The 257,135-nt window shown below is 45.3% G+C and overlaps 9 protein-coding genes and 1 pseudogene across 19 annotated transcripts; 4 read left to right on the forward strand and 6 right to left on the reverse strand.

The window, feature by feature from the left end:
- Nucleotides 1–14,296: 14,296 nt before the first annotated feature.
- Nucleotides 14,297–21,326, reverse strand: si:dkey-27i16.2 (regulator of cell cycle RGCC-like). The gene is made up of 5 exons (XM_046324070.1): nt 21,175–21,326; nt 20,712–20,897; nt 19,988–20,068; nt 17,025–17,087; nt 14,297–14,990 (listed from the first exon to the last, which is right to left on the reverse strand). Exons 1-5 carry the CDS (start codon nt 21,194–21,196, stop codon nt 14,983–14,985), a joined length of 360 nt encoding a protein of 119 aa, XP_046180026.1. The 5' UTR covers nt 21,197–21,326; the 3' UTR covers nt 14,297–14,982.
- Nucleotides 21,327–34,479: 13,153 nt separating this feature from the next.
- Nucleotides 34,480–38,616, forward strand: LOC124011607 (annotated as a pseudogene).
- A 33,800-nt stretch (nt 38,617–72,416) lies between these two features.
- On the forward strand, nt 72,417–85,925 carry plp1a (proteolipid protein 1a). 2 transcript variants are annotated; one of them, XM_046324432.1, is made up of 7 exons: nt 72,417–72,727; nt 75,606–75,792; nt 80,471–80,627; nt 81,947–82,115; nt 83,126–83,199; nt 83,342–83,407; nt 84,002–85,925. In XM_046324432.1, exons 1-7 carry the CDS (start codon nt 72,724–72,726, stop codon nt 84,080–84,082), a joined length of 738 nt encoding a protein of 245 aa, XP_046180388.1. In that variant the 5' UTR covers nt 72,417–72,723; the 3' UTR covers nt 84,083–85,925. The 2 variants fall into 2 exon arrangements, with proteins under 2 accessions (XP_046180388.1, XP_046180387.1); XM_046324431.1 differs by lacking the exon at nt 72,417–72,727 and having other exon boundaries at nt 75,590–75,792.
- Nucleotides 85,926–97,669: 11,744 nt separating this feature from the next.
- Nucleotides 97,670–107,596, reverse strand: LOC124011252 (ras-related protein Rab-9B-like). Of its 2 annotated transcripts, none has more exons than XM_046324436.1 (3): nt 107,363–107,596; nt 100,525–100,858; nt 97,670–98,603 (listed from the first exon to the last, which is right to left on the reverse strand). In XM_046324436.1, the coding sequence occupies exons 2-3, from the start codon at nt 100,672–100,674 to the stop codon at nt 98,145–98,147; spliced, it is 609 nt and encodes a 202-aa protein (XP_046180392.1). In that variant the 5' UTR covers nt 100,675–100,858; nt 107,363–107,596; the 3' UTR covers nt 97,670–98,144. The 2 variants fall into 2 exon arrangements, with proteins under 2 accessions (XP_046180392.1, XP_046180393.1); XM_046324437.1 differs by lacking the exon at nt 107,363–107,596 and adding an exon at nt 103,538–103,598.
- On the forward strand, nt 106,359–114,008 carry fut11 (fucosyltransferase 11 (alpha (1,3) fucosyltransferase)). Of its 2 annotated transcripts, XM_046324433.1 has the most exons (8): nt 106,359–106,379; nt 107,972–108,064; nt 108,611–108,979; nt 109,272–109,446; nt 110,141–110,346; nt 110,736–110,882; nt 112,697–113,172; nt 113,352–114,008. In XM_046324433.1, exons 1-8 carry the CDS (start codon nt 106,374–106,376, stop codon nt 113,500–113,502), a joined length of 1,623 nt encoding a protein of 540 aa, XP_046180389.1. In that variant the 5' UTR covers nt 106,359–106,373; the 3' UTR covers nt 113,503–114,008. The 2 variants fall into 2 exon arrangements, with proteins under 2 accessions (XP_046180389.1, XP_046180390.1); XM_046324434.1 differs by lacking the exons at nt 106,359–106,379; nt 107,972–108,064 and adding an exon at nt 108,124–108,297 and having other exon boundaries at nt 108,500–108,979.
- On the reverse strand, nt 113,931–137,656 carry LOC124011251 (LIM and calponin homology domains-containing protein 1-like). The gene is made up of 14 exons (XM_046324435.1): nt 137,117–137,656; nt 136,210–136,269; nt 135,950–136,027; nt 134,618–134,686; nt 131,959–131,994; nt 131,787–131,852; nt 131,282–131,335; nt 131,088–131,147; nt 128,054–128,116; nt 126,298–126,321; nt 122,025–122,099; nt 120,400–120,525; nt 115,266–115,371; nt 113,931–115,072 (listed from the first exon to the last, which is right to left on the reverse strand). Exons 1-14 carry the CDS (start codon nt 137,341–137,343, stop codon nt 114,974–114,976), a joined length of 1,143 nt encoding a protein of 380 aa, XP_046180391.1. The 5' UTR covers nt 137,344–137,656; the 3' UTR covers nt 113,931–114,973.
- Nucleotides 137,657–153,225: 15,569 nt separating this feature from the next.
- nsdhl (NAD(P) dependent steroid dehydrogenase-like) lies at nt 153,226–159,346 on the reverse strand. Its single transcript, XM_046324737.1, has 8 exons — nt 159,238–159,346; nt 159,020–159,078; nt 158,718–158,879; nt 157,940–158,086; nt 157,654–157,782; nt 157,059–157,201; nt 156,708–156,810; nt 153,226–154,261 (listed from the first exon to the last, which is right to left on the reverse strand). Exons 2-8 carry the CDS (start codon nt 159,059–159,061, stop codon nt 153,929–153,931), a joined length of 1,059 nt encoding a protein of 352 aa, XP_046180693.1. The 5' UTR covers nt 159,062–159,078; nt 159,238–159,346; the 3' UTR covers nt 153,226–153,928.
- A 228-nt stretch (nt 159,347–159,574) lies between these two features.
- Nucleotides 159,575–163,304, forward strand: LOC124011402 (caltractin-like). 2 transcript variants are annotated; one of them, XM_046324740.1, is made up of 6 exons: nt 159,575–159,593; nt 159,924–160,018; nt 160,558–160,719; nt 160,945–161,073; nt 162,337–162,474; nt 163,059–163,304. In XM_046324740.1, exons 2-6 carry the CDS (start codon nt 160,016–160,018, stop codon nt 163,146–163,148), a joined length of 522 nt encoding a protein of 173 aa, XP_046180696.1. In that variant the 5' UTR covers nt 159,575–159,593; nt 159,924–160,015; the 3' UTR covers nt 163,149–163,304. The 2 variants fall into 2 exon arrangements, with proteins under 2 accessions (XP_046180696.1, XP_046180695.1); XM_046324739.1 differs by lacking the exon at nt 159,575–159,593 and having other exon boundaries at nt 159,635–160,018.
- A 6,191-nt stretch (nt 163,305–169,495) lies between these two features.
- On the reverse strand, nt 169,496–186,846 carry LOC124011408. Of its 2 annotated transcripts, none has more exons than XM_046324747.1 (13): nt 186,707–186,846; nt 185,803–185,901; nt 185,402–185,611; nt 183,250–183,316; nt 182,285–182,334; nt 176,414–176,492; nt 176,251–176,330; nt 175,445–175,909; nt 173,338–173,515; nt 172,129–172,276; nt 171,270–171,405; nt 170,858–171,062; nt 169,496–170,436 (listed from the first exon to the last, which is right to left on the reverse strand). In XM_046324747.1, the coding sequence occupies exons 3-13, from the start codon at nt 185,430–185,432 to the stop codon at nt 170,205–170,207; spliced, it is 1,671 nt and encodes a 556-aa protein (XP_046180703.1). In that variant the 5' UTR covers nt 185,433–185,611; nt 185,803–185,901; nt 186,707–186,846; the 3' UTR covers nt 169,496–170,204. The 2 variants fall into 2 exon arrangements, with proteins under 2 accessions (XP_046180703.1, XP_046180704.1); XM_046324748.1 differs by lacking the exon at nt 186,707–186,846 and adding an exon at nt 186,430–186,583.
- A 2,430-nt stretch (nt 186,847–189,276) lies between these two features.
- On the reverse strand, nt 189,277–224,820 carry LOC124011274 (UDP-N-acetylglucosamine--peptide N-acetylglucosaminyltransferase 110 kDa subunit-like). 6 transcript variants are annotated; one of them, XM_046324480.1, is made up of 22 exons: nt 224,439–224,820; nt 222,271–222,421; nt 221,523–221,766; nt 221,208–221,276; nt 217,421–217,537; nt 216,612–216,691; nt 213,185–213,380; nt 211,522–211,662; nt 208,891–208,991; nt 208,589–208,742; nt 208,265–208,366; nt 207,853–208,032; nt 207,124–207,282; nt 206,604–206,693; nt 205,685–205,810; nt 201,989–202,159; nt 194,384–194,500; nt 193,129–193,299; nt 192,147–192,299; nt 191,422–191,674; nt 191,079–191,202; nt 189,277–190,730 (listed from the first exon to the last, which is right to left on the reverse strand). In XM_046324480.1, the coding sequence occupies exons 1-22, from the start codon at nt 224,473–224,475 to the stop codon at nt 190,550–190,552; spliced, it is 3,117 nt and encodes a 1,038-aa protein (XP_046180436.1). In that variant the 5' UTR covers nt 224,476–224,820; the 3' UTR covers nt 189,277–190,549. The 6 variants fall into 6 exon arrangements, with proteins under 6 accessions (XP_046180436.1, XP_046180435.1, XP_046180434.1 ...); XM_046324479.1 differs by having other exon boundaries at nt 207,835–208,032; nt 213,170–213,380; XM_046324478.1 differs by having other exon boundaries at nt 222,271–222,454.
- Between the last annotated feature and the right edge of the window lie 32,315 nt (nt 224,821–257,135).

A 257,135-nucleotide genomic window follows, 5' to 3' on the forward strand; every position in this document is an offset into this window, starting at 1 on the left:
AGTCCAGTCCAGTATAGTATTTTATATAATATTCCAGTCCAGTATATTATATTGTATTCCAGTCCAGTCCAGTATATTATATTTTATTCCAGTCCAGTCCAGTATATTATTTTGTATTCCAGTCCAGTCCAGTATATTATATTGTATTCCAGTCCAGTACAGTATATTATATTCCAGTCCAGTATATTATATTGTATTCCAGTCCAGTACAGTATATTATATTCCAGTCCAGTCCAGTAGTTATAGTATATTATATTCCAGTAGCAGCAGTATATTATATTCCAGTACAATGCAGTATATTATATTCCAGTAGCAGCAGTATATTATATTCCAGTCCAGTCCAGTAATTATAGTATATTATATTCCAGTAGCAGCAGTATATTATATTCCAGTACAATGCAGTATATTATATTCCAGTAGCAGCAGTATATTATATTCCAGTACAATGCAGTATATTATATTCCAGTAGCAGCAGTATATTATATTCCAGTACAGTGCAGTATATTATATTCCAGTAGCAGCAGTATATTATATTCCAGTACAGTGTGTTATTATTCTCCAGTAGCAGCAGTAGCTCTATGCCCCCAGCTGCAGCTCAGACTCTAGCAGCCTAGCTGTCTGCTCAGTAATGATATGGCCTCTGAGAGATAGATGGAGAAATCACTGGGGCCACAGAGATACTTCCAATCTTCATCCAAAATGGCACACTATTTGCTATATAGTGTGCTACTTTTGACCATGGCCCATAGGGTAGTGCACTATATAGGGAAGAGGGTGCCATTTGGGAAGCACACCAGGCTGCCTTTATGAGTACAGATACAGGGCTAACACCACACACTAGCTGTAGTGTAAATCTCTATGGAGTATCACTCAATCATGTAGCCACAAGTCTACCTTGCAACTGAACCAGCCAAGTACAGTACAGAGGCGTAGGCACAGGAAACCAGGCCCATCCATAGGAAGCCAGGCCCATCCACAGGAAGCCAGGCCCATCCACTGGGGAGCCAGGCCCATCCACAGGAAGCCAGGCCCATCCACAGGAAACCAGGCCCATCCACAGGAAGCCAGGCCCATCCACAGGAAACCAGGCCCATCCACAGGAAGCCAGGCCCATCCACAGGAAGCCAGGCCCATCCACAGGAAGCAAGGCCCATGCACAGGAAGCCAGGCCCATCCACAGGAAGCCAGGCCCATCCACTGGGGAGCCAGACCCATCCACTGGGGAGCCAGGCCCATCCACAGGAAGCCAGGCCCATCCACTGGGGAGCCAGGCCCACACAATCAGATTGAGCAAAATAGATGAATATACTGCATATATATTTGTTTTATGTTCTTTACTTGTCAGTGTTCCAATTATTACATTATTAGTATTTTTACCTAAACACAATCAAATAGAATTCATAGCAAACAGTTTAATTGGTTAGTCAGATGTTATGAAATACAACATAACAGATCAACTGGATTGACATTCACTCTCATAGGATGGGTTACCAAGAATAACTCAACTGAAAGCCACACCCCCAATAAGCCACGAATGGGACCACACTGAGGCATATGTCACTGTGGTTCTATGGCTATATGCAAAAATGCCACTGCTTATTTCATTGGTTCATTTAGCAAACAAGACAGCTCACAGTCAACATCCCTATATTTTAGCTTTAATTAGCTTTAGATATGCTACATTTAGTCTCAAACTTATGACAAATGCATAGAATAGCATATAGGATGTACATTTTCCTCTGCACCATGGCAAAATGTCTAGAATAGCATGAGATTAACTTTAAAACTGCACTTTAGTTTTAATAGGTAGCAGACCGCTTGGAAGTCATTTATTTCATGGGTGTGGAGGAGAAAGGTCAAAAGGTCCTTGTTCTGTAAATAACGCTGGCTAGTGGTAGAATGTCTGTACCCTGTCAAGACAAACCAGTTCTACAACTAATCCTTCCACTTTTACAACATTTCATTATCAAATTTTTCATTTTATAACTAATTAATTCAATTATAGTTCTAGAACTAATCAATTGAACTCCCCTTCGAGAATGTTCAATTCCAGAAGCATTTAAGTAGTGTTCAGAACATTGCGTTCTGTGAAGCTGTAGCCTGGTGGCGGCAGGTAGCCTGGTGGCGGCAGGTAGCCTGGTGGCGGCAGGTAGCCTGGTGGCGGCAGGTAGCCTGGTGGCGGCAGGTAGCCTGGTGGCGGCGGGTAGCCTGGTGGCGGCGGCGGGTAGCCTGGTGGCGGCGGCGGGTAGCCTGGTGGCGGCGGCGGGTAGCCTGTGGCGGCGGGTAGCCTGGTGGCGGCGGGTAGCCTGGTGGCGGCGGGTAGCCTGGTGGCGGCAGGTAGGCTGGTGGCGGCAGGTAGCCTGGTGGCGGCAGGTAGCCTAGTGGTGGCAGGTAGCCTGGCGGCGGCAGGTAGCCTGGTGGCGGCAGGTAGCCTAGTGGTTAGAGTGTTGGACTAGATTCCGTAAAGGTTGCAAGTTCCAATCCCCGAGCTGACAAGGTACAAATCTGTCGTTCTGCCCCTGAACAGGCAGTTAACCCACTGTTCCTAGACATCATTGAAAAGTAGAATTTGTTCTTAACTGTCTTGCCTAGTAAAATAAAAAAGAAACCAAAGCATGTTCATCTGTATATCTCAGGGCTGCATTGGCTGTGTTTGACCATCAGATGGCAGGAGTGATAGTTGACTCTGATTGTAGTTTTGTCAGTGGCCCAGTGGAGTTAAAAAACAGATTTTTTATTTACATTTCCACACTATGAGGTTGGAATAATACTGTGAAATTATAAATAATTATAAGGTCTTTTTTAGTGTAAGAGCTGTTTGTAAAGACCACCTGAAATGTCAGCTTGCTTTGGTGGGATGAAGTTTTGGGCTGCATGGTGACATCCCCAGGTGGTAAATGAGTTAATAGACCAATAAGAAGGAGAGTTCCAAACCTCTGGTGACATCCCCAGGTGGTAAATGAGTTAATAGACCAATAAGAAGGAGAGTTCCAAACCTCTGGTGACAGCCCCAGGTGGTAAATGAGTTAATAGACCAATAAGAGAGTTCCAAACCTCTGGTGACATCCCCAGGTGGTAAATGAGTTAATAGACCAATAAGAGAGTTCCAAACCTCTGGTGACATCCCCAGGTGGTAAATGAGTTCATAGACCAATAAGAGAGTTCCAAACCTCTGGTGACATCCCCAGGTGGTAAATGAGTTAATAGACCAATAAGAAGGAGAGTTCCAAACCTCTGGTGACATCCCCAGGTGGTAAATGAGTTAATAGACCAATAAGAAGGAGAGTTCCAAACCTCTGGTGACAGCCCCAGGTGGTAAATGAGTTAATAGACCAATAAGAGAGTTCCAAACCTCTGGTGACATCCCCAGGTGGTAAATGAGTTAATAGACCAATAAGAGAGTTCCAAACCTCTGGTGACATCCCCAGGTGGTAAATGAGTTCATAGACCAATAAGAGAGTTCCAAACCTCTGGTGACATCCCCAGGTGGTAAATGAGTTAATAGACCAATAAGAAAGAGAGTTCCAAACCTCTGGTGACATCCCCAGGTGGTAAATGAGTTAATAAACCAATAAGAGAGTTCCAAACCTCTGGTGACATCCCCAGGTGGTAAATGAGTTAATAGACCAATAAGAGAGTTCCAAACCTCTGGTGACATCCCCAGGTGGTAAATGAGTTAATAGACCAATAAGAGAGTTCCAAACCTCTGGTGACATCCCCAGGTGGTAAATGAGTTAATAGACCAATAAGAGAGTTCCAAACCTCTGGTGACATCCCCAGGTGGTAAATGAGTTAATAGACCAATAAGAGAGTTCCAAACCTCTGGTGACATCCCCAGGTGGTAAATGAGTTAATAGACCAATAAGAGAGTTCCAAACCTCTGGTGACATCCCCAGGTGGTAAATGAGTTAATAGACCAATAACAGAGTTCCAAATCTCTGGTGACATCCCCAGGTGGTAAATGAGTTAATAGACCAATAAGAGAGTTCCAAACCTCTGGTGACATCCCCAGGTGGTAAATGAGTTAATAGACCAATAAGAGAGTTCCAAACCTCTGGTGACATCCCCAGGTGGTAAATGAGTTAATAGACCAATAAGAGAGTTCCAAACCTCTGGTGACATCCCCAGGCGGTAAATGAGTTAATAGACCAATAAGAAAGAGAGTTCCAAACCTCTGGTGACATCCCCAGGTGGTAAATGAGTTAATAGACCAATAAGAAAGAGAGTTCCAAACCTCTGGTGACATCCCCAGGTGGTAAATGAGTTAATAGACCAATAAGAGAGTTCCAAACCTCTGGTGACATCCCCAGGTGGTAAATGAGTTAATAGACCAATAAGAAAGAGAGTTCCAAACCTCTGGTGACATCCCCAGGTGGTAAATGAGTTAATAGACCAATAAGAGAGTTCCAAACCTCTGGTGACATCCCCAGGCCGTAAATGAGTTAATAGACCAATACGAAAGAGAGTTCCAAACCTCTGGTGACATCCCCAGGTGGTAAATGAGTTAATAGACCAATAAGAAAGAGAGTTCCAAACCTCTGGTGACATCCCCAGGTGGTAAATGAGTTAATAGACCAAATAAGAAAGTTCCAAACCTCTGACCCCAGGTGGTAAATGAGTTAATAGACCAATAAGAAAGAGAGTTCCAAACCTCTGGTGACATCCCCAGGTGGTAAATGAGTTAATAGACCAATAAGAGAGTTCCAAACCTCTGGTGACATCCCCAGGTGGTAAATGAGTTAATAGACCAATAACAGAGTTCCAAACCTCTGGTGACATCCCCAGGTGGTAAATGAGTTAATAGACCAATAAGAGAGTTCCAAACCTCTGGTGACATCCCCAGAAATGAGTTAATAGACCAAAAGAAAGAGAGTTCCAAACCTCTGGTGACATCCCCAGGTGGTAAATGAGTTAATAGACCAATAAGAAAGAGAGTTCCAAACCTCTGGTGACATCCCCAGGTGGTAAATGAGTTAATAGACCAATAAGAGAGTTCCAAACCTCTGGTGACATCCCCAGGTGGTAAATGAGTTAATAGACCAATAAGAAAGTTCCAAACCTCTGGTGACATCCCCAGGTGGTAAATGAGTTAATAGACCAATAAGAGAGTTCCAAACCTCTGGTGACATCCCCAGGTGGTAAATGAGTTAATAGACCAATAAGAGAGTTCCAAACCTCTGGTGACATCCCCAGGTGGTAAATGAGTTAATAGACCAATAAGAGAGTTCCAAACCTCTGGTGACATCCCCAGGTGGTAAATGAGTTAATAGACCAATAAGAAAGAGAGTTCCAAACCTAATCCCCAGGTGGTAAATGAGTTAATAAACCAATAAGTTCCAAACCTCTGGTGACATCCCCAGGTGGTAAATGAGTTAATAGACCAATAAGAGAGTTCCAAACCTCTGGTGACATCCCCAGGTGGTAAATGAGTTAATAGACCAATAAGAAAGAGAGTTCCAAACCTCTATGCCAATAACAGCTAGTTTCAGACCAGTCCCAGACAGTCCATGAAGAAGCTATTTTTGTTTGTTTTTGACCGTTTTATTAGGTAGTTAATTGTAGTTAATTGTTACCCATAAATGAAATGATATTTAAATAAGAACGGCTGCAGTGGACCTTTCAATTGAAACGTATTCTCTATAACAGTGTGCACGCAGACGCGGACATATCAACAATGTCTGACATGTCCTGAGCCTGACAGAGTTAAACAAGCAAAACTTTAGTCAATCTACTCATCCAGACAGATGGATGAACCAACACATTTCCCTACTTCATCCATGGTTGATCTCTATGATTTTAACAAGCATGGGGCTCCTTGTCGGTTGTCACATTTTGAATCTGTCATAAGTCCTTCCTTGAACCTAATCCTTTTATTCCAATAATGATGTCCTAGAAATGCCCCTATAGAATTTGAGGGAAAGTAACGTAATGTAAGGTGCCAGAGAATTTCAGAGAACATTTTTTTGGAAAGGTAGAGTCTGGTGTCAACAAATTGAAAGTTGGTAGACGGCCAAGCAATTCACATTCCATTGAAATTCATATCTGGGCGAAGATTTCCAATGGTTTCCTGTCACACACAATCAGGTGTGGACTGAGACACAGAGCTCGGCAGGAAATAGCAAGACTAAATAATAGCAGGGCTACCTATGGAGTTTCAGTTGCTTTACATAGCATTTTATATAGAAATAGAAAGCCAATATACTTCCTGAATGCTCTGTGTGTGGTGTTGTGTTGATCATGGGGACTTTAAAGGGAATCTGTGTCTGTTTTTCTCTCAGAGGGGTGGATCACAGCTGCATTCTTTTAATTCCTCACTTTGGACAGGTATTTTGACATTTTAAAAGGGAATATGCAAGTTCTTCTAAAGTGAGTTGTGTCCCTAAACAATCAATCAAAAAAATGGTCAATGTCTGTATATATTGAAACAATATTATCAAAAATAAGGAAGTTGTAACCTTTCAAAGCTGTCAAACCTTCAAATCTAAACAATGCATATAAATAAAAGGAATGATATTAAGTGTCTTGATTATTAAGTTAATAAATCAAATATACACAATGGTTAATAAATTAAAAAAATGTAATGGTGTAAAAGGAACGGTTTTAACCTTGAATGTGACATTGAGTTTGTCACCTAATTAAAACAACAGAAACGACATGTGAGGTCATCATCACATGATACTATAAAAAGACTACCGATACTTCCCTATTCTTCTACACAAATACCATCTCACATTATGACATCCCACAAGTATTATATTACTGGGGTCAAGTTCTCCTCTATCAACTCTATGTGAACCTTCAGCCCTCACCTCTCCAGGTTCCGCCTCAGAACCTGGAACTCCGGAACGTTCTGGAACTCTGGAACTCACTCAGTCAGTTCAATGATGTAACTCTCTCCCAGGCAGGCCATGTGATTCCAACTGGGGGAAACAGTCTCTCAGCGTCCCAAATGGTACCCAGTTCCCTATGTAGTGCACTATTTGTAACCAGAGCCCTATGAAAAAGTGATGTACTATATAGGGAATAGGATGCCAGCGTCTGATCCCCTGTGAGAGCTTTGTTAGCTGAGACCATTATGGCAGATCTCAAGAGAACGCCACTGTTCATCTCTCTTTTTAACAGATGAGTCGTTTCATGTCATTTCGGCAATTCATGACACCATCATCTCAGATTGTTCTGAAATTGTTTCTGTAGTTAGAAAAAGGTTGCCATTCCTGAAGCATTGATTTGTTTATGTATCTTAGAGAAATTAAGCTGTTGATTGCACCCAAATTGGCCATTTTCATTTATAGGATTCATATAATATTGAATAAATATAGCAACTAACATCCGATTTGAGACAGACTTTTTCCTACCAATGAGTAAGACATGAGGAATCAACTTTTTTTGTCAAAAGCTTTCCACGTACCCCCACACCAATCACACCCCAACAACCAGTAAACAATATCAGTTATCTATGTTTGACAAGTAGTATGGGGCGGTGGCTTGGAGTATTGCTTCTCCATACTATGTAATGTATTCCCTGTGAATCTAGTGATGTTTGTTTCCCCCTGTTGAAAGAAATTAGTAATTGAAGTTGCTTGCATTATTTACCATAAAGTAGTGTGAAAGTACCAGGTTTTGACCACTAGATGCCGCTATATTTTCAGGGTAACTTCCCCAAAACTGAGTTTGACTCAAACATCAATTAAATTTAGTTCAACTGACTGTCTAATAGACTGACTCTAAACAATGTGAACCATATATAATAGGACCCTTGACTTTCACAAACAGCCAATTATCACCCACAAACAATACTAGGAGACCAATTAGCATTAGCACCAATTACTTGATGAATGTAATACATTACGTACACATCATATTGAAGGTAATTTGCTGGGAGTTGATAATGATAATGAAACTGCCGTCAGACAACAGAGTGATATCACTAATGCAACGATACTATAACACAGATCACTGCAGGTGACACAGATAGTGGTAGGGAGTGAAGATGTGATTGGGATAAAGTCATGTTGAGCTTGCACTCTCACATCCTCCCAAAACATAGCTACTTTTTACATAAAACCAATGACGGTATGTATTGTAGCCAGTGGCGATTTTAGTATGTAAATATTGGTCGGGCAAAAAGAAATAAAAGTGAAATGCATGCCAGCAAAGCCACTATACAACACAACACTAAACAATACATTAATTGCACTATAACGGTGACAAACGGTGCCCACAAACTGTTAGGGCCTACAGAAAGCTGTCCCAACAGCAGAGTCCCAACAGCAGAGTCCCAACACCTTACCACTGCTACACCTGGCTATCAGCAGAGTCCCAACACCTTACCACTGCTACACCTGGCTATCAGCAGAGTCCCAACACCTTACCACTGCTACACCTGGCTATCAGCAGAGTCCCAACACCTTACCACTGCTACACCTGGCTATCAGCAGAGTCCCAACACCTTATCACTGCTACACCTGTCTATCAGCAGAGTCCCAACACCTTACCACTGCTACACCTGGCTATCAGCAGAGTCCCAACACCTTACCACTGCTACACCTGGCTATCAGCAGAGTCCCAACACCTTATCACTGCTACACCTGTCTATCAGCAGAGTCCCAACACCTTACCACTGCTACACCTGGCTATCAGCAGAGTCCCAACACCTTACCACTGCTACACCTGGCTATCAGCAGAGTCCCAACACCTTACCACTGCTACACCTGGCTATCAGCAGAGTCCCAACACCTTACCACTGCTACACCTGGCTATCAGCAGAGTCCCAACACCTTACCACTGCTACACCTGGCTATCAGCAGAGTCCCAACACCTTACCACTGCTACACCTGGCTATCAGCAGAGTCCCAACACCTTACCACTGCTACACCTGGCTATCAGCAGAGTCCCAACACCTTACCACTGCTACACCTGGCTATCAGCAGAGTCCCAACACCTTACCACTGCTACACCTGGCTATCAGCAGAGTCCCAACACCTTACCACTGCTATACCTGGCTATCAGCAGAGTCCCAACACCTTACCACTGCTACACCTGGCTATCAGCAGAGTCTTGTCTGGCAGCAAAACAGTTCATTCAGCCTCATTTACTGCCTTTTCAAAAAACATAGCTGATTTGGCTGACTTGCTTAAACAAATATGGTTTCTACTGACAATTGAGATGTACAAACTATGGCGTAAGGGGACGACAAGCGGATAAGAGACAATCTGTATATTAAATTAAGACATTAATATGCGAGCGACGACAGATGTAGTCAATATAATTTTTTGTTCAGCACTTTTGAAATGTACAGCGACAGAATTCAGAACATGGGCCGTTCTTACAGTGTATTACTATCGGTAGCACTGTCAAAGCTATACAAAAAAAAGATTGAAAACAAGCACACACCGGCCACAAACGATGTGTTTACACTACTGTGTTGGTATGTATCAGTACTGTAGGCTCAGTCATGTGCCAAATGCTCAGTCAAAGAAATATGTTATTTTACAAAAATGTAATTCCACGTTTACTTTGTCTTCTTTGGCAACCGTGGTATAAGCGCAATAAACAGGTCCTCCTCACTCTGTACACTGTACAAATTATTAGGGTGAGGCACATGGGCTACTAACATCTTACTACACAACACTTAGTATTACTTTCTTAGCTACAGTATACACATCTCCCTGGCATCCTACATAATTTATTGCTTCTTTAATCAGAACAACAGTTTTCAGCTGTGCTAACATAATTGCAAAAGTGTTTTCTAATGATCCATTAGCCTTTTAAAATTATAAACTTGGATTAGCTAACACAACGTGCCATTGGAACACAGGAGTGATGGTTGCTTATAATGGGCCTCTGTACGCCTATGTAGATATTCCATTTTAAAAAATCAGCCGTTTCCAGCTACAATAGTCATTTACAACATTAACAATGTCTACACTGTATTTCTGACCAATTTGATGTTATTTTAATGAACAAAAAATGTGTTTTTCTTTCAAAAACCAGGAAATTCCTAAGTGACATCAAACTTTTGAATGGTAATGATCATGTTTTTTTTTATCTTTATTTAACCAGGCAAGTCAGTTAAAAACAAAATCTTATTTTCAATGAAGGCCTGGGAACAGTGGGTTAACTGCCTGTTCAGGGGCAGAACAACAGATTCTTACCTTGTCAGCTCGGAGGTTTGAACTTGCAACCTTCCGGTTACTAGTCCAACGCTCTAACCACTAGGCCACCATGCCGCCCCATATGTAGCATATGATTGTGCTGACCGTTTTAATAATCCTATTTTACTAGCCTGTTTGTTTTTTTGTTTTTATCTGGCCCAGCTCGCTAATGAAAAGCATTTCACCTCATATGCTTTTTGAGAAATATAATTGTCACTCAGAGGGGAATCCCTGTTGAAAATCACTAGTGATCATTTATTAGAATGCTGAAGTAATCCCTGACACAATTTTGGAATAGTGAAGTGAGAAGGGCCAAGCCACGGCCCTTTCGGTTTCAATCTGAACTTGACCACTGACTGGATTGTTTTCCTCATCATTGTGTCTCTTCCTTTTTGGACAGCTCTCACCCCCACACTACGCTGTACAGGAAACTGCCTCATTAGTCCTAAAACCCAAACTTCAATTGGAAGCTCCAGACATTCCACAATGTTGATGCCAGGCCAAAAATGGTGTTCTATTCTCTCTGTGACATGTCCTAAATGACACCCTATTCCCTACATAGTGCACTACTTTTGACCAGAGCCCTATGTAGCAGTGCACAATATTGAGAATATGGCGCCATTTTGGCAGCAAACCAGGTTTGTTCTTCCTGCACAGTTGTGGCCTCAATCAGTCAGCACATCTCTTTTATCTGGTTGGAGCAGACAGGCAGCTCAGGGACAGGGACACACTCCTCTATTGGTGACTATTGTTTAAGTGTTTCTCTCTCTATTTCTCTCTCGCCCCCCACTTTGCCTCACTCTGTACATTCAGTGGATCTAATGTATTCTAACATGCAGCTAATGTAGCCTACTACAGAGTCATACAGCTAATGTAGCCTACTACAGAGTCATACAGCTAATGTAGCCTACTACCGAGCTAATATAGCCTACTACCGAGTCATACAGCTAATGTAGCCTACTACCGAGCTAATATAGCCTACTACCGAGCTAATATAGCCTACTACCGAGCTAATATAGCCTACTACCGAGCTAATATAGCCTACTACCGAGCTAATATAGCCTACTACCAAGCTAATATAGCCTACTACCGAGCTAATATAGCCTACTACCAAGCTAATATAGCCTACTACCGAGCTAATATAGCCTACTACCGAGCTAATATAGCCTACTACCGAGCTAATATAGCCTACTACCGAGCTAATATAGCCTACTACCGAGTCATACAGCTAATGTAGCCTACTACCGAGTCATATATCTAATGTAGCCTACTACCGAGTCATATATCTAATCATATAGCTAATGCCTACTACCGAGTCATATAGCTAATGTAGCCTACTACCGAGTCATATATCTAATGTAGCCTATATATATAGCTAATGTAGCCTACTACCGAGTCATATATCTAATGTAGCCTACTACCGAGTCATATAGCTAATGTAGCCTACTACCGAGTCATATATCTAATGTAGCCTACTACCGAGTCATATATCTAATGTAGCCTACTACCGAGTCATATAGCTAATGTAGCCTACTACCGAGTCATATATCTAATGTAGCCTACTACCGACTCATATATCTAATGTAGCCTACTACCGAGTCATATAGCTAATGTAGCCTACTACCGAGTCATATAGCTAATGTAGCCTACTACCGAGTCATATATCTAATGTAGCCTACTACCAAGTCATATAGCTAATGTAGCCTACTACCGAGTCATATAGCTAATGTAGCCTACTACCGAGTCATATATCTAATGTAGCCTACTACCGAGTCATATAGCTAATGTAGCCTACTACCGAGTCATATAGCTAATGTAGCCTACTACCGAGCTAATGTAGCCTACTACCGAGTCATATATCTAATGTAGCCTACTACCGAGTCATATAGCTTATGTAGCCTACTACCGAGCTAATGTAGCCTACTACCGATTCATACAGCTAATATAGCCTACTACTGAGTCTAATAATAGCCTACTACTGAGTCATACAGCTAATGTAGACTACTACCAAGTCATACAGCTAATGTAGCCTACTACCAAGTCATATATCTAATGTAGCCTACTACCGAGTCATATATCTAATGTAGCCTACTACCAAGTCATATAGCTAATGTAGCCTACTACCGAGTCATATAGCTAATGTAGCCTACTACCGAGTCATATAGCTAATGTAGCCTACTACCGAGTCATATAGCTAATGTAGCCTACTACCAAGCTAATGTAGCCTACTACCGAGTCATATATCTAATGTAGCCTACTACCGAGTCATATAGCTTATGTAGCCTACTACCGAGCTAATGTAGCCTACTACCGATTCATACAGCTAATATAGCCTACTACTGAGTCATACAGCTAATGTAGACTACTACCAAGTCATACAGCTAATGTAGCCTACTACCAAGTCATATATCTAATGTAGCCTAATACCAAGTCATACAGCTAATGTAGCCTATTACCAAGTCATACATTATCTTCACAGAATGTACAGGGTTGTTTGTTAGTTAATTAAAAATAACTGATTCTGCCCACAGCTTTAGTGACAGTCACATGTTAGCGATAGCATGTTAGCGATAGCATGGTATGCTACGCATCACGTCTGTAACTACATCCACCAGTTAGCAAAGACCTAAGCACTAAAGCACATCTCCTTAGGGTCTGTGGATAGGTACACATCTCACTACATAAGGTAGAAACTCATTCAGGTGTCATTAGGGTGTCAATAGGGTGCCATTTGGGTGCCCTTAGGGTGTCAATTGAGATGCATATAATAGTGAACCATCTAGGAAATAGGGTGTCAGTAGAGACAAATAGAGTATAATTAAAGTCTTTAAATGACCAACTATTCAGCTTCTCAGCAGTCGCCTCTTAGAGAGAGCAGCAATAGTTATAGTCTCATCCCTGACCCTCTGATCCTCGGACAACAATGCTAAACATAGACTAAATCACTATTGTTATGCCATCACACTCAACTGACGCACTTCCCACCTTTAACTGTCTCCGAGCAGTGCCAGGGATAGATTTGTGTTTCCTGATTTTGTTTGGAGTTTCACTTCTGCCAACCAATCAGAGGAGTCATACAGGAAGTGGAGACAACAGGAAGTGAAGAAAGGCCCAGGCAGACAGGGTAAGGGGAACGGAGGGTACAGGCAGTTGTAGGTGTGATACTAGCAGTAAGACTAAAAGAGAAGTAGAAGCCTGCAGTCACGCGTATTCCTCTATTTTTGTATTTATTATTTGATCTATTCAACATATTCACTGATATCTCCTCTGTGACATAGCTGATGTTCAATTCACTGATATCTCCTCTGTGACATAGCTGATGTTCTATTCACTGATATCTCCTCTGTGACATAGCTGATGTTCTATTCACTCATATCTCCTCTGTGACATAGCTGATGCCCCCCCCCTTTGAGAAGTTGGAAAAGTGCTATATAAATCCAATAATGTCATTAACCTGCTGTTTTCGACACTCTCTACCGCACCTGCTGTCTCTAACTCTGAATGATCGGCTATGAAAAGCCAACTGACATTTACTCCTGAGGTGCTGTTTTCGACTCTCTCTACCGCACCTGCTGTCTCTAACTCTGAATGATCGGCTATGAAAAGCCAACTGACATTTCCTCCTGAGGTGCTGTTTTCGACTCTCTCTACCGCACCTGATGTCTCTAACTCTGAATGATCGGCTATGAAAAGCCAACTGACATTTACTCCTGAGGACCCTCTACAAACACTGTGATTATTATTTGACCATGCAGGTAATTTATGAACATTTGAACATCTTGGCCATGTTCTGTTATAATCTCCACCCGGCAAAGCCAGAAGAGGACTGGCCACCCCTCATAACCTGATTTCTTTCTAGGTTTCTTCCTATGTTTCTGCCTTTGTAGGGAGTTTTTCTTAGTCACTGTGCTTCTACATCTGCATTGCTTGCTGTTTGGGGATTTAGGCTGGGTTTCTGTATAGCACTTTGTGACATCTGCTGATATAAAATGGCCTTTATAAATACATTTGATTCCTTGATTGATTGATTAATGTATCATGTGAAATTACATTTGCTCACTTACTTTTCACTGTACATTTTACACCCACTTGTTTTTAGACTATTCAATTGCTTTTGAATAACTTAAAAATACAGCAAAAGTTTTTTTAACTATCTTTATTCATCTGCGCATTCATCTGTACAAAAATCATCATCATCATCACCATCATCATCATCATCATCAGGTTAGGCAGTGGTCTGTTTGTAGTATAGGCAATATAATACTGTATATCACTTCCGACTTTACAATATAAAAGTCATCATTTTGAAGAATAACTATACATGGGGGAGGTCTAACACATTGGGTTGTGATGAGGACAACGGATTTCACTATTATAAGGCCTTCCATCAGGAAACAGCAGGTTGGCATAGACCCTATGTTTCCCACTATAGATCTTGTGATTAGCAAGTGTTGTACTTGGATGCCATTTCACACACATCATGTTCTCCTATTGAAAAGACTCACGTTGACTATCCAACAGCTCTGTTTAGCTGTGAATACGGCACCATTCTGAGGGAAGGGATGTAGTCTACCACCTCAGGTCCAGTGGTGTTCTAAATGTTGGAACATGATGCCCTTTTAATTCCTCATGTTTATCCTTTTTCCCCCCAAAGGGGCCAAGAGAGAGCTGGCTTTCTCCGAACAGAACTGTTTTAGATCAGTGTGGTTGTGTGTTCAGAGGTAGCCAGCCGTGCAGCCTCTGGTCTGTTCTCTCTTCGCTCTCCCCGTGGTCTCTGCAGCTCTCTCTCTCAGTCTCCGTCTCTCCCCATCTCTCTCCGTCTCTCCGCTCACATCTCTGTCAGACAGACACAAACAAACACACAGTCATTAGCATGCAGCAGTCTGGTACAGATGCAGAGATCAGTTATGATTCATCGGGAACAGCACTTATCTGTGTCTGATAACACGGTGTGTGTGTGTGTGTGTGTGTGTGTGTGTGTGTGTGTGTGTGTGTGTGTGTGTGTGTGTGTGTGTGTGTGTGTGTGTGTGTGTGTGTGTGTGTGTGTGTGTGTGTGTGTGTGTGTGTGTGTGTGTGTGTGTGTGTGTGTGTGTGTGTGTGTGTGTGTGTGTGTGAGTCGGCGTGCATGTCTGTGTGTGTGTGAGGCGGCATGCATGTCTGTGTGTGTGTGTGTGAGGCGGCGTGTCATGTCTGTGTGTGTGTGTGTGAGGCGGCGTGCATGTCTGTGTGTGTGTGTGTGTGTGTGTGAGGCGGCGTGCATGTCTGTGTGTGTGTGTGTGTGTGTGTGTGTGTGTGTGTGTGTGTGTGTGTGTGTGTGTGTGTGTGTGTGTGTGTGTGTGTGTGTGTGTGTGTGTGTGTGTGTGTGTGTGTGTGTGTGTGTGTGTGTGTGTGTGTGTGTGTGTGTGTGTGTGTGTGTGTGTGTGTGTGTGTGTGTGTGTGAGTGTGTTCATGTCTGTGTGTGTGTGTGTGTGTGTGTGTGTGTGTGTGTGTGTGTGTGTGTGTGTGTGTGTGTGTGTGTGTGTGTGTGTGTGTGTGTGTGTGTGTGTGTGTGTGTGTGTGTGTGTGTGTGTGTGTGTGTGTGTGTGTGTGTGTGTGTGTGTGTGTATCTTCATCTCTGTGTGTTCTCAAACAGCACTGCCTCTCTGCTGATAGTGGTAAGATAGTCATGTACTATAGACTACTATCACTGGAGGGTGTGTAGATAGCCCACCTCAACCCTGCAGACATGGCATTTAGACACTAGAGGAGATCTGGGATTCAGCTGGATACTGCATTTAGACACTAGAGGAGATCTGGGATTCAGCTGGATACTGCATTTAGACACTAGAGGAGATCTGGGATTCAGCTGGATACTGCATTTAGACACTAGAGGAGCTGTGATTCAGCTGGATACTACAAGGATGAGACCCAGTTTGAGTTCCAAATAGCACCCTATTCCCTCATAGGGCTTTATTACCTCATAGGGCTCTGGTCAAAAGTAATGCACTATGCTGCTTGTAGGTTACTGGCTACTAGCTGGTCTACGTGTTAGCATCTCAATGGAAAAGGAAATCGATAACATTAAAGGCCTAACTAGCAGAAAATAAATGAATCATATTAAAGGCCTATAGAAAATAAACTGCATGATACACTGACCTCAGCTGTCATTGAAACACTAGACTAAAGAGATAGAAACACTAGACTAAAGAGATAGAAACACTAGACTAAAGAGATAGAAACACTAGACTAAAGAGATAGAAACACTAGACTAAAGAGATAGAAACACTAGACTAAAGAGATAGAAACACTAGACTAAAGAGATAGAAACACTAGCCTAAAGAGATAGAAACACTAGACTAAAGAGATAGAAACACTAGACTAAAGAGATAGAAACACTAGACTAAAGAGATAGAAACACTAGACTAAAGAGATAGAAACACTAGACTAAAGATATATAGAGAGATTGAAACACTAGGCTAAAGATATATAGAGAGATTGAAACACTAGACTAAAGATATATAAGGAGATTGAAACACTACACTAGAGATATATAAAGAGATTGAAACACTAGACTATATATATAGAGAGAGATTGAAACACTAGACTAAAGAGATATAAAGAGATTGAAACACTAGACTAAAGATATATAAAGAGATTGAAACACTAGACTAGAGATATATAAAGAGATTGAAACACAAGACTAAAGAGATATAAAGAGATTGAAACACTAGACTAAAGAGATATAAAGAGATTGAAACACTAGACTAAAGAGATATAAAGAGATTGAAACACTAGACTAAAGAGATATAAAGAGATTGAAACACTAGACTAAAGAGATATAAAGAGATTGTCCAGCTGTGGAGGATTTTTGTTTTGTTTTGAGATGCATACCAGCAAGTTCTCGGTCCAAACTGTCAATGAATCTCTGTAGGTCTCCTGTGTCTCCCATTCTGGCTGAAGAGAAAATGGAGAGCATGTGAGAATGGAGAAAAAGAGAGTGGTTGAATGGAACATTTCTGTGGAGAGATGCAGCAGTAGCAGCTCTATGTTCACTGGCATTTCCTCCTTTGGATCAGAGCAGGAAATGGGATCCAACTCCCAGAATTATATAAGAAGAACCTGCATCCCAAATGACACCCTATTCCCTAGAGCCCTTAGGGCCCTGGTTAATTGTAGTGGACTATATAGGAAATAGGGTACCATTTGGAACACAATGAAGGAGTCAGGACACAACCCCTGGTTTTACCAAGATGGAAAATAAGATTCACAGACTCGTATTCAGCTGTTTTTATTTTAAAAATCTCCTCTTAAACAGCCCATAATATAAAACTCCACTGAGCCAGTGAGGCGCCTGCAGCACACCTCAGACTGACTGACGTGGATATTATAGTGTTATGTATGGCTTATGTATGCTTTATGTATTGCTATGTATGTCTAATGCATCTCTTAAGTAATGCTATGTAAGTCAAATGTATGTCTTTAGTAGTGTTATCCATGTCAAATGTATGTCTTTAGTAGTGTTATGCATGTCTAAATGTATGTCTTTAGTAGTGTTATGTCTGTCAAATGTATGTCTTTAGTAGTGTTATGTCTGTCTAATGTATGTCTTTAGTAGTGTTATGCATGTCTAATGTATGTCTTTAGTAGTGTTATCCATGTCAAATGTATGTCTTTAGTAGTGTTATGTCTGTCTAATGTATGTCTTTAGTAGTGTTATCCATGTCAAATGTATGTCTTTAGTAGTGTTATGCATGTCTGTCTAATGTATGTCTTTAGTAGTGTTATGCATGTCAAATGTATGTCTTTAGTAGTGTTATGTTTGTCTGTCTAATGTATGTCTTTAGTAGTGTTATGCATGTCTGTCAAATGTATGTCTTTAGTAGTGTTATCCATGTCAAATGTATGTCTTTAGTAGTGTTATGCATGTCTAATGTATGTCTTTAGTAGTGTTATGCATGTCAAATGTATGTCTTTAGTAGTGTTATGTCTGTCTAATGTATGTCTTTAGTTGTGTTATGCATGTCTAATGTATGTCTTTAGTTGTGTTATGCATGTCTAATGTATGTCTTTAGTAGTGTTATGTCTGTCTAATGTATGTCTTTAGTTGTGTTATGCATGTCTAATGTATGTCTTTAGTAGTGTTATGTCTGTCTAATGTATGTCTTTAGTTGTGTTATGTCTGTCTAATGTATGTCTTTAGTAGTGTTATGTCTGTCTAATGTATGTCTTTAGTTGTGTTATGCATGTCTAATGTATGTCTTTAGTAGTGTTATGTCTGTCTAATGTATGTCTTTAGTTGTGTTATGTCTGTCTAATGTATGTCTTTAGTTGTGTTATGCATGTCTAATGTATGTCTTTAGTTGTGTTATGTCTGTCTAATGTATGTCTTTAGTAGTGTTATGTCTGTCTAATGTATGTCTTTAGTAGTGTTATGTCTGTCTAATGTATGTCTTTAGTAGTGTTATGTCTGTCTAATGTATGTCTTTAGTAGTGTTATGTCTGTCTAATGTATGTCTTTAGTAGTGTTATGTCTGTCTAATGTATGTCTTTAGTTGTGTTATGCATGTCTAATGTATGTCTTTAGTTGTGTTATGCATGTCTAATGTATGTCTTTAGTTGTGTTATGCATGTCTAATGTATGTCTTTAGTAGTGTTATGCATGTCAAATGTATGTCTTTAGTAGTGTTATGTCTGTCTAATGTATGTCTTTAGTAGTGTTATCCATGTCAAATGTATGTCTTTAGTAGTGTTATGCATGTCAAATGTATGTCTTTAGTAGTGTTATGCATGTCTGTCTAATCTATGTCTTTAGTAGTGTTATCCATGTCAAATGTATGTCTTTAGTAGTGTTATGCATGTCTGTCTAATGTATGTCTTTAGTAGTGTTATGCATGTCTGTCTAATGTATGTCTTTAGTAGTGTTATGCATGTCAAATGTATGTCTTTAGTAGTGTTATGTCTGTCTAATGTATGTCTTTAGTAGTGTTATCCATGTCAAATGTATGTCTTTAGTAGTGTTATCCATGTCAAATGTATGTCTTTAGTAGTGTTATGTCTGTCTAATGTATGTCTTTAGTAGTGTTATGCATGTCTGTCAAATGTATGTCTTTAGTAGTGTTATGCATGTCTAATGTATGTCTTTAGTAGTGTTATGCATATCTAATGTATGTCTTTAGTAGTGTTATGCATGTCTGTCTAATGTATGTCTTTAGTAGTGTTATGCATGTCTGTCTAATATATGTCTTTAGTTGTGTTATGCATGTCTGTCTAATGTATGTCTTTAGTAGTGTTATGCATGTCAAATGTATGTCTTTAGTAGTGTTATGTTTGTCTGTCTAATGTATGTCTTAAGTAGTGTTATGTATGTATAATGTATGTCTTAAGTAGTGTTATGTATGTATAATGTATGTCTTAAGTAGTGTTATGTATGTCTAATGTATGTCTTAAGTAGTGCCCCGTGTGCCAGTATAATGGAGACAGACAGACTGGTGCCCCCTCAACCAGCACTCTGTGGTCTTAACATTAACATTATTCCCTCATCTACATTAGACAATGTGGCACCCTTTCACCCAGACACACACAGCTGCTCCTACCCTAAACCCCCGCTCCACCACCCAATGATGAGGCTCAATAGCCCTGCAGCAGACAGGCTGTAGAAGCACAGCGGCTCAGCTTTGTTGTGTAAACTCAAATCAATAGTGATCTATTGTAAATGCTCTAATTATCTGTGTGAAAGTGGTAGTGATCTGTGTATGGACTGATAGTGATGTCCTACTACAACTCCATCTGGTTAGATAGCTCCGAGCTAGTTTACATGGTGATGGGTTGAGATGTAATGGTATTGGTCTCCCTACCTTTGGGCGTCACTGTTATGCCTGCAGTGTGGATCTCTTCTTCGCTGGCGTTCAAACCGTTACCCAGAAACGTCTCACTGCCTGGAGGGAGAGAGGGAGAGAGAGAGAGAGAGAGAGAGAGAGAGAGAGAGAGAGAGAGAGAGAGAGAGAGAGAGAGAGAGAGAGAGAGAGAGAGAGAGAGAGAGAGAGAGAGAGAGAGAGAGAGAGAGAGAGAGAGAGAGAGAGAGAGAGAGAGGTTAGACCACAAGAACACATCCACACGTGGCGGTTTGAGCCCTGAATGCTGATTGGCTGAAAGCTGTATAGGAATCAAACCAACAACCCTGGCATTTCAAACTCCAAGCTCTACCAACTGAGCTACAGCAGACCATTCTGGTAGCTAATGTTGAATATAACTTTCAGATTGAATGATGTGTTAAATAAGATAACGCAACCCTTCATCCACAGACAGTAATACAAATCCATTAGATGTCATGGAGAAAACGTGCATTAGTTGAAACAGTGTTATTTTGTGTGACTCTCTAATTTCATGTAAAGTTGATGCATGTTCGTGAACCGATGCTGTCGCCAGTAAAAATAAATGTAAGTGTGGGTTGATGAAAGGGGCTCAAACCGCGGCTACCCATAGGCGTATGTATTCTCCATCTGAGTCATCGTTTACGCACAAACCCCACGCATGTATGGGACACACGACCATAAAGGTGTAGACCTAAAGGCTACTCACTGCAGTCACTATTGTCCTCCACGCCGCTGTCGCTGACCACTGAGCCGTCGTCCCCTAGCCCGGTGCGTCGTTTGGCTTCAGACAAGAGCAGCTCGTATTCGTACGGAACGCTTTGGGAAGGCTCTCTCAACTCCTCAACCACGTCAGCGAACTCCTGGAGCAGATCAGTTAGCTCCAGCTCCAAGTCTGATAGGGGATTTAGAAAACGGTTTAAATTAGAGTGGGAATAATTCAATTCATGAATTATTTTTACACGTTTATTTTAATCAGCCTATTAATAATAGGACTAAAGAGATTCAAAGTTTTTTTTAAATTTGCCATTAAAAACTAAATAATGTATACCAAACTAAATCAATCCAGATTAAATCTACAACAGCAGGAATAAAATACAATAAAAAACGCTGCAATAATCAATAGCCTAATAATACAAATGTAAAAAATCAAGTCAACGCTCAAGACTCGCCTGAAAAGTTCTCTGTAGACATTCTGAAAAGCTGGAATTGTGCGTCTATGACTTATAGAAGACAGAAACTGTTCAAGAAGTGAAGTTTCACGTTGATAGGTGGGGTCTTCTGTTTATAAAGCCTCTATAGACTCTACTCACAACCGGAAAAGACGCTCTCTGCAGCACCCAATCAGGTCACTGCGCGCGGCTTCTGTGGTTACAGTAGTGAGTGGGCGTCTCGAAAGTAACAGTAAAGGGAGAGGAAACATTAATGAACGGAACCGTCTCAGAAACCCCAAGATAGATGCTTATGCAACTCCCTGAACGTCACCAGGACCTGGCTTTCGGGGCTTACACCACAAATATTTTTTTGCGCTGATGCTGCAATGGTGTAAAAATAAATTGTAGTCAACTGAATGCACCACTTAGGTAATGGAACTGTGGTTTTGTGAAACCCCCAAAGCCATCCAACCATTATAACCACTTCTCATAATGGTGCTGTATCTAGCAAGGTCACTTAATGATTCATTAGTATTCTACATAACAAACACAATAGCATGATAATGTCAGGCTACTCTTATACCAAAAACACCATGTCATTTCTTGTAACAATTTAGGATGATTGTGCTGAAATATATATAGTTTTTTGCTCTAAACATCTGATTCGTTAGGCCTGTTAGTCACCCTTACATCATTCAAGAAGATCAAAATGCCTATTCCCATGAAACTGACTGGGATCAAATGGTTGGCATGCATGCAGCACGGACGTTTCACATGTAAAACATGAAGAATTATCATTCACGATTGACAGTGATAGTGACCTCATTTATAATAAGGTAGGCCTCATTTGGTGTTTTAGGATTTTTAAAACACCAAATGTTTAGCCTCTTACAGTATGTGCAGACATAGACAATCATGCAATTTGGATGTTGTATTGTATGTATATTCTAAAAATATTTTATACAATAGGCGTCATGTCGGTACCAACTTTCATTCGGAAATTAACCTGAAACGAACAGAACTACACCACTGGTTATAAGAACTGTAAAGCAGTTGCCATGTGTGGCCAACTGGTAATTCCAGCACCGTTTTGATTGGGACTGCCTTGAGACAAGCATGGAAACTACGATTTTAGTTTTCACTGAATGTCCGTTTGGATATTTGGTTACAATTAGACTGGGAAATGTTAGCTAAATTGAGGTGAGTGTCCTGATCATTAGTCTCGCTATATAAAGCATGCAGCTCTTCTCTACACACGACTATAGTCTACTTTATGAGCTTCCCTGATCATTAGTCTCGCTATATAAAGCATGCAGCTCTTCTCTACACACGACTATAGTCTACTTTATGAGCTTCCCTGATCATTAGTCTCGCTATATAAAGCATGCAGCTCTTTTATGAGCTTCCCTGATCATTAGTCTCGCTACATGCACTATAGTCTACTTTATGAGCTTCCCTGATCATTAGTCTCGCTATATAAAGCATGCAGCTCTTCTCTACACCCGACTATAGTCTACTTTATGAGCTTCCCTGATCATTAGTCTCGCTATATAAAGCATGCAGCTCTTCTCTACACACGACTATAGTCTACTTTATGAGCTTCCCTGATCATTAGTCTCGCTATATAAAGCATGCAGCTCTTCTCTACACACGACTATAGTCTACTTTATGAGCTTCCCTGATCATTAGTCTCGCTATATAAAGCATGCAGCTCTTCTCTACACACGACTATAGTCTACTTTATGAGCTTCCCTGATCATTAGTCTCGCTATATAAAGCATGCAGCTCTTCTCTACACACGACTATAGTCTACTTTATGAGCTTCCCTGATCATTAGTCTCGCTATCATAAAGCATGCAGCTCTTCTCTACACACGACTATAGTCTACTTTATGAGCTTCCCTGATCATTAGTCTCGCTATATAAAGCATGCAGCTCTTCTCTACACACGACTATAGTCTACTTTATGAGCTTCCCTGATCATTAGTCTCGCTATATAAAGCATGCAGCTCTTCTCTACACACGACTATAGTCTACTTTATGAGCTTCCCTGATCATTAGTCTCGCTATATAAAGCATGCAGCTCTTCTCTACACACGACTATAGTCTACTTTATGAGCTTCCCTGATCATTAGTCTCGCTATATAAAGCATGCAGCTCTTCTCTACACACGACTATAGTCTACTTTATGAGCTTCCCTGATCATTAGTCTCGCTATATAAAGCATGCAGCTCTTCTCTACACACGACTATAGTCTACTTTATGAGCTTCCCTGATCATTAGTCTCGCTATATAAAGCATGCAGCTCTTCTCTACACACGACTATAGTCTACTTTATGAGCTTCCCTGATCATTAGTCTCGCTATATAAAGCATGCAGCTCTTCTCTACACAAGACTATAGTCTACTTTATGAGTCTACTTTATGAGCTTCCCTGATCATTAGTCTCATTAGTCTCGCTATATAAAGCATGCAGCTCTTCTCTACACACGACTATAGTCTACTTTATGAGCTTCCCTGATCATTAGTCTCGCTATATAAAGCATGCAGCTCTTCTCTACACACGACTATAGTCTACTTTATGAGCTTCCCTGATCATTAGTCTCGCTATATAAAGCATGCAGCTCTTCTCTACACACGACTATAGTCTACTTTATGAGCTTCCCTGATCATTAGTCTCGCTATATAAAGCATGCAGCTCTTCTCTACACACAAGACTATAGTCTACTTTATGAGCTTCCCTGATCATTAGTCTCGCTATATAAAGCATGACTATAGTCTACTTTATGAGCTTCCCTGATCATTAGTCTCGCTATATAAAGCATGCAGCTCTTCTCTACACACGACTATAGTCTACTTTATGAGCTTCCCTGATCATTAGTCTCGCTATATAAAGCATGCAGCTCTTCTCTACACACGACTATAGTCTACTTTATGAGCTTCCTGATCATTAGTCTCGCTATATAAAGCATGCAGCTCTTCTCTACACACGACTATAGTCTACTTTATGAGCTTCCCTGATCATTAGTCTCGCTATATAAAGCATGCAGCTCTTCTCTACACACGACTATAGTCTACTTTATGAGCTTCCCTGATCATTAGTCTCGCTATATAAAGCATGCAGCTCTTCACTACACACTATAGTCTACTTTATGAGCTTCCCTGATCATTAGTCTCGCTATATAAAGCATGCAGCTCTTCACTACTCGCTACACGACTATAGTCTACTTTATGAGCTTCCCTGATCATTAGTCTCGCTATATAAAGCATGCAGCTCTTCACTACACACGACTATAGTCTACTTTATGAGCTTCCCTGATCATTAGTCTCGCTATATAAAGCATGCAGCTCTTCTCTACACAAGACTATAGTCTACTTTATGAGCTTCCCTGATCATTAGTCTCGCTATATAAAGCATGCAGCTCTTCACTACACACGACTATAGTCTACTTTATGAGCTTCCCTGATCATTAGTCTCGCTATATAAAGCATGCAGCTCTTCACTACACACGACTATAGTCTACTTTATGAGCTTCCCTGATCATTAGTCTCGCTATATAAAGCATGCAGCTCTTCTCTACACACGACTATAGTCTACTTTATGAGCTTCCCTGATCATTAGTCTCGCTATATAAAGCATGCAGCTCTTCACTACACACGACTATAGTCTACTTTATGAGCTTCCCTGATCATTAGTCTCGCTATATAAAGCATGCAGCTCTTCACTACACACGACTATAGTCTACTTTATGAGCTTCCCTGATCATTAGTCTCGCTATATAAAGCATGCTATATAAAGCATGCAGCTCTTCACTACACACGACTATAGTCTACTTTATGAGCTTCCCTGATCATTAGTCTCGCTATATAAAGCATGCAGCTCTTCTCTACACACGACTATAGTCTACTTTATGAGCTTCCCTGATCATTAGTCTCGCTATATAAAGCATGCAGCTCTTCACTACACACGACTATAGTCTACTTTATGAGCTTCCCTGATCATTAGTCTCGCTATATAAAGCATGCAGCTCTTCACTACACACGACTATAGTCTACTTTATGAGCTTCCCTGATCATTAGTCTCGCTATATAAAGCATGCAGCTCTTCTCTACACACGACTATAGTCTACTTTATGAGCTTCCCTGATCATTAGTCTCGCTATATAAAGCATGCAGCTCTTCACTACACACGACTATAGTCTACTTTATGAGCTTCCCATGATCATTAGTCTCGCTATATAAAGCAGCTGCAGCTCTTCTCTACACACGACTATAGTCTACTTTATGAGCTTCCCTGATCATTAGTCTCGCTATATAAAGCATGCAGCTCTTCACTACACACGACTATAGTCTACTTTATGAGCTTCCCTGATCATTAGTCTCGCTATATAAAGCATGCAGCTCTTCACTACACACGACTATAGTCTACATTATGAGCTTCCCTGATCATTAGTCTCGCTATATAAAGCATGCAGCTCTTCACTACACACGACTATAGTCTACTTTATGAGCTTCCCTGATCATTAGTCTCGCTATATAAAGCATGCAGCTCTTCTCTACACACGACTATAGTCTACTTTATGAGCTTCCTGATCATTAGTCTCGCTATATAAAGCATGCAGCTCTTCACTACACACGACTATAGTCTACTTTATGAGCTTCCCTGATCATTAGTCTCGCTATATAAAGCATGCAGCTCTTCTCTACACACGACTATAGTCTACTTTATGAGCTTCCCTGATCATTAGTCTCGCTATATAAAGCATGCAGCTCTTCTCTACACACGACTATAGTCTACTTTATGAGCTTCCCTGATCATTAGTCTCGCTATATAAAGCATGCAGCTCTTCACTACACACGACTATAGTCTACTTTATGAGCTTCCCTGATCATTAGTCTCGCTATATAAAGCATGCAGCTCTTCACTACACACGACTATAGTCTACTTTATGAGCTTCCCTGATCATTAGTCTCGCTATATAAAGCATGCAGCTCTTCACTACACACGACTATAGTCTACTTTATGAGCTTCCCTGATCATTAGTCTCGCTATATAAAGCATGCAGCTCTTCACTACACACGACTATAGTCTACTTTATGAGCTTCCCTGATCATTAGTCTCGCTATATAAAGCATGCAGCTCTTCACTACACACTATAGTCTACTTTATGAGCTTCCCTGATCATTAGTCTCGCTATATAAAGCATGCAGCTCTTCACTACACACGACTATAGTCTACTTTATGAGCTTCCCTGATCATTAGTCTCGCTATATAAAGCATGCAGCTCTTCCCTACACACGACTACACACGACTATAGTCTACTTTATGAGCTTCCCTGATCATTAGTCTCGCTATATAAAGCATGCAGCTCTTCTCTACACACGACTATAGTCTACTTTATGAGCTTCCCATGATCATTAGTCTCTTCCCTGCTATATAAAGCATGCAGCTCTTCTCTACACACGACTATAGTCTACTTTATGAGCTTCCCTGATCATTAGTCTCGCTATATAAAGCATGCAGCTCTTCTCTACACACGTCTACTATAGTCTACTTTATGAGCTTCCCACGACTATAGATCATTTAGTCTCGCTATATAAAGCATGCAGCTCTTCTCTACACACGACTATAGTCTACTTTATGAGCTTCCCTGATCATTAGTCTCGCTATATAAAGCATGCAGCTCTTCTCTACACACGACTATAGTCTACTTTATGAGCTTCCCTGATCATTAGTCTCGCTATATAAAGCATGCAGCTCTTCACTACACACGACTATAGTCTACTTTATGAGCTTCCCTGATCATTAGTCTCGCTATATAAAGCATGCAGCTCTTCACTACACACGACTATAGTCTACTTTATGAGCTTCCCTGATCATTAGTCTCGCTATATAAAGCATGCAGCTCTTCTCTACACACGACTATAGTCTACTTTATGAGCTTCCCTGATCATTAGTCTCGCTATATAAAGCATGCAGCTCTTCACTACACACGACTATAGTCTACTTTATGAGCTTCCCTGATCATTAGTCTCGCTATATAAAGCATGCAGCTCTTCTCTACACACGACTATAGTCTACTTTATGAGCTTCCCTGATCATTAGTCTCGCTATATAAAGCATGCAGCTCTTCACTACACACTATAGTCTACTTTATGAGCTTCCCTGATCATTAGTCTCGCTATATAAAGCATGCAGCTCTTCACTACACACGACTATAGTCTACTTTATGAGCTTCCCTGATCATTAGTCTCGCTATATAAAGCATGCAGCTCTTCACTACACACGACTATAGTCTACTTTATGAGCTTCCCTGATCATTAGTCTCGCTATATAAAGCATGCAGCTCTTCTCTACACACGACTATAGTCTACTTTATGAGCTTCCCTGATCATTAGTCTCGCTATATAAAGCATGCAGCTCTTCACTACACACTATAGTCTACTATAGTCTACATTTATGAGCTTCCCTGATCATTAGTCTCCCTGATCATTAGCTATATAAAGCATGCAGCTCTTCTCTACACACGACTATAGTCTACTTTATGAGCTTCCCTGATCATTAGTCTCGCTATATAAAGCATGCAGCTCTTCTCTACACACGACTATAGTCTACTTTATGAGCTTCCCTGATCATTAGTCTCGCTATATAAAGCATGCAGCTCTTCACTACACACGACTATAGTCTACTTTATGAGCTTCCCTGATCATTAGTCTCGCTATATAAAGCATGCAGCTCTTCACTACACACGACTATAGTCTACTTTATGAGCTTCCCTGATCATTAGTCTCGCTATATAAAGCATGCAGCTCTTCACTACACACTTTATGAGCTTCCCTGATCATTAGTCTATAGTCTACTTTAATCATTAGTCTCGCTATATAAAGCATGAGCTTCCCTGATCATTAGTCTCGCTATATAAAGCATGCAGCTCTTCACTACACACGACTATAGTCTACTTTATGAGCTTCCTGATCATTAGTCTCATTAGCTATATAAAGCATGCAGCTCTTCACTACACACACGACTATAGTCTACTTTATGAGCTTCCCTGATCATTAGTCTCGCTATATAAAGCATGCAGCTCTTCACTACACACGACTATAGTCTACTTTATGAGCTTCCCTGATCATTAGTCTCGCTATATAAAGCATGCAGCTCTTCACTACACACGACTATAGTCTACTTTATGAGCTTCCCTGATCATTAGTCTCGCTATATAAAGCATGCAGCTCTTCTCTACACACGACTATAGTCTACTTTATGAGCTTCCCTGATCATTAGTCTCGCTATATAAAGCATGCAGCTCTTCTCTACACACGACTATAGTCTACTTTATGAGCTTCCCTGATCATTAGTCTCGCTATATAAAGCATGCAGCTCTTCTACACACGACTATAGTCACACGACTATAGTCTACTTTATGAGCTTCCCTGATCATTAGTCTCGCTATATAAAGCATGCAGCTCTTCACTACACACGACTATAGTCTACTTTATGAGCTTCCTGATCATTAGTCTCGCTATATAAAGCATGCAGCTCTTCACTACACACGACTATAGTCTACTTTATGAGCTTCCCTGATCATTAGTCTCGCTATATAAAGCATGCAGCTCTTCTCTACACACGACTATAGTCTACTTTATGAGCTTCCCTGATCATTAGTCTCGCTATATAAAGCATGCAGCTCTTCACTACACACGACTATAGTCTACTTTATGAGCTTCCCTGATCATTAGTCTCGCTATATAAAGCATGCAGCTCTTCTCTACACACGACTATAGTCTACTTTATGAGCTTCCCTGATCATTAGTCTCGCTATATAAAGCATGCAGCTCTTCTCTACACACGACTATAGTCTACTTTATGAGCTTCCTGATCATTAGTCTCGCTATATAAAGCATGCAGCTCTTCTCTACACACGACTATAGTCTACTTTATGAGCTTCCCTGATCATTAGTCTCGCTATATAAAGCATGCAGCTCTTCTCTACACACGACTATAGTCTACTTTATGAGCTTCCCTGATCATTAGTCTCGCTATATAAAGCATGCAGCTCTTCTCTACACACGACTATAGTCTACTTTATGAGCTTCCCTGATCATTAGTCTCGCTATATAAAGCATGCAGCTCTTCACTACACACGACTATAGTCTACTTTATGAGCTTCCCTGATCATTAGTCTCGCTATATAAAGCATGCAGCTCTTCACTACACACGACTATAGTCTACTTTATGAGCTTCCCTGATCATTAGTCTCGCTATATAAAGCATGCAGCTCTTCACTACACACGACTATAGTCTACTTTATGAGCTTCCCTGATCATTAGTCTCGCTATATAAAGCATGCAGCTCTTCACTACACACTATAGTCTACTATAGTCTACTTTATGAGCTTCCTACACACGACTGATCTTCCCTGATCATTAGTCTCGCTATATAAAGCATGCAGCTCTTCACTACACACGACTATAGTCTACTTTATGAGCTTCCCTGATCATTAGTCTCGCTATATAAAGCATGCAGCTCTTCACTACACACGACTATAGTCTACTTTATGAGCTTCCCTGATCATTAGTCTCGCTATATAAAGCATGCAGCTCTTCTCTACACACGACTATAGTCTACTTTATGAGCTTCCCTGATCATTAGTCTCGCTATATAAAGCATGCAGCTCTTCTCTACACACTATAGTCTACTTTATGAGCTTCCCTGATCATTAGTCTCGCTATATAAAGCATGCAGCTCTTCTCTACACACTATAGTCTACTTTATGAGCTTCCCTGATGTTTTCCTGAACCTTCCAATACTTTCCTGATGCATTTCAGTCACTTAGCCTACTGATGCGAATACACATTTGTACACATTTCCCATTGGCTATTCAAGTCATTTGACATGTGTTTTCATTGTTTAACAAGGCTACATGGTATACAACATTTCAATAACAATATAGCTGAAACCACTACTGCTTTCATTGACAGCCTACTGAATTTATTCTCGTAATTGTAGGCTAGGCTACTTGCTGATAGATTATTTGAAGTATTATAGTAACAGTAGGTCTACCTACACAATAACCTCATATGGGGTTACTGATCACAGTCGATTGAATGAACAAGAAGAAGTGTTGATTCATTTATTTGGAAAGAAAGAAAACATAGCCCTGCAGGAAGGGGTCCTGGAAGTGCTATAGATAAAATTAAATACGTTTGTCAAATGAAATAATTACTCCTGTCTCTAAATGAAATCATGTCAAATACTACACTAGTATAATTTAGCCTCAGAGGATCAATAGTGTATTTAAAATGTAAATTAAATGCTTTAGATTGTGTTTTGTCACATTATGAGCGCACAGGCCTCGTCTACAGTCTGGAATCCCGCAAATAGCCAGTACGTATGTTACCACGGTTACAGAGAAGAACCTTTTGTATGTCATATCTAACATCTCATATTCTGTTGTTCTGTTCACCAGAACCATTCAGATAATCATTTTACATTTACTTTCAATTAGTCAATTCCTCAAACCACTAAACCAGAGAAAAACGCTACAGGAAGAAGGAAAAGAATACTGAGTAACCAGTTGTTCTGATTGGCTGCTGCACACTGTTCAATCAGCTTATTAGGTTACCTGTAGTGGGAGGGGCACAAGGTGTGTGAGTGTTGGCACATCAGTTCCCAGGTAGGCTACAGGGATCCAGCCCCAGTCTTCCTCCCTACACTAGTCTGGCAGAGTGACAGGTGGGAGGGTAGGTGAGAAGGAGAGGGTGTTAACAGTACCCAGGTAGGCTACAGGTACAGCTACCTCCCAGTCTTCCTCCCTACACTAGTCTGGCAGAGTGACAGGTGGGAGGGTAGGTGAGAAGGAGAGGGTGTTAACAGTACCCAGGTAGGCTACAGGTACAGCTACCTCCCAGTCTTCCTCCCTACACTAGTCTGGCAGAGTGACAGGTGGGAGGGTAGGTGAGAAGGAGAGGGTGGCAGGTAGGCTACAGGTACAGCTACCTCCCAGTCTTCCTCCCTACACTAGTCTGGCAGAGTGACAGGTGGGAGGGTGGGAGAGAAGGAGAGGGTGTTAACTGTACCCAGGTAGGCTACAGGTACAGCTACCTCCCAGTCTTCCTCCCTACACTAGTCTGGCAGAGTGACAGGTGGGAGGGTAGGTGAGAAGGAGAGGGTGTTAACAGTACCCAGGTAGGCTACAGGTACAGCTACCTCCCAGTCTTCCTCCCTACACTAGTCTGGCAGAGTGACAGGTGGGAGGGTAGGTGAGAAGGAGAGGGTGTTAACAGTACCCAGGTAGGCTACAGGTACAGCTACCTCCCAGTCTTCCTCCCTACACTAGTCTGGCAGAGTGACAGGTGGGAGGGTAGGTGAGAAGGAGAGGGTGTTAACTGTACCCAGGTAGGCTACAGGTACAGCTACCTCCCAGTCTTCCTCCCTACACTAGTCTGGCAGAGTGACAGGTGGGAGGGTAGGTGAGAAGGAGAGGGTGTTAACTGTACCCAGGTAGGCTACAGGTACAGCTACCTCCCAGTCTTCCTCCCTACACTAGTCTGGCAGAGTGACAGGTGTCATGTGTGGAGGCTTCGGGCCATGTGACAGATGATACTATAACCTGGGCGGGACTCCTTCAGGTCAGTCAACCATTAGTCAGTCACTTTATCACTTAATAAACCATAGGGCAATTGATCTGTCATGTCATATCTTGTATCTATGTAATGGTCTATGCTAATTACTGTAAAAATCATTGGATGTTTTGAGAATAATGCTTGATGATAGCTATTATTCACTATTAACATGGAACATCATCATGTAAATATGTAAATTGTCATATAAATGATGTGTGTGTGTATGTTTTGTTAAATGCTTTTAAAATATATAATTCCACAAGCATGTTTTGTCATTAGTCATGGTGCAGTAGGTTTGAACAGTAAGGAAAAAGGGGGTGAGATGCCCCAGATTATATTACAGTCCCTTCGCGTTCCCAATGCCACCCTATTCCCTAAATAGTGCACCTTTTTACTCTTTGGCGCTGATCAAACGAAGTGCACTAATTAGGGAATAAAGTGCCATTTAGGACACGACACAGTCCCTTCTTTTACAGTAACCACTGAGCTAGTAATGCTACTGTTAATAATAGATCACAGAAGGAAGCTGTTTCCTTCATAGCCTTCCAAGGAGGATCATTTCCTCATATGAATGTTTTTCCAACCTCACAACAATGTTCTCCAGTGTTTTAGGTTCCCTATTCGGGTTCTCCTTTAGAACGTGATACATATCAGTGGTTTACTTCACACCGATGTCTTCTAGTGTTCCAAGTCACGTTTTCACTTCTATGTTCTCCTTTAGAACGTGTTTGTCATGGTCCATCACAGGCCCATCCTGTACTACGGTTCCGTTCAGTTCTCGGTTCCAGAGGAGCAGGAGGCTGGGGTCCTGGTCGGATCCATGGGGTCCACACCCCCCCCCCCTCCCACCAGCTCCTGACCCAGTTCTACCTCAGTGTGGACCAGGGGACAGAGGATGTCTACACTGCCGACCACAGTTGGTTATTTATTGAAACTCCTTCTAGATGATCTGGTGGCCTACAGGCCTTTGGACTATTTATTTACATGACTGGATGGATTGTTGCACTTTAATATTTATTGTTGCTGTGTGCTTGTAATGCATAGATGCTGCTGATAAAGAAACGATCTCTCTATCGCAGGATGGGCCGAGAGGCCCTGTGTCCTGACCAACCTCAGGCTGGGGAGTGTATCGTCACACACGATGCCATCGTGGGCCCTGTGTCCTGACCAACCTCAGGCTGGGGAGTGTATCGTCACACACGATGCCATCGTGGGCCCTGTGTCCTGACCAACCTCAGGCTGGGGAGTGTATCGTCACACACGATGCCATCGTGGGCCCTGTGTCCTGACCAACCTCAGGCTGGGGAGTGTATCGTCCCACACGATGCCATCGTGGGCCCTGTGTCCTGACCAACCTCAGGCTGGGGAGTGTATCGTCACACACGATGCCATCGTGGGCCCTGTGTCCTGACCAACCTCAGGCTGGGGAGTGTATCGTCACACACGATGCCATCGTGGGCCCTGTGTCCTGACCAACCTCAGGCTGGGGAGTGTGCCATCGTCCCTGTCACACCTCAGGCTGATGCCATCCATCGTGGGCCCTGTGTCCTGACCAACCTCAGGCTGGGGAGTGTATCCTGACCAACCTCAGGCTGGGGAGTGTATCACGATGCCATCGTGGGCCCTGTGTCCTGACCAACCTCAGGCTGGGGAGTGTATCGTCACACACGATGCCATCGTGGGCCCTGTGTCCTGACCAACCTCAGGCTGGGGAGTGTATCGTCACACACGATGCCATCGTGGGCCCTGTGTCCTGACCAACCTCAGGCTGGGGAGTGTATCGTCACACACGATGCCATCGTGGGCCCTGTGTCCTGACCAACCTCAGGCTGGGGAGTGTATCGTCACACACGATGCCATCGTGGGCCCTGTGTCCTGACCAACCTCAGGCTGGGGAGTGTATCGTCACACACGATGCCATCGTGGGCCCTGTGTCCTGACCAACCTCAGGCTGGGGAGTGTATCGTCACACACGATGCCATCGTGGGCCCTGTGTCCTGACCAACCTCAGGCTGGGGAGTGTATCGTCACACACGATGCCATCGTGGGCCCTGTGTCCTGACCAACCTCAGGCTGGGGAGTGTATGCCATCGTCACACACGATGCCATCGTGGGCCCTGTGTCCTGACCAACCTCAGGCTGGGGAGTGTATCGTCACACACGATGCCATCGTGGGCCCTGTGTCCTGACCAACCTCAGGCTGGGGAGTGTATCGTCACACACGATGCCATCGTGGGCCCTGTGTCCTGACCAACCTCAGGCTGGGGAGTGTATGCCATCGTCCCTGTGTCCTGACCACACGATGCCATCGATGCCATCGGCCCTGTGTCCTGACCAACCTCAGGCTGGGGAGTGTATCGTCACACACGATGCCATCGTGGGCCCTGTGTCCTGACCAACCTCAGGCTGGGGAGTGTATCGTCACACACGATGCCATCGTGGGCCCTGTGTCCTGACCAACCTCAGGCTGGGGAGTGTATCGTCACACACGGAGTGTGTGTCCTGACCAACCTCAGGCTGGGGAGTGTATCGTCACACACGATGCCATCGTGGGGCCCTGTGTCCTGACCACACACGATGCCATCGTGGGCCCTGTGTCCTGACCAACCTCAGGCTGGGGAGTGTATCGTCACACACGATGCCATCGTGGGCCCTGTGTCCTGACCAACCTCAGGCTGGGGAGTGTATCGTCACACACGATGCCATCGTGGGCCCTGTGTCCTGACCAACCTCAGGCTGGGGAGTGTATCGTCACACACGATGCCATCGTGGGCCCTGAGGCAGAGCTGGTGAAGGTCATGGTGGTCGTAGAGGACAGCTCTTCACTTTGACAACACTGAGATCCATCTGAGTGTCTCTGAGGATGCGGCTGTCCCCACCAGTTTCTTATTGGACGACCAAGCAGAAGACAGTGACATGGGACGTAACGGACAGCTGCAGTACCACCTAGAGGGAGACGGTGGGTTTTTCAGTGTGACAGTAGAAGAAGATGCAGCCATTTTGTTTTTGGTTGTACGACAAGGACTAGACCGCGAGAAGCAGCAGGATCTTCATGAGATGACTCTAGTGGTCACAGACTGTGGTTTACCCCACTAAGCTTCACAGCAACGTTATTCATAAAAGTGACTGACGTGAACAATAACTTCCCAGAGCCTGGACAGCACCCAGAAGGTGGTTATTATAGCGGACACACCCAGAGACACAGTAGTAATCATGGTCAGAGCCTGGACAGCACCCAGAAGGTGGTTATTACAGAGGACACACCCAGAGACACAGTAGTAATCATGGTCAGAGCCTGGACAGCACCCAGAAGGTGGTTATTATAGCGGAATCACCCAGAGACACAGCAGTAATCATGGTCAGAGCCTGGACAGCACCCAGAAGGTGGTTATTATAGCGGAATCACCCAGAGACACAGCAGTAATCATGGTCAGAGCCTGGACAGCACCCAGAAGGTGGTTATTATAGCGGAATCACCCAGAGACACAGCAGTAATCATGGTCAGAGCCTGGACAGCACCCAGAAGGTGGTTATTACAGAGGACACACCCAGAGACACAGTAGTAATCATGGTCAGAGCCTGGACAGCACCCAGAAGGTGGTTATTACAGAGGACACACCCAGAGACACAGTAGTAATCATGGTCAGAGCCTGGACAGCACCCAGAAGGTGGTTATTATAGCGGAATCACCCAGAGACACAGCAGTAATCATGGTCAGAGCCTGGACAGCACCCAGAAGGTGGTTATTATAGCGGAATCACCCAGAGACACAGCAGTAATCATGGTCAGAGCCTGGACAGCACCCAGAAGGTGGTTATTATAGCGGAATCACCCAGAGACACAGCAGTAATCATGGTCAGAGCCTGGACAGCACCCAGAAGGTGGTTATTACAGAGGACACACCCAGAGACACAGTAGTAATCATGGTCAGAGCCTGGACAGCACCCAGAAGGTGGTTATTACAGAGGACACACCCAGAGACACAGTAGTAATCATGGTCAGAGCCTGGACAGCACCCAGAAGGTGGTTATTACAGAGGACACACCCAGAGACACAGTAGTAATCATGGTCAGAGCCTGGACAGCACCCAGAAGGTGGTTATTACAGAGGACACACCCAGAGACACAGTAGTAATCATGGTCAGAGCCTGGACAGCACCCAGAAGGTGGTTATTACAGAGGACACACCCAGAGACACAACAGTAATCATGGTCAGAGCCTGGACAGCACCCAGAAGGTGGTTATTACAGAGGACACACCCAGAGACACAGTAGTAATCATGGTCAGAGCCTGGACAGCACCCAGAAGGTGGTTATTACAGAGGACACACCCAGAGACACAGTAGTAATCATGGTCAGAGCCTGGACAGCACCCAGAAGGTGGTTATTATAGCGGAATCACCCAGAGACACAGCAGTAATCATGGTCAGAGCCTGGACAGCACCCAGAAGGTGGTTATTATAGCGGAATCACCCAGAGACACAGCAGTAATCATGGTCAGAGCCTGGACAGCACCCAGAAGGTGGTTATTATAGCGGAATCACCCAGAGACACAGCAGTAATCATGGTCAGAGCCTGGACAGCACCCAGAAGGTGGTTATTACAGAGGACACACCCAGAGACACAGTAGTAATCATGGTCAGAGCCTGGACAGCACCCAGAAGGTGGTTATTATAGCGGAATCACCCAGAGACACAGCAGTAATCATGGTCAGAGCCTGGACAGCACCCAGAAGGTGGTTATTATAGCGGAATCACCCAGAGACACAGTAGTAATCATGGTCAGAGCCTGGACAGCACCCAGAAGGTGGTTATTATAGCGGAATCACCCAGAGACACAGTAGTAATCATGGTCAGAGCCTGGACAGCACCCAGAAGGTGGTTATTATAGCGGAATCACCCAGAGACACAGCAGTAATCATGGTCAGAGCCTGGACAGCACCCAGAAGGTGGTTATTATAGCGGAATCACCCAGAGACACAGACCTAGACCTGGGCCCCAACGTTGACATTACCTACTCCCTCAGCCCCAAGCTCTCAGAACGGGCCAGGGAACTCTTCAGTCTGGACAGTCACACTGGCCTGATCAGCCTGAGAGGAGACCTCAGAGACCGCCACAGTGACAGTGTTAGTGACAGGGGAGAGGAGGTGGTGTTGAAAGTGTTAGCCAGCGGCCCCCACTGCCCCCCTGCAGACACTCAGGTAACCGTATCCCTGCTCCCCGCGCCATACCAGGAGAATGGCATAAAGATCAGGTTCATAGCAGAGCATCAAAACCAGACGATAGTGTTGCAGGAAAACCAGCCCCCCACTGTCTTGGCTTTGCTAGAGCTACCGGGGGGATACTAGTAGTGTTAGAGGCTCATCGTATCTTTCCATTGAAGGAGAGGTGCCGTTCTCTTTGAGCCGGCAGAAGGGCAAAAATCTCCTGTCAACATCAAAGCCCTCAGACAATGAGATGAATAGTGAATATCATGTTTCTGTAGTGATGCTCGATGGTGTCGGGGAGCCTGCAGCTCAGGGCTTCCCCAGGAGAGAGATCCAGGTGAGGGTGGTGGATGTGAATGATAATGCTCCACAGTTTCTCCAGAGTCACTATCTGATAGACATAGAGGAGAATAACCCCCCTGGGGCGTCTCTGCTGAGAGTCTGCGCGCAGGACGCACACAGCAGTCTGAACGGGCAGGTCACCTACAAACTGGGCCAACTATCACACATGGCGGTGGCCATTTTTAGAATCGACCAGAACACAGGTCAGCTGACGGTTTCTGTACTCCTGGACAGAGAACAACAGGATGTTCACAGACTGACAGTTGTAGCCAGAGATAACGGCTCTCCTCCATTAGAGTCTTCCGTGATGGTGACAATCACCTTCCTGGACCAGAATGATAACGCTCCTGACTTCCTCACCCCTCACTTCATCTTCTTCCTCCCTGAGAATATACCTCCCCTGGCCCAGGTGGGGAAGTTGGGGGTGGCGGATGTGGACACAGGGCTTAACGGGGAGGTGGAGGTGAAGGTGGTGAACAGCAGTGTCAGCCCCTTCGTCATAGACAACGCCCAGGGGACGCTGCGCTGCATGGCCGATGTCGACCCCGAGAAACAGGACCGCTACGAGTTAGATCTGCTCGCCACCGACAACGGACGCCCGTCACCTCTGACCTCCGTCGCCAGGGTAACAGTGTTCATCGAGGATGTCAACGACTACCAGCCCCAGGTCATCCTTCCCAGCAGCAACCTGTCGTGTCTCACCACCATGGGCACCATGGTAACCAAGATCTACGCCATCGACGAGGACTCAGGGTTAAACTCGGAGATCAAATACACCATCGCAGCGCGGGAATCACCGGGCACCTCTCCATCATCCTATCACCATGGTGACAGCAGCAGCAGTCCCTTCCAGCTGGACGCTCGGTCCGGTAATGTGACCGTAGCCCAGAGGCTCATGGGTAAGGACCTGGGGATGCACCATCTGTTCATCGTGGTGACGGTGAGAAACCAACGCCCCTCCACACCACCGTCTGGGTCAATCTGCTGGTCAACGACACCTTGGAACCATGTCACCTGGAAACTCTACCCAGATCCCTGCCCTACAGACTGGCCCAGATGCCCTCTGAAAAGCCAGCTGAGACGCCCGCCTGCGACAGACATGCCCGGTTGATCCTGCTGGTAGGCCTGGGCATCATGGTGGCCTCGCTCTGTCTGTTTCTGGTGACCGTTGTTTTATACATGAAACAGAGGAAGAGATCTAGAGGGGAACGACCGCAGAGGAGGGGGGTAAATGAGAATCAGATTCCTCTACGCATTCAGGAGAGATATTCTTCAGGAGAAGCATTATAATGAGAGATGCTTGTTCTGACTGGACTCTAGATATTTTTTAGAAGTGTTATAATGAGAGAGATGCTTGTTCTGACTGGACTCTATACTATATGTAATTGATGTTTCTTGTATACCATGTAAAAAGTATGAAATCAATTCTACAATTAAATACATTTTCACTGTTTCACACAAAGGAGTCTCTATCTCTTTCAATATTCAATATTCTAAATTGAAACACTCTGGTTAAAGGTCTGATACAATCCAACATACATTTTATCAGTAGGGCTCTAATCCCTATTCACTACATAGTGGTCTACTTTGGTAGGGCTCTAATCCCTATTCACTACATAGTGGCCTACTTTGGTAGGGCTCTAATCCCTATTCACTACATAGTGGCCTACTTTGGTAGGGCTCTAATCCATATTCACTACATAGTGGCCTACTTTGATAGGGCTCTAATCCCTATTCACTACATAGTGGCCTACTTTGGTAGGGCTCTAATCCCTATTCACTACATAGTGGCCTACTTTGGTAGGGCTCTAATCCCTATTCACTACATAGTGGCCTACTTTGGTAGGGCTCTAATCCATATTCACTACATAGTGGCCTACTTTGATAGGGCTCTAATCCCTATTCACTACATAGTGGCCTACTTTGGTAGGGCTCTAATCCCTATTCACTACATAGTGGCCTACTTTGGTAGGGCTCTAATCCCTATTCACTACATAGTGGCATACTTTGGTAGGGCTCTAATCCCTATTCACTACATAGTGGCCTACTTTGGTAGGGCTCTAATCCCTATTCACTACATAGTGGCCTACTTTGATAGGGCTCTAATCCCTATTCACTATAGTGGCCTACACTCTAATCATTCAGTGGCCTACTTTGGTAGGGCTCTAATCCCTATTCACTACATAGTGGCCTACTTTGGTAGGGCTCTAATCCCTATTCACTACATAGTGGCCTACTTTGGTAGGGCTCTAATCCCTATTCACTACATAGTGGCCTACTTTGGTAGGGCTCTAATCCCTATTCACTACATAGTGGCCTACTTTGGTAGGGCTCTAATCCCTATTCACTACATAGTGGCCTACTTTGGTAGGGCTCTAATCCCTATTCACTACATAGTGGCCTACTTTGGTAGGGCTCTAATCCCTATTCACTACATAGTGGCCTACTTTGGTAGGGCTCTAATCCCTATTCACTACATAGTGGCCTACTTTGGTAGGGCTCTAATCCCTATTCACTACATAGTGGCCTACTTTGGTAGGGCTCGGGTTAAAAGTAGTATACTATATAGGGAATATGGTACCATTTGTGACAGCCTTTAAGTGAGAATGAAATCAGAGACATTCAAGGTAATTATTGACTGAGTCAGACATCAATGTTAAATAAGGGATACAAATTCAAAACTCGTCTTGTACTAAAGAGTGAAGAGAAGAAAACCAAGTGAAAGTGGTTTTAATCACAAGATCTTTATGTTCACTTTCCATTATTTTTAGCCTAATTTTTATTTAACTAGACAAGTCAGTTGAGAAGAAATTCTTATTTTCAATGACGGTCTAGGAACAGTGGGTTAACTGCCTGTTCAGGGGCAGAACGACAGATTTGTACCTTGTCAGTTCTGGGATTTGAACTTGCAACCTTTCGGTTACTAGTCCAACGCTCTAACCACTAGGCTACCCTGCCGCCTCTACACTCTAACCACTAGGCTACCCTGCCGCCTATACTGTCTAACCACTAGGCTACCCTGCCACCCTAATCCCTGGTCAGATCTTCATACTGTGAGCCAGTGTCAACCGAACGCAAAATGCCTAACAAGACCCAACATACTGTACTTCGATCCAGTATTTTCAAAGCTGGGAGACAGTTGCATGTCAAAATAGAAAACTAAAACCTCCATTTATGTTTGTGTTTGTACCAGCAGTTTATTTCTGTAAGAGATAAAATGACAAAAACAAACATGAAAATGACTTGTGTCCCTAAGTAGACAGTAGCTGAACTGAATAGTCACTCAATGTAAACCTAAAGTAGCTATAAAACCATGAACTGTTATGGTACACTAGTCCCTTAATGATGACAGTGAGGAGAGAAATACAGAGCAGCTCTAGTCCCTTAATGATGACAGTGAGGAGAGAAATACAGAGCAGCTCTAGTCCCTTAATGATGACAGTGAGGAGAGAAATACAGAGCAGCTCTAGTCCCTTAATGATGACAGTGAGGAGAGAAATACAGAGCAGCTCTAGTCCCTTAATGATGACAGTGAGGAAGAAATGAGCAGCTCTAGTCCCTTAATGATGACAGTGAGGAGAGAAATACAGAGCAGCTCTAGTCCCTTAATAATGACAGTGAGGAGAGAAATACAGAGCAGCTCTAGTCCCTTAATGATGACAGTGAGGAGAGAAATACAGAGCAGCTCTAGTCCCTTAATGATGACAGTGAGGAGAGAAATACAGAGCAGCTCTAGTCCCTTAATGATGACTGAGGGAGGAGAAACACAGAGCAGCTCTAGTCCCTTAATGATGACAGAGGGAGGAGAAACACAGAGCAGCTCTAGTCCCTTAATGATGACAGAGGGAGGAGAAACACAGAGCAGCTCTAGTCCCTTAATGATGACAGAGGGAGGAGAAACACAGAGCAGCTCTAGTCCCTTAATGATGACAGTGAGGAGAGAAAATTCAGAGCAGCTCTAGTCCAGAGGGAGGAGAAACACAGAGCAGCTCTAGTCCCTTAATGATGACAGTGAGGAGAGAAATACAGAGCAGCTCTAGTCCCTTAATGATGACAGTGAGGAGAGAAATACAGAGCAGCTCTAGTCCCTTAATGATGACAGTGAGGAGAGAAATACAGAGCAGCTCTAGTCCCTTAATGATGACAGTGAGGAGAGATACAGAGCAGCTCTAGTCCCTTAATGATGACAGTGAGGAGAGAAATACAGAGCAGCTCTAGTCCCTTAATGATGACTGAGGGAGGAGAAACACAGAGCAGCTCTAGTCCCTTAATGATGACAGAGGGAGGAGAAACACAGAGCAGCTCTAGTCCCTTAATGATGACAGAGGGAGGAGAAACACAGAGCAGCTCTAGTCCCTTAATGATGACAGAGGGAGGAGAAACACAGAGCAGCTCTAGTCCCTTAATGATGACAGTGAGGAGAGAAATACAGAGCAGCTCTAGTCCCTTAATGATGACAGTGAGGAGAGAAATACAGAGCAGCTCTAGTCCCTTAATGATGACAGTGAGGAGAGAAATACAGAGCAGCTCTAGTCCCTTAATGATGACAGTGAGGAGAGAAATACAGAGCAGCTCTAGTCCCTTAATGATGACAGTGAGGAGAGAAATACAGAGCAGCTCTAGTCCCTTAATGATGACAGTGAGGAGAGAAAATACAGAGCAGCTCTAGTCCCTTAATGATGACAGTGAGGAGAGAAATACAGAGCAGCTCTAGTCCCTTAATGATGACTGAGGGAGGAGAAACACAGAGCAGCTCTAGTCCCTTAATGATGACAGAGGGAGGAGAAACACAGAGCAGCTCTAGTCCCTTAATGATGACAGAGGGAGGAGAAACACAGAGCAGCTCTAGTCCCTTAATGATGACAGAGGGAGGAGAAACACAGAGCAGCTCTAGTCCCTTAATGATGACAGTGAGGAGAGAAATACAGAGCAGCTCTAGTCCCTTAATGATGACAGTGAGGAGAGAAATACAGAGCAGCTCTAGTCCCTTAATGATGACAGTGAGGAGAGAAATACAGAGCAGCTCTAGTCCCTTAATGATGACCCAGCTCTAGTCCCTTAATGATGACAGTGAGGAGAGAAATACAGAGCAGCTCTAGTCCCTTAATGATGACAGTGAGGAGAGAAATACAGAGCAGCTCTAGTCCCTTAATGATGACAGTGAGGAGAGAAATACAGAGCAGCTCTAGTCCCTTAATGATGACAGTGAGGAGAGAAATACAGAGCAGCTCTGGTCCCTTAATGATGACAGTGAGGAGAGAAATACAGAGTAGCTCTGGTCCCTTAATGATGACAGTGAGGAGAGAAACACAGAGCAGCTCTGGTCCCTTAATGATGACAGTGAGGAGAGAAATACAGAGTAGCTCTAGTCCCTTAATGATGACAGTGAGGAGAGAAACACAGAGCAGCACTAGTCCCTTAATGATGACAGTGAGAGAGAAATACAGAGCAGCTCTAGTCCCTTAATGATGACAGTGAGGAGAGAAATACAGAGCAGCTCTAGTCCCTTAATGATGACAGTGAGGAGAAATACAGAGCAGCTCTGGTCCCTTAATGATGACAGTGAGGAGAGAAGCACAGAGCAGCTCTGGTCCCTTAATGATGACAGTGAGGAGAGAAATACAGAGCAGCTCTAGTCCCTTAATGATGACAGAGGGAGGAGAAACACAGAGCAGCTCTAGTCCCTTAATGATGACAGTGAGGAGAGAAACACAGAGCAGCTCTAGTCCCTTAATGATGACAGTGAGGAGAGAAACACAGAGCAGCTCTGGTCCCTTAATGATGACAGTGAGGAGAGAAATACAGAGCAGCTCTAGTCCCTTAATGATGATAGTGAGGAGAGAAATACAGAGCAGCTCTAGTCCCTTAATGATGACAGTGAGGAGAGAAATACAGAGCAGCTCTGGTCCCTTAATGATGACAGTGAGGAGAGAAACACAGAGCAGCTCTGGTCCCTTAATGATGACAGTGAGGAGAGAAATACAGAGCAGCTCTGGTCCCTTAATGATGACAGTGAGGAGAGAAATACAGAGTAGCTCTAGTCCCTTAATGATGACAGTGAGGAGAGAAACACAGAGCAGCACTAGTCCCTTAATGATGACAGTGAGGAGAGAAATACAGAGCAGCTCTAGTCCCTTAATGATGACAGTGAGGAGAGAAATACAGAGCAGCTCTGGTCCCTTAATGATGACGGTGAGGAGAGAAACACAGAGCAGCTCTGGTCCCTTAATGATGACAGTGAGGAGAGAAATACAGAGCAGCTCTAGTCCCTTAATGATGACAGTGAGAGAGAAACACAGAGCAGCTCTAGTCCCTTAATGATGACAGAGGGAGGAGAAACACAGAGCAGCTCTAGTCCCTTAATGATGACAGTGAGGAGAGAAACACAGAGCAGCTCTAGTCCCTTAATGATGACAGTGAGGAGAGAAACACAGAGCAGCTCTGGTCCCTTAATGATGATAGTGAGGAGAGAAATACAGAGCAGCTCTAGTCCCTTAATGATGACAGTGAGGAGAGAAATACAGAGCAGCTCTGGTCCCTTAATGATGACAGTGAGGAGAGAAACACAGAGCAGCTCTGGTCCCTTAATGATGACAGTGAGGAGAGAAATACAGAGCAGCTCTGGTCCCTTAATGATGACAGTGAGGAGAGAAATACAGAGCAGCTCTAGTCCCTTAATGATGACAGTGAGGAGAGAAACACAGAGCAGCACTAGTCCCTTAATGATGACAGTGAGGAGAGAAATACAGAGCAGCTCTAGTCCCTTAATGATGACAGTGAGGAGAGAAATACAGAGCAGCTCTAGTCCCTTAATGATGACAGTGAGGAGAGAAATACAGAGCAGCTCTGGTCCCTTAATGATGACAGTGAGGAGAGAAACACAGAGTAGCTCTAGTCACTTAATGATGACAGTGAGGAGAGAAACACAGAGTAGCTCTAGTCCCTTAATGATGACAGTGAGGAGAGAAACACAGAGTAGCTCTAGTCCCTTAATGATGACAGAGGGAGGAGAAACACAGAGCAGCTCTAGTCCCTTAATGATGACAGTGAGGAGAGAAACACAGAGTAGCTCTAGTCCCTTAATGATGACAGTGAGGAGAGAAACACAGAGTAGCTCTAGTCCCTTAATGATGACATTGAGGAGAGAAACACAGAGCAGCTCTAGTCCCTTAATGATGACAGTGAGGAGAGAAACACAGAGCAGCTCTAGTCCCTTAATGATGACAGAGGGAGAAGAAACACAGAGCAGCTCTTGTCCCTTAATGATGACAGTGATGAGAGAAACACAGAGCAGCTCTAGTCCCTTAATGATGACATTGAGGAGAGAAACACAGAGCAGCTCTAGTCCCTTAATGATGACAGTGAGGAGAGAAACACAGAGCAGCTCTAGTCCCTTAATGATGACATTGAGGAGAGAAATACAGAGCAGCTCTAGTCCCTTAATGATGACAGTGAGGAGAGAAATACAGAGCAGCTCTGGTCCCTTAATGATGACAGTGAGGAGAGAAATACAGAGCAGCTCTAGTCCCTTAATGATGACAGTGAGGAGAGAAATACAGAGCAGCTCTAGTCCCTTAATGATGACAGTGAGGAGAGAAATACAGAGCAGCTCTAGTCCCTTAATGATGACAGTGAGGAGAGAAATACAGAGCAGCTCTAGTCCCTTAATAATGACAGTGAGGAGAGAAATACAGAGCAGCTCTAGTCCCTTAATGATGACAGTGAGGAGAGAAATACAGAGCAGCTCTAGTCCCTTAATGATGACAGTGAGGAGAGAAATACAGAGCAGCTCTAGTCCCTTAATGATGACTGAGGGAGGAGAAACACAGAGCAGCTCTAGTCCCTTAATGATGACAGAGGGAGGAGAAACACAGAGCAGCTCTAGTCCCTTAATGATGACAGAGGGAGGAGAAACACAGAGCAGCTCTAGTCCCTTAATGATGACAGAGGGAGGAGAAACACAGAGCAGCTCTAGTCCCTTAATGATGACAGTGAGGAGAGAAATACAGAGCAGCTCTAGTCCCTTAATGATGACAGTGAGGAGAGAAATACAGAGCAGCTCTAGTCCCTTAATGATGGCAGTGAGGAGAGAAATACAGAGCAGCTCTAGTCCCTTAATGATGACAGTGAGGAGAGAAATACAGAGCAGCTCTAGTCCCTTAATGATGACAGTGAGGCGAGAAATACAGAGCAGCTCTAGTCCCTTAATGATGACTGAGGGAGGAGAAACACAGAGCAGCTCTAGTCCCTAATGATGACAGAGGGAGGAGAAACACAGAGCAGCTCTAGTCCCTTAATGATGACAGAGGGAGGAGAAACACAGAGCAGCTCTAGTCCCTTAATGATGACAGAGGGAGGAGAAACACAGAGCAGCTCTAGTCCCTTAATGATGACAGTGAGGAGAGAAATACAGAGCAGCTCTAGTCCCTTAATGATGACAGTGAGGAGAGAAATACAGAGCAGCTCTAGTCCCTTAATGATGACAGTGAGGAGAGAAATACAGAGCAGCTCTAGTCCCTTAATGATGACAGTGAGGAGAGAAATACAGAGCAGCTCTAGTCCCTTAATGATGACAGTGAGGAGAGAAATACAGAGCAGCTCTAGTCCCTTAATGATGACAGTGAGGAGAGAAATACAGAGCAGCTCTAGTCCCTTAATGATGACAGTGAGGAGAGAAATACAGAGCAGCTCTAGTCCCTTAATGATGACTGAGGGAGGAGAAACACAGAGCAGCTCTAGTCCCTTAATGATGACAGAGGGAGGAGAAACACAGAGCAGCTCTAGTCCCTTAATGATGACAGAGGGAGGAGAAACACAGAGCAGCTCTAGTCCCTTAATGATGACAGAGGGAGGAGAAACACAGAGCAGCTCTAGTCCCTTAATGATGACAGTGAGGAGAGAAATACAGAGCAGCTCTAGTCCCTTAATGATGACAGAGGGAGGAGAAACACAGAGCAGCTCTAGTCCCTTAATGATGACAGTGAGGAGAGAAACACAGAGCAGCTCTAGTCCCTTAATGATGACAGTGAGGAGAGAAATACAGAGCAGCTCTGGTCCCTTAATGATGACAGTGAGGAGAGAAATACAGAGCAGCTCTAGTCCCTTAATGATGACAGTGAGGAGAGAAATACAGAGCAGCTCTAGTCCCTTAATGATGACAGTGAGGAGAGAAATACAGAGCAGCTCTAGTCCCTTAATGATGACAGTGAGGAGAGAAATACAGAGCAGCTCTAGTCCCTTAATAATGACAGTGAGGAGAGAAATACAGAGCAGCTCTAGTCCCTTAATGATGACAGTGAGGAGAGAAATACAGAGCAGCTCTAGTCCCTTAATGATGACAGTGAGGAGAGAAATACAGAGCAGCTCTAGTCCCTTAATGATGACTGAGGGAGGAGAAACACAGAGCAGCTCTAGTCCCTTAATGATGACAGAGGGAGGAGAAACACAGAGCAGCTCTAGTCCCTTAATGATGACAGAGGGAGGAGAAACACAGAGCAGCTCTAGTCCCTTAATGATGACAGAGGGAGGAGAAACACAGAGCAGCTCTAGTCCCTTAATGATGACAGTGAGGAGAGAAATACAGAGCAGCTCTAGTCCCTTAATGATGACAGTGAGGAGAGAAATACAGAGCAGCTCTAGTCCCTTAATGATGACAGTGAGGAGAGAAATACAGAGCAGCTCTAGTCCCTTAATGATGACAGTGAGGAGAGAAATACAGAGCAGCTCTAGTCCCTTAATGATGACAGTGAGGAGAGAAATACAGAGCAGCTCTAGTCCCTTAATGATGACTGAGGGAGGAGAAACACAGAGCAGCTCTAGTCCCTTAATGATGACAGAGGGAGGAGAAACACAGAGCAGCTCTAGTCCCTTAATGATGACAGAGGGAGGAGAAACACAGAGCAGCTCTAGTCCCTTAATGATGACAGAGGGAGGAGAAACACAGAGCAGCTCTAGTCCCTTAATGATGACAGTGAGGAGAGAAATACAGAGCAGCTCTAGTCCCTTAATGATGACAGTGAGGAGAGAAATACAGAGCAGCTCTAGTCCCTTAATGATGACAGTGAGGAGAGAAATACAGAGCAGCTCTAGTCCCTTAATGATGACAGTGAGGAGAGAAATACAGAGCAGCTCTAGTCCCTTAATGATGACAGTGAGGAGAGAAATACAGAGCAGCTCTAGTCCCTTAATGATGACAGTGAGGAGAGAAATACAGAGCAGCTCTAGTCCCTTAATGATGACAGTGAGGAGAGAAATACAGAGCAGCTCTAGTCCCTTAATGATGACTGAGGGAGGAGAAACACAGAGCAGCTCTAGTCCCTTAATGATGACAGAGGGAGGAGAAACACAGAGCAGCTCTAGTCCCTTAATGATGACAGAGGGAGGAGAAACACAGAGCAGCTCTAGTCCCTTAATGATGACAGAGGGAGGAGAAACACAGAGCAGCTCTAGTCCCTTAATGATGACAGTGAGGAGAGAAATACAGAGCAGCTCTAGTCCCTTAATGATGACAGTGAGGAGAGAAATACAGAGCAGCTCTAGTCCCTTAATGATGACAGTGAGGAGAGAAATACAGAGCAGCTCTAGTCCCTTAATGATGACAGTGAGGAGAGAAATACAGAGCAGCTCTAGTCCCTTAATGATGACAGTGAGGAGAGAAATACAGAGCAGCTCTAGTCCCTTAATGATGACAGTGAGGAGAGAAATACAGAGCAGCTCTAGTCCCTTAATGATGACAGTGAGGAGAGAAATACAGAGCAGCTCTGGTCCCTTAATGATGACAGTGAGGAGAGAAATACAGAGTAGCTCTGGTCCCTTAATGATGACAGTGAGGAGAGAAACACAGAGCAGCTCTGGTCCCTTAATGATGACAGTGAGGAGAGAAATACAGAGTAGCTCTAGTCCCTTAATGATGACAGTGAGGAGAGAAACACAGAGCAGCACTAGTCCCTTAATGATGACAGTGAGGAGAGAAATACAGAGCAGCTCTAGTCCCTTAATGATGACAGTGAGGAGAGAAATACAGAGCAGCTCTAGTCCCTTAATGATGACAGTGAGGAGAGAAATACAGAGCAGCTCTGGTCCCTTAATGATGACAGTGAGGAGAGAAACACAGAGCAGCTCTGGTCCCTTAATGATGACAGTGAGGAGAGAAATACAGAGCAGCTCTAGTCCCTTAATGATGACAGAGGGAGGAGAAACACAGAGCAGCTCTAGTCCCTTAATGATGACAGTGAGGAGAGAAACACAGAGCAGCTCTAGTCCCTTAATGATGACAGTGAGGAGAGAAACACAGAGCAGCTCTGGTCCCTTAATGATGACAGTGAGGAGAGAAATACAGAGCAGCTCTAGTCCCAATAATGATGATAGTGAGGAGAGAAATACAGAGCAGCTCTAGTCCCTTAATGATGACAGTGAGGAGAGAAATACAGAGCAGCTCTGGTCCCTTAATGATGACAGTGAGGAGAGAAACACAGAGCAGCTCTGGTCCCTTAATGATGACAGTGAGGAGAGAAATACAGAGCAGCTCTGGTCCCTTAATGATGACAGTGAGGAGAGAAATACAGAGTAGCTCTAGTCCCTTAATGATGACAGTGAGGAGAGAAACACAGAGCAGCACTAGTCCCTTAATGATGACAGTGAGGAGAGAAATACAGAGCAGCTCTAGTCCCTTAATGATGACAGTGAGGAGAGAAATACAGAGCAGCTCTGGTCCCTTAATGATGACGGTGAGGAGAGAAACACAGAGCAGCTCTGGTCCCTTAATGATGACAGTGAGGAGAGAAATACAGAGCAGCTCTAGTCCCTTAATGATGACAGTGAGGAGAGAAACACAGAGCAGCTCTAGTCCCTTAATGATGACAGAGGGAGGAGAAACACAGAGCAGCTCTAGTCCCTTAATGATGACAGTGAGGAGAGAAACACAGAGCAGCTCTAGTCCCTTAATGATGACAGTGAGGAGAGAAACACAGAGCAGCTCTGGTCCCTTAATGATGATAGTGAGGAGAGAAATACAGAGCAGCTCTAGTCCCTTAATGATGACAGTGAGGAGAGAAATACAGAGCAGCTCTGGTCCCTTAATGATGACAGTGAGGAGAGAAACACAGAGCAGCTCTGGTCCCTTAATGATGACAGTGAGGAGAGAAATACAGAGCAGCTCTGGTCCCTTAATGATGACAGTGAGGAGAGAAATACAGAGCAGCTCTAGTCCCTTAATGATGACAGTGAGGAGAGAAACACAGAGCAGCACTAGTCCCTTAATGATGACAGTGAGGAGAGAAATACAGAGCAGCTCTAGTCCCTTAATGATGACAGTGAGGAGAGAAATACAGAGCAGCTCTAGTCCCTTAATGATGACAGTGAGGAGAGAAATACAGAGTAGCTCTAGTCCCTTAATGATGACAGTGAGGAGAGAAACACAGAGTAGCTCTAGTCCCTTAATGATGACAGAGGGAGGAGAAACACAGAGCAGCTCTAGTCCCTTAATGATGACAGTGAGGAGAGAAACACAGAGTAGCTCTAGTCCCTTAATGATGACAGTGAGGAGAGAAACACAGAGTAGCTCTAGTCCCTTAATGATGACATTGAGGAGAGAAACACAGAGCAGCTCTAGTCCCTTAATGATGACAGTGAGGAGAGAAACACAGAGCAGCTCTAGTCCCTTAATGATGACAGAGGGAGAAGAAACACAGAGCAGCTCTTGTCCCTTAATGATGACAGTGATGAGAGAAACACAGAGCAGCTCTAGTCCCTTAATGATGACATTGAGGAGAGAAACACAGAGCAGCTCTAGTCCCTTAATGATGACAGTGAGGAGAGAAACACAGAGCAGCTCTAGTCCCTTAATGATGACATTGAGGAGAGAAACACAGAGCAGCTCTAGTCCCTTAATGATGACAGAGGAGAGAAATACAGAGTAGCTCTAGTCCCTTAATGATGACAGCAAGGAGAGAAACACAGAGCAGCTCTAGTCCCTTAATGATGACAGTGAGGAGAGAAACACAGAGCAGCTCTAGTCCCTTAATGATGACAATGAATAGAGAAACACAGAGCAGCTCTAGTCCCTTAATGATGACAGTGAGGAGAGAAACACAGAGTAGCTCTAGTCCCTTAATGATGACAGAGGGAGAAGAAACAGAGCAGCTCTAGTCCCTTAATGATGACAGTGAGGAGAGAAACACAGAGCAGCTCTAGTCCCTTAATGATGACAGAGGGAGAAGAAACACAGAGCAGCTCTAGTCCCTTAATGATGACAGTGAGGAGAGAAACACAGAGCAGCTCTAGTCCCTTAATGATGACAGTGAGGAGAGAAATACAGAGCAGCTCTAGTCCTGAAGACTGAGATCTGCTTCATACAGACCTGGGTTCAAACAGTATTTGAAATCATTCAAATATTTTATCTATGCTTGATAGAGCTTGCCTGCCTCGCAATAGAACCAATAGAATAGCCACTGAAATATGCAAACCCCGTCCATCTGGCAATCCAGGGAGCCTCAAGCAAACGCTCAAAGATTTTGAATGATTTTGAATACTATTTGAACCCAGGTCTGGTCTAAGCTGAGGTACTGACCCAGGTTAAGGTGATTGGAGCACTCTCCGGTTTCCTACTCTGGCTGATGGCTGCTCTCAGGTATTTAGACACACTAAAGGGATTAAATGTTCCTCGAGGGGAGGTGATGAAAGTTCCTCCAAGGAGCTGCTTAGCGGAGGGGCAGGAGGCCGAGGGGCATGTAGGGAGGGAGGGTAAGGAGGAGGGGGAAGGGGAAGGAAGGGGGGCAGGAGGCCGAGGGGCATGTAGGGAGGGAGGGTAAGGAGGAGGGGGAAGGGGAAGGAAGGGGGGCAGGAGGCCGAGGGGCATGTAGGGAGGGAGGGTAAGGAGGAGGGGGAAGGGGAAGGAAGGGGGGCAGGAGGCCGAGGGGCATGTAGGGAGGGAGGGTAAGGAGGAGGGGGAAGGGGAAGGAAGGGGGGCAGGAGGCCGAGGGGCATGTAGGGAGGGAGGGTAAGGAGGAGGGGGAAGGGGAAGGAAGGGGGGCAGGTGGAAGGTGGCGGGGGAGGGAGGGTGACGGTGGAAGAGGTTTTAATGGGGGAGACGCTGGGTCAAAGGAGGACAGAGGAGGTGGGGGTACAGAGTGAGGGGTTGTAAGGTACATATGGACAGACAGGTGAGAGGCTGGGACGGTGGACTGGGTGGGGGGCAGATGGGTGAGGGTGAGGGTTTGTATGGATCAACAGACAGGTGAGAGGCTGGGACGGTGGATCGGTGGGGGCAGATGGGTGAGGGTGAGGGTTTGTATGGATCAACAGACAGGTGAGAGGCTGGGACGGTGGACCGGGGGGGCAGATGGGGGAGAGTGAAGGTTTGTATCGATCAACAGACAGGTGAGAGGCTGGGACGGTGGACCAGGGGGGGGCAGATGGGGAGAGTGAAGGTTTGTATGGATCAACAGACAGGCGAGAGGCTGGGACGGTGGACCGGGGGGGGGCAGATGGGGGAGGGGGAGCGGTTTGTATGGGTCAACAGACAGGCGAGAGACAGCAGCGGCAAGAATTCCCACCATCTCAAGTCACAGAGCAAGTCCTCCCTCCATCACCTGATATTTGGCATTCTCACTCTAGTGTACTGCTAGATCACATTTCACTCAGTCAGGACAGAACACACGGTACTGTACTTGTAAAATGTACTGTACTTCTCCTGTTGTCAGGAGCCTTGATCAGAAGGGTGCAATGTTACAGAGCCCACTGTTAGAAGGGTAGTGTGTAGACCAGATGTGATGGTCTGTTATAGAATAGAGTCGTGTCAGCTCTCTTCCCTGTCAAAGGCCCTGTTGAGGACAACGTTACAGAAGAGACCCCTGACATGTTGACTGTTGTGTAGACAAGATGTGATTATAGAAGAGACCCCTGACATGTTGCCTGTTGTGTAGACAAGATGTGATTATAGAAGAGACCCCTGACATGTTGCCTGTTGTGTAGACCAGATGTGATTATAGAATAGAGAGTCGACATGTTGCCTGTTGTGTAGACCAGATGTGATTATAGAAGAGACCACTGACATGTTGCCTGTTGTGTAGACCAGATGTGATTATAGAATAGACACCTGACATGTTGCCTGTTGTGTAGACCAGATGTGATTATAGAATAGACACCTGACATGTTGCCTGTTGTGTAGACCAGATGTGATTATAGAATAGGGAGATGACATGTTGCCTGTTGTGTAGACCAGATGTGATTATAGAATAGCGAGTCGTGTTTCCTGTTGTGTAGACCAGATGTGATTATGGAATAGAGAGTTGTGTTGCCTGTTGTGTAGACCAGATGTGATTATAGAATAGGGAGTCGTGTTTCCTGTTGTGTAGACCAGATGTGATTATAGAAGAGGGAGTTGTGTTGCCTGTTGTGTAGACCAGATGTGATTATAGAATAGGGAGTTGTGTTGCCTGTTGTGTAGACCAGATGTGATTATAGAAGAGACCACTGACATGTTGCCTGTTGTGTAGACCAGATGTGATTATAGAATAGCGAGTCGTGTTTCCTGTTGTGTAGACCAGATGTGATTATGAATAGCGAGTTGTGTTGCCTGTTGTGTAGACCAGATGTGATTATAGAATAGGGAGTCGTGTTTCCTGTTGTGTAGACCAGATGTGATTATAGAAGAGGGAGTTGTGTTGCCTGTTGTGTAGACCAGATGTGATTATAGAATAGGGAGTTGTGTTGCCTGTTGTGTAGACCAGATGTGATTATAGAATAGACCCCTGACATGTTGCCTGTTGTGTAGACCAGATGTGATTATAGAATAGGGAGTTGTGTTGCCTGTTGTGTAGACCAGATGTGATTATAGAATAGCGAGTCGTGTTGCCTGTTGTGTAGACCAGATGTGATTATAGAATAGGAGTTGTGTTGCCTGTTGTGTAGACCAGATGTGATTATAGAATAGGGAGTCCCTGAGACCAGATGTGATTATAGCCTGTTGTGTAGACCAGATGTGATTATAGAATAGGGAGTTGTGTTGCCTGTTGTGTAGACCAGATGTGATTATAGAATAGACCCCTGACATGTTGCCTGTTGTGTAGACCAGATGTGATTATAGAATAGGGAGTTGTGTTGCCTGTTGTGTAGACCAGATGTGATTATAGAATAGGGAGTCGTGTTTCCTGTTGTGTAGACCAGATGTGATTATAGAATAGGGAGTTGTGTTGCCTGTTGTGTAGACCAGATGTGATTATAGAATAGACCCCTGTGTTGCCTGTTGTGTAGACCAGATGTGATTATAGAATAGAGTCATGTTGCCTGTTGTGTAGACCAGATGTGATTATAGAAGAGGGAGTTGTGTTGCCTGTTGTGTAGACCAGATGTGATTATAGAATAGACCCCTGACATGTTGCCTGTTGTGTAGACCAGATGTGATTATAGAAGAGGGAGTTGTGTTGCCTGTTGTGTAGACCAGATGTGATTATAGAATAGACCCCTGACATGTTGCCTGTTGTGTAGACCAGATGTGATTATTGAATAGGGTTTTGTGTTGCCTGTTGTGTAGACCAGATGTGATTATAGAATAGGAGTCCTGTTGTGTAGACCAGATGTGATTATAGAATAGGGAGTCCTGTTGTGTAGACCAGATGTGATTATAGAAGAGGGAGTTGTGTTGCCTGACAGATGTTTATAGAATAGGGAGTTGTGTTGCCTGTTGTGTAGACCAGATGTGATTATAGAATAGGGAGTTGTGTTGCCTGTTGTGTAGACCAGATGTGATTATAGAATAGACCCCTGACATGTTGCCTGTTGTGTAGACCAGATGTGATTATAGAATAGGGAGTTGTGTTGCCTGTTGTGTAGACCAGATGTGATTATAGAATAGGGAGTCGTGTTGCCTGTTGTGTAGACCAGATGTGATTATAGAATAGGGAGTTGTGTTGCCTGTTGTGTAGACCAGATGTGATTATAGAATAGACACCTGACATGTTGCCTGTTGTGTAGACCAGATGTGATTATAGAATAGACACCTGACATGTTGCCTGTTGTGTAGACCAGATGTGATTATAGAAGAGACCACTGACATGTTGCCTGTTGTGTAGACCAGATGTGATTATAGAATAGCGAGTCGTGTTTCCTGTTGTGTAGACCAGATGTGATTATGGAATAGAGAGTTGTGTTGCCTGTTGTGTAGACCAGATGTGATTATAGAATAGGGAGTCGTGTTTCCTGTTGTGTAGACCAGATGTGATTATAGAAGAGGGAGTTGTGTTGCCTGTTGTGTAGACCAGATGTGATTATAGAATAGGGAGTTGTGTTGCCTGTTGTGTAGACCAGATGTGATTATAGAATAGACCCCTGACATGTTGCCTGTTGTGTAGACCAGATGTGATTATAGAATAGGGAGTTGTGTTGCCTGTTGTGTAGACCAGATGTGATTATAGAATAGGGAGTCGTGTTGCCTGTTGTGTAGACCAGATGTGATTATAGAATAGAGGAGTTGTGTTGCCTGTTGTGTAGACCAGATGTGATTATAGAATAGGGAGTTGTGTTGCCTGTTGTGTAGACCAGATGTGATTATAGAATAGCGAGTCATGTTTCCTGTTGTGTAGACCAGATGTGATTATGGAATAGAGAGTTGTGTTGCCTGTTGTGTAGACCAGATGATTATAGAATTGCCTGTTGTGTAGACCAGATGTGATTATAGAAGAGACCACTGACATAGTTGCCTGTTGTGTAGACCAGATGTGATTATAGAATAGAGAGTCGTGTTTCCTGTTGTGTAGACCAGATGTGATTATGGAATTATAGAAGAGACCACTGACATGTTGCCTGTTGTGTAGACCAGATGTGATTATAGAATAGGGAGTCGTGTTTCCTGTTGTGTAGACCAGATGTGATTATGGAATAGACCCTGTTGTGTAGACATGTTTATAGAATAGGGAGTCCTGTTGTGTAGACCAGATGTGATTATAGAAGAGGGAGTTGTGTTGCCTGTTGTGTAGACCAGATGTGATTATAGAATAGGGAGTTGTGTTGCCTGTTGTGTAGACCAGATGTGATTATAGAATAGACCCCTGACATGTTGCCTGTTGTGTAGACCAGATGTGATTATAGAATAGGGAGTTGTGTTGCCTGTTGTGTAGACCAGATGTGATTATAGAATAGCGAGTCGTGTTTCCTGTTGTGTAGACCAGATGTGATTATGGAATAGAGAGTTGTGTTGCCTGTTGTGTAGACCAGATGTGATTATAGAATAGGGAGTCGTGTTTCCTGTTGTGTAGACCAGATGTGATTATAGAAGAGGGAGTTGTGTTGCCTGTTGTGTAGACCAGATGTGATTATAGAATAGGGAGTTGTGTTGCCTGTTGTGTAGACCAGATGTGATTATAGAATAGACCCCTGACATGTTGCCTGTTGTGTAGACCAGATGTGATTATAGAATAGGGAGTTGTGTTGCCTGTTGTGTAGACCAGATGTGATTATAGAATAGGGAGTCGTGTTGCCTGTTGTGTAGACCAGATGTGATTATAGAATAGGGAGTTGTGTTGCCTGTTGTGTAGACCAGATGTGATTATAGAATAGACCCCTGACATGTTGCCTGTTGTGTAGACCAGATGTGATTATAGAATAGGGAGTTGTGTTGCCTGTTGTGTAGACCAGATGTGATTATAGAATAGCGAGTCGTGTTTCCTGTTGTGTAGACCAGATGTGATTATGGAATAGAGAGTTGTGTTGCCTGTTGTGTAGACCAGATGTGATTATAGAATAGGGAGTCGTGTTTCCTGTTGTGTAGACCAGATGTGATTATAGAAGAGGGAGTTGTGTTGCCTGTTGTGTAGACCAGATGTGATTATAGAATAGACCCCTGACATGTTGCCTGTTGTGTAGACCAGATGTGATTATAGAATAGACCCCTGACATGTTGCCTGTTGTGTAGACCAGATGTGATTATAGAAGAGGGAGTTGTGTTGCCTGTTGTGTAGACCAGATGTGATTATAGAATAGACCCCTGACATGTTGCCTGTTGTGTAGACCAGATGTGATTATAGAATAGGGAGTTGTGTTGCCTGTTGTGTAGACCAGATGTGATTATGGAATAGACCCCTGACATGTTGCCTGTTGTGTAGACCAGATGTGATTATAGAATAGGGAGTTGTGTTGCCTGTTGTGTAGACCAGATGTGATTATAGAATAGGGAGTCGTGTTGCCTGTTGTGTAGACCAGATGTGATTATAGAAGAGACCCCTGACATGTTGCCTGTTGTGTAGACCAGATGTGATTATAGAATAAGGAGTTGTGTTGCCTGTTGTGTAGACCAGATGTGATTATAGAATAGACCCCTGACATGTTGCCTGTTGTGTAGACCAGATGTGATTATAGAATAGCGTGTCGTGTTTCCTGTTGTGTAGACCAGATGTGATTATGGAATAGAGAGTTGTGTTGCCTGTTGTGTAGACCAGATGTGATTATAGAATAGGGAGTCGTGTTTCCTGTTGTGTAGACCAGATGTGATTATAGAAGAGGGAGTTGTGTTGCCTGTTGTGTAGACCAGATGTGATTATAGAATAGGGAGTTGTGTTGCCTGTTGTGTAGACCAGATGTGATTATAGAATAGGGAGTTGTGTTGCCTGTTGTGTAGACCAGATGTGATTATAGAATAGACCCCTGACATGTTGCCTGTTGTGTAGACCAGATGTGATTATAGAATAGGGAGTTGTGTTGCCTGTTGTGTAGACCAGATGTGATTATAGAATAGACCCCTGACATGTTGCCTGTTGTGTAGACCAGATGTGATTATAGAATAGGGAGTTGTGTTGCCTGTTGTGTAGACCAGATGTGATTATAGAATAGACCCCTGACATGTTGCCTGTTGTGTAGACCAGATGTGATTATAGAATAGGGAGTTGTGTTGCCTGTTGTGTAGACCAGATGTGATTATAGAATAGGGAGTTGTGTTGCCTGTTGTGTAGACCAGATGTGATTATAGAAGAGACCCCTGACATGTTGCCTGTTGTGTAGACCAGATGTGATTATAGAATAGGGAGTTGTGTTGCCTGTTGTGTAGACCAGATGTGATTATAGAAGAGACCCCTGACATGTTGCCTGTTGTGTAGACCAGATGTGATTATAGAAGTGGGAGTCGTGTTTCCTGTTGTGTAGACCAGATGTGATTATAGAATAGACCCCTGACATGTTGCCTGTTGTGTAGACCAGATGTGATTATAGAATAGACCCCTGACATGTTGCCTGTTGTGTAGACCAGATGTGATTATAGAAGTGGGAGTTGTGTTGCCTGTTGTGTAGACCAGATGTGATTATAGAATAGACCCCTGACATGTTGCCTGTTGTGTAGACCAGATGTGATTATTGAATAGGGAGTTGTGTGGCCTGTTGTGTAGACCAGATGTGATTATAGAATAGGGAGTTGTGTTGCCTGTTGTGTAGACCAGATGTGATTATAGAATAGGGAGTTGTGTTGCCTGTTGTGTAGACCAGATGTGATTATAGAAGAGCTGCTCTCCTCGGTACGTCTTTGAGACGTTCTGACTGTTTCACCTCACTGAAGTGAAGATGATCCGGGGGAGAGGACTGATAACTGACACGGTTCTTATCTGCAGGTACTCCTGGCAGATCCTTATTCCTTAGTATCTGTTGACTGTTGTTTATAAGGAGGGAAAACATCAAACAAGACATATCCTGCGAGTCACAAAGTTAAGAAGAAACAACGTGAAAAAGACTTCATGCTGTAACATGTCCAATTAGCAACAACAAGATGAAATAGAACACAAATCAATGTTTACTTTACACCCAGCGTTGAAAACACAACAACAACTGTCAGCCGTCACCCCCTGTTCAGTCAGTTCTCTAAGCCTCTTCACAAGTTAAGACGGGTGACATAAAAGGAAATTCAAAAAAAAAAAAGATGTTTCCTTGAGAGAATTTCCTTATCACATAATCTTTCCAACGATGTTAAAATCTGACAACGTTGTTGTTGATACGTTGGAGTTTGGCACCTTGGGAAAATCCACCTGTATTCATGCTCAGTTTGAAGTGTGTGTGTGTGTGTGTGTGTGTGTGTGTGTGTGTGTGTGTGTGTGTGTGTGTGTGTGTGTGTGTGTGTGTGTGTGTGTGTGTGTGTGTGTGTGTGTGTGTGTGTGTGTGTGTGTGTGTGTGTGTGTGTGTGTGTGTGTGTGTGTGGTGAGCTTTGGGGACTTTGAGAATAGTTTAATGTACAGTAAGCAGAAGATATTTTCTGCAACATGCGTGTCCTGCTACTCTCTCTCCTGCATTCTACACCCCCAGTAAAATATCAGTCATTCTATCCAGCACTTCTTGGTCACTCAGTGCAACCTCAAAAGATAGACATCTAGGTAGAGTCACTATAAATCACCTACTAGTTTCCTCTATGTGTTTATATCCTCATTCCTCATTAGTGTGTGACTTAGTTTACACAGTGGTCAACTGGACGTTGAAAAAGCCTCACAGAAGTATCAGAGAGAATCCACAGTTCAATGGAATGTGAGTGAATTCTCAAAAGCACCAAAGAGGAGTGGTTATATTATTTTCTAGAACCCTGTGAGTCATCTTCGCGTATTCCATGGCGGAAGAGAATCTCTTCTATCTATATTCTACTGCAACGATTCTCAACTGGTGGTTCGGAGTGTCTGAGTAAGAAATGTAATAAATAAAATACTCCAGTCTGAATTTAAACAACTTAAACCAGGTAGGAAGTGGGTAGAAATTATAATGTATTTACATTTTTGTATTTTACATTTTGTATAATATTTTTTCAATATAGAGCTATTAGCACTGCTATTGTGGTTGATATTGTGGTCTCAAACCAGAGTTTATTAACATTGTTCATCAAGAATATAGGAAAAATGTAATTATTGACAATGAAAGAGGTGGGAATGTTGTTCTTTCCTTGTCATATAATTACTATATCTACTATCAATATAGCTTTAAAAATAGTTTTCCAGATTGTCTCTTGGTGATTATTTTTCTTGACCTGAATATTCAGTCGTGACTGAGACAATTTGGATCAATTTGGGTCCAGACTGAGACAACTTGGTTCAATTTGGGTCCCGAGGCAAAACCAGTTGAGGACCACTGGTCTACCGGAAGTCTATTCCTATTCACAGGAGGAGCTTTGGTCTGAGGATTTCTCAGGTAGTCACCAGCCATAGAAATGACCACAGACAAAGGGAATTTGATTTAGCAGATGAAGTTAGAATGGATCTAGTTTCATGCTTTCAATCCTTCCAAATCGTGTCTCGTTGACTCAAACCGTGACAATCCTGGGTTTCTGAGGCTAATACATTTAGCTGATTAGAGCCTATGTAGAGCAGTGTAACCTACTGCACATATGGAACAAGCTTATCATGTGTAATGCTGCCGCCTAGTGGCTACGATTTGTAAAGGAAACTGATGTACTGTTAATTCTGTCAAGTGGCCACAACCACAGGTGCAAGAAATAAAGTATACTGTCACTGCCTTGCAGTCCAAGAAAGAGACGTGAAAGGTGTTGCTCTACAACATCCGCAGAGTACGACCCTGCCTCACACAGGAAGCGGCGCAGGTCCTAATCCAGGCACTTGTCATCTCCCGTCTGGATTACTGCAACTCGCTGTTGGCTGGGCTCCCTGCCTGTGCCATTAAACCCCTACAACTCATCCAGAACGCCGCAGCCCGTCTAGTGTTCAACCTTCCCAAGTTCTCTCACGTCACCCCGCTCCTCCGCTCTCTCCACTGGCTTCCAGTTGAAGCTCGCATCCGCTACAAGACCATGGTGCTTGCCTACGGAGCTGTGAGGGGAACGGCACCTCAGTACCTCCAGGCTCTGATCAGGCCCTACACCCAAATAAGGGCACTGCGTTCATCCACCTCTGGCCTGCTCGTCTCCCTACCACTGAGGAAGTACAGTTCCCGCTCAGCCCAGTCAAAACTGTTCGCTGCTCTGGCTCCCCAATGGTGGAACAAACTCCCTCACGACGCCAGGACAGCGGAGTCAATCACCACCTTCCGGAGACACCTGAAACCCCACCTCTTTAAGGAATACTTAGGATAGGATAAAGTAATCCTTCTCACCCCCTCCCCCCTTAAAATATTTAGATGCACTATTGTAAAGTGGCTGTTCCACTGGATGTCATAAGGTGAATGCACCAATTTGTAAGTCGCTCTGGATAAGAGCGTCTGCTAAATGACTTAAATGTAAATGTAAATGTAAGAACACACTTGATCAACAACAGGCGTTTCATCAAATCAAATGTTATTTGTCACATGTGCCGAATACAACAGGTGTAGGTAGACCTTATAGTGAAATGCTGAATACAACAGGTGTAGGTAGACCTTATAGTGAAATGCTGAATACAACAGGTGTAGGTAGACCTTATAGTGAAATGCTGAATACAACAGGTGTAGGTAGACCTTATAGTGAAATGCTGAATACAACAGGTGTAGGTAGACCTTATAGTGAAATGCTGAATACAACAGGTGTAGGTAGACCTTATAGTGAAATGCTGAATACAACAGGTGTAGGTAGACCTTATAGTGAAATGCTGAATACAACAGGTGTAGGTAGACCTTATAGTGAAATGCTGAATACAACAGGTGTAGGTAGACCTTATAGTGAAATGCTGAATACAACAGGTGTAGGTAGACCTTATAGTGAAATGCTGAATACAACAGGTGTAGGTAGACCTTATAGTGAAATGCTGAATACAACAGGTGTAGGTAGACCTTATAGTGAAATGCTGAATACAACAGGTGTAGGTAGACCTTATAGTGAAATGCTGAATACAACAGGTGTAGGTAGACCTTATAGTGAAATGCTGAATACAACAGGTGTAGGTAGACCTTATAGTGAAATGCTGAATACAACAGGTGTAGGTAGACCTTATAGTGAAATGCTGAATACAACAGGTGTAGGTAGACCTTATAGTGAAATGCTGAATACAACAGGTGTAGGTAGACCTTATAGTGAAATGCTGAATACAACAGGTGTAGGTAGACCTTATAGTGAAATGCTGAATACAACAGGTGTAGGTAGACCTTATAGTGAAATGCTGAATACAACAGGTGTAGGTAGACCTTATAGTGAAATGCTGAATACAACAGGTGTAGGTAGACCTTATAGTGAAATGCTGAATACAACAGGTGTAGGTAGACCTTATAGTGAAATGCTGAATACAACAGGTGTAGGTAGACCTTATAGTGAAATGCTGAATACAACAGGTGTAGGTAGACCTTATAGTGAAATGCTGAATACAACAGGTGTAGGTAGACCTTATAGTGAAATGCTGAATACAACAGGTGTAGGTAGACCTTATAGTGAAATGCTGAATACAACAGGTGTAGGTAGACCTTATAGTGAAATGCTGAATACAACAGGTGTAGGTAGACCTTATAGTGAAATGCTGAATACAACAGGTGTAGGTAGACCTTATAGTGAAATGCTGAATACAACAGGTGTAGGTAGACCTTATAGTGAAATGCTGAATACAACAGGTGTAGGTAGACCTTATAGTGAAATGCTGAATACAACAGGTGTAGGTAGACCTTATAGTGAAATGCTGAATACAACAGGTGTAGGTAGACCTTATAGTGAAATGCTGAATACAACAGGTGTAGGTAGACCTTATAGTGAAATGCTGAATACAACAGGTGTAGGTAGACCTTATAGTGAAATGCTGAATACAACAGGTGTAGGTAGACCTTGAATAGTGAAATGCTGAATACAACAGGTGTAGGTAGACCTTATAGTGAAATGCTGAATACAACAGGTGTAGGTAGACCTTATAGTGAAATGCTGAATACAACAGGTGTAGGTAGACCTTATAGTGAAATGCTGAATACAACAGGTGTAGGTAGACCTTATAGTGAAATGCTGAATACAACAGGTGTAGGTAGACCTTATAGTGAAATGCTGAATACAACAGGTGTAGGTAGACCTTATAGTGAAATGCTGAATACAACAGGTGTAGGTAGACCTTATAGTGAAATGCTGAATACAACAGGTGTAGGTAGACCTTATAGTGAAATGCTGAATACAACAGGTGTAGGTAGACCTTATAGTGAAATGCTGAATACAACAGGTGTAGGTAGACCTTATAGTGAAATGCTGAATACAACAGGTGTAGGTAGACCTTATAGTGAAATGCTGAATACAACAGGTGTAGGTAGACCTTATAGTGAAATGCTGAATACAACAGGTGTAGGTAGACCTTATAGTGAAATGCTGAATACAACAGGTGTAGGTAGACCTTATAGTGAAATGCTGAATACAACAGGTGTAGGTAGACCTTATAGTGAAATGCTGAATACAACAGGTGTAGGTAGACCTTATAGTGAAATGCTGAATACAACAGGTGTAGGTAGACCTTATAGTGAAATGCTGAATACAACAGGTGTAGGTAGACCTTATAGTGAAATGCTGAATACAACAGGTGTAGGTAGACCTTATAGTGAAATGCTGAATACAACAGGTGTAGGTAGACCTTATAGTGAAATGCTGAATACAACAGGTGTAGGTAGACCTTATAGTGAAATGCTGAATACAACAGGTGTAGGTAGACCTTATAGTGAAATGCTGAATACAACAGGTGTAGGTAGACCTTATAGTGAAATGCTGAATACAACAGGTGTAGGTAGACCTTATAGTGAAATGCTGAATACAACAGGTGTAGGTAGACCTTATAGTGAAATGCTGAATACAACAGGTGTAGGTAGACCTTATAGTGAAATGCTGAATACAACAGGTGTAGGTAGACCTTATAGTGAAATGCTGAATACAACAGGTGTAGGTAGACCTTATAGTGAAATGCTGAATACAACAGGTGTAGGTAGACCTTATAGTGAAATGCTGAATACAACAGGTGTAGGTAGACCTTATAGTGAAATGCTGAATACAACAGGTGTAGGTAGACCTTATAGTGAAATGCTGAATACAACAGGTGTAGGTAGACCTTATAGTGAAATGCTGAATACAACAGGTGTAGGTAGACCTTATAGTGAAATGCTGAATACAACAGGTGTAGGTAGACCTTATAGTGAAATGCTGAATACAACAGGTGTAGGTAGACCTTATAGTGAAATGCTGAATACAACAGGTGTAGGTAGACCTTATAGTGAAATGCTGAATACAACAGGTGTAGGTAGACCTTATAGTGAAATGCTGAATACAACAGGTGTAGGTAGACCTTATAGTGAAATGCTGAATACAACAGGTGTAGGTAGACCTTATAGTGAAATGCTGAATACAACAGGTGTAGGTAGACCTTATAGTGAAATGCTGAATACAACAGGTGTAGGTAGACCTTATAGTGAAATGCTGAATACAACAGGTGTAGGTAGACCTTATAGTGAAATGCTGAATACAACAGGTGTAGGTAGACCTTATAGTGAAATGCTGAATACAACAGGTGTAGGTAGACCTTATAGTGAAATGCTGAATACAACAGGTGTAGGTAGACCTTATAGTGAAATGCTGAATACAACAGGTGTAGGTAGACCTTATAGTGAAATGCTGAATACAACAGGTGTAGGTAGACCTTATAGTGAAATGCTGAATACAACAGGTGTAGGTAGACCTTATAGTGAAATGCTGAATACAACAGGTGTAGGTAGACCTTATAGTGAAATGCTGAATACAACAGGTGTAGGTAGACCTTATAGTGAAATGCTGAATACAACAGGTGTAGGTAGACCTTATAGTGAAATGCTGAATACAACAGGTGTAGGTAGACCTTATAGTGAAATGCTGAATACAACAGGTGTAGGTAGACCTTATAGTGAAATGCTGAATACAACAGGTGTAGGTAGACCTTATAGTGAAATGCTGAATACAACAGGTGTAGGTAGACCTTATAGTGAAATGCTGAATACAACAGGTGTAGGTAGACCTTATAGTGAAATGCTGAATACAACAGGTGTAGGTAGACCTTATAGTGAAATGCTGAATACAACAGGTGTAGGTAGACCTTATAGTGAAATGCTGAATACAACAGGTGTAGGTAGACCTTATAGTGAAATGCTGAATACAACAGGTGTAGGTAGACCTTATAGTGAAATGCTGAATACAACAGGTGTAGGTAGACCTTATAGTGAAATGCTGAATACAACAGGTGTAGGTAGACCTTATAGTGAAATGCTGAATACAACAGGTGTAGGTAGACCTTATAGTGAAATGCTGAATACAACAGGTGTAGGTAGACCTTATAGTGAAATGCTGAATACAACAGGTGTAGGTAGACCTTATAGTGAAATGCTGAATACAACAGGTGTAGGTAGACCTTATAGTGAAATGCTGAATACAACAGGTGTAGGTAGACCTTATAGTGAAATGCTGAATACAACAGGTGTAGGTAGACCTTATAGTGAAATGCTGAATACAACAGGTGTAGGTAGACCTTATAGTGAAATGCTGAATACAACAGGTGTAGGTAGACCTTATAGTGAAATGCTGAATACAACAGGTGTAGGTAGACCTTATAGTGAAATGCTGAATACAACAGGTGTAGGTAGACCTTATAGTGAAATGCTGAATACAACAGGTGTAGGTAGACCTTATAGTGAAATGCTGAATACAACAGGTGTAGGTAGACCTTATAGTGAAATGCTGAATACAACAGGTGTAGGTAGACCTTATAGTGAAATGCTGAATACAACAGGTGTAGGTAGACCTTATAGTGAAATGCTGAATACAACAGGTGTAGGTAGACCTTATAGTGAAATGCTGAATACAACAGGTGTAGGTAGACCTTATAGTGAAATGCTGAATACAACAGGTGTAGGTAGACCTTATAGTGAAATGCTGAATACAACAGGTGTAGGTAGACCTTATAGTGAAATGCTGAATACAACAGGTGTAGGTAGACCTTATAGTGAAATGCTGAATACAACAGGTGTAGGTAGACCTTATAGTGAAATGCTGAATACAACAGGTGTAGGTAGACCTTATAGTGAAATGCTGAATACAACAGGTGTAGGTAGACCTTATAGTGAAATGCTGAATACAACAGGTGTAGGTAGACCTTATAGTGAAATGCTGAATACAACAGGTGTAGGTAGACCTTATAGTGAAATGCTGAATACAACAGGTGTAGGTAGACCTTATAGTGAAATGCTGAATACAACAGGTGTAGGTAGACCTTATAGTGAAATGCTGAATACAACAGGTGTAGGTAGACCTTATAGTGAAATGCTGAATACAACAGGTGTAGGTAGACCTTATAGTGAAATGCTGAATACAACAGGTGTAGGTAGACCTTATAGTGAAATGCTGAATACAACAGGTGTAGGTAGACCTTATAGTGAAATGCTGAATACAACAGGTGTAGGTAGACCTTATAGTGAAATGCTGAATACAACAGGTGTAGGTAGACCTTATAGTGAAATGCTGAATACAACAGGTGTAGGTAGACCTTATAGTGAAATGCTGAATACAACAGGTGTAGGTAGACCTTATAGTGAAATGCTGAATACAACAGGTGTAGGTAGACCTTATAGTGAAATGCTGAATACAACAGGTGTAGGTAGACCTTATAGTGAAATGCTGAATACAACAGGTGTAGGTAGACCTTATAGTGAAATGCTGAATGTACAAAATGCAGGTGTAGGTAGACCTTATAGTGAAATGCTGAATACAACAGGTGTAGGTAGACCTTATAGTGAAATGCTGAATACAACAGGTGTAGGTAGACCTTATAGTGAAATGCTGAATACAACAGGTGTAGGTAGACCTTATAGTGACCTTATACCTTACAAGCCCTTAATTAACCAACAATGGTACGGTACAGAGTCAATGTGGAGACTATATACAGGGTGTTACGGTACAGAGTCAATGTGGAGGCTATATACAGGGTGTTACGGTACAGAGTCAATGTGGAGGCTATATACAGGGTGTTACGGTACAGAGTCAATGTGGAGGCTATATACAGGGTGTTACGGTACAGAGTCAATGTGGAGGCTATATACAGGGTGTTACGGTACAGAGTCAATGTGGAGGCTATATACAGGGGGTACCGGTACAGAGTCAACGTGGAGGCTATATACAGGGTGTTACGGTACAGAGTCAATGTGGAGGCTATATACAGGGTGTTACGGTACAGAGTCAATGTGGAGGCTATATACAGGGTGTTACGGTACAGAGTCAATGTGGAGGCTATATACAGGGTGTTACGGTACAGAGTCAATGCGGAGGCTATATACATGGTGTTACGGTACAGAGTCAACGTGGAGGCTATATACAGGGTGTTACGGTACAGAGTCAATGTGGAGGCTATATACAGGGTGTTACGGTACAGAGTCAATGTGGAGGCTATATACAGGGTGTTACGGTACAGAGTCAATGTGGAGGCTATATACAGGGTGTTACGGTACAGAGTCAATGTGGAGGCTATATACAGGGTGTTACGGTACAGAGTCAATGTGGAGGCTATATACAGGGTGTTACGGTACAGAATCAATGTGGAGGCTATATACAGGGTGTTACGGTACAGAGTCAATGTGGAGGCTATATACAGGGTGTTACGGTACAGAGTCAATGTGGAGGCTATATACAGGGTGTTACGGTACAGAGTCAATGTGGAGGCTATATACAGGGTGTTACGGTACAGAGTCAATGTGGAGGCTATATACAGGGTGTTACGGTACAGAGTCAATGTGGAGGTTATATACAGGGTGTTACGGTACAGAGTCAATGTGGAGGCTATATACAGGGTGTTACGGTACAGAGTCAATGTGGAGGCTATATACAGGGTGTTACGGTACAGAGTCAATGTGGAGGCTATATACAGGGTGTTACGGTACAGAGTCAATGTGGAGGCTATATACAGGGTGTTACGGTACAGAGTCAATGAGGAGATTATATACAGGGTGTTACGGTACAGAGTCAATGTGGAGGCTATATACAGGGTGTTACGGTACAGAGTCAACGTGGAGGCTATATACAGGGTGTTACGGTACAGAGTCAATGTGGAGGCTATATACAGGGTGTTACGGTACAGAGTCAATGTGGAGGCTATATACAGGGTGTTACGGTACAGAGTCAATGTGGAGGCTATATACAGGGTCTTACGGTACAGAGTCAATGTGGAGGTTATATACAGGGTGTTACGGTACAGAGTCAATGTGGAGGCTATATACAGGGTGTTACGGTACAGAGTCAATGTGGAGGTTATATACAGGGTGTTACGGTACAGAGTCAATGTGGAGGCTATATACAGGGTGTTACGGTACAGAGTCAATGTGGAGGCTATATTTTATTTATTTATTTTTATTTCACCTTTATTTAACCAGGTAGGCTAGTTGAGAACAAGTTCTCATTTGCAACTGCGACCTGGCCAAGATAAAGCATAGCAGTGTGAACAGACAACACAGAGTTACACATGGAATAAACAATTAACAAGTCAATAACACAGTAGAAAAAAAAAAAGGAAAAAAAATGGGCAGTCTATATACAATGTGTGCAAAAGGCATGAGGAGGTAGGCGAATAATACAATTTTGCAGATTAACACTGGAGTGATAAGTGATCAGATGGTCATGTACAGGTAGAGATATTGGTGTGCAAAAGAGCAGAAAAATAAATAAATAAAAACAGTATAAAAACAGTATGGGAATGAGGTAGGTGAAAATGGGTGGGCTATTTTCCTATAGACTATGTACAGCTGCAGCGATCGGTTAGCTGCTCGGATAGCTGATGTTTGAAGTTGGTGAGGGAGATTAAAGTCTCCAACTTCAGCGATTTTTGCAATTCGTTCCAGTCACAGGCAGCAGAGTACTGGAACGAAAGGCGGCCAAATGATGTGTTGGCTTTAGGGATGATCAGTGAGATACACCTGCTGGAGCGCGTGCTACGGATGGGTGTTGCCATCTTGACCAGTGAACTGAGATAAGGCGGAGCTTTACCTAGCATGGACTTGTAGATGACCTGGAGCCAGTGGGTCTGGCGACGAATATGTAGTGAGGGCCAGCCGACTAGAGCATACAAGTCGCAGTGGTGGGTGGTATAAGGTGCTTTAGTGACAAAACGGATGGCACTGTGATAGACTGCATCCAGTTTGCTGAGTAGAGTGTTGGAAGCCATTTTGTAGATGACATCGCCGAAGTCGAGGATCGGTAGGATAGTCAGTTTTACTAGGGTAAGCTTGGCAGCGTGAGTGAAGGAGGCTTTGTTGCGGAATAGAAAGCCGACTCTTGATTTGATTTTCGATTGGAGATGTTTGATGTGGGTCTGGAAGGAGAGTTTGCAGTCTAGCCAGACACCTAGGTACTTATAGATGTCCACATATTCAAGGTCGGAACCATCCAGGGTGGTGATGCTAGTCGGGCATGCGGGTGCAGGCAGCGATCGGTTGAAAAGCATGCATTTGGTTTTACTCGCGTTTAAGAGCAGTTGGAGGCCACGGAAGGAGTGCTGTATGGCATTGAAGCTCGTTTGGAGGTTAGATAGCACAGTGTCCAATGACGGGCCGAAAGTATATAGAATGGTGTCATCTGCGTAGAGGTGGATCAGGGAATCGCCCGCAGCAAGAGCAACATCATTGATATATACAGAGAAAAGAGTCGGCCCGAGAATTGAACCCTGTGGCACCCCCATAGAGACTGCCAGAGGACCGGACAGCATGCCCTCCGATTTGACACACTGAACTCTGTCTGCAAAGTAATTGGTGAACCAGGCAAGGCAGTCATCCGAAAAACCGAGGCTGTTGAGTCTGCCGATAAGAATATGGTGATTGACAGAGTCGAAAGCCTTGGCGAGGTCGATGAAGACGGCTGCACAGTACTGTCTTTTATCGATGGCGGTTATGATATCGTTTAGTACCTATACAGGGTGTTACGGTACAGAGTCAATGTGGAGGCTATATACAGGGTGTTACGGTACAGAGTCAATGTGGAGGCTATATACAGGGTGTTACGGTACAGAGTCAATGTGGAGGCTATATACAGGGTGTTACGGTACAGAGTCAATGTGGAGGCTATATACAGGGTGTTACGGTACAGAGTCAATGTGGGGGCTATATACAGGGTGTTACGGTACAGAGTCAATGTGGAGGCTATATACAGGGTGTTACGGTACAGAGTCAATGTGGAGGTTATATACAGGGTATTACGGTACAGAGTCAATGTGGAGGCTATATACAGGGTGTTACGGTACAGAGTCAATGTGGAGGCTATATACAGGGTGTTACGGTACAGAGTCAATGTGGAGGTTATATACAGGGTATTACGGTACAGAGTCAACGTGGAGGCTTTATACAGGGTGTTACGGTACAGAGTCAATGTGGAGGTTATATACAGGGTATTACGGTACAGAGTCAACGTGGAGGCTATATACAAGGTGTTACGGTACAGAGTCAACGTGGAGGCTATATACAGGGTGTTACGGTACAGAGTCAACGTGGAGGCTATATACAGGGTGTTACGGTACAGAGTCAATGTGGAGGCTATATACAGGGTGTTACGGTACAGAGTCAATGTGGAGGCTATATACAGGGTGTTACGGTACAGAGTCAACGTGGAGGCTATATACAGGGTGTTACGGTACAGAGTCAACGTGGAGGCTATATACAGGGTGTTACGGTACAGAGTCAACGTGGAGGCTATATACAGGGTGTTACGGTACAGAGTCAACGTGGAGGCTATATACAGGGTGTTACGGTACAGAGTCAACGTGGAGGCTATATACAGGGTGTTACGGTACAGAGTCAATGTGGAGGCTATATACAGGGTGTTACGGTACAGAGTCAATGTGGAGGCTATATACAGGGTGTTACGGTACAGAGTCAACGTGGAGGCTATATACAGGGTGTTACGGTACAGAGTCAACGTGGAGGCTATATACAGGGTGTTACGGTACAGAGTCAACGTGGAGGCTATATACAGGGTGTTACGGTACAGAGTCAACGTGGAGGCTATATACAGGGTGTTACGGTACAGAGTCAATGTGGAGGCTATATACAGGGTGTTACAATACAGAGTCAATGTGGAGGCTATATACAGGATGTTCCGGTACAGAGTCAATGTGGAGGCTATATACAGGGTGTTACGGTACAGAGTCAATGTGGAGGCTATATACAGGGTGTTACGGTACAGAGTCAATGTGGAGGCTATATACAGGGTGTTAGTGGTTAGAGGCAGGTAGCCTACAGTGGTTCGAGGCAGGTAGCCTAGTGGTTAGAGGCAGGTAGCCTAGTGGTTAGAGGCAGGTAGCCTAGTGGTTAGAGGAAGGTAGCCTAGTGGTTAGAGGCAGGTAGCCTAGTGGTTAGAGGCAGGGAGCCTAGTGGTTAGAGGAAGGTAGCCTAGTGGTTAGAGGCAGGGTAGCCTAGTGGTTAGAGGAAGGTAGCCTAGTGGTTAGAGGCATGGTAGCCTAGTGGTTAGAGGCAGGTAGCCTTGTGGTTAGAGGCAGGTAGCCTAGTGGTTAGAGGCAGGGTAGCCTAGTGGTTAGAGGCAGGTAGCCTAGTGGTTAGAGGCAGGCAGCCTAGTGGTTAGAGGCAGGTGGCCTAGTGGTTAGAGGCAGGTGGCCTAGTGGTTAGAGCATTGGACTATTAACTGAAAGGTTGCAAGATTGAATCCCCGAGCTGACAAGGTAAAACTGTCATTCTACCCCTGAACAAGGCAGCTAACCCACTGTTCCTAGGCGGTCATTGAAAATAAGATTTTTTCTTAACTGACTTGCCTAGTTAAATAAAGGCAAAATAAAAAATGGTGGGGTTATGGTATGGGCTGGCATAAGCAATGAACACAATTAATTTTATCGATTGCAACTTGAATGCACAGAGATACCGTGACGAGATCCTGAGGCCCATAGCCGTGCCATTCATCTACCGCCATCACCTCATGTTTCAGCATGATAATATATGGCCCCCTTGTCGCAAGGATCTATACACAATTCCGGAAAGCTGAAAATGTCCCAGTTCTTCCATGGCCTGCATACTCTCCAGACATGTCAGCCATTGAGCATGTTTAGGATGCTCTGGATCGACGTGTATGACAGCGTGTTCCAGTTCCTGAAAATATCCAGCAACTTCACACAGCCATTAAAGATGAGTGGGACAACATTCCACAGGCCACAATCAACAGCCTGATCAACTCTATGTGAAAGAGATGACGCACTGCTTGTGGCAAATGGTCCCACCAGATACTGACTGGTTTAATGATCCACGCCCATACCTTTTAGGTATCTGTGACCAACAGATGCATATCTGTATTCCCAGTCTCATGTGAAATCCAGTTTGTGGTAGTATGTAGACAGCTACGAGAAATATAGGTAAATAGTGTGGTCTACAGCTTATCATGAGATACTCTACCTCAGGTGAGCAGCACCTCAAGACTTCCTTAATATTAGATTTCGTGCACCAGCTGTTATTTACAAATAGACACAGACCACCACCCCTTGTCTTACCGGAGGCAGCTGTTCTGTCTTGCCGATGAAACAAAAACACAGCCAGCTGTATGTTACCCATGTCGTCATTCAGCCACGACTCAGTGAAACATAAGATATCACAGTTTTTATTGTCCCGTTGGTAGGATAGTATTGATCACAGCTCATCCATTTAGTTATCCAATGATTGCACGTTGGCTAATAGGACTGATGGTAGAGGGGGATTACTCACTCGCCGTCGGATCCTTACAAGGCACGCCGACCTACGTCCCCGATATCTGTCTTTTCTTCCTGAGAATGACGGTGATTTGGGCCTTGTTGGGTGTCTGAAGTAAATCCTTTGCATCCACTCGTTAAAGAAAAAATATTTTTCCAGTATGAGGTGAGTCATCGCTGTCCTGATATCTAGAAGCTATTTTCAGTCATAAGAGATGGTGGCAGAAACATTATGTACAAAATAAGTTACAAATAACACAATAAACACACAATAGCACAATTGGTTAGGAGCCCGTAAACAAAATGTAAGCTAGCGAGATCAGGATGGTTCGTACAAGGCCAGTAGGTTGTTGTTTTATTTATTATCCCATGAAGCAGTAGTCCTACATCACTACTGCTAGGCCTATTAGACTAGGCTACACTTGAAAACAAAAGAAAGAAAGAAAAGAATGTGGAATATTTTCTGGGAAGACATCTTGGATATGCTACCACAACGATATGCAAATGCACGTGGTGCTGCTTACTAACAATGAACTGAAGTACATTTCTCCAAAGGCGAGAGAAGTTGACCTTCATTATCCTCAGTCTTGAATCCAGACAGTTCTAGTGCGGACCCCTAGTTCATTGAAAAGCGACATTGTTTCTTTAAGATTCGACTTTCAGCCATCAGCGGGTCTGTCTGTTCATTGTTGGAGAGAGAGAGAAAGAGACAGCGAGTTGAGATTGATATACGGGTGCTGAGGACAAGTCGTGCATAATATCATCGAGCAGCTGGGGTGGAAAGCAGCACAGAACCCCGGTATTGAGCACAAATCCTACCAGAGACAACATGGGTAAGTCGTCTACATTTGTTATGGTACCTCTAAATGGCTATTAATAGCCAACCAACCACAACCAAAGTGTACATTTTCGTTGGTATTCTTTGAATGACTTTGGAATGATATTATGGCTGGCATGAAAAGTGCTGATAAGTGATTTGTTTAATGCTTTCGAGAGGTACAAACTAGCCTACTTTTCAGAAGTGCATTGTCTTTCACTTACAATGTCTTCATTTTTCCCAACCCAACGTGTTCTAAGTGCTATTGGTTTTAGGAAAGTAGCAAGTGAATTAATTATAGGCCACTTTGCAACAATTTGAACACTAATGCGCTTCAGTTCCTGTTTCACTCGCTTCTCGGGCATAAAGGTCTGTGATGTCCATGATAAGTTGTGAGGTCCCTAATAGGTCCGTGTCTTTATTAGTATAGTTCCTCTCTGCAGTTCTCGAGAGGGGACTTTTTGAGGCTAGAATTGTGCAAATAGAGAAGTGGAATTGTTTTAAACTAGGTAGAAACCCCCTGCACCTGTTGCTGGGTGACTATGCTATTTTCCTTCCTATGTGATAGATAAGTCCTGCTATTTTGTCAAAATAACAAAATTGCTTGAACATAGGTGTTGAGACTTGAAAAGTAAAGTGCTGAATATCAAGTCATGTTACAGAAGAGGCTTTTCGGCAGTGTGTTTATAAAAGGCGCTTCATGGTCAATCTTACGTCTGCATTGGGTCGTGAAGCATTTCAAGTGATACGGCCTCTGCAGAAGGCAGGGCATTTATACTTCTTGCGCTTCGCGGAGCTGTTGTCAAGGAAGTGAGTTTGTGTTTATACAGGACATCTCGACATCACCCACCGCCAACTAATCATGTCAATGCGGAACTATATGGAGCCCTCCGCATTGTTACAACATTTGAGAGGAGCAAGGAGATGCGGTCCAAAGCTCAATTTGGCTTCTGCGTGCCTCTGTCTCCGTAATTGCAACACACCATCCATACGGAGTCTCCGACCACATTTTCCAATCAACCATAAATTGGCTCTTAGTCCGTGTTCTTTCATTGGCAAAATTTTTAATTGGTATAAAACTAATTTCCACACTGGAGTGATTATGCAACCTGGAAGACAGCCTGATCACACACACACACACACACACACACACACACACACACACACACACACACACACACACACACACACACACACACACACACACACACACACACACACACACACACACACACACACACAAAACCCTGGAGTCACGGAGTGCATGTGCATGGTGCCCCTTCCTGCCATCTGTGCCAACTGTAATAATGGTACCAGCTCCAGCCAGTGTTCTGAGGGAGAGCGTGATCTCCCCCTGCCTTTCCCCACTTCCACCACAGACTATTGGATATCCCTCTGGTTGTCACAAGCCTTCTGCTCCTATAAACCCCAGTGTGGGTGCTGGAGGTGGCTCTGGCTATTGGATATCCCTCTGGTTGTCACAAGCCTTCTGCTCCTATAAACCCCAGTGTGGCTCTGGCTATTGGATATCCCTCTGGTTGTCACAAGCCTTCTGCTCCTATAAACCCCAGTGTGGCTCTGGCTATTGGATATCCCTCTGGTTGTCACAAGCCTCCTTCTGCTCCTATAAACCCCAGTGTGGCTCTGGCTATTGGATATCCCTCTGGTTGTCACAAGCCTTCTGCTCCTATAAACCCCAGTGTGGCTCTGGCTATTGGATATCCCTCTGGTTGTCACAAGCCTCCTTCTGCTCCTATAAACCCCAGTGTGGCTCTGGCTGTTGGATATCCCTCTGGTTGTCACAAGCCTCCTTCTGCTCCTATAAACCCCAGTGTGGCTCTGGCTGTTGGATATCCCTCTGGTTGTCACAAGCCTTCTGCTCCTATAAACCCCAGTGTGGCTCTGGCTGTTGGATATCCCTGTGGTTGTCACAAGCCTCCTTCTGCTCCTATAAACCCCAGTGTGGCTCTGGCTATTGGATATCCCTCTGGTTGTCACAAGCCTTCTGCTCCTATAAACCCCAGTGTGGCTCTGGCTATTGGATATCCCTGTGGTTGTCACAAGCCTCCTTCTGCTCCTATAAACCCCAGTGTGGCTCTGGCTATTGGATATCCCTGTGGTTGTCACAAGCCTCCTTCTGCTCCTATAAACCCCAGTGTGGCTCAGACTATTGGATATCCCTCTGGTTGTCACAAGCCTTCTGCTCCTATAAACCCCAGTGTGGGTGCTGGAGGTGGCTCAGGCTATTGGATATCCCTGTGGTTGTCACAAGCCTTCTGCTCCTATAAACCCCAGTGTGGGTGCTGGAGGTGGCTCAGACTATTGGATATCCCTGTGGTTGTCACAAGCCTTCTGCTCCTATAAACCCCAGTGTGGGTGCTGGAGGTGGCTCAGGCTATTGTTTGCTTGACATTGGTGGCCCTTGTCTTCCCACACTGCACCGGGACAAAGAACATTGTCTCTGCAGTCACACAAGCAGCCTCTCTTTCTCTGTCCTCCCTCTTTTCTCCCACTCTCCATGGTGTGAGCGCTGATTGGAGCCAGGGTTCGTGCTGGGTTTGGGACAGACAGATCCTCACATCCTAAGGGCCCATTCACAGCACATGACTCTGGGGAAGAATGCCCGTAGCTAGCTGACCGACTGAATACTACTGTGCATAGGGAACAGAGCAGTCCAAAGCCACAAAGAGTAACCCAGGGATGAGAGATTTTACGACCACAGCTGGATAGTGTATTAACTGTAGCCAGATCCTTACAGTATACAGTTGTTTATCCATCCATTTAGTCACAGTGTGTTCATTACCACTCCCTGGGAGGATTACCCTATGCTTCTCTAGAGGTAACCCATATGTAACCCTACATTAACCCCTATGTCGTTATGTCCTGTCCTATAGGTTGTTATGACTGTTGTATGAAGTGCCTGGGAGGGGTACCATATTGCTCCCTGGTGGCCACTCTGCTGTGTTTCTCTGGGATCGCTCTGTTCTGTGGCTGTGGTCACCAGGCCCTCACTGAGACGGAGAGACTCATCGAGACATACTTCGCCCGTAACCTACAGGACTACATTACCCTGGCCTACCTGTGAGTGGCTCAAAGGCTATTGCTTTATCCCTAAACTACCCCCCTAGGAATACCTGCAACTGATTAGAATATGGGTGGCCAAGACCTAGGCTTTGTTATAGCTGGGCTGGAACAAAAACCTCAATAGTTTTGGCGATCCAGGACCTAAGTCTGCTGTATAAGTACATTGAACTAAACGGCAGACCTACTGTTAATGGTAGACCTCATGTTAATGGTAGACCTCATGTTAATGGTAGACCTACTGTTAATGGTAGACCTACTGTTAATGGTAGACCTCATGTTAATGGTAGACCTACTGTTAATGGTAGACCTACTGTTAATGGTAGACCTACTGTTAATGGTAGACCTCATGTTAACGGTAGACCTACTGTTAATGGTAGACCTACTGTTAATGGTAGACCTCATGTTAACGGTAGACCTCATGTTAATGGTAGACCTCATGTTAATGGTAGACCTCATGTTAATGGTAGACCTACTGTTAATGGTAGACCTACTGTTAATGGTAGACCTACTGTTAATGGTAGACCTCATGTTAATGGTAGACCTACTGTTAATGGTAGACCTACTGTTAATGGTAGACCTCATGTTAATGGTAGACCTCATGTTAATGGTAGACCGCATGTTAACGGTAGACCGCATGTTAACGGTAGACCGCATGTTAACGGTAGACCGCATGTTAACGGTAGACCTACTGTTAACGGTAGACCTACTGTTAATGGTAGACCTACTGTTAATGGTAGACCTACTGTTAATGGTAGACCTCATGTTAATGGTAGACCTACTGTTAATGGTAGACCTACTGTTAACGGTAGACCTACTGTTAATGGTAGACCTACTGTTAATGGTAGACCTCATGTTAATGGTAGACCTACTGTTAATGGTAGACCTCATGTTAATGGTAGACCTCATGTTAATGGTAGACCGCATGTTAATGGTAGACCGCATGTTAATGGTAGACCGCATGTTAATGGTAGACCGGATGTTAACGGTAGACCGCATGTTAACGGTAGACCGCATGTTAACGGTAGACCTACTGTTAACGGTAGACCTACTGTTAACGGTAGACCTACTGTTAATGGTAGACCTACTGTTAATGGTAGACCTCATGTTAATGGTAGACCTACTGTTAATGGTAGACCTACTGTTAACGGTAGACCTACTGTTAATGGTAGACCTCATGTTAATGGTAGACCTCATGTTAATGGTAGACCTCCTGTTAACGGTAGACCTCCTGTTAACGGTAGACCTACTGTTAACGGTAGACCTCATGTTAACGGTAGACCTACTGTTAATGGTAGACCTACTGTTAATGGTAGACCTACTGTTAATGGTAGACCTACTGTTAATGGTAGACCTAATGTTAATCATCATGTCTTACTGTAGTGATGTGTCCTAATACTTTTTTCCCTCCTTCTCTCCTGCCCCTCCTCTTCCTTCTCTCCTGCCCCTCCTCTTCCTTCTCTCCTGCCCCTCCTCTTCCTTCTCTCCTGCCCCTCCTCTTCCTTCTCTCCTGCCCCTCCTCTTCCTTCTCTCCTGGCCATCTTCCTTCTCTCCTGGCCCTCCTCTTCCTTCACCCTCCTGACCCTCCTCTTCCTTCCCTCCTGGCCCTCCTCTTCCTTCACCCTCCTGACCCTCCTCTTCCTTCCCTCCTGACCCTCCTCGTCCTTCACCCTCCTGACCCTCCCCTTCCTTCACCCTCCTGCCCCTCCTCTTCCTTCACCCTCCTCTTCCTTCTCTCCTGCCCCTCCTCTTCCTTCTCTCCTGGCCATCATCCTTCACCCTCCTGACCCTCCTCTTCCTTCCCCCTCCTGACCCTCCTCTTCCTTCCCTCCTGACCCTCCTCTTCCTTCCCTCCTGACCCTCCTCTTCCTTCCCTCCTGACCCTCCTCTTCCTTCCCTCCTGACCCTCCTCTTCCTTCACCCTCCTGCCCCTCCTCTTCCTTCACCCTCCTGCCCCTCCTCATCCTTCACCCTCCTGCCCCTCCTCATCCTTCACCCTCCTGCCCCTCCTCATCCTTCACCCTCCTGCCCCTCCTCTTCCTTCACCATCCTGCCCCTCCTCTTTCCTTCACCCTCCTGCCCCTCCTCTTCCTTCACCCTCCTGCCCCTCCTCTTCCTTCACCCTCCTGCCCCCTCTTCCTTCACCCTCCTGCCCCCTCTTCCTTCACCCTCCTGCCCCCTCTTCCTTCACCCTCCTCTTCCTTCACTCCCCTGCCCCCCTCTTCCTTCCCTCCTGACCCTCCTCTTCCTTTACCCTCCTGACCCTCCTCTTCCTTTACCCTCCTGACCCTCCTCTTCCTTTACCCTCCTGACCCTCCTCTTCCTTTACCCTCCTGACCCTCCTCTTCCTTTACCCTCCTGACCCTCCTCTTCCTTTACCATCCTGACCCTCCTCTTCCTTCACCCTCCTGACCCTCCTCTTCCTTCTCTCCTGCCCATCCTCTTCCTTCATCCTCCTGCCCATCCTCTTCCTTCACCCTCCTGCCCATCCTCTTCCTTCACCCTCCTGCCCATCCTCTTCCTTCACCCTCCTGCCCATCCTCTTCCTTCACCCTCCTGCCCATCCTCTTCCTTCACCCTCCTGCCCATCCTCTTCCTTCACCCTCCTGCCCATCCTCTTCCTTCACTCTCCTGCCCATCCTCTTCCTTCACTCTCCTGCCCATCCTCTTCCTTCACTCCCCTGCCCCTCCTCTTCCTTCTCTCCTGCCCCTCTTCCTTCTCTCCTGCCCATCATCCTTCACCCTCCTGACCCTCCTCGTCCTTCACCCTCCTGACCCTCCTCGTCCTTCACCCTCCTGACCCTCCTCGTCCTTCACCCTCCTGACCCTCCTCGTCCTTCACCCTCCTGACCCTCCTCGTCCTTCACCCTCCTTCCCCCCCTCGTCCTTCACCCTCCTGCCCCCTCTTCCTTCACCCTCCTGCCCCCCTCATCCTTCACCCTCCTGCCCCTCCTCTTCCTTCACCCTCCTGCCCCCTCTTCCTTCACCCTCCTGCCCCCTCTTCCTTCACCCTCCTGCCCCCTCTTCCTTCACCCTCCTGCCCCCTCTTCCTTCACCCTCCTGCCCCCTCTTCCTTCACCCTCCTGCCCCCTCTTCCTTCACCCTCCTGCCCCCTCTTCCTTCACTCTCCTGCCCCTCCTCCTCCTTCACCCTCCTCTTCCTTCACCCTCCTGACCCTCCTCTTCCTTCACCCTCCTGACCCTCCTCTTCCTTCACCCTCCTGACCCTCCTCTTCCTTCACCCTCCTGACCCTCCTCTTCCTTCTCTCCTGCTCCTCTTCCTTCACCCTCCTGCCCCGCCTCTTCCTTCACCCTCCTCTTCCTTCACCATCCTGCCCCTCATCTTTCCTTCTCTCCTGCCCCTCATCTTTCCTTCACCCTCCTGCCCCTCTTCCTTCACCCTCCTGCCCCTCTTCCTTCACCCTCCTGCCCCTCCTCCCTTCACCCCCTGCCCCTCCTTTCCTTCACCCCCTGCCCCTCCTCTTCCTTCACCCCCTGCCCCTCCTCTTCCTTCACCCCCTGCCCCTCCTCTTCCTTCACTCCCCTGCCCCTCCTCTTCCTTCACTCCCCTGCCCCTCCTCTTCCTTCACTCCCCTGCCCCTCCTCTTTCTTCACCATCCTCTTCCTTCACCCTCCTGCCCCTCCTCTTTCTTTCACCATCCTCTTCCTTGACCCTCCTGCCCATCCTCTTCCTTCACTCCCCTGCCCCTCCTCTTCCTTCACTCCCCTGCCCCTCCTCTTCCTTCACTCTCCTGCCCCTCCTCTTCCTTCACCCTCCTGCCCCCTCTTCCTTCACCCTCCTGCCCCTCCTCTTCCTTCACCCTCCTGCCCCCTCTTCCTTCACCCTCCTGCCCCCTCTTCCTTCACCCTCCTGCCCCCTCTTCCTTCACCCTCCTGCCCCTCCTCTTCCTTCACCCTCCTGCCCCCCTCTTCCTTCACTCCCCTGCCCCTCCTCTTCCTTCACCCTCCTGCCCCCTCTTCCTTCACCCTCCTGCCCCCTCTTCCTTCACCCTCCTGCCCCCTCTTCCTTCACCCTCCTGCCCCCTCTTCCTTCACCCTCCTGCCCCCTCTTCCTTCACCCTCCTGCCCCCTCTTCCTTCACCCTCCTGCCCCCTCTTCCTTCACCCTCCTGCCCCCTCTTCCTTCACTCTCCTGCCCCCTCTTCCTTCACCCCCTGCCCCCTCTTCCTTCACCCCCTGCCCCTCTTCCTTCACCCTCCTGCCCCTCTTCCTTATGCCCTGACACTCCTCTTCCTTATCCCCTGACACTCCTCTTCCTTCACCATCCTGCCCCTCTTCTTCCTTCACCATCCTGCCCCTCCTCTTTCTTCACCATCCTGCCCCTCCTCTTTCTTCACCATCCTGCCCCTCCTCTTTCTTCACCATCCTGCCCCTCCTCTTTCTTCACCATCCTGCCCCTCCTCTTCCTTCACCCTCCTCTTCCTTCACCCTCCTCTTCCTTCACCCCCTGCCCCTCCTCTTCCCTCACCATCCTGCCCCTCCTCTTCCCTCACCATCCTGCCCCTCCTTTCTTCACCATCCTGCCCCTCTTCCTTCACCATCCTGCCCCTCTTCCTTCACCATCCTGCCCCTCTTCCTTCACCCTCCTCTTCCTTCACCCTCCTCTTCCTTCACCCCCTGCCCCTCTTCCTTCACCCTCCTCTTCCTTCACCCTCCTAGTATCCAGTACTTCCAGTATGTTATCTATGGCTTGGCTTCATTCTTCTTCCTCTACTGCATCGTACTGCTGGCGGAGGGATTCTACACCACCAGCGCCGCGAAGCAGACCTTTGGAGAGTTCAGGAGCACCCTGTGTGGACGATGTCTTAGTAGCACGGTGAGAGAGTGGGGGAAATGGTGGAAGGGTGATGGTAACAGGCTGGGGTGGAGGTGTGATGGTAACAGGCTGGGGGAGGAGGTGTGATGGTAACAGGCTGGGGTGGAGGTGTGATGGTAACAGGCTGGGGTGGAGGTGTGATGGTAACAGGCTGGGGTGGAGGTGTGATGGTAACAGGCTGGGGTGGAGGGGTGATGGTAACAGGCTGGGGTGGAGGGGTGATGGTAACAGGCTGGGGTGGAGGGGTGATGGTAATAGGCTGGGGTGGAGGGGTGATGGTAACAGGCTGGGGTGGAGGTGTGATGGTAACAGGCTGGGGTGGAGGGGTGATGGTAACAGGCTGGGGTGGAGGGGTGATGGTAATAGGGTGGTGGGGTGATGGTAACAGGCTGCGGTGGAGGGGTGATGGTAATAGGGTGGTGGGGTGATGGTAACAGGCTGGGGTGGAGGGGTGATGGTAACAGGCTGGAGGGGTGATGGTAACAGGCTGGAGGGGTGATGGTAACAGGCTGGAGGGGTGATGGTAACAGGCTGTGGTGGAGGGGTGATGGTAACAGGCTGGAGGGGTGATGGTAACAGGCTGTGGTGGAGGGGTGATGGTAACAGGCTGTGGTGGAGGGGTGATGGTAACAGGCTGTGGTGGAGGGGTGATGGTAACAGGCTGTGGTGGAGGGGTGATGGTAACAGGCTGTGGTGGAGGGGTGATGGTAACAGGCTGGAGGGGTGATGGTAACAGGCTGTGGTGGAGGGGTGATGGTAACAGGCTGGGGTGGAGGGGTGATGGTAACAGGCTGGGGTGGAGGGGTGATGGTAACAGGCTGGGGTGATGGTAACAGGCTGGGGTGGAGGGGTGATGGTAACAGGGTGGAGGGGTGATGGTAACAGGGTGGAGGGGTGATGGTAACAGGCTGGGGTGATGGTAACAGGGTGGAGGGGTGATGGTAACAGGGTGGAGGGGTGATGGTAACAGGGTGGAGGGGTGATGTAACAGGCTGGGGTGGAGGGTGATGGTAACAGGCTGGGGTGGAGGTGTGATGGTAACAGGCTGGGGTGGAGGGGTGATGGTAACAGGGTGGAGGGGTGATGGTAACAGGGTGTGGATGGTGTGGAGGTAAGAAGATGAGGATGGAGGAAGGCTGGGTGAGGAGGTAGTTGAGAGGATGGTGTGAAGGTATAGTGGGGCTGAGTCTAGTGGGATAGAGGTAAGAGAGTGAGGGTGGAGATGAAAGCTCAAACCTGTGAAAGTTGCACTTCTCGATTCAATTTTGGCCTGTTAAAATTCATAATATCTCAACATGAATCTCTCTCTTCATTTGCAGTTTATATTGATAACGTACCTTCTGGCAGTGGTGTGGCTGTTGGTGTTTGCCTTCTCTGCCTTGCCTGTCTATTTCTTCTACAACATGGATGCTACCTGCCACACCATCACCGTCCTGACTGAGACCCCAGCTAGCATCAACCAGCTCTGTATTGACGCCAGGCAGTACGGTAAGGACAGAGAACATCACCTCACTATATCATCTGCTATGTTCATTCATATGGGGACATACAGTGCGTTCGGTATTCAGTCCCCTTTGACTAATTCCACATTTTGTTACCTTATTCTGAAATGGATTATATTTTTTGTAAATGTATAATAAAACATCACATTCACATAAGTATTCAGACCATCTGCTCTGAGGCTCCAAATTGAGCTCAGGTGCATCCTGTTTCCATTGATCATCTTTGAGCTGTTTCTACAACTTGATTGGAGTCCACCTGTGGTAAATTCAATTGGTTGAACATGATTTGGAAAGGTGTCTATATAAGGTCCTACAGTTGACAGGGAATGTCAGAGCAAAACACCAAGCCATGAGGTCGAAGGAATCGTCCGTAGAGGTCAGAGACAGATCTGGGGAAGGATACCAAAAAATGTCTGCAGCATTGAAGGTCCCCAAGAACACAGTGGCCTCCGTCATACTTAAATGGAAGAAGTTTGGATCCACCAAGACTCTTCCTAGAGCTGGCCGCCCGGACAAAATGAGCAATCAGGGGAGAAGGGCCTTGGTCAGGGAGGTGACCAAGAACCCGATGGTCACTCTGACAGAGCTCCAGAGTTCCTCTGGTGGAGTTGGGAGAACCTTCCAGAAGGACAACCATCTCTGCAGCGCTCCACCAATCAGACCGTACCTTACCAGACCATAATGTACCAGAACATACCAGACCCTACCGTACAAGACTTTACCTTACCAGACCGTAACAGACCATACCGTACCAGAACATACCTGTACCATACCGTATCAGAACGTTACTTACCATGCCAGACCGTTCCAGAACATACCGTACCAGACCGGACCGGACCGTACCAGACCGGACCGTACCAGACCATACCTTACCAGACCGTACCTTACCAGACCATACCAGACCGTACCTTACCAGACCCTGACATTACCAACTGTGAAAGCAGACATTTTAGAGCAGGGAATGGGATATGTGTATATATTTGTAATCTCTTTCAGGGCTCTTACCATGGAATGCGTTGCCAGGCAAAGCTTGTGGAATGACACTGTCCACTGTCTGCAAAACCAGAGAGGTCAGTCATACAGTCTCTCATGATAGAACTTGGCAGACGTGTTAAAAGCAATGCGTCTCTAGAGTCTAGAATTGTTAACGTCCCTGACATTATTTCCACAATGACACATGATAATCTCTGACTCTGATTTGTACTTTTACAGTTCCGTGTGACCTACGACCTGTACATCGCAGCGTTTGCCGGGGCTGGCATCACACTCTTGGCTCTGGTGAGTGACCCCGCCCTAATCTCTACACTGGGAGCAGATTGGTTACAGCTTTACAATAGAGTTGTGTCCCATGTGACATAGTCAGAGTAGGTGTTCAGGAATGACAGAATGTCAGGCCTCCATGACTGAGTCTCACTGTAGCTCTCTGTTCTTTTCACTTTGAGTTCTCAGCTGATTCTGATGATAGAAATACCCTAATAGCGTCATAACGGCTGGTACTTTTCCTGCTGGGAAGATCCCATAGTTACATTACCATGTCAGTACACTGTTAATGTAGCCTACTGTAGATCAGAATTATACTGAGATTGTCATGGACCTTGATGAACATAATAGGTGACCTTGGACCTTGATGATCATAATAGGTGACCTTGATGATCATAATAGGTGACCTTGATGAACATAATAGGTGACCTTGATGATCATAATAGGTGCATGAAATGGGACCTTGATGAACATAATAGGTGACCTTGATGATCATTCCTTGATCTTATCTGTCTCTTTGACCTTGATGAACATAATAGGTGACTTGATGAACTAATAGGTGCCCTCTTTCCCTCTCTCTCTGTCTCTCTCTCTCTCTCCATCTCTCTCTAGCTCACCTACATGGTGTCCACCACCTATAACTTTGCGGTGCTGCGGTACCTGGGGAGAAAGGGCATAGGCACACGGTGTTAAGACTCTCCACTTCCTGTCTCCCAATCCGACACAGAGACACCCAGAGGGGACAGTATGACTCCCTAACACCCCTCTGCCTATCCTCAACACCACCGGTGGAGTTGATTCTTTGAACTTGAGTGATTGATTCCTTGAACGATTCCTATTCCTTCCATTTTTCTCTTCACGGCCCACCAATTTTTCCATGTACTGTGTCTTGGTAGCACCATGGGTGGTTTGGTCGAAACCCAGACGTATACTACCTTAGTCTACTGCTTTGTCACACTGTTATTTTCCTGTTATATTTACTTTGCTCTGAAGCTGTCTTCTTCAAGTTAGAAGTTTTCTGTATTTTTGTTATTCTCCCATGTGTATTTTATCATGGGTTTGTAAAGTAATGTTCCTCACATACTGCAGTTAGTGTGCCTTCATGTTTTCTTCACTTTTTAAAACGTAAATCACATGTAAAAACCTACCTAGTAATATAACAAAGATCATTTTATTTGACAAAAGTATTCAGTTATAAATGTCCCACTGACTCTCTTGGTTAGGGACTACTTGGTTAGGGACTACTTGGTTAGGAACTACTTGGTTAGGGACTACTTGGTTAGGGACTACTTGGTTAGGGACTACTTGGTTAGGAACTACTTGGTTAGGGACTACTTGGTTAGGAACTACTTGGTTAGGGACTACTTGGTTAGGGACTACTTGGTTAGGAACTACTTGGTTAGGGACTACTTGGTTAGGAACTACTTGGTTAGGGACTACTTGGTTAGGGACTACTTGGTTAGGGACTACTTTGGGATTATAATCGGTTACCATGGGTACAGTCCCTCACATCTGGTTGCCATGGTGCCAGACGTGTGAGTTTGCAGTTCTTCTCTCTGACCTCAGGGCCTTTTCTCACGGGAGGCAGAAAGGCCTCAACAATGGAGGCCGCCCCCCTTAGGACTTCTTAGAAAACTAACCAATCAGAGGGGGTTCCTAGGGTCCACCTGCCCCGGCTGGGGGTGGAAGGGAGGTCTGTGTGACAAGGCCCCTTTGTTACTATAGGGGCCGTGGTCTATGGCAAGGGTCAGATTACATGTCATAGGGAGAGGGTCTCATGACAAAGACAGGAGAAAGGCTGAAGGCTTCCCTCAAAGGCCTGAATACAACCCTGCTGTGACGAACGCACTGCTGCACGACACCCCATCTGTTGGAGGTGATGGATCCTGTGAAGGGACTTGGAAAGAAAAGGGTTAACATTTTGTTTGAAAGAACGGGATATCTCTGAGAGAAAAGGGACAACATTTTTAGTGAGTTTGTGCCATAGATTTCTGGTTGGTACAGATCAATAGGAGAAGTCCTTAATATCTCTGTTTTTAATGTTGAGATAATAAAGTTGTTACAGGTGCTTCATTTTTTTTTAGCAACCTTCATGTTATTTAGAAGTTTATAACATCTCTGAAGATACTTAACTCTGTATGGCTCTGCATTGAGCTGATATTATCATTGCTCCCCCTTCTGGCAGTATACGTTCGCAAGGGATGAGGGTCTGTTATAGAGGCAAAACAATGCCGTTTTTATATAGTTTTGTCTCTGTAGCTGTCTAGAAAATATTAGTAGTTATTGTATAACACCCCTAGTACTTACTGTAGGTAAATGTACTAATCTTAATGACAATTCACACTTTGTTTAATCTCTTGCTAACAAAATATCTTGTAACATACTGTGAGTATAGGTTATCCAATTGGGTGGAAGCTTGATCCAACAGCTCAGGTTGGTTTTGTGAACTGACGGCTGGCTGGTTGTCTGTTTTTTATTTCTTTGTGTTTTATGATATGTTGGTTTGGCAATAAAATATGGTCTGTCCTTTTTTAAAGAAATTGTTCTCTGTTTTTTGTCACGACCGGATATTGAACCCATGATGTCCGTGCTACTCAAAGGTCTGGCTACTACTGTCAGAACCCAGAACCAAACCTTGTGTGCTCTGACCAGCTAGTCAAAGGTTTGGCTACTACTGTCAGAACCCAGAACCAAACCTTGTGTGCTCTGACCAGCTAGTCAAAGGTTTGCCTACTACTGTCAGAACCCAGAACCAAACCTTGTGTGCTCTGACCAGCTAGTCAAAGGTTTGGCTACTACTGTCAGAACCCAGAACCAAACCTTGTGTGCTCTGACCAGCTAGTCAAAGGTTTGGCTACTACTGTCAGAACCCAGAACCAAACCTTGTGTGCTCTGACCAGCTAGTCAAAGGTTTGGCTACTACTGTCAGAACCCAGAACCAAACCTTGTGTGCTCTGACCAGCTAGTCAAAGGTTTGGCTACTACTGTCAGAACCCAGAACCAAACCTTGTGTGCTCTGACCAGCTAGTCAAAGGTTTGGCTACTACTGTCAGAACCCAGAACCAAACCTTGTGTGCTCTGACCAGCTAGTCAAAGGTTTGGCTACTACTGTCAGAACCCAGAACCAAACCTTGTGTGCTCTGACCAGCTAGTCAAAGGTTTGGCTACTACTGTCAGAACCCAGAACCAAACCTTGTGTGCTCTGACCAGCTAGTCAAAGGTTTGGCTACTACTGTCAGAACCCAGAACCAAACCTTGTGTGCTCTGACCAGCTAGTCAAAGGTTTGGCTACTACTGTCAGAACCCAGAACCAAACCTTGTGTGCTCTGACCAGCTAGTCAAAGGTTTGGCTACTACTGTTTAGAACCCAGAACCAAACCTTGTGTGCTCTGACCAGCTAGTCAAGGTTTGGCTCACTGAATCAACTCAGAACCTCTCAGAACCAAACCTTGTGTGCTCTGACCAGCTAGTCAAATTGACTTGGCTTTTGGTGGTGTGTTCTGTTTCACATTTTCTCTATGAAACACTCAGCTCTGCCAGGGGAAACTAGGCTGCTCATCTCACAAGTATAGCTCACTGAATCAACTCGGTTACCTCTCAATATGAATGTTTTGTGTGAGAACCTATGCCATGCTGTTGTTGATTGACTTGGTGTTATAGGAATCCATGTGCTCCTGGGACTGGTGGTGTGTTCTGTTTCTCTCCTCTCTTCTCTATACAGAAACACTCAGCTCCCTCCACCTGGCAGTCAGACTACAGAAACACTCAGCTCCCTCCACCTGGCAGTCAGACTACAGAAACACTCAGCTCCCTCCACCTGGCAGTCAGACTACAGAAACACTCAGCTCCCTCCACCTGGCAGTCAGACTACAGAAACACTCAGCTCCCTCCACCTGGCAGTCGGACTACAGATACTCAGCTCCCTCTACCTGGCAGTCAGACTACAGAAACACTCAGCTCACTCTACCTGGCAGTCAGACTACAGATACTCAGCTCCCTCTACCTGGCAGTCAGACTACAGAAACACTCAGCCCCCTCTTCCTGGCAGTCAGACTACAGAAACACTCAGCTCCCTCTACCTGGCAGTCAGACTACAGATACTCAGCTCCCTCTACCTGGCAGTCAGACTATAGAAACACTCAGCTCCCTCTACCTGGCAGTCAGACTATAGAAACACTCAGCTCCCTCTACCTGGCAGTCAGATTAGACACTCAGCTCCCTCTACCTGGCAGTCAGACTACAGAAACACTCAGCTCCCTCTACCTGGCAGTCAGACTACAGAAACACTCAGCTCCCTCTTCCTGGCAGTCAGATTACAGACACTCAGCTCCCACCTGGCACTCAGATTACAGACACTCAGCTCCCTCCACCTGGCAGTCAGATTACAGAAACACTCAGCCCCCTCTTCCTGGCAGTCAGATTACAGACACTCAGCTCCCTCCGCCTGGCAGTCAGATTAGACACTCAGCTCCCTCCGCCTGGCAGTCAGATTAGACACTCAGCTCCCTCCGCCTGGCAGTCAGATTACAGACACTCAGCTCCCTCTGCCTGGCAGTCAGATTAGACACTCAGCTCCCTCTACCTGGCAGTCAGATTACAGACACTCAGCTCCCTCTACCTGGCAGTCAGATTAGACACTCAGCTCCCTCTACCTGGCAGTCAGATTACAGACACTCAGCTCCCTCTACCTGGCAGTCAGATTAGACACTCAGCTCCCTCTACCTGGCAGTCAGATTACAGACACTCAGCTCCCTCTACCTGGCAGTCAGATTAGACACTCAGCTCCCTCTACCTGGCAGTCAGATTACAGACACTCAGCTCCCTCTACCCGGCAGTCAGATTACAGACACTCAGCTCCCTCTACCCGGCAGTCAGATTAGACACTCAGCTCCCTCTACCCGACAGTCAGATTACAGACACTCAGCTCCCTCTACCTGGCAGTCAGACCGGTGGACGAGGAGGAATAAGGAGCGGAAGAGCTTCGAGCCAAACAGAAGATTCCAGGACAGTTGAGGGACAATGTGCTCCCTTTACGCACATCACATCATATCATATCTGATAGTCACATCCCCCTCATTCCTCCATCATATCATATCTGATAGAAGGATCAGTTGGAGTTGACCCCCTCATTCCTCCATGAACCCCTGGGATCCCCCTCATTCCTCCATGGTAACCCCTAAGAAGGATCAGTTGGAGCTGACCCCCTCATTCCTCCATGGTGACCCCTAAGAAGGATCAGTTGGAGCTGACCCCCTCATTCCTCCATGGTAACCCCTAAGAAGGATCAGTTGGAGCTGACCCCCTCATTCCTCCATGGTAACCCCTAAGAAGGATCAGTTGGAGCTGACCCCCTAAACGTGAAGTGCCAGTTTCCCAAACCCAGTTTAAGCCTAATCCTGGATTTAATAGCACTTTCAGTGGAGAATCTTCATTGCTCTTTGCTTTTTAATCCAGGACTAAACCTACTAATCTGGGTCCGGGAAACTGTCCCTCAAAAGATTTGTCCCTAAAATGTAAAAAAAAAATATTGTTGCTCTTTAAGCCCATACGCCTTATTGTGCCTTCTTAGTTTATCGTTTTAGCACAGTGGGTGGTTTAGTTTGTCTTCTTAGCCCAATAGGTGGGTTAGTTTGTCTTCTTAGCCCAATGGGTGGTTTAGTTTGTCTTCTTAGTCCAATGGGTGGGTTAGTTTGTCTTCTTAGCCAAGTGGGTGGTTTAGTTTGTCTTCTTAGTCCAATGGGTGGGTTAGTTTGTCTTCTTAGCCCAGTGGGTGGTTTAGTTTGGGAGCTGTTGTTGAAATTCCTGCAGAGTATACATCTACTTCCTCCTGCTTTGGATCTAGCTAGTCATTTTAGGACCAGGCCAGATTTATTGTCAGGATATCATTCCATGTTAAGATACAGACTCTTCGTATTTATTACAGATTTATCTGAATCAAGCTAAACATAGACTGTGAAGTATGTACGATGAAGTTGTTTCAAGTGTTGGAGCTATACATGGTCTCTGCAGTACGATGAAGTTGTTTCAAGTGTTGGAGCTATACATGGTCTCTGCAGTACGATGAAGTTCTTTCAAGTGTTGGAAGTTCTTTCTTTCAAGTGTTGGAGCTATACATGGTCTCTGCAGTACTATGAAGTTCTTTCAAGTGTTGGAGCTATACATGGTCTCTGCAGTACTATGAAGTTCTTTCAAGTGTTGGCCAGCTCTGCAGTACATGGTCTCTGCAGTACATGATGAAGTTCTTTCAAGTGTTGGAGCTATACATGGTCTCTGCAGTACGATGAAGTTCTTTCAAGTGTTGGAGCCATACATGGTCTCTGCAGTACGATGAAGTTCTTTCAAGTGTTGGAGCTATACATGGTCTCTGCACATGGTCTCTGCAGTACTAGAAGTTCTTTCAAGTGTACTATGAAGTTCTTTCAAGTGTTGGAGCTATACATGGTCTCTGCAGTACTATGAAGTTCTTTCAAGTGTTGGAGCTATACATGGTCTCTGCAGTACAATGAAGTTCTTTCAAGTGTTGGAGCTATACATGGTCTCTGCAGTACAATGAAGTTCTTTCAAGTGTTGGAGCTATACATGGTCTCTGCAGTACTATGAAGTTGTTTCAAGTGTTGGAGCTATACATGGTCTCTGCAGTACTATGAAGTTGTTTCAAGTGTTGGAGCTATACATGGTCTCTGCAGTACTATGAAGTTCTTTCAAGTGTTGGAGCTATACATGGTCTCTGCAGTACGATGAAGTTCTTTCAAGTGTTGGAGCTATACATGGTCTCTGCAGTACTATGAAGTTCTTTCAAGTGTTGGAGCTATACATGGTCTCTGCAGTACTATGAAGTTCTTTCAAGTGTTGGAGCTATACATGGTCTCTGCAGTACGATGAAGTTCTTTCAAGTGTTGGAGCTATACATGGTCTCTGCAGTACTATGAAGTTCTTTCAAGTGTTGGAGCCATACATGGTCTCTGCAGTACTATGAAGTTCTTTCAAGTGTTGGAGCCATACATGGTCTCTGCAGTACTATGAAGTTCTTTCAAGTGTTGGAGCCATACATGGTCTCTGCAGTACTATGACGTTGTTTCCTGTTAATGTATGTTTACATAACTTGCGTTCCAGCTTAAATGTAAATGACTTGTTCACGGTGGAGGCGTGTTGGTTAGGAGTTGGGCTTCTTCTAAAAGAAGAACCACATACAAGTCCGTTCCTGTATTTGGTATGTTTCATGTTTGGTTTTATTGTTGTACAGTATTCACACCTACATCATTCTGACTGCATCCCATATGGCAACCGATTCCCTATATAGTGCCATCATTTTGACCAGGGGCCATAGGGCCGATTCCCTATATAGTGCCATCATTTTGACCAGGGGCCATAGGGCCGATTCCCTGTATAGTGCCATCATTTTGACCAGGGGCCATAGGGCCGATTCCCTGTATAGTGCCATCATTTTGACCAGGGGCCATAGGGCCGATTCCCTGTATAGTGCCATCATTTTGACCAGGGGCCATAGGGCCGATTCCCTGTATAGTGCCATCATTTTGACCAGGGGCCATAGGGCCGATTCCCTGTATAGTGCCATCATTTTGACCAGGGGCCATAGGGCCGATTCCCTGTATAGTGCCATCATTTTGACCAGGGGCCATAGGGCCGATTCCCTATATAGTGCCATCATTTTGACCAGGGGCCATAGGGCCGATTCCCTGTATAGTGCCATCATTTTGACCAGGGGCCATAGGGCCGATTCCCTGTATAGTGCCATCATTTTGACCAGGGGCCATAGGGCCGATTCCCTGTATAGTGCCATCATTTTGACCAGGGGCCATAGGGCCGATTCCCTGTATAGTGCCATCATTTTGACCAGGGGCCATAGGGCCGATTCCCTGTATAGTGCCATCATTTTGACCAGGGGCCATAGGGCCGATTCCCTGTATAGTGCCATCATTTTGACCAGGGGCCATAGGGCCGATTCCCTGTATAGTGCCATCATTTTGACCAGGGGCCATAGGGCCGATTCCCTGTATAGTGCCATCATTTTGACCAGGGGCCATAGGGCCGATTCCCTGTATAGTGCCATCATTTTGACCAGGGGCCATAGGGCCGATTCCCTATATAGTGCCATCATTTTGACCAGGGGCCATAGGGCAGATTCCCTATATAGTGCCATCATTTTGACCAGGGGCCATAGGGCCGATTCCCTATATAGGGAAAGGGGGATACCTAGTCAGTTGTACAACAATGTATTCAACTGAAATGTGCCTTCCTGCATTTAACCCACCCCTCTGAATGAGAGATGCGGGGGGGCTGCCTTCAATCGACCTCCACGTCTTCGGCGCCTGATGGAACAGTGGGTTAACGTTCTTCCTCAGGGGCAGAACGACAGATTTTTATCTTGTCAGCTTGGGGATTCAGATCTAGAAACCTTCCAGTTACTGGCCCAATGCTCTAACCACTAGGCTACCTACTATATAGTGGGGCCATGGGACTCTGGTCAGAAGTAGTGCACTATATATTGTATTAAATCGGGGGCCATTTGGGAAGCAGCTGTGTAAAGGGACAGTCTTAAGCTCCACAGGGCAACGAGGGGAAGAGTGGTTTTAACATCCACCTCTGGCCTGCTCGCCTCCCTACCACTGAGGAAGTACAGCTCCCGCTCAGCCCAGTCAAAACTGTTCGCTGCTCTGGCCCCCCAATGGTGGAACAAACTCCCTCACGACGCCAGGACAGCGGAGTCAATCACCACCTTCCGGAGACACCTGAAACCCCACCCCTTTAAGGAATACCTAGGATAGGATAAGTATTCCCTCTCACCCCCCCCCCTTTAAGATTTAGATGCACTATTGTAAAGTGACTGTTCCACTGGATGTCATAAGGTGAATGCACCAATTTGTAAGTCGCTCTGGATAAGAGCGTCTGCTAAATGACTTAAATGTAATGTAAATGTAACTAAGTTTTGATATTTTGATATTGGATTTGCAACAAGCAATCAACAGATATATAGTTCTACATTACAACTGTATGATAGTTATACATCTCTTACTCAGCTCAAAGCAGACTAAACACTTGGGTGGAGTTTAAATGATTTCAGTCAGTTGGTACAGTATTTCAGAAATTAAAATGAACGCCATTTACAACATTAACCATGTCTTTGTGTACTCCAAAGGAAACGGAGTACACTGAAAAACAAAAACAGGGTCATCAGCATTGGTTAGTGGGGGTGAGACAAGACGGGTGAGGAGACGAGAACTGTCTGTTAAACAGAGTGTGAAAGATAACACATTCTCAGGGATATAGTTTAACTAGCAGTAAAATGTGATGTCTGACTTTAAGCACCTCTTTTTCCATTGGGTAAAAATACTTAACATGTATAGTTAACTGTTAAAACAAGACATTCGCGTGTCAGTTAATACGTCTCTTCTGTTACGTACCATGGCCTGGAACATAATAAATGGTTATTTTGTTTAAACTGTTTTTCCTAAATACCACGGGCTGAGTAAAAATCAACACCTTCGATAGATACAGATGTAACATGAGAACAGAGTCAACATAACCCAATGCTGAAGTTTCATTGAATGTCTGGCTCTTTCCCAGTGGACCCCTCTGCTGTACCAGACAGTCATGTCATTTGAATTGAGAGGCAGATTAATTATGTTTGTGTGTTTATAAAGTTCTGATTAGATTGGTAAAAGTGAAGACACAAAGAACAGGGCCCAGGCGGTAGACCGGCAAGACAGTAGGGCTGAGAAACAAACATCACTCTTCCTTAGTGGCACACCAACCCAAACACGTGTTACATGGTAGAAAACACACAGTAAATATCAGAACAAATGCACTTCTGAAAAGAGAAATGCATCTGCCATTTGCCAAACAAAAACTGGCTTCTCTACAGGGAATACGCTTTGACTAAGAACATTATATCCTTAACATTGAAGTGTCAAGAGAGACCGAAAAAATGAAAGGGATCTCACAAGAAATGGATGGGATCTCACAAGAAATGGATGGGATCTCACAAGAAATGGATGGGATCTCACAAGAAATGGATGGGATCTCACAAGAAATGGATGGGATCTCACAAGAAATGGATGGGATCTCACAAGAAATGGATGGGATCTCACAAGAAATGGATGGGATCTCAAGAAATGGATGGGATCTCACAAGAAATGGATGGGATCTCACAAGAAATGGATGGGATCTCACAAGAAATGGATGGGATCTCACAAGAAATGGATGGGATCTCACAAGAAATGGATGGGATCTCACAAGAAATGGATGGGATCTCACAAGAAATGGATGGGATCTCACAAGAAATGGACGGGATCTCACTAGAAATGGACGGGATCTCACAAGAAATGGACGGGATCTCACAAGAAATGGACGGGATCTCACAAGAAAGGGATGGGATCTCAAGAAAGGGACGGGATCTCACAAGAAAGGGACGGGATCTCCGAAGAAATGGATGGGATCTCACAAGAAATGGATGGGATCTCACAAGAAATGGATGGGATCTCATAAGAAATGGATGGGATCTCACAAGAAATGGATGGGATCTCATAAGAAAGGGATGTACCGTAGTAGGTAAGGGATGAAATTACAGCCAGTGTCTCCTACAACTCTCACACACAGGCTTTCTAGGAAGTGTTAGTCCTATAGGACATTTGGAGAGAATAGTGGATCATCTGGTATACAGTCGTGGACAATAGTTGAGAATGACACAAATATTAATATCCACAAAGTGTGCTGCTTCAGTGTCTTTATATATTATTGTAGATGTTACTATGGATACTGAAGAATAATTACAAGCATTTCATAGGCTTTTATTGACAATTACATGAAGTTGATGCAAAGAGTCAATATTTGCAGTGTTGACCCTTCTTTATCAAGACCTCTGCAATCCACCCCAGCATGCTGGCAATTAACTTCTGGGCCACATCCTGACTGATGGCAGCCCATTCTTGCATAATCAATGCTTGGAGTTTGTCAGAATTTGTGGATTTTTGTTTGTCCACCCAGCTCTTCAGGATTGACCACAAGTTCTGGGGAGTTTTCTGACCATGGACTCAAAATATCAATGTTTTGTTCCCCGAGCCACTTAGTTATCACTTTTGCCTTATGGCAAGGTGCTCCATCATGATGGAAAAGGCATTGTTCGTCACCAAACTGTTCCTGGATGGTTGGGAGAAGTTGCTCTCGGAGGATATGTTGATACCATTCTTTATTCATGGCTGTGTTCTTAGGCAGAATTGTGAGTGAGCCCACTCCCTTGGCAAGCAACCCCACACATGAATGGTCTCAGGATGCTTTACTGTTGGCATGACACAGGACTGATGGTAGCGCTCACCTTGTCTTCTCCGGACAAGCTTTTTTCCGGATGCCCCAAACAATCGGAAAGGTGATTCATCAGAGAAATTGACTTTACCCCAGTCCTCAGCAGTCCAATCCCTGTACCTTTTGCAGAATATGTCTGTCCCTGATGTTTTTCCTGGAGAGAAGTGGCTTCTTTGCTGCCCTTCTTGACACCAGGCCATCCTCCAAAAGTCTTTGCCTCTCTGTGCGTGCAGATGCACTCAAACCCGCCTACTGCCATTCCTGAGCAAGCTCTGTACTGGTGGTGCCCCAATCCCGCAGCTGAATCAACTTTAGGAGACGGTCCTGGCACTTGCTGGACTTTCTTGGGCGCCCTGAAGCCTTCTTCACAACAATTGAACCGCTCTCCTTTTAAGTTCTTGATTATCTGATAAATGGCTTATTTAGGTGCAATCTTACTGGCAGCAATATCCTTGCCTGTGAAGCCCTTTTTGTGCAAAGCAATGATGACGGCATGTATTTCCTTGCAGGTAACCATGGTTGACAGAGGAAGAACAATGATTCCAAGCATCACCCTCCTTTTGAAGCTTCCAATCTGTTATTCAAACTCAATCAGCATGACAGGGTGATCTCCAGCCTTGTCCTCGTCAACACTCACACCTGTGTTAACGAGAGAATCACTGACATGATGTCAGCTGGTCCTTTTGTGGCAGGGCTAAAATGCAGTGGAAATGTTTTTGGGGGATTCAGTTAATTTGCATGGCAAAGAAGGACTTTGCAATTAATTGCAATTCATCTGATCACTCTTCATAACATTCTGGAGTATATGCAAATTTCCATAATACAAACTGAGGCAGCAGACTTTGAAAATGAATATTTGTGTCATTCTCAAAACTTTTGGCCACGACCGTAGATACAAAGTACCTCATATGTACCCAGTGTTAACAGATACGACAGAACAGAAACATCTTTCCCTTTGGGAGAAAATCAAAGAAAATGTCATTCCTTTGTGCAGTAAACATTTTTCCTGGTACAGTAATGTGTGTAATCAATTTTGTCAATTCTTAAACTGAACTGGAAAAAATGTCCAGCTTCACTTGGAGGTCTATGTCATTATATTATACCAGTCAGTCAACAGACCAGGTCTATGTCATTATATTATATTCTATTACACCAGTCAGTCAACAGACCAGGTCTATGTCATTATATTATATTATACCAGTCAGTCAACAGACCAGGTCTATGTCATTATATTATATCAGTCAGTCAACAGACCAGGTCAACAGACCAGGTATGTCATTATATTATATTCTATCAGTCAGTCAACAGACCAGGTCTATGTCATTATATTATATTATACCAGTCAGTCAACAGACCAGGTCTATGTCATTATATTATATTATACCAGTCAGTCAACAGACCAGGTCTATGTCATTATATTATATTCTATCAGTCAGTCAACAGACCAGGTCTATGTCATTATATTATATTCTATCAGTCAGTCAACAGACCAGGTCTATGTCATTATATTATATTATATCAGTCAGTCAACAGACCAGGTCTATGTCATTATATTATATTATACCAGTCAGTCAACAGACCAGGTCTATGTCATTATATTATATTCTATCAGTCAGTCAACAGACCAGGTCTATGTCATTATATTACACCAGTCAGTCAACAGACCAGGTCTATGTCATTATATTATATTCTATCAGTCATTATATTATATTATACCAGTCAACAGACCAGGTCTATGTCATTATATTATATTCTATCAGTCAGTCAACAGACCAGGTCTATGTCATTATATTATATTCTATCAACAGACCAGGTCATGTCAAGTCAACAGACCAGGTCTATGTCATTATATTATATTCTATCAGTCAGTCAACAGACCAGGTCTATGTCATTATATTATATTATACCAGTCAGTCAACAGACCAGGTCTATGTCATTATATTATATTCTATCAGTCAGTCAACAGACCAGGTCTATGTCATTATATTATATTATACCAGTCAGTCAACAGACCAGGTCTATGTCATTATATTATATTCTATCAGTCAGTCAACAGACCAGGTCTATGTCATTATATTATATTATACCAGTCAGTCAACAGACCAGGTCTATGTCATTATATTATATTCTATCAGTCAGTCAACAGACCAGGTCTATGTCATTATATTATATTCTATCAGTCAGTCAACAGACCAGGTCTATGTCATTATATTATATTATACCAGTCAGTCAACAGACCAGGTCTATGTCATTATATTATATTCTATCAGTCAGTCAACAGACCAGGTCTATGTCATTATATTATATTATACCAGTCAGTCAACAGACCAGGTCTATGTCATTATATTATATTCTATCAGTCAGTCAACAGACCAGGTCTATGTCATTATATTATATTATACCAGTCAGTCAACAGACCAGGTCTATGTCATTATATTATATTCTATCAGTCAGTCAACAGTCACCAGACCAGGTCTATGTCATTATATTATATTCTATCAGTCAGTCAACAGACAACAGACCAGGTCTATGTCATTATATTATATTCTATCAGTCAGTCAACAGACCAGGTCTATGTCATTATATTATATTATACCAGTCAGTCAACAGACCAGGTCTATGTCATTATATTATATTCTATCAGTCAGTCAACAGACCAGGTCTATGTCATTATATTATATTATACCAGTCAGTCAACAGACCAGGTCTATGTCATTATATTATATTATACCAGTCAGTCAACAGACCAGGTCTATGTCATTATATTATATTCTATCAGTCAGTCAACAGACCAGGTCTATGTCATTATATTATATTATACCAGTCAGTCAACAGACCAGGTCTATGTCATTATATTATATTATACCAGTCAGTCAACAGACCAGGTCTATGTCATTATATTATATTCTATCAGTCAGTCAACAGACCAGGTCTATGTCATTATATTATACCAGTCAGTCAACAGACCAGGTCTATGTCATTATATTATATTATAGTCAGTCAACAGACCAGGTCTATGTCATTATATTATATTATATTATCTATGTCCGAGTCATGTTCTGGTCAGAGTATCTGTGAGATCTGACAGGGTGATGAAATGGTGAAAACACTTCACAGGGCAGGTACATGAAGCTGAAGCTGACTGGATGTAGACAGCAGTGTTGTGATATACTGCAGAACACAGACAGAGTTGAACAACACGGTGTACCTGTTACATTGTACCTCATTGATAACCTTTCAAAATCAGATGTGTTGATTATCCAATACTCTTCCAAATCAGTCTGTACCGACAACACAACACTATTTAAAATCAGCGGTGTTGATAATCAAGTTGTCTCAGTAGCTTGTACCTGCATCATCATCAGTGAAGAGCTCCCAGAGTGCTAGACAGAGAGAACTCAGGGAGGGGCTAGCTCCGACCAATCCTTTCAACCAATCAGCAGCAAGAAGAGCGCGGTACTTTACGGTTGCCGTGGAGATCGATAGTGCTACTCAACAATGTGTGGTCGATCTGATCCTCCGCCGCCAGAACCTCCAGTACCGCTGACTCAAACGCCACTCCCACGTTCGTATCGTCCTTTGCACTGGTCTCGAAGTAGGGACAACAGCCATTCTCCTCGCACCAGGCCTGAGCCTCGTCCTCCCCCACCTCCCTCCCCTCTTTGTCCACCTTGTTGCCCAGGACAACGAAGGGGAACCTCTCTGAGTCTCGTACGTCAGAGTAAAACATGAACTCTTTCTTCCAGCTGGCCAGGTTCTGGAAGCTGTGCAGGTCGTCTACAGCGAAGGTGAGGAGGCAGCAGTCGGCGCCACGGTAGAACGGCGTCCTCAGGGACTTGAAGCGCTCCTGACCAGCCGTGTCCCAGATCTGAAGGGTCACCAGGCGCCCGTCCACCTGGAGAGAGGAAGTGAATGAAAATGTTTATTGTACCAAAGAGAAACTTTATTGCTCCCAAAAAGGATTAGATCTGTACATAATATGCACAGCAATCATAAAGATAAAACATTAGACAGGGGAGGAGGAATGAATGACAGTAACACAGCATATAATACATTTAGAAAAACACATTCTGTGGGGTCTAGCCTATATAGAGAATAGGGTGCAAATGCTAAATGACTTAAATGTAATGTAAATGTACATCAATTGAACAAATAACTGCTCAACCCCCCCTCTCCACAAACTGAATTAGAAACTGTACCCACGTTGTCTGCTGTAGTTCTTGCTGATTAATGTTTGTACCTACAGTGCATTCAGAAAGTATTCAGACCCCTTGACTTTTTCCACATTTGGTTACGTTACAGCCTTATTCTAAAATAGATTACATTGTCCCCCCCACTCAATCTAGACACAATAATGACAAATCAAAAACAGGTTTAGACATTTTTGCAAAAATGTCTAAAAAACAAAAGGCTGAGTACTCAGTACTTTGTTGAAGCACATTAAGCAGTGATAACAGCCTCCAGTCTTCTTGGGTGTGACGCTACACACTTGGCACACCTGTATTTGGGGAGTTTCTCCCATTCTATGTTCAAGTCTGGGCCACTCAAGAACATTCAGAGACTTTTCCCCAAGCCACTTCTGTGTTGTCTTGGTTGTATACTTAGGGTCGTTATCCTGTTGGAAGGTGAGGTCCTGAGCGCTCTGGAGCAGGTTGTCATCAAGGATCTCTCTGTACTTTGCGCCATTCAATCTTTCCCTCGATGCTACCACCACCATGCTTCACCGTGGGGTTGGGGTTCACCGTAGGAATTGGTGCCATCCTCCAGATGTGACGCTTGGCATTCAGGCCAAAGAGTTCAATTTTGGTTTCAACAGACCAGAGAATCTTGTTTATCATGGTCTAAGAGTCGTTACGTGCCATTTGGCAAACTCCAAATGGGCTGTCATGTGCCTTTTACTGACAAGCGGCTTCCATCAGGCCACTCTACCATGAAGGCCTGATTGGTAGAGTGCTGCAGAGATGGTTGTACTTCTGGAAGGTTCTTCCATCTCCACAGAGGAACTCACCTCCCTGACCAAGGCCCTTCTCCCCCGATTGCTCAGTTTGGCCAGGCTGCCAGCTCTAGGAAGAGTATTGGTGGTTCCAATCTTCTGCCGCTGTGTTCTTGGGGATCTTCCATGCTACAGACATTTTTTGGCACCCTTCCCCAGATCTGTGCCTCGACACAGTCCTGTCTCTGCGCTCTACGGACAATTCCTTCGACCTCATGGCTTGGTTTTTGCTCTGACATGCACTGTCAACTGGGGGACCTTATATAGACAGGTGTGTGCATTTCCAAATCATGTGCATTCAATTGAATTAACCACAGGTGGACTCCAAGTTGTAGCAACATCAAGGATGATCAATGTAAACAGGATGCACCTGATCTCAATTTCGAGTCTCAAATCAAGGGGTCTGAATACTTATGTAAATAAGTTTATAAAACCTAAAAACCTGTGTTCTCATTATGGGGTATTGTGTGTAGATTGATGAGGACATGTTTGTTTAATCCATTTTAGAATAAGGCTGTAATGTAACAAAATGGTGGAAAGTCAAGTGGTCTGAATACTTTTTACTTTCTAGATGAACTGAAGGTATTTATGTGGTGACGCGGTGCTGTGGTTAGTTGAGATGCAATACATTTCCAGAAAGGGACACAATAATAATAATTATTATTCAATTTCAGACAGAGCTTGGCTCTATCTCCTCACCTCCTTCTCAATCTCATTGGAGAAGGTCCAAGGTCCCTCCCCTTATTTTGCAGTTTGAGAAGGTGGCAAGGAGATAATGTGAAGAATAAAAAAAAACTAATTCAGAAACTGCTCTAAATCTGACCTCCAGGTCTCTGTTGAGGAACTCGACCCCGATGGTGTGGAAGGACTGGGAGTCGAAGCGGTCCGTGACGTAGCGGTTCATTAAGGAAGACTTTCCCACGACGCCGTCCCCCAGCAGGATCACCTTTAACAGCAGGCTCTTCCCGCTCATCACAAACCTTCCTCTGCTGCTAGGCGGTGCAGCTCACCAGGCCATTCCAGGACCAGGCCCCCTCCCTCCGCTGGCAGGCTGGCTAGCCTGGAGTCGAGCCTCCTAGCCGGGTTACTGATCACTTTGACCCAGCCTCCACCTCGATGCTAGGCTACTGGGCTAGTACTAGCAGGGTCAATGCAACCTGAAGGATGAGCAGAGAGATTTTTTTTAAACTATCAAATGTTATTGGTATTTGTAAGATGTTACAGGTGTAGCGAAATGCTTATGCTCCAACAGCACATTAATGCCCAACAATACACACATCCCAGAAATGTAAAGGTAATTAAGAAATATTAGAATGAGCAACGTCAGAGTCCGGAAAATAAATATGTTTATGATGGTATGTATAGACAGTATAAGAATAGAAAAGGTGTGTACAGCAGTAGTTATAGTGGATGAGCCTTGACTAGAATACAGTATATACATATGAAGTGAGTAAAACAGTATATAAGCATTATTAAAGTGACCTGTGTTTAATGACTATGTACATAGTACAGCAGTCTTTAAAGTGCAGGGTTGAGTGCCGGGTGGTAACCGGCTAGTTACAGTGACTAAGTTCAGGGCAGGGTACTGGGCGGAGGTCAGCTAGTGGTGATTATTTAACAGTCTGATGGCCTGGTGATAGAAAATGGTTTTCCAGCTTTGATGCACCTGTACTGTTTCCGCCTTCTAGATGAAGGGATGAACAGGTCGTGACTCGGGAGGCTGAGGTCCTTGATGATCTTCTTGGCCTTCCTGTGACACCGGGTGCTGTAGATGTCCTGGAGGGCAGGCAGTGTGACCCTGGTGATGTTTGGGCTGAATGCACCACCCTCTGGAGAGCCCTGCAATTGCAGACGGTGCAAGTTGCCATTCCAGGTGGTGATACAGTCTGACAGGATGCTGTCAAAGGTGCATCTGTAGAGTCCAAGCCAAATTTCTTCAGCCTCCTAGACGTTGAAGAGGCGGTGTTACATTTACATTTAAGTCATTTAGCAGACGCTCTTATCCAGAGCGACTTCAAACTGTCTGTGTGGATTGACCATTTCAGGTGGTCAGTGATGTGCACCCCGAGGACCTTTAAGCTTTTCACCCTCTCCACTGTGGCTTGTCGATTTGGATGGGACATGCTCCTTCTGCTGTCTCCTGAAGTCCACCATCAACTCCTTCATTTTGTTGACGTTGAGGATAATTTCCTGGCACCAATCCACCAGGGCTCTCATCTCCTCCCTGTAGGCTGTCTCGTCATTGTTAGTAATTAGGTCTACTACTGTTGTGTCGTCTCCAACTCAATCAAGTTTGCAGACGTGTGGCCACGCAGTCATGGGTGAACAGAGAGTATAGGAGGGGGCTGAGCATGCAGCCTTGTGGAGCCCCTGTGTTGAGGATCAACGTAGCGGAGGTGTTGTTGCCTACCTTCACCATCTGGGGGCCCGTTAGGAAGTCCAGGACCCAGTTGAATAGGTCCAGACCCAGGGCCCCAAACATAGTGATGAGCTTGGAAGGCACTATGGTGTTGAAGATAATGCTTTTCATCGACTACTGCTCTCTTACATAGGTATTCCTCTTGTCAAGATGGGATAGGGTAGTGTGCAGTGCGATGGCGATTGTGTCATCCGTGGATCTGTTGGGGCAGTATGCAAATTGTAGTGGGTCACGTAAGGTGGAGGTGATATGATCCTTAAGTAGCTTCTCAGCACAGAAGTGAGTGCTACGGGGCGATAGCCATTTAGTTCAGTTACCTTCACTTTCTTGGGTACAGGAACAACATCTTGAAGCAAGTGCGGACAGCAAACTGGGATATGGAGAGATTTAATATGTCCGTAAACACTCCAGCCAGCTGGTCTAAACATGCTCTGAGGAAGCAGACAGGGATGCCGTCTGGGCCAGCAGCCTTGCGAGGGTTAACGTGCTTAAATGCCTTACTCACGTCGGCCACGCGGTGGAGGCCCTACGTTTTTCCCGTAGTGGGCAAAGGTGTTTAGCTTGTCCGAGAGCGTCGGTGTAGCAGGTTTCCACTTTATAATCTGTGATTGTCTAAGGTCCCTGCAACATACGTCTCATGTCTGAGCCGTTGAACTGCAACTCCACTGTCTCTGTACTGAAGATGTGTCTGTTAGCTGGACTGTTTTACTCAGCCATGTTCCCAGTCATCTTGCCGTGGTTAAATGCAGTGGTTCGTGCTTTCAAATTTGCGTGAATGCTGTCTTTTGGCTTGGATAAGTTCTACTCGTCACAGTGGGAACAACATCCTCTATGCACTTCCTGATCAATTCAGTAACTGAGTCAGCGTATATCAATGTTTTTTTTTTTGACAACCCGGAACATTTCCCAGTCCGCGTTATCAAAACAATCTTGAAGCATAGATTCCGATTGGTCAGACCAATGTTGAACAGTCCTTACCACGGGTATTTCCTGTATCATTTTTTGCCTATAGGAAGGGAGAAGCAGAATGTAGGTGTGATCTGATTTGCCGAAGGGAGAGCGGGGGAGGGCCTTGTAGCCTTCCTGGAAAGGGGAGTAGCAATGGTCAATAATTATTGATGTGTTTATAAAACTTTTCCTCAGATTTGCTTTATTAAAATCCCCAGCCCAAATAAATGTGGCCTCATTATATGCGGTTTCCAGTTTGTACAAAGTCCAGCGTAGTTCCTCGAGAGCAGTCATGTGTCGGCTTGAGGGGGAATATACACGGCCGTGACGATAGCCCAAGAAAATTTTCTTGGGGAGGGAATGCGGTCGGCATTTGATAGTGAGGTATTCCATATCGGGGAACAAAAGGACTTGAGTTCCTGTATGTTACCACAATCACATCATGAGTAGTTAATCATGAAAAACACACCTCCGCCTCTCTCTTTCCCGGACAGTTCTTTCTTCTTGTCCATGCGATGTACGGAGAACCTACAAGGTAGGAATAGGGAGACCAAGTCTGTATAAAATTGGCTTTGTGTTCATGAGAGGCCGAAGACCTAACAGCAACCTGAGAGATACATGCTGGAAGATACTGACAATGAACACAACAACTTAGGCCTAGACAAAACAACATCAAGTAGCTGTCTTTCACCAGGAGGAGAAGTGGAGAGAGAGACTAGCTAGAGACAGAACAAAAGAGAATGGTTACTAAAACTGACAAACTCAAATAGCAGCAGATTTTTTTTTATGTAACAAACATACTGATACAACAACAATCTTTCTTCCTAAACCCTTTGTATATGGAGCGCCATAAATCTGGAAACCTAGACTAACAACAGAACAACTATTTGGAAGTGATGTCCCTCCTGTCTGAAATGTATTGGTGAAGAGATATGTGTAAGGTCACCAGGGTGGTTGTCCTCTGGGACACCTGATAGGGGTGAATGACTCTAAGAAGAAACTCCCCCTCTCACAAACCCAGGGATTGGTCGAGCTGGAGATTGGCAAGTCGTAAAATGTACTACTGATGAGCTAAAGTTCCTCTGCTGTACATCACGATCCCCATGTTGTTGATAATGTAGAGACAGGAAGTAACCCTGAACCCCGTGTACAGTATGGTTGAAAATCACAGGGGAGAAATAAGTATTCATGCTGCAAGTGACATGGTTCTTGATTTACAATACAGCTTTAGTAAACTGCTTCTTATTATGCCACATGATAGATAGTTAGATAGTTCGCTAACTCACAACAACTCAGAAGGTGTCCTCCACTACCAGAGACTTTAATAACAACAAAGATGAGTCAGGAAGATGAGCACTCGACTGACTCAGGAACACATGACAACAACAACAACGATGAGCCAGGAAGATGAGCACTCAACTGACTCAGGAACACATGACAACAACAACAACGATGAGCCAGAAAGATGAGCACTCGACTGACTCAGGAACACATGACAACAACAACAAAAACGTTCCACCATAATTTGTCTAAGATTAGGATCTGTATTTATCTATTCCATAATTATTGTTATGTTTATTGATAAGATATTAAGCATTTTTTACCACCATTACCAATGCAAACATTCTCATTATCGCAATAGTTTTGGACGTCCAAAAAAGTCAAAGTCAATTTATAATATTTTTTTGTTTTTACATTCCTCACCTAATAAAAAGGCCTGAGTTAAAACATGACACTGAAATCAAATATTTAAAATTGTATAAACATTTATTTAGCAATTTCACTCATTACCACAACAATATTTTGTGACAAATTGTCACAATTACATGAATATATGTTATTTTTATGTACACAATTGGATAAACAAAAGACAAACTAAGATTAAGCCAAAATGGCAAAAGTATACATTTGATTTTTCCTAAAAATTGGTGCATTACGGTAATGATAAGCAGGTTTTGGAGATGAAAATGCATTTTTCGGTAATGAGTGTTGCATCGTTTGCCATTGAAAAACTGTACTGAGCTCTATCAGAGATTCAGTAACCCAGTACATCATCCAACTGTCATTTGTTAATCCCAAAACTAAAATCACAGATTTTAATGCAATTGACTAAAACACCCCTTATTAAAGCATAATGACAAAAAAAGTGACTTAAATGTCAGGATTTGGCCAGGGTTGTTCTGGTTTTTGGTCACTAGATGCCCCCATTGTGCCTTTTGACCTTTTGTTTTCCCTTGATCCCCATTATTATTTGCACCTGTGCCTCGTTTCCCCTGATTGTATTTAAACCCTTTGTTTTCCTCTGTTCTTTGCTCTGTGTTTGTATGTTAGCACCCAGCCCTAGTACTCTGAGAACTCTTGTTGATCCCGGTGGACTCTCTTGTGGAATTCTGTTTTTTATTCTTGTTTGTTTGTTTTTGAGTATCTTTTGAGGCTTTTTGTGCTTTACCTTCCACCTTGTGGATTTACCTTTTTTGTCTTGGAGGTTTACCTTTGTTCTTGTAGGATTCCTTTTGAGGTTGTGGAGTTACATGTTTTCCTGAAGAACTTCATTTTTTACTTCATTAAATACACCGTCTCAAGTACTGCTGTGTCTGCCTCATCTTCTGGGTTCTGCCGACTATTCGTGACTCAGTTGGTTAAGTGACTGTTTCTCACTCCGGAGACCCGGGTTCGTAACCGGGTCCTGACATTAAATAAACCAAAATGTCTTTATGGGTAATATTGGAATATTACATGACATGGATGTGTTTGGTTCCAAGGTATTTTAGATGCATTTCTAAATTTAATGGGATCCTGTGAGCAAATGGCATTACATGATATGCCTATATAATATCTAAACATGTGGGATATGGACAAGCAACTGTCTTGGAATAACTAACAACAGTATAGGTAAGCGCTTAAACAGGTACATGTCAAATTGGAGAATATCCTCCTTTAAGTGGTGGATGCTCTTTGCTGAAAAACAAACTCCAGATTGTGGCTTTAAGTAAATTAAAATGGGGTTTTTAAACCCAGATTTCTTGACTATCCCCTACTTAATCAACTTACTGTTTTACAAAAACAAATCTATACAATGTGTAAGCAGTGGTCCTAGTAAATAATTAACGTTACCAGCAAAACACACCCATTGACTATACGTTACAATTAGCTTATTATCATTACCAAAACTGACCCTAAAAATGGGGCAGGAATGAGAAGTGTATTTTGTAATGACAGGCCCTTAGCTCAATCTACCAGTGATAGGAGACAGCCATTATGACTCAAAACAATTGACCACATCAGTAAAGCCCATTCATGACTCCATGTTGGTAAGGTCTTTAAGTTTTTTTTTTGTCATTAGGGTAATGAGAAGGTTAAGTGTCCTAAAGACGGTGTTTGAGAATAAGATTCTGCTTCTGACGGCATATAAAAAGGTTACACGAGATGTTTTATTTAAAACATGTGAAGAAATGAATTTAACTTGCTCTCATCTAAGGACGGCTCCTTCTGACGCATCATGGGGACTTCACTTTAAAAAAAAGTTGACAGCGACTTGAAAAAGTGTTATTGTAATGAGAAACATGTGCGAAGACACTGCTTTTAAATCAACAAATATTAGATTCATGTAAACTTTATTAACGTACTGCATTTTATGGTTTATGGACAAACTACAACAAAATATGTTGTAATTTATTCATAAGTTAGCTAGGTTTTTCTAAAGTAAAGTTTTTTTTTTTTTTTAATGACCCGATAATTTTATCTGGAAGCATTTCGGTGCATACAATTCAGGCAAAAATGTCAAATGTATATAAACATAGACACTGTGCCATAAACTAGGCATCTTAATCTTTAGATTTCTATTTTATTATTGCAGACATAGCATGGTTTTCTAACTCAATTTGCTAGCGCCATGAATACAACTGGTTTCATGAGAATCAACCAATTAACGTAGTAGCTAACCTCAACTAACTGCTATAGTTGTTCTGATGCCAATTTAATGTAGAGAATCACATCTGCGTGTTCCCATTTCGTAAATGTATTATACGGGACATCTAGCTAGATATAGGGATGAATAGCTAGCAAATGAAATGGCGACTATATGATGATGATGATGATGGATAAAAAATAATTTAAAGCCACAGACTGTTACCGTTAGCAAGCTATGTTTAGTGGATGGGTTGTGATGATGACAATTGTTCTGAATTATTCAACTAAACTACGAATAAACAGACCGATTTGATCAAACGTGCAACATAATCAATATTACTGCATGTGACTGCATTAATTTAAGGAGTAAAATCGTTTTCGTTACCTCATTCTATACCAAGATATGAGTCGTGGCTTGCCCAGTTTTGCATCTGAAATTTGATGTGCTTTGAACCCGCTTGTTGGAGTTGCAGGGCGTCCCCAGTCTTTTACAGTGCAGGGTAATCGTCAGTCAAAACAGGTGCGTTTTGCAACGAAAACAATAGTTGCTATTGGACAAATGCAGGTTGTTCGGCCCCGTTTAATTCAGTTTGCTTCTGTTTTAAGAACCGTTTTGCAACAGAATATGCGTAATGAATACGCCCTAGAGTTCAGTCGCGACGCCTGGTCCTAAAGCCCGGCGCTGCATACCCATCCATGGTCGATTTATTTATTTTGCTGTCAAATTTGGTCCATCCTCTGTGAGTCTGGATACCTCAACATGTTCAAATGTCCCAGATTTGACTGTATATAGTCTCTATTTTATGTGTTCTTTAAATGTTTTATCGCTGAAGAAAATAACGTGAAAGTGCACAGTCAATGTGTGATTCCACTCCAGAACTGTAGATGGTAGTAATGCGTTAAAAGTTGATTTGGCGTGGAGACGCATACTAGAGGAAGATCCCAGATTATTTCCCTTTATTCGCTGCTTCCCCCTTTGTTTTCTCCACCCAAGTACACATTTCCAGAAGAAATTCCTGAGTTCAGAGAGAGAGAGGAAAAGAGAGAAGAACGCGTCTACACTCATGTGTTTATTGTAATGATAACGGTAAGAATACGTGCGGTTTATTATGACTCTTGTAATATGCCTGATTGTGTCCCACAAAGTGGTTGTTTCAGCCAGAGAGATGGCTTTGATCCGTACTTTGACGTAGCTGGCTGTCTAGCTACAGCAGATCAGTATATTTAGTGGCTGTATATAGTGAAATATCACTGTGTAGCTATCATGTAAGTGAACCCGGTATGGACAGACAAGAGCCATCTATTGCATGAAGCATATATTTACATTTACATTTAAGTCATTTAGCAGACGCTCTTATCCAGAGCGACTTACAAATTGGTGCATTCACCTTATGACATCCAGTGTAACAGTCACTTTACAATAGTGCATCTAAATCTTAAAGGGGGGGAGTGAGAGGGATACTTATCCTATCCTAGGTATTCCTTAAAGAGGTGGGGTTTCAGGTGTCTCCGGAAGGTGGTGATTGGCCAATAACATCCATAGACTATGGCTCTATACTTGACTGGTGTGCAGTGTACAAGCAGACAGAATCAAAATCAAAACAGGATGTGAGATCTATATAATGGTTCTCAGATGTCTGTGGAGGGGAGGCTGGGTGCCCGGCTGGTGCCCTGCTGTGTGTGGCTGTGTCTGGGGCTGCTGTGTCTCCTGTCCACCCTGCCCTGTTCCTGGTCCCAGGACCCCCTTAACGTTGGGGGCCCCGTGGATTTTGGAGACTCCGTGGATACAGATCAGGGTGCCTTCCAACCGCAGAGTGCACTGTCTGACATGGAGTTCTCTTCCATTGCCTCCTACCGCGGCCCCGGCAACAATGACTCACGTCGCAACAAGGACCTGCCCATCCTGTTGTGGTGGAGTGCAGGACTCTTCCCTCATTTCCCCGGAGACACAGAACGTATCGACTGTCACACCTCCTCCTGTCTGGTCACACGCAATAGGAAGGTCTGTGGTTCTAGTATTATAGCTAGGTCTTCCAATGGTTTATACTGTTGTGCGTTGTCCTAGCCTGTTCCTAGATCTGTTTGTGCTGTTTTGCCAATTCCTATGGCTATGGCCATTGTCACACCAAACAGATCTGGGACCAGGCTAGTGTTTTCTTTGTGATCTGTTAATACATGTCATTTATAATATGTTATTAATAATAGCCCAGTGTCTTTTTCATGACCATGGATTTCAGTTTGTATTGACTACAATGTGGATATGTATAAACTAGCACCATCCTAAATCTCTATAGGTTCAACTGTACAGACGTACCTCCTCCATCATCTTCTATGGGACAGACTTCAGGGCCTACGAGGCTCCTCTTCCCAGACCCTCTCACCAGACCTGGGCCTTATTCCACGAGGAGTCCCCCATGAACAACTACATCCTGTCCCACAGCCCAGGCATCAGGCTGTTTAACTACACAGGTACAGGATGACAGTATGTCAACTCTTATCTACATCCTGTCCCACAGCCCAGGTATCAGGCTGTTTAACTGCACAGGTACAGGACCACATTATGTCAACTCTTATCTACATCCTCGTGGTCCTTCTGTAGCTCACTTGGTAGAGCATGGCGCTTGTAACGCCAGGGTAGTGGGTTCATCAGGAATGTATGCACACATTTACATTACATTTAAGTCATTTAGCAGACGCTCTTATCACACATGACTGTAAGTCGCTTTGGATAAAAGCGTCTGCTAAATGGCATATATTATTATTATTATTATTATTATTATTATTATTATTATTATTATTATATTACATCCTGTCCCACAGCCCAGGCATCAGGCTGTTTAACTACACAGGTACAGGACGACAGCGTGTCAACTCTTATCTTGTGTAAATAAAGGGTACTTGGAGCCAACAGTCGCTCACATAAAAAAATGAAGTCTGCGTCCCAAGTAGCACCCGGGTGCCTATATAGTGCACTACTTTTGTCCAGGGCCCATAGGGCTCTATATAGGGAATAGCGTGTTATTTGGGATGCCGTCTCAAAGGACAGCACTCACTTGAATGAATATCATTTGCAATCAAACCTTTGTTTTGAATTGTTTTTTTCTCAAAGCAACGTGTTAATAAACCATTTCCCTTCGTTCCTTCTGGATGTTCAACTCCACAGCCACGTTCAGGAGAGGCTCAGACTACCCTCTGACCCTGCAGTGGCTGCCCTCCCTGGGATACCTGCTCCAGCCTGTAGCCGTGTCTCTGGAGCAGAAGAACCACTGGAGGAGAGAGGGTCTGGCCCCCATCATGTACATGCAGTCACACTGTGACGTCCCCTCTGACAGGGACAGATACGTGCAGAAACTCATGAAGTACATGGAGGTACAGTGATATGGAATGTGTTCCCCCTAAACTAGATGTTTTGATATGAAGGAATGTTGTCTGGTTTTTATTATCTAATGATTTGGCAGACTGGCAACCATTTGTATGAATTGAGCCCTTTAGTCTTGCTCTCGATATTTATTTCTATCTCTTTCACTCTCTCGATATTTATTTCTATCTCTTTCACTCTCTCGATATTTATTTCTATCTCTTTCACTCTCTCGATATTTATTTCTCTCTCTTTCACTCTCTCGATATTTATTTCTATCTCTTTCACTCTCTCGATATTTATTTCTCTCTCTTTCACTCTCTTGATATTTATTTCTCTCTCACTCTCTTGATATTTATTTCTCTCTTTCACTCTCTCTCTCTTGCCCCCCTCCTTCCAGGTGGACTCGTATGGGAAATGTCTGAACAGTAAGCCCCTCCCTCAGTACCTGGAGGACACAAGCACGGCCACAGGGGAGGACGCCGGCTTCATGAGCTTCACGGCACGCTACAAGTTCCACCTGGCCCTGGAGAATGGCCTGTGTCAGGTAAGAGAGAGAGAGAGAGGGAGTGGCCCTGGAGAATGGCCTGTGTCAGGTAAGAGAGAGAGGAGGGAGTGGCCCTGGAGAATGGCCTGTGTCAGGTAAGAGAGAGAGGAGGGAGTGGCCCTGGAGAATGGCCTGTGTCAGGTAAGAGAGAGAGAGGAGGGAGTGGCCCTGGAGAATGGCCTGTGTCAGGTAAGAGAGAGAGAGGAGGGAGTGGCCCTGGAGAATGGCCTGTGTCAGGTAAGAGAGAGAGAGGAGGGAGTGGCCCTGGAGAATGGCCTGTGTCAGGTAAGAGAGAGAGAGGAGGGAGTGAGATTGGGAGAGAGAGAGAGAGAGAGAGAGAGAGAATGAGCAATGGAGTGATAGAGACAATTTAGGTTTTTAGGCATTTTGAAACTTGCTTTTTTAGCTTGTCCTTCAATTTATGATTTTATTGTTTTAGACATCCTTTTGTGATTTAATTGTTTTAATTAATCTCTCTTATACAATATATGAACTGATTGGCGAATAATGTATTGTGTCATTTTGAAGATGTTTCCGAACACTTCTACGTGAATGTGGATACTACTATAATTATGGATAGTCATGAATTAATCGTAAAAAAGTTTGAGGAAGAAAAATAAAATGCTACCCTCCCGTATTATTGATAAAGGTGAGAGGTTAGCCTTTTTTTGGGAGGGGGGGTGATCTTTGTTCCTCTGTAACTTTCTCCCCCTCATCGTTATGCCAAAAGGTGACATTCAGTAAAGTCGCCTCATATTAAAAACTAATTGAAAATGTGAACAAAAATATAAACTCACCATGTAAATGTTGTAAACTCACCATGTCCCATGTTTCGTTAGCTGAAATAAAATATCCCAGATATGCTTCATAAGCACAAAAAGTTTGAGTGTTTCTCTCAAATTGTGTGCAGAAATGTGTTTTTACATCCCTGTTAGGGAGCATTTCTCTTTTGCCAAGATCTACCTGACAGATGTGGCATATCAAGAAGCTGATTAAACAGCATGATCATTAAACAGGTGCACCTTGTAAAATGTGCAGCTTTGTCACACAACACAATGCCACAGATGGATGTCTCAAGTTTTGAGGGAGCGCACAATTGGCATGCTGACTGGCGGAATGTCCACCAGAGCGGGTGCCAGAGAATTGAATGTTCATTTCTCTACCATGAGCCGCCTCCAACGTCGCTTTAGAGAATTTGGCAGTATGTCCAACAGGCCTCACAATCGCAGACCACATGAAACCACAACAGCCCAGGACCTCCACATCCGGCTTCTTCACCTGCGGGATCATCAGGGGGGGGAGCTGAGGAGTATTTCTGTCTGTAATAAGGCACTTTTGTGGGTAAAAACGTATTCTGATTGGCTTGGCCTGGCTCCCCAGTGGGTGGGCAGCCCTCCTAGGCTGCGCGCCCCTGCCCAGTCATGTGAAATCCATAGATTAGGGCCTCATTTATTTATTTCAATTAACTGATTTCCTTATATGAACTGTAATAATGTACATTTTGAAATTATTGTTTTTGTTCAGGATATACAAAAATATTTGTTTGTGGATGGATTTACTTCTACTGCATGAAAGACTATCCCACTACAATTATGCCCATTGAAGATCCCACTACAATTTTGCCCATTGAAGATCCATGAATTATTTTATTCTTTACGTTCAAACTAAAAGGCGTAGTCACTTCCTGGTTACTTTCAGAGCGTATTGCCTTTTTATCTATATTTGTCTCTGTCATTTCATTGTTTTAACTGTAAAGCATGTTGTGATTTCAAATGCACTTTAAATAAAGTTTAATTTAATTAGATTTTCTCCAGGACTACATGACAGAGAAGCTATGGCGCCCTCTCCACCAGGGCTGTGTACCAGTCTACCGCGGCTCCTCATCAGTAGCTGACTGGATGCCCAACAACCTCTCTGTCATCCTTATTGATGACTTCCCATCACCTCAGGACCTAGCCAAGTTCCTCAAGGCGTTGGATGAGAACGATGAAGAGTACGCTAAGTATTTACAGTTTAAGAACCCGAGCCATGTTACCAACGTTGGCCTGATGGAGGCTCTGGAGAGCAGGGAGTGGGGCGTGAACGACATGAGCAAACCCAATTACCTCAACGGCTTTGAGTGCTATGTCTGTGACCAGGAGAATACCAGACTGGCAGCTGAACGGGCCTATAGGAAAGCCCCAGAGAAGAGCCCGCCCCCCCAGCCTAAGATGGCCAATAATTCTCATATGGGATGTCCTCTACCCAGCCCGGGGTTCGGAGACCGTCAGGATCTACACATCAATGACAGGTAGACACCACCAGTCTCAGAAATAAAGGTTTTAACCTTATAGTACATTATGATTATTACTTATTATTCTCATTATGTACTGTTTACATTGAGAGATATTCCTCCATGTCTTAAAATCCACACTTCAAATAAACTGCTGTGCTTATTAGCCTTATTTATTTGTGTGTGTGTTTCTTCAGCTGGGTCCAGATGTGGCCGCAGGACTACTGGCAGAGCTTAGATCAGGCTGAAGGATTGGAGTCTCTCATCAGACATAACGAGTCAGACCCTGCACTGCTCTGGCATCACATCCAGGAGTTGGCTATGACGAGGGCCAGAGGACCGGCATAACTAGTCGAACCCTACACTGCTGAGGAACCACATACAGTAGGAGTGCCAGAGGTAACTGAGAAAAGTTCCTTATTGCCAGTGGTTTTTTGGACAGAAAGAGGACAAGGAAAGAAAGCCATCTATTTGTCTAGAGACTTGCACCCCTTAACCAGTGGGGTGTGGCCAAAGTGGACCAGCGATAAGAACCAATGAACTGCTACTGAACTATCGGTAGTGTAGACTGTAAAGGATAGAGAAGATGTACAAAAATATATATATACAGTACTGCTTTTTAATGTTGTCCACTTGAGGTGCCTGGTAGCCTCATCTGTGGCACAAAAGGGCCTAATGTGTGTCCAAGTTACAGTAGTGTTTTGTTATCTCAAACCTGTTGCCAAAACTTGTCTTTTCAACACTCAATAATGTACAACATTTTTTTATACTCTATATTTATCATGTTTATATAAATCAATTTTATTGTTTTTCTGAGTCAAAAACAATTTAAAAAATAAAAATTTGATCAAAAATCTGTAGTTATTTTCTTTGCATAGTCAAGACTGAAAGTAGAAAATTGTACCCAACTGCCAATCTACATATCCAGTTCCCAGTTAAATCTTGTCATTACGTTATAATATTTAGAGACTTTTACATACAGTATCTTCATATTTCACAATACATTCACCAAGTTACAACATTAAAGGCACAATGCAGCCCTTTTTATCTCAATATCAAACCATTTCTGGGTAACAATTTAAGTATCTTACTGTGATTGATTTCAATTTAAGATGGTCTAAAATAAAAATTGCTTCTTAGCAAAGAGCCATTTCTCAAGCAAGAATTTAGCTCGGACTGTCTGGGACTGGTCTGAGTCCTAACTGGACGAGCCTAATGGGAGGGATATCTCACATGAAAACTAGCTGTTATTCGCAAAGAGGTTTGAAACTCTATTTGTTATTGGTCCATTAACGTATACAGCCTGTTGATGTCACCAGACAGTCCTAAACCCCATCCCACCAGAACAGGTCTTTTCAAACAGCTCTTACACTAAAAGGGAATTATCATAATTTTCACAATTTCACGGTATTTTTCCAACCTCATAGTGTGGAAATATAAAACACAGGAAATCATGTTTTTGACTGCACTGGGCCTTTAAGGAGAAAAAGGCAACAAACAAAAAAGTGGACATTGAAACGGACGGAAGATTAAACTATATCAGTAATATGATCATATTATTATCTTTACCAACCCTAAACCATAGAATAACTCCCATAGTATTTCATTGTTAACCTCATTCAATTCAGTAGGACCCAAACAAAGGTCTGAAAACAAAATGAGACACACAGAAATTCCTGTCAAATGAAAGGTGCAGTGTTCCCTGTCTGTTAGCAGACGACAGGTCTTGATAGGAGAGAGCAGTTATATCAGCCATCCAGTCTTGTCACCTCTGTGGCCATGAAGGAAAAGAGACGAGGAGACGAGGGGAAGAAGCAATCTACAAGACGTTGGAGTAGCAGCTCTCACAGTGGACTGTCCCTTTGTGCAGGAACATGTTGTACAGAAAGTCTCCCATTGGCTTACTGCATACACCACACTGCAACGACAACATAGCATATTGTTCATGTAGCACAGCCAAGACTATATTCTAGTCTGCGATGATGCTACCTGCTAGCAACACAGCTGCTAATACCACTGAAACAACACTTTTTACAACTACCGCAACCTTTACAGCTGATACAGGGTCAACGTGTATAACCTATAACATGTTTATAACCAGGTGTCGTTACCTTGAAGCAGGCTGGGTGGCAGGAGATGTTGAGGTGCTCGATGGTGATCTTGGCATCGTTGCCCACCTGCTCTCCACAGTACGTACAGGCAGACGTCGTGGTAGTCCTTGTAGAGGGGGAGAGACGTGTTCAGCATGGGACACGATCAAAGCCTTTACATACAGGTTTCCAGCCAAGGAAAGACAAACTGGTATGTGTATCCATCAAGGTTATTATGGTTTTGTTATTTAATATTAGTTATTATGTCTTCCTTTTTAGAGTTTTATTTGAAGTTTAGTTTCAGTTAGTATTTATTTAGTTTCAGTTTTAAAAAAAAACATTTATATTTTGTTTGTAAACTTAGTTTCAGTTTTATAAAGTAGCCAATGGGTGGGAGGCTAAGAGCCATTTATATGTTGAAGGTCTATAGTTTTTTATGGGGGGCAGTAATACATAAGGTGATGGACCAGGACCATAGACAGACATAACATCTGTGTCATGATGGTGATGATAAGGGGATGAACCAGGACCATAGACAGACATAACATCTGTGTCATGATGGTGATGATAAGGGGATGAACCAGGACCATAGACAGACATAACATCTGTGTCATGATGGTGATGATAAGGGGATGAACCAGGACCATAGACAGACATAACATCTGTGTCATGATGGTGATGATAAGGGGATGAACCAGGACCATAGACAGACATAACATCTGTGTCATGATGGTGATGATAAGGGGATGAACCAGGACCATAGACAGACATAACATCTGTGTCATGATGGTGATGATAAGGGGATGAACCAGGACCATAGACAGACAAAACATCTGTGTCATGATGGTGATGATAAGGGGATGAACCAGGACCATAGACAGACATAACATCTGTGTCATGATGGTGATGATAAGGGGATGAACCAGGACCATAGACAGACAAAACATCTGTGTCATGATGGTGATGATAAGGGGATGAACCAGGACCATAGACAGACATAACATCTGTGTCATGATGGTGATGATAAGGGGATGAACCAGGACCATAGACAGACAAAACATCTGTGTCATGATGGTGTCTGAGGGGGCATCTCCATCTTGAAATAATCCATGTTCTTCTACACCAGGAACCGGGTCATCAGGTCATGCCAACCGGGTTATCAGGTCATACCAACTGGGTTATCAGGTCATGCCAACCGGGTTATCAGGTCATCAGGTCATGCCAACCGGGTTATCAGGTCATCAGGTCATGCCAGGAGAGATCAGTCAAATAAATTGGAAGTCCCGCTCAGTTGACTAAATCAAAATGGTGAAAGTTCTCAATGGTGCTGCCCATGTTAATACAGGCTTTTGGCCACTAGATTACATGCAAGTCCATAGCCTGGACATAGGTTTGGTTAGATTTAAATTATAAATCAATCCTAAAGGGTAAGTGGCAAGAAATATGGTGGAAAGAAACTGTCTTGCCCATGTTTACACCAATCCAAAGCTTTTTAACTTTAGTAGCAGATGGAGGAAGAATCATGTACCTTCACCTTTATCTGACAGGAGAGGAATAAACAACTAATATTACATAACTTCATTAAACAGACAGACAGACAGACAGACAGACAGACAGACAGACAGACAGACAGACAGACAGACAGACAGACAGACAGACAGGTAGGCAGACAGGCAGGCAGACAGACAGACAGACAGACAGACAGACAGGCAGGCAGACAGGCAGACAGACAGGCAGGCAGGCAGACAGACACGCAGACAAACAGGCAGGCAGACAGACAGACAGGCAGGCAGGCTGGTGCCATGACTTCATCACTGACTAATCCATTCAAAAGGTTTTAATAGAAACAGCTGAAACAATAGCACCAAAAACATTCTTCATAAATCTATAAGTTCGCAGTCTGTTTTTCTCTTCAAACAAACAAGATTTTGTGGTTAATACATCTTGGGATACAGGGGCAGAAACCAGATCCAGTGTTGGATAAACATGCTGCCTTTACCTGTCAGTACTGGGAGGTGACTCTGTAAACATGCTGCCTTTACCTGTCAGTACTGGGAGGTGACTCTGTAAACATGCTGCCTTTACCTGTCAGTACTGAGGAGGTGACTCTGTAAACATGCTGCCTTTACCTGTCAGTACTGGGGAGGTGACTCTGTAAACATGCTGCCTTTACCTGTCAGTACTGGGAGGTGACTCTGTAAACATGCTGCCTTTACCTGTCAGTACTGGGAGGTGACTCTGTAAACATGCTGCCTTTACCTGTCAGTACTGGGAGGTGACTCTGTAAACATGCTGCCTTTACCTGTCAGTACTGGGGAGGTGACTCTGTAAACATGCTGCCTTTACCTGTCAGTACTGGGAGGTGACTCTGTAAACATGCTGCCTTTACCTGTCAGTACTGGGGAGGTGACTCTGTAAACATGCTGCCTTTACCTGTCAGTACTGGGAGATGACTCTGTAAACATGCTGCCTTTACCTGTCAGTACTGGGGAGGTGACTCTGTAAACATGCTGCCTTTACCTGTCAGTACTGGGGAGGTGACTCTGTAAACATGCTGCCTTTACCTGTCAGTACTGGGAGGTGACTCTGTAAACATGCTGCCTTTACCTGTCAGTACTGGGGAGGTGACTCTGTAAACATGCTGCCTTTACCTGTCAGTACTGGGGAGGTGACTCTGTAAACATGCTGCCTTTACCTGTCAGTACTGGGGAGGTGACTCTGTAAACATGCTGCCTTTACCTGTCAGTACTGGGAGGTGACTCTGTAAACATGCTGCCTTTACCTGTCAGTACTGGGAGGTGACTCTGTAAACATGCTGCCTTTACCTGTCAGTACTGGGAGGTGACTCTGTAAACATGCTGCCTTTACCTGTCAGTACTGGGAGGTGACTCTGTAAACATGCTGCCTTTACCTGTCAGTACTGGGAGGTGACTCTGTAAACATGCTGCCTTTACCTGTCAGTACTGGGGAGGTGACTCTGTAAACATGCTGCCTTTACCTGTCAGTACTGGGAGGTGACTCTGTAAACATGCTGCCTTTACCTGTCAGTACTGGGAGGTGACTCTGTAAACATGCTGCCTTTACCTGTCAGTACTGGGGAGGTGACTCTGTAAACATGCTGCCTTTACCTGTCAGTACTGGGGAGGTGACTCTGTAAACATGCTGCCTTTACCTGTCAGTACTGGGGAGGTGACTCTGTAAACATGCTGCCTTTACCTGTCAGTACTGGGAGGTGACTCTGTAAACATGCTGCCTTTACCTGTCAGTACTGGGGAGGTGACTCTGTAAACATGCTGCCTTTACCTGTCAGTACTGGGAGGTGACTCTGTAAACATGCTGCCTTTACCTGTCAGTACTGGGGAGGTGACTCTGTAAACATGCTGCCTTTACCTGTCAGTACTGGGGAGGTGACTCTGTAAACATGCTGCCATGCTGCCTTTACCTGTCAGTACTGGGGAGGTGACTCTGTAAACATGCTGCCTTTACCTGTCAGTACTGGGGAGGTGACTCTGTAAACATGCTGCCTTTACCTGTCAGTACTGGGAGGTGACTCTGTAAACATGCTGCCTTTACCTGTCAGTACTGGGAGGTGACTCTGTAAACATGCTGCCTTTACCTGTCAGTACTGGGGAGGTGACTCTGTAAACATGCTGCCTTTACCTGTCAGTACTGGGAGGTGACTCTGTAAACATGCTGCCTTTACCTGTCAGTACTGGGAGGTGACTCTGTAAACATGCTGCCTTTACCTGTCAGTACTGGGAGGTGACTCTGTAAACATGCTGCCTTTACCTGTCAGTACTGGGGAGGTGACTCTGTAAACATGCTGCCTTTACCTGTCAGTACTGGGAGGTGACTCTGTAAACATGCTGCCTTTACCTGTCAGTACTGGGAGGTGACTCTGTAAACATGCTGCCTTTACCTGTCAGTACTGGGAGGTGACTCTGTAAACATGCTGCCTTTACCTGTCAGTACTGGGGAGGTGACTCTGTAAACATGCTGCCTTTACCAGGTACTTAATACACTGCCAGGTTGACCCTCCGGCTGGACAGGGGTTCAGTATGCATGCAAAGCGCTCCCGCAGTGACTTCGAGAGGACCTGTGCCAACTGCCTTGCAACAGTAGTGACTGCAGGTGTGCCTCAAAGTTGAGACGGCACGGCACCACATCAGACACATCAGGCTGCCACTTTGAAGTTGGTCGTGTGTGGATTGAGAACGGTTCCAGCAACTTCACAAGCTGTTGTAGCTTGGCCCAGTTGCGCTCCGTGTTCGCCCTCGGCTCCAGCAACTTCACAAGCTGTTGTAGCTTGGCCCAGTTGCGCTCCGTGTTCGCCCTCGGCTCCAGCAACTTCACAAGCTGTTGTTGCTTGGCCCAGTTGCGCTCCGTGTTCGCCCTCGGCTCCAGCAACTTCACAAGCTGTTGTAGCTTGGCCCAGTTACGCTCCGTGTTCGCCCTCGGCTCCAGCAACTTCACAAGCTGTTGTTGCTTGGCCCAGTTGCGCTCCGTGTTCGCCCTCGGCTCCAGCAACTTCACAAGCTGTTGTAGCTTGGCCCAGTTACGCTCCGTGTTCGCCCTCGGATTTCTTCCCTGTTAGCTAGTGATCACCAATGACAGGGATGCACAAGATAGGCCTATTCGAAACATCGGCATTTACTGGCAGCATTTACCTGCCAGATTCAGAAGCTTAAACCACATCAGGAAAAAAGCTTGAAAGCCCCGTTTTATATTTTTGGCTCAAATTTAGATGGAAAAAACTTAAACTGACTTTAATTTATGATGTTTTTTATTGAATTGTTTTGCAGTCAAAGATAATAGTTTCAGTTTTTCAAATGTTGCGTTTTTATTTTTATTTTAGTTTACTAAATCGTTTTTTCCAATTTTTGTTTTATTTTAGTTTCAGTTTTGATTTACTATAATGGGTTAGGGTTAGGGTTAGATAACCTTGGTGTCCGTACCACTTATTTGCCAATCTGAAGGAACTGGATAGGTGTAAGCAATAACGTTTGATTTGAATATGGTGATGACTCCACTCCACCCATCTCGTCTTGTAGCTTCCTTCTGTCGTGTTGATTACACTTATCTGTGTTCCTTCAGATTTGAACAACAAGGACCAAGGAGTTATTTTCAAAGTGTGGCGTGGTCAAAGTAGTGTTACCTGGTGTAAGAGGGGCTGCTGTAGGAATGGCTGGTAGAACTAGACGTTACATAGTCAGGAACGTCTCTGGCGTTGTGCTTGGTTAGGTCTGTAGCGTTGACGTACTCCTTCAGGTACACAAAACCCCTGAGGGAGGAGAGAGAAGGGGGAGGAGAGAGAAGGGGGAGGGGAGAGACGGGGGGAGGGGAGAGACGGAGGGAGGAGAGAGAAGGGGGGGGGAGAGAAGGGGGAGGGGAGAGGAGGGAGGGAGGAGAGAGAGGGGGGAGAAGGGGGAGGAGAGAGAGAGAAGGGGGAGGAGAGAGACGGAGGGAGGAGAGAGGATGGAGGAGAGAGAAGGGGGAGGAGAGAGACGGACGGAGGAGAGAGGATGGAGGAGAGAGAAGGGGGGAGGAGAGAGACGGAGGGAGGAGAGAGGATGGAGGAGAGAGAGGGAGGGAGGAGAGAGAAGGGGGGAGGAGAGGGAGGGAGGAGAGAGAAGGGGGGAGGAGAGAGACGGAGGGAGGAGAGAGATACTTATTGTAACCATCACATAGTAACCATCACGTTGATAGTAACCATCACATAGTAACCATCACGTTGATAGTAACCATCACATAGTAACCATCACGTTGATAGTAACCATCACATTGATAATAACCATCACATAGTAACCATCACGTTGATAGTAACCATCACATTGATAGTAACCATCACATTGATAATAACTATCACATAGTAACCATCACATTGATAGTAACCATCACGTTGATAGTAACCATCACATTGATAATAACCATCACATAATAACCATCACGTTGATAGTAACCATCACATTGATAATATCCATCACATAGTAACCATCACGTTGATAGTAACCATCACATTGATAATAACCATCACATAGTAACCATCACGTTGATAATAACCATCACATAGTAACCATCACGTTGATAGTAATCATCACATTGATAATAACCATCACATAGTAACCATCACGTTGATAGTAACCATCACATTGATAATAACCATCACATAGTAACCATCACGTTGATAATAACCATCACATAGTAACCATCACATTGATAGTAACCATCACATAGTAACCATCACATTGATAGTAACCATCACATAGTAACCATCACGTTGATAATAACCATCACATAGTAACCATCACGTTGATAGTAACCATCACATAGTAACCATCACATAGTAACCATCACATAGTAACCATCACGTTGATAATAACCATCACATAGTAACCATCACGTTGATAGTAACCATCACGTTGATAGTAACCATCACATTGATAGTAACCATCACATAGTAACCATCTCATTGATAGTAACCATCACATAGTAACCATCACGTTGATAGTAACCATCACATTGATAGTAACCATCACATAGTAACCATCACGTTGATAGTAACCATCACATAGTAACCATCACATAGTAACCATCACATTGATAATAACCATCACATAGTAACCATCACATTGATAATAACCATCACATTGATAGTAACCATCACATAGTAACCATCACGTTGATAATAACCATCACATAGTAACCATCATTACTAGAGTAACTGGTATAACCCACTGTACTTCTAAAGTTCCACCCCCATCCTTCTCATGATTCACTCACTTCTTGGACTCGGTGTCTGGTGACGTGGGTCTCTGGTTGGCAGAACTGTCCAAGGTCCTGGAGTAGGAGCTAGAACTAGAGGAAATAATACTGTATATCAGACAGTGTGTCATTATGGGTCAAATAGAACATAGCAGAGAAACAGAATGGGACAGGAAAACACAGGACAAACGATACTGGTATGGACAGACTATACTGGTGTGGGCAGACTATACTGGTATGTCTATGGGTAGTACGAGAGAGGCTTGATACAGAGGACAGACCATACTGGTATGGACAGACTATACTGGTATGTCTATGGGTAGTACGAGAGAGGCTTGATACAGAGGACAGACCATACTGGTATGGACAGACTATACTGGTATGTCTATGGGTAGTACGAGAGAGGCTTGATACAGAGGACAGACTATACTGGTATGGACAGACTATACTGGTATGTACCAGAGAGGCTTGATACAGAGGACAGACTATACTGGTATGAACAGACTATACTGGTATGTACCAGAGAGGCTTGATACAGAGGACAGACTATACTGGTATGTACCAGAGAGGCTTGATACAGAGCTCAACAACAGTCAGGGAGGAAACCTTAGATCCAATACAGATGTATAACACAGCTGCTTTGGCATAAATCTCCTACTGGGTCTCCCTCTTACCACCACTACTATATTATACATTCCCAGGTACTGAAAATGTACGACTAGTGGATAACCAGTATGTGCTATGACCCTCACAGTGTCTCCTGGATAACCAGTATGTGCTATGACCTTCAGTGTCTCCTGGATAACCAGTATGTGCTATGACCTTCACAGTGTCTCCTGGATAACCAGTATGTGCTATGACCTTCAGTGTCTCCTGGATAACCAGTATGTGCTATGACCTTCACAGTGTCTCCTGGATAACCAGTATGTGCTATGACCTTCAGTGTCTCCTGGATAACCTATATGTGCTATGACCTTCAGTGTCTCCTGGATAACCAGTATGTGCTATGACCCTCACAGTGTCTCCTGGATAACCTATATGTGCTATGACCTTCAGTGTCTCCTGGATAACCTATATGTGCTATGGCCTTCAGTGTCTCCTGGATAACCTATATGTGCTATGGCCTTCAGTGTCTCCTGGATAACCAGTATGTGCTATGGCCTTCACAGTGTCTCCTGGATAACCTATATGTGCTATGACCTTCACAGTGTCTCCTGGATAACCAGTATGTGCTATGGCCTTCACAGTGTCTCCTGGATAACCAGTATGTGCTATGACCTTCACAGTGTCTCCTGGATAACCAGTATGTGCTATGGCCTTCAGTGTCTCCTGGATAACCTATATGTGCTATGGCCTTCAGTGTCTCCTGGATAACCTATATGTGCTATGACCTTCACAGTGTCTCCTGGATAACCAGTATGTGCTATGACCTTCAGTGTCTCCTGGATAACCAGTATGTGCTATGACCTTCACAGTGTCTCCTGGATAACCAGTATGTGCTATGACCTTCAGTGTCTCCTGGATAACCTATATGTGCTATGGCCTTCACAGTGTCTCCTGGATAACCTATATGTGCTATGACCTTCAGTGTCTCCTGGATAACCTATATGTGCTATGGCCTTCACAGTGTCTCCTGGATAACCTATATGTGCTATGACCTTCACAGTGTCTCCTGGATAACCAGTATGTGCTATGACCTTCAGTGTCTCCTGGATAACCTATATGTGCTATGGCCTTCACAGTGTCTCCTGGATAACCTATATGTGCTATGACCTTCACAGTGTCTCCTGGATAACCAGTATGTGCTATGACCTTCAGTGTCTCCTGGATAACCTATATGTGCTATGGCCTTCACAGTGTCTCCTGGATAACCTATATGTGCTATGACCTTCACAGTGTCTCCTGGATAACCAGTATGTGCTATGACCTTCACAGTGTCTCCTGGATAACCAGTATGTGCTATGGCCTTCAGTGTCTCCTGGATAACCTATATGTGCTATGACCTTCAGTGTCTCCTGGATAACCAGTATGTGCTATGACCTTCAGTGTCTCCTGGATAACCTATATGTGCTATGGCCTTCAGTGTCTCCTGGATAACCTATATGTGCTATGACCTTCAGTGTCTCCTGGATAACCTATATGTGCTATGACCTTCACAGTTTCTCCTCGATAACCTATGTGCTATGACCTTCAGTGTCTCCTGGATAACCTATATGTGCTATGACCTTCAGTGTCTCCTGGATAACCTATATGTGCTATGACCTTCACAGTTTCTCCTGGATAACCTATATGTGCTATGGCCTTCTAACCTATATGTGCTATGACCTTCACAGTTTCTCCTGGATAACCTATATGTGCTATGACCCTCACAGTGTCTCCTGGATAACCTATATGTGCTATGGCCCTCACAGTGTCTCCTACACATATCTTTAGTGTCCCAAAATATCACATGTATTTGGTTTCCTATCTTACTACCAATAGATTCTTTACTATCATAGAAGCCCTAGTTTACAGTGCCTTGCGAAAGTATTCGACCTTCTTGAACTTTGCCACATTTCAGGCTTCAAACATAAAGATATAAAACTGTATTTTTTTGTGAAGAATTAACAACAAGTGGGACACAATCATGAAGTGGAACGACATTTATTGGATATTTCAAACTTTTCTAACAAATCAAAAACTGAAAAATTGGGCGTGCAAAATTATTCAGCCCCCTTAAGTTAATACTTTGTAGCGCCACCTTTTGCTGCGATTACAGCTGTAAGTCGCTTAGGGTATGTCTCTAACATTTTTTCCCATTCCTCCTTGCAAAACAGCTTGAGCTCAGTGAGGTTGGATGGAGAGCATTTGTGAACAGCAGTTTTCAGTTCTTTCCACAGATTCTCGATTGGATTCAGGTCTGGACTTTGACTTGGCCATTCTAACACCTGGATATGTTTATTTTTGAACCATTCCATTGTAGATGTTGCTTTATATCATTGTCTTGTTGGAAGACAAATCTCCGTCCCAGTCTCAGGTCTTTTGCAGACTCCATCAGGTTTTCTTCCAGAATGGTCCTGTATTTGGCTCCATCCATCTTCCCATCAATTTTAACCATCTTCCCTGTCCCTGCTGAAGAAAAGCAGGCCCAAACCATGATGCTGCCACCACCATGTTTGACAGTGGGGATGTCTTGTTCAGGGTGATGAGCTGTGTTGCTTTTACGCCAAACATAACGTTTTGCATTGTTGCCAAAAAGTTCAATTTTGGTTTCATCTGACCAGAGCACCTACTTCCACATGTTTGGTGTGTCTCCCAGGTGGCTTGTGGCAAACTTTAAACTACACTTTTTATGGATATCTTTAAGAAATGGCTTTCTTCTTGCCACTCTTCCATAAAGGCCAGATTTGTGCAATATACGACTGATTGTTGTCCTATGGACAGAGTCTCCCACCTCAGCTGTAGATCTCTGCAGTTCATCCAGAGTGATCATGGGCCTCTTGGCTGCATCTCTGATCAGTCTTCTCCTTGTATGAGCTGAAAGTTTAGAGGGACGGCCAGGTCTTGGTAGATTTGCAGTGGTCTGATACTCCTTCCATTTCAATATTATCGCTTGCACAGTGCTCCTTGGGATGTTTAAAGCTTGGGAAATCTTTTTGTATCCAAATCCGGCTTTAAACTTCTTCACAACAGTATCTCGGACCTGCCTGGTGTGTTCCTTGTTCTTCATGATGCTCTCTGCGCTTTTAACGGACCTCTGAGACTATCACAGTGCAGGTGCATTTATACGGAGACTTGATTACACACAGGTGGATTGTATTTATCATCATTAGTCATTTAGGTCAACATTGGATCATTCAGAGATCCTCACTGAACTTCTGGAGAGAGTTTGCTGCACTGAAAGTAAAGGGGCTGAATAATTTTGCACGCCCAATTTGATTGCACGCCCAGTTTTTGATTTGTTAAAAAAGTTAGAAATTTTCAATAAATGTCGTTCCACCTCATGATTGTGTCCCACTTGTTGTTGATTCTTCACAAAAAAATACAGTTTTATATCTTTATGTTTGAAGCCTGAAATGTGGAAAAGGTCGCAAAGTTCAAGGGGGCCGAATACTTTCGCAAGGCACTGTAGGTATCTCCAACTATAACATTCATTAGGTTCCCGTTCCACGTGTCCCTTCCTTAAGCACAGCAACAAAGAGCGTGTTGTGAAGCTTTGAGATTACAGCAGACAATGGAAAGGAATGCTACGACAGACATGAGGAAACATGAAGAGATATTAACATGCTGCTGTGTAAGACGTGACACTCACCGGTCCATTGAAGGCTCTGGGTCTCTGTGATGAAGAAGAGACAGTAATATCGTCAGAACACCCACTTCTAGAGAATGAATGGCTTCCAATAGCCACACTGGGCACAGCCGTCAATTCAACGTCTATTCCACGTTGGTTCAATGTAATTTCATTGAAATGACGTGGAAACAATGTTGCTTCAACCAGTGTGAGTCCAGTGGGTTCCAAGTCTCTAACTTGTTCCTCCTCAACTCTGATGTTAGGCTGTATGTTTCCCTGTGAAGATTGTGTCTCCGTCTACCAACAGTCAACCAGCTAACCTTTCAGATTTCTAAGAAACACACTCTGCGTTCTCCTCCAAGTCTATTTAACATTACTTTAGTCACTTCTCATCTGTAGTAAGCTATGTGTGTCTCCTTCTGCCAGGCGTTCCCCCTACCAGAGGATAGGTAGAGGAATGGCAGGGATTATGTTTCTCTGGTTGCTTTACTGGCTAAGACAGGTGTGGTCTGACACTTCTGTAGTGTTACCTTACCGACCTCTCCTCCCCTTCTCATCAAATTGCAGTTAACCATTACCTCTCTCTCTCTCTCTATTTCTCCCTCTCTTTCTTTCTATTTTTCTTTCGCTCTTTCTTTGGTCTCGCTCTCATTCTTTCTCTCTCTGGTATTTTCTCCCTGTCTCTCCTTCCTCTCTCTCTCTGGTATTTTCTCCCTCTCTATCCTTCCTCTCTCTCTCTCTGGTATTTTCTCCCTCTCTCTCTCTCTCTGGTATTTTCTCCCTCTCTCTCCGTCCTCTCTCTCTGGTATTTTCTCCCTCTCTCTCCGTCCTCTCTCTCTGGTATTTTCTCCCTCTCTCTCCGTCCTCTCTCTCTGGTATTTTCTCCCTCTCTCTCTGTCCTCTCTCTCTGGTATTTTCTCCCTCTCTCCTTCCTCTCTCTCTCTCTGGTATTTTCTCCCTCTCTCTCCTTCCTCTCTCTCTGGTATTTTCTCCCTCACTCTCCTTCCTCTCTCTCTCTCTGGTATTTTCTCCCTCACTCTCCTTCCTCTCTCTCTCTCTGGTATTTTCTCCCTCTCTCTCCTTCCTCTCTCTCTCTCTCTGGTATTTTCTCCCTCTCTCTCCTTCCTCTCTCTCTGGTATTTTCTCCCTCACTCTCCTTCCTCTCTCTCTCTCTGGTATTTTCTCCCTCACTCTCCTTCCTCTCTCTCTCTCTGGTATTTTCTCCCTCACTCTCCTTCCTCTCTCTCTCTCTGGTATTTTCTCCCTCTCTCTCCTTCCTCTCTCTCTCTCTCTGGTATTTTCTCCCTGTCTCTCCTTCCTCTCTCTCTGGTATTTTCTCCCTCTCTCTCCTTCCTCTCTCTCTGGTATTTTCTCCCTCTCTCCTTCCTCTCTCTCTCTCTGGTATTTTCTCCCTCACTCTCCTTCCTCTCTCTCTCTCTGGTATTTTCTCCCTCTCTCTCCTTCCTCTCTCTCTCTCTCTGGTATTTTCTCCCTCACTCTCCTTCCTCTCTCTCTCTCTGGTATTTTCTCCCTCTCTCTCCTTCCTCTCTCTCTCTCTCTGGTATTTTCTCCCTGTCTCTCCTTCCTCTCTCTCTCACTGGTATTTTCTCCCTGTCTCTCCTTCCTCTCTCTCTCTCTCTCTCTCTCTGGTATTATCTCCCTGTCTCTCCTTCCTCTCTCTAACATGCTTCTAGCATTATGCTGATAATGTTAGTCAATGATTAAAGGCATTGTGTTGTAAAATAAAGGCTAATACGTCCTATAGCGGTGGTCATACCTCTTCTCTTTACAGACAGTTGGTGCACTCCATCTATCCCATGGTGATTCACTGTCAGATGACCTACAACACAAACACCATGAAGACATCATACATACCGCTCCCATAGGAAGACAAGGTAACGTCATGTACATCATGATGGGTGTAAAGAGATCAGTTTACTAGAGATGTTAGGGAAAGCGCAAACGGGTATGTATCTGACCTATATACAGCAGCACCAATTCAGTGTTCTGGTTCACTGGGCTGAGGGTGTTACCTGGAGGTTATAAACAGAGGCTCAGGGTGTTACCTGGAGGTTATAAACAGGGGCTGAGGGTGTTACCTGGAGGTTATAAACAGGGGCTGAGGGTGTTACCTGGAGGTTATAAACAGAGGCTGAGGGTGTTACCTGGAGGTTATAAACAGAGGCTGAGGGTGTTACCTGGAGGTTATAAACAGGGGCTGAGGGTGTTACCTGGAGGTTATAAACAGAGGCTGAGGGTGTTACCTGGAGGTTATAAACAGAGGCTGAGGGTGTTACCTGGAGGTTATAAACAGAGGCTGAGGGTGTTACCTGGAGGTTAAACAGGGGCTGAGGGTGTTACTAATGGAGGTTATAAACAGAGGCTGAGGGTGTTACTAATGGAGGTTATAAACAGAGGCTGGGGGTGTTACTAATGGAGGTTATAAACAGAGTCTGGGGGTGTTACTACTAGAGGTTATAAACAGAGGCTGAGGGTGTTACTACTAGAGGTTATAAACAGAGGCTGAGGGTGTTACTACTAGAGGACATAAACAGAGGCTGAGGGTGTTACCTGGAGGTTATAAACAGAGGCTGAGGGTGTTACTACTATAGGTTATAAACAGAGGCTGAGGGTGTTACTACTAGAGGTTATAATCAGAGGCTGGGGGTGTTACTAATGGAGGTTATAAACAGAGGCTGAGGGTGTTACTACTAGAGGTTATAAACAGAGTCTGGGGGTGTTTCTACTAGAGGACATAAACAGAGGCTGAGGGTGTTACCTAGAGGTTATAAACAGAGGCTGAGGGTGTTACTACTAGAGGACATAAACAGAGGCTGAGGGTGTTACTACTAGAGGACATAAACAGAGGCTGGGGGTGTTACTACTAGAGGTTATAAACAGAGGCTGAGGGTGTTACTACTAGAGGTTATAAACAGAGTCTGAGGGTGTTACTACTAGAGGTTATAAACAGAGGCTGAGGGTGTATCTACTAGAGGTTATAAACAGAGGATGAGGGTGTTACTAGTGGAGGTTATAAACAGAGGCTGCGGGTGTTACCTGGAGGTTATAAACAGAGGCTGAGGGTGTTACTATTGATGTTATAAACAGAGGCTGAGGGTGTTACCTGGAGGTTATAAACAGAGGCTGGGGGTGTTACTAATGGAGGTTATAAACATAGGCTGAGGGTGTTACTACTAGAGGTTATAAACAGAGGCTGAGGGTGTTACTACTAGAGGTTATAAACAGAGGCTGAGGGTGTTACTACTAGAGGTTATAAACAGAGGCTGAGGGTGTTACTAATAGAAGACATAAACAGAGGCTGAGGATGTTACTAATGGAGGTTATAAACAGGGGCTGAGGGTGTTACTAATGGAGGTTATAAACAGAGGCTGAGGGTGTTACTACTAGAGGTTATAAACAGGCTGAGGGTGTTACTACTAGAGGTTATAAACAGAGATTGAGGGTGTTACTATTAGAGGTTATAAACAGAGGCTGAGGGTGTTACCTGGAGGTTATAAACAGAGGCTGAGGGTGTTACTACTAGAGGTTATAAACAGAGGCTGGGGGTGTTACTACTAGAGGTTATAAACAGAGGCTGAGGGTGTTACTAATGGAGGTTATAAACAGAGGCTGAGGGTGTTACTACTAGAGGTTATAAACAGAGGCTGAGGGTGTTACTACTAGAGGACATAAACAGAGGCTGAGGGTGTTACCTGGAGGTTATAAACAGAGGCTGAGGGTGTTACCTGGAGGTTATAAACAGAGGCTGGGGGTGTTACTACTAGAGGTTATAAACAGAGGCTGAGGGTGTTACTACTAGAGGTTATAAACAGAGTCTGGGGGTGTTTCTACTAGAGGACATAAACAGAGGCTGAGGGTGTTACCTGGAGGTTATAAACAGAGGCTGAGGGTGTTACTACTAGAGGACATAAACAGAGGCTGAGGGTGTTACTACTAGAGGACATAAACAGAGGCTGGGGGTGTTACTACTAGAGGTTATAAACAGAGTCTGAGGGTGTATCTACTAGAGGTTATAAACAGAGGATGAGGGTGTTACTAGTGGAGGTTTATAAACAGAGGCTGCGGGTGTTACCTGGAGGTTATAAACAGAGGCTGAGGGTGTTACTATTGATGTTATAAACAGAGGCTGAGGGTGTTACCTGGAGGTTATAAACAGAGGCTGGGGGTGTTACTAATGGAGGTTATAAACAGAGGCTGAGGGTGTTACTAATAGAGGACATAAACAGAGGCTGAGGATGTTACTAATGGAGGTTATAAACAGAGGCTGAGGGTGTTACTACTAGAGGTTATAAACAGAGGCTGAGGGTGTTACTACTAGATGTTATAAACAGAGGCTGAGGGTGTTACTAATGGAGGTTATAAACAGAGGATAATGGTGTTACTAATGGAGGTTATAAACAGAGGCTGAGGGTGTTACTACTAGAGGTTATAAACAGAGGCTGGGGGTGTTACTACTAGAGGTTATAAACAGAGGCTGGTGGTGTTACTAATGGAGGTTATAAACAGAGGCTGAGGGTGTTACCTAGAGGTTATAAACAGAGTCTGAGGGTGTTACTACTAGAGGTTATAAACAGAGGCTGAGGGTGTTACCTGGAGGTTATAAACAGAGGCTGAGGGTGTTACTACTAGAGGACAGAAAGAGGCTGAGGGTGTTACCTGGAGGTTATAAACAGAGGCTGAGGGTGTTACTACTAGAGGACAGAAAGAGGCTGAGGGTATGTGTGTGACAAGTGACTCAGTGCAGTGTTGTGTGTGAAAGGGGTGAGCTGTGTGTGTGGGGGGGGGCTTACTGTTTCTGAACCGTAACCAGGGACACCTGTGGATCCTGCTCCTCAGGCTCCTCCTCCTCACTGAGATGAGAGAACATAACAGACTTTTAGTACTGGATGGTTGGGTGGTTTGACTTGTGCTTTGTTAGGAGCTTGGGGGGGGGGGGGGCACTGTGGATGTGTATAAGTGATGATCTGTGAGGAGGTTCATTCACCTCTTGTCTGTGGTAGTGATAGGGTTGACGTCCCAGGACCTCTTCCACGTATGTCTGAAGAGAGGGGGGGGACACCACAGTTAGTCTGGAGACTGAGCTCAATTCAACATTGGAAGAGGTATGGGGTTTGCCAACAGACACTAGTATAAGAAGCACACAGTGGAAGTAGACACTAGTATAGGAAGCACACAGTGGAAGTAGACACTAGTATAGGAAGCACACAGTGGAAGTAGACACTAGTATAGGAAGCACACAGTGGAAGTAGACACTAGTATAGGAAGCACACAGTGGAAGTAGACACTAGTATAGGAAGCACACAGTGGAAGTAGACACTAGTATAGGAAGCACACAGTGGAAGTAGACACTAGTATAGGAAGCACACAGTGGAAGTAGACACTAGTATAGGAAGCACACAGTGGAAGTAGACACTAGTATAAGAAGCACACAGTGGAAGTAGACACTAGTATAGGAAGCACACAGCGAAAACAGACTAACTTTCGAATACCTTGTTGTGTTCGTGTTGATGGGGATAAAGTCGTCTTCAAGGTCCTCCAACACATTTTCATTTACACTGTAAAACAGAAAACAGATTAAAACAGATCATTTAAAGCTCTGACTCGTCATGAGCTGTGTGGATCCAAGCATAAAAACTAGTAGACAGGTACAGTATATCTCACCTGGAGTCAGTACTAGGGGTCGGACTGTCAATATCTCTGTTGAAATAATATCATTATATGGTACTGTTAGAATGAAGCACATTGAAGTACAATAGTAATACATTTAGTAGTGGCAGGTCGTAGTAGTAGTAGATTTAGTTGTGGTAGGTAGTAGTAGTAGTAGATTTAGTTGTGGTAGGTAGTAGTAGATGTAGTTGTGGTAGGTAGTAGTAGCAGTAGTAGATTTAGTTGTGGTAGGTAGTAGTAGTAGTAGTAGATTTAGTTGTGGTAGGTAGTAGTAGTAGTAGATTTAGTTGTGGTAGGTAGTAGTAGTAGTAGATTTAGTTGTGGTAGGTAGTAGTAGTAATACATTTAGTAGTGGCAGGTTGTAGTAGTAGTAGATTTAGTTGTGGTAGGTAGTAGTAGTAGTAGATTTAGTTGTGGTAGGTAGTAGTAGTAGTAGATTTAGTTGTGGTAGGTAGTAGTAGTAGTAGATTTAGTTGTGGTATGTAGTAGTAGATTTACTAGTGGTAGGTAGTAGTAGATTTACTAGTGGTAGGTAGTAATAGATTTACTAGTGGTAGGTAGTAGTAGTAGTAGATTTAGTTGTGGTAGGTAGTAGTAGTAGTAGATTTAGTTGTGGTAGGTAGTAGTAGTAGTAGATTTAGTTGTGGTAGGTAGTAGTAGCAGTAGATTTAGTTGTGGTAGTTAGTAGTAGTAGTAGATTTAGTTGTGGTATGTAGTAGTAGATTTACTAGTGGTAGGTAGTAGTAGATTTAGTTGTGGTATGTAGTAGTAGATTTACTAGTGGTAGGTAGTAGTAGATTTACTAGTGGTAGGTAGTAATAGATTTACTAGTGGTAGGTAGTAGTAGTAGTAGATTTAGTTGTGGTAGGTAGTAGTAGTAGATTTAGTTGTGGTAGGTAGTAGTAGTAGTAGATTTAGTTGTGGTAGGTAGTAGTAGTAGTAGATTTAGTTGTGTTAGGTAGTAGTAGTAGTAGATTTAGTTGTGGTATGTAGTAGTAGATTTACTAGTGGTAGGTAGTAGTAGATTTACTAGTGGTAGGTAGTAGTAGATTTACTAGTGGTAGGTAGTAGTAGATTTACTAGTGGTAGGTAGTAATAGATTTGGTAGTGGTAGGTAGTAGTAGATTTACTAGTGGTAGGTAGTAGTAGATTTAGTAGTAGTAGATGAAGTAGTGGCAGGTAGTTGATTTAGTAGTAGTAGATTTAGTAGTAGTAGTAGATTTACTAGTGGTAGGTAGTAGTAGATTTAGTAGTAGTAGTAGATTTACTAGTGGTAGGTAGTAGTAGATTTAGTAGTAGTAGTAGATTTACTAGTGGTAGGTAGTAGTAGATTTAGTAGTAGTAGTAGATTTAGTAGTGGTGGGTAGTAGATTTAGTAGTAGTAGATTTAGTAGTGGTAGGTAGACGTACATTTAGTAGTACTAGTAGATTTAGTAGTGGCAGGTAATAGTAGTACTAGTAGATTTAGTAGTACTAGTAGATTTAGTAGTGGCAGGTAATAGTAGTACTAGTAGATTTAGTAGTGGTCTGACAGGTTATAGTAGATTTAGTAGTAATAGACTTAGTAGTGACAGGTAGTAGATTTAGTAGTGACAGGTAGTAGGAGATTTAGTAGTGACAGGTAGTTGTAGATTTACTAGTGACAGGTAGTAGTAGATTTAGTAGTGGCAGGTCGTAGTAGTAGTAGATTTAGTAGTGGCAGGTCGTAGTAGTAGTAGATTTAGTAGTGACAGGTCGTAGTAGTAGTAGATTTAGTAGTGGCAGGTCGTAGTAGTAGTAGATTTAGTATTTGTAGTAGTAGACTTGAAAAACATTAGGCATTAGGAAAGGCAACTGTGTGTGTGTGTGTGTGTGTGTGTGTGTGTGTGTGTGTGTGTGTGTGTGTGTGTGTGTGTGTGTGTGTGTGTGTGTGTGTGTGTGTGTGTGTGTGTGTGTGTGTGTGTGTGTGTGTGTGTGTGTGTGTGTGTGTGTTACTACATATCCTAGAAGTGAAAGATCAAGGGAGAGGAGGAGAGGGAGAGGATAGGGGGAGAGGGGAGAGGATAGGGGGAGAGGGGAGAGGGTAGGGGGAGAGGGAGGGGGAGAGGATAGGAGGGGGGAGAGGGGAAAGGGTAGAGGGGAGAGGGAGGAGGAGAGGGGAGAGGATAGGGTGAGAGGGAGGGGGAGAGGGGAGAGGATAGGAGGGGGGAGAGGGGAAAGGGTAGAGGATAGAGGGAGAGGGGAGAGGAGGAGAGTGGAGAGGGTAAAGGATATGGGGAGAGGGGAGTGGGAGGGGAGAGGATTGGAGGGGGGAGAGGGAAAGGGTAGAGGATAGAGGGAGAGGGTAGGGGGAGATGATAGGGGAAAGGTTAGAGGATAGGGGGAGAGGTTATAAGGGGAGAGGTTAGAGCGTAGAGGGAGAGGTTTGAGGGGAGTTGTTAGAGGGTAGAGAGATAGGGGGAGGTTAGAGGGAGAGGGAAGAGGTTAGAGGGTTGAGATGATAGGAGGGAGAGGGTAGAGATAGGGGAGAGGATAGAAGGGGAGAGGCTAGAGGTTAAAAATTAGGTGATATGGGGAGAGGTTAGAGGCTAGGGAGAGAGGCTAGGGACTTAGGGGCTAGGGACTAAGGGTCTAGGGACTAAGGAGCTAGGGACTAGGTCAATGGGGGACGTACCTGTGTGTGTCCTCTGGCTTTTCGTCTCTCGGCTCCTCCTCTTCCTCCCCGGACTCGGCATAACTGAGCCTGAGGAAGAGACAACCAGAGACACAGTTGGTGAGTAAAATGCCCCCTATTTATTTATTTATTTTATGTTTTATTTCACCAGGTAGGCCAGTTGAGAACAAGTTTTAATTTACAACTGCGACCTGGCCAAGATGAAGCGAGGTAGTGCGACAAAAAACAACAACACAGAGTTACACATGGGATAAACAAAAGTACTGTCAATAACACAATGCTGGTCCATCAGACCCTAACTGACATCAGACCCAGAACCACAGACACAGCTGGTCAGTTAATTACTCCCTAACCACTGGTCCATCAGAACCACAGACACAGCATTACACATGAAACAGGGTTTGTGAGAGAGAGAGAGAGAGAGAGAGAGAGAGAGAGAGAGAGAGAGAGAGAGAGAGAGAGAGAGAGAGAGAGAGAGAGAGAGAGAGACCAGAGAGAGAGACCAGAGAGAGAGAGAGAGAGAGAGAGAGAGAGAGAGAGAGAGAGAGAGAGAGAGAGAGAGAGAGAGAGAGAGAGCACTGTGACTGACCCAAACTTAAGGAAAGCTTTGACTATGTACAGACTCAGTGAGCATAGCCTTGCTATTGACAAGGGCCCCCGTAGGCAGACCTGGCTCTCAAGAGAAGACAGGCCTGGCTCTCAAGAGAAGACAGACCTGGCTCTCAAGAGAAGACAGGCCTGGCTCTCAAGAGAAGAGAGACCTGGCTCTCAAGAGAAGACAGGCTATTTGCACACTGCCCACAAAATGAGGTGGAAACTGAGCTGCACTTCCTAAACTCCTGCCAAATGTATGACCATGTTAGAGACACATATTTCCCCCAGATTACACAGACCCACAAAGAATTTGAAAACAAACCCAATTTTGATCAACTCCCATATCTACTGGGTGAAATACCACAGTGTGCCATCACTGCAGCAAGATTTGTGACCTGTTTTCACCAGAAAAGGGCAACCGGTGAAGAACAAACATCGTTATGTTTATTTATTTTCCCATTTTTAATTGAACTATTTACACATAATATGACATTTGAAATGTCTTTATACTTTTGGAACTTTTGTGAGTGTAATGTTTACTGTAATTATTTTGTGTTGTTTATTTCACTTTTGTTTATCTATTTCACTTGCCTTGGCAATGTTGACATGTTTCCCATGCCAATAAAGCCCCATGAATTGAAATTGAGAGAGAGAAAGAGAGAGACACACACACACGTGCACTGTGGTGTATGGAGGAAAGAATGAGTGTCTGATATAAGGGGTCTCCTCTCTAACTACCTGTCTGATCCATAGAGAAGCTCCTGACTCCAAGATCCTGGGATGGGAGGGATGGGCTTTACCAACTCCTGTTTTAGACTACACAGAGGAGGAGAGGAGAAGAGGGGAGCAAAGACAGGAGAGGAGGACAGGACAGGACAAGAGGAGAGAGGAGGTGAGAAAATAGCTTTAAAATGCTTTTAGTACCACCATGTGGCTGTGTGGATACATTGTATTAAATAACTTAATTTCAAAAGTAATAAAAACTATTTTGAACGAACCCATTAGTGAGAGAGAGGAGATCATCAGTCATGTGCTGAGGGATCGGCTCACCGTGCACTCTGTAGACAAGACAGGGAGGACTTGAATTGAAGAACACTAAAGTTTACATCTAGCAAACTATTATAGCATCAACTGGTCTCTCTCTCTCTTCTCTCACCTCTCTCTCTCTCTTTTCTCTCTCTCTTAAGACCTGTGTAAGATCACATTTCATCCTGTGTGAAAGTTGGCTGATCACTTCCTCTATTGGCTCTAGTGTAGGTACATCCCCAGCAGGATGGAGTTTACCAAACATTAACAACACCTGCTTTTTAATTGAGACATGGAATGTGTGTGTGCCATTCAGAGGGTGAATGGACAAGACAAAAGATTTAAGTGCCTTTGAACGGGGTATAGTAGTAGGTGCCAGGCGCACCGGTTTGTGTCAAGAACTGCAACGCAGTTGGGTTTTCTGTTTCCTGTGTATATCAAGAATGTTCCACTCTACCCAAAATTACAACCAAATAATTGCAGCATTACTGCAAAAATGGAAGAGGCAAGTGGAAGGGGGAAAAAGTAAGGGACTCGTCACATAGTTCAAGTAAACAGGGAGGGACTAACCTAATTGTGTCCAATTAAAAAACACTAATTTTCATTGAAAAACATTTTCAATTGAAAAACATTTTGTCACAGTTTGGTACCGGTTTTATATCACCCACGGATGACGTGAATGAGGAAGTCTCTCTCTGTGATGTTTCCTACCTGTCCTCTGGCTCTGCAGACTGTGGGCCTACTCTCACCCAGAGCCGTGTATAGCCTACCCATAATGTAAATACATGGCTCTGGTCTCAACACTACACACACTGTGGTGCAACATATCTGATCATTGTAATTCAAATGAATAGATACATTAATGAATCAATACTGTACCTGGATGAACCTGTGTCGAAGGAGATGAGTGTGTCAGACAGGGCTGTCAGTGTGTCCACTGTGGCAGGATTCTTCTTCACTGGGTTATATGGGACAGGGGACACTAATACAGAGGGGACTGGGGGGACGTCTTTCAACGGGACACCACTGTCTGGGGACAGTTTTTTCATCACCTCAACTTTCAACTCAGGAAGTGGAGTAGCCGTTTTGGTACACCCTGGCTTCATGCCCTCATAAGGGCCAATCACTGTTGGGGTGTCAACTATGACGGGGGCTGGAAGGAGGACGTCTTTCACAGAGACAGGAGAGACAGCTTTCACAGAGACAGGAGAGACAGTTTTCACAGAGACAGGAGAGATGTCTTTCACAGAAACAGGAGAGACAGCTTTCACAGAGGCAGGAGAAACGTCTTTCACAGAGACAGGAGAGACATCTTTCACAGAGACAGGAGAGACAGCTTTCACAGAGACAGGAGAGACGTCTTTCACAGAGACAGGAGAGACAGCTTTCACAGGGACAGGAGAGACAGCTTTCACAGGGACAGGAGAGACAGCTTTCACAGGGACAGGAGAGACAGCTTTCACAGGGACAGGAGAGACAGCTTTCACAGGGACAGGAGAGACAGCTTTCACAGGGACAGGAGAGACAGCTTTCACAGGGACAGGAGAGACAGCTTTCACAGGGACAGGAGAGACATCTTTCAAAGAGACGGGAGAGACATCTTTCAAAGGGACAGGAGAGACATCTTTCACAGGGACAGGAGAGACAGCTTTCACAGGGTCAGGAGAGACAGCTTTCACAGAGACAGGAGAGACGTATTTCACAGAGACAGGAGAAACAGCTTTTACAGAGACAGAAGAGACATCTTTCACAGATACAGGAGAGACGTCTTTCACAGAGACAGGAGAGACGTCTTTCAGAGAAACAGGAGAGCCGTCTTTCAGAGAGACAGGAGAGACAGTTTTCAGAGAGACAGGAGAGACATCTTTCACAGAGACAGGAGAGACAGCATTCACACATACAGGAGAGACGTCTTTCACAGATGGAGCAGCTGGTTCTTTGGGGACAGAGGGAGTCTCAGTGAAGACAGAGTCGTCATTGTCTGTGATCACCACCCTTTAGACACACAAGAAACAACAAGACAGAAAAACTAAATATCTCCAGGCAAGCCTTTCATTTCAGACGTCATTATCATTTTCCATGAGGAACAAAACAGGACAGTCCATTGAGAAGCATCAGTTACCTTTTAGCCACAAAAGATGAAACATCTGGGGTCAGGGAGGTTTCTAGTGGTTTCTCTGTAGAACTGTCAGGAGAACAGGAGATAAGATACAAACAGGGGAATAGAGAGATGGAGACAGATAACGAGATAAAAAGATAGAGACAGAAATAGAGGAGAGAGAGAGAGGGAGGGGGAGATGGAGAGAGACAGATAACGAGAGAAAAGGATAGAGACAGAAATAGAGGAGAGAGAGAGAGGGAGGGGGAGATGGAGAGAGACAGATAACGAGAGAAAAGGATAGAGAGAAATAGAGGAGAGAGAGAGAGGGAGGGGGAGATGGAGAGAGACAGATAACGAGAGAAAAAGATAGAGACAGAAATAGAGGAGGGAGAGAGAGGGAGGGGGAGATGGAGAGACAGATAACGAGAGAAAAAGATAGAGACAGAAATAGAGGAGAGAGAGAGAGGGAGGGGGAGATGGAGAGACAGATAACGAGAGAAAAAGATAGAGACAGAAATAGAGGAGAGAGAGAGAGGGAGGGGGAGATGGAGAGACAGATAACGAGAGAAAAATATAGAGACATCCATGGGAGAGAGAGAGAGGGAGGGGAGATGGAGAGACACATAACGAGAGAAAAAGATAGAGACAGAAATAGAGAGAGAGAGAGAGAGAGGGAGGGGAGATGGAGAGAGACAGATAACGAGAGAAAAGATAGAGAGAAATAGAGGAGAGAGAGAGAGGGAGGGGAGATGGAGAGACAGATAACGAGAGAAAAGATAGAGACAGAAATAGAGGAGAGGGGAAAGAAGATGGAGAGAGACTTGTTTTCCTCAAGAAAATTTTAGAGACAGAAATAGAGGAGAAAGAGAGAGGGAGGGGAGATGGAGCAGATAACTGAAAAAAGATAGAGACAGAAATAGAGGAAAACAGTACAGGGCCCTGGAGAAGAGGATATAGCCAATCACATACTCATATTTCTTGGCAGCTGAGAGGACGTAGGAGCGTTGTCGGGCTGAAGAAGTCCTGAGCACATCCATGGCTGCTTCCTCTCTGATGGACAGATGGATAGACACAGAGAGAACTGGGAGGTTTGAGGTGGGACGACTGTGAGAGGAGAGAGAGAGAGAGAGAGAGAGAGAGAGAGAGAGAGAGAGAGAGAGACAGGAAGTAAAGAGAGAGGGGTAAAGAAAGAGATGAGACTTGTTTTCCTCAACATCTATTTTCTGAGGTAAAAAAAGAGTTTTGTAGCATCTGAAATGGCACTCTGTTCCCTATATAGGGCCCAAAACAGTACAGGGCCCTGGTCAAAAGGAGATCTCTATAAAGAGAACAGGGTACCATTTGGGATGCATTGTGTGTGTCTTACCGTTTCTCCTTCTCCTCTGGGGAAAGCTGGTCCTCAGTTTGAACTGGGAGGTTTGAGATGGGACGCACTGTGTGAGGAGCTCTGGAGGGAAGAACACATACACACAAACACTTATCAAACACTTCCCCTTAAGTCACAACAGTTATCTCTGTTAATCCTTTACCACACACAGCGTCACACACTCAAGCACGTTCACTGAGTTTACTCATAAGAATTGCATAAGGTTTACTCACATTCTCTTGTAGCTCTCTGAAGGCCTCTTGGTGAAGCTGGATGTTGACACACTGCAAATAGAGGGACACCATGTAATCAAGCCATCTAACAGGGCATTGGTTGTCTGAACAATAGACTGATTACACTGCTGCCAGTAGACTCTGACATCACTGCTGCCAGTAGACTCTGACATTACTGCTGCCAGTAGCCTCTGACATCACTGCTGCCAGTAGAGCTCTGACATCACTGCTGCCAGCAGACTCTGACATCACTGCTGCCAGTAGACTCTGACATCACTGCTGCCAGTAGACTCTGACATCACTGCTGCCAGTAGACTCTGACATTACTGCTGCCAGTAGACTCTGACATTACTGCTACCAGTAGAGCTCTGACATTACTGCTGCCAGTAGACTCTGACATCACTGCTGCCAGTAGACTCTGACATTACTGCTGCCAGTAGACTCTGACATTACTGCTGCCAGTAGACTCTGACATTACTGCTGCCAGTAGACTCTGACATTACTGCTGCCAGTAGACTCTGACATTACTGCTGCCAGTAGACTCTGACATTACTGCTGCCAGTAGACTCTGACATTACTGCTGCCAGTAGACTCTGACATCACTGCTGCCAGTAGACTCTGACATTACTGCTGCCAGTAGACTCTGACATTACTGCTGCCAGTAGACTCTGACATTACTGCTGCCAGTAGACTCTGACATTACTGCTGCCAGTAGACTCTGACATTACTGCTGCCAGTAGACTCTGACATCACTGCTGCCAGTAGGCTCTGACATCACTGCTGCCAGTAGACTCTGACATGACTTTTATTTACCTCAAGCTATTGAATGTAGATGAGGTGGCAGCAGGCTTGGTGTCTGTCTTGGTGAAAATCCCTCTGAAAAAATGGATAAGATTATTCATTCACCTTTTATATTATTCACAGTGAATGAATTTAATCCATTGTATATGCTTTTGATCAAGTAATGGTGGAAGTCTGTTATACCTGATAAGGTATCCTGGAGACGGTGTTCTATATTTAGGGAGAGAACCAAAGGTCAGTTTATAATAAAGAGTTTTGTTGTTTGTTTTGAGGTGGGTGCCAGTGTATGGAGTTGAGGTGGGTGCCAGTGTATGGAGTTGAGGTGGATGTCAGTGTGTAGTGTTGAGGTGGGTGTCAGTGTGTAGTGTTGAGGTGGGTGTCAGTGTGTAGTGTTGAGGTGGGTGTCAGTGTGTAGTGTTGAGGTGGGTGTCAGTGTATGGAGTTGAGGTGGGTGCCAGTGTATGGAGTTGAGGTGGATGTCAGTGTGTAGTGTTGAGGTGGGTGTCAGTGTATGGAGTTGAGGTGGGTGCCAGTGTATGGAGTTGAGGTGGGTGCCAGTGTATGGAGTTGAGGTGGATGTCAGTGTGTAGTGTTGAGGTGGGTGTCAGTGTATGGAGTTGAGGTGGGTGCCAGTGTATGGAGTTGAGGTGGATGTCAGTGTGTAGTGTTGAGGTGGGTGTCAGTGGGTAGTGTTGAGGTGGGTGTCAGTGGGTAGTGTTGAGGTGGGTGTCAGTGGGTAGTGTTGAGGTGGGTGTCAGTGGGTAGTGTTGAGGTGGGTGTCAGTGTATGGAGTTGAGGTGGGTGCCAGTGTATGGAGTTGAGGTGGGTGTCAGTGTGTAGTGTTGAGGTGGGTGTCAGTGTATGGAGTTGAGGTGGGGGGTGTCAGTGTGTAGTGTTGAGGTGGGTGTCAGTGTATGGAGTTGAGGTGGGTGTCAGTGTGTAGTGTTGAGGTGGGTGTCAGTGTATGGAGTTGAGGTGGGTGTCAGTGTATGGAGTTGAGGTGAGTACCAGTGTGTAGTGTTGAGGTGGGTGCCAGTGTATAGAGTTGAGGTGGGTGTCAGTGTATGGAGTTGAGGTGGGTGCCAGTGTGTAGTGTTGAGGTGGGTGTCAGTGTATGGAGTTGAGGTGGGTGCCAGTGTATGGAGTTGAGGTGGGTGCCAGTGTATGGAGTTGAGGTGGGTGCCAGTGTATGGAGTTGAGGTGGATGTCAGTGTGTAGTGTTGAGGTGGGTGTCAGTGTATGGAGTTGAGGTGGGTGCCAGTGTATGGAGTTGAGGTGGATGTCAGTGTGTAGTGTTGAGGTGGGTGTCAGTGGGTAGTGTTGAGGTGGGTGTCAGTGGGTAGTGTTGAGGTGGGTGTCAGTGGGTAGTGTTGAGGTGGGTGTCAGTGGGTAGTGTTGAGGTGGGTGTCAGTGTATGGAGTTGAGGTGGGTGCCAGTGTATGGAGTTGAGGTGGGTGTCAGTGTGTAGTGTTGAGGTGGGTGTCAGTGTATGGAGTTGAGGTGGGGGGTGTCAGTGTGTAGTGTTGAGGTGGGTGTCAGTGTATGGAGTTGAGGTGGGTGTCAGTGTGTAGTGTTGAGGTGGGTGTCAGTGTATGGAGTTGATTATTATAGGTGGGTGTCAGTGTATGGAGTTGAGGTGAGTACCAGTGTGTAGTGTTGAGGTGGGTGCCAGTGTATAGAGTTGAGGTGGGTGTCAGTGTGTAGTGTTGAGGTGGGTGTCAGTGTATGGAGTTGAGGTGGGTGCCAGTGTATGGAGTTGAGGTGGGTGTCAGTGTATGGAGTTGAGGTGGGTGCCAGTGTATGGAGTTGAGGTGGGTGTCAGTGTGTAGTGTTGAGTTGGGTGTCAGTGTGTAGTGTTGAGTTGGGTGTCAGTGTGTAGTGTTGAGGTGGGTGCCAGTGTGTAGTGTTGAGTTGGGTGTGTAGTGTTGAGGTGGGTGTCAGTTTATGGAGTTGAGGTGGGTGCCAGTGTGTAGTGTTGAGGTGGGTGCCAGTGTATAGAGTTGAGGTGGGTACCAGTATGTAGTGTTGAGGTGGGTGTCAGTGTATGGAGTTGAGGTGGGTGTCAGTGTGTAGTGTTGAGTTGGGTGTCAGTGTGTAGTGCTGAGGTGGGTGCCAGTGTGTAGTGTTGAGTTGGGTGTGTAGTGTTGAGGTGGGTGTCAGTGTGTAGTGTTGAGGTGGGTGCCAGTGTGTAGTGTTGAGTTGGGTGTGTAGTGTTGAGGTGGGTGCCAGTGTGTAGTGTTGAGTTGGGTGTCAGTGTGTAGTGTTGATGTGGGTGCCAGTGTGTAGTGTTGAGTTGGGTGTGTAGTGTTGAGGTGGGTGTCAGTTTATGGAGTTGAGGTGGGTGCCAGTGTGTAGTGTTGAGTTGGCTGTCAGTGTGTAGTGTTGATGTGAGTGCCAGTGTGTAGTGTTGAGGTGGGTACCAGTGTGTAGTGTTGAGGTGGGTGCCAGTGTGAAGTGTTGAGGTGGGTGTCAGTGTGTAGTGTTGAGGTGGGTGCCAGTGTGTAATGTTGAGGTGGGTACCAGTGTGTAGTGTTGAGGTGGGTGTGTAGTGTTGAGGTGGGTGTCAGTGTGTAGTATTGGGGTGGGTGCCAGTGTGTAGTGTTGAGGTGGGTGTCATTGTGTAGTATTGAGGTGGGTGTGTAGTGTTGAGGTGGGTACCAGTGTGTAGTGTTGAGGTGGGTGCCAGTGTGTAGTGTTGAGGTGGGTGCCAGTGTGTAGTGTTGAGGTGGGTGTCATTGTGTAGTATTGAGCTGGGTGTGTAGTGTTGAGGTGGGTGTGTAGTGTTGAGGTGGGTGTCATTGTGTAGTATTGAGCTGGGTGTGTAGTGTTGAGGTGGGTGTGTAGTGTTGAGGTGGGTGTCATTGTGTAGTATTGAGGTGGGTGTGTAGTGTTGAGGTGGGTACCAGTGTGTAGTGTTGAGGTGGGTGTCATTGTGTAGTATTGAGGTGGGTGTGTAGTGTTGAGGTGGGTGTGTAGTGTTGAGGTGGGTTTCAGTGTGTAGTATTGAGGTGGGTGTGTAGTGTTGAGGTGGGTGTGTAGTGTTGAGGTGGGTGTGTAGTGTTGAGGTGGGTGTCATTGTGTAGTATTTAGGTGGGTGTGTAGTGTTGAGGTGGGTGTGTAGTGTTGAGGTGGGTACCAGTGTGTAGTGCTGAGGTGGGTACCAGTGTGTAGTGTTGAGGTGGGTACCAGTGTGTAGTGTTGAGGTGGGTGCCAGTGTGTAGTGTTGAGGTGGGTGCCAGTGTGTAGTGTTGAGGTGGGTGTCATTGTGTAGTGTTGAGGTGGGTGTTAGTGTGTCGTGTTGAGGTGGGTGTCAGGGTTTACCCGTCTTCTGCAGGTCTGGGGGAGGGAGGGGTCTTGGAGATGGGAGAGGCCACTGGGCTGGTGTCTATAGGGGCTCCATTCAGTCGATTCACTCTGACTTCTGCTATCCTGCTCAGAGAGGGATGGGGAGAGGGGATATAGAGAGAGAGAGAGAGAGAGAGAGAGAGAGAGAGAGAGGGAGAGAGAGAGAGAGAGAGAGAGAGAGAGAGAGAGAGAGAGAGAGAGAGAGAGAGAGAGAGAGAGAGAGAGAGAGACGGGGAGAGAGACGGGATATATATATATATATAGAGAGAGAGAGAGAGAGAGAGAGAGAGAGGAGAGAGAGAGAGAGAGAGAGAGAGAGAGAGAGAGAGAGAGAGAGAGAGAGAGAGAGAGAGAGAGAGAGAGAGAGAGAGAGAGAGAGAGAGAGAGAGAGAGAGAGAGAGAGAGAGAGAGAGAGAGACGGGGATATATATATATATATAGAGAGAGAGAGAGAGAGAGAGAGAGGGAGAGAGGGGAGATATATATATATATATATATAGAGAGAGAAGTTGAACACGGTCCATACTAGTCTAACCTCATCCCCACGTTAATTGCTACCACACAGAGAGAGATCTGGCAGCAAACCACAATAATATGACTAACTAATGACTTAGTTTCTCTGTCTGTCTCCTCCTGTCTTTCTGTCTCACCATGGTTCTGTCTGTCTGTCTGTCTCCTCCTGAATGTCTGTCTGTCTCCTCCTGTCTGTCTGTCTCACCATGGTTCTGTCTGTCTGTCTGTCTGTCTGTCTGTCTGTCTGTCTGTCTGTCTGTCTGTCTGTCTGTCTGTCTGTCTGTCTGTCTGTCTGTCTGTCTGTCTGTCTGTCTGTCTGTCTGTCTGTCTGTCTGTCTGTCTGTCTGTCTGTCTGTCTGTCTGTCTGTCTGTCTGTCTGTCTGTCTGTCTGTCTGTCTGTCTGTCTGTCTGTCTGTCTGTGTTACCATGGTTTCTCCTCCTCTGTTTCAGACTGGGGTTCACCGAGTCTCTGCATCCAGCTGCCATCTCCTTTCAGCTTGGTCCGAACCTTAGTGGTCTTCAACACTGATGCTCTTTCCCCCTCTGAAAAACACACACACACACACACACACACACACACACACACACACACACACACACACACACACACACACACACACACACACACACACACACACACACACACACACACACACACACACACACACACACACACACACACACACACACACACGTTAGACATAAACACACACGTTAGACATAAACACACATCTGAATAAGATAATACAACGTCTGATACATTCTTCATCACACAGGATGAATAGATGAAACATTGTTATAATAAACATGGTATCTGTCACTTCATCCCCTTTTTATGGAGTTGATCTACTACCACATTTGACAATTGTAGGAAATAACACTATCACACACACATCATATTGAAATCAGCTCAGACAGTAAGCCGGTCAACTCACCTTTTGACATAGTAGGTGGTTGTAATCTGGTTCCTGTGATTCCTCCACTGGCCCCCAATCGGGTTCCTGTGATTCTTCTAACTGGCTCCCAATCTGGTTCCTGTGATTCCTCCACTGGCTCCCAATCTGGTTCCTGTGATTCCTCTAACTGGCTCCCAATCTGGTTCCTGTGATTCCTCTAACTGGCTCCCAAACTGGTTCCTGTGATTCCTATAACTGGCTCCCAATCTGCTTCCTGTGATTCCTCCACTGGCTCCCAGTCTGGGTCCTGTGATTCCTCTAACTGGCTCCCAGTCTGGTTCCTGTGATTCCTCTAAGTGGCTCCCAGTCTGGTTCCTGTGATTCCTCTAACTGGATCCCAGTCTGGTTCCTGTGATTCCTCTAACTGGCTCCCAGTCTGGTTCCTGTGATTCCTAGCTCCCTGAGTACCACAGATAGCAGCACAGACACAGGTTAGTAAGAGAGGTCCGGTCCAGAAACAAGCCTTAGTCTCTGTCCCACTTGGTCCTTGTGTATATCTGATAAGATTGGGCCTCTTGGTCTACAGTAATTGTGTAGATGCTGGACTGAAACACTCAGGGTTGTAGGTTAGAGGATCACAGATTTGAGGCCCATTGGGGTTACCCTTCTAGTTTGTCCTAGAACTGTTTGGTCTCTGTCAAAAGGAGGAGCGCAGTATTTCTCCCCTCCCTTAAGGAACGGGAACATGCAACAGGCATTCCAACCATGCAGATGAGCCTGTCCAACTACTTTCTACCAAACAGGCCCTCTGTCAGCCAAAGATAGATGGGCACAGGCACGCACAGGCACACAAATTGGAGCAAACATAATTTCTCAACATAGGGTCATAGAAGCAGGATTCAAGATGTTTTTGAACACCTGGTCTGCTTGATCTTTCCCCCACATATTCTATTTAAATATTTGTTGAAGTGGCTAGATAGAATTTCTCTCATCTCTAATCAAACACAAATGGCTCATTCACATTTCTCCTCAGGGAACTGAAAGCCAGTGGGAATTCTAATAAAACATTGTTAAGATTTTTCCTTATTAAATGACTGGCAAAGTTAACCTTATGCAAATGGAAATAGAGTGCTGCCAAATTCACCATGCAAATGACCTCCCAGTGGTTAAATATATATATATATCCTGATGCGGTAAAATGTCTCTTTCCGAATATCTGGGGCGGCAGGGTGGCCTAGTGGTTAGAGCTTTGGACTAGTAACCTGAAGGTTGCAAGTTCAAACCCCCGAGCTGACAAGGTACAAATCTGTTGTTCTGCCCCTGAACAAGGCAGTTAACCCACTTTTCCCAGGCCGTCATTGAAAATAAGAATTTGTTCTTAACTGACTTGCCTAGTTAAATAAAGGTCAAATAAAAAGTGAGGTCCACCCATAAATGGTTTGAGATTGGTGTGGAAGAACTTGACTAGCCACCACAGAGCCCTGACCTCAACACCAGTCTACGCACATGACACATTTTTACATGAAATACACCGCCAGCACAGAGCGACAAGTTAAATGATAAGGTGCAGTAAAGGGAGCGGAATGGGACGGAAAGGCAGCTCTTCTGACAGACAGGTGATCCTGGTGAGCAGAGAGAATAATGGTTCTGAGAGGACAAACAGACTGTCCGACATCCATCCCTGGTGTCTTTCAGGGTCTGAGGAGTTAGCATGGCATAAACAGCTGGCAAAAGATAGATTATTATTCATGATCTACGCTGATTTAAAACGAGAGGGTCAAGAAGAGAGAATCCACATTCTACACCCGGACAAACGTGGTACCTCGATGGAAATCAGAGTAAAAACGTACCTACTTTCACTGGGTACTGTATCCACAGACGGTCTCCCAAACGATAGAGAATCCCACACAGGTAGAGTGAGAGCAGCTGAGAGTATAGGTAAAGACAGACAGGTGTGTAGACTGACGGGTGTGTGTGTGTGAACTGAGCGAGGGAAAGTGTTTTCTCTGTGACAAGCTAACAGGTGTTTGAACAGGTACGGGCGTGGACACGGACTAGCTTAGCCAGTCAGAGAGGCTACGCCATCTCCCAGGGTGGGGTGTGGGGGGTATCTCTAACAGAGACAACAGATCTGAGAACAGTGATTGTAGCTATTCTCTAACAGAGACAACAGATCTGAGAACAGTGATTGTAGCTATTCTCTAACAGAGACAACAGATCTGAGAACAGTGATTGTAACTATTCTCTAACAGAGGCAACACATCTGAGAACAGTGATTGTAGCTATTCTCTAACAGAGACAACAGATCTGAGAACAGTGATTGTAGCTATTCTCTAACAGAGACAACATCTGAGAACAGTGATTGTAGCTATTCTCTAAGAGTTGGGTCCACACTTTCAAGTCTACTGTACTTCAAAGTGTTTCATAATCCCAAAGAAAACAGTAGGACTGTTATTTGCATTGTAATGTTATGAGTTCAATAGGCCTCTCTATTTCTCCTTCAAAACTTACAGGCAATTATGTTGTAGCCCCATTAAAACATACCTCATCTTGATAGAGTCTGTTTAAGTTAATAACAGTCTATTGAAAGACAGACCTGGGTAATGGGTAAACTATGGGACCATGAGGTGAAGGAGTAGGCAGAGCAGGGTGTTGGCTCCCAGACGAGAGCCGCCCGTGTGTGTGATGACACACACTTTCTCAGAACGCCTGCTTCCAACATCTACGATCTACTCCAAAGCAGTTGTCAATAGCAACATAATAGATTAGCCCTTACAATGAGTGTCCACACCAGCTAGTGTTCTGAGTTTACAGTACATAACCCCACCCCTGCCTCTGAACAAGGAAGTTAACCCACTGCGCCTAGGCCGTCATTGACTGACTTGCCTAGTTCTATAAAGGTTCAATGGAATAAAATAACAAATAAAATAGCTCCAGAACCAATCACACACATACCATGCATACATTCACCCAGCCTTTTCAAAGGGAATAAGGTGGGGTATTGGGAGGAATGTCGCATTGCAACTCTCAGGGACTATCATTTACACATAAATGTCTCTTTACTCAGTCATACAGGTTCACTTTAGTGGAAGTATGAGGAAACTGAGTGGGTTTTAGTGGCAAAGTTTCCCTTCAGCTGATAGTCAGTGTAGACTGTGAAGTCTATTGTACTGCCATGCTTTTCTCAAATCCCCCTCATCTCATCTCATCCCATTCTCTCTCTCTCTCTCTCTCTCTCTCTCTCTCTCTCTCTCTCTCTCTCTCTCTCTCTCTCTCTCTCTCTCTCTCTCTCTCTCTCTCTCTCTCTCTCTCTCTCTCTCTCTCTCTCTCTCTCTCTCTCTCTCTCTCTCTCTCTCTCTCTCAGGGGTAAACAGGTTGAACAGCTCAGCCGTGACATCAGTGACAGTCTCACCATGGCTCATTATACTGGAAGCAATGTCAGGCATTTCAACCCAACCACCGCCCTCCATCCCTCTGTCTCTCTCTTTCTCCCTCCTTCACCACACCAACAGGATAATGTCTGGTATCTGAACCCCCCCCCTCTCTTTCTCCCTCCTTCACCACACCAACTGGATAATGTCTGGTATCTGAACCCCCCTCTCTTTCTCCCTTCACCACATCAACAGCATAATGTCTGGTATCTGAACCCCCCTCTCTTTCTCCCTCCTTCACCACACCAACAGGATGTCTGGTATCTGAACCCCCCCCCTCTCTTTCTCCCTCCTTCACCACACCAACTGGATAATGTCTGGTATCTGAACCCCCCTCTCTTTCTCCCTCCTTCACCACACCAACTGGATAATGTCTGGTATCTGAACCCCCCTCTCTTTCTCCCTCCTTCACCACACCAACAGGATGTCTGGTATCTGAACCCCCCCCCCCTCTCTTTCTCCCTCCTTCACCACACCAACTGGATAATGTCTGGTATCTGAACCCCCCCCTCTCTTTCTCCCTCCTTCACCACACCAACTGGATAATGTCTGGTATCTGAACCCCCCCCTCTCTTTCTCCCTCCTTCACCACACCAACAGGATGTCTGGTATCTGAACCCCCCCTCTCTTTCTCCCTCCTTCACCACACCAACTGGATAATGTCTGGTATCTGAACCCCCCCCCCCCCCTCTCTTTCTCCCTCCTTCACCACACCAACTGGATAATGTCTGGTATCTGAACCCCCCTCTCTTTCTCCCTCCTTCACCACACCAACAGGATGTCTGGTATCTGAACCCCCCCTCTCTTTCTCCCTCCTTCACCACACCAACAGGATGTCTGGTATCTGAACCCCCCTCTCTTTCTCCCTCCTTCACCACACCAACAGGATGTCTGGTATCTGAACCCCCCCCTCTCTTTCTCCCTCCTTCACCACACCAACAGGATGTCTGGTATCTGAACCCCCCCTCTCTTTCTCCCTCCTTCACCACACCAACAGGATGTCTGGTATCTGAACCCCCCTCTTTTCTCCCTCCTTCACCACACCAACAGGATGTCTGGTATCTGAACCCCCCCCTCTCTTTCTCCCTCCTTCACCACACCAACAGGATGTCTGGTATCTGAACCCCCCTCTCTTTCTCCCTCCTTCACCACACCAACAGGATGTCTGGTATCTGAACCCCCCCTCTCTTTCTCCCTCCTTCACCACACCAACAGGATGTCTGGTATCTGAACCCCCCTCTCTTTCTCCCTCCTTCACCACACCAACTGGATAATGTCTGGTATCTGAACCCCCCTCTCTTTCTCCCTCCTTCACCACACCAACAGGATGTCTGGTATCTGAACCCCCCTCTTTCTCCCTCCTTCACCACACCAACAGGATGTCTGGTATCTGAACCCCCCCTCTCTTTCTCCCTCCTTCACCACACCAACTGGATAATGTCTGGTATCTGAACCCCCCCTCTCTTTCTCCCTCCTTCACCACACCAACAGGATGTCTGGTATCTGAACCCCCCTCTCTTTCTCCCTCCTTCACCACACCAACAGGATGTCTGGTATCTGAACCCCCCTCTCTTTCTCCCTCCTTCACCACACCAACAGGATGTCTGGTATCTGAACCCCCCTCTCTTTCTCCCTCCTTCACCACACCAACAGGATGTCTGGTATCTGAACCCCCCCCTCTCTTTCTCCCTCCTTCACCACACCAACAGGATGTCTGGTATCTGAACCACCCCTCTCTTTCTCCCTCCTTCACCACACCAACTGGATAATGTCTGGTATCTGAACCCCCCTCTTTCTCCCTCCACCACACCAACAGGATAATGTCTGGTGTCACATCTGAACCCCCACCCTCCTGCTCTCTCTTCCTCTCAGCTTCATTAAGTATTACCCGGGAAAACACCAGTCTCAACGTCAACAGTGAAGAGGCGACTCTGGGATGCTGGCTTTCTAGGCAGAGTTGCAAAGAAAAAGCAATATCTCAGACTGGCCAATAAAAATAAAAGATTAAGATGGGCAAAATAACACAAACACTGGACAGAGGAACTCTGCCTAGAAGGCCAGCTTCCCGGACTGGCATCTTCTCTGTTGACATTGAGACTGGTGCTTTGTGGGTACTATTTCATGAAGCTGCCAGTTGAGGACTTGTGAGGCGTCCGTTTCTCAAATTAGACACTCTAATGTACTTGTCCTCTTGCTCAGTTGTGCACTGGGGCCTCCCACTCCCCTTTCTATTCTAGTTAGAGCCAGTTTGCACTGTTCTGTGAAGGTAGTAGTACACAGCGTTGTACGAGATCTTCAGTTTCTTGGCAATTTCTCACATGGAATAGCCTTCATTTCTCAGAACAAGAATAGATTGATGAGTTTCAGAAGAAAGTTATTTGTTTCTGGCCATTTTGAGCCTGTAATCAAACCCAAATGCTGATGCTCCAGATACTCAACTCGTCTAAAGAAGGCCAATTTTGTTACTTCTTTAATCAGAACAACAGTTTTCAGCTGTGCTAACATAATTGCAAAAAGGTTTTCTAATGATCAATTAGCCTTTTTAAACGATAAACTTGGATTAGCTAACACAACATGCCATTGGAACATAATGAGCCTCTGTGCACCTATGTAGATGTTGCATTAAAAATCTGTCATTTAAAACATGAACAATGTCTACACTGTATTTATGATCAATTTGATGATTTTTAAAAGACAAAACAAATGTGCCTTTCTTTCAAAAACCAGAACATTTCTACGTGACCCCAAACTTGTGAACGGTAGTGTATGTACACTCTAGCTAAGTGTATGTTGTGTAGTAAGCTGTTAGTAGCCCATGTGCATCACCCTAATAATTGTCTATTTGCCCCTCTTAATTTCACCTACTGTCCTGACTTGGTAGTAAACATGTAGCCTTTAGCCTGTTTTAGAGAAATGTAATCATCAAATATTGTAAGAGCTTTCATTATCTGTTTATATAACCTTTTATTTATCCTATGGTTCTGACTTGGTGTACAGGGAGAATACTGTAAGTTGTTGTTCTGAATTCTGTCTCTGTACATTTCAAAGGTGCTGAACAAATAGTGATGACTACGTCCGACCAGCAGAGGGAAACGAATCACAGGGACAAGACAAGATAATAAATGACAAAACATGACAGTACTCATTAATGTCTTAATAGAAAATACAGATGGCCTCTTATCCGCTTGTCGTCCCCTTATGCCATAGTTTGTACATCTTAATTGTCAGTAGAAACCACATTAGTTTAAGCAAGTCAGCCATATCAGCCATGTTTTGTTTCAAAGGCAGTAAATGAGGCTGAATGAACCGTTTCGCTGCCAGACAAGGCTCTACTGATAGCCAGGTATAGCAGTGGTAAGGTGTTGGGACAGTTATGTAGGCCATCTGTGGGAAGTTTGTCACCGTTATAGTGCAATTAATGTATTGTTTAGTGTTGTGGGCTTTGCTGGCATGCATCCCACTTTTATTTATTTTTTTGCCCCAAGATTTGCATGCTAAAATCACTGCTCACCACACCAACAGCTGGAATGCCAAACATGCACCAAAGTCACTGTGACAGACCTATGTGATGCGTTGAAGCTCATGCACCACTGTGATCCACTGTAATAAGTGTTACAGGGGAAGATGTTTATGAGAGGAAACCATGTCACGGTGACAGTAAGACAGCTGGAATGTGGAAAAGGGAGGCTGACGGAGAGAGAATAGTGGCCCATCCCTTTCTGTGTACTACTGTTCTATGACATACATTGTAATACAGTTCGTCTTAAATACACGGCACGCTAACATTAATCCTGTGATATCGACTTTGGTAAATATAAGGGCGGGGCTTGTCTGAGTAATGTTGGATTATAGGGTTCAAAACATGCAAACATTTGATGACTCCTTGCTGTCCCCGGTCCACCTGACTGTGCTGCTGCTCCAGTTTCAACTGTTCTGCCTTATTATTCGACCATGCTGGTCATTTATGAACATTTGAACATCTTGGCCATGTTCTGTTATAATCTCCAGAAGAGGACTGGCCACCCCACATAGCCTGTTTCCTCTCTAGGTTTCTTCCTGGGTTTTGGCCTTTCTAGGGAGTTTTTCCTAGCCACCGTGCTTCTACACCTGCATTGCTTGCCGTTTGGGGTTTTAGGCTGGGTTTCTGTACAGCACTTTGAGATATCAGCTGCTGTAAGAAGGGCTATATAAATAAATTTGATTTGATTTGTAACTCTATTGTCTAATGAGGGTAAACAAACATGTTGACAATGTTGGTTCATATACAAACACATTCTTAGTGTTTTAATAAACAATGCAATGTTAAGATAATGGATTTTTATTTGAAATGAACAAACTGCATGATTCCTTGTGATTTGTATAAGAGAATAGAAATAAGATATAGCTGTAGAGGGAAACCAGTCACACTAACAGTATCACTCGTACATCAAAATGGGTGCTCATGAATAATGGCAAGAGCAAGTGTTGGAAACATCTCCATGTTAGGTTGTGTATCCACATCCCACAGAGAAGAAATGTGTGCTGCTGTCTATTGGTGACGAGAGGTACTGAAACCAGACACTAAATGGAAGAGTGACTGTTGTAGGAAAGATGAGTTCACAGATCCTCATACAGGTCTACAGACATGACCGAAAACAACGGCTCATACCTTCAGTTAGTATTATGGGACAAAGAAATATGTGAGTTTTGAAAATGATACCTTTTCTTTTTTTAACCTCACGATCAGGACTTAAAGACACTGGTGAGAGTATGAAACCGTCCTCAAGGTTGAATCTTAACTTCAGGAACTGTACACACAACTCCTAGCTTAATGTTTTCCTCCCATCGACATCAGTGCATGATTTTACTAAAATGACTTAAGTTGTGTGCATAGATCTCAAGTTAGGACTCAGCCGTGAGGATCCATACCACTAGCCTGGAATCCAAACTGATACGATCCATTTCACCATTGTTTCACAGAGCATATCAGTTTGGTTTCCAGGCTACCGTGCTGCAGGTACAGTCATCAGGCTCCATGTCGTAGATGAGGATAGCTCTCCACCGTACGTCTGATTCCATCCTTTAGACCGACCACAGGCTTGTACCCCATGTCCTGCTTGGCTCTGGAGCAGCTGTAGAAGTGATGTGTACCCGCCAGGGCCACCCTCATGGGGGTGAAGGTGGGCTTGAAGGACACTAGGGGGCGTAGTAACAGAGACAGCAGCCACAGCAGCAGAGCCAGCCCGTAGACGAGTGTGTAGGGAAGGTGGTAGCGCGGAGCAGCGTAGCCCAGACCTACTAGAATATCTGACATGAAGTCCCAGAACCGGACAGGCTCGTCATTAGTGATGTGGTACGCCTGAAGGGGGACAGATGAGAAAGACCGGAGTCAGGTTCAGACATTTCTGTTCGTTCTCTGTAGCCACACATTGTTTAGAACCTGGTCTCATCCACCTGCCGTCTTTCTTTATGGAACCGCCTGGTTTCACAGAGCCTATGGCAGGAGCGGGAAAACCTGCTGTTGGATTTTCATTGGCTGATCTCTCAGTCCATCACCATCTAGTACAGGGATGGGCAACTTTGAAGAAGGCGGGGCCACAACAAATCAGAACTCATGAGCGGCTACACGTTTTCTCCCCAATTTCATGGTATCCAAATGTTAGTAACAGTCTTGTCTCATCGCTGCAGCTCCCGTACTCCTGCACTCAGGAGAGGCAGAGGTCGAGAGCAGCGGGTCCTCAAAAACACAACCCAACCAACCACACTGACTCTAGACACAATACCCACCTGGACACCAGCCACACTGACTCTAGACACAATGCCCATCTGGACACCAGCCACACTGCTTCTTGACACAATGCCTACCTGAACACCAGCCACACTGCCTCTAGACACAATGCCCACCTGAACACCAGCCACACTGCCTCTAGACACAATGCCCACCTGGACACCAGCCACACTGCCTCTAGACACAATGCCCACCTGGACACCAGCCACACTGCCTCTAGACACAATGCCCACCTGAACACCAGCCACACTGCCTCTAGACACAATGCCCACCTGAACACCAGCCACACTGCCTCTAGACACAATGCCCACCTGGACACCAGCCACACTGCCTCTAAACACAATGCCCACCTGAACACCAGCCACACTGCCCACCTGCCACACTGCCTCTTGACACAATGCCCACCTGGACACCAACCACACTGCCTCTAGACACAATGCCCACCTGAACACCAGCCACACTGCATCTAGACACAATGCCCATCTGAACACCAGCCACACTGCCTCTAGACACAATGCCCACCTGAACACCAGCCACACTGCCTCTAGACACAATGCCCACCTGGACACCAGCCACACTGCCCACCTGCCACACTGCCTCTTGACACAATGCCCACCTGGAGACCAGCCACACCAAAGTGTCGGGGGATACACCGTACACCTGGCAACCGCCACAGAAGTCACTAGTGCGTGATGGGACAAGGACATCCCTGCTGGCCAAACCCTCTCCTATCCCAGACAACGCTGGACCAATTGTGCACCGCCTCATGGGTCTCCCGGTCACGGCCGGCTGCGACAGAGCCTGGACTTGAACCCAGGATCTCTAGTGGTATAGCTAGCACTGCGATGCAGGGCCTTAGATCTCTGCACCACTCAGGTGGCCCTTGTTGTCTCTTTTGTCCTATATTTAATTTATTTTTTGAGGTCTTTTGATAGGCCGTCATTGTAAATAAGATTTTGTTCTTAACTGACTTGCCTAGTTAAATAAAGGCCAAATGAAAAAAACGAGGGGCCGCAGGTCTGCGTACTAAATCATATCTGAGTCAGACGGATTGATTTTGTTAATGGGGGCCCCACCGTCCAGAAAAAAAGTTCAGATAGCTGGCCGCTAAAACAACAACAAAGATTTGCTGACATGGGCTAATTGACTGACAAGAGAAACACTGCTGAATCACAAACACATTTCCAGATTGCACTTTGGGTATCCCACTATCTAACTCTCAACAGTAAATTAAAGACTGAGTTCCTAAAAAAAGATGTTGACCATCCCGGATCTAGCATGGCCCTCAGAACCTCCAGTCTACATTATGGAACTCAAAGTGCAAGCAGAGCAAGTGATTTAGGCTAAACAAGGAAGTGAGTTAAGGAAAAATCAGAAAGTATGAATTTTGGACTAGTTTTCACATTTAAACTTTATAATGCCCAAACTCAGAATCAATTGTACTTCCCAAAAATAACCCTAACCCCAAAATAATAAGGTCACTGTCATTGAACATTTATTTTCAGAATCCCATCTCATATAGAAGTGCAGTCTCTCTCCCACTTCGATTTTAGCCCCTTTCAAGTCCCACTTTGGTAGACAGTATTTCCAGGCTCTGTATTGAGAGCTTGGGACTTAAACGTTGCATCTACATTTTTGTCCAAATTGAGTTACTGACATAGCCTTGTTCTGTTCAATGTTCTCTACCTACAGTACATAGTACTCTAAATACTCCCAACTCCTGCTGGTCAAAAGAATACAAAATCTCATTTTCTGACACCATTTAACAACCAATCAGGGTGAGTCTTTAAAGCCGATTACCTCAGAATCATATTTCTGCCGATAGAACCTTAAAAGTGCCCATGCTCTCTATATGCACTAGCAATTGAGGTTAGTCTGAACCCAACAAATATTGTGTAAGTGCGAAAGGCATCTCTTTCTTCAAACACAGAACAGTTGACCCCATTGATCATCATCATCCAGTCGTACAGTGCAGGCAAGTCTAGCGTATGAGTGAGGCCATATAGAGGGTTCCTACCTTGCCACAGATAGGAGACTCTGGCCTTAGACTCTCAGCTGCCAGGATGTGTCCATGAACCACATTGTCCACAAAAGTGAAATCCACCAGGTTAGAACCATCACTACAGAGACAGAGCGAGGGAGGCAACAGAGCGAGGGAGGCAACAGAGCGAGGGAGGCAACAGAGCGAGGGAGGCAACAGAGCGAGGGAGGCAACAGAGCGAGGGAGGCAACAGAGCGAGGGAGGCAAAGAAAGAGAGAGAGGCAGAGAAACTACATCAACAGAATCAACATAAAACATTAACTTTGGTCGATCCCACTATGTCTAGGGAAGAGTCCATGTTCCATTCCAGTCCTGTGTATGACTGACCCGATGATGAACTTCATCTTGCCCCTACGTGCCGTGTCGACCAGGATGGGCACCAGCTGGGGGTCCCGGGGGCCAAAGATACCGTGAGGTCGGATGGCAACTGTCAGGAGACCCTTCTCCTTGTCACAGGCCTTCAGAACCAGCTGAGACAGCACAGCGACCAGATGGATAGAGGAGAACATGACTTATTTAATGTGGAGCTGATGTGGAGTATGTAGAGTATGTAACATGTATGTTTATGGATGGTCCAGCATCGATGTCTTCATGTGTAGGCAGGTTCTCCCCCCAGCAATGCTCTGGTAACATTAATAGAACTATGATCAAACTATTCTACAAATAAGCCTCTTCCACAAAATAAACAAGCATCCTCTCCTCCTGTTCTATCTTGGTCTCTGTGTGTAGTAGTGTCCTCACCTTCTCCTGTTCTATCTTGGTCTCTGTGTAGTAGTAGTGTCCTCACCTTCTCCTGTTCTATCTTGGTCTCTGTGTAGTAGTAGTGTCCTCACCTTCTCCTGTTCTATCTTGGTCTCTGTGTAGTAGTAGTGTCCTCACCTTCTCCTGTTCTATCTTGGTCTCTGTGTAGTAGTGTCCTCACCTTCTCCTGTTCTATCTTGGTCTCTGTGTAGTAGTCGATGGGCTTCTTGGCGTAGGGAAGGTCTTCTCTCCCATCCTTGATGTCTGTTCCTTCAAACACCACACTGGCACTGCTGGTCAGTACCACTTTCTGTAGTAGACAGACAGAACTGACTAGCTGATCAGTCATTTCAGAAAGTCCTAGTATTTTAACAGAGCATTTATTTTATTGAATTTAGTCTGTCTTTATTGTAATATCTTGTATGACACTCCTCTCTGTCCAACAATAACTCTATACTGCCCCCTACCTGTACTCCAGCCTCAGTGCAGGCCTGTAGGACTGTCTGTGTCCCCTGGATGTTGACTCTCTGGAACAGAGCCTTGTCATCACTGGCTGGGGCTGGAGAGGCACAGTGGAACACCAGGGAGACACCTTCGAGGGCTGTTAGGAGAGCCTGGGCCACACACACACACACAATGATGTTCAGATGCAGACGCACATAGAACCCACAGACAAGCAAAAGACACACACTGACCTCATGTGTACACACAGGCCACAGTTCACAGTTTTCTACTGTGTTATTGATTTGTTAATTGTTTACTCCATGTGTAACTCTGTGTTGTCTGTTCACACTGCTATGCTTTATCTTGGCCAGGTCGCAGTTGCAAATGAGAACTTGTTCTCAACTAGCCTACCTGGTTAAATAAAGGTTAAATAATCATTAAAAAAATTTAAAATGTCCATAGACCATAACAAGGTCATATAACATGGCCCAAACAGCTCAGTACGTAGGTAGGTAGGTAGGTAGGTAGGTAGGTAGGTAGGTAGGTAGGTAGGTAGGTAGGTAGGTAGGTAGGTACAGACAGACAGACAGACAGACAGACAGACAGACAGACAGACAGACAGACAGACAGACAGACAGACAGACAGACAGACAGACAGACAGACAGACAGACAGACAGACAGACAGACAGACAGACAGACAGACAGACAGACAGACAGACAGACAGACAGACAGACACAGACAGACAGACAGACAGACAGACAGACACAGACAGACAGACAGACAGACAGACCAGACTCACCTGTTTGTCACAGAGGTCTCCCTGGTGGAAGGTGACACCAGGTAGTTCGTAGCTCTGTCTGATGTCAAACACCGACACAGTATAGCCCTTACCCAACAGCTTCTCTACCAGGTGTCTACCCAGGAACCCAGAGCCTCCTATCACTGCACACCGCTTACTGCTCTGTACCGGGAGAGAGGGACAACATTCAGTAAAGACAGAAAGAGAGACACAAATAAACATATGACACAAACAAATACATAGCTGAGCATGTGGCATACAGCTCAGAATGTGATATTTAGTACAAACTGCTGTGTACTCACAGGTCGTATGCGTGTGGCCATGATAAACTGCAGGTGAGACATCGGTGTTGGGAGACAAACTGGGAGAGAAAAGACCGAAAACAGTTCGACAAGATCATGTCACATGGACAATGGAAGCAGGATGAAGACTACAATCAAACATCTTTAGGCTATTTCAAGTTTTCAAATAAAATAGACACTAAAATGCTATCAAATAAGTGAAAAACGTATCATTTTACCAGTTCAATCTGTTTTGCAGCAGTATGAAACGTCGCGCGAACAAATAATAAACCCTGTATCCGCTGAGCGCGAGAGGCCCTCTCATTGGGTGGACGGGAGTTCGGCTGTGAAGGTGGCATGCTCGAACAGCCAATGAAGTGGAGCCTACGTCAAAGAACGCCACTGCTCTGACCAACCGGGACTTAATCACAGTGAGACCACACCCACAGTGAGTAGAGTGTAAAAGCCCCTAAACCGTTTTTATATTTCAAGCACCTCGGTATCAGATGAGTTGGCGCACGGAAAACAGATTCTGGATCAGAGCTTCAACGATCAATCCAGTATAGCGTTTTATACCACATGTCGTCAACAACCAGTAATATTCTCGCCCAATTAGATGCCCTTGATTTAGCTTCGTAGTACGAATTGTTTCCATTCTGAATATTTCATTTTGCACACCCGGCGTGCAGAATAAGCTAAATCGAGTGCACAGTCACAGACTAATCCAAATGATCATAGCACTGACTGAATACTGCGCTCATTGACTGGAAATCTTAATTTTCTTTAATTTATTACTCAAACATTATATTAACCCTATTATAACATTGTACTATGCTTGTTAATAACGGCATATCTGTTACTGCTCTCGTGTAATAAACGGTCCGTTTTTCTGTCTATGATCTCATCTCTGTCTGGATGATATTAGGGGAGAGAGGAGCGACATCAATAGATTACACAAAACCCCGGTTAGTAATTTGACGGTTCTCTTGTTGCTGCCTTCGCGAGTGATCATCTGAAATGGTGAGTATATCCATGGTGTAGCGGTTCTGTTTTGATGCTCCTTGTGCTTATACTACAAATTACAAAAGGCCTCGCTACACAGGCTACCACAACCTGTATTACCCCTAACTGGCTGTCCGACAGGAATAATAGGTTTGCTTATTACTCGGTCAATGGAAGAACGTGTATATTATCTGATAGGGCTAGTAATGGGATGTGAATAATCAGAATTAAAAAATCAGTGATGCATATTTTCCTGAAAGCTTTCATTCTGTTGCCAGCTATCTGTAAATAATCAGCATTCGGGCTGGGCATGCTTTTTTAAATGACATACATTGTCTCCCTATTTATGGCATGTTTCCCCCAGACGATCTGACTTTACATTGAAATGGCCCTATGTAGATACAAGACGACAACTGAAAATACACTGTTCTAAGACTGTCCCTGTCTCTATCTCCCGGCTGCATATCAATAGTCTAGCATAGATTAGACAAGGAATCCCCTTAAAACCACTGAGATGCCCATCAACCCTTAATGTGCTTCCTTGATGTCATCGCTAGGCAACCAGCGTAAAGAGGCCGTCCCTAGGTCCGGTCCCTCCCCCCAGGAAGAAGTCCGGCCCCAAGTCAGAGCTCACTGAGGAGCTGAAACAGGAGATCAGAGAGGCCTTTGAACTGTTCGACACCGACGCCTCCGGACACATTGACGTCAAGGAGCTAAAGGTCAGGGGTCAGAGGTTCAGGGTTAGGGTTATGCACAGGGACAATGTTTGCTCAACATAATGTATTACAGTACCCATAATGCTTAGTAATACAGTGTTGGTCAACAAATATCTTCCTGGGGAGCTAAGGTGTGCTTTTGTTCCATCTCAACACTAACACACCTGGTTTTAACCAACTCATCTGTTTTTATCTATCTATTATTATTATCAATCTGTCTTTCTCTAGGTTGCTATGAGGGCGCTGGGGTTTGAGCCGAAGAAAGAGGAGATTAAGAGGACGATAACGGAGGCGGATAAGGACGGAACAGGAAGGATTTCCTTCTCTGATTTTCTCACTGTCATGACTCAGAAGATGGTAAGAAAAACAACATAGTGAATAAATGTCTGTTCTTGTAATAAAACATGTAATGTCAAGAGACAACACTGTCAGTGCTTGTAACATAACATTACAATTTAGCAACTAAAACAATTGATAGGAGCACTGGTGTAAAGTACTGAAGTAAAAATACTTTGAAGTACTACTTAAGTAGTTTTTTGGGGTACTTTACTATTAACTGTACTTTACTATTAACATTTTTGACAACTTTTACTTTTATTTCCCTACATTCCTAAAGAAAATAATGTACTTTTTACTCCATGCATTTTCCCTGACACACAAAAGTGTCGTGGCGGCAGGTAGCCTAGTGGTTACAGTGTTGGGCCACTAACCGAAAGGTTTCTAGATCGAATCCCCGAGCTGATAAATTCAAATCTGTCGTTCTGCCCCTGAACAAGGCAGTTAACCCACTGTTCCTAGGCCGTCATTGTAAATAAGAACTTGTTCTTAACTGACTAGCGAGTTAACATTTTAAAAAGTACTCATTACATTTTGACAGGAAAATTGTCCAATTCACACACTTACCAAGAAAACATCCCTAGTCATCCCTACTGCGGACTCACTCAACACAAATGCTTTGTTTGTAAATGAATGTTGGTGTTGGAGCATGCCACTGGCTATCCATACATTACAAATAAATACAACAAATTGTGCCACCTGGTTTGCATAATATAAGGCATTTGAAATCATTTATACTTTTGATATCTAAGTATATTTGAGAAAATCTGTTTAATTTTGATACTTAAATATATTTAAAATGAAATACTTTTAGACTTTTACTCAAGTAGTATTTAACTGGGTGACTTTCACTTCAATCATTTTTTATTAAGGTATCTTTACTTTTACTCAAGTATAACAATTTAGTACTTTTTCCACCACTGGATAAGAGTTGTACATTTTACTTCACAACTATACAGAGTATTGTGTTGTATTACGGTGTATTTTAGTGATATTGTCTCACCATGCTGTATTGTGTTGTATTACGGGGTATTTTAGTGATATTGTCTCACCATGCTGTATTGTGTTGTATTACGGGGTATTTTAGTGATATTGTCTCACCATGCTGTATTGTGTTGTATTACGGGGTATTTTAGTGATATTGTCTCACCATGCTGTATTGTGTTGTATTACGGGGTATTTTTATGATATTGTCTCACCATGCTGTATTGTGTTGTATTACGGGGTATTTTTGTGATATTGTCTCACCATGCTGTATTGTGTTGTAACTGCCTACCAACCCAGGCTGAGAAGGATTCTAAGGAGGAGATCCTGAAAGCATTCCGTCTGTTTGATGATGATGAGACGGGGAAGATCTCCTTCAGGAACCTGAAGAGGGTCGCCAAGGAACTAGGAGAGAACCTGACTGACGAGGAACTGCAGGTGAGACATACATCTGGACAGCACTGTACACACACACACACACACACACACACACACACACACACACACACACACACACACACACACACACACACACACACACACACACACACACACACACACACACACACACACACCCGATGATATGGGATAGGTTACAAGATATTTATTTTGACAAATTAAAACTATACTGGTCCACTGCTCTCCTCATCTCTCTCCCTCTCCTTCCCCTGCTTCCTCTCCCCCTTCCCATCCCACTCCCTCCCTGTCTTTCCTCTCTCCCCCCATTCCCATCCCACTCCCTCTCCTTCCTCTCTCCCCCTTCCCATCTCTCTCCCTCTCCTTCCTCTCTCCCCCTTCCCATCTTTCTCCCTCTCCTTCCTCTCTCCCCCTTCCCATCCAACTCCCTCTCCTTCCTCTCTCCCTCTCTCCCCCTTCCCATCCCACTCCCTCTCCTTCCTCTCTCCCCCTTCCCATCTCTCTCCCTCTCCTTCCTCTCTCCCCCCTCCCATCCCTCCCCTCCTTCCTCTCTCTTCCCTTCCTTCCTCTCTCTTCCCTTCCCACCCCTCTCCTCCTTCCTCCAGGAGATGATCGAGGAGGCAGACAGGGATGGAGACGGAGAGGTGAACCAGGGAGAGTTCCTCCGCATCATGAAGAAGACCAGCCTGTACTGAGACTAGACTAGGGTGTTGTGCGGTTATAAGACCCTAGTCACCTCCTCCTCCCCTAGTCACCTCCTCCTCCCCTAGTCACCTCCTCCTCCCCTAGTCACCTCCTCCTCCCCTAGTCACCTCCTCCTCCCCTAGTCACCTCCTCCTCCCCTAGTCACCTCCTCCACCCCTAGTCACCTCCTCCTCCCCTAGTCACCTCCTCTACCCCTAGTCACCTCCTCCTCCCCTAGTCACCTCCTCCACCCCTAGTCACCTCCTCCTCCCCTAGTCACCTCCTCCTCCTCTAGCCACCTCCTCCACCCCTAGTCACCTCCTCCACCCCTAGTCACCTCCTCTACCCCTAGTCACCTCCTCCCCTACATCTATTTGAACTGTAACATAAGGTGAACGTTGTGACTGTATTTTTCTTATTCGTATTGTTGTATTTTTGTCTCTTTGAATTATCTACAGTAAGATCTCCTGTATTGAATGTTTTGTACATATAAACTGCATGTGCAGAGATATATATATATAGAAGATATTAATTAATGAAATACCTTTAAGCAGTTTTTCCCAGTGTCAGTGTATTCATAAGACAAGATTATGGTACTGTACATGAGAGATCTGTACCATGTTCTGACCATAGCGATCAGTACCATGTTCTGACCATAGTGATCAGTACCATGTTCTGACCATAGTGATCAGTACCATGTTCTGACCATAGTGATCTGTACCATGTTCTGACCATAGTGATCAGTACCATGTTCTGACCATAGCGATCAGTACCATGTTCTGACCATAGCGATCAGTACCATGTTCTGACCATAGCGATCTGTACCATGTTCTGACCATAGCGATCAGTACCATGTTCTGACCATAGCGATCTATCTACTGTGTCACCATGTTGGAGGAGTCTCTAGAAAGATCTGTACCATGTTCTGACCATAGTGATTCTGTGTTACCATGTTCTGACCTAGTGATCTTAGTACCATGTTCTGACCATTCTAGTGATCTGTACCATGTTCTGACCAAAGTGATCTGATCAGACCATGTTCTGACCATAATCTTATTCATGTTCTGGGACAACTGATTCTAGATCAGATCTGTCCATGTTCTGACCATAGTGATCTGTAAATGTTTCTGTTTTGACCATGTGATCTGTACCATGTTCTGACCATAGCGATCAGTACCATGTTCTGACTAGTTTTGGTCCATAGTGATCAGTACCATGTTCTGACCATAATGCGATCAGAGTTACCATGTTCTATCTTCATAGCAGATCTGTGACACATGTTCTGACCAGCATCTGTACCATGTTCTTACCAGTGGTAGTTGATCTGTACCATGTTCTGACCATAGCGATCTATCTACTGTGTCACCATGTTGGAGGAGTCCCTAGAAAGAAAGATTCCCCTGACCAAGATGGCTGTCCTACAGCCATGTTGCCAGGATGCCAGTGTCCATTCTAGTGTTACAGATGTCCACGTTTAATCTCTAGTCTAATGTTAGTACATTATTGCTAAGAGTGGACTCATTCTAAGATGCATTCAGAGCCCGTATTCACAAAGCATTTCATCCCAAAATGCTGGTCTAAGATCAGACCCTCACTGACCGTATAATCTTATTCATTATATTCTAAAAGGGACAACTGATTCTAGATCAGCACTCGTTGTCTGACATGCTTTTATTAACAGAGGCGCTGTGGGTAATAGATGCTGTAAATGTTTCTAGATTTTCCAAAGCCAGTCCTTAATGTGGTATCGGGCAAATATTGACAGCCAGGTTAAGTCCAAAATGGCACCCTATTCCCTACATAGTGCACTAGTTTTGGTCAGAGCACTATAGCCCTGGTCCAAAGTAGTGGACTGTATAGGGAATAGGGTGCCATTTGTGACGCTGACCCAGAATGCACTCCTGCAGAGTTACATCACTATACAATATCTTCCTCTACAACAGAGCTGTGAATAGGCACATGTAATATTTGATCGCAGCAACAAACTATTGGCTCAGTGGTAGTTGTGATGTGCTTTAGGGACAGGGGACTGCAGTGAGTGTTCACATGGAAAAAGAGAGAGACAGCTGAAGGTGAGCGAGAGAGAGGTAAAAGAGTGAGACAGTAAAAGAGTGAGACAGCTGAGGTGAAACTGTGAGAGCTGAGAGACCACAGTGAGACAGCTGAGGTGAGAGACTGTGAGACAGCTGAAGGTGGGTGAGACAGCTGGGAGAGAAGGTAAACTGAGAGAGAGACAGCTGAAGGTGGGAGGGAGAGAGACAGCTGAAGGTGACCACTGAGAGAGCTGAGGTGAGGGAGAACAGTGAGACAGCTGAAGGTGAGGAGGGAGAAAGAGAGAGAGAGAGGAGGTGAGAATAATAAATAATAATAATAATAAATAATAAATGCCATTTAGACAGCTGACGCTTTTGATCAGCTGAAAGCAACTTGACAGTCATGTGTGCATACATTCTACCACTGTGAGACAGCTGAAGGTGGTCCCGGAGACAGCTGAACCCACTACCCAGTGGACAGCTGAAGGTGAGCGCCATGCTCTACCAACTGAGACTAGCAGAAGGACCAGAGAGAGGGAGGTGAGGGAGGGACAGAGAGTAAAAGACAGCTGAAGGTGAGAGAGAGAGTGAACAGCTGAAGGGGACAGTGAGACAGCTGAAGGTAAAAGACAGCTGAGGGAGAGAGAGGAAGGAAGGTGAGAGAGACAGCTGAAGGTGAGAGTGAGAGCTGAGGGAGAGAGAGACAGCTGAGGGAGAGAGACAGCTGAGGTGAGAGAGAGTAGGGAAGGGAGAGGAGAGGAGGGAGGGGGAGGGAGAAAGTGAGAGGCTGAGGTGAGAGAGACAGCTGAAGGTAAAAGAGAGGGCTGAAGAGGGGATGAGAAGATCAGGAAGTGAGCGACCACAGCTGAGACAGCTGAGGTACAATAAGACTCCAGAGGTTACTCCATTACACTGAGGTGGTGAGTGCTGAGAGGTTATGGGTTGGTTGCTCCCACCATGTTGAGATGTTCTCTCACTGGAAACATAGGAACATGAGTTCCTTGGGAGGATTGTAGAATTGGCACGTACAGTTGAAGTCGGAAGTTTACATACATTTAGGTTGGAGTCATTAAAACTCGTTTTTCAACCACTCCACAAATTTCTTGTTAACCAAACTATAGTTTTGGCAAGTCGGTTAGGACATCTACTTTGTGCATGACACAAGTCATTTTTCCAACAATTGTTTACAGACAAATTTTTAAACTTATAATTCAATGTATCACAATTACAGTGGGTCAGAGGTTTACATACACTAAGTTGACTGTGCCTTTAAACAGCTTGGAAAATTCCAGAAAATTATGGCTTTAGAAGCTTCTGATAGGTTAATTGACATCATTTTAGCCAATTGAAGGTGTACCTATGGATGTATTTCATGGCCTACCTTCAAACTCACTGCCTCTTTGCTTGACATCATGGGAAAATCAAAAGAAATCAGCCAAGACCTCAGAAAATAAATTGTAGACCTCCACAAGTCTGGTTTATCCTTGGGAGCAATTTCCAAATGCCTGAAGGTACCACATTCATCTGTACAAACAATAGTACTCAAGTATCAACACCATGGGACCACGCAGCTGTCATACTGCTCAGGAAGGAGACACGTTCCGTGAAAAGTGCAAATCAATCCCTGAACAACAGCAAAGGACCATGTGAAGATGCTGGTGGAAACAGGTACAAAAGTATCTATATCCACAGTAGGGTAGCCTAGTGGTTAGAGCGTAGAGGCGGCAGGTAGCCTAGTGGTTAGAGTGTAGAGGCGGCAGGGTAGCCTAGTGGTTAGTGTTGGACTAGTAATCGGAAGGTTGCAAGTTCAAACCCCCGAGCTGACAAGGTACAAATCTGTCGTTCTGCCCCTGAACAGGCAGTTAACCCACTGTTCCTAGGCCGTCATTGAAAATAAGAATTTGTTCTTAACTGACTTGCCTGGTTAAATAAAGGTTAAAAAAAAATATCGACATAACCTGAAAGGCTGCTCAGCAAGGAAGAAGCCACTGCTCCAAAACCGTAAAAAAAACTCAGACTACGGTTTGTAACTGCACATGGGGACAAAAATCAAGGTGAGCGACCACATTGAGACAGCTGAAGGTGAGTGACCACAGTGAGACAGCTGAAGGTGAGCGACCACATGTGAGACAGCTGAAGGTGAGCGACCACTGTGAGACAGCTGAAGGTGAGCGACCACATTGAGACAGCTGAAGGTGAGCGACCACTGTGAGACAGCTGAAGGTGAGCGACCACTGTGAGACAGCTGAAGGTGAGCGACCACAGTGAGACAGCTGAAGGTGAGCGACCACTGTGAGACAGCTGAAGGTGAGCGACCACTGTGAGACAGCTGAAGGTGAGCGACCACTGTGAGACAGCTGAAGGTGAGCGACCACTGTGAGACAGCTGAAGGTGAGCGACCACTGTGAGACAGCTGAAGGTGAGCGACCACTGTGAGACAGCTGAAGGTGAGCGACCACAGTGAGACAGCTGAAGGTGAGTGTTTGTCAGCCAGACCTGGGTTCAAATACTACTTAGGGTATTTCAATTACTTTCAAAGACATTTGGAAAGTTTAAAAAAAAAAAAAAAAATACTAGAATACACCGACTCAAATACCCTTCAAGTATTTGAAAATACTTTAAAATTGTAGGCTATTTAAAGGGAATTGTGCACATTTCCTTTCACCTACTCTGTGTCTTTGTTACATGCAGAGTAGGTGAACGGATGATCTCCGCATGTGTAGTTCCTTCAAGACTGTTGGAAAAGTATTCCAGGTGAAGCTGGTTGAGAGAATGCCAAGTGTGTTTAAAGCTGTCATCAAGGCAAAGGGTGGCTACTTTGAAGAATCTAAAATACATTTTGCTGTGTAACACTTTTTTGGTTACTACATGATTCCATGTTATTTCATAGTTTTGAAGTCTTCACTATTATTCTACAATGTAGAAAATGTAAAAATAAAAACCCTTGAATGAGTAGGTGCATCCGAACTTGACTGGTATTGTACGTCTGTACAGTATTGTATATGTCTGTGTGTAAGTATTGTGTTGACACAAAATACCCTTCTCTAGTTTATTGACTCAATAGGTAGTGACCTATTGAGCTGCCCAACATTCATGAAAGCAATATTTAACCTGTTACTTCTCTTCTTCCTCCCACCTCCTCCTATGGAGGTTAACATCTCTCTCCCCTGTTGCAGAGCTCTCATCCTGGCTCCCTGTCTGTCTGAGCCTCTTCACAGTGGCGTGGTTCTCCCTGCCTGCTACCTCACGACACTGGCCTGTTTCCTGCTGGTGTGCTGGGACACCAGGGGTAGAGGTGGGCTCCTCTGCACCAGGCAGACAGCAGTTACCCTGGCCCTCCAGACACTGGTCTGCTCCCCTGCTGGGTCCACTGTGACAGGTTGGATATAGCCACCACCATCACCACCTATAACCTGGGGATATCGCTGCTCCTACTGGTGTATGGTTACTGGTCCAGGGAGCTGCAGAGGCTGCTACCGGCCAAACCAACCAAGTTATGGTCAGCTCCATCAGCCAATGACAAGAGAGAATTTAGGCAGCTCCAGCCAATGACTGGGGGTTATAAGATTAGTGGAAACGGCAGGCAGTGTGGGTACAGACCAATCCTAAATCCTCAACCAAGGGGAAATAGCTAATGGGCCAGAAAGAAGGAAGCTATAGGGCCAGTGTCCATCTTTCTCTTAACCATACAATGCTCTTGTTTGACATTGCAGGAGACTGCCAATTTGTAAGTCGCTCTGGATAAGAGCGTCTGCTAAATGACTTAAATGTAAATGTAAAGTGACAGAACTACAAATCACCTTGCTTAAACAAGTAGTATTCAATATTATTTGTAGATCAGTCAGTCACAATTTTACCCATACTGCACCCCCGCTGTTAGAACAGCCTCAATTCGTCAGGGCACAGACTAAGGTGACTCCAAAGCTTCCCACAGATTGTGTCCAGTTGGCTGGATGTCATTTTTAGTGGTGGACCACACTCGAGACACACGAGAATCTGTTGAGCTTGAAAAACCCAGCAGCGTTGTAGTTCTTGACACAAGCCGGTGCACCTGGCACCATTCCCTGTTCAAAGGCATTTTGTGCCTTTCCCATTTGCCCTCTGAATGAAGGGTGCATGAACCAAAACAAACAGAATGGCTGTTATGAACAGGAGAAGAATAACGTTCCTCACATCACTAATGTTCACACTGGTAAACTAACATCTCTAATGTTCACACTGGTAAACTAACATCTCTAATGTTCACACTGGTAAACTAATATCACTAATGTTCACACTGGTAAACTAACATCTCTAATGTTCACACTGTACAGTTGACACCGACATGTAAAACATGAAATCTTTATTCAAAAACAAAACATGAAAAAAACAAACAAAACAAGACAAAATGTAACAAATTGTACGTGAAGTTGCCAGATCGGCCTTCTATGAAACTTCATGGAACCATTTCCTGATTCATATTTCAAGTAATTCAAAGCAGTTGGTCACAAAATGATATTTGAAGGGTATGAATCCATGTCACAGGCTCAACAATGTGACTGATTCACGATGCCTTTAAATCACTGTCCAGTGTGTCTCTTGGCTCATTTCACTGTACCGGTGAGACGCCAGCTACAGAGGAATGACAGACTCACCATAGCTGCCTCTGAAAACCTGATACATACACAGAGGTATTTAAGACAGACCTATCAACTTGAAGATCCCACTAATCTACGACATTAGGATGGATGAAAGAGAAGGATCCCACTAATCTACGACATTAGGATGGATGAAAGAGAAGGATCCCACTAATCTACGACATTAGGATGGATGAAAGAGAAGGATTCCACCATTGCTTCAGAGCAGTGGAAATCTTCAAGGAATGAAGATGTTCAGACAGGGTTTTACAGATACTACTGAACAAGAGTGCTTTATCAAGAGTGCTTTATCAAGAGTGCTTTAGAGTCCAGGAGACGAGAGTAATGTAGGTCTAATCCAGGTTAGAATGATTCCACCTCATCTCTTTCACACACTCTCTCTCTCTCTCTCTCCTTCTCAGTTCTGGCTGAGTTTAGTCTTGGAGGCGAAGTCAACACTGAGTTTCCTCATTACCTCACCGTGGCTCTGACCCACCAGGTTTTGGCGAACACTGCCATAGTTCTCCTTGACAAAGTTGGCAAAGGGTGTGGGCGCCCGGGGCTTGGCGGGGGTGAGCAGGACCAGCTGACCCGTACAGAGGGCACACACAAACCTCTGGGTGTCCAGAGACTTAGAGTGACGACCGAGTCTACAGAGGGGAGGAAGAGAACAGTTTAGCCATCAACTGGTTTTAGAGTTTAGCCATCAATTGATGGGAATCCATGGTAGATTGAGGGCTTCAACTACCTAGTCTGACAGTATAACTATAAACTGTGACAATACATACGGTAGTTTAGTCTCAGGCAACTAATAGAGAAATAATATAATGCAATTTAGTGGACACTTATCCGCAGTGATTAACACAGTGAGGATATATCGTTGGTGTATGTGACCCCTGCTGACCCCTGCTGAGCCACACAGGACATTACTTCATTTGACGGAATGACTCCGTTTCCTTGGATTAAATAAATCAATTTTAATATCCCCAAACTCCATTTCATTTGCAGCACTAAAACGAGCATTGGTGTAAGTGTAAGCCGGGGACAGACAGGACGTTAGTGTGGACCTACGTGTTTTTGCAGCGGCTGCACTGGTACTGGTACTTGTAGTTAATGTCGTAGCTGTGGCAGCGGGTGACCACAGGCAGCTCGGGGTGTGCCAGCGTGGCCTTGCGGGCGTACAGCTTCCAGAAGGGGCCGTGTCCATCCCTCACACCGTTGATCAACCAGGTGGCAGCGTGGCACATCTCATGGACTAACGTGTCACGCAGACGGTCTGGGAGGAGAGAAGGGAGAGGATGGGGATTGGATGATAGAGGAGAGGAAGGAGAGAGGGAAGGTGGGAGATAAGAGATATTTGAAATCATACAGACACAGGCTATTCACATTAAAATTGAATTTTAAATGACTTACATTAGAACCTAATTTAAAATGTTACAACACACATTTAATGTCATTAGTTCTTCAACCAGTGAAGCCCTACCTGCAGAGTCACAGACTTTCTCCGAGAGTTGGATACGTGCGTATCGGTTCCCTCCTCCTCTCTCCTGCCCTGTGACGCAGTAGCCAGCAGTCTTTCTCATCTTGTTATTCCAGCTCACTGACATGTTACTGGGCAGCTGGGGAACAAAGACGTTACAAAGGAAAGAAGAGGTAAAACATGCAAGATAATCCCAGGTCACATGATGGTAAGATGCAAGTCAACACAAAACAATTTGTAAGATTCCATCTTTATCTCCAAGTGATCTAGCAGTATATGTATGCTTATAACCTGTGTGTTTAACACTGTATATATAGCCTGTTGATGGGTTGACTTCTAAACGTGAACATATGAAACATCCTTATTCATGTCACTGAGGGAGAGAGGGGAATGTAGAACATTCTACATGTCACTGAGGGAGAGAGGGGAATGTAGAACATTTACATGTCACTGAGGGAGAGAGGGGAATGTAGAACATTTACATGTATATATATATATAATGTATATGGTAGAGACGATGAAGCTGGGAATGGTACTGAGTAAAGGGAAAGGCAATCGAACGGGTGGAGAGCTGTGGATTAGTGAGGAATGAGAGGTCAGGTCACATTAAGGCAGAAGGAACAGTTTACTGCCCACATCACTTAACTTCCTGCCTAGCAACAAAGATGTGATGTTTAGAGGGAAGGAGGAGTTGACCTAAATCAGAGTATCTATACTGGTGCTGGTGGGAACATGTCTTTGTCTGTTCACCTGTCTGACCCACTGGATAAATAAACTTGGTTTGAGCATTTCATAGTTGTCCGTCAGTTCTGACCCTGTTATTAAGAACCTAACACTATGTATAGTTAAAGTGTGTGTTTACCTTGCTGTCGAACACGCTGGTGTTGTACAGGCGATACAGTTTGCTGGTGAGCTCCTCCTTGGTCTGTTTGAAGTTGCGGCTGTAGCTGGAGCCTGGTCCAGACAGAGACTGGAGGAAACACCCAGGAGTCATACACCCTGCTGATCCACTGAGGAGAGAAACACCCAGGAGTCATACACCCTGCTGATACACTGAGGAGAGAAACACCCAGGAGTCATACACCCTGCTGATACACTGAGGAGAGAAACACCCAGGAGTCATACACCCTGCTAATACACTGAGGAGAGAAACACAGCCAGATTTAGACTCACACAAACACTTCACTGAACCTATGTATTTAGATCAGTGTAGAACAGGTGAAGGAGAGGACACAGTATTGAGCTACACCCTGCCCTAGGCCCTGGTCAGTAGAGTATTGAGCTACACCCTGCCCTAGGCCCTGGTCAGCAGAGTATTGAGCTACACCCTGCCCTAGGCCCTGGTCAGTAGAGTATTGAGCTACACCCTGCCCTAGGCCCTGGTCAGCAGAGTATTGAGCTACACCCTGACCTAGGCCCTGGTCAGCAGAGTATTGAGCTACACCCTGACCTAGGCCCTGGTCAGCAGAGTATTGAGCTACACCCTGACCTAGGCCCTAGTCAGCAGAGTATTGAGCTACACTCCCAGGCCCTGGTTAGTAGAGTATTGAGCTACACCCTGACCTAGGCCCTGGTCAGCAGAGTATTGAGCTACACCCTGCCCTAGGCCCTGGTCAGTAGAGTATTGAACTACACCCTGCCCTAGGCCCTGGTCAGCAGAGTATTGAGCTACACCCTGCCCTAGGCCCTGGTCAGCAGAGTATTGAGCTACACCCTGACCTAGGCCCTGGTCAGTAGAGTATTGAGCTACACTCCTAGGCCCTGGTTAGTAGAGTATTGAGCTACACCCTGACCTAGGCCCTGGTCAGTAGAGTATTGAGCTACACTCCTAGGCCCTGGTTAGTAGAGTATTGAGCTACACCCTGACCTAGGCCCTGGTCAGTAGAGTATTGAGCTACACTCCCAGGCCCTGGTTAGTAGAGTATTGAGCTACACCCTGCCCTAGGCCCTGGTCAGTAGAGTATTGAGCTACACTCCTAGGCCCTGGTCAGTAGTGTATTGAGCTACACCCTGACCTAGGCCCTGGTCAGCAGAGTATTGAGCTACACTACCAGGCCCTGGTCAGTATTACCTGGAGGAAGAAAGGCCACTGGTCTTGAGTCTGGATTCCGGCTGGGACACAGCGGGTTTAGAGACGAGCGGCCGCACTGGGGTCTTCAGATCCAAGGGCGTTCTCACCAACGGCCGAGGGCACACCTCTTTCGAGGCTTTTTGCCGTGGAGTTGACAGGGGGGGCTTCTGATTGGCCCCTGGATTGACACACACCAGGAAGCAGCCAATGAGATGACACGATATAGAAACGAAAAAGGAAATGTACCAATTAAAGACCACAGCTGGCAGAAGCCTTGTTAGTGGACACGGTCTGAACAGAAATATACAAGTTATATTTAAACATGTTGGGAGCAGTATACCAGCGTGCAGATTTCCTCTGTTACGTTACCCTCTCTGATCTAACACCTTTTTAGGTACGTGCCTCCCCATTTTACTGAAAGATCCCCCTGTATTACACTCATTATGGCAACTGCTCAACCTCCGACCGCAAGGCACTACAGAGGGTAGTGCGTACGGCCCAGTACATCACTGGGACAAAGCTTCCTGCCATCCAGGACCTCTATACCAGACGGTGTCAGAGGAAGGCCCCCCAAAAAATTGCCAAAGTCTCAATCCACCTTAGTCATAGACTGTTCTCTCTCTGCGATCGCACGGCAAGCGGTACTGGAGTGTCAAGTCTAGGTCCACATTGACTCTGTACCGTAACACCCTGTATATAGCCTCCACATTGACTCTGTACCGTAACACCCTGTATATAGCCTCCACATTGACTCTGTACCGGTATCCCCTGTATATAGCCTCCACATTGACTCTGTACCGGTACCCCCTGTATATAGCCTCCACATTGACTCTGTACCGATACCCCCTGTATATAGCCTCCACATTGACTCTGTACCGTAACACCCTGTATATAGCCTCCACATTGACTCTGTACCGGTACCCCCTGTATGAAGCCCCCACATTGACTCTGTACCGGTACCCCCTGTATATAGCCTCCACATTGACTCTGTACCGTAACACCCTGTATATAGCCTCCACATTGACTCTGTACCGTAACACCCTGTATATAGCCTCCACATTGACTCTGTACCGTAACACCCTGTATATAGCCTCCACATTGACTCTGTACCGTAACACCCTGTATATAGCCTCCACATTGACTCTGTACCGTAACACCCTGTATATAGCCTCCACATTGACTCTGTACCGGTACCCCCTGTATGAAGCCCCCACATTGACTCTGTACCGGTACCCCCTGTATATAGCCTCCACATTGACTCTGTACCGTAACACCCTGTATATAGCCTCCACATTGACTCTGTACCGTAACACCCTGTATATAGCCTCCACATTGACTCTGACTCGGCGTTACCCGTGTTGGGGAGTTACCCGTGTTGGGGAGTTGGGGCGTTACCCGTGTTGGGGAGTTGGGGCGATACCCGTGTTGGGGAGTTGGGGCGTTACCCGTGTTGGGGAGTTACCCGTGTTGGGGAGTTACCCGTGTTGGGGAGTTACCCGTGTTGGGGAGTTACCCGTGTTGGGGAGTTACCCGTGTTGGGGAGTTACCCGTGTTGGGGCGTTACCCGTGTTGGGGCGTTACCCGTGTTGGGGCGTTACCCGTGTTGGGGCGTTACCCGTGTTGGGGCGTTACCCGTGTTGGGGAGTTACCCGTGTTGGGGAGTTGGGGCGTTACCCGAGGTGGGGCGTTACCCGTGTTGGGGAGTTGGGGCGTTACCCGTGTTGGGGAGTTGGGGCGTTACCCGTGTTGGGGAGTTGGGGCGTTACCCGTGTTGGGGAGTTGGGGCGTTACCTGTGTTGGGGAGTTGGGGCGTTACCCGTGTTGGGGAGTTGGGGCGTTACCCGTGTTGGGGAGTTGGGGCGTTACCCGTGTTGGGGAGTTGGGGCGTTACCTGTGTTGGGAGTTGGGGTGTTACCCGTGTTGGGGAGTTACCCGTGTTGGGGAGTTGGGGCGTTACCCGTGTTGGGGAGTTGGGGCATTACCCGTGTTGGGGAGTTGGGGCATTACCTGTGTTGGGGAGTTGGGGCATTACCCGTGTTGGGGAGTTGGGGCATTACCTGTGTTGGGGAGTTGGGGCATTACCCGTGTTGGGGAGTTGGGGCATTACCTGTGTTGGGTTTAGGTGTTGGGGTGTTGCCGGTCTTGTGGTTCTTCTTAATTCTGTCCAGTAAGCTGAGGAACTCTTCCTCTGAGCTGGCTGAGTCCTCCAGCTTCGACAGGGCTGAGTGGGTCCGCTGTGGAAGGGGGGTCAGGGAGGGGGTGAAGGAGGAGCGGAGAGGAGGAGGGGAAGGAGAGAGGGAAGGCAGAGGAGGAGGGGAGGGAGAGAGGGAAGGCAGAGGAGGAGGGCAGGGAGAGGGAAAGAAGATGTTGCCCTTCTGGTTACTTTGTAGGACGTTGACTTTGTGCGTCTGTGGCGGCGGCTGGTGCACAGGGTGGCATGTCCTCCACTTGCTCTTCATCACAATACCATCATCTTCTTCACTGTCGCTGAGGAAAACTGGAGTGTTACACTGGGACAAGGGTCTTCTGACCGGGGTCTGGAAGGATGACGGCTTTGGGGTCTTAAAGGCACCTGTAGAAGACAGGATGAGTCTCCATGTAACGCTGTAGGCCGAACAACTCCCCCTAGCCATGACAATATATCATTAACCAAGGCGTCCTGGGTATTACTTCAAGTCTGGCTATGCAAATAGAAGTAATCACAGTGCTGAACTGAAATCAAGCAGAAATAACTTATTAGAAACAGATTTCAGATTATTACAAGCAAGTATGAGGACAGTCAACGACAGCGTGTCAAAAGGCAACCTATACCCTAAATAGTCCTCCAGTTTTGAATAGAGCCCTATTGGCCCTGGTCAAAAGTAGTGCACTACATAGGGAATAGATTGCCACTAGGGAAGCAGTCGATGTTACCTTTAGAGGTAGGTTTTTTCTTCCTCTCAACGACAAAGTCATCATCGGAGGAAAAGCTGTCGACAATGAAGTTTCTGAGGCTGAGGAAAAAATAGGAGATAAACCTGAGTATTTAACACAGGATAGGGACCATATTCACGGTAAGAGGTTGGGACCACTGTACCTGTCTCCACTGTACTGGTCTCCACTGCCACGCTCTGCTTCCTTGGGCTTCGGCTTGGGAGTTTTCACACGGCTCAGGACTTCAGGGGCACCAGACGAGACAAGGGAACAATAAACATGTCATCCCCCATAATGCATCAGCGCCAGGTCTTTACTGTAGGTAGGCTATTGATAATATAGGCCTATACTGTAGGCAGGCTATTTATAATATATACTGTAGGTAGGCTATTTATAATATAGGCCTATAATATATACTGTAGGTAGGCTATTTATAATATAGGTCTATACTGTAGGTAGGCTATTTATAATATATAGGCCTATAATCTATAATGTAGGTAGGCTATTTATAATATATAGGTCTATAATGTAGGTAGGCTATTTATAATATATAGGCCTATAATCTATACTGTAGGTAGGCCATTTATAATATATACTGTAGGTAGGCTATTTATAATATATAGGCCTATACTGTAGGTAGGCTATTTATAATATAGGCCTATAATATATACTGTAGGTAGGCTATTTATAAAACATACCGTAGTTAGGCTATTTATAATATATAGGCCTATAGTCTATAATCTTTGGAAGGCGCTGAAAGTCCGTATTGCCCAGCGACAGCCCTGAAACCTGAAGGATCTGGAGAGGGTCTGTATGGAGGAGTGGGCCAAAATCCCTGCTGCAGTGTGTGCAAACCTGGTCAAGAACTACAGGAAACGTATGATCTCTGTAATTGCAAACAAAGGTTCCTGTACCAAATATTAAGTTCTGTTTTTCTGATGTATCAAATACTTAGTCGTATGAAAACTTTGGACACCCCTCTTGAGGCTGCATAATAATTTACTCTGTCGTCACAGAAAATTATCACAGTGGCATGCCATTAATTTTCTTATAAGAGCTGAGTACTTGGGTATTGTCCAGACAAAGATTTTTAGTGTAGCAATATTAAGTTGTAGGAAATTAAATCAGATGTGAAAAATATGCAAAAATGTGGGCACCCTTGTCATTCTGTTGATTTGAATACCTGTAACTACTTAGCACTGATTCATTGGAACACACAATTGGTTTGGTGAGCTCATTAAGCCTTGAACTTCATAGACAAGTGCATCCAATCTGTCGTGGCAGAATCAGAATTCTTTACGTAACATTTATAAATAAGATCTATTATTTATTTTCATAAGCATGCTTATGTGGGATAAGTTACTTGGGCCCAGAGAGGGGAGAGGTCGGGTTAGTCTTATCTGTGAATGTGTCTAACTGTGAATCTGTGAATGTGTCTAACTATTCTAACTATTCCTAAACCATGTGAAGGGATGGGGTGATTAATGGGGAACCAGTTAGGTTGGCTCCATAATGTCTGTGTGCCAGTCACGTCTCTCTGTAAGCTTGTCCAGGAGGGGGTGTATTTGATATATGCCATTTACTAGATGCTGTTCTTCCACTAACCTCATTGCAACTCCCCTCCAAGTCTCCGACCACTGCCTTGTATCCTTTTCCCTCTCGCTCTCATCCAACACCTCCCACACTGCCCCTACTCGGATGGTATCGCGCCGTCCCAACCTTCGCTCTCTCTCCCCCGCTACTCTCTCCTCTTCCATCCTATCATCTCTTCCCTCCGCTCAAACCTTCTCCCACCTATCTCCTGATTCTGCCTCCTCAACCCTCCTCTCCTCCCTCTCTGCATCCCTTGACTCTCTATGTCCCCTATCCTCCAGGCCGGCTCGGTCCTCCCCTCCCGCTCCGTGGCTCGATGACTCATTGCGAGCTCACAGAACAGGGCTCCGGGCAGCCGAGCGGAAATGGAGGAAAACTCGCCTCCCTGCGGACCTGGCATCCTTTCACTCCCTCCTCTCTACATTTTCCTCCTCCGTCTCTGCTGCTAAAGCCACTTTCTACCACGCTAAATTCCAAGCATCTGCCTCTAACCCTAGGAAGCTCTTTGCCACCTTCTCCTCCCTCCTGAATCCTCCGCCCCCCCCCCTCCTCCCTCTCTGCAGATGACTTCGTCAACCATTTTGAAAAGAAGGTCGACGACATCCGATCCTCGTTTGCTAAGTCAAACGACACCGCTGGTTCTGCTCACACTGCCCTACCCTGTGCTCTGACCTCTTTCTCCCCTCTCTCTCCAGATGAAATCTCGCGTCTTGTGACGGCCGGCCGCCCAACAACCTGCCCGCTTGACCCTATCCCCTCCTCCCTTCTCCAGACCATTTCCGGAGACCTTCTCCCTTACCTCACCTCGCTCATCAACTCATCCCTGACCGCTGGCTACGTCCCTTCCGTCTTCAAGAGAGCGAGAGTTGCACCCCTTCTGAAAAAACCTACACTCGATCCCTCCGATGTCAACAATTACAGACCAGTATCCCTTCTTTCTTTTCTCTCCAAAACTCTTGAACGTGCCGTCCTTGGCCAGCTCTCCCGCTATCTCTCTCTGAATGACCTTCTTGATCCAAATCAGTCAGGTTTCAAGACTAGTCATTCAACTGAGACTGCTCTCCTCTGTATCACGGAGGCACTCCGCACTGCTAAAGCTAACTCTCTCTCCTCTGCTCTCATCCTTCTAGATCTATCGGCTGCCTTCGATACTGTGAACCATCAGATCCTCCTCTCCACCCTCTCCGAGTTGGGCATCTCCCGGCGCGGCCCACGCTTGGATTGCGTCCTACCTGACAGGTCGCTCCTACCAGGTGGCGTGGCGAGAATCTGTCTCCTCACCACGCGCTCTCACCACTGGTGTCCCCCAGGGCTCTGTTCTTGGCCCTCTCCTATTCTCGCTATACACCAAGTCACTTGGCTCTGTCATAACCTCACATGGTCTCTCTTATCATTGCTATGCAGACGACACACAATTAATCTTCTCCTTTCCCCTTCTGATGACCAGGTGGCGAATCGCATCTCTGCATGTCTGGCAGACATATCAGTGTGGATGACGGATCACCACCTCAAGCTGAACCTCGGCAAGACGGAGCTGCTCTTCCTCCCGGGGAAGGACTGCCCGTTCCATGATCTCGCCATCACGGTTGACAACTCCATTGTGTCCTCCTCCCAGAGCGCCAAGAACCTTGGCGTGATCCTGGACAACACCCTGTCGTTCTCAACCAACATCAAGGCGGTGGCCCGTTCCTGTAGGTTCATGCTCTACAACATCCGCAGAGTACGACCCTGCCTCACACAGGAAGCGGCGCAGGTCCTAATCCAGGCACTTGTCATCTCCCGTCTGGATTACTGCAACTCGCTGTTGGCTGGGCTCCCTGCCTGTGCCATTAAACCCCTTCAACTCATCCAGAACGCCGCAGCCCGTCTGGTGTTCAACCTTCCCAAGTTCTCTCACGTCACCCCGCTCCTCCGTTCTCTCCACTGGCTTCCAGTTGAAGCTCGCATCCGCTACAAGACCATGGTGCTTGCCTACGGAGCTGTGAGGGGAACGGCACCTCAGTACCTCCAGGCTCTGATCAGGCCCTACACCCAAACAAGGGCACTGCGTTCATCCACCTCTGGCCTGCTCGCCTCCCTACCACTGAGGAAGTACAGCTCCCGCTCAGCCCAGTCAAAACTGTTCGCTGCCCTGGCCCCCCAATGGTGGAACAAACTCCCTCACGACGCCAGGACAGCGGAGTCAATCACCACCTTCCGGAGACACCTGAAACCCCACCTCTTTAAGGAATACCTAGGATAGGATAAGTAATCCCTCTCACCCCACCCCCCCTAAGTTTTAGATGCACTATTGTTAAGTGACTGTCCCACTGGATGTCATAAGGTGAATGCACCAATTTGTAAGTCGCTCTGGATAAGAGCGTCTGCTAAATGACTTAAATGTAAATGTAAATGTAATGGATGAGGTAATGTTTTGGGTCCTAAGTGGTACCAAGAACGAGATAGGAGCTTCGGTTTAGGAGACCAAACTGAACGATAATTTATAGCCAATGCTGTCTGTTGCCGGTCTCAGTAGCCATTATGTAAGCACTCTCAGAGAATTCCTTTATGACACTGAATTGATCTGAGAGTCACAGGGCTATGGTGAAGCTCATATAATTAAAATGGCCTTTATGATAACTCCGACTTGTGTTTGGTTTGCTCTCTCATGATTTGGTAATACAGGATATTTATGTGACCAATCATGAGAAAAGGTATTTAAGGCCAATTGCAAGTTGTTGTTTGACTCTGACTCACATCTGAAGAGTGGCAACATGGGGGCCTCAAAACAAAGATTGTTCAACATTATGGTTTAGAGGAAGGCTACAAAAAGCTATCGCTGAGATTTAAGCTGTCAGTGTCCACCGTGAGGAACATAGTGAGGAAATGGAAGACCACAGGCACAGTTCTTGTTAAGGCCAGAAGTGGCAGGCCAAGTAAAATATCAGAGGCAAAGGCGAAGGATGGTGAGAACGGTCAAAAACAGCCCACAGACCACCTCCAAAGACCTACAACATCATATTGCTGCAGATGGTGTCACTGTGCCTCGTTCAACAATTCAGCGCACTTTGCACAAGGAGAAGATGTATGGGAGAGGGATGCGGAAGGAGCCTTTTCTGCACACAGGCCACAAACAGAGTCGCTTGAGGAATGCAAACACACATTTGGACAAGTCAGCTTCATTTTGGAATAAGTTGCTGTGGACTGATGAACCAAAGAGTGAGTTATTTGGTCATAATAAGGGACGTTATGCATGGCAGCAAAAGAACACAGCGTTCCAAGAAAAACACTTGCTACCCACAGTCAAATATGGTGGGGGTTCCATCATGCTGTGTGGCTGTGTGGCCAGTGTTGGTACTGGGAATCTTGTTAAAGTTGAGGGTCGCATGGATTCCACTCAATATCAGCAGATTCTTGGGAATAATATTGAAGAATCAGTCACAAAGTTGAAGTTACGCCGGGGCTGGATATTTCAACAAGACAACGACCCAAAACACTGCTCAAAATCTACCCAGGCATTTATGCAGAGGAACAAGTACAATGTTCTGGAATGGCCATCCCAGTCCCCAGACCTGAATATCATTGAGAATCTGTGGGATGATTTGAAGCGGGCTGTCCATGCTCGGCAACCATCAAACCTAATGAACTGGAGATGTTTGGTAAGGAGGAATGGTCCAAAATACTTTCATCCAGAATCCAGACACCCATTAGAGGCTATCATCTCGCTGTTATTTTAGCAAAAGGAGGCTCTACTAAACATTGATGTGCCCAAATTTATGCACCGTCTAATTTTGTTTTGATGCATATTGCACATTTTCTGTTAATCCCATAAACCTCATTTCACTACTGAAATATTACTGGGTCCATCAGTTATTTGATAGATCAAAATGAAATTTCTGATCCAAACACCCAATTATTTATAAATGGAAATCATGGAAATTGTCAGGGGTGCCCAAACTTTTCATACGACTGTTGGTCATGCAATAAAATGCAAACTTAAAAAATCATACAATGTGATTTTCTAGATTTTGGTTTTAGATTCCGTCTCTCACAGTTGAAGTGTACCTATGATAAAAAATGACAGACCTCTACATGCTTTGTAAGTAGGAAAACCTGCTAAATCGGCAGTGTATCAAATACTTGATCTCCCCACTGCAAGTGTTTTCAAGTACAACTTTGGTAAGGACTGTTTTGGGAAGGTGTGAGATTTAATGATGCTCCTACGAAGGTTCTAACAATGAATTTAAATGCATTTAGGAAACTGGGCCCCGGACAGTCAGAAAGACTTCTGTTCTTTGACTTAGAAATGACATACACCAAATTCGACATGGCAAAGACCCATTTACATACAACATTGTTTCAATGAAGAATTCTGAAGCCTCATTGGGTTTCAAAATATGATGACAATGATCAAAACATGACTTCCCCAATACTTATGTCAAGGCACCAGTATGATACTTACAGTTTTCAAAGTGGTCATCACTGTCTGAGCTTAATACAAGGACTGGTTCACTAGAGGGGAGAGAATCAGGGAAGAAACAATAACACATTTAGTCCAATTGAATGACTAGATAGAGAAAAGGGGATTAAGGGCACTATTCAATCCGTATCGTGGAAGTTCAGTGTTACAGCGTGATTGAAATTTCAAGGCAATGTTACCAGGTTAGCGGAGACCGCATTCACTGTAAAATATGTCGGCACAATCGGACATTGATTGAATAGAGCCATAAGACGACAAGGCTTTTAAGGCTGGAAGTAGGACTGTGACAGTTATGGAATTGTGAATGACAGCAATTGGCCAGCCACATGAGAGCTGTCACTAATAAATGAAAAGAAATTAATAAAATAAACAACAATTATAATATTCTATTCTCCTCTGTATGTGCTGCCATAGAGATAGAATGAATCGAACGGGTGTCCCCATTCAGGTCAATTATGGCATAATGGGTGGACTGGCGGCCATTGTGAGTGTACCCATATGAACAAAGCAGGAAGTAAAATGTGCTGCGATTTGTTGATTGAACTCAACTGACATTAAAAAAAATACATTCCGTTGCATGAGCCACATGACTTGAATGAACATTCTACATTTCCATGGAAATGATTGCAACACAATACCAGGCAGGAAACAAGACACCCCACTCCCTCATTTTTTCTGGTTACGTTACAATCAGCTGCTATTGTATTGGTGTCTATTGGAGAATCACCCCATTAAGCAGACCAGAACTGACCACTTTTTTAACGGTAAAGTGAATGATCTTAATTTATCCACCATGTTTGAAACGGACTCAACAGGGCACTAATGCTGTCCCATCTTTTTGGTTTTTTACAGGTATTTTATTTTCATGAAGGACTTCATACATAACTGTCAGTTACACAATTATACGGTAATTGTGCCGACCGTAGCTGGACAAATAACTACTTTACCTGACTTTCTTAGCAGAACTGCAATGTTTCCGAGAAGCAGTTTTGGGTGTAGCCTGCTCCACAAGAACTACAGACAAGAAGAACATGGAGATTAATTCATTCAACTACAGTATTTCAATGGATAGCTGTCATAGGCATACATGGTTGTCACCATGAGAACCATAATCAGGAGTTGGCCAATGCTCATACAGCTCTGGACCAGGTGTAAAGGAATCTTCCAGGTGAACAAAAAGACAGCAGTCGTAGGTAAAGTCAAGCAAAAACCAATTCAGGTTTAATATAACAACTCGCAACAAGGTGACACCCTTCAGCACAGAAGCAGAGAACATGTTTAACAGCCCTCTTGGAAACAGCCCTTTATATCCTAATAGTCTAGTAACCCTGCTGTTCCCACATGCTTCAAGAGGGCCACCATTGTTCCTGTTCCCAAGAAAGCTAAGGTAACTGAGCTAAACGACTACCGCCCCGTAGCACTCACTTCCGTCATCATGAAGTGCTTTGAGAGACTAGTCAAGGACCATATCACCTCCACCCTACCTGACACCCTAGACCCACTCCAATTTGCTTACCGCCCAAATAGGTCCACAGACGATGCAATCTCAACCACACTGCACACTGCCCTAACCCATCTGGACAAGAGGAATACCTATGTGAGAATGCTGTTCATCGACTACAGCTCGGCATTCAACACCATAGTACCCTCCAAGCTCGTCATCAAACTCGAGACCCTGGGTCTCGACCCCGCCCTGTGCAACTGGGTACTGGACTTCCTGACGGGCCGCCCCCAGGTGGTGAGGGTAGGCAACAACATCTCCTCCCCGCTGATCCTCAACACGGGGGCCCCACAAGGGTGCGTTCTGAGCCCTCTCCTGTACTCCCTGTTCACCCACGACTGCGTGGCCACGCACGCCTCCTCCAACTCAATCATCAAGTTTGCGGACGACACAACAGTGGTAGGCTTGATTACCAACAACGACGAGACGGCCTACAGGGAGGAGGTGAGGGCCCTTGGAGTGTGGTGTCAGGAAAATAACCTCACACTCAACGTCAACAAAACTAAGGAGATGATTGTAGACTTCAGGAAACAGCAGAGGGAACACCCCCCTATCCACATCGATGGAACAGTAGTGGAGAGGGTAGCAAGTTAAGTTCCTCGGCATACACATCACAGACAAACTGAATTGGTCCACTCACACCGACAGCGTCGTGAAGAAGGCGCAGCAGCGCCTATTCAACCTCAGGAGGCTGAAGAAATTCGGCTTGTCACCAAAAGCACTCACAAACTTCTACAGATGCACAATCGAGAGCATCCTGGCGGGCTGTATCACCGCCTGGTACGGCAACTGCTCCGCCCTCAACCGTAAGGCTCTCCAGAGGGTAGTGAGGTCTGCACAACACATCACCGGGGGCAAACTACCTGCCCTCCAGGACACCTACACCACCCGATGTTACAGGAAGGCCATAAAGATCATCAAGGACATCAACCACCCGAACCACTGCCTGTTCACCCCGCTATCATCCAGAAGGCGAGGTCAGTACAGGTGCATCAAAGCTGGGACCGAGAGACTGAAAAACAGCTTCTATCTCAAGGCCATCAGACTGTTAAACAGCCACCACTAACATTGAGTGGCTGCTGCCAACACACTGTCATTGACACTGACCCAACTCCAGCCACTTTAATAATGGGAATTGATGGGAAATGATGTAAATATATCACTAGCCACTTTAAACAATGCTACCTTATATAATGTTACTTACCCTACATTATTCATCTCATATGCATATGTATATACTGTACTCTACATCATCGACTGCATCCTTATGTAATACATGTATCACTAGCCACTTTAACTATGCCACTTTGTTTACTTTGTCTACATACTCATCTCATATGTATATACTGTACTCGATACCATCTACTGTATGCTGCTCTGTACCATCACTCATTCATATATCCTTATGTACATGTTCCTTATCCCCTTACACTGTGTATAAGACAGTAGTTTTGGAATTGTTAGTTAGATTACTTGTTGGTTATCACTGCATTGTCGGAACTAGAAGCACAAGCATTTCGCTACACTCGCATTAACATCTGCTATGTGACAAATACAATTTGATTTGATTTGAACCCAACCCACCGACTCTCACTTACACTGGTCAAAATCATCGTCACTGGACTCCATTAAGACCTTGGTCCTGTAACCGTTGCCCTTGGAGACCTGGTTCTCTTTCCTGGGCCTCCGTCATCCTCTTCCTCAGTGTCAGGCAGATGTATCTGGACTGGGGGAGGAAGGTTTTGAGCACCCCTGGAGCCATGATAGCCTGTGGCCAGACGCCGAGTCTTACCGACGCTCTTAATCAGCTGCAGAGAAGACACAGGATGTGTTTGAAATAGCACCCTATTCCATATAGTGCACTACTTTTGACCGGGGACAATAGGACTCTGGTAAAAACAAATAGTATTTTTGACCTGGTCATAGGAAATCGTGTGGAATTGATTAAGGTAATCACTGGAGGTTGTAATTCATGTGCCTTAGTAAAACCACAACATACCTGTTGTTCTGCTGTTTCCAATCCTCCCTTCTCTGACCAGCCCAGTTTCTCTGCAACTCTTTGAAATAATCTGTGATTATCATCATCCATGGTCTCTCTCTGTAAGGGCGACAATATGACGATTATCTGGAGACAACACGGTAACAACATGTCCGGGCTGCGAACCCACGGATAGTTAGCAATGCCCTGGCCAGCCCTCTTTGGGCAATGAAAACAAACAAGACACATTTTGATGATGCGGTATCTTGATTAGCTAACAATAGCTAGTAGCAAGACACATTCTTGTAGCAGGCAAATGTATTTTAGCTTGGTATTTGATTATGCACGGGGTGTAAGTAGTAGCCTAGCAAGCTAATGGTGTGTGCTATCCGATATATCATTGGGACGTCCCTAACCTAAACCCCAACTAACCTAAACCCCAACTAACCTAAACCCCAACTAACCTAAACCCCAACTAACCTAAACCCCGACTAACCTAAACCCTAACTAACCTAAACCCCGACTAACCTAAACCCTAACTAACCTAAACCCCAACTAACCTAAACCCTAACTAACCTAAACCCTAACTAACCTAAACCCTAACTAACCTAAACCCTAACTAACCTAAACCCTACCCATAACTCTTACCTAGCATCGTCGAGATCCAGGCTTCCATAGACGTGATTTGAGGTATTGCAACGTTAGACTAACTCTTACCAAACCATTTTAAATGTAGACTTCAATGAGGGGATATGACGACCCAATGATACCGGATTGGACGCTAGCTAATGCCTGCCACTAAAACCCTTATAACCACGACTGTAAATAAATGTTAAACGTTATACCGTTTCTCAAGTTTAACTCAATATGCATTACTATTTGTTTATTCAATATCAGATGTTCGCGAATCGGGACATAACGTTACCTTTGAAGATTATGGTCAATACATTTGCTTTGGGCCCAAGTCTCGGATAGCAACCGAAAGACACCAAACGAAGATTCAAAACGGTGCACCGGAAGTTCTCACAGGCCGAGCGGAAAACTAGTGGTAATGACGTAGATAAGGTTACGCAGAACAGGTTTGAATTGACGACATGCAATTGTATTAACATAAATCATTCATGTGGCATCTCGGCAAGATAGAAGAAGCCAAAAGTACACGATTGTAAATATACAAGTAGAAAGGCAACGCTGCAATTGTAATGTTGAATCCCATAGCAGTATTCTCTTTGTACTAAAACCCAAAGTATTCTCTTTGTACTAAATCCCAAAGTATTCTCTTTGTACTAAATCCCAAAGTATTCTCTTTGTACTAAAACCCAAAGTATTCTCTTTGTACTAAAACCCAAAGTATTCTCTTTGTACTAAAACCCAAAGTATTCTCTTTGTACTAAATCCCAAAGTATCCTCTGTACTAAATCCCAAAGTATTCTTTGTACTAAAACCCAAAGTATTCTTTGTACTAAATCCCAAAGTATTCTCTTTGTACTAAATCCCAAAGTATTCTTTTGTACTAAAACCCAAAGTATTCTTTGTACTAAAACCCAAAGTATTCTCTTTGTACTAAATAATTATTTTTGTACTTAAACCAATAAACTAGTTAGCGTTTTCAAATTTTGTAATTGCATGTTTTAGACAGGACCTAGAGAAGAACACTTTGGGATTTAGTTTTAAACCAAATATTTATTGAATTATCATAGACTTTATCAGATCCCCAAAAGCTCACTCTCCCCATATCTGAAGAGGTTCCTCCTGAGCAGCAGTCCCGAGGAGCGGAGCCCCAGTTTGAGGCAGGATGACAGAGCTCACACACATTAAAATGAACATGAGGAAGAGGAACTCAGGACCAGTCTGGAGGAAGAGCAGCTTCAAGGACTGGGGGAGGCTAATATCATAGATTTCTAATTCTCTCCTGCATGTGTGGAAAATGACTGATCAGGAGAACCCACCTCAGCCCTCACATCTTCACCAAACCATGGAGGACGGAGAGAGGGACTCTCTAACCCACCAACATAACTGAAGAAAACAGACTCTGATGGAGAGGATTACAGAATATCAGAACCAACCAGTGACTCTCAACCCCTCTGCAGTAAATCCAGACTGTTCTGCAGCTCAGAGTGAAAACAGGGTAAGTGATGAAGTGGAGAGTGGAGGATGACTGTCAGGGTCTAAGATACTCAAATCAAAGAGGAAATGGACAATGAAAGAAAGCTGTGCTGGGGGCAGGATGTCCACAAAAAAATAGCTCACCTGCAAATTCACAGTAAAGAAACATTTTATTCTCATACTTCTGTCCAATTATTCTCTAAAAATATGAGTCCCACAGGGGGAAAAAAATCATAGATGCCAAAAATGTGGCAAAAAATTGACTCAAAGACGAACCCTTATTTAGTGGACTACTTAAAAAACTCAAATATAAAATAAATATGTATATGCAAATATACTCAGTGTATTTATGCAAATGCTGCACATACAGTTGAAGTCAGAAAATTACATGCACTAAGGTTGGAGTCATTAAAACTCGTTTTTCAACCACTCCACAAAAGTCTTGTTAACAAACTATAGTTTTGGCAAGTCAGTTAGGACATCTACTTTGGGCATGACACAAGAAATGTTTCTAACAATTGTTTACAGATTTTTTTCCATTTATAATTCACTGTATCACAATTGCAGTGGGTCAGAAATTCACATGCCCTAAGGTGACCATCTTTAAACAGCTTGGAAAATTCCAGAAAATTGTGTCATGGCTTTTGATAACTGGATTTTGTTCATCATGATACAAGTTACTGCACAGAAAATGACAGAATGTTTTATTAATTTTGCAGTTTGTTGAACTTTCTATTTATTATAGAACTACTACTTATGGCTAACAAGTTATTACATTTATAACATCTATTTACAGCCACAGTGGCTAACAGTTGTGTAGTTATTACATTTATAACATCTATTTACAGCCAGTTGTGTACAGTTCTGTTTACAGCAACAGTTGTGTACTGAACATTTACATTTACAGCAACAGTTGTGTACACCGTTCTGAATATTTACATTTACAGCAACAGTTGTGTACACCGTTCTGAACATTTACAGCAACAGTTGTGTACACCGTTCTGAATATTTACAGCAACAGTTGTGTACACCGTTCTGAATATTTACAGCAACAGTTGTGTACACCGTTCTGAATATTTACAGCAACAGTTGTGTACACCGTTCTGAACATTTACAGCAACAGTTGTGTACACCGTTCTGAATATTTACAGCAACAGTTGTGTACACCGTTCTGAATATTTACAGCAACAGTTGTGTACACCGTTCTGAATATTTACAGCAACAGTTCTGTGTACACCGTTCTGAACATTTACACATTTTGAAAATCGACATGGTTTAAACATTTTTTTTTATACCAAATTGAGAAAAACATCTAAGGTGGAAGCAGTATTGGGGGAACGTGCCCATACACTACCCTGCTTAAAGCAGCAAAACTACCACACATTCCAAGAGGTTTACCAGATTTTTCTTTATTTCAACAGAAATGGAGTCCGAGCCTTGCAGCATACCAGACAAAGCTTCAATAAAACAGTTCACAGAAAGACGAGTACAAAACTAAAACTGCTTAGAAAATACTTACTCAGGCCATTCCTGGTTCGAGTGATAAAATCATTATGTAGGGAGAGGTGGGCATAACTAAGGGTGAAAGAAATGCAGGGCCTTTCAAATGGGTCGTACTGACAAGAACCTCCTGTCTGTCCAGTTTATCCATACGGTTTGGTCTTCACCAACATAGTGAGTGACATCCAACAGGAGGACAAAGCAATTGAGTATTTTTTTTTGTTTTCTTACATTGAAACATGGAAGGGAGTGGTTATGATCTTTCTCTCTGTAATGTGATAATAAACACCGACATCTACTCTCATCCTGAATAACCAATAGCCTTAGGAGAAAAACCAAGAGCAGCCGCAAGACTAAAAACAAAATGTTGAAACATGTTTAAGCGGATTCACCGTTTTTAGACCAGACTTACTAGATGTTCAGACTGCGGTGCAACAGTCCCTTTATACTCTCTTACTCCAGATTCAATTATTATATTGACATGGAAAAACATTGCTGCAGACCTGTGTAACAAGTCCCATATACACACAGAGAGAAGAAGAGAAAAGGCCACGGGAGCCTCTTCCAGGCGCTGGATGGAGGGCGGGATGGAGGGGGGGGGGGGGGGGGTTCCTCCTCCTTGTCCTCTCGTACCCTGTATGGAAGATGTGGTTTGGGGAAGAGTCTCAGGTGAAGAGCAAAGTGCTTCAGGCTCAGTCTGGCTCAGGGAAACAGACATGGATGGGTGGATGGGATATGACTAGAGTGGAGGAGGGAGAAGGTGGGATGAGGTGATGACACGGTGGACACACCTGCAGGCTCTACAACAGAGAAGAGTCCAAGTCACAGGGGAGGGGAAGCAGGGTTGAAAGGGGCTAAAGAGCAGATAGGCGCAAAGCTTTGGGCAGGAGGGGTAGAGTGAAGGGCAAGTGGGGGTCAGAGTTCCAGCCCAGACTCTTCCACTGCTCTGGAGGGGCTGGAGTTGGACAGGGTCAGGTGGGGAGGTTAGAGGTCAGGGTGGAGGGCGGCGTGCATCGATCGATGGGACATCTGGTCGGGGGCTGCATCCCATATAGCACCCTGTTCCTTTTTTGTAGTGCACTACCTTTGTCCAAGTCCTCTTTAGGTCCTGGTCATAAGCAGTGTACTGAATAGGGTGCCATTTGGGACACACCCTGGGACTTCAGGCGCTCTCGCTGCTCTCGACGGGCTGCAGTTTGACCAGGTGGTCTGGCTTGCCGCCACTGGCGTGACGCTCCCACATCTGCAGGTAGAGCTTCTCCAGATCCATCGTGTACTGCTTGGTGTTGAACAGAGGGCTGCAGATACGCTGCTTCCACACGCGGGACCGGATCATCTTCAGACTGGGGGGGAGGAGAACCGGGTCAGTTACAGCAATGGTGAGAACCGGGTCAGTTACAGCAATGGTGAGAACCGGGTCAGTTACAGCAATGGTGAGAACCGGGTCAGTTACAGCAATGGTGAGAACCGGGTCAGTTACAGCAATGGTAAGAAGAGGGAGAGATGCTCAACCACAGAAGAGATGGAGAGACAGATGGCGTGTGAGAAGAGGGGGAGATTTAGAGAGAGCTAGCTGGAGTGTGTGTGTGTGTGTGTGTGTGTGTGTGTGTGTGTGTGTGTGTGTGTGTGTGTGTGTGTGTGTGTGTGTGTGTGTGTGTGTGTGTGTGTGTGTGTGTGTGTCAGAGACTTACTATTCCATGTCACAGCCCAGTTTGACAGCCACGTCCTCATATTCCTGTCTGGTGTGGGCGATGAGCTCGGGACAGCCCAGACACTGTAGCTGAGAGGCTGCCACACGCGACGCCAGGGTCTCACCTGTACGGGCACACGGCACATTTAAACACCAACTTGTCGTTCACACACGGAACCGTGCATCCCAATTATCTCTCCTTTCTCCGTAGTTCCCTTCATGCATTAGAACTGGAAATGACTGGGACATAGAAACCCCCTCTAACCGAAATCAACACTTTCTAATTTATGGAGAGTAGTGAACACTTCAGGAGGAAACGTCTCTGCGATCATACGCCGTCTCACCTGGCATGGTAACCATGGGTGTCCCGGCCCAGAGGACGTCCATGCCGGTGGTGTGTCCGTTACAGAGGGGCGTGTCCAGACACACGTCGGCCAGCTGGCCCCGTCTCACGTGCTCCTCCTTGGGCGCCACGGGAGAGAAGATGATGCGGGAGCCGGGCAGGCCGAAGTTCTGGGCGTACTGCTGGATGTTGGGCTCGCCCACCGCAGGGAAACGCAGCAACCACAGAACACTGTTGGGAACACGCTTCAGGATCTACAGGAGAGACCAGAGACGAGGTCAGTAAGAGGTGCTGTGTGTTTGAAACGGAATTTAAAATGGCACTACTGTTGACCAGGGCCCCAATATAGCGCACTACTGTTGACCAGAGCCCCTATATAGTACACTACTGTTGACCAGAGCCCCTATATAGTACACTACTGTTGACCAGGGCCCCTATATAGTACACTATTGATGACCAGAGCCCCTATATAGTACACTACTGTTGACCAGAGCCCCTATATAGTACACTACTGTTGACCAGGGCCCCTATATAGTACACTATTGATGACCAGAGTCCCTATATAGTACACTACTGTTGACCAGGGTCAAAGCTAGTGCCCCTGTCACATAGGAACCAGGGTGCCATTTCAGACACCCTGAGTCAGGAAACGGGGTATTCCTGAAGAGACATGAACATCTCAGACAACAGGATCATGGAGAAAGGGGTTCCTAGCATGATGCTTACATTGGCCCACATCTGCAGGGTGGGAGGGTCGATCTTGTAGAGCTGGTTGAAGTTGCAGTAGACGATGGAGTCTTCAGGCAGGCCGTACTGGGAGCGGGTTGTCACCACGATGGTACGAGGAACCTCCTCTCCTGTAGCCGCCTTGTTGTTGAGCTGAGATGGAGGAAGTTATGATGGAGAGATTTACAATGAGCAGAGATAGACTGGGGCAGAGGAGAGGCCAGTGCATAGTGACCGTGTTAACCTTACACCCCTGTTCTGACCCCTGTTCACTACAGTACTGGAACCGCTTTCCTAGGGGTCAAATCACCAAAAGACCCAAAAGTAGACATGCAAGTGACCCAATGTCTTTATCCAGTACTAGTCTTAGTGCCATACCTGGAGGGATACAGACCCTGATACTACAACTACAACCTCCTTTCAGAAGTATCTGAAAATACACAGTATACATGAGATGTAACACTACAGACCCTCGTCATGTCACATGGCTGGGATCAAAGGTCAACCACACAGGTAACTCACTGCTTCACGACAACCAGCAAAATAACAGCCTGGTACTCATTCTTATCCATTTCCTGTGTGTGTGTGGTGGCCAGTCCCCCCTCCCTCCAGTACCTGTGTGGTGGCCAGTCCCCCCTCCCTCCAGTACCTGTGTGGTGGCCAGTCCCCCCTCCCTCCAGTACCTGTGTGGTGGCCAGTCCCCCTCCCTCCAGTACCTGTGTGGTGGCCAGTCCCCCTCCCTCCAGTACCTGTGTGGTGGCCAGTCCCCCTCCCTCCAGCCCCCTCCCTCCAGTCCCCCCCTCCCTCCAGTACCTGTGTGGTGGCCAGTCCCCCTCCCTCCAGTACCTGTGTGGTGGTACCAGTCCCCCTCCCTCCAGTACCTGTGTGGTGGCCAGTCCCCCTCCCTCCAGTACCTGTGTGGTGGCCAGTCCCCCCTCCCTCCAGTACCTGTGTGGTGGCCAGTCCCCCCTCCCTCCAGTACCTGTGTGGTGGCCAGTCCGTTGCTGACGGTGAATCCGTTGATGGTGACCTGTATCTGTCCCTGGTTGATCATGTTGATGATGGCCTCAGCTGCTGTGTTCATGGGGATGACTGGCATGGACAGAGCTCCGTTGGTTTCTGCGGCGCCACTCTCCTCAATGGAACACTTCATCTGGACAGGAAGGAAGGAGTCAGTGATCTACAAAGTGATCTACGTTTTCATCATACTTTCTGGGGGATAAGGGCAGGTCTTCACTGTTCACATTTAAAGGACACAACAAGGAACAGACAATGACTATGAATGACATTGGACTATGAACTACCTTCCCAATAGTTCATAGTCCAATGGAAATATGTTCACAGAACATTCCCTATGTCACCTTGACGTCAGACAGGCCTGTTCAGGAAGGGTTAGGGCTATTCACTATGTCACCGTCTCACCTTGCCGTCAGACAGGCCTGTTCAGGAAGGGTTAGGGCTATTCACTATGTCACCGTCTCACCTTGCCGTCAGACAGGCTTGTTCGGGAAGGGTTAGGGCTATTCACTATGTCACCTTGACGCCAGACAGGCCTGTTCAGGAAGGGTTAGGGCTATTCACTATGTCACCTTGACGCCAGACAGGCTTGTTCAGGAAGGGTTAGGGCTATTCACTGTCTCACCTTGACGTTAGAGGCTTGTCCAGGAAGGGTTAGGGCTATTCACCATGTCACTGTCTCACCTTGACCACCTTGACGTCAGACAGGCTTGTCCAGGAAGGGTTAGGGCTATTCACGATGTCACTGTCTCACCTTGACGTCAGGCAGGCTGTCCAGGAAGGGTTAGGGCTATTCACCATGGCACCGTCTCACCTTGACCACCTTGACGTCAGGCAGGCTGTCCAGGAAGGGTTAGGGCTATTCACTATGTCACTGTCTCACCTTGACCACCTTGACGTCAGACAGGCTTGTCCAGGAAGGGTTAGGGCTATTCACCATGTCACCGTCTCACCTTGACGTCAGGCAGGCTGTCCAGGAAGGGTTAGGGCTATTCACCATGTCACCGTCTCACCTTGACCACCTTGACGTCAGGCAGGCTGTCCAGGAAGGGTTAGGGCTATTCACTATGTCACTGTCTCACCTTGACCACCTTGACGTCAGGCAGGCTGTTCAGGAAGGGTTAGGGCTATTCACCATGTCACTGTCTCACCTTGACCACCTTGACGTCAGGCAGGCTGTTCAGGAAGGGTTAGGGCTATTCACTATGTCACCGTCTCACCTTGACCACCTTGACGTCAGGCAGGCTGTCCAGGAAGGCCTTGAGGTCGATACCATTCAGAACGATGCGGTTGTCAAAGATGTGGCCGTTAGACTTGAAGTCAATCACCGCCTTTTTCTGTCGAAGAAAATAAAAATAATACTGGAGGTGAAGAGGTGAACTGCATGTGAAGTCAGGGTTGAAGACCTAAAAGCATTATTTTTCATTCATCAAAACACCTTTTTCCTTTCAGATGACAGTTTATTTTAATGTAAGCTTTATGTGAGCTTTCCATAAGTAGGGGAAAGCCACTGAGACCAGGGTCTCATTTTCAAGGGTGCCCTGGGAATAATAATTACCGCCATAGCACACAAGAGAGCATTGACAACGCAAGAAAAGCCCATTGAGCCTCCATCACCGGAATGCTAACAAAATTAGCACAAACTAATAGCGAAGTCACATAGCCATTGTTAGCTGAACGAAAACAAACTTTTTGCACAGGCAAATCCAGTTCAAAGTTACACAAGCATAGCTAGTAGCTACCGAAAGCCATTGTCATTGAGTGTGGACATTTACACGCTTAAGTGAATGAGAGAAATTGTGCAAAATGAACAGAGTTGTGATACATGCTTTTTTCCAGAAGGAAGAGCAGCATGTTCACCTGAAGCAGAGGGGAGAAGAAAACACTATTAGGAAGCACAAGGGGAGGGAAAAATGGCAGCTGTACAGATAACCCATCCAGAGCTCACTAGACGTCTGGCTGAAAGCCAGAAGATATCTGATGTCAAACATTTAGTAGTAAAATCTCATTTTATTGGTCACATATTTAGCAGATGTCATTGCAGGTGTAGCGAAATGCTTGTGTTCCAAGCTCCAACAGTGCAGTAGTATCTAACAGTGCAGTAGTATCTAATTCACTCATATCTAAAAGTACAATAATGGAATTAAGAAATGTATAAATATTAGATTGAGCAATGTCGGAGTGGCATTGACTAAAATACAATACAGTATATTTTTTAAGCGACCAGTGATTCCATGTATATGGGGCAGCAGCCTCAGATGTGCAGGGTTGCAAAAACCAGGTAGAAGCTGGCTAGTGATGGCTGTTTAACAGTCCGATTGCCTTGAGAGTGAAAAACAGCTTCTGTCTCACGATCCCAGCTTTGATGCACCTGTACCGACCACGCCTTCTGGATGATAGTGGGGTGAACAGGCTGTGGCTCAGGTGGTTGATGTCCTCGGTGATCTATAAGGCCTTTCTATGGCATCGGGTGCTGTAGGTGTCCAGGAGGGCGGAAACTTGCATTTTTTGGGCGGTACAGTTGCCATACCAGGCAGTGATACAGTCCGACAGGATGCTCTCAATTGTGCATCTATAAATGTTTCTGAGGGTTTTAGGTGACAAGCCAAATTTCTTCAGCCTCCTGAGCATTCAGATCGTCAGCGAGGAACGTGAAGCTTTTCACCCGCTCCACTGCGGCCCCATTAATGTGGATAGGGGCGTGCTCCCTCTGCTGTTTCCTGAAGTCCACAATCATCTCCTTTGTTTTGTTGACGTTGAGTGAGGTTATTTTCCTGGCACCACTCTGCCCGGGCCCTCGTCTCCTCCCGGGTAGACTGTCTCGTCATTGTTGGTAATTAGGCTTACTACTGTTATGTCGTCTGCAAACTGCATAATTGAGTTGGAGGCGTGCATGGTCACGCAGTCATGGATGTCCAGGAGGGGGCTGAGCACACACCCTTGTGGGCCCCTGTGTTGAAGATCAATTAAGATGTTGTTTCCTACCTTCACCACCTGGGGCAGCCCATCAGGAAGTCCAGAGTGGGGTTCAGACCCAGGGCCCCAAGCTTAATGATGAGAATGGAGGGTACTATTGTGCCAAATGCTGAGCTATAGTCAATAAACAGCATTCTTACATAGCATTCTTGTCCAGATGTGATAGGGCAGTGTGCTGGCAATTGCATCTTCTGTGGATCTATTGGGGTGCTAAGCAAATTTAAGTGGGTCTAGGATGTCAGGTAAGGTAGAGGTGATATGATCCTTAACTAACCTCTCAAAGCACTTCATGATGACAGAAGTGAGTGCAACGGGGCGGTAGTCATTTAGTTCAGTTACCTTTGCTTTCTTGGGTACAGGAACAATGGTGGACATTTTGAAGCAAGTTGGGACATCAGACTGGGATAGGGCGAGATTGATTAAATCCTTAAACACTCAAACCAGCTGGTATACGCATATTCTGAGGACGCGGCTAGGGATGCCGTCTGGGCCAGCAGACTTGAGGGTTAACACGTTAAAATGTCTTACTCACGTTGGACACGGAGAAGGAGAGTCCACAGTCCTTGGTAACGGGACGCATCGGAGGCACTGTGTTATCCTCAAAGCAGGTGAAGGTGTTTAGTTTGTCTGGAAGCAAGACTGTGTCCGCGACATGGCTGGTTTTCCCTTTGTAGTCCGTGATTGTCTGTAGACCCTGCCACATACGTCTCATGTCTGAGCCTCGTGTCGGACTCCACTGTCTCTGTACTGATGTTTTGCCTGTTTGATTTGATATTTGATATGGAGGGAATAACTACAGGTTGTATTCAGCCATATTCCCAGTCTGGGAACCACCTTGCCATGGTTAAATGCAGAGGTTCACACTTTCAGTTTTGCACAAATGCTGCCATCTATCCACGGTTTCTGGTTTGAGTAGGTTTTAATTGTCACAGCGGGTACAACATCTCCTATACACTTCCTGATTAACCCAGACACCGTATCTGTGCATTTGTCAATGTTATTCTCAGAGGCTACCCATATCAAATCAGTCCGCATGGGCAAAACCATCTTAGAGCATGGCTTCCGATTGGTCAGGCCAGGGTTGAATAGACCTTAGAGTTTCTGCCTATAGGAAGGGTGGAGCAAAACAGAGTTGTGATCAGGTAGAATTTCAGAAGCGTTTCCCTCAAATTTGCTTTGTTAAAAACCCCAGCTACAATAAATGCAGCCTCAGGATATGTGGTTTCCAGTTTGCATAAAGTCTAGTGTGATTCCTTAAGGACCGTCGAGGTATCGGCTTTAGGGGGATGATACAAGAAATTTCCATTGGGAAGGAATACAGTTGGCATTTGATTGTGAGGTATTTTCGGTCGGGTTAACAAAAGGACTTGAGTTTCTGTACGTTGTCACAATCACACCATGAGTAGTTAATCATGAAACATACACCACCATCTTTCTTCTTCCCGGAGAGTTCTTTATTCCTGTCTGCGTGATGTACTGAGAACACAGATGGCTGTATGGATTGGGACAGTATATCCCGAGAGGGCCATGTTTCTGTGAAACAGAGTAAATCCCTGATGTCTCTCTGGAAGGAGATCCTCGCGCTGAGCTCAATACTGCAGAACTCTTAAAGAGATGGGTATGATAGATATCTGGAGAGAGACTAATAGCTAATCCATGGACTATACATACTACTTCAATGTCCATAACACCTACTCTCGTATAGATTACATGTTTATCCCAAAGTCTTCCATAAAGTCTGCCACTTCTACAAAATCGACACACAGCACTTTCAGATCATTGTCCGCCTCGACCTCTAAAAACATCCTGAGGTCAAAGAGCTGGAAATTCAACAGCTCCATGTTATCAAACGAAGCATTCCATACATCGGTTACTACATGGATAGACAACAACAGTCTCTCCCATTTCTCCGGCCAATGTGGGTATGCTGCCAAAGCCACACTTAAGAGGTCATCTAATTGCATATGCTTCCTCTAAGAACAAGGCAATGGAAGCACACATTAGATCTTCAGGGAGTTGGAACACAGCGAAAAAGTACATAAATAATCCCCAGGCAGCACCTCCTGGAGTCAACTTAAAGTAGCCAAAGCTAAACTTGGACTATACTCAGGAGATGTACTAAAACAGAAAAACCATGAGTATAGCAATAGGCCTAGCAGACTGCTTGCCAATTTAAAAAGAGCAGTCAGAGCGTACAATCATCGCCATCTGAACAGCAGATGACGAGTTCACATACGATCCAAATGAAATGCATTTAACTTTCCATGATTTGTACTGCAAATGATATACTTCTGAAAGAACACATACAGATGCAGAATTCCATTTCTTCCTAGAGGGATACTTGCGACCAAAACTATCAGAGACCCACCAAGAGCTCAACAACCCTTTCACTCCTGAGATCCTCGAAGCAATCATCTCCATGCCACCTAACAAGTCCCCAGGCCCAGATGGATTTCCCCAGAGAGTTCTACAAAGCTTTTTGGGCCCAGCTTAGCCCTATTTTCATGCAGGATTATTAGTTTTTTGCTGCAAAAACACAGCCCGCATTACAGTGTTGTTAAAAATGGGAGCTCTCCCAGACTATTGGTGTTGTTAAAAATGGGAGCTCTCCCAGACTATTGGTGTTGTTAAAAATGGGAGCTCTCCCAGACTATTGGTGTTGTTAAAAATGGGAGCTCTCCCAGACTATTGGTGTTGTTAAAAATGGGAGCTCTCCCAGACTATTGGTGTTGTTAAAAATGGGAGCTCTCCCAGACTATTGGTGTTGTTAAAAATGGGAGCTCTCCCAGACTATTGGGGTTGTTAAAAATGGGAGCTCTCCCAGACTATTGGTGTTGTTAAAAATGGGAGCTCTCCCAGACTATTGGTGTTGTTAAAAATGGGAGCTCTCCCAGACTATTGGTGTTGTTAAAAATGGGAGCTCTCCCAGACTATTGGTGTTGTTAAAAATGGGAGCTCTCCCAGACTATTGGTGTTGTTAAAAATGGGAGCTCTCCCAGACTATTGGTGTTGTTAAAAATGGGAGCTCTCCCAGACTATTGGTGTTGTTAAAAATGGGAGCTCTCCCAGACTATGTTCACAGCCCTCATTACAGCGTTGCTATAAAAGACAAGGACCCTCTATCCTGCACGTCCTTCCGGCCCATTCTGACTATAAAATAACTACCAAATTGCTCGGCAAAAGACAAAAACACTTCCTCCCAAAGTAATAAAAGTGGATCAAACTATATTTATTAGAGACTCTTCATTCACCATCTTTTTTTAGATTATAGATAAAGTAAAACGCACAGAAGAACCACTGTCCAGCTGTCGCCACTGGATGTTGAGAAGGTGTTTGACAGGACGGAGTGGAACTGTTCCCAGTCTTAGAAAAGTACAATATACACCCAAACTTTATTAAATGGATTAAGTCCTTATATTCTCATCCAAATGCCATGGTGACTACTAACGGTCTGAATTCTGATAGATTCCCTTTGGGACGTGGCACAAGGCAAGGATGCTCACTGTCGCTCCTGCTCTATTTGTTGGGGGCAGAGTTGATAAGGTGCAATCCAAGTATTATGGGTGTTTCTGCAGGCGGCCTTCAGCACAAGATTTCGCTCTACGCGGATGATGTCTTGCTCTACATACCCAACCCTGAGAAATCCCTCCCATCTTAGACAAATGCATAGTACGGCAAGTTCACAGGATATAAGATGCATTTGAACAAATCCATTGTTTCCCCTCTCAATCTTACCCTCACCAGCTCCATGGAGACACTGTCTGTTCCAATTGGAGACCGGGGTTTCAATGCCTTGGGATCTTTCTAACACCAGATCTGAATTGCCTTTTCAATAAACTCCCCCCACCCACTCCACTCCTGATGGAATCAAGAAAGATCTCTGAACCTGGATCTCTTTCCCAATTAGTCAGAAGAATCAATGTTATCATATGAACATCCTCCCGAGATTGAACTATTTATTTCAGATGCGCCCATACTATCTCCCAGTTTCCTTTTTCAAAACAACCAACCAAAGCATTAAACGTATCTGGGGCAATAAAAACCTAGGCTCAAGAGCTTCACTATCGAAAACCTGAATCTAAGGGTGGTCTTGCCCTGCCTTCAAATTTTACTACTGGTCTGCACAAATCCGCAACATGCTAACATGGATCACAAACAGACAGGACTCAATGTGGATTCAGATAGAGGCCCAATCCTGTGGTTCATTGCACCTAAGCTCAATTATATTCATTTATAACTTTAGTGAAGTGGGCAACATAGCCAAAAACCTTAGAGATTTACAGCACCCGACAAGCATGGAAGGTCTGTAGGAAATACTTTCTGCCATTTCCTCAGATATGCTCTCATTCGCCAATAGCAAGCAACCCAGACTTGCCAAAAGCCCTGAGTGATGCCAACTTGCCACATTTTATAACAGTTCAGTGAGACTCCATCGTAATGAAAACAGACATTTCTCCTGATTGTAAAATATGTACCCGTTCTTAGTTAAGTCTTTTCTAAACGCACATTGAAAAACCTGAGGGAGTTCAAGGTGCAGATACACAGATCTTCAGGGTCAATTCTACGAGACTTGGAGAAAAACAAACTTGGTTTCATCACCATTTAGCACTAATTTAAGATCGGTGAGCAATTTTTAATTTGAGTCAAAGCCAAGCTGGTCTTTAACCAGTTAACTGTCATCGAAAATGTAATCTACATAATGCCCCAAAGTAATTAATTATCATAAGGCCATAAACAATTAATGCTGCATACTTTCTGATAAAAATAATTATAAATTGCTGAGGAGTATTCACTTGAAGACAAGCACACAGTTACAAATATGAAACATTTTATGATGCATTTCCTATTCAACAATAATGTATGAATAAGGTTTGAAATGACATGCTTTCTAAATAAAAACGACTAATTACACAATTTTGCCTTCCTTATAACTGTAAAGTACATATTTGTATGTTTAGTGTTAGAGAGAATAGAAAATATGCACAAAGGTCTCTCTTGATCAAAACGTCTGGCCCCATCATTGGGAACGCTTCAGGGCTCTAGCTTGGCTTCCTGAACTCGCCATTAATCTCATATTCATCTTGTCCGTCTATGATAAATAGAAAGTGTTTTGTTCTATTCATTCATTTTACATGAATGCGCTACGATGTAACGATTGCAGGAATGTGCTTTGTCAGTGGCCTTGATGCTGAAACTTGACCTTTGACTCAGAACATACAGGAGAAAAAAAAAAAAAAAAAAAAAAAAAAAAACTGTATATTCATATTATTTTATTGCTCCAGGGAAGTAATTTACTATGCATAGACCCCCCCCTCCCCACTCTATGCGATGTGTAATGCATAGGACACAAGAAGAAGAATTGTAATTATCATAGTGAATTATTGTAATGTTTGTGCGACAACTTAACCCATAAGGGATGTGTTGCCAACTGGCGATTTGACACAAAAATAAAATTCATTCACTTACAGGAAACATGGCAACAGGACAAAACAGTCCCTCCGGGATTCCCTGATTGCAACAGGACAAAACAGTCCCTCCGGGATTCCCTGATTGCAACAGGACAAAACAGTCCCTCCGGGATTCCCTGATTGCAACAGGACAAAACAGTCCCTCCGGGATTCCCTGATTGCAACAGGACAAAACAGTCCCTCCGGGATTCCCTGATTGCAACAGGACAAAACAGTCCCTCCGGGATTCCCTGATTGCAATTTGTTTGGCAAAATCAACAATTCCCTATATATTATGTGAGGGCTTGCAAATTTGACCGCTCACTGCACATTAGCAACATAATAACATTCAAATCAAGCCACTCAAGAAACTTTTATTTACTTGATAAACAGGAATCTCACCTTGAGGTGGGGGAACATGTTAGCGTGGTCTCCGATGAAGAAGGTGTGTGGCATGTAGGCTAGTTTCTCAGAGTACTGCTCTGCCACCTCGAAGGGGGACGTCTCCTTGTCTGACACAATGTAGTCCATGAAAGGAGCTCCGCTGGTCCCCGGGTAGCCCAGCCACATACACTGAGAAGGAGAGAACAGTTGGCACAGTCAACTTTATTTGGACATTATATCCCAGCTGTCGTGTAGTGACTTTTTTTGATGAGGGAGCGCACTTAAATAAAAAAATAATTCAAAGTTTAATGACAGATGTAGCCTACTGGATATCATTGTATTACAGGCCTACCCCCAAATATGTTGTCTCAAGAAAACATGACCTTTTTAATACCCTCAAAACACCAAGTATGGCTTAACTAATTTCCAAGTAGGCCATCACTGTCAATCGTAAATGATAATTCTTCGTGTGTTAACGATGAAATGTCCAAACGGAATGCCTGCCAATCATTTGATCTCAATCAGTTTCATGGAAATATGCAGTTCAATCTTCTTGAACTACTTTGTGAGCAAAAAATAAGATCGTGTTAAAATATTAGCCTTTCTTCTAGGCCTCTTGTTTCAGTTAAAGCATAGTGTACAAAACATTAGGAACAGCTGCTCTTTCCATGACAGACTGACCAGGTGAACACTACGATCCCTTAATGATGATGTCACCTGTTCAATACACTTCAGTGTAGATGAAGGGGAGGAGACAGGTTACAGAATGATTTGAAAGCCTCGAGACACAGACTGTATGTGTGTGCCATTCAGAGGGTGAATGGGAAAGACAAAAGATTAAAGTGCCTTTGAACAGGGTATGGCAGGCGCACCGGTTTGAGAATGTCAAGAACTGCAACGCTGCAGGGGTTTTCCCACACTCAGTTTCCTGTGTGCGTCAAGCATGTGCTATCGCCCCAAGTACGTCTAGCCAACGTGACAACTGTGGGGAAACATTGGAGTCAACATGGTCCAGAACCCCTGTGGAATTTATTTGACATCTTGTAGAGTTCATGCCCTGACGAATTAAAGGTTCTGAAAAAGGGGGTGCAAATCAAAAATATGGACACCCCTTCAAATGAAGGGCTATTTCAGCCACACCTATTGATGGCAGGTGTATAAATACAGTTGTTGAAGTCATAAGTTTACATACACTTAGGTTGGAGACATTAAAACTCGCTTTTCAACCACTCCACAAATTTCTTGTTAACAAACTATAGTTTTGGCAAGTCGGTTAGGACATCTACTTTGTGCATGACACAAGTAATTTTTCCAACAATTGTTTTACAGACAAATTATTTCACTTATAATTCACTGTATCACAATTCCAGTGGGTCAGAAGTTTACATACACTATGTTGACTGTGCCTTAAAACAACTTGGAAAATTCCAGAAAATGATGTCATGGCTTTAGAAGCTTCTGATAATTTATGTCAATTAGCCTGAGTCAATTGGAGGTGTACCTGTGGATGTACTTCAAGGCCTACCTTCAAACTCAGTGCCTCTTTGCTTGACATCATGGGAAAATCAAAAGAAAATCAGCCAAGACCAATTTCCAAACACCAATGGGAGCAATTTCCAAACGCCTGAAGGTACCACGTTCATCTGTACAAATAGTACGCAAGTATAAACACAATGGGACCACGCAGCCGCCATACCGCTCAGGAAGGAGACGCAGTCGGTCTCCTAGAGATGAATGTACTTTGGTGCGAAAAGTGCAAATCAATCCCAGAACAACAGCAAAGGACCTTGTGAAGATGCTGGAGGAAACAAGTACAACTTGAAAGGCCACTCAGCAAGGAAGAAGCCACTGCTCCAAAACCTACATTAAAAAGCCAGACCACGGTTTGCAACTGCCCATTCGAGCAAAGATAGTACTTTTTGGAGAAATGTCCTCTGGTCTGATGAAACAAAAATAAAACTGTTTGGCCATAATGACCATCGTTATGTTTGGAGGACGAAGGGGGAGGCTTGTAAGCCGAGGAGCACCATCCTAACTGTGAAGCACGGGGGTGGCAGCATCATGTTGCGGGGGTGGCAGCATCAGGTTGCGGGGGTGGCAGCATCAGGTTGCGGGGGTGGCAGCATCAGGTTGCGGGGGTGGCAGCATCAGGTTGTGGGGGTGGCAGCATCAGGTTGTGGGGGTGGCAGCATCAGGTTGTGGGGGTGGCAGCATCATGTTGTGGGGGTGCTTTGGTGCACTTCACAAAATAGACGGCATCATGAAGATGGAAAATTATGTGGATATATTGAAGCAACATCCCAAGACATCAGTCAGGAAGTTAAAGCTTGGTCGCAAATGACTCTTCCAAATGGACAATGACCCCAAGCATACTTCCACATTTGTGGCAGGACAACAAAGCCCTGACCTCAATCCTATAGGAAATGTATGGGCAGAACTGAAAAAGCGTGTGCGAGCAAGGAGGCCTACAAAGCTGACTCAGTTACACCAGCTCTGTCAGGAGGAATGGGCCAACATTCACCCAACTTATTGTGGGAAGCTTGTGGAAGGCTACCCAAAACATTTGACCCAAGTTAAACAATTTAAAGGCAATGCTACCAAATACTAATTGAGTGTGTGTAAACTTCTGACCCACTGGGAATGTGATGAAATAAATAAATCATTCTCGACTATTAATCTGACATTTCACATTCCTAAAATAAAGTGGTGATCCTAACTGACCTAAAACAGAGAATTGTTACTGGGATTAAATGACAGGAATTGTAAAACTGAGCTTAAATATATGTAAACTTCCAACTTCAACTGTATGTGTGTTTTATATATTATTATTATTTTTTAAAACTTTTTTTTATTTTTAAATCAAGCACACAGCCATGCAATCTCTATAGAGAAACATTGGCAGTAGAATGGCCTTACTTAAGAACTCAGTGACTTTCAACGTGGCACAGTTATAGGATGCCACCTTTCCAACATGTCAGTCACATTTCTGCCCTGGTCAACTGTAAGTGCTGTTATTGTGAAGTGGAAAAGTCTAGGTGCAACTATGGCTCAGCAGCGAAGCGGTAGGCCACACAAGCTCACAGAACGGGACCACTGAAGCCCGTAGCGCGTAAATATTGTCTGTCCTCGGTTGCAACACTCACTACCAAGTTCCAAACGGCCTCTGGAAGCAACATTAGAACAGGAACTGTTCATTGAGAGCTTCATGAAATTGGTTTCCATGGCATAAGATCACCATGCGCAATGCCAAGCGTCGGCTGGAGTGATGTAAAGCTCGCGGCAATTGGACTCAGGAGCAGCGTAAACGCTGTCTGTAGAGTGATGAATCACACTTCACCATCTGGCAGTCTGACGAACCAACCTGGGGTTGGCGGATGCCAAGAGTTCGCTACCTGCTCCAACTAAAGTTGGAATAATGGTCTGGGGCTGTTTGCACTAGGCCCCTTAGTTACATTGAAGGGAATCTTAACGCCAAAGCATACAATTCATTCTGTTATTCAATGCGTTTGCATGGTCAAATAGCAGTAAGGCCGATTACAATTGGTTTTATACTTCAAGGAGTATTACAATTCTAAATCAAATAGCAAAAGGATCGTTGGTATGACCTTAAAACAATGAAATACAGCTAATGAAACATGGCACAAACACTTCACATGATGTGTTTCTATTGTTGTATAGAAATGAACACGGCTAAATAACGGCTGATTATCTCACCTGGATGGGAGCGGGGCGCAGGGCAAACAGCTCGTTGCGGGCTCCTTTGGTATAGCCGTTCATATTGACCAGGATGTGGAGTCCATCCTGATGGATCCTGTCTGCTGCCTTGCCGTTACACGGGAGCTGACAGAGGGAAGGGAGGGAAGGGGGAGAGACAGGAGGAGAGGGAAGGGAGAGAGACAGGAGGAGAGGGAAGGGAGAGAGACAGGAGGAGAGGGAAGGGAGAGAGACAGGAGGAGAGGGAAGGGAGAGAGACAGGAGGAGAGGGGAGGGAGAGAGACAGGAGGAGAGGGGAGGGAGAGAGACAGGAGGAGAGGGGAGGGAGAGAGACAGGAGGAGAGGGAAGGGAGAGAGGGAAGGAGGAGAGGGAAGGGAAGGGAGAGAGGGAAGGAGGAGAGGGAAGGGAGAGACAGACAGGAGGAGATGGAAGGGAGAGACAGACAGGAGGAGATGGAAGGGAGAGACAGACAGGAGGAGAGGGAAGGGAGAGACAGACAGGAGGAGAGGGAGGGAGAGACAGACAGGAGGAGAGGGAAGGGAGAGACAGACAGGAGGAGAGGGAAGGGAGAGACAGACAGGAGGAGAGGGAAGGGAGAGACAGACAGGAGGAGAGGGAAGGGAGAGACAGACAGGAGGAGAGGGAAGGGAGGGAGAGACAGGAGGAGAGGGAGAGACAGGAGGAGAGGGAGGGAGAGACAGGAGGAGAGGGAGGGAGAGACAGGAGGAGAGGGAAGGGAGAGACAGGAGGAGAGGGAAGGGAGAGACAGGAGGAGATGGAGGGAGAGACAGACAGGAGGAGTGGAAAGGGAGAGGATTTAAATCTTTACTCTGAAGTGTTGGATGTGACCGAGTGGACAGAGAAAAGGAAGCTACTTCTGAAGTACTTAGATTCAGTTCTCAATCTGAGTTCACTCACCTGTGACAGGTCAGTGAAGTGATGGGCCTCGGCCACCACTTTAACCCTAAAGTTGGTGTTGTCATCTGGGCTCAGGGCATAGCAGAACACCTGGGGAGAGAATGTTATAACCATGTTACGACCAACTGTTAGAACCCCTCCAAACATGTTATAACCATGTTACGACCAACTGTTAGAACCCCCTCCAAACATGTTATAACCATGTTACGACCAACTGTTAGAACCCCCTCCAAACATGTTATAACCATGTTACGACCCCCTCCAAACATGTTATAACCATGTTACGACCAACCGTTAGAACCCCCTCCAAACATGTTACGACCAACCGTTAGAACCCCCTCCAAACATGTTATAACCATGTTATGACCAACAAATTTCAAGTAATGTTTGGTCACGATTACATTTTTTTTTAAATGGTTTAAATGACAATCGAATACAAGTAAACAAACATCAGTTGATTTTAAATCATTGGTTGTTGCCAGTCTAGTGGTAATGTCACACAACAGTTAGAAACCCTCACCTCAAACTTCTCAGAGTTGTGCATGCCGGGGATGGACTGCATGAGGTGGGAGGTGGGGTGGTTCCCGAAGTCAGAGCTGACATATCCCACCCTCAGACGCCCTGCGCTGGCCTTCAGGTCCTTGGGGTACTCAAAGGCCGGTTTGTGGAGCGCATTGATCTGTGGAGGGACAGGGTGCGTTAGACTAACCAGGATACATCCCAAAACGGCCTCCTATTCCCTGTATAGTGAACTAGTTAACCAAAAATACTGCTCTACGTAATGAAAAGGGTGCCATTTGAAACCTAGTCCAAGGCTCTATTCTAGCATACTACATAGAATGATTGCTAGTATGGACACTGGAACATCATAGCCTGTCAGACAATGACCATAAACCCTAGCTCCTTTCACGTGGTCCAACTAGACAAGGCAGATTGAAACCCCTCGTCCATTACGCAGTTAGAACTAGCCTGAACCTGACCTTAACATCCAACCATAACCAATCTATGACCGGACCAAGCTCTTCCCCCTGCAAGCAACCCAACCACCTTCTGCCATCTATGGCTGCTTTTAATGTACATGTTCAACTAAATAAAAGACTTACGGGCTTAAGTTTCCTTAAAATGCACCAGGCGGGTAACTTCCAAGCCATCCCACCTTACCGTTTACCCTTCACCATGCAAGCATCCCAGCCCAACTTTCACCTGAATAGAAGGTCAATGCTGTACTTGCTTTGATGAGGGCCTGTACCTTGTCCAGACAGAGGTTGCCGTGCCTCTCAGCGATGGCCTTGCGGAAGCCGTGAGAGAGGGGGTACAGCATGCTGTGGTGGGGGTGCACCGAAGGCAGACGGTTCTTATCCAGCTGGTCAGCCACGATGCTCACCAGCTTCTTCATACGATCGTCATAGTCTGTCCAGTCACACACAATCTGGGGAGAGGAGAGGACTGCTGTCTAAGTGGTGAGGTGTGTGTTGGTGTGAGACGTTTTGTGAGGCAGTCTGTAGTGGAACACCTGGGAAATGTAAATCAAAGAGCAGTAACTTGAGCCTCACTTGGTTTAACTTTCATCGATAGATGAGGATTTGGACTCGAGCGTATCTGCAGTAACTTGACATAGGAGACTAGTGTGTGAGTGTGAAAGTGTGAGTGTGTGTGTGTACCTGCAAACAGTGTGCTAGGTTGCAGTAGGCATCAGGGAAGTCAGGCTTCAGTTTCAGGGCTGTACGGTATGAAGCAATGGCTTCTGGGATGTTTCCAGAGTCCTGAGGGGGGAGGGGACAATAACTGAATCATAACACAACTTCCTTTATAAATAAAAATGAATTTTAATATTTCCATTCATTAAAAAACTAATTGCAGACCCAATTTTGTTCTGCGGAATATCAGTGACAGAAGAAATGTGAAGTCGACTTCACTGCCTTTTGTAGGTCTGATAGGAGTTGATTTCGAATTGGGGTTGAGAACAGAGATGGCAGATGATTCACCTTGTGTATGGAGGCCAGGTTAGAGTGGGCGTCAGCGAAGGCAGGGTTGATCTGGATGGCTCTGGTGTAACACTGTAGAGCTCCCTGGATATCCTGCATCTCCTTCAGAGTGTTGCCCATGTTGGAGTAGGCATCAGCAAACGTAGGGCTGATTCTACAGACACACAAACAATAAAGTAGGACACCAATCAACTCGATCCAGAACCTTGAAACAGCATCCCTATAAGTTGCTTCTGTCGATTGTCAAACCACAACCGATTGAGATGAGAGGGCGAGACGGGGGGAGGCGTCTGTCTACGGACCTGATGGCCTCCTTGTAGTGCATGAGGGCCTCCTGGAGTTTCCCCTGTTGTTGCAGAACGCTGGCCAGGTTAGAGTGGGCCGCAGCAAACTCTGGAAACACCTGAAGACAACAACCACACGTTAAAATACATTTTACAACAGAACACTGGCCAGGTTAGAGTGGGCCGCAGTAAAATACATTTTACAACAGAACACTGGCCAGGTTAGAGTGGGCCGCGTTAAAATACATTTTACAACAGAACACTGGCCAGGTTAGAGTGGGCCGCAGCCAACAACCACACAGGTTATATGGTGTCCAATCAAAAAGTGCATAATTAGACCACTAGAGGATTATCTAAGATATTAACATATTCAAATCCTTGTTCCAAACATCAAGTCTCTACCATGATCCATTCAAAAGTTATTGGAGTGTTGACAACTTGTAGGATGGCCAGAATCAGTGTTGACAACTTGTAGGATGGCCAGAATCAGTGTTGACCCTTGTAGGATGGCCAGAATCAGGACGACTAAATCAGGCCAGAAAAAAAAGTAGTAATAAAATTAAAGTGTGGAAAGTTGCATCGCGTCAGATAGGTAGCCTTAACCTGTCTAGGGCAACAACTAGTGAAAGTGCAGGGCGCCAAATTCAAAACAACAAAAATCTCATAATTAAAATTCCTCAAGCATACAAGTATTTTACACCATGTTAAAGATAAAATTCTCGTTAATCCAGCCAGTGTCTGATTTCAAAAAGGATTTACAGCGAAAGCACCACAAGCGATTATGTTTGGTCACCACCAGGCCACTGAAAAACACTGCCATTTTTTCCAGCCAAAGAGAGGAGTCACAAAAAGCAGAGAGATTAAATTAATCCCTAACCTTTGATGATCTTCAGCAGATGACACTCATAGGACTTCATGTATGTTTTGTTTGAGAAAGTTCATATTTATATAAAAAAAATCTGAGTTTACATTGGCGCGTTACGTTCATATTACCGGATATATTACGTTATGAAATCCAACACTTTTACATATAATGTTAATGGTATGTTAGATAAAGACCACCACTGAATGTTAATGGTATGTTAGATAAAGACCACCACTGAATGTTAATGGTATGTTAGATAAAGACCACCACTGAATGTTAATGGTATGTTAGATAAAGACCACCACTGAATGTTAATGGTATGTTAGATAAAGACCACCACTGAATGTTAATGGTATGTTAGATAAAGACCACCACTGAATGTTAATGGTATGTTAGATAAAGACCACCACTGAATGTTAATGGTATGTTAGATAAAAAGACCACCACTGAATGTTAATGGTATGTTAGATAAAGACCACCACTGAATGTTAATGGTATGTTAGATAAAGACCACCACTGAATGTTAATGGTATGTTAGATAAAGACCACCACTGAATGTTAATGGTATGTTAGATAAAGACCACCACTGAATGTTAATGGTATGTTAGATAAAGACCACCACTGAATGTTAATGGTATGTTAGATAATGTTAATGGTATGTTAGATAAAGACCACCACTGAATGTTAATGGTATGTTAGATAAAGACCACCACTGAATGTTAATGGTATGTTAGATAAAGACCACCACTGAATGTTAATGGTATGTTAGATAAAGACCACCACTGAATGTTAATGGTATGTTAGATAAAGACCACCACTGAATGTTAATGGTATGTTAGATAAAGACCACCACTGAATGTTAATGGTATGTTAGATAAAGACCACCACTGAATGTTAATGGTATGTTAGATAAAGACCACCACTGAATGTTAATGGTATGTTAGATAAAGACCACCACTGAATGTTAATGGTATGTTAGATAAAGACCACCACTGAATGTTAATGGTATGTTAGATAAAGACCACCACTGAATGTTAATGGTATGTTAGATAAAGACCACCACTGAATGTTAATGGTATGTTAGATAAAGACCACCACTGAATGTTAATGGTATGTTAGATAAAGACCACCACTGAATGTTAATGGTATGTTAGATAAAGACCACCACTGAATGTTAATGGTATGTTAGATAAAGACCACCACTGAAAGTTAATGGTATGTTAGATAAAGACCACCACTGAATGTTAATGGTATGTTAGATAAAGACCACCACTGAATGTTAATGGTATGTTAGATAAAGACCACCACTGAACTATTCGGAACATGAATAAATTATATTTGTCTTGATAAAATGTATGTTATAACACAAGGAGGCGAAATGATCGCCAAAGCACGTGTTCACCCACTCTGGGCAGAGTAAGACACCTATAGGTTAAAATACATACTACAACAGGACACTAGCCAGGTTAGAGTGGGCCTGCAGTTTCAGTCACCACCAGATTCATGAAATGACACTTCCTTAAAAAGAGAACACTGAGCTGACGAGCTTGCGAGAAAAAAAAACCCAAGGGCTTATAAACAGCCTTCCTTTAACCTATCAGGTAAAATACTTTTCAATGCTACCGTCAATGCTTTCTATGAGCATTCTGCTATATAGTTAACTGTTAATGGTATGTTAGATAAAGACCACCACTGAACGTTAATGGTATGTTAGATAAAGACTGTTAATGGTATGTTAGATAAAGACCACCACTGAATGTTAATGGTATGTTAGATAAAGACACCTCCAGGGCTTTCCTGTAGAGCTGGACGGCGTCCTCGATGTTGCCCTGCTCCCTCTTGATGTTGGCCAGGTTGTTGAGAGAGTCTGCGTGGGTGGGACACAGACGCAGGGCCGTGTTGTAACACTCCTCAGCTTCGGACACCTGGGAGAGACGGGGTTCAAACCACACATGGTTAAACCAGAGACACACACAAACACTCACATTCACAGACACCCACACACAGCCAGTCACATTCACATTCACAGACACCCCACACACAAACACTCACATTCACAGACACCCCACACACAGCCAGTCACATTCACAGACACCCCACACACAAACACTCACATTCACAGACACCCCACACACAGCCAGACACATTCACAGACACCCCACACACAAACACTCACATTCACACACAAACACTCACATTCACAGACAAACACTCACATTCACAGACAAACACTCACATTCACAGACACCCCACACACAAACACTCACATTCACAGACACCCCACACACAAACACTCACATTCACAGACACCCCACACACAAACACTCACATTCACAGACACCCCACACACAAACACTCACATTCACAGACACCCCACACACAAACACTCACATTCACAGACACCCCACACACAAACACTCACATTCACAGACACCCCACACACAAACACTCACATTCACAGACACCCCACACACAGCCAGTCACATTCACAGACACCCCACACACAGCCAGTCACATTCACAGACACCCCACAAAAAAAAAACACTCACATTCACAGACATCCCACACACAGCCAGACACATTCACAGACACCCCACACACAGCCAGACACATTCACAGACACCCCACACACTAACACTCACATTCACAGACACCCCACACACAAACACTCACATTCACAGACATCCCACACACAGCCAGACACATTCACAGACACCCCACACACTAACACTCACATTCACAGACACCCCACACACAGCTAGTCACATTCACAGACACCCCACACACAGCCAGTCACATTCACAGACACCCCACACACAAACACTCACATTCACAGACACCCCACACACAAACACTCACATTCACAGACACCCCACACACAAACACTCACATTCACAGACAGAGGCAGAACAGAGAGGCAGAACAGAGAGGCAGAACAGAGAGGCAGAACAGAGAGGCAGAACAGAGAGGCAGAACAGAGAGGCAGAACAGAGAGGCAGAACAGAGAGGCAGAACAGAGAGGCAGAACAGAGAGGCAGAACAGAGAGGCAGAACAGAGAGGCAGAACAGAGAGGCAGAACAGAGAGGCAGAACAGAGAGGGCTAACGGAAAGCTGGAACCCATATCAATCTCTATTTGCAGCTGAACAGAAGACATCTAAGCATCCCAAAACAATCTTTGTCTAGAGTAGTGGTGAAAGGGATAGCCGCAACAATCGCGAAGAACAGTGTGTCATGCATATCCATCTAACCACACCCCAGTCTGATCTCTGACCCCCGTCATCACCTAAACTGGGTCAAGGAGGACATGGCATGCACAGGGCACAGTGAACTGCTGCGGCCTGCTGGGACAGCCGTGCCTCTCACACTGGGAGTAGGGATGCAGAATAACGGAGCAGTCTCTCACTGCGTGGACACACACACACACACACACCGTGTTCTTCCTTACATTGCCCTTCTCCTTGAGGGCGTTGGCCAGGTTACAGTAGGCGTCAGGGAAGTGGGGCTGCAGCTCGATGGCGCGGCGGTACGTGTCGATGGCCAGATCGATAAGACCCTGCTCGTAGTAGACGCATGCCAGGTTGCCGTGGACGACTGCGTGGTTGGGGCTCAGGCTGAGGGCCCGCAGGTAGCCAGCCACCGCTCTGAATGGTTGGAAGAAGAGAGAAGGGTGGGTAAACTACTGGTAACAATTAAGGCAAATACTACTAAAGGCTGAACACTCAGAGGTAGCCCACCACCGCTCTGCAGAGCAGAGAGGCACTAGTGCTACTGAGCTGTAGTAAAATGAGTCTTTGTGAAGATACTGTACTGGAAGGCCTCCGTTTTGCCAACTTTGAGATTATTTGGTACTTTATTTTCTCTAAATGTATTCGCTATCATTCTTACTAACGGACAACTTTTGAACATCAGATCGTCAGTTACTGCTTTCCGGCTTCAACTTATCTGCCCTGGACTCTTCATGTTCTTCCGACCAAATTCAGGCTACCCATGAGGTAACACCAACATTAGAGGTAAGGGGGGGTCATGGAGAGATTAAGGTGAAGGGAGAACTTGCCATCTCTTCTCTCCATTCTACTAGTCACTTGATAGAAAGAACCTCTGATCAAAGATTTGCTACCAACGGGACTCCCAAAGCTGAAATGGTCTCTGCTTTTCTGAAACATGACTCTTGGGCAAGATGCCCCCTCATGGCTATTCAACTCGATTTGGGCTGTCACACCCCCCCCCCCCCCCAAAAAAATTGTAAAAAGTATTTTTCACAATAAAGACACAACCTGCGTTTTAATAATATCAACAATATGTAGGCTACTGAGCTCATCTGATGAAAAAAAAAATAGTATCTCAATGTAGCTTATTTGAAAAATCTTTACAGCTCTCTTTCAATAAAGACGCATCATTAAAAAAAAAAGAAAGTAGTAATGCTCTGATCCTATAGAAACGTCGTAAAACAGGCCTACCGGTTTACTTTTTTATCCCTTGCACCGATAGTGGTAAGTAGTTCCAGACATGTCTGGACATGAATATTTTATACAATTAGCAAGTTTGCTATCGTGAACTTCAGGCCGGACCCAAGTTAATAGTCGATACAACGTTCCAAGTTCCTTGCAGACAGGCCATGCTAGCCAATGTGATTTATACAGCCTGTCAACCAGACAAATCGACCCATCGACTAAATGGGGTCAGCCCTAAACTCAATGGAGTTGGTGGAGGTGTCGACTCATTGTTCACCACCCTTTTCCTTCCAGAGGCTGCTTTTCGGGTTGCCAGATATTTTTATTCTGCATCATTAAGACACTTGATGCCCAACTTCCATCAACAAGCTCTGACCTCAACCCCATCTTACACCTTTGAGATGAATTGGAAATGAATTGGGCTAAGAGCTAGGCCTAATCGGCCAAAAATCAGTGCCCGTCCTCACTAATGCTCGAGACTGAATGGAAGCAAGTCCCCGCAGCAATGTTCCAACAGCTAGTGTTTAGTGAAGAGCACTTTTTGCCAGTCCTGTCTGGTCCAGCGATGGTGGGACTGTGCCCATATGCAACGTTGTTGCCGGTGATGTCTGGTGAGGACCTGCCTTACAACAGGCCTACAAACCCTCAGTCCAGCCTCTCTCAGCCTATTGCGGGCAGTCTGAGCACTGATGGAGAGATTGTGCGTTCCTGGTGTAATTTGGGCAGTTGTTGCCGCCATTCTGTACCGGTCCCGCAGGTGTGATGTTCGGATGTACCGATCCTGTGCAGGTGTTGTTACACGTGGTCTGCCTCTGCGAGGACGATCAGCTGTCCGTACTGTCTCCATGTAGCGCTGTCTTAGGCGTCTCACAATACAGACATTGCAATTTATTGCCCTGGCCACATCTGCAGTCCTCATGTCTCCTTGCAGCATGCCTAAGGCATGTTCATGCAGATGAGCAGGGACCCTGGGCATCTTTCTTTTGGTGTTTTTCAGAGTCAGTAGAAAGGCCTCTTTAGTGTCCTAAGTTTACATAATTGTGACCTTAATTCCCTACTGTCTGTACAGGTGCATGTTCATGCATGGGAAACAGTATGGGAAACGGTGTTTAAACCCTTTACAATGAAGATCTGTGAAGTTATTTGGATTTTATTTTCCATAACCAAAAATATTGCATTTTCAGCTAGTGGACAAAACCGAAAGTACGAGAAGAATAGAAATAGGGCACATAGAACAGTTCTACATCTTGGATTTTCTTTCAATGAGAAAGACATATCTATAACTCACATTTCTACGTGAATATGGTTGGGTCGCCAAAAAGTTATATATTCCAGCTTTAAATAAAAGGTTAAAAGAAAGTCAGATTTTGTACAATTTATACAATATAAAACATACTTGCCCACAAGATACTATACTACCCTTACAAACCAGAACCAAGGCTCGACAAAAGCTCTACTTGCGGCAGAAACATTGGGTTTGTGCGCTGCTGCTATTACCTCCCACCAAATCTACAGCTACTACCCACCTCCCACCAAATCTACAGCTACTACCCACCTCCCACCAAATCTACAGCTACTACCCACCTCCCACCAAATCTACAGCTACTACCCACCTCCCACCAAATCTACAGCTACTACCCACCTCCCACCAAATCTACAGCTACTACCCACCTCCCACCAAATCTACAGCTACTACCCACCTCCCACCAAATCTACTACTACTACCCACCTCCCACCAAATCTACTACTACCCACCTACCAAATCTACTACTACCTCCCACCAAATCTACTACTACTACCCACCTCCCACCAAATCTACTACTACTACCCACCTCCCACCAAATCTACTACTACTACCCACCTCCCACCAAATCTACTACTACTACCCACCTCCCACCAAATCTACAGCTACTACCCACCTCCCACCAAATCTACAGCTACTACCCACCTCCCACCAAATCTACAGCTACTACCCACCTCCCACCAAATCTACAGCTACTACCCACCTCCCACCAAATCTACAGCTACTACCCACCTCCCACCAAATCTACTACCCACCTCCCACCAAATCTACTACTACCTACCACTACTACATCTGCCTACCAGCACAAGAGCTACTACCACCATGCATATGGTTCTGTGTGTGTTTGACTTTCTTCAAAATGTAATTACAAGGTGTCAGAGCGTCATACCTAGGTATGCGTCCCAAAATGGCACCCTATGCCCTATACAGTACACAATTCTGACTGGAGCCCTACGGGACCTGGTCAAAAGTAGTGCACTACACAGGGAATAGGGTGTCATTTTGAACACATTCCCTATTATTAGCCTAAGACTCACTAGGTAAATTGAGGATAATTAGGACTGAACGAGGGAGTGTCTTCAGGTGTAACTGGTTATGCCACGGGAAAAGTCTCTGACCTGTCAAAGATGCGAGCCTCTTTCAGGACGTTGCCCAAGTTGATGTAGGCATCCAGGAAGTTGGGATCCAGAGTCACAGCCTGACAAACACCCATAAATACATCAAAACAGACAGGACATACTGTATTAGAAGGGTGTTAAACATTTCCTCCCAACACCAGTTGTATTGTGGAAATATTTCAGATTAATAAAGTTCCTTTTAAATTTAAAGTAATTAACACAATGCTTACCATATTTATATACGTTTTCCCGTGTTATCCACACCATTTAGTGTAATTAACACAATGCTTAGCATATTTATATATGTTTTCCCATGTTATCCACACCATTTAGAGTGTTCTATTTGTGACACAGGTTGTAATGCTGGATGTTACTCATAGCTGTTGAAAAGGGACTGACGCTAGACTGCAGTTTCAAGGAGACTGATTGTTGTTGTATTCTGTGGATAGCAGCCGACAAGGTCTTGGCTTTCTGGTGCTGTATAATTACGATAAGGACCTTCTCTGCGAAGGCCAAGCTAAACATTCTCTCTGCTCCTGTTGCAACTTGAATTAAACAAAATAGATTTTCTGATTGACTATATCCACCACTGCACTCGCTTTTGTTCACCTAAAAAAAAATCCCCTTTAGACCAGGGAACAGGGACAGAATATTCCACAGTACTCTACTTAAAATGTTCTCAGACATAAATAGTATTGTGTGTGAATTACCAAATGTTTCAGCCCAGACATGTGTCATTAGTCAGTGACACTCGACTATCCTGGTCTTTCCTTTGTTTTTACATCATCGGCTGGGTAGAAAAGTCTCACCTTCTCAAAGTGGTGTATGGCCAACCATATCTCTCCCTGGGCGTTGAACACACAGCCCAGGTTGCTCCACGCCACCGCAAAATTGGGCTGAGTCTCAATAGCCTTCAGGTAACACGCCTTCAATGGGTTAACAATCAAAACCAGAGGAGAGGAAGAGTAGTGGTAGGAGGAGAGGAAGAGTAGTGGTAGGAGGAGAGGAAGAGTAGTGGTAGGAGGAGAGGAAGAGTAGTGGTAGGAGGAGAGGAAGAGTAGTGGTAGTAAAAATCAAATAAAAATTGGAAAAAAAAATCAAATAAAAAAGGGCAGAGGAAACAGAATTAGTGACCGTTCTCAACTAAAGCAAAAAGTGAGTGTGCAGCATGGGCTCGCCTGCGCTGAAATCTGCGGCGCTAAGCTGCCTTGCTTATTCCTACGCTGCGCAGATCCAACCAGCACCCACACGCAGACCGACATTCTGCAGTTCTCATCATGGCCTCTTTCACAACACGAGGAACCGAAACGACTAGACACTACTAGACTTTTCTTCTGTTTTGTTATGAAAATGTACAGCCCTTAAGCTGCTGATATGAGTGAAGGAAAATACCTAAATGATATTTAAATGTCTAAAACAACCAGTAAGTTTGTTAGTTGCAGTCTATTTGATAGCTGTATCTCTCACAACCTTGAATGGCGGGTGCTACGTGCAGGTGGAGGTCCCTGTAATGCGTGCGCACAAAAATCTACGTGGGCCGGGCGTGTCCTAGGTGTGTGTCTGACTACAACCAAAGTCACCCCGCACGCCACCGACCCTGTTGCTGCTTAGCAACACACGGTCGTTGTTCGCCGCAGCTGCGCTCGCTGACCCCGGCCGCCTTGCGGACCGGCTGCAGACCCAGAGTCCCGGGAGACGCCCTGCTTACCCAGACTGTCACACTCTGTACCCACAATGCCTTTCAGAACCAACATGCGGCAGGGGAGAGGGTTGCGGTTAGAGGTCATTGAGACCGCAGCCAAGCGGCTAATTAGATAGAGGGGGAATACAGAGAGGGGGGAGTTTGAAATTTAGGGGCATCAAGACCGCCAAGTGTCTGACACCCTAAGAGGACAGGAGAGCTGACCTACCACCAGAGCCCAGGGACTGCTCTGCAGGGCAATGCGGAAATAGAGGAGTTGTTTTAGAGAGACAAATTGTGTCCTGTTGGGAGTTTGGGGGTACGCTGGGTGCCAGGCTGACAGAGGGCGTCAGGGGGAGGGTCTGTACCCAGCAGGCCGGGGGGGAGTGGGGGGGGAGGGAGCGTCGCTTGAGCCTGAGGCCTTTTTGGCCTTGGAAGGTTTGTTCGCTGCGCAGCCCCTGCGTTACTGCACACTCACAGCGCAGTCTGCACCATCGGCAGAACGCTGCAGCTCCAAAACCAAGAAGGAAATCAAATCAACAGGAAAAAAAACGCAACCAACAAGTCAGAGTTAGATGGTTCTTTTTCTTTAAATTCATATTTTCCCGCTAATTGCTTCCATGTTTGGTATATTTTTGGAATGTATCGATATGTTTTGGCCGTTGTTGTCATGGTAATTTAAGGTATTTAAAGGAATGCTTACTGTACTTCTCTTTTTGTTTTTGTTTGTTTTACTGTTCTTTTCTTGTTTTGTTTCTCTGCTCTTCAGAGGAAGCCACAAGACAGAGGCATGACGTAGTAGTAGTAGTAGTAGTAGTTCGTGGGGTTTTCTTTTGCTGGCAGTTTACAAACCCGTTACCACATTGTTTGGACTTTGTCAGAGGGGAGGGCGGCAGCCTCAGCAGCTGGTGGTTGAGGACTGATGCTGCCCTAGTGATCCGTGTTTCAGCCAGGGCACCTAGGGTACGGTAGCAGGAGTAATGTCGTCACCCACCTGAAACAACCTTCTAAATAACATCATCAGTTGTGGGAAAAAAAACCCAAGAGACAAAATAAAACAAGAGCGTTAGTAAAAGTTGGCAAACAATACATTTTTTTTCCTTCCTCTCATATGGAAATTAAATAAAACATCCCAAGAAATCAACAGCACTAAAAATAAGACAACCCGCTCTGCTAACATTTATGTTTATTTTCCAAGGGGGAAAAAAAGTTGTGTTTCGGGGGGTGTGGGGGTCGGCACGAGGGGAAGAAAGGCTTCGATAAAATGTGTTATCAACCACTAATATTAATAGTTTGGCCAAGCTAGGAGAAAGGAGGGAGGATAACTAGCTTGATCTTCATCAAATGAACTGATGACATTTCTTTGGGAATAATAGGTCATAGCATACGCTCTCCATCAACATCTTTTTTTAAATTATGCTTGGTCTTTTCTTTGTCCTGTTGTGCTTGAATCCTGGCCAATGGGGAGTGAGAAGAAAAGCCTTGGCTGTGTAATGTTTGGACATCTAGAAGCCTCCATAGGTAGCTCTGAAATAAAGAGGGTTTCTCTCTAACCCAGCCAACTGAACGCGGGCGGCGGAGTGCAGATTGTGAGCTGTCTGCCTGACGCAGCATCAGACTGTACTACGGGCTCTTGTAAGGAGGGGTGTGTGTGAGAGATAGGGTATGAAAACATGGTACATTCCTGACTATTCTATTAACCCACTCTTACAGCAGGGACGTTCAGATAAGATAACCAGTAGGGGGGGTGGGAGTGGAGCCTCTGATTGGGGTGTAGCTGGGGTGTCAGGAAGGCAGCTCTTAGCGCCACACTCCACCGGACCTAGCGAGCGCGCGGGGGGGAGGAGCAACAGCGCAGGGATGGCTGGCCTGGCAGCTCCCTGGAGCTCCTCCCCCTTCTGGCACCAAATAAGATGGCATGGCACCAAGTCACCTAGCAAGATGTCAACTCCACAGCTCCAGCTTTCACCCAACCCAGGGAAGGTATAGATATCGTATCAGGGAGATGAATAGAGATATCACAAAAAAAACACAAAAAAAGAGCCAACGTATGCATGGCTTAGAGGTAAATAAAGATGGAATAACAGGGTCAAAGGGCACTCAATAAAATACAAGACTAGCAAATCTGCATGGGTACGGAGTAGTGGGAAAACTGGACTGATTGGCGGAGCTGTCGATTTGTTGTTAAATAACTGGAGTAATGTGGTTTGGTTAGAGGCCATCTTATCTGTTGCATTGCAGAGATGAACTATCTTCATCAGTTCATTTATCCTTCCAAGACCGAGCCAGCATTATCCCTCCAAAACCACCTTCGTTTTTTATCATTTCAGGAGTTAAAAAAGAAAAGAAAATCCATATCAGAACCCTCATTATTGCTAGCAATTTGAAAAGCCCAGCCTTTCTTCCTGTGAGGGGAGGGGAAATGACCTGAGGTTGAGAGGTCAGAGCATTGTGAGAGGAAGCAGGGGAATTGTGTGGGGGTGTTGGAAGTGGAGCTCAACAGGAACAAAGTATAAAGCAGTCTGAAAAGTCACTTACAGGGAGAGAAAAAAAAGAAGGGTTTAATGGGTTGGGGGTCTAGAGACCCCTCCCCCTGAAAAAAAGGCCTCATAAGAGGGATGGGGGATCTGCCCAGAGCCAGGGTGTACTGGGGTGGGGCCTACAAAGGCCCAGGGCGATAGGGCCTGCCCAAGGCGTAGTTGGGGGGGGAGGGTGGGGCCTGAGATTGGCATCAGGGACAGAAAAATCACACTCAAGTGAATGAGTAGAGTGTGTGGGGGGCACTGTCTCAAGGGGGGGGGGGGGGGGGTGGAATAGAACTGACAAACAAAATATCAACAAAGAAATCAAAGTACAAAGTAAAGTTTAAAATAAAAGATAGATAAGCAAAAAGCTGTCAAGCCCCTGGAACATACCTTAGCCTCTTCCAAACGCCCCAGCGCTTTCAGCAAGTTCCCCAGGTCGCTGCGGACACAGTACAGATCCTGAGGGACAGGAAACAAATTAGAAACGCACTACCAGACTGACTAACACATGTCATTTCAGACCTACACCCGCATTGACATCTGCTAAATACGTGTATGTGACCAATAACATTTGATGTCAGATTGGGGTAGCTTGCGGGCGCAAGACATGTTCAGAGTCAAGGTCTGGCAGAACACCAAAACATTGGGTTTTGTGCTGGGCTGCTACCTTATGAGGTACACGAACTGGGTCCAAGGTCTACTCACAGGGTTGTACTGTAGGGCTGAGACGTAGGCCTGGACGGCTCCCTCCATGTCCCCCGCTGCCACCAGGGCTGCTGCCAGGTTGATGTACCCGTCGATGAAGTCTGGTTTCAGCCGCAGGGCGTGGCGGTAGTGCTCTATAGCCTCCTGCAACTGGCCGCGCTCCTTGTACACGTTGCCCAGGTTGGAGTAGGCCTCAGCCAGCATAGGATTCTGCTTGATGGCCAAGGTGCTGAAGTGGGCAGATCTGGAAGGACGGAGGTGGTGGTCACGAGGCAAGTAGGCTGGAGAGATGTGGTGGTGTGTGGTCCAGTACTGGTACTTTGGTCAATGGGAGATCTCATTTAGTAACACGCTAGCTGGTGTGTTGTGAGATAGTGGGACGACTAAATGATTGTGTCTGGGGGGGGGTAAAATGTATGTTTCATTCAAATCACTTCCTTGTGCTTATAGTACATAGTAAGAGCAACAAAACACCAGAGAAAAACAGAGAAATCCAAGCCAACAGCTGGATCACCTGTGAGAAGAGAAAACAGCCACCAACTCCTGTAAGAGTCATTATAGAGAAGCATGAAGATTACTGACAGACCAGCTGCACAGCCAGCCATTCCTTACTCCCCAACACCACAGGTGTAGTAGTAACATGCACTGTAGCAATCAGAGCGCTGCAGCTCCAGCCAGTCACAGTGGGCCCAGTATTCTCTCCAGACTGACTGCAGTGTGAGCTGACAACCCGCGCTGTCCACCTCACCTGTCGAGCCTGCGACACTGGAAGTGGATGGAGGAGAGCAGCAGTAGCACCCCCGTGTTGTCGGGCTCCTGCCTCCACAGCTGCATACAGTGGCGCTCGGCAGCCTCAAAGTCACCCGACTGGTACTCCCTGTGCGCCAGCTCGGCCAACCCTTGGAAGGAAAGCATACGTTGTTTTGTCGGTTCTGTATCACCAACACCCAACAACCCGAGGAGGGGGGAAACAACACGTTAGAAGAGATGGAAGAACACGAGGACAGAGACAAAATAATAAACAAGATTAGGTACTTGAGAAATCAAATCAGACCATTTATAAAATGCCATTGGGTGCTAAATAAACTGCACCATTGTAGATCAATCAACAGTTTATTTTTTTAATTTTTAATTTTACCTTTATTTTACTAGGCAAGTCAGTTAAGAACAAATTCTTATTTTCAATGACGGCCTAGGAACAGGGTTAACTGCCTGTTCAGGGGCAGAATGCCAGAACGACCTTGTCAGCTCGGGGATTCGAACTTGCAACCTTTCGGTTACTAGTCCAACACTCTAACCACTAGGCTACCCTGCCGCCCCAGGTCACATCGCTGTGTAGCAATGGACTGTCAATCACAGGGTATTAGCCATGTTTTAGAGACAAATATGGGGCTACAGGTCAGATAGCTACTGTTATATAGGCCAAGAAGTCAACCATCCTTGAAAATAGAAGCAGGCATTCTTCCTTTGAAAGATAGAGTACTTTTGACCAAATGTACATAGAGTACTTTTGACCAAATGTACATAGAGTTGGTCCCCCCTTCACAGCCCCCACTCTGCCACTAGATGTTAGAACATTGCTGCCACATTCAGCCACAAGAGCATTAGTGAGGTCGGGCACGGATGTTGGGCTCGCAGTTGGCGATCTAATCATCCCAATGGTGTTCAGTGGGGTTGAGGTCAGGGCCCTGTGGTGCTTTGTCAAGTACTTCGACACTGATCTCAAAACCATTTATGGGTGGACCTCGCTTTTTATTTTACCTTTATTTAACTAGGTAAGTCAGTTAAGAACAAATTCTTATTTTCAATGACGGCCTAGGAACAGTGGGTTAACTGCCTGTTCAGGGGCAGAACGACAGATTTTTACCTTGTCAGCTCGGGGATTTGAACTTGCAACCTTCCGGTTACTAGTCCAACGCTCTAACCACTAGGCTACCCTGCCGCTTTGTGCACAGGGGCATTGTCATGTTGAAACAGGAAAGGGCCTTCCCAAACTGTTGCCACAAAGTACAAAATAGTCTAGAATGTCATTATATGCTGTAGCGTTAAGATTTCCCTTCACTGAAACTAAGGAACGTAGCTCGAACCATGCATGGCTGTGTGCTCGATTTTACACTTGTCAACAGGTATGGCTGAAATAGTCGAATCCTTTCATTTGAAGGTGTCCACACTTTTGTATATATAGTGTCGCTAACTAGCTAAATGATTAGCCGCTGTTAGCTATATAACAGTCAAGAGCCGAAGAAAAATTGTCAATTGAGATTTTAACTAACGTTAGTTAGCTAGACAGTTCTAACTAGCACATGTTGAGGAGCTTCGTTATAATAAGCATCAACATTTGCTAGTTAGAACTGTCTGACACGAAATATTATGAAAGACGCAATGTTGTGCGATTAAATGAAAATGGACCAAAGTAACGTACATAGCTAGATGAAATGTGAGGTGATTGTTACAAATGTTGGCGGAAAAAAACAACCCATCAACATCTAACGTTCGCTAACTAGCTAAAATTAGATTGATGCCTAAAAAAAATGTAAAGGGAAAAACTAGTCAAAGACAAAATAGTCAATAAACACAATGTCAAATAATTATCCACGTTACCTAGCTAAATTTCATTGTATCAAACGTTGGGGAAGATAACTTAAAATTACATTTAGCTAGATTATGGTCAAGCTTGCTAATACAATAACATCCTTCGGGCTTCATGTCTGGCGGGTTCAACCTACATGATCCGTGTTGTGATTTCACACAACATATCGCTTCATAGCCACACCTGGCTAAGTGACATGCTATAATTGAAGTTGAAGCAACATTTGGATTATTTACACGCCGGCATAAAGTTGTTTTTTTAATGGTTCTGCGAGATGTTAGCAGACTCGTGTCATGTTAACGTTAGCTAGCTAGCGAGAGTTGTACCTGTGCTGTCAGCCACGTTTCCCACGGAGCTCGCCATCTCCTCGGTCTTCGAGTCTTGCACGGTGGTCGTCAGTGTTGTGGTTTGATGATATCAAATTAAGAGAAACGTTTAATTATAGGCGTCGATTGGTCGACGTTTCTTGAACTGTTGCTAGCTAAAGCTGTTAGCCTAGCTATGCTAACCAGAGTCAATGCTAGCTAGTCAAGAAGAAAGCCACTCTCTATTCAAGAGTTGGCTAGCTCCTAAGCGATTTACTGTCCTTGTAATATATACGTCTGACTGCTAACAATCAACGTACTGCTACGGGACTGAAATAATTATTCCTTCAAATTCGCAATCATGAAGTGCTGCTTCGTCTTCAACAAAGCGACTCAAGGGACACAAAATGGCGAATGAGCCTCAGCCAGGGACACATTTTTTGACAGAAAATAGATCCAATGAACATAATAAATCCACAAACTAAACAGAAAATGAGCGTAATTTATTAACATTTTGATGACATATGAAATGTTCATTCATTATTCAAAGAGTACAAACTCAACGTTTAAAAACGAGTATATGCAAACTTTTTGTAAATAATCATTTTAGTGCGGATGGATACATAACCGCAGTGAGGTTTTTTGTGACGCATGTGCACTGCGGCAAATCGAAGGCGAAGAGAATGTTCTGAAAGATGATGTTCATTTCAGGGTTGTGAAGAGAAACTACGGCAATTAGCAGATGGAGAGACTGAATTGTTATGACATTGATCGAAAGACATACAAATGCATGTGTTTGTTGGCTAACTTAGAAGTCGTTTAAACTTGTCTGGGTAGGGCTGGATGCATAGTGGTTGACCGTCGTTGCAACATGATGGAACGATTGATGCATATTCATTCTTTTCCTATACCCCCTCTTTGAGAATTGTTGTGTCCATGTACAACTAAGTAGCAGGTCATGTACAGTGATAGTGCACACTTTGGCAAGGTGAGCGCCACCGACTTTAGGCATTTAATTTTTGTCCACGACCAACAGGGGGCAATCGCCACATACCTTTTGATTCATTGTTTTTTCATTATTATTTCATTAATTTCATTATTGTACGGAAATGTCAATAATGTAAAGCACAGGTGTCAAACTCATTCTAAAGAAAGGCCGAGTGTGCGGTTTTCGCTCCTTCATTTTACTTAATTAATTAATTGGTAAGGAACTCCCCACACCTGGTTGTCTTGGGCTTAATTGAAAGAAAAAAAGGAAAAACCTGGAGACACCATAGGCCCTCCATGGAATGAGAGTGACACCCCTGATGTAAACGCTCTGCAAGATTGTCATGCACAGTCTATTATTATGATACCGTACATGTTTATTATCATCCAATTACACACAGCTGTGTATATCCATTCTATGTATATCCATTCATGCATAACCATGTCATGTTGAACGTTTGACTGTTTTGTGGCTAAATGTACATGTGAATACATGTAACATACTTAAGAAGTGCTTTAAAGTATTTTTTGCTTAAGTGTTTTTTGGGGGTATCTGTACTTTACTATTTATAATTTTGACTACTTTTACTTTGACTTCACTACATTCCTAAAGACAATTTTGTACTTTTTACTCCATACATTTTTCTTGACACTCAAAAGTATTTTTTTATGCTGAGCAGGACAGAAAATTGTCAAATTCACACACTAATCAATAGAACATCACTGGTCGTCACTATTGCCTCTGATCTGACGGACTCACTAAACACAAATTCTTTGTAAATTATTTATGGATGTTGGAGTGTGCCCCTGGCTATCTGTCATTTTAAAAGATTTTCTTAATATAAGGAATTTGAAACTATTTATACTTTTTTTTGGTACTTAACTATATTTTAGCATTACATTTACTTTTGATACTAATTGGGTACTTTTTCCAACACCGTTACTCACAAATGTAGCCAGTTTAACAAGGCTATAACTTTTGTAAATACTTTTTTAAAAATTGCATGAGGGGCCTGTAACATGTCATCTCTGGTGTGCAGGCTCTTTCTCTCCATTCTCTCTTTTTCTCTCCTCTCTTTCTCTCCTCTCGCTCTCCTCCCTTTCTCTCCTCCCTTTCTCTCCCTTTCTCTCCTCTCTTTCTCTCCTCTCGCTCTCCTCCATTTCTCTCCTCTCTTTCTCTCCTCTCTCTCTCCTCCCTTTCTCTCCTCTCTTTCTCTCCTCCCTTTCTCTCCTCTCTTTCTCTCCTCCCTTTCTCTCCTCTCTTTCTCTCCTCCCTTTCTCTCCTCTCTCGCTCTCCTCCCTTTCTCTCCTCTCTTTCTCTCCTCTCTTTCTCTCCTCCCTTTCTCTCCTCCCTTTCTCTCCTCTCTTTCTCTCCTCCCTTTCTCTCCTCTCTTTCCTCTCTTTCTCTCCACTCTCCTCTCTCTCTCTCCACCTCTCTCCTCCCTTTCTCTCCTCTCTTCTCTCTCTCTCCTTTCTCTCCTCTCTTCTCCTCCCCTCTCTCCACTCTCTTTCTTTCTCCCACTCCTTTTCTCTCCTCCCTTTCTCTCCACTCTCTCTTTCTCTCCTCCCTCTCTCCACTCTCTCTCTTTCTCTCCACTCCCTTTCTCTCCCTCTCTCCTCTTTCTCTTCACTCTCTCTCTTCTCTCTCTCTCCTCTCTTTCTCTCCTCCCTTTCTCTCCACTCTCTATCTTTATTTATATTTATCTTTCTTCAAACTGTGCCCTTTCCTGTATCCTCACTCTCCAGCTCTTTACCATGTAAATGAAAAGCTGGGGTCTGGGAACAAACAGAACAGACCCCAAACATTTTTACCCCTCCCCCCCCCAGCCTCTCCAGCTGATTGACATGTCTAAAGAGACCCTAAAGGATGTTGAGACCTTATATGAGAGTCATTAACTTCCCATTCTATGTTCTGTCCTGCCTGAGGATGTTGAAAAGGAGATCCTCTGCACCGCTCTTGTTTTCCAGGGCCCATCTATGGGAACAAGGCTGACATCATTGACCATGTCGGATCCTCTCTAGTCCTCTCTGTGTGCTCAGAGCACAGCCGCATCCAGCTTGTGTGTTCGTCCCCCCTTTATTCATTCCATTCCCCTCCCTCCATCTCTTTCCACTCGGCTCTGCTGCGCCGGTTGACGATCGCCTAACGCAGCTAGGGCCAGGGAAGGGGAATGATGTCATAGGTAATGGGCAGTGTCTGCAGCGATTCTATCTCACAGGTTTTATCTTTGTTCAGGCCCCATTACTGGTTGGGCCAGTCAGGGTGGATACACACGCACACACTCTCCACTTCTTTTCAACCCAAAGTTAACTGCTGGGCAGATTCACCAAAACAAGGGTGGCCAGAAATATCACCCATTCACTAAACTCTCTCAGTCGGGGTTGTTCCTAATAGGCTGTGTTTACACAGACTGCCCAATTCTGATCTTTTGTCCAATTATTGGTGTTTTGACCAATCAGATCAGATATTTGACCTATAATTCAGCAAAAGATCAGAATTGGGCTGCCTGTGTAAACGCAGCCATACAGTACTGAGCCCATTCTTAATGCGTTTGAGGCAATCATTGGTGTTGTGACAAGGTAAGGGTGGGATACAGAACATAGCCTTATTTGGCAATGACCAAGTACATATTATGGCAAGAACTGCTCAAATAAGCAAAGAGAAACGACAATCCATCACTACTTTAAGACATGAAGGTCAGTCAATATGGAACATTTCAAGAACTTTGAAAGTTTATTCATGTGCAGTCGCAGAAATGAAGTGTTATGATGCAACTGGCACTCATGAGGACCACCACAGGAAAGAAAGACCCAGAGTTATTTCTGCTACACTTATTTACAGTTACCAGCCTCAGAAATTGCAGCCCAAATAAGTGAGTCACAGAGTTCAAGTAACAGACACATCTCAACATCAACTGTTCAGAGGAGACTGCGTGAATCAGGCCTTCACGGTCAGATTGCTGCAAAGAAACCACTACTAAAGGACACCAACAATAAGAAGAGACTTGCTTGGGCCAAGAAACACGAGCAATGGACATTAGACCGGTGGAAATCTGTTCTTTGGACTGATGCACCCAATTTTAGATTTTTGGTTCCAACCGTCATTTCTTTGTGAGACACAGAGTAGGTGAATGAATGATCTCCGCATGTGTGGTTCCCACCATGAAGCATGGAGGAGTAGGTGTGATGGTACTTTGCTGGTGACACTGTCTGTGATTTAATTAGAATTCAATTTAACCAGCATGGCTACCACAACATTCTGCAGTGATACACCTCCCATCTGGTTTGACCTTAGTGGGATTATCATTTGTTTTCAACAGGACAATGACCCAACACATCTCCAGGCTGTTTAAGGGCTATTTGACCAAGAAGGAGAGTGATGGAGTGCTGCATCAGATGACCTGGCCTCCACAATCACCCGACCTCAACCAAATTGAGATGGTTTGGGATGAGTCGGACTGCAGAGTGAAGGAAAAGCAGCCAACAAGTGCTCAGCATATTTTGGTTACTACATGATTCCATATGTGTTATTTCACAGTTTTGATGTCATCACTATTATTCTACAATATTGAAAATAGTGAAAATAAATGAAAATCCTTGAGTGAGTAGGTGTGTCCAAACTTTTGACTGGTACTATATTTGCCGGTATCTGAAACTGGACCATCCGTACCCTAAAACAATTAGGCTGAGATCCCTCTGGTCACCCATGAGATAAGATGTGGTCCAATAGGTTTAACTAAGAAGCACAACAACATCCCCAAACAAGAGACACAACTATCGGTACAGAACATTATTGGAGGAAAGAAATTCCACAAATGAACTTTTAACAGGGCACACCTGTTCATTGAAATGCATTCCAGGTGACTACCTCATGAAGCTGGTTGAGAGAATGCCAAGAGCGTGCATAGCTTTCATCAAGGCAAAGGGTGGCTACTTTGAAGAATCTCAAATATAACATATATTTTGATTTGTTTAACACTTTTAGGTTACTACATGATTCCATGTGTTATTTCATAGTATTGATGTCTACACTATTATTCTACAATGTATCCCTGTTGAATATACAATGAACAAAAATATAAACGCAATATGTAAAGTGTTGGTCTCATGTTTCATGAGTTGAAATTTAAAAAAGAACATACATTTTCCATACATACAAAAAGGCTATTTCTCTCTAATTTTGTGCACAAATGTGTTTACATCCCTGTTAGTGAGCATTTTGCTAAAATAATCCATCCACCTGACAGGTGTGGCATATCAAGAGGCTGATTAGGCCTTCCTGGGTGGAGCAGTGGTCTAAGGCACTGCATCACAGTGCTAGCTGTGCTACCAGAGATTCTGGGTTCTAGTCCAGCCTCTGTTGCAGGTGGCTGCAACTGGGAGACCCATGGGGTGGTACACAATTTATGTGGGTTAGGGAGGGTTTGGCCAGCAGGGATATCCTTGTCTCATTGTGCACTAGTGACTCTTGTGGCAGGCTGGGCACACTGCCCAGGTCACCAGGTGTACGGTGTTCCTCTGACACATTGGTGTGGCTGGCTTCTGGGTTGGGATTGGCATTGTGTCAAGAAGTAGTGCGGCTTGGTTGGGTTGTGTTTCAGGAATGTCCACCAGATAATTTAACATTAATGTCTCTATCATAAGCTTGCCAATGTTGTTTTAGAGAATTTGGCAGTATTTATAACTGGCCTCACAACTGCAGACCACGTGTAACCACGCCAACCCAGGACCTCCACATCCGGCTTCTTCACCTGCGGGATCATCTGAGCGGTGCTGAGGAGTATTTCTGTCTGTAATAAAGACATTTTGTGGGGAAAAACTCCTTCTGATAGGCTGGGCCTGCCAAGTGGGTGGGCCTAAGCCCTCCCAGGCCCACCCATCGCTGCACCCCTGCCCAGTCATGTGAAATCCATAGACTCAAATGAATTTATTTCAATCGACTGATTTCCTTTATATGAACTGTAACTCAGTAAAATCCTAGAAATTGTTGCATGTTGCTTTTATATTTTTGTTCAGTACACTTGTTCACTTTCGTTCACCTTTAGGGAACCATAAATTATCAACCTCAGAAGAAGAGAAGATTACAATACTGTGTAGAATATAGTTGGGTTACGTTGGGATCTTCCCCCTTTCCCGTATGTCCCTGACTTGCAGTAGGTGGAACAGCCAGTTGGTGGAACAGCCAGTAGGTGGAACAGCCAGTAGGTGGAACAGCCAGTTGGTGGAACAGCCAGTAGGTGGAACAGCCAGTTGGTGGAACAGCCAGTTGGTGGAACAGCCAGTAGGTGGAACAGCCAGTAGGTGGAACAGCCAGTTGGTGGAACAGCCAGTAGGTGGAACAGCCAGTAGGTGGAACAGCCAGTTGGTGGAACAACCAGTAGGTGGACCACAAAGTTACCTTGGAAGTACACTGACTTTGCAAAGTAAACACGGCAGCAGAAGAAACACACATATTATAGTTGTCAGCTGACTGAGGACCAATCCTCAAGGTTGTTTGAGAAAATGAATGGAGAGATAAAGTTGACAACATTTTCTATCAAATTACTTCAATGTAATAAAACAGCCTGTGTAGGGAAACACTATTTCTGTGATTTCTATTTGCCACCATTCTTATAAACAGCATACTGGGGAAATTCCCATATAGATACACACAATAAATAATGAGCTACAAGATGGATACACTGAGTAAATAACAAGCTAGTTAGTATCCTGTTTATGCTCTGGACAAACTGTCACACTGTAGTTGTTGATACACGAGCATACTGAGACGGTTCCCTTATGTTATGAGTCACTTCCAGGGTTGTGGTAACTTGTGGGAATACTTCCAGCCATCACAGATCTGATCCAGGTGATTATACATGACATTCAGTCAGTCACATTACTATAATTATACATTATTCAGCCAAGATAAATGATTAGGCTAAGGGTTCCTGTCACCTCAGTTGACACCTCTGAGAGGTTTTACAAGGCTGGACATGTAGCCTACATATCTGGGTTCAAATAGTATTCATTTTATTTCAAATATAAATATACATGGGCAGGGTTTTCACTTTGGGGACATTTATGTTAGCTCCATTATGACAACCATGCTCAATCAAAGGCAGCTAAAGTATTTGAAAGAAAACAAATGATATTTGAACCCAGATCTGGTACATACTAATTATGCTGTGTGGAAAACAGTTAGCCAGATAGAGCGAAAACATCCGAGGTAGAGTTAATGTAGGGTCTCCTGCCAGTTACCTCCTGCTAGTTCTTAAATATCAGGTGCTGGGTGTTTGATTCATGGCCCTGGTCTTTATTCAAGGCGATTGTCAGGTGCGGACTGATTCACATGTTTTATAGCCACACATTTTGTGGTCAGGGTTGTTTCCCCGAACAAAACAAGTAGACAGAAAAATCTACCCTTTTTAAAGCGGTCTGTTTCTGTTTGAAGACATTTAACCTCCTGATTGTCCTCCAGCAATATGGGGCGTAGGTGCAAAAACAGTGTGTTCATTGAAAAACACTTTATAGTCCCATAGGGCAGCGCACAACTGGTCCAACGTCATCCGGGTTCTGGGGAGGGTTTGGCCGGGGTAGGCTGTCATTGTAAATAAGAATTTGTTCTTAACTGACTTGCCTAGTTAAATAAAGGTTAAATAAAATATCACATAACTGCATTTCTGGTCATTGATCTAGGATATCTATCTCAACCTTATTCTACTCAGTGAGCAGTAAATTCATCTCATGTCTAGTAACTGTCAAATGAGAAATGTCTTTTATGAGCAAGCAGAAGAACGGTTCCTTTGGTGCCATTGGCAGTTTGTTTTAACCAACTCCTGGTGTCAATAAATGAGAGTGAATGAGAGAGAGAATAACGCAGTGAAGAATTTGGCCGATAAGGGCTATTTACCAATATCCTGAAAAGAGACGTTAAATTCTACAACCACCTAAAAGGAAGAGATTCCCAAACCTTCCATAACAAAACTATCCCCTACAGAGAGATGAAGCTGAGGAAGAGTCCCCTAAGCAAGCTGGTCCTGGGGCTCTGTTCACAAACACTAACACACCCCACAGAGCCCCAGGACAGCAACACAATTAGACCCAACCAAATCATGAGAAAACTCAAATATAATTATTTGTACTTATAAGAAATCCCGCTATGTCTTCAGACTAACAATCAAACCATCAAACAGGCAACGAGTCAATACAGGACTAAGATTGAATCCTACTACACCGGCTCTGATGCTCGTCTGATGTGGCAGGGCTTGCAAACTACTACGAACTACAAAAGGGAAACTCAGCCGCGAGCTGCCCAGTGACACGAGGTTACCAGACAAGCTGAATGCCTTTCATGCTCGCTTCGAGGCAAGCAACACTGAAGTATGCATGGGAGCACCAGCTGTTCCGGACGACTGTGTGATCACGCTCTCCATAGCCGATGTGAGTAAGACCTTTAAACAGGTCAACATTCACAAGGCCGCAGGGCCAGACGGATTACCAGGACGTGTACTCAGAGCATGCGCTGACCAACTGGCAAATGTCTTCACTGACATGCTCAACGTCTTCCTGACCGAGTCTGTAAACCCACTTGTTTCAAACAGACCACCATAGTCCCTGTGCCCAAGAAAACAAAGGTAACCAGCCTAAATGACAACCGCCCTGAAACACTCACGTTGATAGCCATGAAGTGCTTTGAAAGGCTGGTCAAGGCTCACATCAACACCATCATCACGAAACCCATCACTAAGCTAAGGACCCTGGGATTTAACACCTTCCTCTGCATCTGGATATTGGACTTCCTGACGGGCCACCCCCAGGTGGTAAAGGTAGGCAACAACACATCTGTCATGCTGATCCTCAACACGGGGGACCATCAGGGGTGCGTGCTTAGTCCCCTCCTGTACTCCCTGTTCACCCACAACTGCGTGGCCAAGCAAGACTCCAATTCCATCAGTAAGATCGCTGACGACACAACACAAAACCAACAATGATGAGCCTATAGGGAGGAGGTCAGAGACCTGTCAGTGTGGTGTCAGGACAACAACCTCTCAATGATCAGACAAAGGAGCTGATCATGGACTACAGGAAACGAAGGGCCGAACAGACCCCCATTCACATTGACGAGGCTGTAATGGAGAGGGTCGAGAGTTTCACGTTCTTTGGTGTCCACATCAACAACAAACTGTCATGGTCTTAACACACCAAGACAGTCCTGAAGACACCTTTTCCCCCTCAGGAGACTGAAAATATTTGACATGGGTCCCCAGTTCCTCAAAAAGTTATACAGCTGCACCATCGAGAGCGTCCTGACTCGTTGCATCACCGCCTGGTATGGCAACTGCTCGGCATCTGACCATAAGGCGCTACAGAGGGTAGTGCGTATGGCCCAGTACATCACTGGGGCCAAGCTTCCTGCCATCCAGGACCTATATAATAGATGGTGTCAGAGGAAGACCCCAAAAATTGTCAAAGACCCCAGTTACCTATGTCATAGACTGTTCTCTCTGCTTCCGCACAGCAAGCGGTACCGGAGCGCCAAGTCTAGGTCCAAAAGGCTCCTTAACAGCTTCTACCCCCAAGTCTGCTGAACAATTAATCAAATGACCACCCAGACTATTTACATTGACCCCCCCCCCTTTGTTCTTATACTGCTGCTACTCACTGTTTATTATCTATACATAGTCACTTCCTAACCTCCTGGCAAATGTATGACCATTATTAGAGATACATATTTCCCTCAGATTACACAGACCCACAAAGAATTAGAAAACAAATCTGTCACGCCTGCTCCTGCTCCTCCTATCTGGCGCTTGAGTGCGCCAGGCTACCCGACATCATACTCACCTGTTACCATCATTACGCGCAGCTGCGCTCATTGGACTCACCTGGACTCCCTCACTTTGTTGATTACCCCTGTTCCTCTGGGTTGTTCCTCGTAGAAGCATTGTCGTGTCGTGTTTATGTCCAGACGCTGTTCCTGTTCCGTTGCATATCAGTCTATATTAAATGGTTCACTTCCTGTACCTGCTCTTCATCTCCTGCATTGGGCGTTACACAAATCCAGTTTTGATCAACTCCCAGATCTATTGGGTGAAATACCACAGTGTTCCATCACAGCAGCAAGATTTGTGACCTGTTTCCACAAGAAAAAGGCAACCAGTGAAGAACAAACACCATTGTAACTACAACCCATATTTATGTTGATTTATTTTCCATTTTGTACTTTAACTATTTGCACATTGTTACAACACTGTTTATGGACACATTTCTTTATTATCTTGGAACTTTTGAGAGTGTAATGTTTATTGTTAATATTTTTTTGTTTATTTATTTCACTTGCTTTGGCAATGTAAGCACATGTTTCCCATGCCAATAAAGCCCCTTAAATTTAATTGACTTGAGAGAGAAAGAGAGAGGGAGATTGTGTGTGTGTGAGGGAGGGACGGGCAGAGTGAGAGAGAGAGGAAGATTGTGTGTGAGGGAGCGAGAGAGTTAGAAAGAGAGAGAGAGAGGGAGATAGAAGAAGAGAGAGAGAGAGAGAGGGAGGGAGATAGAAAGAGAGAGAGAGAAAGAGAGAGAAAGACAGAGAGAGCGTGTGGAAGATCATAGCAGAGAGCAGTGTGTCAGTAGGGTTCAAGACCTTTCCTCTATATCTCTCCATTCTTCACCTGACCCCTCTTCTCCTCGTCTTCTCCTCCTCCTCCTCCCGTTCCCTCTGTCCCTGTGAAGAGGAGAGAGGTGATGAGAAGGTGGTATCATAGTGACAGAAGCTCTCAGTCTCTGCTATCCATTGCTGCGGTGGGGTGACTGACATGCTCTGACACTCTCTTTCTCTCCACCCAGCAGATCCCTGCTTTTTATCCTCCTGGGAATTAGCCCATACCAGCTTCCCCCTCCACCTCCCTAGCACATCTACCCATAACCCCTACCCCCCCACCAGCTCTCCTAACCCTTCCTAGTCCTCTACCCATAACCCCTACCCCCCACCAGCTCTCCTAATCCTTCCTAGTCCTACCCATAAGCTTCCCCCCCCACCACCTCCCTTCCTAGCACATCTACCCACCAGCTAACCCCCCTCTACCCATAACCCCTCTACAGCTCTCCTAACCCTTCCTAGTCCTCTACCCCCTCTATAACCCCTACCCTACCCATAACCCCCTCCCCCCCACCAGCTCTCCTAACCCTTCCTAGTCCTCTACCCATAACCCCTCTACACCCCCAACCAGCTCTCCTAACCCTTCCTAGTCCTCTACCCATAACCCCTCTACCCCCCCACCAGCTCTCCTAACCCTTCCTAGTCCTCTACCCATAACCCCCTCTACCCCCCCCCCCCCACCAGCTCTCCTAACCCTTCCTAGTCCTCTACCCATAACCCCTCTACCCCCCCACCAGCTCTCCTAACCCTTCCTAGTCCTCTACCCATAACCCCTCTACCCCCCCCCACCAGCTCTCCTAACCCTTCCTAGTCCTCTACCCATAACCCCTCTACACCCCCCAGCTCTCCTAACCAGCTCTCCTAATCCTTCCTAGTCCTCTACCCATAACCCCTCTACCCCCCCACCAGCTCTCCTAACCCTTCCTAGTCCTCTACCCATAACCTTCCTAGTCCTCTACCCCCCCTCCCCACCAGCTCTCCTTCCTACCTCTTAACCCCTCTACCCCCCACCTCTCTAATCCCAGACCCTCCACTGCCCCCCCCCAGCTTCTCACAACCTTCTCACCTCTCTCACCTCTCTACCCAGACCCTCCACTGCCCCCCAGCCTCCCCAACCCCCCTCACCCCTCTATACCCATCACCTCTACTGCCCCCCTGCCCCCAGCCTCTCCCAAGCCTCACCCCCTGTTTCCTGGGAGTAGCATCACATCCCCACTAAAGATCCCAGCAACAAGGTACTGCCTGGCTTCACTTCTCTGAGTGTCCTACAAAACAACCTACAACATGGTCACTCCACTGCCTTGTGCGAAGCTGTTTATTTAACGGTGACCAGTTAGGTTTGCTGAGAACACATTCTGCCTTTACAACAACCAACCAACAGACGTTCTGTTCCAGTGAACTTCAACACGAGGTCCCTCTACAGCTATGAGCCCTGCAGCACACAGTAGTATATTTACATTAGAACCCAACGATGTGTTCATGTCCATATAGAAACGCAGCTTGTCTCGTATTGTTACTCCTTTATAATGGCTTACGCAAATACAACACATCTGGTATTGTAGCCCTACTGTGATTGGTTTGATAGTGATGCATGTGAGACTCCTCCTTTGGTGTTTTGAAGTAAAATCTCCCTCGTATGGAGTCTCTCTGGAGTCTCCCTTGGAGGGAGAAGTCCACTGATCATGGCTCTGCCCGATTTCATTTAGATCCAGCTGAGGGTGGCAGCGGGAAGGGAACCCAGAGACGGGCTGTCTGGGCTGGGGGAGGATTAGAGGAGACAACTCCTGGCCCAGGCGTTCCTGTGTAGTGTGTGTGTGTGTGTGTGTGTGTGTGTGTGTGTGTGTGTGTGTGTGTGTGTGTGTGTGTGTGTGTGTGTGTGTGTGTGTGTGTGTGTGTGTGTGTGTGTGTGTGTGTGTGTGTGTGTGTGTGTGTGTGTGTGGCAGTACGTTACTCGGAGGAGTTAATCTGTTAGTTTAATTGACTCCATTCCGTGAACTTTATGATTCCAGCCACTGAAAACAACAATCTTCTTAAATGACAGTCGTCAGATAGTTAATGATGCTCATAGTCACCTGGTATCTCCACAGACACCTCCACAATGGAGAGGCTCCTTCTCATAGTCACCTGGTATCTCCACAGACACCTCCACAATGGAGAGGCTCCTTCTCATAGTCACCTGGTATCTCCACAGACACCTCCACAATGGAGAGGCTCCTTCTCATAGTCACCTGGTATCTCCACAGACACCTCCACAATGGAGAGGCTCCTTCTCATAGTCACCTGGTATCTCCACAGACACCTCCACAATGGAGAGGCTCCTTCTCATAGTCACCTGGTATCTCCACAGACACCTCCACAATGGAGAGGCTCCTTCTCATAGTCACCTGGTATCTCCACAGACACCTCCACAATGGAGAGGCTCCTTCTCATCTTTAATCAGGCTCTTTCTCTCACTGTGCACCTCCCCCTCTCTCACTGTGCACCTCCCCCTCTCTCACTGTGCACCTCCCCTCTCACTGTGTACCTCCCCTCTCACTGTGTACCTCCCCTCTCTCACTGTGCACCTCCCGCTCTCTCACTGTGTACCTTCCCCTCTCTCACTGTGTACCTCCCCCTCTCTCACTGTGTACCTCCCCCTCTCTCACTGTGTACCTCCCGCTCTCTCACTGTGTACCTTCCCCTCTCTCACTGTGTACCTTCCCCTCTCTCACTGTGTACCTCCCGCTCTCTCACTGTGTACCTCCCGCTCTCTCACTGTGTACCTCCCCCTCTCTCACTGTGTACCTTTCCCTCTCTCACTGTGTACCTTTCCCTCTCTCACTGTGTACCTTTCCCTCTCTCACTGTGTACCTCCCCCTCTCTCACTGTGTACCTCCCGCTCTCTCACTGTGTACCTTTCCCTCTCTCACTGTGTACCTCCCCCTCTCTCACTGTGTACCTTTCCCTCTCTCACTGTGTACCTTTCCCTCTCTCACTGTGTACCTTTCCCTCTCTCACTGTGTACCTTCCGCTCTCTCACTGTGTACCTTTCCCCTCTCTCACTGTCCCGCTCTCTCACTTTGTACCTCCCGCTCTCTCACTGTGTACCTTTCCCTCTCTCACTGTGTACCTCCCCCTCTCTCACTGTGTACCTCCCGCTCTCTCACTGTGTACCTTTCCCTCTCTCACTGTGTACCTCCCGCTCTCTCACTGTGCACCTTTCCCTCTCTCACTGTGTACCTCCCGCTCTCTCACTGTGTACCTCCCGCTCTCTCACTGTGTACCTTCCCCTCTCTCACTGTGTACCTCCCGCTCTCTCACTGTGTACCTTCCCCTCTCTCACTGTGTACCTCCCGCTCTCTCACTGTGCACCTTTCCCTCTCTCACTGTGCACCTTTCCCTCTCTCACTGTGCACCTTTCCCTCTCTCACTGTGTACCTTTCCCTCTCTCACTGTGTACCTCCCTCTCTCTCGCTGTGCACCTCCCCCTCTCACACTCTTGCTCTCATCCAACCCCCCCCCTCCACACTCCCCTTCTCTCCCACCCTCCATCTCTCCCTCCTCCCTCCCTCTCTCTCTGTATGTCAGTCAGTCAGGTGGCTTGATCCTGTTACAACATAGTTGACCCTCGGCCAACCTTGGGCTTAGAAAAACAGTCCCTTTTGTTGTTTCTCATTCTCACGCAGCTAGCTACCCACAGTCCGAGAGGGATCACCTCCCGTCACCCCTTCTGCCTCCCCTGTTCTCTCAGTCCTACCCTCTCAAGTCACCCCTCCGTCCCCATCTCACCTCTTTGCTGTCTCCCCTTTCTCCCCCCCAACCCCTCCTCCCCACCCTCCCCCTCTCCCCTCTCTCCCTTCTCCCTCCTCTTTCCCCTCTCTCCCCTCTCACTCCTCCCCTCTCTCCTCTCCCCTTTCTCCCCCCTCTTTCCCCTCTCTCCCCTCTCACCCCTCCCCTCTCTCACCCCTCCCCTCTCTCCCCTCTCACCCCTCCCCTCTTTCCCCTCTCACCCCTCCCCTCTCTCCATGTATGGATCCGTTCCTCCTGTTGATCAGTGTTCGGTGGTTCCAAAACTCATGCATGAAGTATTGTGTGTGTGTGCGCGTGCGCTCGCTTGTAAGAGCTTGTGAGAACCTGTGTGCCATTCTGAAATACATTATGTAACTGGTAAGTCATGCCACAGTATTGGATTAGCCCCACGTTGAGATGTTAAGATTCACTAATAAGACCTTACAGCTGCTTTTCATGTACCGTCGCTTTTCACAGCATCTCTGCGTGTTGGTACCCTCTCATCTACCACCAATGTCGCTTACTTGCTGGTATCAATGCCCTGCATGATGGCACGCCATCGCTGCCTGTTGCTCATAGAAGCTGCAATGTCCATTACCAATGTAGTGTTGTTATTATTGTGTTACACAGGCAGAGGTCTCAGCTGTTTTAGTTGAAGACTGGAGGAGAAGAGGTCTCAGCTGTTTTAGTTGAAGACTGGAGGAGAAGAGGCAGAGGTCTCAGCTGTTTTAGTTGAAGACTGGAGGAGAAGAGGTCTCAGCTGTTTTAGTTGAAGACTGGAGGAGAAGAGGCAGAGGTCTCAGCTGTTTTAGTTGAAGACTGGAGGAGAAGAGGCAGAGGTCTCAGCTGTTTTAGTTGAAGACTGGAGGAGAAGAGGCAGAGGTCTCAGCTGTTTTAGTTGATGACTGGAGGAGAAGAGGTCTCAGCTGTTTTAGTTGATGACTGGAGGAGAAGAGGCAGAGGTCTCAGCTGTTTTAGTTGAAGACTGGAGGAGAAGAGGTCTCAGCTGTTTTAGTTGAAGACTGGAGGAGAAGAGGCAGAGGTCTCAGCTGTTTTAGTTGAAGACTGGAGGAGAAGAGGTCTCAGCTGTTTTAGTTGAAGACTGGAGGAGAAGAGGTCTCAGCTGTTTTAGTTGAAGACTGGAGGAGAAGAGGCAGAGGTCTCAGCTGTTTTAGTTGAAGACTGGAGGAGAAGAGGTCTCAGCTGTTTTAGTTGAAGACTGGAGGAGAAGAGGTCTCAGCTGTTTTAGTTGAAGACTGGAGGAGAAGAGGCAGAGGTCTCAGCTGTTTTAGTTGACGACTGGAGGAGAAGAGGTCTCAGCTGTTTTAGTTGAAGACTGGAGGAGAAGAGGCAGAGGTCTCAGCTGTTTTAGTTGAAGACTGGAGGAGAAGAGGCAGAGGTCTCAGCTGTTTTAGTTGAAGACTGGAGGAGAAGAGGCAGAGGTCTCAGCTGTTTTAGTTGAAGACTGGAGGAGAAGTGTCATGTTTGTCATTTATTATCATGTCTTGTCCCTGTGCTCCCCATGCTATTCGTTTCCCTCTGCTGGTCTTATTTGGTTCTTTCCCTCCTTCTATCCCTCTCTCTCCCCCTCCCTCTCTCACTCTCTCGCTCTCTCTTCTCTCTATCGTTCCGTTCCTGCTCCCAGCTGTTCCTATTCCCCTAATCATCATTTAGTCTTCCCACACCTGTTCCCGATCCTTTCCCCTGATTAGAGTCCCTATTTATTCCTTTGTGATCCGTTCCTGTCCCGTCGGTTCCTTGTTTTGTATTCACCATGCTGTGATTGCGTTTCGCCCTGTCCTGTCGTGTTTTTTGCCTTCATCAGATGCTGCGTGTGAGCAGGTGGCTCTATCAACTACGGCCTGCGCCTACCCGGCGACCTGCAGTCTGTGGCCGCTTCTCTAGTTATTCCCCTCTACAGACTAGAGGATTTTGTTATTCCCTGTTTTGGACTTAAATAAACTCTGTTTCTGTTAAGTCGCTTTTGTCTTTCACCTGCATGACAGAAGGAACCGACCAAGGAATGGACCCAGCGACTTCAGACGCTCGTTACACTGCCGTCGAGATCCAAGGAGCCATGCTCGGCAGACACGAGCAGGAATTGTCTGCTGCTCGCCATGCCGTGGAGAACCTGGCTGCTCAGGTTTCCGACCTCTCTGGACAGTTCCAGAGTCTACGTCTCGTGCCACCTGTTACTTCCTGGCCTGCCGAGCCTCCAGAACCTAGGGTTAATAACCCACCTTGCTACTCCGGGCAGCCCACTGAGTGCCGCTCCTTTCTCACGCAGTGTGAGATTGTGTTCTCTCTCCAACCCAACACATACTCTAGAGAGAGAGCTCGGGTTGCTTACGTCATTTCACTCCTTACTGGCCGGGCTCGAGAATGGGGCACAGCTATCTGGGAGGCAAGGGCTGATTGCTCTAACAAATTCCAGAACTTTAAAGAGGAGATGATTCGGGTTTTTGACCGTTCAGTTTTTGGTGGGGAGGCTTCTAGGGCCCTGGCTTCCTTATGCCAAGGTGAACGGTCCATAACGGATTATTCCATTGAGTTTCGCACTCTTGCTGCCTCTAGTGAGTGGAACGAGCCGGCGCTGCTCGCTCGTTTTCTGGAGGGACTCCACGCAGTGGTTAAGGATGAGATTCTCTCCCGGGAGGTTCCTTCAGATGTGGACTCTTTGATTGCTCTCGCCATCCGCATAGAACGACGGGTAGATCTTCGTCACCGGGCTCGTGGAGGAGAGCTCGCATCAACGGTGTTTCCCTGCTCCGCATCGCAACCATCTCCCTCCTCTGGCTTTGAGACTGAGCCCATGCAGCTGGGAGGGATTCGCATCTCGAATAAGGAGAGGGAACGGAGGATCACCAACCGCCTGTGCCTCTATTGCGGAGTTGCTGGACATTTTGTTAATTCATGTCCAGTAAAAGCCAGAGCTCATCTGTAGCGGAGGGCTACAGGTGAGCGCAACTACTCAAGTCTCTCCATCAAGGTCCTGTACTACTTTGTCGGTCCACCTACGCTGGACCGGTTCGGGTGCTACATGTAGTGCCTTGATAGACTCTGGGGCTGAGGGTTGTTTCATGGACGAAGCATGGGTTCGGAAACATGACATTCCTTTCAGAGAGTTAGATAAGCCTACGCCCATGTTCGCCTTAGATGGTAGTCATCTTCCCAGTATCAGATTTGAGACACTACCTTTAACCCTCACAGTATCTGGTAACCACAGTGAGACTATTTCTTTTTGATTTTCCGTTCACCGTTTACACCTGTTGTTTTGGGTCATCCCTGGCTAGTATGTCATAATCCTTCTATTAATTGGTCTAGTAATTCTATCCTATCCTGGAACGTTTCTTGTCATGTGAAGTGTTTAATGTCTGCCATCCCTCCCGTTTCTTCTGTCCCTACTTCTCAGGAGGAACCTGGCGATTTGACAGGAGTGCCGGAGGAATATCATGATCTGCGCACGGTCTTCAGTCGGTCCCGAGCCAACTCCCTTCCTCCTCACCGGTCGTATGATTGTAGTATTGATCTCCTTCCGGGGACCACTCCTCCTCGAGGTAGACTATACTCTCTGTCGGCTCCCGAACGTAAGGCTCTCGAGGATTATTTGTCTGTGTCTCTTGACGCCGGTACCATAGTGCCTTCTTCTTCTCCGGCCGGGGCGGGGTTCTTTTTGTTAAGAAGAAGGACGGTACTCTGCGCCCCTGCGTGGATTATCGAGGCTGAATGACATAACGGTTAAGAATCGTTATCCGCTTCCCCTTATGTCATCAGCCTTCGAGATTCTGCAGGGAGCCAGGTGTTTACTAAGTTGGACCTTCGTAACGCTTACCATCTCGTGCGCATCAGAGAGGGGGACAGTGGAAAACGGTTTAACACTCCGTTAGGGCATTTTGAGTACCGGGTTCTGCCGTTCGGTCTCGCCAATGCGCCAGCTGTTTTTCAGGCATTAGTTAATGATGTTCTGAGAGACATGCTGAACATTTTTGTTTTTGTCTATCTTGACGATATCCTGATTTTTTCTCCGTCACTCGAGATTCATGTTCAGCACGTTCGAGTGTTCTACAGCGCCTTTTAGAGAATTGTCTCTACGTAAAGGCTGAGAAGTGCTCTTTTCATGTCTCCTCCGTTACTTTTCTCGGTTCCGTTATTTCCGCTGAAGGCATTCAGATGGATTCCGCTAAGGTCCAAGCTGTCAGTGATTGGCCCGTTCCAAGGTCACGTGTCGAGTTGCAGCGCTTTTAGGTTTCGCTAATTTCTATCGGCGTTTCATTCGTAATTTCGGTCAAGTTGCTGCCCCTCTCACAGCTCTTACTTCTGTCAAGACGTGTTTTAAGTGGTCCGGTTCCGCCTGGGAGCTTTTGATCTTCTAAAAGAACGTTTTACGTCCGCTCCTATCCTCGTTACTCCTGACGTCACTAGACAATTCATTGTCGAGGTTGACGCTTCAGAGGTAGGCGTGGGAGCCATTCTATCCCAGCGCTTCCAGTCTGACGATAAGGTTCATCCTTGCGCTTATTTTTCTCATCGCCTGTCGCCATCTGAGCGCAACTATGATGTGGGTAACCGTGAACTGCTCGCCATCCGCTTAGCCCTAGGCGAATGGCGACAGTGGTTGGAGGGCGACCGTTCCTTTTTTCGTTTGGACAGACCATAAGAACCTTGAGTACATCCGTTCTGCCAAACGACTTAATGCCCGTCAAGCTCGTTGGGCGTTGTTTTTCGCTCGTTTCGAGTTTGTGATTTCTTACCGTCCGGGTAGCAAGAACACCAAGCCTGATGCCTTATCCCGTCTGTTTAGTTCTTCTGTGGCTTCTACTGATCCCGAGGGGATTCTTCCTTATGGGCGTGTTGTCGGGTTAACAGTCTGGGAATTGAAAGACAGGTTAAGCAAGCACTCACGCACACTGCGTCTCAGCGCTTGTCCTAGTAACCTCCTTTTCGTTCCTGTTTCCACTCGTCTGGCTGTTCTTCAGTGGGCTCACTCTGCCAAGTTAGCTGGTCATCCCGGTGTTCGAGGCACTCTTGCGTCTATTCGCCAGCGCTTTTGGTGGCCGACTCAGGAGCGTGACACGCGCCGTTTCGTGGCTGCTTGTTCGGACTGCGCGCAGACTAAGGGGTAACTCTCCTCCTGCCGGTCGTCTCAGACCGCTCCCCATTCCTTCTCGACCATGGTCTCACATTGCCTTAGACTTCATTACCGGTCTGCCTTTGTCTGCGGGGAAGACTGTGATTCTGACGGTTGTCGATAGGTTCTCTAAGGCGGCACATTTCATTCCCCTCGCTAAACTTCCTTCCGCTAAGGAGACGGCACAAATCATTATTGAGAATGTATTCAGAATTCATGGCCCCCCGTTAGACGCCGTTTCAGACAGAGGCCCGCAATTCACGTCACAGTTTTGGAGGGAGTTCTGTCGTTTGATTGGTGCGTCCGTCAGTCTCTCTTCCGGGTTTCATCCCCAGTCTAACGGTCAAGCAGAGAGGGCCAATCAGACGATTGGTTACGCAGCCTTTCTTTCAGAAACCCTGCGTCTTGGGCAGAACAGCTCCCTGGGCAGAATACGCTCACAATTCGCTTCCTTCGTCTGCTACCGGGTTATCTCCGTTTTAGTCTGGGTTACCAGCCTCCTCTGTTCTCATCCCAGCTTGCCGAGTCCAGCGTTCCCTCCGCTCAGCGTTTGTCCAACGTTGTGAGCGCACCTGGAGGAGGGTGAGGTCTGCACTTTGCCGTTACAGGGCACAGACGGTGAGAGCCGCTAATAAACGCAGGATTAAGAGTCCAAGGTATTGTTGCGGCCAGAGAGTGTGGCTTTCCACTCGCAACCTTCCTCTTACGACAGCTTCTCGTAGAAGACTCCGCGGTTCATTGGTCCGTTCCCGTGTCTCCCAGGTCGTCAATCCTGTCGCTGTGCGACTGCTTCTTCCGCGACATCTTCGTCGCGTCCATCCTGTCTTCCATGTCTCCTGTGTTAAGCCCTTTCTTCGCACCCCCGTTCGTCTTCCCTCCCCCCTCCCGTCCTTGTCGAAGCGCACCTATTTACAAGGTACATAAGATCATGGACATGCGTTCTCGGGGGCGGGGTCACCAATACCTAGTGGATTGGGAGGGTTACTGTCCTGAGGAGAGGAGTTGGGTTCCGTCTCGGGACGTGCTGGACCGTTCACTCATCGATGATTTCCTCCGTTGCCGCCAAGATTCCTCCTCGAGTGCGCCAGGAGGCGCTCGGTGAGTGGGGGGGTACTGTCATGTTTGTCATTTATTATCATGTCTTGTCCCTGTGCTCCCCATGCTATTCGTTTCCCTCTGCTGGTCTTATTTGGTTCTTTCCCTCCTTCTATCCCTCTCTCTCCCCCTCCCTCTCTCACTCTCTCGCTCTCTCTTCTCTCTATCGTTCCGTTCCTGCTCCCAGCTGTTCCTATTCCCCTAATCATCATTTAGTCTTCCCACACCTGTTCCCGATCCTTTCCCCTGATTAGAGTCCCTATTTATTCCTTTGTGATCCGTTCCTGTCCCGTCGGTTCCTTGTTTTGTATTCACCATGCTGTGATTGCGTTTCGCCCTGTCCTGTCGTGTTTTTGCCTTCATCAGATGCTGCGTGTGAGCAGGTGGCTCTATCAACTACGGCCTGCGCCTGAACCTGCAGTCTGTGGCCGCTTCTCTAGTTATTCCCCTCTACAGACTAGAGGATTTTTGTTATTCCCTGTTTTGGACTTAAATAAACTCTGTTTCTGTTAAGTCGCTTTTGGGTCCTCTTTCACCTGCATGACAAGAAGAGGCAGAGGTCTCAGCTGTTTTAGTTGACGACTGGATTAGTTTAGTCTCCCCTCCTCTTCTCATGCTTTTCTGTATACTTTGGTTTCCTCAATGATTTAATACAATGACAACCACACACAAACACACACACAAACAATAATGTGTAATGTGTTGCTCATTCAATGGCTTTACAACAGTTTGGTTCGTATTATCGCAGCCTGCGCCAGTCTTTCCCTTTCCCACCCTCCTCTCTTCCCCTCCAGGTATCCTGTTTACACGTCACCCCACAGTGGAAATACATTGGAGAAGGAAACATGTAACAGTCCAGACAGAGTGATTTCTAACAGGCCAACCTCACCCACCCTGCCAATGTGCAGACAGAGTAACATGGAAACTGATCTGAACCACTGCTGTCTGAAGGGCCCAACTCACAATACCAGAGATAAGGGACCACCCCACTACCTCCACTAAGAAAACAAGGGTGGAAAGGGTGGGGTCATGCTGTGTGTGTGTGTGTGTGTGTGTGTGTGTGTGTGTGTGTGTGTGTGTGTGTGTGTGTGTGTGTGTGTGTGTGTGTGTGTGTGTGTGTGTGTGTGTGTGTGTGTGTGTGTGTGTGTGTGTGTGTGTGTGTGTGTGTGTGTGTGTGTGTGTGTGTAAACTACAGGATGGAACCGGGTGGGCCGTGTTGTGTACTGTGGGCTGAATGGGCAGGTGGTGGTTGTATTTAGGCTGGGTTGACACCAATTCTATTTCAATTCCAGTCAAATTAGAAAGCTAACCAAATTCAAATTCCACATTTTCCTAAATTGAAAAGCGTGGAAGAAAATTGGAATTGGAAATGTAGTTTATGAAAGTTAATTCAGGAATTCTGGTCTGAAGGCTTGTTTAACTTCATCCTGTAAACAGAACATAATTCACTTTGTTTCCTATTCCAGGGACGTAGTGGGAATGAATACAAACGTATCATCATCAGCATAGCGTCTAGTTTCTTCTCATCTTTCCTATTAGCCATGTGTGGAATGTCATTCACCCATTTTCCTTATAGCCTATAACCCTCAAACTCAACTGTGGACCTGGAAGTTAGTTCCACTGCATGTTATAATTGTTCCCCTCAGTGACTGATTTAGACCTGGGACACCAGGTGTGTGCAATTAATTATCAGGTAGAACAGAAAAACAGCTCCGGACTTCGCTCCAGTCAGAGTTGAGTACTCCTCGGCACAATAATGCACATTCCTTGCTGTTTAACCTATGGGATCACTCTTGTAAGTATCACCTTCCTCTCTCAACCAATGGGTGTACTTCTTGGGATGTACAGTATTTAAATGTCAACTTACCCTCGTTGTCTCACTTGTTTGACAACCATCCACCTCCCCACCACCACCACCTATAACCACCTTAAGGCCCGTCACTGAAACCCTCAGCGGGGGGTTCGATGCCAGCAGCCCCGCAGAGGGCTACCTGCCATCACACCATCTGGCTCAGAGGATCTTCCCTCAGAGGATATTCCCTCGGAGACGTGGGCATTCCCCAAAATATTTAATAACATGTCATATTTCATCCAGTCAGAGTTGTTCATTCAGTTAAGCCTGTACTCCATTTACTTGGAATTACAGTGGATTTCCTAAATTTACTGGAATTGAAATGGAATTGACCTCAACCCTGTATATGTTTGTGTTTCTAGCTCCAACAGTGCAGTAATACCTAACAACTGTAATGTAATACGCAGCGAGTCAGGAAGCCTGTTTTCATGTTATTTTGGCATCAATACGTGTCACATATCAGTTAGAAAACAATGTAAAAAAACAAACAAAAAATAACATTTGAGTTAATAAAGCTGCATACAAACATGGTCTCTTTTAAGCTTTCTTGAGAAAGGCAGCTGTGGTGGTGGCAGCTCCAAAACACAGGTGTTTCAGCTCAGTGCCTTCTGTGGTGGTGGGGCAGCTCCAAAACACAGGTGTTTCAGCTCAGTGCCTTCTGTGGTGGTGGGGCAGCTCCAAAACACAGGTGTTTCAGCTCAGTGCCTTCTGTGGTGGTGGGGCAGCTCCAAAACACAGGTGTTTCAGCTCAGTGCCTTCTGTGGTGTAGGGGCAGCTCCAAAACACAGGTGTTTCAGCTCAGTGCCTTCTGTGGTGTAGGGGCAGCTCCAAAACACAGGTGTTTCAGCTCAGTGCCTTCTGTGGTGGTGGGGCAGCTCCAAAACACAGGTGTTTCAGCTCAGTGCTTTCTGTGGTGTAGGGGCAGCCAGCAGACAATACAGGTGTTTCAGCCCAGTGCTTTCTGTGGTGTAGGGGCAGCCAGCAGACAATACAGGTGTTTCAGCCCAGTGCTTTCTGTGGTGTAAGGGCAGCCAGCAGACAATACAGGTGTTTCAGCTCAGTGCCTTCTGTGGTGGTGGGGCAGCTCCAAAACACAGGTGTTTCAGCTCAGTGCTTTCTGTGGTGTAGGGGCAGCCAGCAGACAACACAGGTGTTTCAGCTCAGTGCCTTCTGTGGTGTAGGGGCAGCTCCAAAACACAGGTGTTTCAGCTCAGTGCCTTCTGTGGTGTAGGGGCAGCCAGCAGACAATACAGGTGTTTCAGCTCAGTGCCTTCTGTGGTGGTGGGGCAGCTCCAAAACACAGGTGTTTCAGCTCAGTGCTTTCTGTGGTGTAGGGGCAGCCAGCAGACAACACAGGTGTTTCAGCTCAGTGCCTTCTGTGGTGTAGGGGCAGCTCCAAAACACAGGTGTTTCAGCTCAGTGCCTTCTGTGGTGTAGGGGCAGCTCCAAAACACAGGTGTTTCAGCTCAGTGCCTTCTGTGGTGTAGGGGCAGCTCCAAAACACAGGTGTTTCAGCTCAGTGCCTTCTGTGGTGTAGGGGCAGCCAGCAGACAATACAGGTGTTTCAGCTCAGTGCTTTCTGTGGTGTAGGGGCAGCCAGCAGACAATACAGGTGTTTCAGCCCAGTGCTTTCTGTGGTGTAGGGGCAGCCAGCAGACAATACAGGTGTTTCAGCTCAGTGCTTTCAGTGGTGTAGGGGCAGCCAGCAGACAATACAGGTGTTTCAGCTCAGTGCTTTCTGTGGTGTAGGGGCAGCCAGCAGACAATACCGAGCGTAGGGGTATTGTACATCTCAGTCAGTAGAAACCACATTAGTTTATGTCAGCCATATCAGCTATGTTTTTATAGAAGGCAGTAAATGAGGCTGAATGAACTGTTTCGCTGCCAGACAAGACTCCACTGATAGTCAGGTGTAGCAGTGGTAAGGTGTTGGGACTCTGCTAATAGCCAGGTGTAGCAGTGGTAAGGTGTTGGGACTCTGCTAATAGCCAGGTGTAGCAGTGGTAAGGTGTTGGGACTCTGCTAATAGCCAGGTGTAGCAGTGGTAAGGTGTTGGGACTCTGCTAATAGCCAGGTGTAGCAGTGGTAAGGTGTTGGGACTCTGCTGATAGCCAGGTGTAGCAGTGGTAAGGTGTTGGGACTCTGCTGATAGCCAGGTGTAGCAGTGGTAAGGTGTTGGGACTCTGCTGATAGCCAGGTGTAGCAGTGGTAAGGTGTTGGGACTCTGCTGATAGCCAGGTGTAGCAGTGGTAAGGTGTTGGGACTCTGCTGATAGCCAGGTGTAGCAGTGGTAAGGTGTTGGGACTCTGCTGTTGGGGCAGCTTTATGTAGAACTTAACAGTTTCTGGGACCATTTGTCACCATTATGGTGCAATACATGAATTGTTTAGTGTTCTGTTGTGCAGTGGGTTTGCTAGACTGCTTCAAACATTTTTCTGTGGGGCTTTGACCCACCAAGATTAACACGCAAAAATGTGCACTGCTAATGTAAACTGAGGGCTAAATAAAGGGGGAGGAATCACAGAGTAAATGATGACCAGGTGTAGTGTAATGATGGGGAACAGGTGTAGTGTAATGATGGGGAACAGGTGTAGTGTAATGATGGGGAACAGGTGTAGTGTAATGATGGGGAACAGGTGTAGTGTAATGATGGGGAACAGGTAGATTGTAATGATGGGGAACAGGTGTAGTGTAATGATGGGGAACAGGTGTAGTGTAATGAATGGGGAACAGGTGTAGTGTAATGATGGGGAACAGGTGTAGTGTAATGATGGGGAACAGGTGTAGTGTAATGATGGGGAACAGGTGTAGTGTAATGATGGGGAACAGGTGTAGTGTAATGATGGGGAACAGGTGTAGTGTAATGATGGGGAACAGGTGTAGTGTAATGATGGGGAACAGGTGTAGTGTAATGATGGGGAACAGGTGTAGTGTAATGATGGGGAACAGGTGTAGTGTAATGATGGGGAACAGGTGTAGTGTAATGATGGGGAACAGGTGTAGTGTAATGATGGGGAACAGGTGTAGTGTAATGATGGGGAACAGGTGTAGTGTAATGATGGGGAACAGGTGTAGTGCAATGATGGGGAACAGGTGTAGTGTAATGATGGGGAACAGGTGTAGTGTAATGATGGGGAACAGGTGTAGTGTAATGATGGGGAACAGGTGTAGTGTAATGATGGGGAACAGGTGTAGTGTAATGATGGGGAACAGGTGTAGTGTAATGATGGGGAACAGGTGTAGTGTAATGATGGGGAACAGGTGTAGTGTAATGATGGGGAACAGGTGTAGTGTAATGATGGGGAACAGGTGTAGTGTAATGATGGGGAACCGGTGTAGTGTAATGATGGGGAACAGGTGTAGTGTAATGATGGGGAACAGGTGTAGTGTAATGATGGGGAACAGGTGTAGTGTAATGATGGGGAACAGGTGTAGTGTAATGATGGGGAACAGGTGTAGTGTAATGATGGGGAACAGGTGTAGTGTAATGATGGGGAACAGGTGTAGTGTAATGATGGGGAACAGGTGTAGTGTAATGATGGGGAACAGGTAGAGTGTAATGATGGGGAACAGGTGTAGTGTAATGATGGGGAACAGGTGTGTGTAATGATGGGGAACAGGTGTGTGTAATGATGGGGAACAGGTGTGTGTAATGATGGGGAACAGGTGTGTGTAATCATGGGGAACAGGTGTGCGTAATCATAGTTGTCTACTAACCACTAGCCCTGACAAGTGACATTGAGTGCCAGAGGGAGGGAGCAGGTGTGAAAGTACCCCCTCCTGGATGATGTTGGGGACCAGGATGCCCACCACCGGGACACTAGAGCACTCAAGACTGTAGCTCTCCCAGTCCGCCAGGTACTGTAGCTCTCCCAGTCCGCCAGGTACTGTAGCTCTCCCAGTCCGCCAGGTACTGTAGCTCTCCCAGTCCGCCAGGTACTGTAGCTCTCCCAGTCCGCCAGGTACTGTAGCCCCACAACGCCGGGAGTCCAGGAGGGACCGAACAGCATAGGCGGGGGTACCCTTGATGTCCAGGGGAGTTGGAGGGGGGGTCACGGGGGACAGAATCAGCCAGGGGACCAGGAACCACCGGCCTGAGGAGGGACACATGAAAGGAGGGTGGAGAGTTTTAGACGATAGGTTACCTCATTGACCCTTCAGAGTCCTGACAGTGACTCCTTAGGAACCTCCCCAGCTCCTGGTTGGTCCTTTCCACCTGCCCGTTGGACTGGGGCTGGTACCCGGATGTCAGGTTGACCGTGACCCCCAGCTTCTCCATAAAGACTTTCTAGACCCGCTATGTGAACTAGAATCTGTATGGCCATAATGTCAGAAGACCTGCTGGAATAGTGCTTCAGCGACCTGGAGAGTGCTTTTAAAGTTATGTTGAGGGAGGCGGCAAGGGCCTGGTCGATGAAGTTCCTAACGGCACCAGAGTCCACTAGAGCTGTAGGGACAACACCTGAGGGCCAGCCAGTGAAATGGAAACAATAAAGCGTTTGGTGAAAAACGATGATGTAATACTCACGCCTACCCTGGGAGATGGATGATCACGGGGCCGCCCCTCTGCCTTAGTGGACCCCGGGTTGGGACTCACTGGACACCTCTGAAATGGTGCCCCTACTGGCCGCAATAGGGACAAATCCCCAGCTGTCTCTGGCGATGCTGCTCTGCCATGGAAAGGCCCCCACCGCCACTGGTTCAGGCTCTGCCTCAGGACAGCCAAAGGAGGCAGGCGAGTGGTGATGTGGGCACCGGAACTCCTGAAGAAGGTGATCAGCCTATGAGTGTGTCCAAGGATAGGTTGTCATCCCAACACTTCAACGCCATCTGGACCTCTTCTTACAGTCCTCTCCGGAATAGAGTTCAGAGTGCGGTCTGGGCACCCTGCTGGAGTTGGAAAAGTCACTCACACCCCTCTCGAGGATGGTCGAAGACCACCCTGAAAAGAACCATAAACCTCTCATAGGAACTCAGCTCCTCCTCTCTCCCAGACAGCTGTTGCCTACTCCAACACCTACCCGGTCAGCACGGAAATGACTGTGGCAACCTTGGACATCTCGGTGGTGGGGGCTCCCGTCTGATAGGTGAAATTAAAGGGAGCACTGGAGTAGGAACCCACAGCATTTTGACGGAGTGCCTTCATAATTCTCCAGAAGGGACAGTCAGACGTCGCTGACCTGGGCGTACGGCAGTGGCTCACTGTGACGACCCGTGGTAGGAGTCCCTCTGTTAGGTGTATGGAGAGCCTTGCGGATGGTGTTGAGGCGGTGGAGAACGAGGTGGACCTCCTCCATGGCCGTACCTAGTTTCGCCAGCTGGTCGTGGTGTTGGTGGAGTAGATGACCCTCTTCTGTGACCTGGAAGATGGTGGTATCCTCTGCTGCTTCCATTTTTCTGAGGTAATAGTCTGTAACATAATACGCTGGGAGTCAGGAAGTAGGTCAGTTTAATAATAAAACAATACAGATGAACAAACATGACCCGCGTACAGAACGTGAGAGAAAACAATACTACCTAATGACTGATGTCAACTGAGGGCTAAATAAAGGTGGAGTAATCACAAAGAAAGTGATGACCAGGTGGAGTGTAATGATGGGGAACAGGTGTAGTGTAATGATGGGGAACAGGTGTAGTGTAATGATGGGGAACAGGTGTGCGTAATCATAGTTGCCAGGGCCTGTGGTAAGTAGACGTCGAGCACCAGAGGGAGGGAGCAGGAGTAGGCGTGACAACATTGCAAAACAATACACACAAATCCACAAATAAAGCCGGGACATTATGAACGGTGTTAGTGGTGTTTCAGGGCTGAGAGAGAAGCCGGGACATTATGAACTGTGTCGGTGGTGTTTCAGGGCTGAGAGAGAAGCCGGGACATTATGAACTGTGTTAGTGGTGTTTCAGGGCTGAGAGAGAAGCCAGGACATTATGAACTGTGTCAACAAATCAAAATATACCTGAGATTTTTCAAAGTAGTCACCCTTTGCCTTGATAACAGCTATGCATACTCTTGGCATTCTCTCAACCAGCTTCACCTGGAATTCTTTTCCAACAGTCTTGAAGGAGTTCCCACATATGCTGAGCACTTGTTGGCTGCTTTTCCTTCACTCTGCAGTCCGACTCATCCCAAACCATCTCACTTTGGTTGAGGTTGGGGGATTGTGGAGGTCAGGTCATCTGATGCAGCACTCCATTACTCTCCTTCTGGTCATATAGCCCTTACACAGCCTGGAGGTGTGTTTGGTCATTGTCCTGTTGAAAAACAAATGATAGCAACACTAAGCTCAAACATGATCGGATGGCGTATAGCTGTAGAATGCTGTGGTAGCCATGCTGGTTAAGTGTGCCTTGAATTCTAAATAAATCACAGACAGTGTCACCAGCTAAGCTCCCCCACATCATCACACCTCCTCCTCCATGCTCCATTCCACGGTGTGAAATAGACATGCAGAGATCATCCGTTCACCCACACCGTGTTTCACAAAGGCACGGCAGTTGGAAACAAAAATCTCCAATTTGGACTCCAGACCAAAGGACACATTTCCACCCGTCTAATGTCCATTGCTCATGTTCCTTGACCCACGCAAGTCTCTTATTCTTATTGGTGTCCTTTAGTAGTGGTTTCTTTGCAGCATTTCGACCATGAAGGCCTGATTCACAGTCTCCTCTGAACAGTTGATGTTGAGATGTGTCTGTTACTTGAACTCTGTGAAGCATTTATTTGGACTGCAATTTCTGAGGCTGGTAACTCCAATGAACTTATCCTCTGCAGCAGAGGTAATTCTGGGTCTTCCTTTCCTATGGCGGTCATCATGAGAGCCAGTTTAATCATAGCACTTGATGGTTTCTGTGATTGCACCTGAAATTGAAATTTGACCTTCATGTCTTAAAGTAATGATGGACTGTCGTTTCTCTTTGCTTATTTGAGCTGTTCTTGCCATAATATGGACTTGGTATTTTGCCAAACAGGGATATCTTCTGTATCCCACCCCTACCTTGTCACAAAACAACTGATTGGCTCAAACGTATTAAGAAGGAAAGAAGTTCCACAAATGTAATTTTAACAAGACACACCTGTTCATTGAAAAGCATTCTAGGTGACCTCCTCGTGAAGCTGGTTAAGAGAATGCCAAGAGTATGCATAGCTGTCATCAAGGCAAAGGGTGACTAATAATAATATATTATATTTGCCATTTTTTGGACTACATTTTATTCCATATGCGATTAGCATGTGTGCATACATTCTACAATGCCCGGGAATAGAACCCACTGTAGGGCCCAGGTTGTATACTGATGCTCTGAGATAACTGAGCTACAGAAGGACCACATGAGTCTCAAATATATTATGATTTGTTTAACACTTTTTTGGTTACTACATGATTCCATATGTGTTATTTCATAATTGTGATGTCTTCACTATTATTCTACAATGTAGAAAACTACTGTAGGGCCCAGAGTTGCCTATAGGACCCTGAGTTTTCCTGAGATATACAATGAGCTCCAATGGATTTTGGACAGTGACACATTTTTGTTATTGTGTTGGCTTTGGACTCTTTGCACTTTGAGATGATACAACAACAAAACATGAGTCCTGAGATATATCTTATAGCCACGGTAGGGCCCAGAGTTGCCTATTGGACCCGGAATATTCCTGAGATATATCCCACGGTAGAATATTGGACCTATTCCTGAGATATATCCCGGAATATTCCTGAGATATATCTTATAGGGCCCAGAGTTGCCTATAATATTCCTGAGATATATCTTATAGCCACGGTAGGGCCCAGAGTTGCCTATTGGACCCGGAATATTCCTGAGATATATCTTATAGGGTAGGGCCCAGATATTCCTGAGATATATCTTATAGCCACGGTAGGGCCCAGAGTTGCCTATTGGAATATTCCTGAGATATATTTATAGCCTGGGCCCAGATATTGGGACCCGGAATATTCTTATATCTTATAGGTAGGGCCCAGAGTTGCCTATTGGACCCGGAATATTCCTGAGATATATCTTATAGCCACGGTAGGGCCCAGAGTTGCCTATTGGGCCCGGAATATTCCTGAGATATATCTTATAGCCACGGTAGGGCCCAGAGTTGCCTATAGGACCCGGAATATTCCTGAGATATATCTTATAGCCACGGTAGGGCCCAGAGTTGCCTATTGGACCCGGAATATTCCTGAGATATATCTTATAGTAGGGCCCAGAGTATTGGACCTATTCCTGAGATATAGCTTATAGCCACGGTAGGGCCCAGAGTTGCCTATTGGACCCTGAATATTCCTGAGATATAGCTTATAGCCCTGGACCTGAGATATAGCTTATAGCCACGGTAGGGCCCAGGGCCCAGAGTTGCCTATTGGGCCCGGAGAGATATAGCTTATAGCACGGTGGGCCCGGAATATTCCTGAGATATATCTTATAGCCACGGTAGGGCCCAGAGTTGCCTATTGGGCCCGGAATATTCCTGAGATATAGCTTATAGCCACGGTAGGGCCCAGAGTTGCCTATTGGGCCCGGAATATTCCTGAGATATAGCTTATAGCCACGGTAGGGCCCAGAGTTGCCTATTGCCTATTGGGCCCACGGAATATTCCCGGAATGAGATATAGCTTATAGCCACGGTAGGGCCCAGAGTTGCCTATTGGGCCCGGAATATTCCTGAGATATAGCTTATAGCCACGGTAGGGCCCAGAGTTGCCTATTGGGCCCGGAATATTCCTGAGATATATCTTATAGGGCCCAGAGTTGCCTATTGGGCCCGGAATATTCCTGAGATATAGCCCCAGAGTTGCCTATTGGGCCCGGAATATTCCTGAGATATAGCTTATAGCCACGGTAGGGCCCAGAGTTGCCTATTGGGCCCGGAATATTCCTGAGATATAGCTTATAGCCACGGTAGGGCCCAGAGTTGCCTATTGGGGAATATTCCTGAGATATAGCTTATAGCCACGGTAATATTCCTGAGATATAGCTTATAGCCACGGTAGGGCCCAGAGTTGCCTATTGGGCCCGGAATATTCCTGAGATATAGCTTATAGCCACGGTAGGGCCCAGAGTTGCCTATTGGGCCCGGAATATTCCTGAGATATATTATAGCCACGGTGAGATTGCCTATTGGGCCCGGAATATTCCTGAGATATAGCTTATAGCCACGGTAGGGCCCACCCAGAGTTGCCTATTGGGCCCGGAATATTCCTGAGATATAGCTTATAGCCACGGTAGGGCCCAGAGTTGCCTATTGGGCCCGGAATATTCCTGAGATATATCTTATAGCCACGGTAGGGCCCAGAGTTGCCTATTGGGCCCGGAATATTCCTGAGATATAGCTTATAGGACCACGGTAGGGCCCAGAGTTGCCTATTGTGCCCTGAATATTCCTGAGATATAGCTTATAGCCACCTATTGGTAGGGCCCAGAGTTGCCTATTGGGCCCGGAATATTCCTGAGATATATTATAGCCACGGTAGAGATATAGGGCCCGGAATATTCTGAGATATAGCTTATAGCACGGTAGGGCCCAGAGTTGCCTATTGGGCCCGAATATTCCTGAGATATAGCTTATTAGGGCCCAGAGTTGCCTATTGGGCCCGGAATATTCCTGAGATATAGCTTATAGCCACGGTAGGGCCCAGAGTTGCCTATTGGGCCCGGAATATTCCTGAGATATAGCTTATAGCCACGGTAGGGCCCAGAGTTGCCTATTGGGCCCGGAATATTCCTGAGATATAGCTTATAGCCACGGTAGGGCCCAGAGTTGCCTATTGGGCCCGGAATATTCCTGAGATATATCTTATAGAGATATAGCTTATAGCGGTAGGGCCCAGAGTTGCCTATTGGGCCCGGAGGACCCACGGTGAGTTTTCCTGAGATATATCTTATAGCCACGGTAGGGCCCAGAGTTGCCTATAGAGACCCTGAGTTTTCCTGAGATATATCTTATAGCCACGGTAGGGCCCAGAGTTGCCTATAGGACCCTGAGTTTTCCTGAGATATATCTTATAGCCACGGTAGGGCCCAGAGTTGCCTATAGGACCCTGAGTTTTCCTGAGATATATCTTATAGCCACGGTAGGGCCCAGAGTTGCCTATAGGACCCTGAGTTTTCCTGAGATATATCTTATAGCCACGGTAGGGCCCAGAGTTGCCTATAGGACCCTGAGTTTTCCTGAGATATATCTTATAGCCACGGTAGGGCCCAGAGTTGCCTATAGGACCCGAATATTCCTGAGATATAGCTATAGGACCC

The sequence above is a fragment of the Oncorhynchus gorbuscha genome, linkage group LG23, assembly GCF_021184085.1.
Source record: "Oncorhynchus gorbuscha isolate QuinsamMale2020 ecotype Even-year linkage group LG23, OgorEven_v1.0, whole genome shotgun sequence".
Taxonomy (NCBI): Eukaryota; Metazoa; Chordata; class Actinopteri; order Salmoniformes; family Salmonidae; genus Oncorhynchus; species Oncorhynchus gorbuscha.

Coding starts and splice junctions, on each gene's coding strand:
- si:dkey-27i16.2 (XM_046324070.1), bottom strand. CDS start 21,196: ATGTCTACAGAGAACTTTTCAG. Junction 20,898..21,174: donor GTCTACAGAGAACTTTTCAG/GCGAGTCTTGAG, acceptor ATCCCCTATCAG/ACTTGGAGCTGGAGCTAACT. Junction 17,088..19,987: donor CATAACAGTGACGCCCAAAG/GTAGGGAGACCA, acceptor TTTTCTCTTCAG/CCAGAATGGGAGACACAGGA.
- plp1a (XM_046324431.1), top strand. CDS start 75,590: ATGTCCTGTCCTATAGGTTGTTATGACTGTTGTATGAAGTGCCTGGGA. Junction 80,628..81,946: donor GACGATGTCTTAGTAGCACG/GTGAGAGAGTGG, acceptor CTTCATTTGCAG/TTTATATTGATAACGTACCT. Junction 82,116..83,125: donor TATTGACGCCAGGCAGTACG/GTAAGGACAGAG, acceptor AATCTCTTTCAG/GGCTCTTACCATGGAATGCG.
- LOC124011252 (XM_046324436.1), bottom strand. CDS start 100,674: ATGAGCGGGAAGAGCCTGCTGTTAAAGGTGATCCTGCTGGGGGACGGC. Junction 98,604..100,524: donor TCCTCAACAGAGACCTGGAG/GTCAGATTTAGA, acceptor TCCTCTCTCCAG/GTGGACGGGCGCCTGGTGAC.
- fut11 (XM_046324433.1), top strand. Junction 108,980..109,271: donor TGGTCACACGCAATAGGAAG/GTCTGTGGTTCT, acceptor AAATCTCTATAG/GTTCAACTGTACAGACGTAC. Junction 113,173..113,351: donor GATCTACACATCAATGACAG/GTAGACACCACC, acceptor GTGTTTCTTCAG/CTGGGTCCAGATGTGGCCGC.
- LOC124011251 (XM_046324435.1), bottom strand. CDS start 137,343: ATGAAGCCAGGGTGTACCAAAACGGCTACTCCACTTCCTGAGTTGAAA. Junction 131,853..131,958: donor ACCCCTAGTACTGACTCCAG/GTGAGATATACT, acceptor TCTGTTTTACAG/TGTAAATGAAAATGTGTTGG. Junction 131,336..131,786: donor ATCAACACGAACACAACAAG/GTATTCGAAAGT, acceptor CCCTCTCTTCAG/ACATACGTGGAAGAGGTCCT.
- nsdhl (XM_046324737.1), bottom strand. CDS start 159,061: ATGTCTCACCTGCAGTTTATCATGGCCACACGCATACGACCT. Junction 157,783..157,939: donor GCACTGAGGCTGGAGTACAG/GTAGGGGGCAGT, acceptor TGTCTACTACAG/AAAGTGGTACTGACCAGCAG. Junction 157,202..157,653: donor CCAAGATAGAACAGGAGAAG/GTGAGGACACTA, acceptor GTGCTGTCTCAG/CTGGTTCTGAAGGCCTGTGA.
- LOC124011402 (XM_046324740.1), top strand. Junction 161,074..162,336: donor CTGTCATGACTCAGAAGATG/GTAAGAAAAACA, acceptor CTACCAACCCAG/GCTGAGAAGGATTCTAAGGA. Junction 162,475..163,058: donor TGACTGACGAGGAACTGCAG/GTGAGACATACA, acceptor TCCTTCCTCCAG/GAGATGATCGAGGAGGCAGA.
- LOC124011408 (XM_046324747.1), bottom strand. CDS start 185,432: ATGGAGTCCAGTGACGATGATTTTGACCAGT. Junction 176,331..176,413: donor GACCAGTACAGTGGAGACAG/GTACAGTGGTCC, acceptor TTTTTTCCTCAG/CCTCAGAAACTTCATTGTCG. Junction 171,063..171,269: donor GAAAGTCTGTGACTCTGCAG/GTAGGGCTTCAC, acceptor CTCTCCTCCCAG/ACCGTCTGCGTGACACGTTA.
- LOC124011274 (XM_046324474.1), bottom strand. CDS start 224,475: ATGGCGAGCTCCGTGGGAAACGTGGCTGACAGCACAG. Junction 213,381..216,611: donor GAGGCTCGCATCTTTGACAG/GTCAGAGACTTT, acceptor CCAACCATTCAG/AGCGGTGGCTGGCTACCTGC. Junction 192,300..193,128: donor ACGGACTGGCCACCACACAG/GTACTGGAGGGA, acceptor CCTCCATCTCAG/CTCAACAACAAGGCGGCTAC.